The 242,102-nt window shown below is 37.8% G+C and overlaps 2 protein-coding genes and 1 pseudogene across 6 annotated transcripts; 2 read left to right on the top strand and 1 right to left on the bottom strand.

Moving 5' to 3' along the window:
* Window positions 1-32,981: 32,981 nt before the first annotated feature.
* Window positions 32,982-34,200, top strand: LOC110126047 (E3 ubiquitin-protein ligase RNF138-like; annotated as a pseudogene).
* Window positions 34,201-48,882: 14,682 nt separating this feature from the next.
* Window positions 48,883-65,973, top strand: SATL1 (spermidine/spermine N1-acetyl transferase like 1). Of its 4 annotated transcripts, XM_070461964.1 has the most exons (6): window positions 48,883-49,732; window positions 53,776-53,827; window positions 63,220-63,300; window positions 63,957-64,058; window positions 64,653-64,693; window positions 65,333-65,973. In XM_070461964.1, the coding sequence occupies exons 1-6, from the start codon at window positions 49,391-49,393 to the stop codon at window positions 65,501-65,503; spliced, it is 789 nt and encodes a 262-aa protein (XP_070318065.1). In that variant the 5' UTR covers window positions 48,883-49,390; the 3' UTR covers window positions 65,504-65,973. The 4 variants fall into 4 exon arrangements, with proteins under 4 accessions (XP_070318065.1, XP_070318067.1, XP_070318066.1 ...); XM_070461966.1 differs by lacking the exon at window positions 63,220-63,300; XM_070461965.1 differs by lacking the exon at window positions 64,653-64,693 and having other exon boundaries at window positions 63,957-64,063.
* A 4,554-nt stretch (window positions 65,974-70,527) lies between these two features.
* APOOL (apolipoprotein O like) lies at window positions 70,528-184,691 on the bottom strand. Of its 2 annotated transcripts, none has more exons than XM_020875481.2 (9): window positions 184,620-184,691; window positions 134,978-135,082; window positions 97,061-97,180; window positions 92,352-92,406; window positions 90,632-90,730; window positions 83,207-83,298; window positions 81,494-81,601; window positions 81,199-81,310; window positions 70,528-71,041 (listed from the first exon to the last, which is right to left on the bottom strand). In XM_020875481.2, exons 1-9 carry the CDS (start codon window positions 184,632-184,634, stop codon window positions 70,953-70,955), a joined length of 795 nt encoding a protein of 264 aa, XP_020731140.2. In that variant the 5' UTR covers window positions 184,635-184,691; the 3' UTR covers window positions 70,528-70,952. The 2 variants fall into 2 exon arrangements, with proteins under 2 accessions (XP_020731140.2, XP_070318064.1); XM_070461963.1 differs by lacking the exon at window positions 184,620-184,691 and adding an exon at window positions 183,821-183,900.
* Window positions 184,692-242,102: the final 57,411 nt, after the last annotated feature.

The raw sequence follows: 242,102 nt of genomic DNA, 5'->3' as shown, positions 1-242,102 counted from the left end.
TGCTAAATGAAAGGAAATTGTTTTCTTACTAAAAATAAGATAATTTTGCAGGATTTAATTTTTAAGTAGGAATTTTCCTTTTGAACTCATCCCCAATCTCTGACAAAGATATTTGCCATGATACCCTTTATCTGGAATTATCCTTTCCCCTGCTCCTCTAAGCCATTTCTTCAGACAATCACTCCTACTTTCGTGTCTATAGATTAAAGTCTGCACATATGTTGCAAACTGTTCTGAGTGACCCTGGGCAGGAGCTATGTAGGAAATTCCTCCTGAAAATGTGTTTGGCTCAGTATCAAGTGTTCCTTTTGTTGCTGATGCCCTGTGTATATCACTCAGATCCCTTAAATAGATAGCAGCTTTTTGTGGCCCTGATATTTTTGGTCTAAGATTTTTGTTCCCTAGTCAGCAAGCCTGGGTTTCTGATCTCTGCTAATTGTTCTCCTAGATCTGATCCACTTTCTGGACCTTATTTTACTTCATCCTGCAGGATTTGGATGGTGCAACTTAATGTCTGGAAGTGAACTGAGAGGCCATCTAGTCTAACTTCATTTTATAGAGGGGTAAACTAAATACTAAACCTCTTTTATTATTTTTTTTCTCTCTGCCCCTGTCATATCTGTCTTTTTCTCTTGGTTTTAAATGACCTCCTTGAAATTCTCTTCTGCCTTACTCAAAATATTATCCCTCTTACAGTCTAATAAAATTCCCAGACAGGCACTCTCCCAATCTTATCAAGTCTCTGAATTACAAGTGTCATAACACAAACTTTGCGGGCAGGGACATGAAATAATTCTTAAGATAAAATATTTTTATTGTGATAATATCTCAACCACATGATATGAAGGTACAAACCTTGAATGTGTACTACCTAGACCAATCATAACTAATTATACAATGTATTCAAAACATCCACTAAGATAGGAGCTTAACAGTAGAGGAAAATTTTTTTTTTAAAAATTCCTCTAACTGTTAAAAATCCCAAAGGGATGAATATTCCTTTAGAAAACAGAATGAAAAATTTTGTATACAAGGTCATAAAGTTGTATACATTTCAAGGATAGATAAAACAAGAGCTATTGTGTATAACTTAAAAAAATAATCTTTGCTAGAGACTTTTAGTTAGACAAGTAATGTAAAATGGACTCTTTTATTCCACAAGAATTCAGTAAAAAAATATTCTGTCCTAACTGAGGAGAACCTATTCGTGGGGGTACTTAACTTTCTTACATTGCTATTTGTGTTATTTTTTTGTCTCTTTTAGTCATGAGAAACAAAGGATATAAGGACTTTTAATTGTTGCTTGAGTGTCAGAAAGGCAAACCAAAATCATCCTTGTGCCTAGCAGGGAGCAATTAAAGAACAAATTGCTCTTGTCACTGTGAGGTAGATGTAGGAGTCAGAAAACAGACCTGAATATAATTTTATAATTCAGGCAATCCCGGTGGTATATACCAAGGGAATAAACAGAATTGGAAAGAGTAAAATTTATATATATGTGTGTATGTTTGTATAAAAAGTTTGGAAAAGTCAGCTAAGGAAGGTATAATCTAGGACATACCGAAATTTGAAATGTGATATTTTTTCTTTAAAGTGCCAAGAGCATAAAAGACAAGTTATTAGTTCAATGTCCCATAACTAATAAGTGGAGAGTCTAAGATTTTAATGCAGAGGCTGACTGCAAAGTTGTATAGGCTGTTAACCACTGTGCTATATTATCTCTAATATATAAACCATGCCTTTAACTATCCGGGTCTTTTCCTGCTCTGACTCTAGCACTTGCAATGAAGCTTCTGACAATTTGAGAATGTGTCAGTGCATACAGACAAAATCTCTAACTTCTCAGATGGCGTTTTTATGCCTGACTTTTCATGAAGAGATCAGTGCTCAACATCGAATATATATTTTTGCTGAGAACTATAGCAGTCAGCTAGAATATACTTTTATGTACTATTAAGCACCTACAGGGTATACTCCTACAAGACTTTCAGGTTGACTAAAGAAGGTTTTCAACAATCTGAAGCCTATTGCTATTCAGGACTATATGGTATATGATACAAAACATTCAACGTCTCTGAAACTCTTTTAGGACCAGCCTCTAAATTAGGCTGTGGCCACATCTTCCACAAAAGAAGTGTCTGTGTGCCAGGGACTTACTACTGATTAGGTTATCAAGGTAGAAGAAACTACATGTTTTGTTCTGTTTCTGTTCTTGGTCACTCAGTCATGTCTGACACTTTGAGACCCCATGGACTGTAGCCCACCAGCTATATGTTTGAAGGCCCTCAAAGAGAACCTGAAAGTCAATGAGATCAAAGCAGAGAGTCTTCTGGAATGTGGTGTGGGAAGAATATAAGTCAGTTGGTACGGACTTTGGAGTCAGCTTGGTTGTGTTTGAATCCCAGCTCTGATACTAATGATGTGGTCTTGGGCAAATTACTAAACTACTTGAAGAGAGTTGGTGATGGACAGGGAAGCTTGGCATGCTACAGTTCATGGGGTTGCAAAGAGTCAGACATAACTGAGCGACTGAACTCACTGACTTGAAGCCTCAATTTCCTTATTTGTAAAATGGGAAAGATAAGATCACCTACCTCATAGGGACTTTATGAGGACTCCATAAAATAATGCATATAAAGTAGTTTTCACTTGCATAATAAGTATTTTATAAATATTAAACACTAACACGTACTTGATAGATACAGATGTAGATAGATAGATAGGTAGAGAGAAAGAGAGAGAGAAAGACAGAGACCCTAGATCCTAGAGTCTTGGAGGGCCTTGTAAACTAGGTAAGAATTTCAATACTCTTTGTTCTAGGGTATTTGAAAGATATTGAAGGTTTTTAAGAAGAGAAGTAATGACATTAGTTTGTATTTTTTATTGAAATATAGATGAAGTAAAATATGTTGATTTTAGGTGTATTACATAATGGCTTCATGTTTGCATACATTTTGAAGTGATCACCATGATAAGTCTAATAATCATCTGTCTACATACAAAGTTTTTACAATACTTTTGACAGTATTCCTTATGCTGCATATTATATCCTGGCAACTTATTTATTATATAACTGGAGGTTTGTACCTCTTAATCCTCTTCAACTATTTCACCTACCTCCACCCTCCACCCTTCTGGCAACCACCCATTTGTTCTGTGTATCTATTAGTCTATTTTCACTTTGTTTATTTGTTTTGGTTTAAATTCCACATATCCATTGGATCATGGAGTATTTGTCTTTTTCTGCCTGACTTATCTCACTTAGCATAATACCCTCTAGATCCATCCATATTGTTGCAATTGGCAAGATTTTTTATATGGCTGAGTAATATTCCATTGTGTATTGTAATATGTATACACACACACTGTATCACATTTCTCTATTCATTTCTCTATTGATGAATACTTACGTTGATTCCAACCTTTTCTATTATGAATAGTGGATAATGCTGCAATGAATATTGGGGTGCATATATCTTTGCAAAATGTTTTTGTTTTTGTTTTTATGAATATCCAGAAGTGAAATTGCTTGATCATATAGTAGTTCTATTTTTATTTTTTTGAGGAATATCCATACTGTTTTCCATAGTGGCTGCACTGATTTTCAATTCCACCAACAGTGTATTAGTGTTCCCTTTCTTCACAGTCTTGCCAACATTTGTTATTTGTTGTCTTTTGGATGACAGGCATTCTGACAGATGTGAGGTGGTATCTCATTATATGAGTTTCCATTTGCATTTCTCTAATATTAATTTTTCTTTCTGGTAGTTCATTGTTAGTGTACAGAATTGCAACAAATTTCTCTACATTAATTTTGTGTCCTGTAACTACCGAATTCATTTATTAAGTCTAGTATTTTTATGGTATTTTTAGGATTTTCTATATATGATATCATGTCATCTATAGATAGTGACAGTTTTTCTTCTTCCTTTCTGATTTGGATTCTTTTTATTTATTTATTTATTTTGTTTGGTTACTATGGCTAGGATTACCAATGCAATGTTGAGTAAAAGTGGCAAGACTGGGCATCCTTGCTTCGTTTCTGATGTTAGAGGAAATACTTTCACCTTTTTACCCTTGAGTATGTTAGCTGTGGATTTTTCATATATGACATTTATTATATTGAGGTATGTGCCCTCTATACTCACTTCGCTGAGATTTTCTTTTTATCATCAATGGATGTTAGGTTTTGTTAAATGCTTTGTTCTGCATCTAAATATCATTTGATTTTTAGTCTTCAGTTGTTAAAGTGGTGTATCACATTGCTTTATTTGCAGATACGGAACCATCCTTGTATTCCTGGGATAAATACCACTTGATCATAATATGTGATCTTTTTTAAAGTATTATTGAATTTGGCTTGCTAATATTTTGTTGAAAATGTTCACATCTATGTTCATAAGTGATATTGGACTATAATTTTCTTTCTTTTTTTTTGTATCTTTACAATATATCTTAAATTCATTCGGGGGTAATTGCACCCTTATATTATATTAGTTTTGGTGGGTAAATTGATTTTAGGTACTCTAAAGAAGGACATGCCACACTGCAACTTCAACTGGAAGACCTTTACATTTTCTTCCTCCCCACTGCATCTACAGGACTTGAGCTGATTCTACATTCAACACTAGAAATCATGGAATTTGCTAAACTCTCCCAAATTTGGAATAATCATATGAATCTCTTCTCTCCAGTTTTTTAATAACAGTTTAGCTGGAGAAACAGTTAAGCCAAACCCTCATCTACCCATCCCCATCTGCCTTTCTGTAAGAGAAAAAGAGTACTGCATGTGTTAAAATTATGTTTGGAGAATCTGACAGACACTTTTGGGTGCCATTCCATTACCCATTTTCTCCTTCCCTTTTGCCAACAAAACCTTCATTTTTATCAAAGCAATGTGTTCAAAGTCTTGAATAATGGAATAATGCCCTTCCTCCAAAGATATCCATATCATAATCCATGGAACTTGTGAATGTTACCTTAAATAGTAAATGGGAATTAAAGTTACAGATGGAATAAAGGTTGCTAATCATCTAATGTCAAGATAGGGAAGCTGCTCTGGATTTATCTGGGTAGATCCAATTTATTTATTTTATTTTTTTTAAGTGGAAAAGGAGGGCAGAAAAGGTATTTGGAGTGATTCAGTGTAAGAAGGACTCAACCCACCAATGCTGGCTTTGACAGAGACCATAAGCAGAGGGATCTTAGAAACAGTGAGTATCTTAGAAGCTGGAAAAGTAGAGGAAACCTATTTTCCCCTAGAGCAGGAGAAATGCAGCCATGTCCATACTTTGATTTTAGCTCAGTGAGAATAATGTTCAGACTCTGACCTACAGAATTTTAAGAGAATAAATTAGTGTTATAAACCAAATAAGTTCCTGGTGATTTGTCACAGTGGCCATAGGAAACTAAGATGGAACCTGATAGATGAGCTCACTTTTACAAATATTGAGTTTTCAATGCTTTTGCAATATCCACATGAAGATGCCCAGTAGGCAGATGACCACATGGAAAAGTCAGGAAGATGTCTCAACTACAGATGCAGAATTAGGAGTTACTACAGATGATAATTAGAACAATGGGAGCAAATTAAATTGCTTATGGAGAATGAATACGTTTAGAAGAAGAAAGGACTTAACTCCAGTAGTTAGTGAATTGAGTAGGGGAAGAAGCCAGCGAGGAGGCTGAGAAGGAGCAGAGTTAGGCATGATAAAATGAGATCAGGCCTCACAAAACCAAAGGAAGAGAATGTTTCAAGGAGGGTCATTGGTAATCAATGCTGATGATAATACTAGTAAAATATAGACTAGAAGTCATATATTAGATTTTGTGACAGAAGTAATTGGTTATAATAGTAAGAGCATTTTGGGTGAAATAGTAGGTGTACTAGGTATTGAAGCTAAATTGATATGAACTGAGGGATGAGCAAGGGGAGAGAAACGAAGGCAGGGAGTAATGACAACTCATTCGAGAAACTTGACAGTGAAGGAAAGAACTGAGAAGTTGCAGGGCAAAATGTTATGAAGGGAGTGTGTTTAAGTAGGCCCTCCCAGAAGCAAGCATCAAGATGGGATTAGACTGTGCAAGGGTTTTTTGTTTGTTTGTTTGTTTAATTAGAGGAAACACTTGAGAGAAAACGAGGAGAAATATGGAAAAGGCTGAGAAAGTATGACCCTGAGTGAAGGAGGGAGGGAAGGAAAGTTGGGAGAAGATTTCTAGACTGCTGTGTGGTCTAAGGAAGGTTCAACAAAGCCATTAGGGAGTCCTCAAGCCAAAGTCAGTCATCAGAGCAGTCCCATGACTTCAGAAATGAGCTCACATTAGCATTCTTCTGTGTCTCTGGCATAAGCTGGGGTAGTGTGGGGGAAGCATAGTCTCCAGGCAAAATGCAGGAATGGATTTCAGAACGCAGTAGTATGAACCCTTGGTTAGAGGTCTATGAGACACATTCTTCATGGCTTCCACAGATGGGTTTTCATGGCTTTTTTAACAGTTTAGTGTATATTTAAGCTCATTAGATGGAGCCAGGAGAGAGAGAGAGAGAGAGAGAGAGAGAGAGAGAGAGAGAGAGAGAGAGAGAGAGAGAGAGAGAGGTTGAAGATACCCAGGATAAAAGGAAGATAATTGATGCAGCAAGGTCCAAGTAAAGGCTGGAGAGGACAGGATTGTCAGAGTAAAATTTATTGCCCTTAGATGAGATGTGAGATGCTTTGAAAGAAGAGGGTGGATGTAGGAGCATTTGTTGGTTTGGGAGTTCCGATCTCATGGTTTCCATTTACTCTTTATTTTTATTTTTTCATTTATTTCTATCAGTTGGAGGCTAATCACTTGACAATATTGTAGTGGGTTTTGTCATACATTGACATGAATTAGCCATGGAGTTACATGTATTCCCCATCTCAATGCCCCCTCCCACCTCCCTCTCCACCCGATTCCTCTGGGTCTTCCCAGTGCACCAGGCCTGAGCACTTGTCTCATGCATCCAACCTGGGCTGGTGATCTGTTTCACCCTAGATTATATACATGTTTTGATGCTGTTCTCTCGAAACATCCCACCCTCACCTTCTCCCAGAGTCCAGAAGTCTATTCTGTACATCTGGGTCTTTTTTCTGTTTTGCATATAGGGTTATCATTACCATCTTTCTAAATTCCATATATATGTGTTAGTATGCTGTAATGTTCTTCATCTTTCTGGCTTACTTCAGTCTGTATAATGGGTTCCAGTTTCATCCATCTCATTAGAACTATTTTCCATTTACTCTTTAAATTACAAAATTGTTAATCGGCTATACCCCAATACAAAAAAAAAAGTTTAAAGTTTGGGAAAAAAATTACAAGTTGAGGTCATTTTCTGAGAATGGGAGTATGAGTGTGGGGGTGGGTCAGAGTTCAAGGAAAGGCATAAAATAATCACTGTGGGGAGTTGGAGAGTGACCTGTCTTGTAGTCAAATGGCTGGACAGTGTTAATGTGCCCAGTTGAGTCTGGTCATGTAAACCAGTGGCATTAATCTGCCCCTATCCTCCCAGCTCTTTCATTATCTTACCCCTCACCCAGTCTGTTCATTGGTCTGTTAATCTGTTAACAACCTACCTCCATGAATTCTGCCAATATCTTTTCAACCATAATAAATTATTCCTTCCATCTGTGGCATCTCATGAGCCTCCAGGTCCTGTCAGTTTACTTCTTAGAATTTGCTTCAAACTGCCTTTCCTCTCAATCTTTTTCTTTCACTGCTCCAGTGATAGGATTTCTCAGCTCTACCTTCTAACTGGTTATTTTGCCTCTCATCTTGTCTCCTTTAAATCCATCTTGCACATAACCATCAGAGTGATCAATCTAAACATTAAATCTGATTTTGATTATTGAATGGCTTCCCTTGTGGCTCAGCTAGTAAAGAATTTGCCTGCAATGCAGGAGGCCTGGTTTCAATCCCTGGGTTGGGAAGGTCCCCTGGAGAAAAGGAAGGCTACTCACTCCAGTATTCTGGCCTAGAGAATTTCATGAACTGTATAGTCCATGGGGTCACAAAGAGTCGGATGTGACTGAGCAGCTTTCACTCACGATTATTTTAAATCCTTCAATAAAATAACCAATAAAATTTAGTCTAAACTCCTTAACAAGGCATATGAAAGCCTCTGTGACATAATTTTTGGCTACCTCCCCAGCCTCATCTCTTATCTTATGCCCTTGCTCACTTTTACACACCAGCAGTACTTGGAAGATTCCTGCATACTCCATGTTATTTTTCATTTCTCCACTTTTTGCTTTCCCTCTGTCTCAAAAACTCTCTCCCAAGCTCACTTTATAAGGCTAACTCTCACTCACCTTTTATGAGAGCTTTGCCATCCCCTTCTTTTATGGCCTTCTTCCTTCACCAGTATTATCACACTTCTCCCTAGTGGTTTATTGGTTAAATGTTCTTTGGGTTCCTGCTTTCTCGTGTACATTTTTATCATTGTACTGATCACGTTGGATAAAAATAAGTGGCTTTTGTCTCTGTCTTTTGTATTAGTCTGAGCTCCAGGAACTATCTCAAATTCATCTTTGTATCTTTGCAACTAATCAGTGCTTGACACACAAATGGTGTGAAATAAGTGCCTTTTAAATAAAGGAGGGTAGACATTGAGATGGCCAATAAACACATGGAAAGATGCTTAACATCATTAATTATTAGAGAAATGCAAATCAAAACTACAATGAGGTATCACCTCACACCAGTCAGAATGGGTATCATCAAAAAATCTACAAACATTACATGCTGGAGAAGGTGTGGAGAAAAGGGAACCCTCTTGCACTGTTGATGGGAAGGTAAATTGATACAGCAACTGTAGAGAACATTATAGGGGTTCCTTAGAAAACTAAAAATGGACTACTGTATGACACAGCAATCCCACTACTGGGCACATACACAGAGAAAAACATAATTCAAAAAGACACATACAGGACTTCTCTGGTGGTCCAGTGGTTAAGAATTTGCCTGCCAGTGCAGGCGACACAGGTTCTATCCCTGGTCTAGGATGGGATAACTAAGCCAATGAACTGCAAGTACTGAAAGTCATGTGAATAGATCCCATGATCCACAACAAGAGAAGCCTCTGCAATGAGAAGCCCCACACACTGCAACTAAATTGTAGCCCTGACTTGCCAAAACTAGAGAAAGCCCACATTCAGCAACAAAGATCCAACACAGTCAAAAAAGAAAATAAATAATTTTAAAGAATTAAAAAAATATACATGCACCCCTATGTTCATTGCAGCACTATTTCCAATAGCCAGGACATGGAAGCAACCTAAATATCCATCAACAGAGGAATGGATAAAGAAGATGTGGTGCATATATACTATGGAATATTACTCAGTCATAAAAAGGAATGAAATTGGGTCATTTGTAAAGACATAGATGGATTTACAGAATGTCATACAGAGTGAAGTAAGTCAGAAAGAGAAAAACAAATATCATACATTAACACATATATGTGGAATCTAGAGAAAAGATTTTGATGATCTTATTTGCAAAGCAGAAATAGAGACACAGACACAGAGGAACAAATATATGGATAGCAAGCAGGGATGGGGAGAGGTGTGCTGGATTGGGAGATTGGGATTGACAGTTATAGGATACTATGTATAACAGATAACTAATGAGAACCTACTGTATAGCACAGGAAAATACTCAATGCTCTGTGGTGACTTGAATGGGAAGGAAATCCAAAAAAGAGGGGCTGTATTGTATGAGTACAGCTGATTCACTTGGCTGCACAGCAGAAGCTAACACAACAATGTAAAGCAACTATACTCTAATAAGGGCTTCGCGGGTGGCTCAGTAGTAAAGAATACAGCTGCCAATGCAGGACACGCGGGTTGATCCCTGGGTCAGGAAGTTGCCTTGGAGAAGGAAATGGCAACCCCTCCAGTTTTCTTGCCTGAAAAACTCCATGGACAGAGGAGTTCAGAGGGCTACAGTCCATGGGGTTGTAAAGAGTTGGATATGACTGAACAACTAAGCAAGATACTCCAATAAAAATTCATAAAAGAATAAATAAAGGAGGGATAAAGGAAGAGAAGTAGGAATAATGGAAGAAAGGAAAAGGGTAAGAAAGAACCCAGATCTTGGAATCATTCCACAACGCCACTCAGTTACAGAAATTATTTAGTAATTCTTAGTTTACTTTAAGAGATTACTTTATAATCAAGCCACATATTTCAAATAAAATTCATTTTTATGTGTTGATGCTTTGATGAAATCCTATATGTTTATCTAGTAACTAAGATGTATTCAATGTTCTCTGTAAGCAATTTGCAACCAACCTTCTGTGCATTTCACTGAGCATGTTATAAAGATACATGCCATAAATCAATAAGCAAATGTTAATGATAAATTTTGGAGACAACAAGTATGTGCCATCCCGGGTGAATTAATGAAGTTGGTAATCGAAAATGAAAGCTTTGCTCTGTGGTCATAGAGAGGGGCGGGGGGAAGGAAAAGTTAAAAATTTTAGAGATAAGAATTGATAGCATTAAAAGAGAAAGAAAGGTAAAGGATAATTTACAGCATAGGAAACTCATACCCATAGCTTTGTAAAAATATTCCAAGTATGCTTTGAAGTTGATCAGATGATTTTATATTTTATTTTTTTCTGCAGGAAACTTAATAGTTGGGTTTCATCTACATGCGTCCTATCCTATAAGGGACTTCTGGCTCCTCAGAACTTGAATCTCCAATGTGTTGTCTCTCCCTTTGAATATAGCTTGATTTTGGACCTCCTGGGGTGGACAAACTCTGCAAGAAAGTTAAAAATATCAAACATAATTAAATGATACTTAATAAAATCTCTATTCTTGTTTAGATATCCTCATGTATTAGAAAATTGGACATACAATATCTGAATCATTTTAAGAATTTGTTTAATCGCCATTATAAATGTTAGTTATTTAAAACAATACACACAAAATTTTTTAGCAAATGAATTGTTGGCTGACTTTATATAATGATTAAATACTGTACTTGTGATAGTTTCCCTAGACAAGTTTAGACACAGTGCAATCCAGAATCTCCACAGTAAAGTAAGAATCTAATATTACAGGAACAAATTTACATAAAAAAACAGACACTTTTTTTTCCTGAAATTACAGTATCAACATCCACACTCTAATCTTGCAGGGATGAATGTTAGTACTATATAACTGTAAATTAAATTTGTCACTTTTATGAAGTATCTTACTTTTCTTTTGTTGTATAATCATATTGACAAATATTAAGCTACATCACTAGTGTTTCCAAATCATATGTTATTATTAACATAACAACACTGTTTATGTCATAGTAACCCAGACTTTTGTCAATGCTATAAAATTGTTTTATGTTACGGGTCATACTGAAACCTCACTTTCTTAGCATAACACGTTACTTTTTAACAATTAAAAGTCTCTACTTGCAGATGCCCTTTTCTATTGCAGAGACCCTGAGAAGCATGTTCATGAGCATTTAGAAATACTATTTGAAAACAGATCTGAGAAAGGAATGAATGCTGTAGGCCTTTATTTTGAGAGTTCTCTATTTTTATTGGAAAATATTATACTAATCACCTTCCCCATTTGTAAGAGAATGGTTCAAAGATAAACACACACACATGCACACATGTTGACTATCACTCTGTAGCAGGCATTCTGCTTGGCACTCAGAATACAATAATGAATAAGTGGTGGTTGTTGATCTGGATGAATTAAAAATCAAGTGGAAGACACATATACTATAGACAGGCAGACAAATATTTATAACATGATACCTTAGTATAAGAATGAAGACAGTAATAGTACTGTTGGGAGGGCAGAGAATAGAGCACTACCTCTGCTTAAAGATTTGGGAAAGGCTTCATGAATGTGATACCTAAAGTATATACTAGGATGAGTAGGAGTTTTGCAGACATAGAACCATAATTGCTTGGGAACCATGTACTTGGGAAGCCATATATTTGGTATGGCTGGAACATAGAGTGGAAGCCTGAGATCAGCAAGAGATGGAGGTAGAGAGTTGGAGAGATGAGGGGGGCTAAAATTCTTCATATTATGCTTTCTTGAGGAACATTGACGTATTTGTATGAGAATCAAGCATAGTTTTTTAAGCTAGATTACAATCAGATCATATTTGGTTTTGAGATGATAACTTAGGCAGCAGTGTGACAGGTAAACCTGAAATAGAGACAGAGGTGGCAAAGGAATTAGTTGGCCATAATTTAGAAGAGGTGGCTCAGTGGTAAAGAATCTGCCTGCCAAGCAGGAGATGTAGGTTTGATCCCTGAGTCAGGAAGATCCCCTGGAGTATGCTTGCTTGGGAAGCCCCATGGAGAGAGGAGCCTGGTGGGCTACAGTCCATGGGGTCACAAGAGCTGGACATAGTAACTAAACCACCACCACCAATTTAGAAGAGACATGCTGAAGACCTGAAGTAAGTCAGTGACAGAGGGAATGAGTTGTCCCAGAACTGAAGGGGTTCCTGGAAATGTGGGCCTTTCACTTTTAAACCCAAGACTGTCCCAAGCAAATTGTGGTGAGCTGGTCACCCTAGATTTATGGGAAAAAAGAACAACACATGACTTCATGCATGATTAGACTTAAAGGGAGCAGTAAAGGAGAGAAAAGAACTTCTTTATGCTCACAGACTCCAGTCTTAGATGATTGGGTCAGTGGCACCATTCACTATAATACAAAATATAGGAGAGGAGTAGGGTGGAGTGGAGATAATATCATAGGTCATTAAGGAGTCTGCTAGAAATATAAGTGTACAAATCTCCTATAGAGTATTAGAATCACTGGTCTAGATCTAGAGAGACTTTTATGAGTTGAAATTAGATTTGAAATTTACCAGCAAGATGGAACCTTGAAAACAGAACTATTTAAGTTGTAGACAGAGTTGGAAGTTCTTGGAGTTTGCTCGACTCATGTCCATTGAGTCAGTGATGCCATCCAACCATCTCATCTTTTGCTGCCCTGTTCTTCTCTTTCCCTCAGTCTTTCCCATCATCAGGGTTTTTCCAATGAGTCAGCTCTTTGCATCAGGTGGCCAAAGTATTAAGGTCTTATAACAATTACAACACTTGAACATGTCTATAGATATGCTTTGGGTATATGCTATATGACATGGGCAAAGCTGCTTGTCTTCCCCAAGATAGTCTTGCACTCACCAAAGTTAATGGTAGAAAAAAGTCAAGCAAGACTTAAGAAACCTGGAATTCTCCTGCTCTGCCAATAATTAAATACTGGAGAGCCCTATTCCTCCTAGAACTTTAGGCTTCTCACTATAAAATGAGAGAGTTAGACTAGATGACCTGCAGGGTACTTTTCAGCTCTAGCTTTCTCTGATATCTAGGTGTCCTCCTGTGGAGCAGCCTTTCCACAGAACAACATCTCCCTCTGGCTGCAGGCCTGACCTCCATCCATCCATTCATCCACACAAGCACTTTTCCTAATTCCATTTAGTTGTCTATATTGTGTTCTTTTATTTTGCTAGATTTCCTTAAGAGGATTGTTCTCCATTCTTTGTGTGACAATTTGCAGATTTCCATTTTGTTAGGGTCAGTTCTTAGAGCTTTTATTAGTTTCCTTTGTTGATGTTGTATTTACTTGGTATTTGTTATCCTTGATTTCTTACATTGGTATCTGCACATTTTAGTGTGCACATTTAGGCAGAGGCGGATCTTCACCAATCAACTCAGTTTGTGTTTCTAGGCATATCTGTTGGTAATGTCCTTAGGCAAGTGGGGTCTGCTATTATGTTGAGGGTGAAGGGAGGCAACTATTAAAGCTCTGAGTTTGGGGATGGGGAGGTGTGCCACTGACTGAGAACATGCGGATAGCACTGCTAGCTTGGTTCTCTACACAGGTAAGCCTGTTAGATGGTGCTGTACTTTCCTGGATTCTCTGGTCAGGCTTCCTAGATGATTGAGACTGGGTACTATGTTCTGTAGTAGATGGACCTATGAATTAATTTCCCTCCCTGGTAGGGTATCAAGCGCCTGTATGGCTTTATTGTTTGGGACCCCAAACCAGGCAATAGTGTGCACTGAATTCCTTGGTCAGGTGAGAACACCAGTTTTTTTTTCCCCCTGAAAATAGGGAAAGATACGGGTTGTGCTCCCTGTTCAAGTGCCACTCTAATCAGGGGTGTTGGATGGCCTATGCAGCTTCCTGTGTGCTCTGGTTAGCTTCCCTGCTCAGGCAAGATAGAGGCTGTATTCAGCAATGAGCAGGGCCATGAATTAGTTTCCCTGCTTGGGTGCAGTGACAGATGCAGCCCTAAAGCTAGTAAAGCTCTTTGTTTGTTGTCTTAAGCCAACCTGTACTCGAGGTTCTCTGGCCAAGCATGTTCATTGACTTTGCTGTGCAAACTATCAGCTCTGCCTGCCTGCTTCTTGCCTTGAGTGTTGCTGGGCTGCACAACTTCCAGATATTCTTGCTAGCCTTTCTGATCAGATGAAGTGGGAAATACTCTTCACAGTGGGTGGGGATATGTCTCAGTTCCCTTGACTGGGCAAGCCCACCTCTTGGTCCAAGCATTGCTGATTACACAGTTTCTAGGTGTTGCCAGCTTTTCTGGTCAGATGGAGCTCTGGATCCATAGTAGGTGGGGCTATGTTTCAGGTCACTTGGCCGAGTGGGACAGTGAAGGGTCACTGTAGGCCATGCCCATTTTTTCCAAGCAGGCTTTCTGGTCTGGAGGGGCTGGGAGTTACCCTCAGCCCTGGCTATGAGTTAATCTCCCAGCCTGGGCTTAATAAGGGAACCCTCCAATCCCACTGGCTTTACTCTGGGAGCAACCAGCTCTAGAAGTCTCTCAGCTGGAGTGTTGCTAGGCTACACAGCTTCCAGGTGCTCGCACCAGCCTCTCTGATCATATGGGTTTGGGAGACACTCTCCCCAGTGGATGGATCCCAGTGGGCTCAGCTCCTTGCCTCAGACTCCTTGGCCCAGGCTCTATGACCAGAAAAACTCCTCATCTGAGTACCCAAATAAGGCATATCCACATCCTGATGAGAACTACTGAGCAGTTCACTTAAATAAGCCTGGTCAAAATGCACCACTGACTCAGTTCTGGAAATAAACAAAGCCATTTAATTAGGATTACTACTTGGGCACTGCAGCTATGAATTCGGTCTGCCATGATCCTTGTTGAAAGCCCCTTCCCTCTGCTCCGTAACAGTCAGATTCCCTGTGGTTGAACCCTGCAAGTTCACCTGAAATCCCCATGTGGTGAGACCAGAGTAGGGGCTCTCACAAAGCAACCCATGAAGCTTAGGAGGTTGGTTGACCCACTGGGCTCTCCTTTCCCACCGGAGGAAACAGAGACCTCTCTGAGTGGTGCTATACTCGCAATAGGAGGGACAATGCAGTCAGTGTGGAGCGGCTCCTCTTATCCTTCTAATGCAGTATCTCTTGGTCTCTGTGGTGCAGGGGATGCTTTAATCTCACCCTTATTTCTCGAATTCTCTCAGTTGTGCCATGCTCTTGAATAGATGTTAGCTCTTCTTCTGAGGAGGAGTGAAGTCAAGAATGACATACATTGCCATCTTGGTGATATCACTCTCCCCACTGTGGGTTTTTTGGGGGAGGTCATTTTGTCATGGTCACTCAACTAAAAATGACCCTCCCCCCACAAAATGCAACACTTGAATATGTCAACAAACATCAGATATTCATTTCTGGTGGATTAGTTTCAGTTTTATATGATTCATTACATTTGTCAAGAACATTCATAAAGATAACTTTCAGGTGTTTCATCCTTTTTGATTTCTGGTTTTAAACACATACAAAGAAACAGTTTACACCTCATATGAGTTGTTAACATGCAACCAGAGATCAGCAGTCAGCCAGTATTCAGCATTAGCTTGAGCAATGTGCTATTTAATGTATTATATACACTAAAACACAAGTAGTAGTTGTCTTGTTAAAATATGATAATTTAATAATGATCATAATATCAGTCTGACCTCTGAGTTAGTCTTATGAAATTTAACCATTCTTCTTTGGATCTCAAATCTCCTTTCTAAATATTGCAAATTTAAGTTGTATATATATATATATATAGCATATTAATTCATATGAAGTCTTACATATACTATACCTTGGACTCATATTTCCTAATCCCATTTTACAAAATGAAATAGTGGTGATAGTCTTATAAGCTAAACCTTCTGTGAATATCTTAAGTGGTTCTGTCATATAATTTTGCTATAGCAAAGCCTTAGTATTCATTATAATACTTTTATATGAATTGTGATAATAATTATATACAGAAATTGAAATGCATGATACACACAAAAAGTGGCTTCATGTGCATTGCCAAAGAGTACTTGTCCCCATAGTTTGCTTCAGGTTTAGCTGTTCGCAGGAAGCCATCCCAGTTAAAAGACGGGCAGATAGAAGGATCGTCCTCTTTGGGTTCATGAGTCATAATGCTATTTTAGATGAAAAGATAAACATGGAATATTTTAGTATATTTAAAAAATCAAACACACCTAGACTGTTATCATATATTCTCTAGGAAGCAAATAAGTGGAACCATCCAGAAAGCACATTAGATAACAGATATACTAATATAATGGTATCTTTCAGAAAAAAGAGAAATCATTCTTCTTTTATTCTATTCATTACTAAAACTAAAGTTTAGTTAGGGACTATTTACTGTGTCTAAGATTATCTAAGAAATCAATAGGATACTTAGATAAATGAAGGAAACACAATTTTAAAAATCTTACAGATTAATTACGGTCAATGATTTTTTCCTCCGGAAATATAGTAGAGTTATCTTCTGGCATAAACAAATTTATGTATATATTCATAGTTAGAAACATTGTTGTCTCTGACAATGCCCCTCCCTCTCTGCAACCCCATCTCCTACTGAGAAATAAATACAAAAAACTTTCTATTAAAATTATTTCCAAGTAAGATTCTGCTTTCTCCCCCCTCCCCCGCACCCCCCTGCCCCAGTATTTACAAACTTTAATTATCCTTTCTAGGGATTGCTTACTTGTAATTTCTTCCAGAGATCTGTTGTGGTAGAAATACAGGACTTCTAGGAAAGACACTTTGAAGGGATGAGCTCCAGGGATGCTGCACATAGATTTTTTTTAAGGACAAGAGGAAAGGTTTAGTCATGATTTTAAGGAGATTGGAAATACAATGACCCATATTGATTGTTGTTGTTTAGTCGCTAAGTTGTGTCTGACTCTTTTTTGACCCCCGTGGACTGTAGCCTGGCAGGCTCCTCTGTCCATGGGATTCTCCAGGCAAGAATACTGGAGTGGGTTGCCATTTCCTTCTCCAGGGGATCTTCCCTACCCAGGGATCGAATCCGCGTCTCCTGCTTGGCAGGCAGATTCTTTACCAATGAGCCACCAGGGAAGGTGGCTCATATTGATACCACATGCTAAATATGTAAATATCAAGATATCTCTAGGCCTGCCCCTAAAAGATGACAAATAAACATATATTATTAAAAGGCAAATGTTTGGGTATTATGGTAGTAACTTAGCAGGTCTTTGTATCTATCTGTCATCTATTTATATTTGTCTATCTTTCTATGATATAGAATGGCTTATAGAAGGGGAAATGCAAATGGAAGTTTCATTTCAGCTGTTACTGTAAGAAGTGAGTGAACCTTCCAGCCAAAAGAATTAAATATAACCCCCCCTTCCCATTGTTATAGTATGAAAAATGTTTATCCATCCCCAGAGAAAACAAAGTTGACAGAAAGTAACTTAGAGAATACTGAGGCTGAATATAGAGAGTTGCAGCATTAAACAGATACACTATACAATAGAGTTTTGGAGGGAGGCTAATACATATAAACCTTAAATGATAAAAACTTTGTTCTTAAATACCATACTTTCAGTAAGTGCATAAGCAAAGAGTAAATTCTAGTAATAACAGACTTTGAAATTGGCCTTATAGCATAGACATGAGGCGTATAAGTGGGTCCAGACCAGATCTACACACAACCTATTCTTATAGTCACGGTAGTTATGAGTGGGTTCATAACATTGTGGCATAGGCATTCTGATGAGCCATACTAAAATCAAGAATATTTTAACATAGCTACTTTGACAGAGATATTCTGACATGGGGAATTTTGATACAGACTGTAAAATAATTCACTGTACTTTCTGATTAACAAAAGATTAAGTTGGATGTGAAATATATACCAAAACTCATCCCTAAGTTTCAGTTCATGTCCATCCACAACCACCCTGGAGAAGTGGGAACCTTGGTTTGATAATAATATTAGACATGAGATAAAGGTAAGCCATCATCTGGAAAGAGAAACTGATATAAACAGGAAGAATGAAACAGACCCAGTATTTTCCCTCCATTGTTTAAATGCTTTTCTTCTGTCTTTGGGCTCTCCTCTTCTGCTTTTTTTTTACAATCTTCTTTAAAATGAAATAAAAGGCCACCGCGAAACACAAAAAGAAAACCATAACTCTTGAAACTGTGATTTCAGTGAAGCTTGGCAAGAAAGTTTCTCTTTTGGCTATAGCCAGTCCTTCTTGTCTTTGCTGCCTGATGTCATAGTAGGCAGAATGACAGGCTTCTGACTATTCTGTGCATCATTTCTTAAAGGGGCTACATTTTCCATTCATGGGGTCCAGGACTTTTTCTCTAGCAGGCAAGAGAAACTAGCATGTCTGATGCAATGGAATGAGACCTATCTAAATTTCGGATTTGGGGGCCACAAACCAGATTTTCTAGCTTTAGCAATGTAGATATATTTGGGGAAAAGAATCCCATAGGAAGCAGTAGGTGAGTCTCAGCACATAGAGGGATGTTCTATACTTCTCACTTGTCCGTTTTTGGCCTAATTTAAACTCATTAAGCCAGACTTGGGCCCTGGTTCAACTAGATAGATGTAGAAAAGTGTTTCAAGCAGAACCTAAGGAATAGAGAACTTTTTAATGTGGTGTTGGAGAAGACTTTTGAAAGTCCCTTGGACTGCAAGGAGATCAAACCAGTCCATCCTAGAGGAAGTCAGTTCTGAGTGTTCATTGGAAGGACTGATGCTGAAGCTGAAACTCCAATACTTTGGCCACCTGATGCGAAGGACTGACTCATTTGAAAAGACCCTGATGCTGGGAAAGATTGCAGGCAGGAGGAGAAGGGGATGACAGAGGATGAGATGGTTGGATGGCATCACCGACTCAGTGGGCATGAGTTTGAGTAAACTCCAGGAGTTGGTGATGGGCAGGGAGGCCTGGCGTGCTGCAGTCCATGGAGTCGCAAAGAGTCACACATGACTGAGTGACTGAACTGAACTGGACTGACTAGAAGGTGAGGTCAGATTGACATGGTGACTTTTTTTAAAGATCAGATACTAGAGGTAGTGGTGATGGTTATGTGATTGCAGTGTGACACTCTACTCTTATGAGCCCATGGGGGTCCAGAAAGAAGAATAGCAGCTAGCTATGATGACATTTGGGGCTTCCCTTGTGGCTCAGCTGGTAAAGAATCTGCCTGCAATACGGGAGACCTGGGTTCAATCCCTGGGTTGGGAAGATCCCCTGGAGAAGGGAAAGGCTACCCACTCCAGTATTCTGTCCTGGAGAATTCCATGGACAGTCCATGGGGTCACAAAGAGTCAGACATGACTGAGCGACGTGCCGGCTGTGAGGGACCGCGCAGAAGCGCGGCTGAGAGGAGCTGGCCCTCCCCCAAATCAAGGGCAGCGTGTGAGAGCCAGGCTGCAGTGGCGCAGGAGTGGCCGAGAGGAGCTACCCCACGTCCGAGGTCTGGGGAGGTGGCCGAGAGGAGCTACCACAACCTGAGGCCTGGGGCGGCGGCCGAGAGGTGCAATCCCCATCCAAGGAGCGGTGGCTGCACGGTTGCAGGAGGGCCGAGAGGAGCTACCTCATGTTCAAGGTCAGCAGGGGCGACCGTGAGGAGATACCCCTCGTCCAAGGTAGAGAGGAGCAGCTGCATTTTTCTGGAACAGCTGTTAAGAAATACCCCACGTCCAAGGCAAGAGAAACCCAAGTAAGAGGGCATCAGAGAGCAGACACACTGAAACCATAATCACAGTAAACTAGCCAATCTGATCGCATGGACCATGGCCTCGTCTAACTCAATGAAACTAAGCCATGCCATGTGGGGCCACCCAAGATGGACAGGTCATGGTGGAGAGGTCTTACAGAATGTGGTCCACTGGAGAAGGGAATGGCAAACCACTTCAGTATTCTGACCTTGAGAACCCCATGAACAGTATGAAAAAGCAAAATGATAGGATACTGAAAGAGGAACTCCCCAGGTCGGTAGGTGCCCAGTATGCTACTGGAGATCAGTGGCGAAATAACTCCAGAAAGAATGAAGGGATGGAGCCAAAGCAAAGGCAATATGCATTTGTAGATGTAACTGGTGATAGAAGCAAGGTCCGATGATGTAAAGAGCAATATTGCACAGGAACCTGGAATGTTAGGTCCACGAATCAAGGCAAATTGGAAGTGGTCAAACAGGAGATAGCAAGAGTGAACATTGACATTCTAGGAATCAGTGAGCTAAGATGGACTGGAATGGGTGAAATGAACTGAGATGACCATTTTATCTAAGACTGCAGGCAGGAATCCCTTAGAAGAAATGGAGGAGCCATCATAGTCAACAAAAGAGTCTGAAATGCAGTACTTGGATGCAATCTCAAAAACAACAGAATGAATTCTGTTCGTTTCCAAGGCAAACCATTCAATATCATGGTAATCCAAGTCTATGCCCTGACTAGTAATGCTGAAGAAGCTGAAGTTGAACAGTCCTATGAAGACCTACAAGACCTTCTAGAACTAACACCCCCAAAAGATGTCCTTTTCATTATAGAGGACTGGAATGCAAAAGTAGGAAGTCAAGAAACACCTGGAGTAACAGGCAAATTTGGCCTTGGGATACAGAATGAAGCAGGGCAAAGGCTAATAGAGTTCTGCCAAGAGAACTCACTGGTCATAGCAAACACCCTCTTCCAACAACACAAGAGAAGTCTTTACACATGGACATTACCAGATGGTCAACACCAAAATCAGATTGACTATATTCTTTGCAACCAAAGATGGAGAAGCTCTATACAGTCAGCAAAAACAAGACTGGGAGCTGACCGTGGCTCAGAACATGAACTTCTTATTGCCAAATTCAGAGTGAAATTAAAGAAAGTGGAGAAAACCACTAGACCACTCAGGTATGGCTTAAATCAAATCCCTTATGACTACACAGTGGAAGTGAGAAATAGATTTAAGGGACTAGATCTGATAGACAGAGTGCCTGATGGACTACGGACAGAGGTTCATGACATTGTACAGGAGACAGGAATCAAGATCATTCCCAAGAAAAAGAAATGCAAAAAAACAAAATGGCTGTCTGAGGAGGCATTACAAATAGCTGTGAAAAGAAAGGAAGCAAAAAGCAAAGGAGAAAAGGAAAGATATTCCCATTTGGATGCAGAGTTCCAAAGAATAGCAAGGAGAGATAAGACAGCCTTCCCCAGTGGTCAGTGCAAAGAAATAGAAGAAAACAATAGAATGGGGAAAACTAGAGATCTCTTCAAGAAAATTAGATACCAAGGGAATATTTCATGCAAAAATGGGCTCAATAAAGGACAGAAATGGTATGGGCCTAATAGAAGCAGAAAATATTAAGAAGAGGTGGCAAGAATACACAGAAGAACTGCACAAAAAAGATCTTCATGACCCAGATAATCACAATGGTGTGATCACTCACCTAGAGCCAGACATCCTGGAATGTGAAGTCAAGCGGGGCTTAGGAAGCATCACTATGAACAAAGCTAGTGGAAGTGATGGAATTCCAGTTGAGCTATTTTAAATCCTGAAAGATGATGCTGTGAAAGTGCTGCACTCAATATGCCAGCAAATTTGGAAAACTCAGTAGTGGTCACAGAACTGGAAAAGGTCAGTTTTCATTCCAATCCCAAAGAAAGGGAATGCCAAAGAATGCTCAGACTACCGCACAATTGCACTCATCTCACACGCTAGTAAAGTAATGCTCAAAATTCTCCAAGCCAGGCTTCAGCAGTACGTGAACCACGAACTTCCCAATGTTTAAGCTGGTTTTAGAAAAGGCAGAAGAACCAGAGATCAAATTTCCAACATCCGCCGGATCATCGAAAAAGCAAGAGAATTCCAGAAAAACATCTATTTCTACTTTATTGACTGTGCCAAAGCCTTTGACTGTGTGGATTACAATAAACTTTGGAAAGTTCTGAAAGAGATAGGAATGCCAGACCACCTGACCTGCCTCTTGAGAAATCTGTATGCAGGTCAGGAAGCAACAGTTAGAACTGGACATGGAACAACAGACTGGTTCCAAATAGAAAGGGGTACGTCAAGGCTGTATATTGTCACCCTGCTTTTTTAACTTATATGCAGAGTACATCATGAGAAATGCTGGGCTGAAGGAAGCATAAGCTGGAATCAAGATTGCCGGGAGAAATATCAATAACCTCAGATATGCAGATGACACCATCCTTATGGCAGAAAGTGAAGAAGAACTAAAGAGCCTCTTGATGAAAATGAAAGAGGAGAGTGGAAAAGTTGGCTTAAAGCTCAACATTCAGAAAACTAAGATCATGGCATCTGGTCCCATCACTTCATGGCAAATAGATGGGGAAACAATGGAAACAGTGGCTGACTTCATATTTCAGGGCTCCAAAATCACTGCAGATGGTGGTTGCAGCCATGAAATTAAAAGACACTTACTCCTTTGAAGGAAAGTTATGACCAACCTAGACAGCATATTAAAAAGCAGAGACATTACTTTGCCAACAAATGTCCGTGTAATCAAGGCTATGGTTTTTCCAGTTGTCATGTATGGATGTTAGAGTTGGATTATAAAGAAAGGTGAGCACTGAAGAATTGATGCTTTTGAACTGTGGTGTTGGAGAAGACTCTTGCGAGTCCCTTGGACTGCAAAGAGATCCAAGCAGTCCATCCTAAAGGAGATCAGTCCTGGGTGTTCATTGGTAGGACTGATGTTGAAGCTGAAATTCCAATACTTTGTCCACCTGATGCAAGAACTGACTCATTTGAAAAGACCCTGATGTTGGGAAAGATTGAGGGCAGGAGGATAAGGGGGCAACAGAGGATGAGATGGTTGGATGGCATCACCAACTTAATGGACATGGGTTTGGGTGGACTCAGGGAGTTGGTGATGCACACGGAGATTTGGCGTGCTGCGGTTCATGGGGTTGCAAAGAGTGGGACACGACTGAGTACCTGAACTGGACTGAACTTAACTGAATTGCTATTAATGGTATCAAAAATCCCTTTTAAGGAAAGCTTTTCTCCATCAATTTCCTCTGGTTCTCTGTAAGATGTTTGAAGAGTTAGAATAAGGATACATTTTTTTTTAACATGACAAGAAAGTTCTAACTTGACACTCCCTGGGTATTTGCTGAAACTTGTATACTAAGGAAGATCATTTGCCTAAGAGTCCTATGTATAAAATGCCAAGTAGTTAAGCATGTCTTTTTAGTGGTTCCTCCTATAAGGAGGAGTATAGAAATTAATCTTTTATTTATATACTGCTAAATTTTTAAGAGATTCCCAATATCCCAGTGGTACTTTTGTAATTTTATAATATATATATATATATATATATATATATATATATATATATATATAAAAATACACATATATTTAAACTGGAGTATGATTGCTTTACAGTGTTGTGCTGATGTTGTTTAGTCACTCAGTAGTGTGACTCTTTGTGACCCTATGGACTGCAGCACGGCAGTCTTCCCTGTCCTTCACTATGTCCTGGAGTTTGTTCAAACTCATGTTCTTTGAGTCGATGATTGCCTCCAAACATCTCACCCTCTGTCACCCTCTTCTCCTCCTGCTGTCAATCTTTCCCAGCATTAGGGTCTTTCCCAATGAGTTGATTCTTCACATCAAGTGGCCAAATTATGGGAGCTTCAACTTCAGCATTAGTCCTTGCAATGAATATTCAGGGATTAATTCCTTTAGGATTAACTGTTTTCATCTCTTTGCTATCCAAGGGACTCTCAAGAGTCTTCTCTAACACCACAGTTCCAAAACATCAGGTTTTTGGCACTCAGCCTTCTTTATGGTCCAACTCTCACATCTGACATGACTGCTGGAAAAGCCATAGCTTTGACTCTATGGACCTTTGTCAGCAAAGTGATGTCTGTGGTTTTTAATATGCTGTCTAGGTTGGTCATAGCTTTCCTTCCAAGGAGCAAGTGTCTTTTAATTTCATGGATGCAGTTACTGTCAGCACTGATTTGGGAGCTCAGTGCAACTATGAGCAATGCCTTATAGGGCCACCCAAAACAGATTGGTCATAGTGGAGAGTTCTGACAAAACATGGTCCATTAGAGAAGGGAATGGCAAACCACTTCAGCATTCTTGCCTTGAGAATCCCATGAAGAGTATAAAAAGGTAAAAAGATGTGACACTGAACGGTAACCACCCCCCCCCCCCAGGTTGGTAGGTGTCCAATGTGTTACTAGGGAAGAGTGGAGAAATAGCTCCAGAAGAAATGAAGAGGCTGAGCCAAAACGGAAATGACACCAAGTTGTGGATGTGTCTAGCGGTGAAAGTAAATTCAGATGCTGTAATGAACAATGTTGTATTAGCTTCTGCTAAACAACAAAGTGAATCAGCTATATGTATACATATATAACCTCACTTTTGGACTTCACTCCCCCTCTCCCATCCATCTAGGTCACCACAGAGCCCCGAGTTGAGCTCCCTGGGCTATACAGCAGGTTCCCTCTTGCTATCTGTTTTACAAATAGCAGTGCACATATGTCAATCCCAATCTCCACGTTCATTCTCATTCCCCCATTCCATGTTCACTTATCCATTCTATATGCTTGTGTCTCTACTCTTGCCCTGCAAATAGATTCATCTGTACCATAATTTTGATTCCACATATATGTGTTGACATATGATATTTATTTTTCTTTTTCTGACTTACTTCATTCTGTATGACAGACTATAGGTCAATCCCTGTCTCTACAAATGACACAATAGCATTCCTTTCTATGGCCGGGTAATATGCCATTGTATATATGAAACACATCTTCCTTATCCATTCATCTGTTGATGGACATTTAGGTTGCTCCCATGTCCTGGCTACTGTAAATTGTGCTACAATGAACATTAAGGTGCATGTGTCTTGAATTATGGTTCTCTCAGGATATATTCCCAGTAGTGGGATTGCTGGGTCATTATTTTTAGTTTAATAAGGAATCTCCATAGCGTTCTCCATAGTGGCTGGATCAATTTACATTCCCACCAACAGTGCAAGAGGGGTCCCTTTTCTCCACACTCTCTCCAGCATTTATTCTTTGTAAATTTTTTGATGATGGCCATTCTGACCAGTATAAGATGATACCTCATTATAGTTTTGATAATAATAATAATCTAATAATTAGCGATGTTGAGCATATTTTCATGTGCCTCTTGGCCATTGGAATGTCTTCGTTGGAGAAATATCTATTAGATCTTCTGCCCATTTTATGATTAGGTTTCTTTTTCTTTCTTTTTTTTATTTTTTTGATGTTGAGATTTGTGAGTTATTTGCAAATTTTGGAGATTAATACCTTGTAAGATGCTTCAGTTGAAAATGCTTTCTGCCATTCTGAGGGCTATCTTTTTGTTTTATTTATGGCTTCCTTTGCTGTCAAAAGCTTTTAAGTTTAATTAGGTCCCATGTGCTTATTTTTGTTTCTATTTTCAGTACTCTAGGAGATGGGTCAGAAAAGAGCTTGCTGTGATTTATGTCAAAGAGCGTTCTGCCTATGTTTTCCTGTAAGAGTTTTATATTTTCTGGTCTTACATTTATGTCTTTAATCCATTTTGAGTTTACTTTTGTGTATGGTGTTAGGGAATGTTCTAATTTCATTCTTTTATACCTAGCTACACTGTTTTCCTAACACCATTTATTGAAGAAACTGTCTTATTCTCATTGTATATTCTTTCCTCGTTTGTCATAGATTAGGTGACCAAAAGTGTGTGGGTTTATCTCTGGGCTTTCTATCCTGTTCCATTGATCTATATTTCTGTTTTTTGTGCCAGTACTATATTATCTTCATTACTGTAGTTTTGTAGTATTGTCTGAAGTTGAGGAGCCTGATTCCTCCTGCTCCATTTTTCTTTCTCAAGATTGCTTTGTCTATTCGGGGTCTTTTGTGTTTCCATACAAATTGTAAAATGTTTAGTTCTAATTCTGTGAAAAATGCCCTTGGTAATTTGATAAAGATTGCATTAAATCTGTGTATTTCTTTGGGTAGTATAGTCATTTTCACAATATTGATTCTTCCAATCCAAGAACATGATGTATCTCTCCATTTGTTTGTGCCATCCTTGTTTTCTTTCATCAGTGTTGTTTAATTTTGATAGCTTACGGTGAACAGTGCTGCCGTATTCATGATCTCTGGAGGAGATTTAACTCTGGAACAAGATAGTCTCAGTCACTTGGAGCTTTGTGTAGATTTTATTTAAAGCGAAAGTGACAGAAAAAGCTTCTGACATAGACATCAGAAGGGGGCAGGAGAATACCCGCCTCACAAGTTTAATTGGGACCTTATATACATCTCAACTAGCTGCTGAGAATAGGTAAAAAATACCTCAAGGCTGTGAGAATTTTGCCCAGATCATTTCCTGTAATATACATCCTGGGATGACATTAGCATGAGATTATCTGGGAACAGGTTTACCCAGAGCTCAAGGCTGTGGAAATTTTTACCCAGACCTCCCATAACGTACATCCAAAGCTTAAAAAAAAGGGGGGGGGCATGTCATTGAACAAGAGATACTGCTGCCTATGAGGCCTACTTGTCTAAGGCAAAAGAATGTGAAAAAGAAAGAATGTTCACCTCTTCCTTAAAGGGGCCTTAGGCTTGGACTCCTTATCAACCTGCCTAAGTTAACTCAGTTTTCTGAGTACAGGACTTTATTTACATCCTTAGGCAAGTTTATTCCTCAGTATTTTATTCTTTATATTGCTATGGGAAATGGGATTGTTTAGAATTCCCATTCTGATATTTCATTTTATTGTATAAAAATACAAAAGATTTCTGTATATTAATTTTGTATTGTGCAACTTTACTGACTTCATTGATGCGTTCTAGTAGTTTTCTGATAGTGTTTTTAGGATTTTCTATGGATAATACCATGTCATCTGCAAATATCAATAGTTTTACTTCTTGTTTTAGAACTTGGATTCTTATTATTTCTTTTTCTTCTTTTATTGCCATGGCTAGGACTTTCAAAACTATGTTGAGTAATAGTGGCTTAGAGTGGACATCCTTTTATTACTCCTGATCTTAGACGAAATGCTTTCAGTTTTTCACCACAGAGAATGACATTTGCTGTGGGTTGGTCATATATAGCTTTTATTATGTTGAGGTAGGTTCCCTCTGTGCCCACTTTCTGGAGAAATTTTATCATAAATGGGTGTTGAAATTTGTCACAAGCTTTTTCTGCATCTATTGAGATGATCATATGGTTTTGTATTCATTAATTTGTTGATATGGTTTATCAGGTTGATTGATTTGCATGTATTGAAGAAACCTTGCATCCCTGGTATAAATCCTACTTCATCACAGTGTATGATCCTTTTAATGTATTGTTGGATTCTGTTTGCTAGTATTTTGTCGAGGATTTTTGTGTCTATGTTTATCAGTGATGTTGGTCTGTAATTTTCTTTTTGGTGACATCTTTGTCTGCTTTTGGTATCAGGATAATGCTGGCCTCATAGAATGAATTGGGAATGATTTTCCTTCTGCATTTTTTTGCTAGAATTTGAGAGGGATGGGTGTTAGCTCTTCCCTAAATATTTGATAGAATTCATCTGTGAAGCCATCTGGTCTTGGACTTCTGTTTGCTGGAAGATTTTTAATTGCAGTTTCAATTTCATTACTTGTGATTGGGAGGTTATAGTTTCTAAGAATTTGTCCATTTCTTCCAGGTTGTACTTTTCATTGGTGTGTAGTTGTTTGTAGTAGTCTTTTATGATCCTTGATATTAGGTTGGTGCAAAGGTAATTGTGGTTTCAGACTGTGAATTTTGAATCATTATAATTAGGCTCAAACACATCTTTATTAATCAAAATAGGAACCATTACAATCAATACCTTTTTGCCAATGAGAAATACGTTTATTCCTATAGCACAAAAACCCATGCTTCAGGACTTGATGAATTCTTGGAAAGCATTTTCTGCTTCTTATGGATTGTGGAAGCATTTTATCTTCAAAAAGTTGTTGAGATGCTACAAAAAGTGGTGGTGAGTTCGTGAGAGGTCAAGTGAATATGGCTGATAAGGCAAAACTTCGTAGCCCAATTCATTTAACTTTTGAAGCATTGGTTTTGTGACATGCAGTAGGGTGTTGTCATGAAGAGTTGGGCCCTTTCTGTTGACCAATGCCTGCTGTAGGCATTGTAGTTTTTGGTGTATTTTATCAGTTATGTAATGGCTTCGTTTGAGTTCAGAAAGTTGTAGTAGATCAGATGGGCAGCAGACCACCAAACAGTAACCATGACCCTTTTTTGGTACAAGTTTGGCTTTGGAGCTTCTCGGTCCAACCACTGAGTTGATCATCGGCAGTTGTCATATAAAATCCACTTTTCGTCACACATCACAATCCAATCGAGAAATGTTTCATTGTTGTTGCGTAGAATAAAAGAAGATGACACTTCAAAACAATGATTTTTTAAAAATTTTCAGTCAGCTCGCGAGGCACCCACTTATCAAGCTTTTTTACCTTTCCAATTTGCTTCAAATCCCAAGCAATCACAGAATGGTCGATGTTGAGTTCTTTGGCAACTTCTCCTGTAGCTGCAAGAAAATCAGCTTTGATGTCAACTTCCAATGGCTGGCCACTACACTCCTCATCTTCAAGGCTCTCTTCTTTGAAAAACTTCTTGAACCACCACTGCACTGTACATTCATTGGCAGTTCCTGGCCAAATGCATTGTTGATGCTACAAGTTGTCTCTGCTGTTTATAACCCATTTTGAACTTGAATAAGAAGAAGTCAAGTCAAGTCACTCAGTCGTGTCCGACTCTTTGCAGCCCCGTGGACTGTAGCCTACCAGGCTCCTCCATCCATGGGATTCTCCAGGCAAGAATACTGGAGTGGGTTGCCATTTCCTTCTCCAGGGGATCTTTCCGACCCAGGGATAAAACCTTGGTCTCCCACATTGCAGGCGGACGCTTTACACTCTGAGCCACCAGGGAAGCCCTGGTGAATAAGAAAATTGCTCAAATTTGCTTTTTGTCTAACATCATTTCCATAAAATACAATAAATATAAAATGAGCAGCAAAGAATAAATTATCCTGGAGAATGTTCTGTATGCACTTGAGAAAAAATTGTATTCTGCTGCTTTTAGATGGCATGTTTTATAAATGTCAAGTCTATCAAGTCTAACATGTCATTTAAGGCTTGTGTTTCCTTACTAATTTTCTGTCTTGATGATCTGTTCATTGGTGTATATGGGGTGTCAAAGTCCCCCACTATTATTTTGTTACTGTTGCTTTCCCTTTTATGGTAGTTAGCATTTGCTTTATATATTGAGGTGCTCATATGTTAGGTGCATATATATTCACAATTCTTATATCTTCTTGGATTGATCCCTTGATCATTATATAGTGTTCTTATTTGTCTCTTGTAATAATCTTTTTTAAACTCCATTTTTTATGATATGAACATGGGATATCTTTTGTTCATCCCCTCACTTTCAGTGTATGTGTGTCTCCGGGTCTGAAGCGGGTCTTATGTAGACAGCATATATATATATAGGTATTTCATTTTTATTTTTTTATATTCATTCAATCTATGTCTTTTGGTAGAAGTAATTAATTCATTTACATTTATGGTATTTATCAATGTGTATATTCCTGTTACCATTTTGTTTATGGTTTTGGATTTGTTTTTGTAGATGTTTTCTTCTTCTTTTCTGTTTCCCACCTACAGAAGGCCTTGTAGCATTTGTTGCAAAGTTGGTTAGGTTGTGCTGAATTCTCATAGTGATAGCTTATGGTGAATGATGTCAGATTTGTGATCTCTGAAGATGATTTAGCTTTGGGACCAGGGACCAGGCTTGATCACTCAAGAGCTTTTGTATAAGAGTTTTATTAAAATATAAAAAGGAACAGAGAAAGCTTCTGACATAGATACCAGAAAGGGGACAGAGAGTGCCCCCCCCCAGCTAGTCTTATCAAGTTCTTATATACTTTTACCAGACCCACTCCCACAACATACATCTTAAATTAACAAGATTAGAACTAACAATAGAAAGGTCTTACCAGACCACTCCCTCCTAAAATAACAAGATTAGTCAGAAAGTTCCTGTTACAAAGGAAAAACAAGTCCTTGAGCAAGATACATTGTTGCTATATAATCCATTTGTCCTTTTCTCCTCCTTGAGGGCCCCAGACTCCTTATCAACCTTCCTAAGAGTTAACTCTCTCAATAGCTTTTGCTTGTCTGAAATCTTTCGATTTTTCTGTAGAATCTGAATGAGATTTTTGCTAGTTTGAGTAATCTTGGTTGTAATTTTTCCCTTTCATTACTATAAATACATCCTGCCACTTTCTTCTGGCCTGCAGAGTTTCTGCTGAAAACCCAGCTGATAATTTTATTGAGATTTCCTTATATATTATTTTTTTGCATTTCCCTTGCTGTTTTTAATATTTTTTCTTTGTATTTAATTTTTGTTTATTTGATTAATATATGTATTGGTCTGTTTCTCCCTAGGTTTATCCTGTATGAAACTCTCTGTGATTCCTGGATCTGCCTGGATATTTCCTTTCCATGTTAGGGAAGTTTTCATCTATTATCTCTTAAAATATTTTATCAGACCATTTCTCTTTTCTTCTTCTGGGACCTCTGTAATTCAAATAATGGTGTGTTTACTCTCCGACATAAATCACAGCAGGATCCTCTATGACTCACCTCCCAGAATATTGGAAATAAAAGCAAAAATAAACAAATGGGACCTAATGAAACTTAAAAGCTTTTTCACAACAAAGGAAACTATAAGCAAGGTGAAAAGACAGACTTCAGAATGGGAGAAAATAATAGCAAACGAAGCAACAAAGGATTAATCTCAAAAATATACAAGCAGCACCTGCAGCTCAATTCCAGAAAAATAAGTGACCCAATCAAAAGATGGGCCAAAGAACTAAACAGACATTTCTCCAAAGAAGACTTACAGATGGCTAACAAACACATGAAAATAAGCTCAACATCACTCATAATCAGAGAAATGCAAATCAAAACCACAATGAGGTGCCATTACACGCCAGTGAGGATGGCTGCTATCCAAAAGTCTACAAGCAATAAATGCTGGAGAGGGTGTGGAGAAAAGCAATAAATGCTGGAGAGGGTGTGGAGAAAAGGGAACCCGCTTACACTGTTGGTGGGAATGCAAACTAGTACAGCCGCTATGGAGAACAGTGTGGAGATTCCTTAAAAAACTGGAAATAGAACTGCCATATGACCCAGCAATACCACTCCTGAGCATACACACCAAGGAAACCAGATCTGAAAGAGACACGTGCACCCCAATGTTCATCGCAGCACTGTTTATAATAGCCAGGACATAGAAGCAACCTAGATGCCCATCAGCAGACGAATGGATAAGGAAACTATGGTACATATACACCATGGAATATTACTCAGCCATTAAAAATAATTCATTTGAATCAGTTCTAATGAGATGTATGAAACTGGAGCCCATTATACAGAACGAAGTAAGCCAGAAAGATAAAGACCAATACAGTATACTAACGCATATATGTGGAATTTAAAAAGATGGTAACGATAACCCTATATGCAAAACAGAAAAAGAGACACAGATGTACAGAACAGACTTTGGGACTCTATGGGAGAAGGCGAGGGTGGGATGTTCTGAGAGAATAACATTGAAACAAGTATACTATCAATGGTGAAACAGATCACCAGCCCAGGTTGGATGCATGAGACAAGTGTTCAGGGCTGGTGCACTGGGATGACCCAGAGGGATGGGATGGGGAGGGAGGTGGGAGGGGGGATCAGGATGGAGAACACATGTAAATTCATGGCTGATTCATGTCAATGTATGGCAAAAATCACTACAATATTGTAAAGTAATTAGCCTCCAACTAAGAAAAATAAATGAAAAAATTAAGAAAAACAAAACAAATAATGGTGTGCTTAATGTTTTCCCAGAGGTCTCTGAGACTGTCCTCATTTCTTTTCTATCTTTTTTCTTTATTCTGTTCCTTGGCAGTTTCCATCATTCTATCTTCCAGTTCTCTTATTCATTCTTCTGTCTCAATTGTTCTGTTATTGATTCCTTCTAGTGTATTTTTCATTTCAGTTATTGTATTGTTCACTGTTTATTCTTTAGTTCTTCCAGGTCCTTGCTAAACATTTCTTGCATTTTCCATATCCGTGCTTCCATTCTATTTCCAATATTTTGGATCATCTTTACTATCATTACTCTGAATTGTTTTCCATGTATTTGTCTATTTCCTCTTTATTTATCTGGTCTTTTAGGTTTTTACCTTGCTCCTTCATCTGTAACATAGTTTTTATCACTTCATTTTTTTTAAATGGGTTGTGCTGTACTTGTCTTGGTGGTTGTTTGACCTGAGGCATCTGCCACTGGAGTTTCCAGGCAGTTTGGTGGAGCCAGGTCTTAATGCTAAGATGAGGACCTCTGGAAGACTTGCTCCAATTAATATTCCCTGGAGCCAGACGTTCTCTGTTAGCCAAAAGACTTGGACTCAGTGCTCCCACCACAGAAGCTCAGGCCTGGCCTGGGAACCAAGGCCCTGAAAGTTTCACCACATGGAAAAAAAAATCAAAAGAGCAACAAACAGAAAAGAGAAGAGCAATAACACAGAATAAAAAGTAATAAGAAATATATTAGAAGGAATAACAACAAAAATTAAACACCAATCCCCACCCCCTCTACCCCCGCCATGGTTGAGTTCTCTGAGGTCACATCCTACACCAAAGATGACTTCTACTGTCCTGTCTGTCAGGAGGTGTTCAAAATGCCTGTGCAGACCACAGCCAGTCGGAACATTTTTTTTTTTTTTTTGTAGAAAATATTCCCTGACCACAATGAGAAAAAGTGGAATACATTGTACCCTCTCTCGTGGAAATGTGACTTAGAAATGGGAGGGCATATCATGAACTAGACTTAAACCTTGAAAACATGAGAAAATTTTTTTGTAGCAGCACAAAACAGATTAAATTTTATTTCATGAGACATCATTTCAAATATTATAAGAAGTATCAAGATGAATATGGTGCTTCTTCTATCATTCCAAACTTTCAGATCTCTCAAGATTCAGTAGGGAACAGTAACAGGAGTGAAACATCTGCCTCTGATAACACAGAAACTTACCAGGAGAATACAAGTTCTTCTGGGCAGCCCACCTTTAAGTGTCCCTTGTGTCAAGAATCAAATTTTACCGGACAGTGTTTGGTAAACAGTAATCACCTGTCTCGTATATCACATATTTCATTCATTTTAAGAGTAATCGCCTATTTCTAATAGTTCCTGTGATATGTCCAGTTTGTGCATCTCTTCCTTGAGAATCCCTTAGACTGCAAGGAGATCCAACCAGTCCATCCTAAAGGAGATCAGTCCTGGGTGTTCATTGGAAGGACTGATACTGAAGCTGAAACTCCAGTACTTTGGCCACCTCATGCAAAGAGTTGACTCATTGGAAAAGACCCTGATGCTGGGAGGGATTGGGGGCAGAAGGAGAAGGGGACGACAGAGAATGAGATGGCTGGATGGCATCACCGACTCAATGGGCATGAGTTTGAGTAAACTCCGGGAGCTGGTGATGGACAGGGAGGCCTGGCGTGCTGTGATTCATGGGGTCACAAAGAGTTGGACACGACTGAGTGACTGAACTGAACTGAAATCCTTAGCCAGATTACTAGAAATTTCATTAGTCATCTAAATCAAAGGCATCAGTTTGATTATGGAGAATTTGTGAATCTTCAGCTAGATGAGGAAACCCCGTATCAAAATGCTGTTGAAGAATCTTTTCAAGTAAACATCTGAAGGCTGTAGACATCATTCCATCTTTGAACCTGCAAGTGCCATCTTTAAGGAGAAAACTACATGAAGTCACCATTTCAATAACTTGATGTGTATATTAGTAAAAGTAATTCAGTCTATTGTTTTAGATTTTTATTTGAAAAATAAAGGTGGGCCATCTAAGAACTTCATTCTCTTAAGTTAAAAGATAAAACTTGGGACATTATCTTTAAAAACATTAAAAGGATTACATTTCATTAACATAATGTTGAAAAGGGAATGCCTGTTGTACTTATAGTACATATTCTTGAATTTTCCCTTGCTTTTGAAATTTGTTTGCTGCAGTTCCTCCAATTGATGCTATTGTATACAGGTAACACAGTACCAAATTCTGAAAGATGTGATTGATATAAACTTAACAAATCTGAGCTAGTTATTTGAGTTGCAGAATGGAGACTTGAAGCACTAATGATACTGTTCAAAGTAAGCATTTAAAAATACAGATTCTAGCCAAAGAATTCAGATATAAGAAAATTGTATTTATATACAGTTTACTGTTTTTGAAGACTAGTGAGATTTCTTTAATAATTTTTAACTTTTTATAAAGTGAAAGGTCATTGTATGGATATTTTCTTTTTGCTGTTAGAGGAAATATCAAGAGAAAAATCTATTTCTTCTGTGGGCAGTTGGTAGTTTCAAATCTTGTTTGACTAATTTGTAAGCTTAAAGTACAGTAAGCTAAATTACAGCTCTTTGGCCTCAGAATTTTCAATAGCAGAATTGCTATTGTCTAGCTAAATGAAACTTTTATTAGAAACTTTGAATTGGTGATATTACAGTATATGGTGGCGGTTTAGTAACTAAGTCATGTCCGACTCTTGCAACTCTATGGACTATAGCCTGCCAGGTTCCTCTGTCCATGGGATTCTCAAAGCAAGAATACTGGAGTGGGTTGCCATTTCTTTCTCCAGGGGATCTTCCCAACCAAGGAATCAAACCCTGGTCTCTTGCATTGCAGGCAGATACTTTACCAACTGAGCTACGAGGGAAGCATGGATTACATTTTGTGTGTCTGTGTGTGTGTGTGTGTGTGTGTGTGTGTGTGTACATATATATGTATTTAAATGAGAGGCTTGATTTATCTCACTAGAAATTCATCCAAAGCCAAAGATGCATATGTGTATATACATTCACTTTTGTATGTATATACATGCATAAGCATGTAGTTCGTCAGGTTATATACATACTTTATATTAAGATTTTTAAATGAACAAGCAATATGGGATTGAAATATTTATTTGATTTGATTAAAATTTTGTATGTCACCAAATTTTTAAAAGCAATAGTCAAATGCTAAGTCGTCTACTTGGCTACTATGACACCTTAAAAATTGAGTTTACACACCTACAAATTACCTGTGCATATGGTGTTCATTTTTTATCTTAAAGATAATGCGAGACTATAGTAGTGAAATGGATTCTACCAGCCACTTTGTTTCACTGTATTTTAGTCATTAATGAGAATCACAGACATAGAAAATATTATATACATTATATACTTGTAGTTTAAATATGCCAATATTACTGTCTAAATTCATCCCACCCTCTCCTTCCCCTGCTGTGTCCATAAACCTGTTGTCTATATCTGCGTCTCTATTACTGTCCTGAAGATAGGTTTATTAGTACCATATTTCTAGATTCAATATGTATGTGTTCATATATTTGTTTTTCCCTTTCTGACTCACTTCATTCTGTATAACAGGCACTAGGTTCATCTACCTCAGTTCAACTGACATTTGTTCTTTTTATGGCTGAGTCATATCCCACTGTATATATGTACCACACCTTCTTAAACACCAACCATGTGCCAAAATTGTTTGAGCCCCACATTTATCAAGGGTCAAGTACTATGGTGCATGCTTTATATACATAATCCCATTTAATCCTAACAACGAATTTGGCATAATGATCCCAGTTTCATAGAGAAGGAAATTGAGGCTTAGAGATATTAACCTGCCTAAGATCACACAATTTGGAAATGGTTGAGTTAAGATTCAAACTCATGACTAGTGTGACCTCCTGAATCCACTGTTCTGAACCAGATTTGGAGACACTTCACTGTCTATGTACATGTTTTCTTTTATTTAATGAACCCCATATTTGATGTGCATTTTAATTATTTCCAATTTTGTGGTATTAGTGCTCCAGTGAACATATTTGTGCAATAAAATTTTAAATAAATATCACTTTAAATATTCCCAAAGAACCTGGAAACTTTTTGGAAAAATAGCCTTAGATGAAACCCAGACAAAAGCTCTATTTAAGATGCTTAGCGGGGTGGAGTCAAAATGGCAGAGTAGGAGGACATGGAGTTCATATCTCACAACTAGGGCACAACTAGTACCTTGGGGGCTAGTGGGAGCCCTCAGACACCAGAAGGGACAGAAAGAACCTCAGTGCAACTGGGTAGGTCATGGGAGGGGAGCAGGGAGAGAGAAAACATGGAGGCAGGACAAGACTATGCCCCAGAAGGGTTCCTAGGGGAAGGGAGAGGTTCCTGTGCTTGGAGGGGTCCACTCCATGTGGGGGGATCAGCAGGGATGGAGAGAAACCTTAAGAGAACTGGGAGATTGGAGGGGAATGCATCCAGTGTCTCCCCTTCCCAATGGGCTCCAGCATGACTGTTGGGATCCTAAACCTGAGCTCCCCCTACCAAGGCCTCTTCTGGCCATGTGAACCCCCATGTCTGAGCTCCCCCCAACCTTCGCAAAGTCCTCTCTGGCTGTGTGGGTCCTGGCAGATCAAGTGGCAGCCCTGAAAAGACCTGCTCTGGCTGTAAAATTCAGGCAGGCTGAGTGCTATACACCCTCTAAGGTCTCCTCCAGCTGTGCAGGCCCCTGTGAGCCTGCCTGTGGAAGCTTGCATGGGCACACATGCCTCGGACCAGCTCCAGAAACAGATGCTGGTGAGAGGAACACACAGACTTTAGGCTGACACAGTGGGTCCAGAGACATACCTAGAAATCTTGGAGGCCTGCTGAGGAGGTAGAGGTATGCTGCAGTTCACCATGGGGCAAGGACAACAATACAAGAGGCATCAGGGATTTTTTTTTTCTTAATCTATTTTTTAAAAATTTTATTTTATTTTTTACTCTTTTTTTTTCTTTTGGCTGTTTTTCTGTTTTCTTATCTTGGTGCTTCATCCCCCACCCCCCAAAACTAACATTAAAAAAAAAAAAAAAGGCTAAAAGAAATTTCACTGTAGAAATTCAACAACAGTTTTAACAAAACCAAAGTATACCTTTTTATAAATATATGTACATATATTATCAGCAAACTACTACTGAGATTTCATGTTTGATTTATTTTAAAGAAAACTTAAACAATTATATTAGTATGGAATGTCAGCTAATAAATTCTTCTTTTATTCTGTGATATGGGCCTTCTAGTGCAAGTGATTTTATGATTCTCATTCAGTTCAGTTCAGTTGCTCAGTTGTGTCTGACTCTTTGCAACTTCAAGAACTGCCACATGCCAGGCTTCCCTGTCCTTCACCATCTTCCAAAGCTTGCTCAAACTCATGTCCAATGACGCCATCCAACGATCTTGTCCTCTGTCATCCCCTTCTCCTCCTGCCTTCAATCTTTCTTAGCATCAGGGTCTTTTCTAATGAGTCAGCTCTTCTCATCAGGTGGCCAAAATATTAGAGCTTCAGCTCAGCATCAGTCATTCCAAAGAAGATTCAGGGTTGATTTCCTTTAGGATTGACTGGTTTGATCTTCTTGCAGTCCAGAGGGCCAGGGAGCCCAGCTTTTCCCTCTGTGACAACTTAGAAGGGTGGAATGAGGTGTGGAGTAGGAGGGAGGCTCAAGAGGGAGCCATACACCTATGGCTAATTTGCAATGTTGTATGGCAGAAACCAACACAACATTGTGGCAACTATCCTCCTATTAAAAAAGCATTTGTTGAATGTCAGCAAATTTTAAAAACATTATATGTAATGCTATAGCAACTGGAGAAGACTAACAATACGTTGTTAAGTAAAGATAGTTACTATGATGTCAAGTTTATTTAAAATTTTATATATTTTTATGTAGAGAGAAAATATATATAGAGAGGCAAAGGATAGTCATTGAAATGTAAATAATGGTTATGTACAGATAGGACTCAGAAATTTTTCATTTCTATTTTATTTGTTTCTTAGGTCTCCCAGTCTTCTATAGTCATTTATTCCTTTAACAAGCAAATGTCTTGAGTTCCTACCCCAGGTAACAGCAGGGTCTATGCTCTTTACCCATCCCTCCTCTCTATAGAGAACTTCTTCTTAGATATCTTTTCACCAATCAGTCCAAGCTATAGTTCTACTAGTTCCTGTGTTCAACTCCTGCAGCTGTTGTCTTTCAGCACCTCTGTCATGCATGTAGCCTTCATTCTTCCATTTACATGTCTCGGAACCACTGAGGCTAGTCTAGTAACTTCCATTAAATTATTGGTAGACATATTTCCACACAACATCCAATAGGAAAAAATTTAAAACTGAATGAGTGAGTGAGTGAAGTTGCTCAGTTGTTCTGACTCTTTGCGACCCCACAGACTGTAGCCTACCAGGCTCCTCCATCCATGGGATTTTCCAAGTAAGAATACTGGAGTGGGTTGCCATTTCCTTCTCCAGGAGATCTTCCCAACCCAGGGATTGAACCTGGGTCTCCCACATTGTAGGCAGACGCTTTACCATCTGAGCCACCAGGGAAGTTTAAAATTGAATACAGATATCTTAAAGAGAACCTTTACTGGTTGTCTTGTGCCCTAGAATGTAGTGTACCACAGTTGGGCCAGGTACTGCTCCTCAAGCCAAGAAGTCTTCCTTTCATTTAACCTCTATTTTCCTAGTTTCTAACATGTCCAGCCTCTTTATCAAGATTTCTCCCTGGGGGAAAAAATCCAATTTATTGTTTTTATATGCAGAACAATCTAATTTTTAGTCCTCCCTCCCAGACTAGGCTTTGGACCCATATTGTCTTTTACAAAACTTCCCTGGTAGGTTACAGTCCATGGGGTCGCAAAGAGTTGGACATGACTGAGCAACTTCACTCACTCACTCAATTTTGGGGAACTTTTCTAAACAACAACAACAAAATCCATGCATCCCTGATTTACACCCTCAGCTAAGCAAACGGACAGCATAAGTAAAGTCATGATTTCCTTTAATTGGAAATTTGCTGATAATATATGGAAAGGAATAAAATGAAAATTCTTGGATGTGCTCATTTTTAATCAGAGCAAAATCTAGAGGAAAATTTTCGTCTGTTACAGATATTTTCCAAATGTTTTACAATGAGCATGTGTTTTTTAATAAAATAAAATATTGAAAATATTATAAAAATATTATCCTGTTCATTGATGAATGTCTCCAAAGCATTTAAAATTTTTATTTCAGAAAATAACTGCTATATGTTAGTTCTGTTCTCCTTGCCTTAAACCCTTCCTCATCCTGTGCCCTCAACTCCTGCCTTTTCCTTTTCTTTCTTTTTGTTTGTTTGCATTTTACAGGAGTAAAAATAAAAAAGCCTGTAACTTCAAAGGGACAGGAAAAAGGTTGGCTGTACAGTATAGGGAGATTCCAACAAATTTATCTGCTTGCTATAGATTAAAATTATACAAATGACTTTCTCAATTGTTAATAGACATTTAGAAGAAACAAAGTTGGGGTCAGAATTCAGAACACCAGATTTTACTTAGCATCTTCAGTAAGGAGGATCTTATGTATTGTAGTCATTAGTTTAAGTGCATAAATATATCCATTTTTTAGACCTATAGGAAGTGGCTTATATATTATATTAAATTAAAAACATTTTGGTAGAGTAGAATATAAATGTACATTTTGATTCTTAGAATTTGGCAGGTTTGGGCTTACAAAATTAACAAATTAGGCTAGATCTGTAATAAAAGATCTGTATGTTAAGAATAAAGTTACATTTTAGAAATTTTCTGATAATATCTGGAAATGATAAAACCCTGAAATTTAAATAATATGTATATATTTATTAAATATAAACAAGATTACAACGTTTATCATTTAGACTTTGTCCCTAAACTGGACAGCTCCACCTTTTGGCAAAGACTGATTATTGACACTTCTGTCTAAATAGATAAAAAAACTATTTTTTCCCTGATAATATATCAGGTACAGTGTGGTGATAATTTGTATGACTGATAAAGACAGTCTCATTTTGTTTCTAAGATGGAACAAGCTGTGTTAATAAGTAACTGCGAGCAAGAATATGTATTTTTGATACAACCCCTTAAAATCACCATTATATAAACTTAAAAAAAAATTAAAAACTAACACCTAAATCACCTTCAAGTTATGATAAGGTTCATGAGTCAAAATATAAAATAAACTTGTTAACAGTTCTAGATCATACACTGTAATTTCTAATGGTACCCCTTTAAGGCATCAGCCAGAAACCTAGCACGTGTCTCCTCCTGTAAAAAAGTCATTCATCCCTACCATAAACTATGAAAGTGCTTGGATTTTTTTAAGCAAAGAACAAAATTCTTTCACCTCTTTTCGGGCATTTCAGTTCAGCTAAGTTCAGTACAGTTGCTTAGTCATGTCTGACTCTTTCTGACCCTATGGACTGCATCATGCCAGGCCTCCCTGTCCATCATCAACTCCCGGAGTTTACTCAAACTCATGTCCACTGAGTCAGCGCTGCCATCCAACCATCTCATCCTCTGCCATTCCCTTCTCCTCCTGCCTTCAATCATTTGCAGCATCAGGGCCTTTTCAAATGAGTCAGTTCTTCGTATCAGGAGGCCAAAGTATTGGAGTTTCAGCTTCAACATCAGTACTTCCAATGAATATTAAGGAATGATTTCCTTTAGGACGGACTGGTTGTATCTCCTTACTGTACCAGCGACTCTCAAGAGTCTTCTCAAACACCACAGTTCAAAAGCATCAGTTTTCAGCTTTCTGCTTTCTTTATAGTCCAACTCTCACATCCATACATGACTACTGGAAAAACCATTGCCTTGACAAGATGGAACTTTGTTGGCAAAGTAATGTCTCTGCTTTTTAATAATCTATCTAGGTTAGTCATAAATTTTATTCCAAGGAGCAAGTGTCTTTTAATTTTATGGCTGCAGTCTCTATTTGCAGTGATTTTGGAGCCCCCCAAAATAAAGTCTGCCACTGTTTCCACAGTTTCCCCATTTTCTCTTGACATTCTGCCATAAGGGTGGTGTCATCTGCATATATGAGGTTATTGACATTTTTCCTGGCAATCTTTATTCCATCTTGTGCTTCATCCAGCCCAGCATTTCAAATGATGTACTCTGCATATAAGTTAAATAAGCAGGGTGACAATATTCAGCCTTGACGTACTCCTTTCCCGATTTGGAACCAGTCTGTTGTTCCATGTCCAGTTCTATCTGTTGCTTCTTTACCTGCATGCAGATTTCTCAGGAAGCAGGTCACATGGTCTAGTATTCCAAATTCTTGAAGAATTTTCCACAGTTTGTTGTGATCCACACAGTCACAGGCTTTGGCACAGTCAATGAAGCAGAAGTAGATGTTTTTCTGGAACTCTCTTGCTTTTTCTGTGATGCAACAGATTGGCAACTTGATCTCTGGTTCCTCTTCCTTTTCTAAATCCAGCTTGAACATCTGGAAGTTCATGGTTCATGTAATGTTGAAGCTTAGCTTGGAGAATTTTGAGCATTACTTTGCTAGTGTGTGAGATGAGTTCAATTATGCAGTAGGTAAGCATTATTTGGCGTTGCCTTTCTTTGGGATTGGAATAAAAACTGATGTTTTCCTGCCCTATAACCACTGCTGAGTTTTCCAAATTTGCTGGCATATTAAATGAAGCACTTTCAAAGCATCATCTTTTAGAATCTGAAATAGCTCAACTGGAATTCCATCACCTCCACTAGCTTTGCTTGCAGTGATGCTTCCTAAGGCCCACTTGACTTCACATTCCAGGATGTCTGGCTCTAGGTGACTGATCACACCATCATGATTGTCTGGGTCATGAAGGTCTTTTTTGTATATTTCTTCTGTGTATTCTTGCCACTTCTTCTTAATATCTTCTGCTTCTATTAGATCCACACAGTTTCTGTCATTTATTGTGCCCAAGTTTATTGTTCCCTTTGTATCTCTAATTTTCTTGAAGAGATCACTAGTCTTTCTATTCTATTGTTTTCCTCTATTTCTTTGTATTGATTATTGAGGAAAGTTTTCTTATCTCTCCTTGCTATTCTTTGGAACTCTGCCAACAAATGGGTATATCTCTCCTTTTCTCCTTTGCCTTTAGCTTCTCTTCTTTTCATAGCTATGTGTAAGGCCTGCTCAGACAACCATTTTGTCTTTTTTTCATTTCTTTTTCTTGGAGATGGTCTTGATTACTGCCTCCTGCACAATGTCATGAACCTCCATCCATAGTTCTTCAGGCACTCTGTCGATCAGATTTAATCCCTTGAATCTATTTGTCACTTTCACTGTAGAGTCGTAAGGGATTTGATTTAGGTCATACTTGAATGGTCTAGCGGTTTTCCCTACTTCCATCTATTTAAGTCTGAATTTGGCAATAAGGAGTTCGTGATCTGAGCCACAGTCAGCTCCCGGTCTTGTTTTTGCTGACTGTATAGAGCTTCTTCATCTTTGGCTGCAAAGAATATAATCAATCTGATTTCAGTTTTGACCACCTGGTGATGTCCAGGTGTAGAGACTTCTCTTGTGTTGTTGGAAAAGGGTGTTTGCTATGACCAGTGAGTTCTCTTGGCAGAACTCTATTAGCCTTTGCCCTGCTTCATTCTGTACTCCAAGGCCAAATTTGCCTGTTACTCCAGGTGTTTCTTGACTTCCTACTTTTGCATTCCAGTCCCCTACAATGAAAAGGAGATCTTTTTTGGGTGTTAGTTCTAGAAGGTCTTGTAGGTCTTCATAGAAACATTCAACTTCAGCTTCTGCAGCATTACTGGTAGGGGAATAGACTTGGATTACTATGATATTGAATGGTTTGCCTTGGAAATGAACAGAGATCATTCTGTCATTTTGAGATTGCATCCAAGTAGTGCATTTTGCACTATTTTGTTGACTATGATGGCTCTTCCATTTCTTCTAAGGGATTCTTGCCCACAGTAGTAGACACAATGGTCATCTAAGTTAAATTCACCCATTCCAGTCCATTTTAGCTCGCTGATTCCTAGAATGTGGACGTTCACTCTTGTTATCTCCTGTTTGTCCTTGATTCATGGACCTAATGTTCCAGGTTATTATGCAATATTTCTCTTACAGCATTGGACTTTACTTCCATCACCAGTCATATCCACAGCTGGGTATTCTGTCATTTCAGAAAAGTCATAATGAGAACTGGGTATTCTTTATTTTATCTGCACTTACTTAACATCTCTGAATCTCAGTTCCTTTACCTGAAAAATGAATATAATAATATTATCTACCTCACTGGGTAAGGTAATCCTCACAATAAGTGGGGATTAAATGAGTAAATTGTCCCCTAGAACCATGACTAACACCACAGGAATCATTCATAAAATTTTAGCTTTCATTATTACAGGTTGATCAAGATCAGGAATGTATCTGTATCTAATTTGTATTAGGTTTGACATAGTTCTGTGACATTACTGTATTTATCTGTCATGCTAAGAAGGTGGGCTCTCTAAGTTCCACTAATAGCTAGTATGAGCCAAATTTTGATTTTACTCTTTAGTTCTATTCAAACCTAGTATCTGCAGAATGGACCTTGAACATTGTTCCCATTTTGGCATGTATTAGATTTGGGAAAATTAATCTTTCTAAGTTTCAGTTTCTTTACTGATAAAATGAAGAACAAGAGTATATATCTCTTATGGTTGCTTTGATGAATTTTTTTAAGGTTTGAATGTTTTTATTTTTTTAATTTTAAATTAAATAATTTACATAAATTGGAGGCTAATTATATTACAACACTGTAGTGGTCTTTGTCATTCATTGACATGAATCAGCCATGGGTCTACATGTAATCCCAATCCCGAACCCCCTCCCACCTCCCTCCCCATCCCATCCCTCAGGGTCATTCCAGTGCACCAGCCCTGAACACCCTGCACCAAAGCTGGACTGGCGATCAGTTTCACATATGATAATATACATGTCTCAATTCTGTTCTCTCAAATCATCCCACCCTTGCCTTCTCCCACAGAGTCTAAAAGTCTATTCTATACATCTGTGTCTCTTTTGCTGTCTCACATATAGGATCATCATTCCCATCTTTCTAAACTCCATATATATGTGTTAATATACTGTATTGGTGCTTTTCTTTCTGACATACTTCACTCTGTATAATAGGCTCCAGTTTCATCCACCTCATTAGAACTGATTCAAATGCACTCTTTTTAATAGCTGAGTAATATTCCATTGTGTATATGTACCACAGTTTTCTTATCCATTCATCTGCTGATGGATATCCACGTCCTGGCTATTGTAAACAGTGCTGTGATGAACACTGGGGTACATGTTTCTCTTTCAATTCTGGTTTCCTCGGTGTGTATGCCCAGCAGTGGGATTGCTGGGTCATATGGCAGTTCTATGTCCAGTTTTTTAAGGAATCTCCACATGTTTCTCCATAGTGGCTGTACTAGTTTGCATTTTCACCAACACTGTAAGAGGGTTCCCTTTTCTCCACACCTTCTTCATCATTTATTATTTGTAGAATTTTTGATAGCAGCCATTCTGACTGGTGTGAGATGGTACCTCATTGTGGCTTTGATTTGCATTTCTCTGGTAATGAGTGATGTTGAGCATCTTTTCATGTGTTTGTTAGCCATCTGTATATCTTCTTTGGAGAAATGTCTGTTTAGTGTTTTGGCTCATTTTTTGATTGGGTCATTTATTTCCATTACTCTGGGAGGTGGGTCATAGAAAGTCCTGCTGTGATTTATGTCAGAGAGTGTTTTGCCTATGTTTTCCTCTAGGAGTTCTATAGTTTCTGGTCTTACATTTAGATCTTTAATCCATTTTGAGTTTATTTTTGTGTATGGTGTTAGAAAGTGTTCTAGTTTCATTCTTTTACAAGTGGTTGACCAGTTTTCCCAGCACCACTTGTTAAAGAGATTGTTTTTTCTCCATTGCATATTCTTGCCTCCTGTGTCAAAGATAAGGTGTCCATAGGTGCATGGATTTATCTCTGGGTTTTCTCTTTTGTTCCATTGATCTATATTTCTGTCTTTGTTCTAGTACCATACTGTCTTGATAACTGTAGCTTTGTGGTATAGTCTGAAGTCCGGCAGGTTGATTCGTCCAGTTCCATTCTTCTATCTCAAGATTGCTTTGGCTATTTGAGGTTTTTTGTATTTCTATGCAAATTGTGAAATTATTTATTCTAGTTCTCTGAAAAATATCGTTGGTAGCTTGATAGGGTTTGCATTGAATCTATAGGTTGCTTTGCCTACTATATTCATTTTCACTATATTGATTCTTCTGATCCATGAACATGGCATATTTCTCCATCTATTTGTGTCATCTTTGATTACTTTCATCAGCCTCAAAAGTTCTCCATCCATACAGCACTGATGATAAAACATCTAGGTTAATGGTGAAAAGATTCTCCACAGAGAGCGACACCCACAGAGGTTCACAGAATTACATGGAGAAGAGAAGAGGGATGAGGGAGATAGAGACGACTAGGTGGAGAAGAGGGGGAGTCAAAAGGGGAGAGAGCAATCTAGCGAGTAATCAATTCCCTATATCCTGTCCACATACTGAAACACTCAGAGAGGTTCACGGATTTACATAGAGAAGAGAAGAGGAAGGAAGGAGATAGAGGTGACCAGGAGGAGAAGAGGAGAGTCAAAAGGAGAGAGACAGATCTAGCTATAATCAGTTGCCTAAGTATTCCCCACAGCCCAGAACACCCAAAGAGATTCACAGAGTTAGGTAGAGAAGAGCAGGGGGAGGGAGGAGATAGAGGTGACCTGGAGGAGAAAAAGGAGAGTCAAAAGGGGAGAGAGCAATCAAGCCAGTAATCACACTCCTAAGTAAAAATGGGTACTGAAGATTGGATTCTTAAAGGTACAAAATTGATAACAAAGACCTAAAAGCAAAGATGAAAAATATAGAGGTTAGACTCTCAAAAATACAATATTAAAAAGCAAAACAAAATCACAAAAATTATAAATATAAATATATATAATGAAATTTGCTTTAAAAATAGGGTCTTGTTTTGGCAAGGTAATCATAGGTTATAAAAATAAAAATTAAAAGAGTAATAAAGAACTTAAAAATAAAAAAAAACTTTTCAAATTAAAAAAATGATAATAATAAAATATATCTAGGAATTTCTCTGGAGCTGTTGAGGGCAGTTTGGGGTCAGTTCAGTTTCAGATTGTTCCTTGTTCCATCTTATACTTCTTCTCAAGATTTATAGGCCCCTTCCAATGCTGAGTCAATATTAACTACAAGGTTTTAACCTGTTGCACCTGTCACTTCCAGAGCAGTTCCCTCTTCTTTGTTTATTTTGGCTTCCTGTGTTTCCAAGTCTCTACAGTGTCTAATTTCCACCCTGACACAAGGGATGGAAGGTGGTCACTTATTTATGCTCCCTTGTTCAGCTGTGTTGTGGGTAGGGAGGAACACTGCAAACAAATACCACTGGCATGTGTGTGGAGTGCTCACAGTGTCTGAGCCACACTGGGTTTGCCCCAGCTCATGGTGTGTGTGCTTTTCTGGTCTACACAGCTCAGGCTCCAGGTTGCTCTGCAGGGCAACTGTCTAAAGTGGGCCTGGGTTGCATGCACTTCTCAGGTCTAAGCTGCTAAAGTTCCAGTTCTCAGGTACTCCACAAAGGCACAGACTCGGTTGGGTTTGCATTATGTGCCCTTCCCAGTTCCAAGCAGCTCAGGCAACCAGGTGCTTGATGAGTACACTCTCCCAGGTGGGCAGTGCATCTTATCACCTTCCTAGTTCCAGCCCCTCAGTTTACTGGGTGCACTGTGAGTGCCCCATCTCAGGTGTGCTCTGTGTCTCCTTTGGGGACCTGATATCTGACTGTGACCCTCCTGGTGGATGTCAACCATCCAGGATTCCAGGAAGACTTGGTTAGCAACCAGGAGCCTGCTCATGGTTTGGTGGAGAATGCATCTCTGGGGCTGAGATTTCCCCTCGCCTTCCAGCTCTGGCTGCCGCCCGCCTGCCTCTCTACCTCCTGCAGGGGGATGGGCCTGTCTGCAGCTGGCTAGCTCTCCTCTGTATTTGCTCAGTCCTTTGTTTTTTTGAGCAGGTCCAGCAGTTCCTTAGTTTAGAGTTTTTCACAGGAAAGTTCTCTTTCTTCTTCTCTCTCTGGCTATCCCACAGTTTAGGTTGTTATCTCCTGTTAGCTCCTTCAGATTGTCCTCAGGGCATTCAGGCCCGGTCCTTACCCTAAGCATGCAGCCCGTGCCTCTCTGTACAGTCCCTGCTTCCTACTGGTGGATGTGAGCGTCTGAGCTACTTCTCTGCTGGGAGTTGCAGTTAGGCGAGTGATCTGTGGGTTTGTTATTTTTTCTTCTTCCCATTATGTTGCCCTCTGAAATTCCAAAACTTCCCACAGACCCGCCAGTAAGAGGGTTTCCTGGTGTGTGGAAACTTCTCCTCCTTCACGACCCCCACCCCCTGGGATGGGTCTCTGTCCCTAACTCTTTCATCTCTCTTTATCTCTTTTATATTTTGTCCTACCTCCTTTCGAAGATAATGGGCTGTCTTTCTGGGTGCCTGGTGTCCTCTGCCAGCATTCAGAAAGTGTTTTGTGGAATTTCCTCAGCGTTCAAATGATCTTTTGATGAATTTGTGGGGGAGAAGGTGATCTTCCTGTCCTATTCCCCCGCCATCTTAGGACTGACTTCTGCTTCAATGATTAAATGAAGTAATGCACACATAAAGACCTATCAGCAAACTGTGAGACTTCACAGCTTCAACCAACATTTTCTGGTATGTTTTAAAAAAGATACACTCCATCTACAACAATATTAGCACCAGCACATAATATATGTTACTAAGGAAGTGATCCAACAGATAAAAAGATAGGAGAAGGATTTCTATGAGAGGAGATGGGGTGAAAGGACAACATACCTGATCTCACAGATATGGGGGGTGGAGATAAGTATAGTGTGTATAATGGATAGGATAATATCATGGTAAAAATCCTGCAACTGGAATCAGATAGATCTGGGTCTGAATTCAGGCTCTTTGCCAATTGTTCAGATCTTGGTTAGCTTACCAAATCTTTCAAATCAATTTCTTTAGAATTGGGGATAATAGGGTTGCTGTGGGATTGAATGTGAAAATGTAAAAAAAAAATGTTCCCACTGAACCTAGGTCAGAAAATAACTCAAGATGTAGTAACCACAGATATTCTTATTTGTAAAGAAATATTTTCTTCATTAGGGACTTGAACACCTCTCTAGGAGAACCTTTTTAAACATTCTACTGTCTATGGTGAGGGGAAAAGATAATAAGTAAAAGAACAAAAATAGGAAGTGAATTATTTCAGGGCTGGAGCATGGGGAAAGCAGAAAGGTTTAGGGCAAATATCTTTAAATTAGTTGGTTAAAACAGTGGGCACTGAGGATGAATGTCAAGCATATGCTCTGAGATTCCTTCTAGTTTTTTGTTTCAGCCTTGTCACTCTTAGGAGGAGGAAATAAAGTGGTCAAGCAGGCCCTGCCTCACCCCTCCCTCACCACTTGGGGGAGCATGTACACATGTAAATAAAGGCATTGTGACTTCATCGCTGTGAGGCAGTGACGGTGCAAGGTGGTGCGGCAGTAATAGTCTCCCAGGGTCATTTTTTTCTGTCCCTCACTTCCGGCCCATTGGCAGGGAAAGGCCGGATGACAACCTGAAACCCAGATGAGCATACAACTGTGATAGCTGGTGGGGTCAACTCCAGCAAATCAGAGGCATCAAGTATCTTTTTTAGATAGCACTCCTTTATTTTCCCATTCTCATCTTGATAGAGGGGTATCTCGAAGAACGAATCAAGTTGAGATAAAACAGAAATATCCTACAGCCTTCCACAACAGCACTGTAGTTAAGGGCTCCTATTACATCGAGGCACTTGTCATTGGCCAACCAGTCCTCTGCCAACCCACAATCCATCAACTAGTCGTAAGCCAACTAGCCCTCAGTCAACCAGACATGAATAACTGGGTATGAATCAATCAAGCCTACCAGACATGAACCAGCCAGGCACGAGCTTACTTGGTATGAAGCAACTGGACATGAATCAACCAAGCACAAGCTTACCTGACACTAACCAACTGGGTCAACGAGGCAACCAGGCCTGTGCCAAATAAGCATGAGGCAATCTGGCACAAGGCAAGCAGTCCTGAGCCAATCAGGCATGAAGCAAACAGGCATGAGCCAATCAAACACAAGCCAATCAGGCACAAGCCAGCCAGGCCTGAGTCAACTGCAACCAGGCACGAGCCAATCAATCATGAGTCAACTAGGCCTGAGCCAATCAGGCACAAGCCAAACATGCATGAGCCAATCAGGCAGGAGCCAACTAGGAAGGAGCCAGCCAAGTCTGAGGCAACCAGGCAGGAGCCAATCAAGCATGAGGCAACCAAGTATGACTTCTTTTCGAGTAAGACCTGCGGAGGCTGGAGACTGCCCGGAAATCTTGCATCTAATTAAAGTAAGCTGCTTTCTCTTCATTCCATGGAGCTTCATGGCATTAGTTTAAGGCTGAGGGTATGGAAGGCATATTCTGTCTGAATCCTAGCTCTGTCAATCATGACTCATGTACATAAATTTCTGGAAGTTACTTAAGCTCTATAAGCTTCTGTTTCCACATCTAAAATCAAGATCACAATACTATCTATTCACAAGATTGTTGTAATGATTCAGAATATAAAATGATTACATATTAATTGCTTGACTTATAGTGGGGGGCTTAAAAAATCAAGGGGGAACCAACATGGATATTTCAGGGACCTAATGTGTTGTTCCTCCTGGGGAAATTTTAACTTTAAAAAAAGGATCTTCAATAAAAGGAATGCTTAACTCACATGAATGACCCGTCAGTGATAGAATTTCTAGCTAATGATAGCTATGATTTTAGGATAGGGCATCTTTGTTTGAAGACCACACCTACTTGTGGAATCTCATGATTAACTGTCCAGAAACAATATTTGTCCACAGCAGTTTTTCTGTATAATTTCAGACTGTTGTTTGACTACTGAAGCCCATCCACAGATATCCTCCCAGGAGTCCAAGGAGCGGGGTTAAAAATTTCTCATTTAAAAATTCATTTTAATGGTTTTCCTGAAAATCATCCCAGTGCAGTAAAAGGGACAAACAATTAGCCATAGCTACTGTGCTGGAGCTCTGTGGCACTCAAGGCAATCATTTATGTGATACACAACCTTAACAATTCCATATAAAAGCCCATATAAAAGCAGTTGGTTAGATTTTTTTAAAGGAGTAAATATGTGGCTGGAACAAGTCACCCTTATAAAATATTTTTGTAATGGAACTGTTTCCATCTAATATATAATTTAAATTAGGCCAAGTTTCTGTTCCCTTGGATCAGAGAATGTGTTTTCATGGGCAAAATAAAATACTGGAAGTTTTCAAGTGAAATCTGTCAAAATTATGCTAGGCCTGGTTACAGATCTGTAAGAACTGGATTATCTATCTTTCCATGTCTTCTATTTTATTCTATCCACCAAAGTTCCCACATCATTTCTCTAACTGGCATTAATCCACAGGACTAGGTCATCAATCAAAATACTATGCCCAAAATGGTAATTATTCTTGAACCATATTTTTCCATGTAGAAAATAATTTTAAAGAGTTTTTTTTAGCTTAGTATCTAACATTCAGTTGATAATAAAATAATAAAATAAATTTATTATTGAACAACAATGAATCTTTCTATCTAGAAAACTTACCTTCCTTATCTTTACAAACGGGGCCCATTGTTATCACCAAGGGAAAAACATCACTAGATTCTCTAATTTTAGTGAACCTGTATCTGTGAAGTTCCTAACCACATTTACTTTTGAATTTGCCTCTTGTGCTTGAATAAACACTATATGTTTCTTGGAAATAATTTTAATGAATATTCACTGTAGAAAATAATAGAAAAGATAAATTACTCTGTACCACAGACATGAATATGATTAATTTGCTTTTAGATGATCTTCTCTAATGCATATATATCTATTCATCCTTACTCCTGTTCATTGCTAAGTTTGCAAGGCATTCTCTTTGTAAATGAATTTATGAGAGTTTGCCATCATAATAATTCATTCCTTAACTGAGAGTTTTGCAGGTTTTACTTACTGTCCTGCCAAGAGTCTTAAAAGTCTTCCAAGCATCCTCTATATGCATCGGTTTTATCCTATTAATCACCACACCACAGCATTATTTGGCCATCTAGCCACTTTATGGCTAGGCAGTCATAACTTCCTGCTTATCAGACTTTCCATTTAAAGCCTTTTTATGGTAGTTCTCAAAGTGTGGTTTTTGGACCATTGCTGATCCATAAGAAGGACTATGTACCGTTAATATCTGATTTTTGTTCACTATGCACACATTGAGTATGTACTAGGGGAAGGCCATGTGCTAAGTACTATAAAGGATGTTGCTGTTTTTTAATAGCTGTCATGTCCAACTCTTTTGTGATGTTATGGACTGTAGGCTCCTCTGTCCATGGGATTCTCTAGGCAAGAATACTGGAGTGGGTTGCAGTTTCCTTCTCCAGGGGATCTTACTGATGTAGGTATCAATCCGGGTGTGTCCTGCATTGGCAGGGGGATTCTTTACCACTGAGCCACCTGGGAAGCTCCACTATAAAGGATACCAGATTATTAAACTATAGTTACTGCCCTCAAAGAGCTTACAGTATCTTAGGGAAGGTGCTCCAAACAGCAGCCAAAATGCTCAAACTTCATTGGGCTCTGGTTGCACTGAGAATAAACTCCAAATTTCTTAGCAATGCTTTATATAATCTGGCCCTTGCTGTCTTCCTTATGTATTTTAAAGACTTTTTCCATTATAAATTTAATGCGATTCCAGTCAAAATCTCCAAGAAGAATAAATGTGTGACTGTTTCTAGAAAAATTCCAAAAAGAAGAGTGATGAGGGGAGGTGATTCCTACCAGATACTATAAAGCTGTAAGTAATTAAAATACTATGGTAATCTATTACAATAGATGCAGGGATAGATTACTGGAACAGAATGGAGAGTCTAGAAGTTTTCTAGGTATATATGTGAATGTAGTACATAATAGGGCCTCCCTGGTGCCTAAGCAGTAAAGAATTTTCCTGCCAATGCAGGAGATATGGGCTTGATCCCTGGGTTGGGAAGATTCCCTGGAGAAGGAAATAACAATCCACTTCAATATTCTTGCCTGGGAAATCCTATGGACCGAGGAGCCTGGTGGGCTACAGTCTGTAGAGTCACAAAAGATTTAGATAGCACTTAGCGACTAAACAAGACCAATAATGGTACATAATAAAGTGGACATTTCAATTCAGTTAATAAAAGATGGGTTATTAAATAAACAGTGTTGGGATAATTGGGGAAAAAGACAAAGGTGAAATTCCACCTTCTTACATACAGATAAAACCAAATTAATTATTTATTTATATATATATATAACTTAAAACAGATTGGTGGTTCCTAGAGGTGGGAGGTGGGGTGGGGGTGGGGGATATGGCTGAAGGTAGTTAAAGGGTAAAGACTTCCAGGTATAAGATAAATAAGCTCTGGGGATGTCATGTACAGTATAGTGACTATAGTTAACAAAGAAGCCGATAGTTAGCAAAACTGTAGTGCATATTTGAAAGCTATTAAGAGACTAGATCTTAAAAGTTCTCATCACAAGAAATAAACTGTAACTATATGACATCATTAATGTTAACAAAACTTATTGTGGTAATCATATCACAATGTATACATACATCAAATCATTATGTTGTGCGCCTTGGATTAATACAATGTTATATGTCAATTATATCTCAAAAAAACTGGAAAAAATAAAAAAAAAATAAGAAAGGAACAAAAGTGACTATTTTTATAATTCCAAAATGGGGATTGCCTTTCCAAACATGAGATCCAAACTGTGAAAAATTAATTTGAAGGTGTAGAAAAAATTATATTAAAAAGCCAAATAAATTCTAAAGTTAAATTGGAAAGAACACCTCACAGGCAAATACGACAGACTTCTCTGTAAAGTCTGTGAACTTTATAAGACTTTGTGACATCTATCTTGAATGCTCAGAAAACCTTTTGGCTTAACTTCCTGATTTCACTGTATTCAAGGCTAGTTACCTAGATAGCTACCTAGTTACCTAGATAGACCTTCATAGGAGTGATGTATTGACATAGTTAATTTCTCTATATATTTATTCTCTTATTGCATATGCTATTTTGGATTTTAAGTTTCTAGATGACTGGAGTTAAGTCTGATTCATTTTAATACTACCCACAGCATTGTATGTTAGTAAATGCTCAATAAAAACTTCATGCTTATCATCTTAAGAATTTGTTACTAAGAATCCCCTTGTAGTCTGCTGGTTAGGACTTGGTGCTTTTACTGCCATGGCATGGGTTCAATCTCTGTTTGGGGAACTAAAAGATACTGCAAGGTGTGCAGAATGGCCAAAATTTTTAAAAATTAAAGAATTTGTTACTAAACCATAAACTGAAAGTTTTCTCTACTTTGACAGGAATTGGCTGCCTGTGAAAACATGCTAGATGCAGTGAAGTTAACATCAAAGGGTAAGATGATATTTTCAGAGCTAGAAAAAGAAACATGGCATAATGTATGCACAAAGCATTACTTGTACCTAGATATGTGGATGCTGCTGTCCTTGGTGCACAAAGAAACTGTCATTAATAGTATCTATATGTACAGGGCAAAAGTTCGTATGAAGTGCTATTAATAGTTTTGTAAGTGCAGCAGTATATTTTCCCCATTTTTAAAGTATGAAATTGATAGTTAAGTCATCTTTACAGCAGCAATGGATTTCAACTAATTTTCAATATATAAAATGAGAAGTGTAGTTGATCAAAGACAGTATAATTTAATGCCCAATATGTTAGAAGAAGCCTGATAGGATGAAATGGATAAAAACAAAATGACTTAAAACTATTTTCAAGGAATTTACTACATTTTGATAGCCAGCAATATTAATAGGCTAGTTCAGTTCAGTCGCTCAGTTGTGTTTGACTCTGCGATCCCATGGACTGTAGCATGCCAGGCTTCCCTATTCATCACCAACTCCTGGAACTTGCTCAAACTCACATTCATCGAGCCAGTGATCCCATCCAAACACCTCAGCCTCTGTCATCACCTTCCCCTCCTGTCTTCAGCCTTTCCCAACATCAGGTTCTTCACATCAGGTGGCCAAAGTCTTGGAGTTTCGGCTTCAGCATCAGTACTTCCAATGAATATTCAGGGCTGATTTCCTTTAGGATTGACTGGTTTGATACCCTTGCAGTCCAAGGGACTCTCAAGAGTCTTCTCCAGCACCACAATTCAGAAGCAGCAATTCTTTGGCGCTCAGCTTTCTTTATAGTCCAACTCTCACATCCATACATGACAACTAGAAAAGCCATAGCTTTGATTAGATGGACCTTTGTTGGCAAAGTAATGTCTCTGTTTTTTAATATGCTGTTTAGGTTGGTCATAACTTTTCTTCTAAGGAGCAAGCGTCTTTTAATTTCATGGCTGCAATCACCATCTGCAGTGATTTTGGGAACCCAAGAAAATAAAGCCTCTCACTATTTCCATTGTTTCCCCATCTATTTGCTGTGAAATGATGGGACCAGATGCCATCTCAGATATGCAGATGACACCATCCTAATGGCAGAAATCTTAAGAGCCTCTTGATGAAAGTGAAAGAGGAGAGTGAAAATATTTTTTTAATGTTGATTTTATTTTTTTTTCTTCTTTTAAAAATATTTATTTATTTGGCTGTACTTGGTTTTGGTTGCAGCACTTGGGCTTAGTTGCTCAGCAACATGTGGTATCTTATTTCCCTGATCAGGGATCGGACCTGAGGCTCCTGCATTGGAAGGTGGATTCTTTTTTTCTTTTTTTTTTTTTTCATTTATTTTTATTAGTTGGAGGCTAATTACTTTATATCATTGCAGTGGTTTTTGTCATACACTGAAATGAATTAGCCATGGATTTACATGTATTCCCCATCCCGGTCCCCCCTCCCACCTCCCTCTCCACCCGATCCCTCTGGGTCTTCCCAGTGCACCAGGCCCAAGCACTTGTCTCATGCACCCAATGTTGATTTTTAGGCCAACATTTTCACTCTCCTCTTTCACTTTCATCAAGAGGCTCTTAAGTTCCTCTTTGATTTCTGCCATTAGGGTGGTGTCATCTGCATATCTAAGGTTATTGATACTTCTCCTGGCAATCTTGATTCTAGCTTGTGCTTCATCCAGTTTGGCATTTTGCATGATGTACTTTGCATATAAGTTAAATAAACAGGGTGACAATATATAGCCTTGACATCCTCCTTTCCCGTTTTAGAACCGGTCTGATGTTCCATGGCCAGTTCTAACTGTTGCTTCCTGACCTGCATACAGATTTCTCAGAAGGCAGGTAAGGTGATCTGGTATTCCAGTCCCTTGAAGAATTTTCCACAGTTTGTTGTGAACCACACAGTCAAATGCTTTGTTGTAGTCAATAAAGCAGATGTTTTTCTGGAACTCTCTTGCTTCTTCGATGATCCAGTGGATGTTGGCAATTTGATCTCTGGTTCCTCTGCCTTCTCTAAATCCAGCTTGAACATCTGGAAATTCACAGTTCATGTACTGTTGAAGCCTGGCTTGGAGAATTTTGAGCATTACTTTGCTAGTGTGTGAGATTAGTGCAATTGTGCAGTAGTTTGAACATTCTTTGGCATAGATTTTCTTTGGGATTGGAATGTAAACTGACCTTTTCTAGTCCTGTGGCCACTGCTGGGTTTTCCAAATTTGCTGGCATATTGAGTGCAGCACTTTCACAGCACCATTTTTTAGGATTTGAATAGCTCAATTGGAATTCCTCCACTAGCTTTGTTCATAATGATGCTTCCTCAGGCCCACTTGACTTCACATTCCAGGATGTCTGGCTCTAGGTGAGTGATCACACCATCGTGATTATCTGGGTCATGAAGATCTTTTTTGTATAGGTCTTTTGTGTATTCTTGCCACCTCTTCTTAATATCTTCTGCTTCTGTTAGGTCCATACCATTTATGTCATTTATTGTGCCCATCTTTGCACAAAATGTTCCCTTGGTATCTCTAATTTTCTTAAAGAGATCTCTAGTCTTTCCCATTCTGTTGTTCTCCTCTATTTCTTTGCCTTGATCACTGAGGAAGACTTTCTTATCTCTCCTTGCTATTCTTTGGAACTCTGCATCCTAAAGAGTATATCTTTCCTTTTCTCCTTTGCCTTTAGCTTCTCTTCTTTACACAGCTATTTGTAATGCCTCCTCAGACAACCATTTTGCTTTTTTGCATTTCTTTTTCTTGGGGATGGTCTTGATCCCTGCCTCCTGTACAATGTCACGAACCTCTGTTCATAGTTCTTCAGACACTCTATCCATCAGGTCTAATCCCTTGAATCTGTTTGTCACTTTCACTGTACAATCGTAAGGGATTTGGTTTAGGTCATACCTGAATGGTCTAGTGGTTTTTCCTACTTTCTTCCATTTAAGTCTGAATTTGCAATAAAGAGTTCATTATTTGAGCCACAGTCAACTCCTGTTTTTGCTAACCATATGGAGCTTCTCCATCTTTGGCTGCAAAGAACATAATCTGATTTCGGTGTTGACCATCTTGTGATGTCCATGTGTTGTGTTTTCTCCTATGTTGTTGGAAGATGATGTTTGCTATGACCAGTGTGTTCTCTTGGCAAAACTCTATTAGCCTTTGCTCCACTTCATTTTGTACTCCAAGGCTAAATTTGCCTGTTATTCCAGGTATCTCTTGACTTCCTACTTTTGCATTCCAGTCCCCTATGATGAAAAGGACATCTTTTTTGGTTGTTAGTCCTAGAATGTCTTGTAGGTTTTCATAGAATATACAAGATGATGAATTACAACATTTTAGGCAGGGAATGAGAGAAGAAATGAAATGATTAAAGCGTACAGTCCCTGACTTACTTATGACATGACTTAAACATTTTTGGACTTTATAATGGTTCAAAAGCAGTACACATTCAATAGAAACTCTACATCATATTTTGAAGTTTGTCCTTTACCTGAGCTAGCTATATGTATAGGATGCTTTCTTATGATGCTAGGCAGAAGCAGTGAGCTGTGGCTCCTTGTCAGTGATGTAATCATGAGGGTTAATAACTGATACATTTACAACCATTCTGTATCCATACAACCATTCTGTTTTCACTCAGTAAACAGTTAATCACATGAGATATTCAACACGTTATTATAAAATAGGCTTTGTGTTAGATAATTTTGCCCCACTCTAGGTTAATGTAAGGGCTTCTTCAGTGGAACTAGTGGTAAAGAACCTACCTGGCAATGCAGGAAATAATGAGATGTGGGTTTGATCCCTGGGTCAAGAAGATCCCCTGGAGGAGGGCATGGCAACCCCCTCCAGTATTGCTGTCTGGAGAATACCATGGACAGAGGAGCCTAGCGAGCTGCAGTCCATAAGGTCACAAAGAGTTGGACCCAACTGAAACGACAGCATGAAGGCTAATCTAAGTGCTCTCAGCAGGTTTAAGGTAGTGAAATGAAAGTCATTCAGTCATGCCCGACTCTTAGCGACCCCATTGACTATACAATCCATGGGATTTTCCAGGCCAGAATGCTGGAGTGGGTAGCTGTTCCCTTCTCCAAGGGATCTTCCCAACCCAGGGATCAAACCCAGGTCTCCTGCATTGCAGGCAGATTCTTTATCAGCTGAGCCACCAGGGAAGCCCAAGAATACTGGAGTGGGTAACCTATCCCTTTTCCAGTGGATCTTCCCAACCCAGGAATTGAAGTGGGGTCTGCTTCATTGCAGGCGGACTTTTTACCAGCTGAGCTACCAGGAAAGCCCCAGGTTTAAGGTAGGTTTAGGTTTAGGCCAAACTATGATGCTCAATAGTTTGGGTATATTAAATACATTTTTGATTTATGATATTTTCCACTTATGATGAGTTTATCAGGATGCAATCCCATCTTCAGTCGAGTGAAGTCTTGACCTAAATAAAATTACACACTTGGGATTCCAAATGAATCTGAGGATCAGTTTCATCACTCCTGTGAAAGAGGATGTTAGAATTTTTATTGGGATGGCAGTGAATCTTCAGATCACTTTGGATAATATTGACATCTTAACAATATTAATTTAAGTCTTATCTATGAACACAGGATAACTTTCAATTTTTTTTAGATCTTTAATTTCTTTCAGCAATGTTTTATAGTTTTTTGTATGTATTTCACCTCCTTGGGTACATTTATTCCTAGGTATTTAGTTAGTTTTTAGGGGCGGTTGTAAATGGAATTGCTTTTTTAATTGATTTTTTGGTTTGTTCTTTGTTGGTATATAACAATACAACTGATTTTTGTTTGTTGATCTTGTAGCCTGCAACTTTGCTGAATTTGTGTTAGTAGCTTTCTTTTGGATTCTTTGGGATTGTCTATAAATAGGCTTACATCATCAGAAAATAAGGGCTTCCCAGGTGGTAGTAGTGATAAAGAACTTACCTGCCAATGCAGGGAACATGAGATGATCCCTTGGAAAAAGGCGTGGCAAATCACTCCAGTATTCTTGCCTAGATACAGGTCATTTTACCTCTTCCTTTCTAATTTGGATGGCTTTTATTTCTTTTTATTGTATAATAGCTCTAGCTATAACTTCCAGTACAATGTTGAATAGCAGTGTTGAGAGTGGGCATCCTGTCAGTTGCCTTTTCTGTAACAATTGAGATGGTTCTGTGCTTTTCCCCCCTTTGTTCTGTTAACACGATTGATTTCCTTATATTGAACCATCCTTTCATCCCTAGGATTTTGATCATAGTGAATGGTCCTATTAATATACTGTTGGGTTCAATTTGCTATTAATATTTTGTTGAGTACTTTTGCATCTGTATTAATAAGGGATATTGGTCTTTGATTTTCTTGTGATGTCTTTTTCTGTATTTGGTATCAGAATAATGCTGACTTCATAAAATGAGTTAGAAAAAGTTCCCTCCTCTTCAATTTTTGGGACAGAGTTTGAGAAGTATTGGTGTTAATTCTCTAAATGTTTGGTAGAATTCCCCAGTGAAACCATCTGGTGGTCCCTGACTTTGCTTTGTTGGGAGATTTTTTATTATTATTGATTCAAACTTTTGTTATAGGGCTGCTTAGATTTTATTTCTTCTTGAATTCATAAGTTTCAAGGAATCTGTTCTTTTTGGCTATCTAATTTGTTGGTGTACAATTCACAGTACTTAATATTTTTTATCTCTGTAAGGTCAGTGGATTTTAATTACTTGGCTTTTTTTTTTCTTCTTTGTCAGTCTACCTAAAAATTTGTTGACCTTTTCAAATAACCAATTTTTGGTTCCATTGATTTTCTCTATTGCATTTCTATCTTCTATTTAGCTTAATCTCCTTTCTAATCTTTATTGCCTTCTTTCTGCTAGTTCTGGTTCCTAAGGTGTTAGATTAATTATTGCTTGAGGCCTTTATTTTCTTTTTTTCTTTAATGTTGGCATTTCCAACTATAAGTTACCCTCTGAGCCCTTCTTTCACTGCATCTCATAAGTTTTTTTTTCCATTTATTTTTATTAGTTGGAGGCTAATTACAATATTGTAGTGGTTTTTGTCATACATTGACATGAATCAGCCATGGATTTACATGTATTCCCCATCCCGATCCCCCCTCCCACCTCCCTCTCTACTCGCTCCCTCTGGGTCTTCCCAGTGCACGAGGCCCGAGCACTTGTCTCATGCATCCAACCTAGGCTGGTGATCTGTTTCACTCTAGATAATATACATGTTTCGATGCTGTTCTCTTGAAACATCCCACCCTTGCCTTCTCCCACAGAGTCCAAAAGTCTGTTCTGTACATCTGTGTCTCTTTTTCTGTTTTGCATATAGGGTTATCATTACCATCTTTCTAAATTCCATATATATGTGTTAGTATATTGTAATGGTCACAAGTTTTATATGTTGCATTTTCCTTCTCATTCATCTTTTTTCTAATTTCTCTTTTTACTTCTACTTTGAGCCATTAGTTTTTTGAGTGCATTGTTAATTTCCACATATTTGTGAATTTCCTAGTTTCCTTCTGTTGATTTCTAGTTTCAATCTATTGTGATTGGAAAAGATACTCTGTATGGTTTTGATCTTTCAAAATGTATTAACACTTGCTTTTTGGCCTAACATATGGTCTATCCTAGAGAAAGTTCAAGAAAAATGTGTATTATGTTTTTGGGTGGGGTGCACTATTTCTGTTAGGGGTCCAGTTGTTCTATAGTTTTGTTCATATGATCTATCAATATTAATGTATTTATCATTGTTCTGGTTGTTCAGCACATTATTGAAATTGATGTCATGAAGTTCTCAATATTTGCTTCATATTCTCTCAATATTTGCTTCATATATTTGGGAGCTCTGATGTTTGGTGCATAAATTTTTATAAATGTTATATCTTCTTGCTGAATTGAACCTTCTATCACTATTTAATACCCTTCTCCCCTGTAACAGTTTTCCACTTAAAGTCTATTTTGTGTTATATTAGTACAGCCACTCCAGCTTTCTTTTGATTACTATTTGCATGAAATGTCTTTTTCCATCATTTTCACTATCAACCTTCTTGTGCTTATTAAAATTGTTTTTCTCTTAAAAAATATTTTAATTGGTGGATAATTACTTTACACTATTGTGATGGCTTATGCCACATATCAACATGAATCAGCCATAGGCATATATGTGATGCCTCCCTCTTGAATCCCTCTCCCTCCTCCCTCTCCACCCCATCCCTCCAGGTTATAACAGAGCACCAGCTTTGAGTTCTTTGCATAGAGCATATTATACAGAGTGAAGTAAGCCAGAAAGACAAATACTGCATATAAATGCATATATATGAAATCTATAAATTTATTTTTAATTGGAGGACAATTGCTTTACAATGTTGTGTTGATTCCTGCCATACAACAACAGCAATCAATACTATATATTCTTGTTTTTTTAAATCTAAAGTGAGTCTCTTATAAGGGTTTCCCTGGTGGCCCAGTTGGTAAAGAGTCTGCCTACATTGTGGGAGAGCTGGGTTTGATCCCTGGGTTGGGAACATCCCCTGGAGAAGGAAATGGCAACCCACTCCAGTATTCTTGCCTGGAGAATTCCATGGACAGAGGAGCCTGGTGGGCTACAGCCCATGGGGTCACAAAGAGTTGGACATGACCTTTTTAATAGTCAGTGTCTCTTATAGATAGCATATAGTTGGATCATGCTTTTTTTTTTTAATCCATTCTGCTTATCTTTGTCTTTTGATTAGGGCATTTAATCCACTTATATTTAAAGTAATTACCAACAAGGAGGGACTTCTGACATTTTCCCATTTGTATTCTATGTAGTTTTTTGTCTTTCATTTCCACATTTCTACCTTCTTTTTATTTTTTCAGTAAAATGTTTTGACTCCCTTCTCATTTCCTTAGGTGTATATTCTATAGATATTTTCTTTGATGTTATCATGGGGATTACATTTATTAGGTTGGCCAAAAATATTTGTTCAGGTTTTATGGAAAAACTCAAATGAGCTTTTGGCCAACTCAATAACATCCAAAAGTTGTAATAGTAAAAGTTGAATTTATATTAGCTTAATGTCAATAGCATACAAAAACTCTTCCCTTATCTATCTCCATTCCCCCTTTTAACGTCATTGATGTCACAGATTACATCTTTATACATTGTGTGCCCAAGAACAAACATTAGTGTCTAGTTTTATGCACTGTCTTTTAAATCATGTAGAAAATAAAAAGTAGAACTATAAATAAATTTAAAGTGACACTAGTTTTTTTTATAATTGCCCATATATTTACCTTTAACTAGGCACCATTATCTTTATTTCTTCATATGACTGAGTTATTGCCTATTTTCCTTCCATTGCAACCTGAAGGACTCCATTTTGTGCAGGGCAAGCCTAGTGATAATGAATTTCCTCAGCTTTTTTTTTTTTTTTTTTTTGAGTTTGGGGGAGAACTGGACATATTTTAATTTCTCCCTCATTTTGAAGGATTTTTTTGGTGGATATAGAAATCTTGGTTAAGTTTCTGCACTCTTCCTCTCCTCCCCTGTCCTCTCTACTGGCTGTCAAGGTTTCTGATTAGAAATCAGATGATAATCCTATTGAGGATCCATTGTATGTGACAAGTTATTTCTGTCTTGCTGCTTTGAAGATTTTCTCTTTAATTATGTGTCTTGGTATTGATCTTTTGGGGCTTATACTACTTGGAGTTTGTTGAACTTGGATTTGTAAAATGATTTATTGCATCCATTTTGGGAAGTTTTCAGTCATTATTCAAATGTTCTTTTTTCCTTACTTTCTCTCTTTTCCTTCTGAGAGTTCCATAATACATATGTTGGTCTGCTTGATGGTGTTCCACAGATATCTTAGGCTTTTTACTTTTCTTGTTCTTCAGACTTGATAATTTTAATTATCCTGTCTTTAAGTTCACTGATTCTTTTTTCAGCTTGCTTAGAAATTTGGATTTTGAACCCCTGCAGTGCACTTTTATTACAATTTTCAGCTTCAGAATTTTTTGGTGGGGATAATTTTTTATAATTTCTATTTCTTTATTGGTATCTTTACTTTGTTTATACATATTTTTCCTGTGTGCATGTCTCCCTTTAGCTCTTTGAGCACATTTAAGACAGTTGTTTAAAAGTGTTTGTTGATGATCGAGTGGGTGGGGGTAGTTGGAAGCCACCACTAGGCTGATGGTTGAATTTCACCAAAATTAACTGAAATTTATCAGTCAAACTGTCCTCTGGAAGCTGCAAGTACAGGTATTAAAATAAACTATAGTTCCAAAATATTCACTTCAGGCAGTTTACGCCTGTACAATTGTTGTACAGGTGAAGAAAGGAATTCTGGCATTGCCAACTGCACTATCTTCCTTCTCTTTACTCTAAACTTTCTAATCTATTTTATGTGAATTGATACTTCAGATTTACTCAGGGATGGCTTTGGGGACAATCCCCTTTTCTATTGTCTGATTGCAGAAGTACACAATCATCAGAAACCATCAGGTAAAATAAACTTCCATTTTTCAATTTAATTAGGGGTATATTTTCTCTACCCTAAAGACAAAGTACAGTTTGATAGCATACAGTTACTCTTAAGCCAAGGAGATGAGTGTAAGTACATAAACTAAGTCTTGCTTCCTGAAAGAGAAAATGTGTGGTATGCATTTATGTTGGACTTCGCAGGTGGCACTAGTGGTAAAAAACCAGCCTGCCAATGCATGAGACATGAGAAACGGGTTCAATCCTGGGTCAGGAAGATCCCCTGGACAAGGATATGACAACCCACTCCAGTATTCTTGCCTGGAGAATCCCATGGACAGAGGAGCCTGGTGGGCTACAGTCCATGGCGTTGCAAAGAGTTGGACAAAACTGAAGTGACTTAGCACACAACACACATGCATTTATGTTTGTATATGCACAGAAAAAAATTAGGAAGAATATACTCCACACTGTTAAAACATGGATTATCTCTTAAATGTTGTATTATAAAGACTTAAACCTTCTTTATTATACATTTCTGTATTATTTAAAATTTTGTCCAGCAAGCTTTTATTACTTTAATAGATAAAAATAAACACAAAGATATTCCATTTTGGAGGAAAGAACATTGTAAGATTCAACGTATTAACTTCTTTATACCCCCTCTTTCCTCTTCCTAGGTAAAGTGACTGTTGGATTAGTAATGTACTACTTCACATATGACCCCTGGATTGGCAAGTTACTATACCTAGAGGACTTTTATGTCATACAAGCTTACCGAGGTCAGGTAACACATAGTATTACTTATATTTTAAAAATTAAAATGGTATATTTTAAGGAGTTTTAGTATAAATATGGTGTTTAATTTATGTAACTAATTCCTATTTCATGAGACTGATCACTATCCTAGTTATCCTTGCATATGGTATGGTGAAGACTCAATCACAGATTAGAAAAGATTTATTAGTTCCCATCAAGGCTTGAATAAGCCAAGTTATCAAAACTATACTTTTATCTTTTTTTTTTGTTTTGTTTCTTTTTTTAAAAGCTATACTTTTATCTCTAAAACATGCTTTTACATTTTGTGTTGATTTGTCTAAAATGAATAAGAGATATATTCCATGATAAGATGAGAGCGACAAGGGCTCATTTCCTCTTCACTGTTCTTTAAAATAAATCCAAAGCCTTTTCAATTACCTTTGGAACCATATTCCAATTCGGAAAAAGAGATATGAAAAACATTCATGAGCTGAATTTCAACACAAGCTATTATGAATACATAACAACCAGATAACAAGGTTTAAACTAAAGCAAGCAAATTGTTAAGTGGAATTTTTCAACTTATATTTTTTCATTTTGTATTACCTATTTAAAAGGTCTAGGTATTGGAGCTGAAATGCTGAAGAGGCTAAGTCAGGCATATATTGCAGTTAGTATTGTTATTCTATATGTTATCCTTTTCTTCATCAAATGTTATTATTTAACATTGCATAAATTAGATACTTTATCTTAACATTGGAACATAATCTCAAAATATAATTTTTTATTCCAATTAAACTGGTTTTCAAATTAAGATATTGATACAGCTATTGTTTGACTTATGTTTAAAAGTTGATATAATCCACAACCACATTATATACCTTTTTGCTATAAAGCAGAAGCAAGTAAAAGGGAGATTAGAAGGTAATTTACCCATAAAATGTGTCTACAGTATGAACATGAGAACAGTATAAAAAGATTCTTTTGCATTTTGGAAATACATATAGGTAAACTTTTTCTGTAGAATAAAGAAAAAAACTGAATTAGATTTACAGAAAAACCAATGAATAGATTTTGCAAGTTTGTTTTGGACTTCTAAAGAAAGGGTTTTAAAACTCAACAGGACTTTTATTCTTTTTACAAATTTAGAGAACTCCAAGTGATAAATATTGCATTATTATTTGGAAGTATTTTACACACACACAGTGCCTTGCATATAGTAGATCTTCCATAAAATAAATGTGACAATGAAGATTATACTTTCAAATAAAAGTAACACCTGTTTGTTTTTAAACAGATAGCCATCAGAAGCCAGTGTAACTGCATGCACTTTCTTGTCGTCACTTGGAACCAGGCTTCTATCGACTACTACACTCATCGAGGGGCTTTAGAACTTTCCTCCGAGGAGGGCTGGCATCTGTTCAGGTTTAACAGAGAAGAACTCATGGACATGGCAGGGGAAAAGTGAAAGGTGACTTATCACTTGTCCCAATATAGGCTCCAACATCTGAATGTAACAACTTGTCCCAATATAGGCTCCAACATCTGAATGTCGCCTGAGTCCAACAGCAGTTTGACTATCGTATAATACAGCAAGTGAACAACTCTGGTTTCAGCAGATCTTTGAAACAGATTTTGTAGATACAACTTGCCATTATCCATATTAACATACTAATGGTTAGTAGAAGAGCTGATAACCCAAAAGAGCAGATAATTCAAAAATAACTTATACTTGGCTTAAGGATATTTATTTTTTTACTTACTGTATCCTATGAAATTTCAAATGCTTATATTTTCATATTGTAACACATCTGAAATTTGGATAAGTATTATGATCAACTGACAGCACTTTTCCCTTAGAGGTCTTGGATTTGATGAAATATTGTACATTTGCTCACAAACAGATTTGAAGTAAAAATAAAAGTATAAAATACTAAAGCTAAGTTATGAAAAACTTACCTATGAATAATTAGTAAATGAACTGCTTTCCCACCTTGAGCAGATCAAGGACCACTGTCTTGACTTCATCTCAGAATTACATTCCATCTCTGTCTTTATCTTGGAACTAAATTCCATCTCTGAGAAACCAACTTTTGTTGTAACTATCTTAGGGAAGATATTACATAGCACACTGTATCTGTGTATGTTTCTATCCTTTCTAGTAGGATATAAGTCTTTTGATAGAATTATAATTATTTTTTCACCCTACATCACAACCAGCATGTGAGTTCTTACTACGTACCATGTATTATGGGTATAAAATCTATGAAGTGAAAGTGAAAGTTGATCAGTTGTGTCTACCTCTTTGTGACCTTCTGGACTGTAGCCCATCAGGCTTCTCTGTTTGTGGAATTCTCCAGGCAAGAATACTGAAGTGGGCAAGTTGCCATGCCCTTCTCCAGGGGATCTTCCCAACCTAGGGATCGAACCCAGGTCTCCTGCATTGCAGGCCGATCCTTTACCATTTAAGCTACCTGGTAAGCCCATTAAAAAAGCTATACAGGAGGGGGGACCGGGATGGGGAATACATGTAAATCCATGGCTGATTCATTTCAATGTATGACAAAAACCACTGCAATGTTGTAAAGTAATTAGCCTCCAACTAATAAAAATAAATGGGAAAAAAATAAAAATAAAATAAAAAAGCTATACAAAGATGATTCAGTTATATCACAAGGAACCTTGTAAATGAAAAAAATACTAATCTAGTTTTAGTTTTATAATAAATTATGTGAACTATCACAGCCATAAGTACCAAATGTAAGAGAATGTACAGGAGAGTATCTAAATCCTACCTTGGGGAACTGAGAAAGGATGGGTTTGAAAAATAAGTAGGAAGTTGGAATGAAGTGTGACGAGACAAAAACAATTCTGAGACACTAACATAGGCAGAGAAAGAGGTAATAACAGAGCAAAGCATGTTTATGAAGCAAGTGGTATTATAGATAACATACTGGGCAGGCCAAAAAGTTTGCTCAAGTTTTTCTGTACAGTGTTATGGAAAAATCCAAATCAACATTTTTGCCAACCCAATATAATATACTTGATAGTAGGGTGGCTGGGGAGAGGGAAGGAAGGTTAAAGTTTAGCTGGGATCATATATGAAGGCCTTGTATGTCACGCTAATGGGTCTTGATTTGATCCTGTAGACAATGTTGAGTCACTGAAGATCTCAGGAAGACAATTATGTCATAATAATCTGATAGATGGGTAGCAGACACTATATATTAACTTAAACTCAACACCATTCCAAATTCCTTACCACTTGCCTTTCTCTTCATAGACAAAAATGTAATTTGCCAATCTTAAATATGACTTATAAGACAAATTTTGGTTAAGATATAGACAGAAGTCTTTTGAGAGGGAGTCTAAGAAATCATTTAATTCTCTGATAAGAGGGAGTCAGAAGGATCTGGTACAGCTTTTTGTAACCCCTTTTCCTATTTTGAATGTGTGTGTTTCCCAGAGGTATAGGAGCCATTTTGTGATCATGAGGTTACAAATCAACATGCTAAAGAGTATAGTAGAAAGAGAAATATGTCTAGATCCTTGACGACACCAATGAGTCACTATACCAACTCTGTACGGACCAATTCCAGACTTTAAACAGACTCATTTATTTAAGCAGCTATAGTTAACTGGTTTACTGTTACTTATAAGCAGGATGCAATGTTAAGTGACAGAAAGCAAGACTGATGGCAAGCAGATTGACCAGAAGCATATATAATAATCCAGGAAAGTGATGATGAAGACCTGAATGAGAGTAAGGATTAGAGAAAGTAGAATCGATTTGAGAAACAAAGGAGTGAGAGAGATATAGAGACAATTTAATTTTAGGTCTTTTGATATTGGGGCTTCCCAGGTGGCTCAGTGGTAAAGAATTCACCTGCCAATGTAGAAGATGCAGGTAGACCTGGGTTCAATCCACTGGAGGAGGGAATGGCAACCCACTCCAGTATTCTTGCCTGAAGGATCCCATGGACAGAAGAGTCTGACCTCCTGAGAAACCTGTATGCAGGTCAGGAAGCAACAGTTAGAACCAGACGTGGAACAACAGACTGGTTCCAAATTGGGAAAAGAGTATGTCAAGGCTGTATATTGTCACCCTGCTTATTTAACTTATATGCAGAGTACATCATGTGAAATGCCGGGCTAGATGAAGCATAAGCTAGAATCAAGATTGCAGGGAGAAATATCAATAACCTCAGATATGCAGATGACACCATCCTAATGGCAGAAAGCCAAGAGGAACTAAACAGCATACTGATGAAGGTGAAAGAGGAGAGTAAAAGAGCTGGCTTAAAACCCAACATTCAGAAAACTTAAGATCATGGCATCTGGTCCCATGAGTTCATGGCAAATAGATGGGGAAACAATGGAAACAGTGACAGACTTTGTTTTCTTGGGCTCCGAAGTCACTGCAGCCATGCAATTAACAGATGCTTGCTCCTTGGAAGAAAAGCTATGACAAACTTGTGCTGTGCTGTGATTAGTCACTCAGTCATGTCCAACTGTTTGCAACCTCATGGACTATAGCTTTCCAGCATCCTCTGTCCATGTGGATTCTTCAGGTAAGAATACTGGAGTGGGTTGCCATGCCTGCCTCCATAGGATCTTCCCAACCTAGGGATCGAATCCAGGTTTCTCTCAGTGCAGATGGATCTTGCCTATTAAAAAGCAGAGACATCACTTTGCTCACAAAGATCCATCTAGTCAAAGCTATAGTTTTTCCAGTAGTCATGTATGGATGTGAGAGTTGGACTATAAAGAAGACTTAGTGCCTAAGAATTGATGCTTTTGAACTATGGTGTTGGAGAAGACTCTTGAGACTCTCTTGGACTGCAAAGAGATCCAACCAGTCCATCCTAAAGGAAATCGACCCTGAATGTTCATTGGAGGGACTAATTCTGAAGCTCCAACACTTTGGCCACCTAATGTGAACAGCCAGCTCATTAGAAAAGATGCTGATGCTGGAAAAGATTGAAGACAAGGGTAGAAAGGGATGACAGAGGATAAGATGGCTGGATGGCATCAATGACTCAATGGACAGGAGTTTGAGCAGGCTCTGGGAGATGGTGAAGGACAAAGAAGCCCGGAGTGTTGCAGTCCATGGGGTCACAAAGTGTTGGATATGACTAAGTGACTGAACAACTATTGATATTGAGAATCTCTATGGGATATACAGGGCTTTCCAGGTGGTGCTAGTGGTAAAAGAACCTGCCTGCCAATGCAGGAGACGGAAGAGATGTGGGTTTGATCCCTGGGTAGGGAAGAACCCCTGGAGGAGGGCCTGGCAACTCACTCCAGTATTCTTGCCAGGAGAACCCCAGGGTTTCTGGAGAATCCCTCTGGGCTACAGTCCATAGGGTCGCAAAGAGTCAGACATGACTGAAGCAACTTAGCACACATGCACATATTGGATAAAGACAGATATTAGTAATAATTAGATAGGTACACACTTCTGGAAAAATATGGAAATATAAATAATAAGGACAGACAAATGATGCTTAAAGTCAGTGAAGTATGTTGAATGGAAATGAGAGAACACAGAGTGAGAAAAGACAAGAAATGCAATCTGAGGAGCCTGAGCATGTAAGGGATTCAGAACAAGAGAAGAATGAGTAACAAGAGGAGCAGGAATAACACTAAAAGGAGGACTGAATTTCAGGAGGGAGTAGTTACAAGTCAATCATTACAGAAAATTCAAGTAGGTACAGAGGATGAGATTATTCGATAGCATCACTAACTCAATGAACATGAATTTGAGCAAACTCTGGGAGATAGTGAAGCAAACTCCGGGAGATCTGGTGTACTACAGTCTATGGGGTCGCACAGAGTCAGATATAACCTAGAGACTTAACAACAACAACATAGAGGCCAAGGTGTAGCAAGTTATAGAGGAATTGAAATTGAGGACATAAGAAAGTGACATTAACTACTGTTTTATGAAGTCTGGAAATCATAGGAAGGAGAAAGAAAAGATAGCTCAAGAGGAAGAGGGAGTTAGGGAAAGGGTTTTGCTACTGATACAGAGGATATGAAGCTGTTAGAGACTGAGGAAAAGAAATCAATTAAAAGAGAAACAAAAGACTGAAAATTAAACTGGATGGAATATGGTACTAGAAAAGATGGGAAGGAGATCAGGAACACAAATAGAAGCATCAGCTTTAGAAAAGGGGGATGTATGGCTGAAAAGAGATAAGCCTTGAAGATAGATGGGAAAAAGTTGGGAAAGACTATGTCTAATAACTTATTTTTCTCTCTGTATAATAGGAGACATAGTCATCTTTGGCTGGTATAGGAGACTTCAGAATAAGAGGTCTGTAAAACCTCTCCTGGAGACCAGAATAGGAAACTACCCAGGAATCAGTAGAAGGAATGCTAAGCAGCATTGAGGGGTCCCATGTAGCACATAGTCCTCTCAAACAGACTAATTTTTGGACATCTAAGAAGAGTTAGCATTAATTAAAGAAAGAGACAAAGCCAAGCCCATTTCATAAAATATGTATATTTTATTACATCTCTGGGAAATGCAAAACAAATGGGGGAGGGAACACATCCTTCCACACACCATTCTAATTTAGCTGATATTAATTCAGAAAAGCTACAGCAAATATATATGTGCATATGTATATATATTTATATATACACACATATTTTTTTTTAATAAACACACTTAAAGTCACCAAATTCATCCTAATACTTCTACCTCTGCCTCCTCATTGATCATTTAATGTTGTTTGGATTGTATTCAGTTTGTGTTTTAGTCACTTATGTGATTTGTCAAACTGCACATTAGAAGATGTAAGGGGAAAACTTGGTTTAATTTATACCCAATGCATCAGTTACCCATTACACCATCTTTTTCACCATTATTTGAAACTTCACACATCTTGTAGTTCTCTATGCAGACTATTTCAGCTTCTAGTGCTGTACATATCTATATCTTCTGGATGGGACTGCCCGTGATCCATGAGCTTGGGGTCAGGCATAAACTGTGTAGCACCTGATAAAGTATTAAAATGAAAAAAAAATTAATCATTCATTTAGCAAACTTCTTGTTAATGTGGGGAACACATCAATGAGCAAAACAGATAAAAATCTCTACCAACATGGACCTAACATTCAAGTTGGGTGAAAGAGACAATAAGTTAAGTAAACGGTATGTCAGATGGTGGTATGCAGAAAAATAAAATAGAGTGGAGAGACATATGGAGAGATTGGGTGATCTGCAATTTTAAACAGGGTGGTCAGGGAAAGAAAGCCTTCCATATTTGAGCAGAGAACCGAAGGAGGTGCAGGTATGAGCCCTGTAGCTATTTGAGGGAAATGCCTTACTGGAAGAGCAGGTTGCAAGTGTAACATGCCTTAGGTATGTCTGAGGAGCCATAAAATGGCCAATATGGCTGGAACAGAGTTAGCAAGATGTGCTGATGGTGGATACAATGAGAGTGATAGAAGTCATGATCAGAAAACAGTGGAATGCTAGGCCACACAAGGTCATGAGAAGTTTTTCTCTTTTATTCTAAGAGATGAGAAGTCACTGGACAGTTTTGAGCAGAAGTGTAACATGATATTGTGTTTTTTAAAAGGTTACTCTTGGTTATGTGTAGAAGAGAGTGTAGGGAAACAAGCATAGAAGTAGGGAGACCAGTTAGGAAGCTATTATAGCAGAGAAGACTGCAGTATCCCAGGAGGGAACTGGTAATGGCTTTTATTAGGGCAGTGGAGGTGGTGAAAAGGTATTGAATTCTGGATAACTTAAGGACAGGATTTCCAAAATGGATTCAGTATGTTGTGTGAGTGATACTCTTTAATTTGAGAAACTAAAAGAATGGAGTTGACATTTACTGAGATGGGGGAAATATAGAAACATGTTTTGTTGTTGTTGCCATTCAGTCGCTCAGTCATGTCCGACTCTTTGCAACCTCATGAACTGTAGCCCACCAGGTTCCTCTGTCAATGGAATTTCTCAGGCAAGAATACTGGAATAGGTTACCATTTCCTTCTCCAGGGCATCTCCCCAGATCAGGAATTGAACTTCCATCTCTTGCATTGGCAGGCAGGTTCTTGACCACTGAGCCATCAGGGAAGCCCCAGAAACATGTTTGGGAGAAGGTAAATGAAGTGTTAAGTTTAAGGTGTGCTATATTTGAATTGCTAACTAGACATCACTTCATGGCAAATAGATGGGGAAACAATGGAAACAGTGATAGACTTTGTTTTCTTGGGCTCCAAAACAACTGCAGCCATGAAATTAAAAGACACGTGTTCCTTGGAAGAAAAGCTATGACCAACACAGAGAGCAAATTAAAAGCAGAGACATTACTTTACCAACAAAGGTCCATCTAGTCAAAGCTATGGTTCTTCCAGTAGTAATGTATGGATGTGAGTTCAGTTCAGTCGCTCAGTCATGTCCGACTCTTTGCGACCCCATGAACCGCAGCACGCTAGGCCTCCCTGTCCATCACCAACTCCGGGAGTCCACACAAACCCTTGTCCATCAAGTCAGTGATGCCATTCAACCATCTCATCCTCTGTCGTCCCCTTCTCCTCCTGCCCACAATCTTTCCCAGCATCAGGGTCTTCTCAAATGAGTCAGCTCTTTGCATCAGGTGGCCACAGTATTGGAGTTTCAGCTTCAGCATCAGTCCTTCCAATGAATACCCAGGACTGATCTCCTTCAGGATGGACTGGTTGGATCTCCTTGCAGTCCAAGGGACTCTCAAGAGTCTTCTCCAACACCACAGTTCAAAAGCATCAATTCTTCTGCACTCAGTTTTCTTTATAGTCCAACTCTCACATCCATACAAGACCACTGGAAAAACCATAGCCTTGACTAGACAGACCTTTGTTGGCAAAGTAATGTCTCTGCTTTTTAATATGCTGTCTAGGTTGGTCATAACTATCCTTCCAAGGAGTAAGCCTCTTTTAATTTCATGGCTGCAACCACCATCTGCAGTGATTTTGAAGCCCCCAAAAATAAAGTCAGCCACTGTTTCCACTGCTTCCCCATCTATTTGTCATGATGTGATGGGACCAGATGCCATGATCTTAGTTTTCTGAATGTTAAGCTTTAAGCCAACTTTTCCACTCTCCTCTTTCACTTTCATTAAGAGGCTCTTTAGTTCTTCTTCACTTTCTGTCATAAGGGTGATGTCATCTGCATATCTGAGGTTATTGATGTTTCTCCCAGCAATCTTGATTCCAGCTTGTGCTTCCTCCAGCCCAGCATTTCTCATGATGTACTCTGCATATAAGTTAAATAGGGTGACAATATACAGCCTTGACATACTCCTTTTCCTAATTGGAACCAGGCTGTTGTTCCATGCCTAGTTCTAACTGTTGCTTCCTGACCTGCATACAGGTTTCTCAAGAGACAGGTCAGGTGGTCTGGTATTCCCATCTCTTTCAGAATTTTCCACAGTTTATTGTGATCCACACAGTCAAAGGCTTTGGCATAGCCAATAAAGCAGAAATAGATGTTTTTCTGGAACTCTCTTGCTTTTTCGATGATCCAGCGGATGTTGGCAATTTGATCTCTGGTTCCTCTGACTTTCTAAAACCAGCTTGAACATCTGGAAGTTCATGGTTCACGTATTGCTGAAGCCTGGCTTGGAGAATTTTGAGCATTACTTTACTAGCGTGTGAGATGAGTGCAATTGTGTGGTAGTTTGAGCATTCTTTGGCATTGCCTTTCTTTGGGACTGGAGTGAAAACTGACCTTTTCCAGTCCTGTGGCCACTGCTGAGTTTTCCAAATTTGCTGGCATATTGAGTGAAGCACTTTCACAGCATCACCTTTCAGGATTTGAAATAGCTCAACTGGAATTCCATCACCTCCACTAGCTTTGTTTGTAGTGATGCTTCCTAAGCCCCACTTGACTTCACATTCCAGGATGTCTGGCTCTAGGTGAGTGATCACACCATCATGATATCTGGGTCCTGAAGATCTTTTTTGTACAGTTCTGTGTATTCTTGCTACCTCTTCTTAATATCTTCTGTTTCTGTTATGTCCCTGCCATTTCTGTCCTTTGTTGAATCCATCTTTGCATAAAATGTTCCCTTGGTATGAGAGTTGGACTATAAAGAATGCTGAGTGCTGAAGAATTGATGCTTTTGAACTGTGGTGTTGGAGAAGACTCTTGAGAGTTCCTTGGACTGCAAGGAGATCCAACCAGTCCATCCTAAAGGAAATCAGTCCTGAACATTCATCGGAAGGACTGATGCTGAATCTGAAACTCCAATACTTTGGCCAACTGATGTGAAGAACTGACTCATTGGAAAAGGCCCTGATGCTGGGAGGGATTGGGGCAGGAGGAGAAGGGGACAACAGAGGATGAGATGGCTGGATGGCAGCGCTGACTCAATGGACATGAGTTTGAGTAAACTCCGGGAATTGGTGACGAACAGGGAGGTCTGGTGTGCTACAGTTCATGGGGTTGCAAAGTGTTAGACACGACTGAGTGACTGAACTGAACTTACTGAACTAGACATCTGAATAGAAATACTGAGTAAGCAGTTAGAAATGTGAATCTAGAGTTCAGGAGTACCCTCGCTGGTTTATAAATTTTATGTTCCTAGGCTATAAATAGCATCTAAAACTATGGGACCATATGAGGTCATCCAGAACATCAGAAAAGAAGTCCAAGGAATGAGCCCTTTGGATACTCCAACTTTTTGAGGTTAAGAGTATTAGGAGAATATAACAGAGAAGACTGCAAAGAAACAGCCAGTCAGTGAAGTAAGAGAACCAAGAATAAGTGATATCCCACAGGCCAAGTAAAGAGACTGTTTCAAGGAGGAAGGAGTGATCATTTCTGTTAGAAGTTACTGATGGATTATATAAGACAGAGATTGGGAATGGAACCTGGATTTGGCAGTGCGGATCAATGGTGATTTTGATAAGCTGACTGTGTACCAGGCAAGATGTCACATTATTTTCATGCATTATCTCAGAATAACACCATGATACAGATGACATTTTTATATTATCCATGTTTTACAGATAAGGGCATTTTAATGTAGAGAGGTTAAGAAACTTGACCAGTGTCATCCAGGTGATAAGTAGTGGAGCCAGGATTGAATCCAGTTTTGTCTGACTCTCAATACAACAACCCTGGCTTTTCTGTAAAGTGGGGATTAAAGCAGGCAGAAATGTCACAAAATGTCACAACATCCTGGCTCTTCTGTAAAAGGGGGGTTAGAGTAGTCACAAAATATCACAAAATTATTTTAGTATTCAACCGAATAATAGATACAAAGTGGTACATATAATACCCTGTGTATGTTAAGTTGGTAAGAAGAATTTTTATATTTATTTTGTGACATACACTAAAAATATTTTTCACACTTTTTTTTACTTTGAATATTTTTCAAATTCTGATTCATTTTGAAATGATTTTTTTTTTTACATTTGAGAGACACACCTTTTTGCCATAGAGGAATTTAGTTTCTAGTTAAAAGTGAGAAATAGATTTATATACACTTATTTATTTTACAGCTACCTTTTCAGAAATAGTTTCTGTTTTATAAACTGGGATAGATCTATATGTAACTTCACCACTAAGTATATTTTAAAAACAGCCAGATCTTAAATAATCACTACCCATGACAAGAATACAGTTCTCCATAGACTTTTAACCTGGAATCCCTTTGGAGGAGGGGAGTCTGTGAACAGAATTCATGTGATCTATGAACTTGGATAGGGGAAATTTGTCTTTGTTTTCATTAACCTCTGACTGAAAATGAATGTCTTCTTCAATAATGCATGCAGGTAACAAACCACAATACTATACGCTTAACAGTACCTTAGACTCTGTCACTAAGAGAAACCATAGATATTCTTATGTAGATATTTTCATATCACACTGCAGTTGCAGATATCTTGAAATATTTATACTTACTACTACTTCAAAATTATACCCTTTATCAGATATGTTGTTAAATATTGTTGATTAATACAATTAGGGAAGCTCATACATTACTGTGTATTTTGTTTATGCATTTAAAAACATTCTGAGATGGGGTCTGTAGTACAAGTAGGTTAAGAAACAGTGGTTCTGATTGCTCCTTTTACAAATGCATCTTCCTGGTGGAAGTTTTTGGTCAGTACAAGTGAAAAATGTACTAAGAAATAGTTTTATCAAATAAACATACTTTAGATTCAGTTCAGTCACTCAGTCGTGTCCAACCCTTTGCGACACCATGAATCGCAGCACGCCAGGCCTTCCTGTCCATCACCAGCTCCCGGAGTCTACCCAAACCCATGTCCATTGAGTCGGTGATGCCATCTAACCATCTCATCCTCTGTCGTCCACTTCTCCTCCTGCCCTCAATCTTCCCCAGCATCAGGGTCTTTTCCAATGAGTCAGCTCTCGCATCAGGTGGCCAAAGTACTGGAGTTTCAGCTTCAACATCAGTCCTTCCGATGAACACCCAGGACTGATCTTCTTTAGGATAGACTGGTTGGATCTCCTTGCAGTCCAAGGGACTCTCAAGAGTCTTTTCCAACACTGCAGTTCAAAAGCATCAATTCTTCGGCACTCAGCTTTCTTTATAGCCCAACTCTTACTATAGATATACTATAATAAGCATTGACAAATACTTATTTTATATAAGCCTGAATGTGTCTGATTTGCTTAACAATGTCCATCAACTGACTAAATTTTCTAACACTTCTACTAACTTTCTTAATTTATATTATTGTCCAAAATCTGGTCATATAATCAGCTCGCCTAAATTTGAAAGGCTCTGTTGCCTTTAGATCCCCATCTCTCAAAATGTGTTGAAGGGCTTCAGATTTTTTGTTTATTCATAGCTTATATTGGTCATTATTAACTAGAGGAATGTGCATACAGAATTCCCTGTGGAGCTTTTCCTATAGTCCACCTGCTTGGAGGCCTGACCTCTGGAAATTCTAATTTATAATTCTTATGTAGAGTGAATTTTAGGAAAAAAAAAAAAAAAACTCAAGAAATTGTGATGTGGATCCCTCTGGCTTAGAACCACTTAGCCTAGTTCATTTGATTTCTGCCTTTTTAAAAAGGGTTTGTCTCATGCTTTTCTGAGTAATTAAAGATTATATTTTTCCTCAGAAATTTCTTCATCCCTTTTGATAAAAAGCTCTCTATCCTCCCAAAGAATTAGCGGTCATAAAACTCTTCTTGAATCTCATTCCCCTAATCATTATAATGCTTTTCTTTGTACTTTATCATATTTTAAATCTCTAATGAAAAAATATTTATGCTTGGCTTTTTTAGTCGACTTTAAAAAAAGCTGCTGTTATAGCAAACAGGTAAAGAATAAAGATGTTTATAAAACAGCAATGAATTATTGTCTCAAATAGCCATTAGGTGTTACCTGTTCACTGATAATTTAGTTCACGCCTTATCTCATTTATATTTTAAGCAAGTTCATTATCAAAACTAGGACAGATCACTAATAAATTGCTGAGTGAAGTTGTGAATATTCGAGATTTTATTTTTGTTGCTTTTGTATAAAATCAGGATGATATTCAGTATTCAGCTGTCTCAGTAACTGAAACACTTAAACATATTAATCATTGCAAAGTGTGTTCTCCCATTGATCTATTCTTTCCATTCTTTTTTCTCTCTGGCTTTAGTTTGTCTTTTTTATCCTATATTTGAGTTCATTATTTCTGTCCTCTTTTTGTATACAATCTGCTATTAAACCCATCCAATAGGTTCATAATTTCAGGTACTGTATTTTTCACATCTAGAATATCCACTTGATTTTTTCAGATTCCAACTGGCTGTGAAATTTTCCATCCTTTCATCCATTTTGTTCATCATATTTTCCACTTGACATATTAGCCATAGTTATTTTAAAGTGCTTTTCTGCTAACTTCAATATTTAGATCACCAGTGGGTCTGCTGTAATTTTTTTTCTCTTTTCTTAGTCATATCTTCCTGTCTCTTTGCATGACTAGTATTTTATTTGTAGAACTTCCTGTAGCTCAAATGGTAAACAATCTGCCTGCAATTCAGGAGACCAGGGTTCGAGCCCTGGGTCTGGAAGATCCTCTGGAGAAGGGAATAGCAATCCACTCCAGTATTCTTACCTGGAGAATCCCATGGATAGAAAAGCCTGGCAGGGTACAGTCCACGGGGTTGCGAAGAGTTGGACAAGACTGAGCGACTAACACACATTTTATTTGTATGGTGGACACTGTGTAAAAAAGAACTGTAGAAGCTCCAGATGATATCATCTGCCAGACTGGGGACTCTTTTCCTTTCTTGGGGAGGGGTAAAATATTGATACTTATCATCTCACTACAATCAGGCACTGAGCTGTGTTGCAGTTTATAGAAGAGTCAATCAACCCTGTTCCTCAGGTATGGTACTCTCTAGCTTCTGATTGACAGCTTGAGTTTCTGTCTCCCTAACACTAAAAGACTGTAGGAAATTTTGTTTTGCCTATCAGAATTTTGATTTGGATATTTAGTGTCATGACCCATATAATAATCTGGGAAATATCATGAGGGGAACATGAGTCATGTATGTATGGCACACCTCATCCCTCTAAAATAGGAATCAGCAAATTTATTTGCAAAGGACCAAAGTAAACATTTAAACTTTATAAACCATAGGTCTCCATCACAACCACTCAACTCTGCCATTTTAGGGTGAAAGCAGCCACAGACAATACATGAATGAGTGTGGCTGTGTTGCAATAAAACTATTTATGGATATTAAAATTTGAATTTCATACAATTTTCACTTGTCATGAAACATTTTTCTTCTGATTTTTAAAAAACTATTTAAATTACATAGGAACTGTTCTTGGCTTGTGGAATGTGCAAAAATAGTGAGCCAGATTTAGCACAAAGTCCATAGTTTGCCAATCTCTATTTGAGAGGGACATTAATCTTGTGAGACTGTGAGAGATTTCATTCTTTTTTTTTTAAATTATTTTAATATATTATGTATATTAATGTATATGAATGTATACACTGTCAAGAAAATTTTCTCAACTCGAAAAAAGTTTCTATGAAACATCTTCATTTCGACTACTTAGAGACAGAATATATTTTTTTCTGATTATTAAAAAGTATGCTAATTATAAAAATCCAAATACTATATAGATAAATTAAAAAGCAAAGGTCTCCCACAATCATACCTCTAGAAATAACTGTTTTCAATAATTTAAACAGGTTAGTACAAATTGTTCCAGAACACAGGCATATGTGCACACATAAATATACAGACTACAATTTGGTTTTTGTTACTTAATAATATATCCTGGACATCCATCCATATAATTTCATTCTGCTTTCATCAGATTTTGAAGAAGTCCATGTCACCAAATTTCCAAATTTGTGATTCCCAAAATAACAGTTGTCACCATAAATGTATATGGATGATAGAGGACAATCAAACTCATGCTCTGAGTCACAATATATTGTTGGACAATATACACAAGCTATTCTGTATGGTGAGAAGTGGTGGCCAGGGATGCGCTCCCCTACTAAGTAATGTGCTCCCAAAGTGTGCTCAATGACAAATTTGTTTATTGGCAAAATGAATAATTACTCTAGGCCAATGATAATGATATATTGTAACACTCATTGAGAATTTAGTATGTGCTTGACAGTGTACTTTTTGCTTTACATGCAATATCTCATTTAATCTTCATAACAATCATGTCAAAAAATATTATTATTGACTCTCTTTTATAGATGAAGAGACTGAGGCTTGGGGTATTAGATAACTTGCTCCAGGCAATAGAACTAGTAAATGCTGGATTTAGGATTAAGATTCACGTTCTATCTTAAAACCTATGCTCATGATCACTACTGTTTTTCACATAATGGACCTTTGGGATTGTATATGAAATGTGGAAATAATGCATCTCAATTCTGGGTCTACTATATAATCAACCCTGAATGATATATGATAAGGATGAATAGTACTGAGTATCTCCCTCCACTATATGTCTCCTTAGAATGCTTTTCATATACCAGATTACCTATGAAAAGCAGGCAAAAGTTTCCAGAATACAGATGTAAAAAGTCTACAAGCAATAAATGCTGGAGAGGGTGTGGAGAAAAGGGAACCCTCTTACACTGTTGGTGGGAATGCAAACTAGTACAGCCACTATGGAGAACAGTGTGGAGATTTCTTAAAAACTGGAAATAGAACTGCCATATGATCCAGCAATCCCACTTCTGGGCATACACACCAAGGAAACCAGATCTGAAAGAGACACGTGCACCCCAATGTTCATCACAGCACTGTTTATAACAGCCAGGACATGGAAGCAACCCAGATGCCCATCAGCAGATGAATGGATGAGGAAGCTGTGGTACATATACACCATGGAATATTACTCAGCCATTAAAAAGAATTCATTTGAATCAGTTCTAATGAGATGGATGAAACTGGAACCCATTATACAGAGCGAAGTAAGCCAGAAAGATAAAGACCATTACAGTATACTAACACATATATATGGACTTTAGAAAGATGGTAATGATAACCCTATATGCAAAACAGAAAAAGAGACTCAGATGTATAGAACAGACTTGTGGACTCTGGGAGAAGGCGAGGGTGGGATGTTTCAAGAGAACAGCATTGAAACATGTATATTATCTAGGGTGAAACAGATCACCAGCCCAGGTTGGGTGCATGAGACAGGTGCTCGGGCCTGGTGCACTGGGAAGACCCAGAGGGATCGGGTGGAGAGGGAGGTGGGAGGGGGGACTGGGATGGGGAATACATGTAAATCCATGGCTGATTCATTTCAATGTATGACAAAAACTACTGTAATGATGTAAAGTAATTAGCCTATAAAAAAAAATAAAAAAAAATAAATAAAAAGTAAATATTCAGCCTGTAAAAAAAAAACAAAAAACAAAACTGAAGGTGGAAGCAAAGACAGATGGGGATAGAACAAGAAATGAAAAACTGGTATTTCTTCTATGTAGATGTGACACATTGTTATAGCCTATAAGCTCGAAGAATCCAGAAAGACACATTTTCCTCTCCTGATTGAGAACTTCATAATCTAAAAAGATACACCGACTACAGATATGAGAAGGGCAAAACATTTATGAAAACACATAAAAAATTCAAACTACTAATTATAATACTATAAAGTTATTTAAGAAAATAATTTTAAAAATGAATTATTCCAAACAAACCTGATGTAGATTTGGTCTTTGTTTCAGAGCTGAGTTCTGTTGGCAAAGGCACTGGATGTTTCAGGTTGTGAGTTGTTTCTGCAGGTGTTTCTATTTCATCAGCACTTCCTAGCTGTTTACCAAAAAGATTTTTCTTTCATAAGTAAATTATTTTACTAAAATAATAAAATATCCTAAAAAATTATAGCATGCAAGGTAGTATATTCCTTCATCTCTTTTCATTCCATCCTTGACCTCTGTCTAGGACATCCACCTAAACAAAATAGTCTACATTTTTAGTCCATTTAAACTCTACCTTAGTTTTTTCTTTATGTTCAGGAAGTTTTTTGTTGTTTTTTGTCCACAGTGACTTAACAGCTTCGTACACTTGCTGGCTTGTAGCATATGCCTTTTTCCCAGCTACCTAATTAAAACAAAAAGTGAGTCAAATAACATAAATTTTTAAAAGTTAAAATAACAAATATTAAAGAAAATTATGTCTTGTATTTTATATGAAAAACCAGGTCAAAATCAACAGTAAAGCTGTAAGTCTCTAGATCATGATAACACACAGCTTCATTTTCTATATCTTATACAAAAAATTATTTGCCTCATGATATATATTATTTTGAGGTGTGGTTTTTTTCAAAAGCTTAACAACATGTCACAGAGATGTTTCCATATCAGTTTATATACCAGAAGATCTGCTTCTAATAGCTGCAGTGTGTACTCTATAATGAACACATCATAATTCATTTAACAAATCCCCTATTGATGGGCATATGAGCATTATGATTTGTTTAACAAATCCTTTGATGATGGGCATCCTTTTCTTCTTTTGGCAATTATAACCATGCTGTAATTAGCACCCTTCCACAAATAACTGGGATCATATACCCTTGTGGTAATTGCTTGGGTATATCATTAAAAATGGTATACATTTTAATTTTTGATACTATTGTCACATTGCCTTCAGAAATTCAGCACTGTACTGTAGCAATTTACACTCTTACCAAGAGTATATAACTATTTTCCAACTCAATTTCTCAGCAGCAATTTTATGAATCTTTTAAATCTTTGTCAAATAGAAAGGCTAAAAACCAATATCTAAATGATCTTTTAAATTTGGATTTATTTGGTTGCTGATGAAGTTAAGCATCTTTAATATATTAGGCCATTTATGTTTCTTATTTTGTGGACTGTTTGTTCATATACTTTCTTCATTTTCTTAAAGGGCATTCACTGTTTTCCTATTGATATATAGAAGTAGTCCTGTGTTCAGTTCAGTTCAGTTCAGTTCAGTTGCTCAGTCGTGTCCGACTCTTTGCGACCCCATGAATGGCAGCACGGCAGGCCTCCCTGTCCATCACCACCTCCCGGAGTTTACTTAAACTCATGTCCTGTGTTATATATGTGCAAATAAGTTTCCCAATTTTTCATTTATCCTTTAACTTTGTATATGGTATACCGTGATCCACAGAAATGTATGACTTTGATGCAGTAAAATACACTATTTTTTTTTCTTTGATGGCTTCTGGCTGTGTTTTAAGAAGGCCTTTCCTATCTCAAGATTATACAAAAATATCTTTCTGCTCTTCTAATATTTTATAGCATTATATTTTCTCATTATATCTTTATTCCACCTGCAATATCTTTGCATGATATTTGGTAAAGGGCGAAGTGTTTTTCTGAAATGTCAATTATTCCACACATATCTTGAATATTCCACCTTTTCTTTACACACTGATCTGAAATGCCACTTGTAGCTTAATCCTCAAACCAGCACTTATATTGTTGAATTATATTTTAACAAATTAATCCTATTTATTTGTGATAATCATGTAATTAACAATGGCATTAACAAGCTGAGATGCTAATGTGATTTTGCTAACAGAGTTGCCAGCAGAGTTAATACCAACTATATTTCCCTGAAAATTAAATGTTAAAGGTACTGTGTGACATTTAAATATTGTCACACTGAGAATTTAAACAAATACTGAAATGAAGCTATCACTTAAAAAGAGCTTACCTTTGCAATTATTACTGATTGAACAGGGTAGCAAACAGTTGCTCCCAAAGTGGCCAATCCCAATGGATAAGCAATTCTCTTAAACCGAGAACCTGTAACATTCAAACAAACTATTAAACTCCAAACAGATGCTGCCAGACACTTGATGCTTTTATAACTTAAATGTTTTCTTTGTTCCGCTTTAAGCCATCATTTATGCTGTTATTTTTTAGGTAAAAATACCAGTCAAGATGAAAGATAAAATGTCCTTAAGTATTACAGTTCAATTAATATCCCTTAGTTGTCACGTTCAATTTAAGAAAAGTATTCTCAATCTAACATTGATAATTACCTACACAAAGGGCGTTGATGATTTTCTTCTTTTTAAAAGCTAGGTATTTTTTCATGTCCTAAGAAACCCAGAGTTGTAGCCACAGCTTTTCCAAGTTTGTAACACCATGTTAAACTGAAATGGACTCTTTTCAGATATATATATATTTTTTTTTAACTAAGTCTCTAGAAAGCTGAAATGATCCAACTAATAAAGTTAAAGATTTTAAAAGGTACATAACTCCTTCATGTCATTGTTTTAGAATATTGAAGTAATAATTTAATAATTGCAAGTAACTTGTAATAATTCATTCATTTTCACTACTGCCTTAATTAAGCATCTAGGAGTCATTTTGAAACTTTGTTTAAAGTAGCAAAATTCTTAAAAAAAAATCTTCCAAATAGAACCTCACTAGGAATTGATGCTTTTGAACTGTGGTGTTGGAGAAGACTCTTGAGAGTCCCTTGGACTGCAAGGAGATCCAACCAGTCCATCCTAAATGAGATAAGTCCTGGGTGTTCATTGGAAGGACTGATGCTGAAGCTGAAAGTCCAATACTTTGGCCATCTCATGCGAAGAGTTGACTCACTGGAAAAGACCCTGATGCTGGCAGGGATTGGGGGCAGGAGGAGAAGGGGATGACAGAGGATGAGATGGCTGGATGGCATCACTGACTCAATGGACATGTGTTTGAGTAAACTCCAGGAGTTTGTGTTGGATAGGGAGGCCTGGCATGCTGCGATTCATGGGGTCACAAGGAGTCAGACACTACTGAGCGACTAACTGAACTGACTGAGGAACTTCATATATAAAATCTATAGACTTGAAGTTACTCTAGTTAGCCTGAGGAAGTGAGGCTCATTATCAAGTCCTACCTACATGGCTTTTCCAGAATTCCCACATCACCCCTGAACACTTTCATGGAACCCTAGATTCTACAGAATAGTTTGAAACCCACTACTCTTAAGTCATAGCTTAGTTCAAACAGACTGTTAGTTCAAAACAGTATGTATCTTAAATACTTGTCTGGGTACCCTTGACTTTAAATATGATCTGGGAAATTATTATAGATGATGGGATTTCTAATTATAGTAAGTACTTTTATTCTCTGGAACAGAATTTACAACTCAATTAAAAAATGAGACAGTTTATCTGGTATATCAGTAAAATATACCAGTTTATCTGGTATATCAGAAAAATATAGCAGGCAACTTCACAGTTCAGGGAAGGTAAAACAAGATGTATTTCTCTATCTGGTTTTGACTATTAGTAATGAGGCCTTCTACAGTCATGTCTATAATAGACTAAGCATTGAGGGAGGTGGGTAGGTAGGGTGCTTCAACCTTTAGTTTTACTTTCCTTTAGATATAGACTGGTTTTGGTGATATTGGGAAAGAAGGCCTAATTATATTAAAATAGGTCTTGTTCACTATTATCCTAGTATCTGCAGTTTGGTTCTTCATTTTCAGTTCAGTTCAGTCACTCAGTCATGTCCTACACTGCGACCCCATGAATCGAAGCACGGCAGGCCTCCCTGTCCATCACAAACTCCCGGAGTTTACTCAAACTCATGCCCATTGAGTTGGTGATGCCATCCAGCCATCTCATCCTCTGCCGTCCCCTTCTCCTCCCACCCCCAATCCCTTCCAGCATCAGGGTCTTTTCCAGTGAGTCAACTCTTCGCATGAGGTGGCCAAAGTATTGGAGCTTCAGCTTCAGCATCACTCCTTCCAATGAACGTCCAGGACTGATCTCCTTCAGGATGGACTGGTTGGATCTCCTTGCAGTCCAAGGGACTCTCAAGAGTCTTCTCCAACACCATAGTTCAAAAGCATCAATTTTTCGGCACTCAGCTTTCTTCAGAGTCCAACTCTCACATCCATACATGACCACTGGAAAACCCATAGCCTTGACTAGATGGACCTTTGTTGGCAAAGTAATGTCTCTGCTTTTTAACATGCTATCTAGGTTGGTCATAACTTTCCTTCCAAGGAGTAAGCATCTTTTAATTTTATGGCTGCAGTCACCATCTGCAGTGATTTTGCAGTCCAAAAAAATAAAGTCTGACACTGTTTCCACTGTCTCCCCATCTATTTCCCATGAGGTAATGGGACCAGATGCCATGATCTTAAGTTTTCTGAATGTTAAGCTTTAAGCCAACTTTTTCACTCTCCTCTTTCACTTTCATCAAGAGGCTCTTTAGTTTGTCTTCACTTTCTGCCATAAGGGTGGTGTCATCTGCATATCTGAGGTTATTGATATTTCTCCCAGCATTCTTGATTCCAGCCTGTGCTTCTTCCAGCCCAGTAAAATCAGTTCTTGATTTTACTGACCTAATTTTTCTTAATGTAGGTTTCCTTGACTCAGCCAAATTCTAATTCTGTTGCTCCTAAACTTGGAAGGTGGCAGGTTTTCCTAAATGTGTCATCTTATTTTATTCGTTATTTACTTTTTTTGTGGTTGCTATACTTTTAAAAATCATTTAAAAATTGAAATATAACCATTTATTTATTGATAAACATTGAATAGTATACTATTCTCAAATCAAATATCCAAATGTTTAGTGTTGAATATTGCATATGCTTGGATTTGTTTTGTTTTTTCATATGACTATATATCTATGGGAAAAAATTGAAGTGTGTTTGATTTACAATGTTGTGTTAGTTTCAGGTGTATAGCAAAGTGATCCAATTATATATATATATATATATATATATATATACATACACACACACATATTCTCTTTCAGATTCTTTTCCATTATTGGTTATTACAATATATTGAATATAGTTCCCTTGTTATATCATTGTTGTTTATCTAGTTTATATATAGTAGTGTGTATATATATTAATCCCAAACTCCTAATTTCCCCCCTCTCTCCTCCCCACTATCCCCTTTGATAACCATAAGTTTGTTTTCTATGTCTATGATTCTATTTCTGTTTTTTAAATAAATTCATTTATATCATTTAGATTCCCCATATAAGAGATATCATATGATATCTGTCTTTCTCTTACTTCACTTACTATGATAATTTCTAGGTCCATCCATGTTGCTGTAAATGGCATTATTTCATTCTTTTTTATGGCTGAGTAATAATATTCCATTCTATCTGTGTGTATATGTACACACATCACATATTCTTTATTATTTTAAAAATTAAAAGATTTACATTCATCCTCTCTTTACTTGATATGAAAGGCCAGTTTACAAGACAATAAATTGCATTTGTGTTCAAGTGCCCTACTCCTATAAGTAGGAAATGACTCTAGACATAGTCACTAACTAGCTATGTAATATGTACTATGCAATCATTGAATGATTTCCTTTCTCTAGACCTCTATCTGTAACATTATAGGATTACACTAAACCAACATCTTTCATACTTTTTTGACCATGACTCACACTGAAGAACAAATTTTGACTTATCTCTGTTTCTATTTCTCTTTCACATACAAACACAAGCGCACACACACACACACACACACACACACACACTATTGAAACGAAAGTTTCACAATATTTATCCATACGGAGTACAAAACACTCTTCTATTTGCTATCCTCCTCTAGTTTGATTTTGAATAAAATGCTTCCTGAGAATCACCATATTTAATTCACTACCTACTTATAAACTGAGCTCTGTAATTAAAAAAAAAAACTGGATTAGATTATTCTAGCTCTGACACTTTGGAGTCATTGTAGATGACCTAAGGAACAGTCTCTCTTACAAGTGGATTGTGAGAACTGAATAATACACTTTGGCCAGTTTCCTTTAAAATTGAATTCTTTGTCTTATTATCACATATGGTGATCTTGGTTTTCAATGTCTTTCCTAACAAATAATTTATAGTATGTATGCAATTAAAGGTTGCATATAGTGTTAGAATAAAAACTATGATACAAGGAGCCATTAATATTATCTATAAGGAAAGTGTTAGATCTGTTGTGATAGATACATGGGCTATAGTAGAATGCTGGAATGTTCTTATAACTTACAGAGGTTTTATATCTGATTAGGTATACTTGGGTTAAGGCTACTTTAAGGACTAAAGCTGGGTAAACCAACTATAATGCATCTGACGTCAAACTCCAGGCTGGTTCAGAACTGTGGTTCAGCTGGTTCTAACCACGTGTAATTTAGTTTAGAGACAATGACTGGCATTGGGAGACAGAGGATAAATGGAAGGTGCTCAAAATGGCTAATGACCAGAGAACTGACCAGCTTAGTAAGGGCTTAAGTAAGAAGGGTAGACAGTAATTTCTACTGAGAGAGATTTCCATACCAGAGATGGAAGATGGGCAAATACAAAATTCACCATGTGTTTAGGAGAGTTATTTAATGATGTGCAGAAAAGAGTTAACATATGCCCAAGACTGCTACTGTTAGTAAGGTATGCTTGCAAGACTGGCTGGCACCTGGAAACCTGACTGGTAAGTAGTTCACTACACTAAGAGAAAATGTTTCCTGAATCACAAGAATGGTTCGGTTCAGTTCAGTTCAGTTGCTCAGTCGTGTCTGACTCTTCATGACCCCATGGACCACAGTACGCCTGGCTTCCCTGTCCATCACCAACTCCCAGAGTTTACTCAAACCCATGTCCATCGAGTCGGTGATGCCATCCAACCATCTCATCCTCTGTCGTCCCCTTCTCCTTCCACCTTCAATCTTTCCCAGCATCAGGGTCTTTTCAAATGAGTCAGTTCTTCGCATGAGGTGGCCAAAGTATTGGAGTTTCTGCTTTAGCATCAGTCCTTCCGATGAATATTCAGGACTTACTTCCTTTAGGGCTGACTGGTTGGGTCTCCTTGCAGTCCAAGGGACTCTCAAGAGTCTTCACCAACACCATGGTTCAAAAGCATCAATTCTTCGGTGCTCAGCTTTCTTTATAGTCCAACTCTCACAAATAACATGGTTTATGCTGAACAACTATTGACACTTTCCTTCTGGGAGTCTGGAATCTTGGAACATGCCAGACAAACAGTGTTTATATGACTAGCCTCCAATAATAGCCTTGGTCACTCAGTCTCTAATGAGCTTCTCTGACTGACAACATCTCATAAATATTGTCACAATTCATTAGTGGAGGAATTAGGTGCATCTTATGACTTATACAAGGAGCCTGGCGGGCTTCAGTCCATAGGGTCGCAAAGAGTTGGACATGACTCAAGTGACTGAGCACGCACACATGACTTACACGACTCTACTGGGAGAAAACTCCTGGAAGCTTGTAATTCGTTTCCTCTAAGCTTTGTCTGATGTATCTCTTCCCTTTGTTGATTTTACTTTGCATCCTTTCAATGGAATAAATCTTAGCCATGAATATGACTATAGGTTGAATCCCCTAAGTCTTCTGAGCTAACCATCAAACCTGGGAGTGGCTGTGGGGACTCTCTCTGTAGAAGTGGTATAGTGAGAAGGAAGGACAAAGTTGGTAGAGATACAGAGTACAAAGATGAAAAGAAATCAAATATATTAACCCTCATGTGCTGAATGAGAGTAGTGAGTGAGTTGTCTACCTCAGAATCTCCATTCCCAACTAGCTGATGTCAGTTCCAACAACCTTGATCAGGATGAGACCAAGAGGGAATAATTTTTTTTCTGAGATATATCAGTATCTGTCTCAATTTCTTAATATAGTCCCCCAAATATGGGTGTTCACAACTAAGCAAAGAAAAGTAGTTTGAGTGGTTAATATACATTATTATACAAATGTAAAATTCTTTAAATGTTTTTAATAACAAGAGATTATTAAGATCTTGTCAAAAGTAATGTTGTCTAAAAGATGAAAAACAAAATGATAAATTACAATTTTAAAAGGAACAGCTATATATTTTTCAAATTTTATTTTTAAATGACCATTCAGGAAATTCAACTTTTGTGGAGGTTCAGTTTCTATCCATTTTAATATATGTACAGAGTCATGAAACCACGACTACAATCAGGGTATGCTCTATCACTCCTAAAAATTATCTTACGTTATCCCTTTGTAGTCACACCTTTCCCCCACTCCTAACCCCTGTGAACCACTGACTTATTCTTTGTCACTAAAGTTTTGCCTTTTTGAGAATAATGTGAATGGAATCATACATTGTGTAACTTTTTAAGACTGGCTTCTTTAACTCAGATTCATCAATATTGTTCTACATATCAATGGTTCATTCCTTTTGTTCCTAAGTAGTATTCCTTTGTATGAATGTGCCATAGATTAGTTCACTGTTGAAAGACATTTATGTTGTTTGCAGCTTTCGGTGGTTATGAATGGAGTTACTATAAATACACCAGGGAAGCCTGGCATGCTGCAGCTCATGGGGTCGCAAAGAGTCAGACACGACTGGGCGAATGAACAACAACAACTATAAACATTAGTGTACAGGTTATCCAGAGTAAATAGCCAAGAGTGGGAATACTGGATCTCATAGTAATTACATGTTTAACTTTATGAGAAACTGTCAGGCTATTTTCCAGAATGGCTATCTCGTTTTGTATTCCCACCAAAAGTGTACAAGAGTGTCAGTTGCTCTGCATTCTCAACTACATTTTGTATGAGCATTCTTCTTAATTTGACATATTCTAATAGGTATATTGTTATCTCACTGTATCTTTTAAAAATATATATTTATTTTTTAATTGAAGGATGATTGCTTTACAGAATTTTGTTGTTTTCTGTCAAACATCAACAAGAATCAGTCATAGGTCCACCCACATCCCCTCCCTCCTGAGCCTCTCTCCCATCTCCCTCCCTCTCGAACCCTTCTAGATTGTTATAGAGATCCCTGAATCATACAGCAAATTCCCATTGACTATCTATTTTACATATGGTATTGTAAGTTTCCATGTTACTCTCATCATACATCTCACTAACTGTAGTTTTAATTTGCATTTCCCTAATAACTAATGATATTGGACTTCTTTTGGAATCACTCTATTTCTAAAAACACAAAAAAGTCTTTGTGAAAGTAAAGTAAACACACGGTACTATAGAATCTAAAATTTTTTTACATTAGCCTATCCTAGTAATATTCAATAAGGGATATGAGGTTTTCCTGTAGCAGTAAAATTCAGAAATTAGTATAATAGCATTGAAAGAGGGAATATATATATTTTAACCTTACCTTTTCTTGCTGAAATGAAGCCTGCCAATCCTGAAACTGTAATCACTCCAATTTTTGGAAGAAAATCTCGAGGTGGATTCTTCAGATATACATATGCATCTCAAGAAATCAGTTAAAATTAATATGAATAATTTACAATTGGGCATTCATATCAGTATGATGAAAAGTTAAGAGATTTGCTAAGATAATAGCAGATGATTTAAACATTCGCGAGAGCCAACTCACTAGAAAAGACCATGATGCTGGGAAAGATCAAAGACAAAAGGAGAAGGGGATGAGATGGTTGAATGGCATCACTGACTCAATGGATATGAGTTTGAGCAAACTCCAGGAGATAGTGAAGGACAGAGGAGCCTGGCAGGCTACAGTCCATAGGGTTGCAAACAGCTGGACAAGGCTTAGCGACTGAACAACAACAAAAAGAACTACACAAAGTAATGATTTGAGCAGCTACTTAAAAAGCCAGTTATAATAAATAGTTACCTGCTACAAAATAAAAATCTTCCTTCCACAGCTTATTTTATAGCATTTGTTTTCTTAATAGAGGTGATTATTACATTTTAATGAAACATAATGCTAGAGTGCACACCTTAAGATGGATTACTATAAAGTAAATTCCTGATTGTGTATGCACAATAATGGAAATGCTTCTGGCCTTATCTATTTAAACAATGGTAGGATCCAGAAAGAATTGAAATAGATACTTTATTAAGGAACTTTGAATAAGAGTCTAGTAAAACATGCAGCTACCACACTTTGCTTGTCACACTATTCCCCAGTAACCTCAGAATAGTTGTTACTCTCAGTTAAAACCGATTATCAGAGTACAGACAAAAAATAGATGGAGAGTGGGTAGAGGTCCAGATTTCTTGACTTTTTTATATGTTTATATGGTTTCTGGTTCCATGCAACCCCCAGAAACACTTCTATCATAATTATTTAATTTTTTAATGGAGTTCATTTATTTAATATTCCTCAAGGCTGATGAGGCATATAACTTGGAATTAATTAGAATTAATCTCTACACACATTATATGATGATATATATACAGGTTATCAATATCAGTGACATTTAAAAACTTTAGCTAATCTTTCTGTCCCTACCCCCCATACACATTTATTTTGACAACTGTCTTAGGCTAAGAAGGGAGCTATATCTGCTGCCAAACTTCTTTATCAAATTAACAAGTCAAATACAATTGTAGGGTGACTAATTGAAGTACTGTTTCCAAGCAATTGGTAGCAAACTACTATGCATTTTAACAGCAAACAGTACTTATTTAAACTAATAATAATGGAGATATATTTCAGTTTATGGTTTATGAGTACGCAATATGGGTTTTGTAACCAAAACAGTTTGAGCCCAGGTGTTGCCACTTACTAGCTATGTGACCTTGGTAATCCACTTAACCCTTCTAAACCACATATTCCTCATCTATAAAATGGGAGTAAGTATAATACCAACATTCACAGGTTTGCTACAAAATTAAAATGGATAAATTATGTAAAATGCTTATTACAGTGCCTCAGCATATAACAATTGCTAAATAAATAATGGATACAATTGCTTTATTATTGTCATAAACTGCTATATGGAGTATCTTCTGAGTTGGTAAAACATGATAATGGATAACACTCCAAGTTTGTTTTCTCACATGTAAACACTGCAAGTTAAAAAGACAGTAGAACATTTCTGAATATAGATGGTTCACTCACCTACCTTTTCCAAATTGCACTGTATCCATTATCCCATTTTTCACAAAGACATAAACACCCTAAGTAAAAAGGGGGGGAAAAAGGACATCTGTATTTTCGAAGATATTGATAATTAGATCAAATAGCCCACATCTCTGAGAGTGTATGAAATTTCACCAAAATAAATCTAGCTTCTCTATTATCTATAAGGACACTTCTTGAGCTTAGCTTTTCTTCTTATTTTTCATCTATTTAACATGGATAATACATGTTACTATTTTCCTCATATAAATGGGTAAAGTAATGCCTAGAAAACACATCAGAGCTGCTCACAGAAAAGTTATTACAGAAATACAAAGATTTATCATCTTATTTTATGACAGTGTAGAAAAATGAATGGAATTTTTAAAAAGCATGAAGAGAGCTATATTTCAGCTTAGAAGCAACATCTGATTAATAAATATGCACTACAATATCATAAAGTAATTAGCCTCCAACTAATACAAATAAATGAAGAAAAAAAAGATGCAACAGCAACAACTTTAATGATTTGTGGAGAAAACAAAAAGCCTAAACAAAGTGCTTCATCTCCCTTTTTCTTAGTGTGCATTCAGTTCAGTTCAGTCGCTCAGTTGTGTCCGACTTTTGCGACACCATGGACTGCAGCACGCCAGGCTTCCCCATCCATCACCAACTCCTGGAACTTACTCAAACTCATGTCCATCGAGTCAGAGACACCATCCAACCATCTCATCCTCTGTTGTCCCCTTCTCCTCCCGCCTTCAATCTTTCCCAGCATCAGGGTCTTTTCAAATGAGTCAGTTCTTCACATCAGGTGGCCAAAGTATTGGAGATTCAGCTTTAGCATCAGTCCTTCCAATGAATACTCAGGACTGATTTCCTTTAGGATGGACTGGTTGGATCTCCTTGCAGTCCAAGGGACTCCCAAGAGTCTTCTCCAACACCACAGTTCAAAAGCATCAATTCTTCGACGCTCAGCTTTCTTTATGGTCCAACTCTCACATCCATACATGACTACTGGAAAAACCATAGCTTTGACTATATGGACCTTGTCAGCAAAGTAATGTCTCTGCTTTTAATATGCTGTCAGTGTTTGTCATAGCTTTTCTTCCAAGGAGCAAGTGTCTTTTAATTTCATGGCTGCAGTCACCATCTGCAGTGATTTTGGAGCCCAAGAAAATAAAGTTTGTCACTGTTTCTATTGTTTCCCCATCTATTTGCCATGAAGTGATGGGACTGAATGCCATGATCTTAGTTTTTTGAATATTGAGCTTTATAGTGTGCATTAGAAAAATAAATAAGACATTTATCTTAGGATAGAAATCATCCTACACAGACTGCTGTTGATCTTGTTTTTTCAGTAGGAACATAAATTCTCTGCAAATCAAGATCATATTAACCCACTGGAGGGATTAAAGCTTTAAATCAAATTCCTCCTTTTACCTGTTTCTATTTTAATACAGGAAATATTGTTACACACATTTTTTTCAATAGGTATTATCTCAATTACATCAGAAGAAAAATGAAGGTATGGAATAATTTACCAGTACCAATTGCCCATTGTCATGCTGTATTCTATCAACGGAACTACAAAACACAGTGTACATATATAGTCTCCTTCTATGAACTAGATGCTATGAAATCATGGAATGAAAACAACAAAAGAAAACAACGACAACAATAAAAGATTTTCAAAGCAAAGAAAATAGAAATAATTACATTAAATAAGAAAGATTATTGCTATTGACAAAGTATTAGTAACTTTGTCTCAGATACTTTCATGATGATCAGATGCAGAACCTGTTCATTGTGTTTTATTTTTTTTCCATTTATTTTTTATTAATTGGAGGCTAATTACTTTACAATATTGTAGTGCTTTTTGTCATACATTGACATGAATCAGCCATGGATTTACATGTATTCCCCATCCCGATCCCCCCTCCCACCTCCCTCTCCACCCGATCCCTCTGGGTCTTCCCAGTGCACCAGGCCCGAGCACTTGTCTCATGCATCCAACCTGGGCTGGTGACCTGTTTCACCCTAGATAATATACATGTTTCGATGCTGTTCTCTTGAAACATCCCACCCTTGCCTTGGACTCCCACAGAGTCCAAAAGTCTGTTCTATACATCTGTATCTCTTTTTCTGTTTTGCATATAGTGTTATCTTTACCATATTTCTAAATTCCATATATATGTGTTGGTATACGTAATGGTCTTTATCTTTCTGGCTTACTTCACTCTGTACAATGGGCTCCAGCTTCATCCATCTCATTAGAACTGACTCAAATGAATTCTTTTTAATGGCTGAGTAATATTCCATGGTGCATATGTACCACAGCTTCCTTATCCATTTGTCTGCTGATGGGCATCTAGGTTGCTTCCATGTCCTGGCTATGATAAACAGTGCTGTGATGAACATTGGGGTGCACATGTCTCTTTCAGATCTGGTTTCCTCAGTGTGTATGCCCAGAAGTGGGATTGCTGGGTCATATGATAGATCTATTTCCAGTTTTTTAAGAAATCTCCACACTGTTTTCTATAGCGGCTGTACTAGTTTGCATTCCCACCAACAATGTAAGAGGGTTCCCTTTTCTCCACACCCTCTCCAGCATTTATTGCTTGTAGACTTTTGGATAGCAGCCATCCTGACTGGCGTGTAATGGTACCTCATTGTGGTTTTGACTTGCATTTCTCTGATAATGAATGATGTTGAGCATCTTTTCATGTGTTTTTTAGCCATCTGTATGTCTTCCTTGGAGAAATGTCTGTTGAGTTCTTTGGCCCATTTTTTGATTGGGTCATTTATTTTTCTGGAGTTGAGCTGGAGGTGTTGCTTGTATATTTTTGAGATTAATCCTTTGTCTGTTGCTTCATTAACCAACATGTGCCCTAATTGCCACTGAGCTATATCTCCTTAGAGACTGTCTCTTGAAAAAATGTTTACCTTCGAAGTTATAATACTTACAGACCAGTTGATTGGGAATCATGTAACTGTTGAGGAAGAAAACTAGTCACTGCTTTTGGGGAATTTTCCTTAGCTGTGTTTAGGGATTCACTTTTACCACTGGAGGTCACTGCTAGTTAAATTTCAAAACACTAAGGAACAGGAATAGAAAATGAATTTGCCCTCCATGATTCTAAGTTTAATGCAGAATGTAATTTGAGTCAGAAGTAATTTTTAGAGAATAGATTATTTTTTAAGAGAAAATTAGAGCGGAAATGTTTACATTGAAGATGAAATGCATTTGAAAGCACCCTCCTTCAACCTATTCAGTTCAGCATATTAACAGAATAAAAAGTTCTTTTGGTCTTAAATTGGGTGATAGTAACAATACCAATTTAAATATCCCTCAGGAACAATTTCCCTCACTGAAAACAACTTTGAGGACACTATGGAAAATGAGCTGTCAAGAGACTTCAGTCTGAATCATCCAGATGTTGACATATACTCTCACGGGCATGATTCAGACCCTATTAGTTAAGCTATTTCTTGCTAAGATCAAACTATAGTACAACTAGTCAAACTATTAAGGGTGTGTTAAAAGTCTATCAGAATTTTTTGACAGGCATAAAATAAAACACCATATATTCATCAGATGTTTGAAATGCCAGCTGAAATGACCATAGTTCAAAGATTTGCTATTTAAGAACATTAGAATTTTCTTTCCAAAAAGAATGGATTAGAAACAAAAAAGGCACAAGGGTTCACAATTGATAGGTTAGATTTGAGGAAAAGTTGTGTGGTTATTAGGTCACAATGATTAAACTAATAGTACTGACATTATCTATGACATTTACACTGGAAATGTTGATGTTAGCACACCTCTATGTGGATGTGATATTGAAACAGCAGTAATGTACTAGCTTATTCCACCATTCTACTGCTGGATAGTGTTGATTCAAAGCTAAATATTAAAATAAGGTGAATTCTATTTTGTCCAATAGATGGCTACAGTCAGAAATGTCTTATGACCCAAACCCAATATGTTTACATTTTACTTAGTCAAATAAGGAACAATGCAGAAGTAACCTCAGAACTTCATGTAAGAACTCAAGCAATGTTTTGTACATGCCATGTGACATAAATGATTGTTGAACTTCTTTAATCTATGCAGTAGTGGTAGAGTACATTATATATGGCCACAAATTTTTTGCTGCTACTCATACTGAGAGATGGTATCTAATTCCTCTCCCATAAAAACTGGGTTGGCCTTAGTGACTTTATTTAACAACAAAATGTTGTACAAGTAACCTTCCTGGACATTTTAAGATGGGTAAGAAGCTTGGTGAATTGTGACTAGGGCCTCTTGCAACATTTTATCTAGAAGCCCTGAACTGTCCATATACCTTATCTGACTACCTGAGGCTGGGTGTAGATGCTTCAGTCAACATTCCCAGTTGAGCCCAGCCTTATAGCCATCTGTGACAAGGTGTCCGTGATGAGAATGAAGCTGTCTTGGAGTCTCTAGATCAGTCCATTCACCTGATAAATGCCACTGAGTGACCTTTGTCAATAGCATATGCGACAGAAGAATTAGCTATCCGAAGTATGATTAAATTTATGACTCACAAAATCATGAGTTAGAATAGTTACTATTTTAAGCCATTAAGTTTTGGGGCAGTTTGTTATACATCAGTGGATAACTGGAACAATTGTTACATAAGACAATGAGAACCCTCTGATATTAAACCACTATCAGAATTCACTTACCTTGCACCAGCCAATATAACGACCAGTTGTAGTGCGAATGGATGCAAAGCCCATTTGTAAATGACCAGGCTGCTCTTCAACATATTTAGACTGGAGAGGTGGTGCAGTATATATGGGGAGCTAGAAGGGAAAAAGTTCATGTCAAAAATATAAAATAGCTGAACTTCTTTTTTCCAGCATATGGCAGAATAAGAATCCTTATCAACCTTCCTACTGAAAACAACTGAAAAATGCTGATAAAATATATTTTGCCTGTGCGATAGGTCACTTTAGTCACGTCCGACTCTTTGTGACCCTATGGACTATGTAGCCCACCAGGCTCCTCCAGGCAAGAATACTGGAGTGGGTTGCCATGACTTTTTCCAGGAATCTTCCTGACCCAGGGATCGAATCTGCATCTCTAATGTCTCCTGCATTGGCAGGCGAGTTCTTTACCACTAACGCCACCTGGGAAGACCAAAATATATTTTAAACCATCTTAAATGCAGGAATAACCTGGTAACCTGTTTATAAAGACTATTCAAAAGCCAGACATTAGGTGAAGGCAAAAATGCAGAGATGAACAACAAAACCAGCTTCTACCTTGATGTCATTTGCTGTGAAACAGATGGTTAATGGAGTATGGATTCAGAAAACAAAACCCAGAATGAGCTTGAGGTGCACAATCTTACTGGAGACCCTTTAAAAACTGGCATCTCAAGGTGCTGCACCCCAAATTAAGGTTGAGCTAGAAATAAACATTTCATTGCAAGGGGCTGTTAGGATAACTGAATGTCTCAAAGACTGGTCACTGAGTAAAGAAGAAAGAACATTTCCTAAGAATTGGCAGTCACAAGTGAGAACTCATAAACTATAGCACAAAACTATCTCAATAATCTAAGAAATCTCAAATCAAGTATACATGTAGTGTGCTCCCAGGCTGGTATCCCTCACAGATATGTAGCAGATGCAAATGAACAGATTCTCTCTGGAGGAAGCCACCCAGACTTCAAAGAATTATAACAGATAAAGTTCTAAAAAATATGAAACCACAATTTTGAAAAATTTAAAAAATTCAAAGAAGCAAAATTAGAAAACATTAGAAAGGATCTTGACAAGAGCTAGCAGAAACAACAAAGAGCAGAATCAGAACCGCAAAAATGTCTACACTAGAACATATGATATCAAATACATGTGTTTTTTTGTTGTTGTTGACAATGAGGGCTACTCCATTTCTTCTAAGGGATTCTTGCCCACAGTAGTAGATATAATGGTCATCTGAATTAAATTCACCCATTCCTATTCATTTTAGTTCACTGATTCCTAAAATGTTGATGTTCATTCTTGCCATCTCCTGCTTGACCATGTCCAATTTACCTTGATTCATGAACCTAACATTCCAAGTTCCTATGTACCATTTTTGTCTACAGGATTGGAATTTACTTTCAACACCATACCCATTCACACCTGAGCATCGTTTCTGCTTTAGCCCAGACAATTCATTCTTTCTAAAGCTATTTCTCTGCTCTTCCCCAGTAGCATATCGGACATCTACCGACTTGGGGTGCTCATCGTCCAGAGTCATATATTTTTCCTTTTTCATACTGTTCATGGGTTCTCTAGGCAACAATACTGAAGTGGTCAGCCATTCCCTTCTCCAATGAACAACATTTTGCCAGAACTCTCCACCATGACCCATCCGTATTTGGTGACAAGAGTCCGAAATGCAGTACATGGGTACAATCTCAGAAACGACAGAATAATCTCAGTTTGTTCACAAGGCAAACCATTCAATATCACAGTAATCCAAATCTATGCCTCAACCACTAATGCTGAAGAAGCTGAAGTTGTATGGTTATATGAAGACCTACAAGATTTTCTAGAACTAACATAAAAAAAAAAAATGTCCTTTTCACCATGGGGGATTGGAATGCAAAAGTAGGAAGTCAAGAGTTACCTGGAGTAACAGGCAAGTTTGGCCTTGGGAGTACAAGAACACAATGGTCGTAGCAAACACTTCTTCAAACAACACAAGAGATGACTCTACACATGGACATCACCAGATGGTCAATACCAAAATCAAATTATATTCTTTGAAGCCAAAGATGGAGAAGCAAAAACAAGACCAGGGGCTGATTGTGGCTCAGATCATGAGCTTCTTATTGAAAAATTCAGGCTTAAATTGAAGAAAGTAGAGAAAATCACTAGATTATTAAGGTATGACTTAAATCAAATTCTTTATGATTATACAGTGGAGGTGGCAAACAGATTGAAGGGGTTAGATCTGATAGAGTGCTTGAAGAACTATGGATGGGGGTTCATAACATCGTACAAGAGGTGGTGACCAAAATCATTTCACAGAAAAAGAAATGCAAGAAGGCAAAATGGTTGTCTGAGGAAGTCTTACAAACAGATGAGAAAAGAAGAAAAGCAGAAGGCAAATTAGAAAGGGAAAGGCATGCCCAACTGAATGCAGAGTTCCAGAGAGTAGAAAGGAGAGGTAAGAAAGCCTTCCTAAGCTAACAATGAAAAGAAACAGAGGAAAACAATAGAATGGGGAAGACTAGATATCTCTTCAAGAAACCTTGAGATATCAAGGGAATATTTTATGCAAAGATGGGCACTACAAAGGACAGAAATGGTAAGGACTTAACAGAAGCAGAAGAGATTAAGAAGAGGTAGCAAAAAAACACAGAAGAACTATACAAAAGCCTTAAGACCTGGATAACCATGATGTTGTGGTCACTCACCTAGAGCCAGACATCCTGGTGCGTGAAGTCAAGTGGGCCTTAGGAAGCATTACTACAAACAAAGCTAGTGAAGGTGATGAAATTCCAGAAGAGCTATTTAAAATCCTAAAAGATGATGCTGTTAAAGTGCTGCACTCAATATGCCAATAAATTTCGAAAACTCCTCAATGGCCATAGGACTGGAAACGGTCTGTTTTCGTTCCAATCTCAAAGACAGACAATGCCAAAGAATGTTCAAACTATCGTACAACTACATTCATTTAGCATGATAGCAAGGTAATGCTCAAAATCCTTCAACCTAGACTTCAGCAGTACATGAACTGAAAACTTACAGATGTACGAGTTGGATTTAGAAAAGGCAGAAGAATCAGAACCTAAATTGCTGATATCCGTTGGATCATAGAAAAAGCAAGGGAATTCCAGAAAAATATCTACTTCTGCTTTATTGACTACGCCAAAGACTTTAATTGTGTGGATCACAACTGTGGACAATTCTTAAAGAGATGGGAATACCAGACCACCTTACTGGTCTCCTCAGAAACCTGTATGCAGGTCAAGAAGCAATAGTTAGTACTGGACATAGAACATGGACTGGTTCAAAATTGGGAAAGGAGTATGTCACGGCTGTATATTGTCACCCTGCTTATTTAACTTATATGCAGATTACATCATATGAAATGCCAGGCTGGATAAATCACAAGCTGTAATCAAGTTTTCCAGGAGAAATATCAACAATCTCAGATATGCAGATGATACCACTCTAATGGCAGAAAGCAAAGAGGAACTAAAAAAAAAAACTCTTGATGAGGTTCAAAGAAGAGAGTTAAAAAGCTAGCTTAAAATTCAACATTCAAAAAACTAAGATCATGACACGGCATCTGGTCCCATCACTCCATGGCAAATAGATGAGGAAAAAGTGGAAAAGTGGCAAATTTTATTTTCTTATGCTTGAAAATCACTGTGAATGGTGACCATAGCCACGAAATAAAAAGACACTTGCTCCTTGGAAGAAAAGCTATGACAAACCTAGACAGTGTATTAAAAAGCAGAGACATCACTTTGCTGACAAAGGTCCATATACTACAAGCTATGGTTTTTCAAGTATTCATGTACAGATGGGAGAGTTGTACCATAAAGAAGGCTTAGTGCCAAAGAATTGTTTTTTTCAAATTGTGGTGCTGGAGAAGACTCCTGAGAGTCCTTCAGATAGCAAGTAGATCAAACCAGTCAACCCTGAAGGAACTCAACCCTGAATATTCATTGGAAGTACTGATGCTTAAGTTGAAGCTCTGATACTTTGGCCACCTGATGTGAGGAGCTGACTCACTGGAAAAGACCTTGATGCTGGGAAAGATTGAGGGCAGGAGAAGAAGGGGTGACAGAGAATGAGATGGTTGGATGGCATCACTAACTCAATGAACATAAGCTTGACAAGCAAACTCCAGGAGATGGAATGAAGGACACAGTGAAGGGCAGTGAAGTCTGGTGTGCTCCACTCCTTGTGGTCACAAAGAGCTGGACAGGACTCACCAATTGAACAACAACAACATATATTTTTTATATTTAGAGAAATAGAAGGGGAAATTTGAGTTTAGAGCAAGAGACTACAAAAATTACCAAAGCTAATGAAAATAAAGTGAAAGATAACTTCTAGAACTGGAGATCAAAACTTAAAGAACTCCGTTGATAAGTTTTGATAGATCAGAAACAGTTTAGAGTTTCTGAGGGACTTTGTGAACTAGTAGTCCTGAGAGAAATTGTTATGCAAAGAAATGAAAAAAATATGAAAGTGGTATGTACAATAGATGGAGAAATATCAACTTAGGTCTAATCAGAGATCCAAAAGAAAGGAGAAAGATAGGGTAGAAGTAATATTTAAAGAGAATAATTAAGATTTTTCCAGAACTTAAGAACACTTGACAGGTTCAGAAATCCAACATATCCCAAACAGGATAAATAAAAAGTAGTCCACATTTAGACAAACCATAGAAAAATTCCATAATGCCAAGGACAAAGGGGGGATATTAAAAAGAAAAGCAGATAGAAAAGACAGATTACCTTCACAGGAATAAAAACTAGATAAACTGAAAAACAACATTGGAAGGCATGATATAATATCTTCAATGTGCTAAAGAAAGTAACTCAACTGAGAATTATATATTCAGTAGAATACCTTTGTTTCAAAAATGAGGGGAGAAGTAAGGACACATTCAGACAGACAAAATCCAAGGTAGTTTGAAAACAAATGACCCTCAGTGAGAAATTCCACATCACGTACTTAAGGTAGAAGAAAAATGTTCCCATTGAGAAGGTCTGTGATAGAAGAAAGAATCATTAGCAAAGAAAGTGGTAAATACGTGGATAAAACTGAAACAATGAAAATATAACATAATAATTGTATACATGTATTAAAAATATAGAACTACCTCCCTGAAGGTAGTATAAATTAGGAAAGGCTTCCCAGGCGGTGCAGTGGTCAAGAATCCACCTGCCAATGCAGGAGATGAGGGTTCAATCCCTGGGTCAGGAAGATCCCCTGGAGCAGAAAATGGCAACCCACTCCTGTATTCTTGCCTGAAAAATTCCATGGACAGAAGAGCCTGGCAGTCTACAGTCCATGGGGTCTCAAAGAGTCAGACATGACTGAGCACGCACACACACACCCGCACACAGACACACACACACACATGTAAGTTAGGAAGGGATGACAGAAATTAAAATGTTCTCAATTTCTAGTATTGTTTGGATGGAGGATGAATATAATGATGAGACTTGGAATGAATACAGGTTAAAATTTCTAGGGTGACCAATAAAGAAAATAAAAAGAAGGTAGAATCAACAAATTCTGTTATAGAAAAAAAAAATTAAGTGTAAACATAAAGCAAAGAAATAAGAAGAGGTAACAAAACCCACAAAAGCTTGATATAAAAAATTCCAAAGATATTAAAAATTATAGTAAATGCAAATGGATAAAATGATCTAGTTAAAAGCCAAAGACAAAAAGAGTGTATTTACAAAATACAGTCACATGCTTTTTATATGAGACATTCCTAAAACAACTATTTAGGAAAGTTAGGGGAAAAACAGGAATAAAAAATACATATTGGGCAAATAGCCACCAAAAGAAAGGTACTATAAGTTATGTGAATATTAGGATACATAGATTTTAAGACAAAAACCACTATTAGAGATAAAGTGCCTATATTAAGGCCAAACATTTAAATAAGAGAGATTACACTATTAAACTTGTATGAATCTATTAATATATTCTCAAAATTAATGAAACAAGGAAAAACAGACAAAATCACCATCACAGGGAGTTTAACTTATTATCTATGATGGCTGATCAAAAGGAGATTTAAAAAATAGTAATGAACAGAAACGGGCAAACGACAACCTATGGACCAGTCATCTGTTTATATAACTCAAATTTTACTGGATCACAGCTATACTCACTCATTAATGCATTGTCTATGACTGCTTTTGTGCTACAACAATAGTTAAGAAGATGTGACAGAGATGTGTATGTTTAAAATATTTATTATAAGGCTTTTTTAAGAAAAAAACTATTGATTCCTGGTACAGAAAAATATAATCAATAAGCTTGGTCTCATGGACATATATAGCACAAAGAATTGAACAACTGTAAAATACATAATATTTTCAAGCACAAATGAAAATGTATACAAATTGACCACACCCTGTGCCATTTCAGGAACTGAAACTCTCAGGAAGTTTCAAAGGACTAATATACAGAATATGCTAACACAAAATTCCAACAGCTAAATCTTAATGGTAAGAGACTGAATGTTTATTCCCTTACATCAAAATCATAAAAAATGCCACTCTTACTACTTCTATTCAACATTTTACTGGAGGTTCTAGTCAGTGCATTCAGGCAAGAAAAAGAAATAGAAGACAATAAACCTGAAAGGAATAAATAAAACTCTCTCCATTCACAGATGACAGGATCTTGTACACAGAAAATCCTAACAAACCCAGCATAATCCCTATAACAAATAAATTCTACAAGGTTGCAGGATAAAATAATGCACAAAATCAACTATATTTTTATATGCTAGCAATGAATGATCTTAAAATGAAATTAAGAAAGCAATTCTATTTAAAACATCAAAAAATAAAATCCTTAGGAGTAAATTTAACAAAGATGTGTAAGACTTATACACCAAAACCTATAAAAAATGTTGAAAGAAATACAGAAGATGTAAATAAATAGAAGGCATCACGGATATCCCATGTTTTTGGATTAGAAAGCTAATATTGTTAAAATGGCAATTACTTCCCAAATTGATCCACAGATTCAATGGAAGCACTTTGAAAATTCCAATTGCCTTTTTTCCTCATAAAAAGAAAAATTTGATGCTAAAATTCATACAGATGTGAAAGGGACCCAGAATAGCCAAAACAATCTTGAAAAAGACAAAAAATGTTAGAAGACACATACTCCCTAATTTCAAAACTTGTTACAAAATAATAGTGTGTCATTGTTATAGGGATAGACATATAGACAAATGGAATAGAATTTTGAGTCTAGAAATGAACCCATGCATTTATGGTCAACTGATTTTCAACAAAGGAACAAAGAAAATTCAATAGAGCAAAAATAGTATTTTCTATAGATAGTGCATGGACAACTACTGACTCACAAAAGGACAAAGTTGGATCCTTACCTCATGCCACAGACAAAAAAATTAATGCAAAATGGATCATGTAAATAACTATAAGAGCTAAAACTATAAAACTCTTAAAAGAAAACATAAAGGTGAATCTTCATGACTTTGGCTTAAGCAATGATTTCTTGTATACATCATTAGAAGCACTAGCAACAAAACTAAAAATATAAAAATAAGTTGGACTTCATAAAAATTAAAAAATTGTGTTGCAAATGATATCATCAATATAGTAAAAGGACAACCATAGACAATACTTATAAATCATGTGTCTCATAAACAACTTGTATCTAGAATATATAATCTATATATATTCTGAACTTGCAATTCAGCAATAAAAAGGCTAATTACCCAATTTAAAAAACGACAAAGAATCTGAATAGACAGTTCTTCAAAGAAGTAAAAATTATCAGCAAGCAGATGAAAAAAATGCTTGACATTATTACTTATTATAGAAATGCAAATCAAATCCCCAATGAAGTATCATTTCATACCCACTAGGATGGCTACAATCAAAAAAAGCATACAATAACAAGGACTGGTAAATATGTGGAAAAACTGGAACCTTTATACACTGCTGGTGAGAAGATAAAATGGTGTAGTTGCTTTGGAAAACAGTCTAGCACTTCCTTAAAAAGCAAAAGCTGAGTTACTATATGGATCGGAAATTCCACTCCTAGGTCTATACCTCAGAGAAATGAAAATAAATGTTGACACAAAATTTATACACCAAAGGTCATAGCAGCATTAGCCATAATAGCCCCAAAGTGGAAATAACCCAAATATCTATCAGCTGATACATGGATAAATATTTGCTGTATTTACAGAATGAATTATACTCATCAATAAAAAGAAACTACATAATTATACATTCTATAACATGGATGAAACTTGAAAACATTTTGGTAATTGAAAGAAGCCAGTAACAAAAGGTCATATATTATATGATTCTATTTATATGACATGTCTAGCATCGGCATTTTCATAAGGAAAGTAGATCAGTGATACCAGGGGCTTGGGAAAGAGTGAAATTGAAGTGATGATAATGGGTATGAGCTTTCTTTTTGTAGTGATAATTTTTTTTTCTAAAATTAGCAGTAAGGGGATTTCCAAGATGGCAGAGGTGTAGGAGGATGTGAAGTTCATCTGCCCCTACAAAAACATCAAGAATACATCTACATATGGAACAGTTCTCACAGAGCACCTGATGGACACTAGCAGAGGACCCTGGACACCTAAAGGACAAGAAAGATCCCCATGTAACTGAGCCGGCCAAAAGAAAGAAGAGAAAAGGAAGAGAGGAAGCAGGACGGGACCTGAGTCCCTGGTGGGGAGCTGGAGGTGAGGAGAGGCTCCATCATCTGGGGAAGCCCCTTTATCAGCAAGGAGATCAGATGGGGCAGAAGGGGAGATTTGGGGTCTTGGAGGAGAGGTCAGCAATTGGTCAGTGGCAGGGAGGACAGAGGGAGACCTACAGAGGGTTTGTCCCACAGCATTGTGCTCAGTCTGAGATGGGTGTCCTGGGGCTAGGTTCTGTAACATGGGGTTTGGAGAGCACACCAAAGGAGGATACTGCTGCTGGCTATGAGAAGACAGTATGAGGGGATGAGAGTGAGGAGCTATGAAACCAGGAATGCCTGTGGAGGAAGCCATGACCACTATAGAAGCAAAGTGCCACTGTTGAGTGATGCAGAAGGGAGGGGCCACCATTCCAGCCTTTCTCCTCACAAGTGCAAATGCTGAACCATGTCTCCACAGGTACTAGGGAGGGCTCCTGAAAAAGAAGGCTCATATACCCCTGCCACTGTCTCCTCTACTACCACCCTCACCTTCCCGCTTTGGCAACCTGCAAGCTCTGATCGCTGCCAGACCAGCTAGTGCATTCCAATGGCTACCCCAGCACCCTCCCACCTGGGCAGCCTGCTCGTCTTGACTGCCACCTCAGCTCCTTCCTGCCTGATGGGCTCACGTTTTCTGGCAATCTCTAGAGCAGACTCTGGTGGGGCTGAAACCACAGCTGAACCCCAGGGACTGTGTAATTAAGGAAGAAGAGCTGAAATCTATCCTTGTAGCTGTATGAACCACAGAGTTATCCTCTGCTAATGGCTTCTTATAGTCAGCTACTACGAAATGTCTGAAAGTACAATGAGTGCTCCTACAGCTGGGATGGGTCTGACTTTAGCAGCTGCAGGCTTTGTAGGCATGTACATGCAGGGGTTGGGGCAGGCCAGAGTCTGAGCTGACTCCACAGCTTCCAGTGACTCCAGGTGTGCAACTACTGCAGTCCTGGGACCTGACTTCAGCGGATCTGCACAGGTGGCCTGGTGAAAAAAACACCTGAGAGTCACCAGGGCCAACTGATGTCATATCCACAGTTAAGGTGGGACTGAGAGCAGCACCAACAACAGTGTACTTTGTGAGCCCATACAACAGGCAAAAGGGAACACAACAGAACACACTGACAGGTGAATAGCTCCAAAGGAAGAATATTCAGTGGCTTCTCTCCCAGCAAGAGTGCTTCAATCCCACCTATATTGTATCATAGATCACAAACACAGCCAAATATCTGGGGGCCTCTATTCCAACAAATAGGGAGCAGACCTCACACCTGACCAAGCAGTGACAACCAAACAGCAAAGAGAAGGCCCTGGTCAATATCCAGTCCCTATAACATCAGTCAAACCATCTATCAAGGGAATAGCAGAAGCCGCAGGACAAATCTCGTCTACCAAGGGGCAGACTCCAGAAGCAAGAGGAACTACGATCCTGCAGCCTATGGAAAGGCCACAACAGAGTAAGTTTGACAAAATGAGACAATAAAGAAGTATGTTGCAGATGAAGGAGCAAGATAAAAACCTACAAGAACAACTAAATGAAGAGGAGATAGGCAGTCTATCTGAAAAAGAACTCAGAATAATAATAGTAAGATGATCCACAATCAGAAAAGGAAATGGAGGTACAGATAGAGAAGAAACAAGAAATGTTTAACAAAGACTTAGAAGAACTAAAGAACAAAGAAAGAAAAAGATGAACCATACAAGAACGGAAATAAAAAATACACTAGAGGGAATCAAAAGCAGAATCACTGGGGCAGAAGAACAGATAAATGAGCTGGAAGACAAAATGGTGGAAATCACTGCTACAGAACAGAATAAAGAAAAAAGAATGAATATAAATGAGGACAGTCTCAGAGACTTCTGAGACATTAAATACACCAACATTTGAATTAGGAGAAAATTAGGAGATTCAACATTTGAATCAGAAGGAGAAAAAAAGGTCCTGAGAAAATACTTGAAAAGATTTTAGATGAAAACTTCCATACCACAGGAAAAGAAATAATCATCCAGGTCCAGGAAGGTAGGAGTCCCATCTAGGATAAACCCAAGGAGGAAAAAATGCTGAGACACATATTAATCAAATGAAAAAAATTAAATACAAGGAAAAAATATTAAAAGCTGTAAGGGAAAAGCAACAAATAACATATAAGAGAACTCTCATAAGGTTATCAGCTGATTTTTCAGCAGAAACTCTGCAGTCCAGAAGGGAGTGGTAGGATATATTTGAAGTAATGAAAGGGGAAAAAAAACTACAACCAAGAATATTCTACCCAGCAAGGCTCTCATTCAGATTTGAGAAATCAAAACCTTTACAGGCAAGCAAAAGCTAAGAGAAGTCAGCACCACCAAGCCATCTATACAGCAAATGCTAAAGGAACTGCTCTAAGCAAGAAAAGACTAAAAAGATGCTACAACTAAAAACAAGAAAATTACAAATAGGAAAGCTCACTGGTATGGTATCAAAAGAAGCAACCATGAGAAGTGGAGTACAAATGAAGAAAAGGGAAATTGCATCTGAAATTAAGAGACCAACAACTTAAAATAACCTATATATAGACTGCTTTATCAAAACCTCATGGGAAATACAAACCCAAAAACTACAATAGATAAACACAAAAAAAGCAAAAGCAACCCAAACACAATATTACAGATGGTAATCAAACCACAAGAGAGGAAAACAAAAGAGGAAGGGAAGAAAAAAGGCCTACAAAAACAACCCCAAAACAATTAAGAAAATGGCAATAAGAACATATATATCAATAATTACCTTAAATGAAGATGGATTAAATGCCCCAACCAAAAAGACATGGACTGGCTGAATGGATACAAAAACAAGACCCATATATATGGTGTCTACAAGAGACCAACTTCAGACCTAGGGACATACACAGGTTGAAAGTGAGGGGATGGAAAAAGACATTCATTCCACACAAACGGAAATCAAAATAAAGCTGGAGTAGCAATACTCATGGAGAAGGAAATGGCAATCCACTCCAGTATTCTTGCCTGGAGAATCCCATGGACAGAGGAGCCTGGCATGCTACAGTCCATGGGATTGCAGAGAGTTGGACACGACTGAAGTGACTCAGCAGCAGCAGCAGCAGCAATACTCATAGCAGATAAAGCAGATTTCAAAGACTGTTATAAGAGACAGGAATGACTGTACATAATGATCAAGGGATCAATAAAAGAAGAAGATATAACAACTGTAAATATATATGCATCCAACATAGGAGCATCTCAATATATAAGGCAAAGGCTAACAGCCATTAGAGGGGAAATAACAGTAATAAAACAATAGTGGGGGACTTTAAAACCCCACTTACACCAATGGAAAGATCATCCAGACAAAAAATGAATAAGAAAACACAAGCCTTAAATGACACATTGAACCATGACATGCCATCCAAAAGCAGCAGAATATATTTTCTTCTCAAGTGCACACAGAACATTCTCCATGGGATATATCACATCTTGGGTCACAAATCAAGCCTTGGTAAATTTAAGAAATACAAATAGGATCAAGCATCATTTCTGACCACAACACTGAGATGAGAAATCAATTATAGGAAAAAAAAACTGTAAAGAAACAAACATGTGAAGGCTGAATAACCAATAAAAACTGAAGAAATCAAACAGGAAATTAAAAAATACCTAAACAAATAACAACAAAACACCACAATCCAAAGCCTATGGGACTCAGCAAAAGTAGTTCTGACAAGGGATTAATCTCCAAAATATACAAACAGCTCATGAAGCTCAATATACAAAAAACAAACAAAAAAAATGAGCAGAAGATCTAAATAGACATTTATTCAACAAAGACATACAGATGGCTAAAAACCACATGACAAGATGCTCAGCATCACTAATTATCAGAGAACTTCAAATCAAAACTACAGTGGGGTATTCACATGTCAGAATGGCCATCAACAAAACGTCTACAAACAATAAATGCTGGAGAGGATGTGGAGAAAAGGGAACCCTTCTATACTCCCAAGGAGTACAAACTGGTACAGCCACTATAGAGAACAGTATGGAGGTTCCTTAAAAAAAAAATAGGAATAAATCTATCATAAGACCCAGCAATTCTACTACTGGGCATATATCTCAAGAAACCCATAATTTGAAAAGATATATGCACCCCAACATTCATTGCATCGCTATTCACGATACCCAGGACATGGAAGCAACCTAAATGACCATCAACAGAGGAACAGATAAAGAAAATGTGAAATATTACTCAGCCATGAAAAGAATGAAATAATACCATTTACAGTGACATGGATGGACCTAGAGATTGTCATACTCAGGTGAAGTAAAAGTGAAAGTGAAAAGTCGCTCAGTTGTGCCCGACTCTTTGCGACCTCTGGAGTGGGTAGCCTTTCTCTTCTCCAGGGGATCTTCCCAACCCAGGGATCAAACCCAGGTCTCCCGCATTGCATGCAGATTCTTTACCAACTGAGCCACAAGGGAAGTCCAAGAATACTGGAGTGAGTAGCCTTTCCCTTCTCCAGTGAATCTTCCTGACCCAGGAATCAAACTGGGGTCTCCTGCACTGCAGGTGGATTCTTTACCAACTGAGCTATCAGTAAAGTCCAAGATGAAGTAGAAGAAAAACAAATATGTGATATCACTTATATGTGGAATCTAAATAAGGGTACAAATGAGCTTATCTACAGAACATAAATACAGTTACAGATATAGAAAACAAACTGATGGTTACAGAGGGGGAGGGGGGAATAAATCGAGAGATTAGGATTTACATATGCACAATGTGCATGTGTGCATGTGTGCTAAGTTGTTTCAGTCATGTCAAACTCTTGGCAACCCATGAACCATAGCCCACCAGGCTCCTCTGTCCATGGGATTTCCCAGGCAAGAATACTGGAGTGGGTTGCCATGCCCTCCTCCAGGGGATCTTCCTAACCCAGGGATCAAATGTGCATCTCTTATGTCTCTTGCATTGGCAGGTGGATTCTTTACCACTAGTGCCACCTGGGAAGCCCACATATACACATTACTATATATAAAATAGATAACTAATAAAGACCTGCTGTATATTGCTGGGAACTGCTAGGAACTCTGGCCTATATGGGGAAGAAAAAATCTAAAAAAGAGTGGATATATGTATATATATATATAACTGATTCATTTTACTGTACATCTGAAACAAACACACTGTAAATCAATTATATTTCCAATGAAAAATTTAAAAAATTAGCATTAAATCTAAATATACTAAAACCCAATTATTTATTAAAAAATAACTAAAACATGAATAAATGCTTATGACTTCTGATTAGGCAAAAATTTCTTGCACATGACATCAAAACCATAACCCATAAATTTAAGAATTGACAAATTAGATTTTATAAAAATTAAAATCTTCTGTTCCCCAAAAGACACTGTTAAAATGAGGTAGTGTGTGCAGAACAATGACCTCCATCCAAAAACGTCTTAATCCTTGGAAGTCATGAATATGCTATGTTACAATAAATGAGAGCTAAGGTTGCATATATAATTAACATTAATCAGTTGACCTTAATATAGGAAGATTTGCCTGGATTATCTGGGTGGGTTCAAAGTAATCCTAAAACATTAGAAGAAGAAGGGGCGCATGGAAGGGTAATGCCAGGGGGAGATGTAACTGTAGAAGAATGGTCAGAGTGCTGTGACATGAGAATGACTTATACTAGCTTTCCTAGCTTTGAAAATGAATGAAATGGGCCATAAGCCAAGGAAAGTGGTCCAGTCTCTAAAGCTGAAAAAAAGAAGAAAATGGATTCTCTCAAGAGCCTCCAGAAACAAATGCAACCCTGCCAACACCTTGACTTTAGCCCAGTATACTTGTGTTAGAATTCTAGCTTAATAAAAACTATAAGATAATAAAATTGTGTTGTTTAAAATTACTAATTTCCTGGTAGTCTGTTACAGAAGCAATGAAAAAGTAATATACAAAGAAGAGATAAGTCACAGTTTAGGAGAAGATATTTGCAGATCACATATCTGATATAGGGCTGAAAGCCCAGAATATATATTAAAAAAATAAAGCTGAATAATAGCAAACTAAACAAATAACCTAATAAATATGTGCCAAACATTTTAACAGATTATTCACAAAAGAAGAATGGCAAATAAACACATGAAAAGATGCTCGACATATTAGTTATTAGAAAAATACAAGTGCAATGTTATACCTGTATATAACCACTAGAATAACTAATACATAAAATGATATTCATCTTCATTAGTAACATGGAAATGCAAATGAAAACCACAGTGAGAAAGCATTTCAATGCCACCTATTTGGCAAAGTCTGACAATATCAAGTTGACAAGAATATGGAGCAACCTTGATTTGGGCTATATACACACAATGAAATATAAATTAGGGGGAAATATACAAATTACAGCTACATGGAAAAATCTGGATGAATTTCAGAAATGTTGAGCATAAATAAGTATTTGTAGAACAAAAGGGGAAAAATGGAGAAAAGGATATGCAGGTATATTTCCATCAACATATAGTTCAAAAACTTATAAAACAAAAAACACTGTTTAGTAATAATGACATACAAGGTAAAGTTGAAAAGTAAAGAAAGGAAGCAATAATCAAAATTCAGGATAGGGTAATGGTTATCTCTGTATGGATAGGGAGTGTGATAATAACAAAGGGATTTTATTTTGTTTTTCCTTTAAACTAGATGGTAGGTATATGGTTGTTCATCATGTTATTATTTTCATACCTTTCATAAACTGATTAAATAGTCTTTTAATTCTAATCTATAGTCAATAAAAACAAATATAAAACATAAAATAATTATGAAAAATTAATGAGGTAAGGACTTAGTCCCTTAAAAAATACATATTATCTGCTTTATATTCAGGGTGTATCATCTTTCCTTAAGATTTGAGAAAGACATATTTGGGGAGAATCAAGTTTACCCATCAATAGCAAGGGAACTAGATCATTAATAGCTTTAGATCTTCTATCAGCAACAAATATGAGACAGTTTAGGTTTGGTAAAACTTTACAAGTAATGGGTCACAAAATTCTTGTTTTACCATTAGACAGATCACCCTTTGCTACCTATACCAGGATTAAAATGTTTCTCTTTTCAGGCTAATGCTTGAAAATTAAATTCACTACATTAGCAACTATGTGTAATTAGGAAGGTCAAAGGTACATATTTTATATTAAAGGAGTATAACATGCATAAAAAGCAGGTACACAGCAGGTAAGGAAGTTCCCCAGCTTCCAAGAAAGGAAGAATATAGGTGGATGTATGGGTGCTAAAATAGATAAAATTATTTAATTACATGTTTCTTTCTTTTTTTTTTCTTTTTTTTCCCCATTTATATTTATTAGTTGGAGGCTAATTACTTTACAACATTGCAGTGGTTTTTGTCATACATTGAAATGAATTAGCCATGGATTTACATGTATTCCCATCCCGGTCCCCCCTCCCACCTCCCTCTCCACCCGATCCCTCTGGGTCTTCCCAGTGCACCAGGCCCGAGCACTTGTCTCATGCATCCAACCTGGGCTGGTGATCTGTTTCACCCTAGATATACATGTTTCGATGCTGTTCTCTCAAAACATCCCACCCTCGCCTTCTCCCACAGAGTCCACAAGTCTGTTCTATACATCTCAGTCTCTTTTTCTGTTTTGCATATAGGGTTATCATTACCATCTTTCTAAATTCCATATATATGTGTTAGTATACTGTAATGGTCTTTATCTTTCTGGCTTACTTCGCTCTGTATAATGGGCTCCAGTTTTATCCATCTCATTAGAACTGATTCAAATGAATTCTTTTTAATGGTTGAGTAATATTCCATGGTGTATATGTACCACAGCTTCCTTATCCATTCGTCTGCTGATGGGCATCTAGGTTGCTTCCATGTCCTGGCTATTATAAACAGTGCTGCGATGAATATTGGGGTGCACGTGTCTCTTTACACTCCCCAATTCAAACTTTATGAGTCATAGAGTGTTCTTGTTCTCTCTTGTATCCTAATCAAAACCTGCTGATTTTTCATTTATACCCCAGTATAAATTAGATCAACAGTCTAAAGAACAGGTTTGCTTTTTGTGGTCTATTGTAAGCAAAATTTTGAATATGCACTTTCCTAGGAAGAACATTCAAAATTTTCATCAGATCCTCAAAGAAGTCAAAATGGTTAAAATCAGTGCTTTAAACTATTTTCCTTCTTAGATATGGGCATTCAAGCATACTTGAAAGGTTTATGATAAAAGTACTTCTTGAAATGATAAACAAAATTGACAAACTCTTAGCCAGACTAACTAGCAAAAAAAAAAAAAAAAGAGAGAGAGAGAGAGGGTAGATTCAAATAAAATTAGAAATGAAAGACCAGACATTACAATTGGTGCCTTGGAAACAAAAGGATCTTAAAAGACTATCATGAATAAGTACATGCCAACAAATTGGATAACTTAGAAGAAATAGATAAATTCCTAGAAATATACAACCTAACAAGAAGAAATGGAAAGTCGGAAGAGACCAGTTGAGAGATTGAGTCAGTAATCAAAATCCCCTCAACAAAGAAGAACCCAGGATGAGATGGCTTCACAGGTAAATTAAAAATTCAAATACCAGTTCTTCTTGAACTCTCCCCCAGACTGGAAGAGGGAATACTCCTAAACTTATTTGATTGTATCACTCTGATAAAAAAAAACAGACACAGAAACTATAGGGAAATAAAACCACAAATCAATACCCCTAGCGAAGTGAAAGTGAAATTTGTTCAGTCATGTCTGACTCTTTGCGACCCCATGGACTATACAGTCCATGGAGTTCTCCAGGGCAGAATACTGGAGTGGGTAACCTTTCCCTTCTCCAGGGGATCATCCCAACCCAGGGACTGAATCCAGGTCTCCCGCACTACAGGCAGATTCTTTACTAGCTGAGCCACAAGGGAAGCCCGTTCCTAGTGAATACAGATGCAACAAATTTCAATAAAGTAACAGTAAATTAAATTCAACAGCATATTAAAAGAATTATACAACAGGAAGAAGTGGGCTGTATCCCTGGAATGCAAGGATGATTCACCATGTGCATATCAACGTGATACACAACATTAGCAGAATAAAAGATAAAACCCATATTTGTGATTATCTCAATAGATGCAGAAAAAGTATTTTACAAAATTCAAAATCCATTCATGAGAGAAAGCTCTAAACAAAATAGGTATAGAAGGAACTTAACAAACATATATGAAAAGCCCATGGCTAACTGGAAAAAAAACTGAAAAATTATTCTCTAAGTCCACTTAAATCAGGGATACCCACATTCAAAACATCTATTTAATACAACATTAGAAGTTCTAGCTAGAACAACTAGACAAGAAAAACAAATTTTAAAAAATTCAAATCAAAAAGGAAGAAGTTAAGGATCTGCACAAGACACAATGATGTATGTTGAAAACTCAAAGAACAACCAAAATTTATGAGAATTAATAAACAAAGTCATTAAACTTCAAAATATAAAATCAACATACAAAAAATCAGTGGTGTTTCTACACATTAATGGTGAACTATCCAAAAAAATTAAGAAAATAATTCCATTTCCAATAGCTATAAAAATAATAAAATAGTCAAGAATAAACTCAACCAGAGGTGAGAGACTTGGACACTGAAAATTATTTAAAAAGCTGATAAAGGAATTAAAGAAGACACAAAAAAGAAAGATACCCCATGTCCGTGGATTGGAAGAATATTGCTAAAATGTCCATGCTGCCCAAAATGATGTATAGATTAAATGCAACTATTAAAATCCCAATGGCATTCTTTACAGAATCAGAAAAAAAATGTCCTAAATTTCAAATGAAAAAAAAAAAAGAAAGAAAGAAAGAAATCCTGAATAGAAAAGCAAGTTTTGATCAAGAACAAAGCTGGATGTATCACACTTTCTGATTTCAAAACCACAATCAAGAAAAAGAAATGCAACAAGGGAAAGTGGTTGTCTGAGGAGTTCTTACAAATAGTTGAGAAAGAAAGAGAAGCAAAAGGCAAATGAGAAAGGGAAAGATGTACACATCTGAATGCAGAAGCAACAGTTGGAACTGGACATAGAACACGGACTGGAAAAAAAAAACATGGACTGGTTCAAAACTGGGAAAGGAGTATGTCAAGGCCATATATTGTAATCTTGCTTATTTAACTTATATGCAGAGTACATCATGCAAAATGCTGGGCTGGATGAAGCACAAGCTGGAATCAAGATTGCTAGGAGAAATATCAATAATCTCAAATATGCAGATGACACTATGCTAATGGCAGAAATCACTGCAGATGGTGACTGCAACCAGGAAATTAAAAGATGTTTGATCCTTGGAAGAAAAGCTACGACAAACCTAGACAGCATATTAAAAAGCAGAGACATTATTTTGCCAATAAAGGTCTGTATAGTCAAAGCCATGGTTTTTCCAGTAGTCATGTACAGATGTGAGAGCTGGACCATAAAGAAGGCTGAGTGCTAAAGAATTGATGCTTTTGAACTGTGGTGCTGGAGATTCTTGAGAGTCCCTTGGACAGCAAGGAGATCAAACCAGTCGATGCTAAAGGGAATCAATCCTGAATATTCATTGGAAGGAATGATGCTGAAGCTCAAACTCCAATATTTTGGCCACCTGATGCAAAGAGTTGACTCACTGAAAAAGACTCTAATGCTGGGAAAGATTGAGGGCAAGAGGAGAAGGGGGCAACAGAGGATGAGATGGTTGGATGGCATCATTAACTCAATGGAAATGAGTTTGAGCATATTCCAGGAGATAGTTAAAGACTGAAAAGCGTGGTGTGCTGGAGTCCATAGGGTCACGAAAAGTTGGGTATGAGTGAGTGACTGACCAACAACAACAAATCACACTTTCTGATTTCAAAATGTATTACAAAGTTGTAGTAATCCAAATATTATTATATTGACATAAAACAGGCATATAGAACAATGTAACAGAACAGGCTATACAGAAATAAATATATACCTTTATGGCCAAACTTGATCTTTGACAAGGGTGATAAAGACAGTGGGAAAAGGATAGTCATTTCAATAAGTGGTGTTGGGGGCTTCCTTGGTGGATCAGTGGTGAGAATCTCCTGCCAAGGCCGGAGACATAGGTTCGACCCCTGATCTGGGAAGATGCCACATGCCACAGTGCAGCTAAGCCTGTGCACCACAACTATTGAGCCTGTGCTCTAGAGCCTGGGAACCATAACTACTTAGCCCACACTCCACAACTACTGAAATCCGTGCACTGTAGAGCCCATACTCCACAACAAGAGAAACTGCTGCAATGTGAAGTTCACAACTAGAGTGGCCCGTGCTCACCAAAACTAGCGAAAGCACACACCCATGGAATGAAGACCCAGCACAGCCAAAAATAAATAAATAAAACAATTTAAAAAATCGTGTTTGGAGAACTGGGTATCTAGATGCAGAAGAATGAAATTGGACCCTAATTTCATATCTCTTACCATATACAAAGATCAACTCAAAATACATGAAGAGGAGGGAGCAAAGATGGTGGAGGAATAGGATGGGGAGACCACTTTCTCCCCACAAATTCACTGAAAAAACATTTGAATGCTGAGCAAACTACACAAAACAACTTCTGATTGCTAATAGAGGACATCAGGCACCCAGAAAAGCAGCCCACTGTCTTTGAAAGGAGGTAGGACAAAATATAAAAGATAAAAAGAGAGAAAAAGACTTAGGGATGGAGATCCATCCCAGAAGGGACACTTAATAGAGGAAGTTTCCAAACAACAAGAAACCCTCTCACTGGCGGGTCTGGGGTAAGTTTTTGAATCTCGGAGGGCATCCTAACTGGGAGGAAAAATAAATAAAACCCACAGATTACATGCCTAAAAGCAACTCCCAGCAGAAAAGTACCCCAGACACTTGGATCTTCCACCAGCAAGTGGGGGCTGAACAGAGAGGAGCGGGGTTCATTGCTTAGGGTAAGGACTGGACCTGAATGCCCTGAGGGCAATCTGAGGGAGGTAACATGAGATAGCAAATTAAACTGTAGGATAGCAAGAGAGAATTAACCTGCAAAAAGCCCTAACCTAAGGCACAGCTGGCCCGTTCGCAGAACAAAAGAACTGAGCAATACCAGAGAAGAGCTAGCCTGCTGCAGACCGGCCTACCGCCCACCGGAGGTAGCGGGGAGGCGGGCACCAGCCAGAGCCGGAAAGAGGTAAACTCGACCCCAGAGATGGCATCCCCCACCAAACTGCAAACAGGCTTCCAGTTTCTAACCAAAGACATCCTGAGATCCTGGATGTTTGACATCCACTGGGAGGGTCGCAGCCAAAGATCACCTCTCCAGAAGAGACACAAGGCACACCGGCTGGTGCAGGCAGAAACTGAGGTGGGGACAGGGAGGGGAGAAGTCACACTGCACCTGGGGAGAGTGCCCTCGTCAAGCTCCTGGTTGCCTGAGCTGCTCGGGGACAGGGAAGGCACAAAATGCAGGCCCAACTGAGTCTGCGCCTTTGTAGAGTACCTGAGAACCTAAACCTGAGCAGCTTAGGCCTGGGAAGTGCATGAACTCAGGGCCTGATCCCTGTAGGGCAACCTGGAGCCTGGGCAGTGTAGATGGGGAAAGCACACACTCCGTAAGTGAGGGCAAACCCAGTGTGGCCAAAACACTGCGAGTACTCCCCACACATGCCAGTGATCTTTGTTTGCAGTGCCCCTCCCTCCCCACAGCATGACTGTACAAGCAAACCTAAACAAGAGACCACCTGGGCCCACTTCTGTCAGGGCGGAAATTAGACACTGTAGAGACCTGCAAACAAAAGCCAAATAAACAAAGGAAACTGCTTTAGAAGTGACAGGTGCAAAAGATGAAAATCCCTGTAGTTAACACTGACTATACTGGAAGGGGCCTATAGGTGTTGAGAAGTATAAGCTGGGAAAAGGAACTATCTGAAACTGAACTGAACACACACTGCCTGCAACAGATCCAGAGAAATTTCTAGATATATTTTTACTATCATTATTTTTTTACTTAAAAAAAATTAAAAATTAGTTTTCTTTTCTTTTTTTTTTAAAGTCCTCTACTACTCCTCTATTACTCCTTAATTTTCATTTCTATAACCCACTATAACCTTGAAAAATAAGGACCCTACTTTTAAAGCAAACTTCATATATATTTCTTAAATTTTTTGTTTTTCTTTTTTTATTACTGTATTTTTAAGAGTCTAACATCTACTCTAGATTTTTAATCTTTGTTTTTCAGTATTTGATATCAATTTTGGACATTTAAGAATCCAAACTTCACTACCCATTTTTACTCAGGGGTGTGATTACTGGTTTGATTACTCTCTCCCCCTTTTGACTCTGCTTTTTCTCCCCTAGATCACCTCTATTTCTTCCCTCCCCATTCTCTTCTCAATCCAATTCTGTGAATCTCTGTGTGTGTTCTGGGCTATGGAGAAGACTTAGGGAACAGAGTACTGACTAGATCTGTCTCTCTCCTCTTGAGTCCCCCTTTTGCCCCTCCTGCTCACCTCTATCTCCTTCCTCCCTCTCCTCTTCTTCATGTAACTCTGTGAACCTCTCTAGATGTCCCTCACTGTGGAGAATCTTTTCACCATTAACCTAGAAGTTTTATTATCAGTGCTGTATGGATGGAGAAGTCTTGAGGCTAATGGAAGAATAAGACTGAAATCCAGAGGCCGGAGACTTAAGCCCAAAACCTGAGAACACCAGAGAACTTCTGGCTACAGGGAATATTAATAAGAGATTATCCAAAAGCCTCCATATGGACACTGAAACCAACCACCTTCCAAGAGCCAAAAAGTTCCAGAGCAAGACACGCCACACAAATTCTCCAGCAATGCAGGAACATAGCCCTGAGCGTCAATATACAGGCTGCCCAAAATCACACCAAACCCATAGACCCATCTCAAATCTCACTACTGGACAATCCATTGCACTCCAGAGAGAAGAAATCCAGCTCCACCCACCAGAACACTGACGCAAGCTTCCCTAACCAGGAAACCTTGACAAGCCAATCGTCCAATCCCACCCACTGGGAGAAACCTCCACAATAAAAAGGAACCACAGACTACCAGAATAAAGAAAGGCCACCCCAAACACAGCAATCTAAATAAGATGAAAAGGCAGAGAAATGCCCAGCAGGTAAAGGAACATGAAAAATGCCCACCAAGCCAAACAAAAGAGGAGAAGATAGGGAATCTACCTGGAAAAGAATTTAGAATATGATAATAAAAATGATCCAAAATCTGGAAAACAAAATGGAGTTACAGATAAATAACCTGGAGACAAGGATTGAGAAAATGCAAGCAATGTTTAACAAGGACCTAGAGGAAATAAAAAAGAGTCAATTAAAAATGAATAATGCAATAAATGAGATCAAAAACACTCTGGAGGGAACCAACAGTAGAATAACGGAGGCAGAAGATAGGATAAGTGAGGTAGAAGATAAAATGGTGGAAATAAATGAAGCAGAGAGGAAAAAAGAAAAAAAGAATCAAAAGAAATGAGGACAACCTCAGGGACCTCTGGGACAATGTGAAATGCCCCAATATTCGAATCATAGGAGTCGCAGAAGAAGATAAAAAGAAAGGCCGTGAGAAAATACTCAAGGAGATGATAGCTGAAACCTTGCTCAAAATGGGGAAGGAAATATTTACACAAGTCCAAGAAACCCAGAGAGTCCCAAACAGGATAAACCCAAGATGAAACACCCCAAGACACGTTAGTCAAATTAACAAAGATTAAAAAAAAAAAAAAAAGATCAAACACAAAGAACAAATATTAAAAGCAGCAAGGGAAAAACAACAAATAACACACAAGGGGATTCCCATAAGGATAACGGCTGATCTTTCAATAGAAACTCTTCAGCACAGAAGGGAATGGCAGGACATACTTAAAGTAATGAAAGAGAATAACCTACAACCCAGATTACTGTACCTGGCAAGGATCTCATTCAGATATGAAGGAGAATTCAAAAGCTTCACAGACAAGAAAAAGCTGAGACAATTCAGCACCACCAAACCAGCTCTCCAAAAAATGCAAAAGGATCTTCTCTAGACAGGAAACACAGAAAGATTGTATAAACATGAACCTAAAACAACAAAGTAAATGGCAACAGGACAATACTTATCAATAATTACCTTAAATGTAAATGGGTTGGATGCCCCAACCAAAAGACAAAGACTGGCTGAATGGATACAAAAGCAAGACCCCTATATATGGTTTCTACAACAGACCCACCTCCAAACAAGGGACACATACAGAATGAAAGTGAAGGGCTGGAAAAAAAATATTTCACGCAAACAGAGACCAAAAGAAATCAGGAGTAGCAATACTCTTATCAGATAAAATAGACTTTAAAATAAAGTCTGTGAAAAGAGACAAAGAAGGACACTACATAATGATCAAAGGATCAATCCAAGAAGAAGATATAACAATTATAAATATATATGCACCCAACATAGGAGCACCACTATATGTAAGGCAAATGCTAACAAGTATGAAAGGGGAAATTAAGAATAACACAATAATAGTGGGAGAATTTAATACCCCATTCACACCTATGGATAGATCAACTAAATAGAAAATTAGCAAGGAAGCAAAACTTTAAATGACACAATGGATCAGCTTTACCTAATTGATGTCTATCGGACATTTCAATGCAAAACAATCAATTTCACCTTTTTCTCAAGTGCACATGAAACCTTCTCTAGAATAGATAACATCCTGGGCCATAAGTATAGACTTAGTAAATTCAAAAAAATTGAAATCATTCCAGTCATCTTTTCTGACCACAATGCAGTAAGATTAGATCTCAATTACAGGAAAAACAATTATTAAAAATTCCAACATATGAAGGGTAAATAACATGCTTCTGAATAACCAACAAATCATAGAAGAAATTAAAAAAAAAAAAAAAAGAAACTGAAATATGCATAGAAACGAGTGAAAATGAAAACATAATGACCCAAAACCTATGGGACACTGTAAAAGTAGTACTAAGGGGAAGGTTCATAGCAACACAATCTTACTCAATAAACAAGAAAAATGTCAAATAAATAACCTAACTTTACACCTAAAGCAACTAGAGAAGGAAGAAATGAAGAACCCCAGGGTTAGTAGAAGGAAAGTAAACTTAAAAACTCGGGCAGAAATAAATGCAAAAGAAACAAAAGAGACCACAGCAAAAACCAACAAAGCTAAAAGCTGGTATTTTGAAAAAATAAACAAAATTGACCAACTGTTAGTCAGACTCATCAAGAAACAAAGGGAGTAAAACCAAATCAACGAAATTAGAAATGAAAATGGAGAGGTCACAACAGACAACACTGAAAAACAAAGGATCATAAGAGACTACTACCAGCAGCTCTATGCCAATAAAATGGACAACTTGGAAGAAATGGAAAAATTCTTAGAAAAGTATAACTTTCCAAAACTAAACTTGGAAGAAATAGAAGATCTTAACAGACCCATCACAAGCACGGAAATCAAAACTGTAATCAGAAATCTTCCAGCAAACAAAAGCCCAGAACGAGAGGCCTTCAAAGCTGAATTCTACCAAAAATTTAGAGAAGAGTTAACACCTATCTTACTCAAACTCTTCCAGAAAATTGCAGAAGAAGGTAAATTTCCAAATTCATTCTATGAGGCCACATCACCCTAGTATCAAAACCAGACAGAGATGCCACAAAAAAAGAAAACTGCAGGCCAAAATCACTGATGAACATAGATGCAAAAATCCTTAACAAAATTCTAGCAAACAGGATCCAACAACGTATTAAAAAGATCATATATCATGACCAAGTGAGCTTTATCCCAGGAATGCAAGGATTCTTTAATATCCACAAATCAATCAATGTAATACACCACACTAGCAAATTGAAAGATAAAACCCATATGATTATCTCAATAGATGCAGAAAAAGCCTTTGACAAAATTCAACATCCATTTATGATAAAAACTCTCTGGAAAGCAGGAATAGAAGGAACATACCTCAACATAATAAAAGCTATATATGACAAACCCACAGCAAAAATTATCCTCAACTGAAAATTTGAAATCATTTCCCCTATAGTCAGGAACAAGACAAGGGTACCCACTCTCACCACTACTATTCACCATAGTTTGGAAGAGCAGAAAAAGAAATAAAAGGAATCCAGATTGGAAAAGAAGAAGTAAAAACTCTCACTGTTTGCAGACGACATGATCTTCTACATAGAAAACCCTAAAGATTCTACCAGAAAATTACTAGAGCTAATCAATGAATATAATAAAGTTGCAGGATATAAAATTAACACACAGAAATCCCTTGCATTCCTATACACTAACAGTGAGAAAACAGAAAGAGAAATTAAGGAAACCATGCCATTCACCATTTCAACAACAACAAAAACAAAATAAAATACTTAGGAGTATGTCTATCTAAAGAAACGAAAGCCCTATATACAGAAAACTATAAAACACTGATGAAAGAAATCAAAGAGGAAACAAATAGATGGAGAAATATTCCGTGTTCATGGATTGGAAGAATCAATATTGTCAAAATGACTATACTACCCAAAGCAATCTATAGATTCAATGCAATTCCTATCTAGCTACCAATGGTATTTTTCACAGAACTAGAACAAATAATTTCACAATTTGTATGGAAATACCAAAAGCCTTGAATAGCCAAAGCGATCTTGAGAAAGAAGAAAGGAACAGGAGAAATCAACCTGCCTGACTTCAGGCTCTACTACAAAGTCACAGTCATCAAGACAGTATGGTACTGGCACAAAGACAGAAACATAGATCAATGGAACAAAATAGAAAGCCCAGAGATAAATCCAAACAGCTATGGACACCTTATCTTGGACAAAGGAGGCAAGGATATACAATGGAAAAAAGACAACCTCTTTAGCAAGTGGTGCTGGGAAAACTGGTCAAGCACTTGTAAAAGAATGCAACTAGAACACTTTCTAACACCATACACAAAAATAAACTCAAAATGGATTAAAGATCTAAATGTAAGATCAGAAACTATAAAACTCCTAGAGGAGAACATAGGCAAAACACTCTCTGACATAAATCACAGCAAGATCCTCTATAACCCACCTCCCAGAATACTGGAAATAAAGGCAAAAATAAACAAATGGGACCTAATGAAACTTAAAAGCTTTTGCACAACGAAGAAAACTATAAGCAGGGTGAAAAGATAGCCTTCAGAATGGGAGAAAACAATAGCAAATGAAGAAACAAAGGATTAATCTCAAAAATATACAAGCAACTCCTGCAGCTCAATTCCAGAAAAATAACTGACCCAATCAAAAAATGGGCCAAAGATCTAAACAGACATTTCTCCAAAGAAGACATACAGAAGGCTAACAAACACATGAAAAGATGCTCAACATCACTCATTATCAGAGAAATGCAAATCAAAACCACAATGAGGTACCATTACATGCCAGTCAGGATGGCTGCTATCCAAAAGTCCACAAGCAATAAATGCTGGAGAGGGTGTGGAGAAAAGGGAACCATCTTACACTGTTGGTGGGAATGCAAACTAGTACAGCAACTATGGGGAACAGTGTGGAGATTCCTTAAAAACCTGGAAATAGAACTGCCATATGACACAGCAATCCCACTCCTGGGCATACACACTGAGGAAACTAGATCTGAAAGAGACACGTGCACTCCAATGTTCATCGCAGCACTTTTTATAATAGCCAGGACATGGAAGCAATCTAGATGCCCATCAGCAGATGAATGGATAAGGAAGCTATGGTACATATACACCATGGAATATTACTCAGCCATTAAAAAGAATTCATTTGAATCAGTTCTAATGAGATGTATGAAACTGGAGCCCATTATACAGAGTGAAGTAAGCCAGAAAGATGAACACCAATACAGTATACTAACACATATTTATGGAATTTAAAAAGATGGTAATGATAACCCTATATGCAAGATAGAAAAATAGACACAGATGTATAGAACAGACTTTTGGACTCTATGGGAGAAGGCGAGGGTGGGATGATCTGAGAGAATAGCATTGAAACATGTATATTATCAAGTGTGAACCAGATCGCCAGTCCAGGTTGGATGCATGAGACAAGTGCTCAGGGCTGGAGCACTAGGATGACCCAAAGGGATGAGATGGGTAGGGAGGTGTGAGGGTGGTTCAGGATGGGGAACATACGTAAATCTGTGGCTGATTCATGTCAATCTATGGCAAAACCCACTACAATATTGTAAAGTAAATAGCCTCCAACTAATAAAAAAAAGGAAAAAAAAAATACATGAAGCATGGCACTCAAAGCCAGTGCACTGGGACAACCCAGAGGGATGGGATGGGGAGGGAAGTGGGTGGGGAGTTCACAGTGGGGAGATACATGAATACCTGTGGCTGATTCATGTTTATGTATGGCAAAAACAATCACAATATTGTAAAGTAATTAGCCTCCAATTAACAGAAATACATTGATTTAAAGAAAAGAACAAAAGTCTGTTCTGTGTATCTGTGTCTCTTTTTCTGTTTTGCATATAGGGTTATCATTAACATTTTTCTAAATTCCATATATATGCATTAGTATACTGTATTGGTCTTTATCTTTCTGGAGAACAGCATCGAAACATGTATATTATCTAGGGTGAAACAGATCACCATCCCAGGCTGGATGCATGAGACAAGTGCTCGGGCCTGGTGCACTGGGAAGACCCAGAGGAATCGGGTAGAGAGGGAGGTGGGAGGGGGAATCGGGATGGGGAATACATGTAAATCCATGACTGATTCATTTCAATGTATGACAAAAACCACTACAATACTGTAAAGTAATTAGCCTCCAACTAATAAAAATAAATGAAAAAAAAAGAAAAGAACAAAAGGAAAACAGATTGAAGACTTAAATGTAAAACTACTAAAAAAAGGCAGAAGGTAACAGTTCCCTGACACTGGTCTTAGCAATGACCCCAAAAGCACAAACATAAGCAAAAATAAACAAGTGAAATAACACTAAACTAAAAAGCCTCTGTGCAGCAAAGGAAAAAATTAACAGGGACAACCTAAACAAAGGGAGAAAATATTTGGAAAACTTATATCTGATAAAGGTTAACATCCCAAACATATAAGTAACTCATGTAACTTAATACCAAAAATTAACTGATTAAAAACATGGGCATGCTGGAGGCAGAGAAGCAGGTTTGTAACAGCCAGAGCCGGAAGGCATGGGGCAATCTTGGCCCCAGAGACTGGCATCCTCCATCAAACTGTGAGCAGGCTCCAGTTGCTAACCAAGTTTTCTTGCGATCCTGGACAGCTGACATCTGCCAGGAGGGTCGCAGCCTGAGATCAGCTCCCCAGAGAAGACACAAAACACCTGAGACGATGTTCTTGTGACACACCCAGGAAACCTCGAATAGCCAAAGCAGTCTTGAGAGGAATCAACCTGCCTGACTTCAGACTATACTACAAAGCTACAGTTATCAAGACAGTATGGTACTGGTACAAAGACAGAAATATAGATCAATGGAACAGAATGGAAAGCCCAGAGATAAATCTAAACACCTATGGACCCCTTATCTTTGATAAACGAGTCAAGAATACACAATGGAGAAAACACAATCTCTTTAACAAGTGGTGCTGGGAAAACTGGTCAACTCCTTGTAAAAGAATGAAAGTACAACACTTTCTAAAACCATACACAAAAATAAACTCAAAATGGATTAAAGATCTAAATGTGAGACCAGAAACTATGAAACTCCTAGAGGAGAACATAGGCAAAACACTCTCCGGCATAAATCACAGCAAGATCCTCTATGACCCACCTCCCAGAGTAATGGAAATAAAAGCAAAAATAAACAAATGGGACCTAATTAAACTTGAAAGCTTTTGCACAATGAAGGAAACTATTAGCAAGGTGAAGAGAGAGCCTTCAGAATGGGATAAAATAATAGCAAACAAAGCAAATGACAAAGAATTAATCTCAAAAATATACAAGCAGCTCATGCAGCTCAATACCAGAAAAATAAACGACCCCATCAAAAAAATGGGCCAAAGAACTAAACAGACATTTCCAAAGAAGACACACAGATGGCTAGCAAACACATGAAAAGATGCTCAACATCACTCATTATCAAAGAAATGCAAATCAAAACCACAATGTCGTAATACCATCTCATGCCACTCAGAATGGCTGTTATCAAAAAGTCTACAAACAATAAATGCTGGAGAGGGTGTGGAGAAAAGGGAACCCTCCTACACTGTTGGTGTGAATGCAACCTAGTGCATCCACTATGGAGAACAGTGGGAGATTCTTTAAAAACCTGGAAATAGAACTGCCATAAGACCCAGGAATCCCACTGCTGGGCATGCACACCGAGGAAATCAGAATTGAAAGAGACACGTGTACCCCAGTGTTCATCGCAGCACTGTTTACAATAGTACAATAGCTAAGACATGGAAGCAAACTAGATGTCCATCGGCAGACAAATGTATAAGAAAGCTGTGGTACGTATACACAATGGAATATTACTCAGCTATTAAGAGCAACACATTTGAATCAGTTCTAATGAGATGGATGAAACTGGAGCCTATACAGAGTGAAGTAAGTCAGAAAGAAAACACTAATACAGTATATTAACACATATATATGGAATTTAGTAAGATGGTAATGATGATCCTATATGTGAGACAGCAAAAGAGACACAGATATAAAGAACAGACTTTTGGACTCTGCGGGAGAAGGCGAGGGTGGGATAATTTGAGAGAATAGCACTGAAACATATATATTACCATATGTGAAACAGATTTCCAGTCCAGGTTCAACGCATTAGACAGGGCGTTCAGAGCCTGTGCACTGGCACAACCTTGAGGGATGGGATGGGGAGGGAGGTGGGAGGGGGCTTCAGGATGGGGGACACATGTTCACCCATGACTGATTCATGTCAATGTATGGCAAAAGCCACTACAATATTGTGAAGTAATTAGCCTCCAATTAAAATAAATAAATAAATAAAAACATGGGCAAATAATTTTAACAGACATTTCTCAAAAGAAGACATACAAATGTCCAACAGGTATATGAAAAGGTGTTCAACACCCATAATCATCAGGGAAGTGCAAATCAAAACCACAATGCTATACTATGTCAAAACTGTTAGGATGGCAGAAGTCAAGAGATAACAAGTGTTGGCAAGAATTTGGACTAAACAGATCCCTTAAAAAATGCTGGTAGGAATGTAAATTTGTATAGCCATAATGGGAAACAAAATGGAGGTTTCTCAAAAAGTAAAAAACAGACCTACCATATGATCTGCAATCTCACTTCTATAACTATATCCAAAGAAAATGAAATGTGGATCTTGAAGAGATAGTTGTACCTCCCATGTTCCCTGCAGCATTATTCAAAGAGCCAGATATGAAAACAACCTAAATGTCAATCAGCAGATGAATGAATAAAGAAAGGTGTATTATGAATGTTTGTGATACTGAATACTACAAATTTCATGGCTTAAAAATGTGTACTTATATGTGTGTGCATAAATGGAATATTAGGATATCCCCCATTTTTGACAACATGGCTGATCCTAGAGGACATTATGCTAGGAGAACTAAGGGAGACACAGAAAGAGAAATATTGCACAATCTCATTTGTATATAGAATCTAAAATAGACTCAAAACCAGAGGTAGAATAGTGGTAACCAGTGTGGGGTGAGGTAGAGGGAAAATGGGGAGGTGTTGGTCAAGAGTACAAAGTTTCAATTATGCAAGAAAAAGTTCTAGAGATCCACTGTATATCATAGAGACTAGTGACTACGGTTAATAATGGTGTATTCTATATTTAACATTTGCTAAGAGGGTACATCTTAAATGTTCTCACCACACACACACACACACACACACACACACAGAAAATGGTAACTATATAAGATGACAGATGTTAATTAGCTTGACTGTACTCATTTCACAATGTATATGTATGTCAAAAAATCAAGCTGTACACTTTAAATTTAAGAAGGCTTTCTTACTTATCCTTGCTATTCTCTGGGACTCTATTCAGTTGGGTACAGCTTTTCCTTTCTCCTTTGCCTTTCAATTCTCTTCTTTCCCAGCTACTTGCAAAGCCTTCTCAGACAACCCCTGTGCCTTCTTGCATTTCTTTTTCTTTGGGATGGTTTTGGTCACTGCCTCCTGTACAATGTTCTGAACATCCGTCCCTAATTCCTCAAGCAATCTATCAAATCTAATAAAGACAGAAATGGTATGGATCTAACAGAAAAAAAAAAAAAAAAACAGTGAAGTCACTCAGTTGTGTCTGACTCTTTGTAACCCCATAGACTGTAGCCTGCCAGGCACCTCCTTCCATGGGATTTCCCAAGCAAGAATACTGGTGTGGGTTGCCATTTTCTTCTCCAGGGGATCTTCCTGATCCAGGGACCGAACCCAGGTCTCCTGTACTGCAGGCAGACTCTTTACCATCTGAGCCACCAGAGAAGCCCATGAGAAGATAATAAGAAGAGGTGGTAAGAATACACAGAGAAACTATGAAAAAAAAGGTCTAATGACCAAGATAACCACGATGGTGTGGTCACTCACTTAGAGCCAGACATCCTGCAATGTGAAGTCAAGTGGGCCTTGGGAAGCATTACTATGAGCAAAGCTAGTGGTGGTGATGGAATTCCAGCTGAGCTATTTAAAGTCCTAAAAGATGATGCTGTTGTAGTGCTGCACTCAATATGTCAACAAACTTGGAAAACTCAGCAGTGGCCACAGGACTGGAAAAGGTCAGTTTTTGTTCCAAACCCAAAGAAGAGCAATGTCAAAGCATGTTCAAACTACAGTGAATATTCAGTCATTTGACATACTAGTAAGGTTATTTTCAAAATCCTTCAAGCTAGGCTTTAGTAGTATGTGAACAAACAAATTCCAGATGTACACACTGGGCTTCAAAGAGGCAGAGGAACCAGTGATCAAATTTCCAGCATTTCTTTTCTTTCTTTTTGCTCTCTGATTGCCATGGCTAGGATTTCCAAAACACTGTTGAATAGCAGTGGTGAGAGTGGGCACCCTCTCCTGTTCCTGATTTTAGAGGATATGCTTTCAATTATTCACCATTGAGGGTAATGTTTACTGTGGGTTTGACATATATGGCTTTTATTATTCTTAGGTATGCTCCTTTTATGTCTGATTTCTGGAGACTTTTTTTTTAATCATAAATGGGTGTTGAATTTTGTCAAAGTCTTTCTCTGCATCTGTTGAGATAATCATATGGTTTTTAATCATTCAATTTGTTAATATGATGAATCACATTGATTGATTTGCAAATATTGAAGAATCCTTGCATCCCTGGAATAAAGCCCACTTGGCCATGATGTATGATCTTTTTAATATGTTGCTGGATTCTGTTTCTAAGAATTTTGTTGAAGATTTTTGCATCTATGTTCATCAGTGATATTGGCCTGTAGTTTTGGTTTTTTGTGGCATCTTTGTCTGGTTTTGGTAATAGGGTGCTGGTGGCCTCATAGAATGAGCTTGGGAGTTTGCCTTCCTCTGCAATTTTCTGGCAGAGTTTAAGATTGGTGTTAGCTCTTCTCTAAAATTTTGGTAGAATTCACCTGTGAAGCCATCTGGTCCTGGGCTTTTGGTTGTTGGAAGATTTTTTATTACAGTTTCAATGTCCATGCTTGTTATGGGTCTGTTAAGATTTTCTATTTCTTCCTGGTTCAGTTTTGGAAGGTTATACTTTTCTAAGAATTTGTCCATTTCTTCCAAGTTGTCCATTTTACTGGCATATGATTGTTCACACTAGTCTCTTATGATCCTCTGTATTTCTGTGTTCTGTCTGTTGTGATTTCTCCATTTTCATTTATAATTTTATTGATTTGATTCTTCTCCTGCTTTTTCTTGTTGAGTCTGGCTAAGGGTTTGCCTATTTTATTTATCTTCTCAAAGAACCAGTTTTTAGTTTGTTGATTTTTGCTATAGCCTCCTTCATTTCTTTTTCAGTTATTTCTGCTCTGATTTTCATGATTTCTTTCCTTCTATTAACGTTGGGGTTTTTCTGTTCTTTTTCTAGCTGCTTTAGGTATAAAAGGTCAGTTGTTTATTTGATGTTTCTGTTGTTTCTTGAGGTAGGCCTGTATTGCTAAGAATCTCCCTCTTAGCACTGCTTTTACTAAATCCCATAGGTTTTAGGTTGTCGTGTTTCATTATCATTTGTTTCTATGCATATTTTGATTTCCTTTTTGATTTCTTCCATCATCTGTTAGTTATTAAGAAGCATGTTGTCTAGCCTCCATATGTTTGTGTATTTTTATATTTTTTTTTCCTATAGTTGATATGATCTTACCACTCTGTGATCAGAAAAGATGCTTGAAATGATTTCATTTTTTTTTTTTTTTACAATTTACCAAGGGTAAATTCGTGGCCCAGGACATGATCTATCCTGGAGAATGTTCCATGTGCACTTGAGAAAAAGGAGAAATCCATTGTTTTGGGGTGAAATGCCCTGTATATATCAATTAGACCTAACTGGTCCATTGTATCATTTAAAGGTCTGTTTCCATGCTAATTTTCTGTTTTGTTGATCTATCCACAGGTCTGAGTGGGGTATTAGAGTCCCCCACTATTAGTGTGTTACTGCTAGCATTGCCTTTCATACATGTTAGCATTTCCCTTACATATTGTGGTGATTCTATGTTGGCTGCATATATACTTACAATCATTATATCTTCTGGGATTGATCCTGTGATCACTATGTAGTGTCCTTCTTTGTCACTTCTTTTTTTTTTTTCATTTATTTTTATTAGTTGGAGGCTACACTTCTACACAGGAAACACTAACAATACCACCAGAAAATTACTACAGCTAATCAAAGAATGTAGTAAAGTTGGAGGATATAAAATTAATACACAAAAAAACCCTTGTATTCCTATACACTAACAATGAAAAAACAGAAAGAAAAATTAAGGAAATAATCCCACTCACCATGGAAATGAAAATTATAAAATACATAGTAATAAATTTACTTAAAGAAACAAAAGACCTGTATATAGAAAACTAATAAACACTGATGAAAAAAATCAAAGAGGACACGAAAGGATGGAGAAATACACCATGTTCGTGGATTGGAAGAATCAATATTGTCAAAATAGCTACACTACCCAAAGCAATCTATAGATTCAATGCAATCGCTATGAAACTACCAACGGTATTCTTCACAGAACTAGAACAAATAATTTCACAATTTGTATAGAAATACAAAAAATCTCGAATAGCCAAAGTAATCTTGAGAAAGAAGAATGGAACTGGAGGAATCAATCTGCCTGACTTCAAACTATACTACAAAGCTACAGTCATCAAGACAGTATGGTACTTGAACAAAGACAGAAATATAGATCAATGAAACAAAATAGAAAGCCAGGAGATAAATCCAGGTACCTATGGACACCTCATCTTTGACAAAGGAGGCAAAAATATACAATGGAGAAAAGACAATCTCTTTAACAAGTGGTGCAGGGAAAACTGGTCAACCCTGTGTAAAAGAATGCAACTAGAACACTTTCTAACACCATACACAAAAATAAACTCAAAATGGATTAAAGATCTAAATGTAAGGCCAGAAATTATAAAACTCATAGAAGAAAACATAGGCAGAACACTCTCTGACATAAATCACAGCAAGATCCTTTATGACACACCCCCCAGAGTAATGGAAACAGAAAGTAAATAAATAAACAAATGGGACCTAACTAAACTTAAAAGCTTTTGGGCAACGAAGGAAACTATAAGCAAGGTAAAAAGGCAGCCTTCAGAATGGGAGAAAATAATAGAAAATGTAAAAACTGACAAACAATTAATCTCCAAAATATACAAGCAGTCCATGCAGCTCAATAACAGAAAAATGCACAATACAATCAAAAAGTGGAGAAAAGAACCAAACAGATATTTCTCCAAAGAAGACATATAGATGGCAATGTGGGAGACCTGGGTTCGATTCCTGGGTTGGGAAGATAAAAGGCTACTCACTCCAGTATTCTGGCCTGGAAAATTCCATGGATTGCATAGTCCATGGAGTCACAGAGATGGACATGACTGAGTGACTTCCACATACATACATATGTGAATAGTTCATAGCACTTAGCTGGCAACTTTGTTTAATAAGTAATTCAATTGAATTCTGTTTAAAATGTACTGGGGAACACAATAAATACCAAGATATCTTGCTCATTCCATAACATAGTAAAGAGCACAGATTTATTTTAAAATTCAGAAATATGTAAATTAAGCATTAGGGACAAATGCCAATTTCCTATTATCCAACCTAGATTTTAAGCTTTTCAAAGATAGAAGTGCCAAGGTAGGCTTAAAAACATCATCTCACTAAGATTAATAAAAAGGAGAAAAAAGTACTGAGAGTCTGCAAGTATACAGGAGAGTAAATCTATTCTAGATTGCCAATGAAAATTAATAAAACTCTACCCAATTGCTTTGTATATGCCTCACATATATAAGAGGAGCTCAGGAAATATATTTTTTTGTTTAATGAATAAGTAAATACCACCTTTATGCATGTCGGTTTGGCAACTTACTGATATTTTCCATGCTTTCTCACCTACAATTCCATTTCTAGAGACTTATTCAAAGGAAACAGTTACATATGTATTGTAAAGATTCAGGTACAAAGTGTTTTAACAAAGCACTGATTACAATAACAAAATAATTGGAAATACACTAAATTTCCAGAATATATGAAAAATATACATTTGATAATGATGTATTCATACAACAGAATATTTATGCCACTATTAAGAATTCTGTCCAATGCCATCCAACAGTCAGTGACAGGGTCAAGATTCAGATTTAGGCCTGTTTGTCTCCAATATATATTTCTAAGCATGCAGATATATCTTAAGGGTAACTTGAGGCTAGAAAAGATGAAATATACTATGGTGAAGAGAATAAGTTACTACAATGAGACATTAAAAGGCTGGCATGATAGACTAGATTAATGAGATGTAAGTTAAAAAGACATAAATGTACCTGTAACTAAGTCTAAAATGTATATATGCATAAGTACAAATTGGGAAAGTACTAGTATACTAATAGCTTACTAGTAGTCCATATAAAAAAGTTTAATGAATTTTAGAGAACAGTACATTCCTTATGTCATGGTCAAAAGCTGATTTTAAGCAAGGTTGATTGTGATGATCCAAAACAAAAATAAATATAAAAACAAATGTGATCTTAGACTGAGACACCAGGGAAGCCTAGTCAGCATTAAAACAGAAATAAATAATCTCGAGCAAGAGAAATCAGAGTCTGACTTTATCTTGCAGTATTCAAAATACTTACACCAGAAGAAAACACTAGTTATCCTGAACATGTTTGGCAGAGAAAGATTATGAAAGTGAAGGGACTCAAAGCTTTGACCCAGGAACAATTGTTAAATTACTAATATGTTTACCCAGGAAGCAAAACTAAATAAAGTGATGGACATTTGAAGAGTTGTTTTGTGGAAGAGAGATGAGAATTGTTCTGGATGGCATCAATGCAAGGGCCAATAGGTAGAAGTTATGATTATAAGACAGGTTTGTGTTTGCTGAAAGAAAGGACCTTAAATTGAATGAGAACTGCCATAAAATGGAATGGACTGCCTTAGGTTCCTTTATCCAGAGTTTTATTCACGTTGAAGAAAACATCCAGTTAGTGTGCCTATTGTAGAGGGAATTACAATACTATAGAGAAGGCTGAATTAGAAAACATCTAAGATTGCTTTCAAAACTGAGATCTTAATGAATTCCTTAAACTAAAGCTTCCAAATATCATGTGCACCTATATAACATTTTTCCAGAAACAAAAATTAGACTGCTTACAAGAACTAAAACCCTACACTACTCATTGATTATTCATTAAGAAAAATCACAAACTGTTTTTCATTGGAGTTAGTATATTAGATGTTTGGGCTAAAAATAATACAATATTTACTCTGAGACATCTTGTAACTATTTCTCTCAACTTAAAAAAAACATGCCTAACAAATATTTCAAAGACATTTTTGATGAATAGAGTTAACAAACAAACCCACCTCACAGTTTTTACATCATATTTATGTCATACAAAATTCACAAACTTTTGTAGGCAAGTTACCTGCTCTGGTTTCACTAGCTGCTTTTTGGACTCCTCTTCTTTGGCTGCATGCACACTTACAGATGCATATATTAGACCTCCTGGCATGGTTGTCAGCTTTCCCATCTGAGAAAATACATCAAAACGCATTTTTAATTGAAAAGTTTCCCACCCTCTATTTCCTGATAAATTTGAGGGAGGCACATTTGAAGAACACTATGGGTTTCATTTAAATGTATTAAATACTCAAGCATTCCAAACAATTCATACCCTTTTAGGATATAATTCCTAAAATTCTTCTCTCATGCTAGATGGTAGAGTGTTATTTTCACCAATTTTTTAACTACTTACTTCATATGGAATATAGCAATATAATAATTAGCAGGAAGAAGTGAATATAAAATTTTACAGGTGAAGTGAGATAGATTATGATATTCACTCAGTTCACAAATATTAACTGAGCAATTACTATATGCCAGACCCATTGGGAACAAAACAACAATTCTTGTTTTCATGGAGTTGACATTCTAGTGGAGTGAGACAGAAGATATACACAATACATAAATTATATGGTATATTACAATGGATAATGCTAAGGAGAATGGTATTGTTTCCTTAATTTCTCTTTCTGTTTTCTCATTGTTAGTGTATAGGAATGCAAGAGATTTCTGTGTGTTAATTTTATATCCTGCAACTTTACTGTATTCATTGATTAGCTCTAGTAATTTTCTGGTAGAGTCTTTAGGGTTTTCTATGTAGAGGGGAATACATGTAAATCCATGGCTAATTCATTTCAATGTATGACAAAAACTACTGTAATGATGTAAAGTAATTAGCCTCCAACTAATAAAAATAAATGGAAAAAAAAATTAAAAAAAATAAAATAAAAAAAATGCTAAGGAGAAAGTAAAAAATAAGGGTTTTCTGAAGTACTAGGTGATTCAGGTTGTATCTTGAAACAAAATTTATAATCACATTATTTATAAAAATAACTTCCTACCATTACAAATCTTATGCCCCTAACTAATACATTCCTTTTTAGCTATTATATTTGATGCTTGATCTAAAGCCAAAAGTGACCTTTGTTTTTTATATAACTTGATTTAAATTAAGAATGCATAAAAATTACTGGCTCTAAGAACAAAGTGCTCCACTGTTTATCCAGTATCAAAATAATTCCTAAAGATTATACATTCAACAAGGCTAAATGAAAAACTTTACAGGGAACAACTATTTTAAGAGCTTTATTCTTTAGACTCGAAAGGAGGGCTTGCTGAAATTGACAAAAGACATCCACAGGGAAGAGGTTTCTCTGGCTTAAACATAAGTGGAATTGTACAAGAGCTGGAAGAAACACCAGCCAAAGGATTCCAGATGTTCTCGGATAAGAGTGATAGTAACTGCATTTCATTTCTGACATATCTTTCCATAATTTCTGGGCAGAATAAGGGAAAGTACTGGTACTAGTAAAGCAATTTCCTGTTTAGGCATGACTCTGATTTAGATTGAGACTCAAAAAATATACAGTAAAATTAAGACTCAACACTAATTAAAAGAAATTGTTTTCACTGTTTTCCTACCTTCAACCTTCCCTCTAGTACATATGTCAGCATCACAGAACAATTTATCTAGTCCTGGCTTCCCAAAATACATCACTTTTGATTTCTTATACATAGTTGGTATTTACTAACGAAATAACAAGATTTCCACTCAATATATAATGCCAGGTATCAAAAAATACATATATTAAAACTGATGCTGGCAAGAATGTTCTCCTATATATCTGAAAAAACATTTTAATAAAGCTCTGAAGTGATTATTTGAATCATGTTAATTCTTACAATATTTTAAAGCTATTTTTAAAATACCTGATTAGACCTTACTTCCTAGATAGAAGAAAAAAATTTTTGAAGATGCCAATATTTGAAAAAAATTCAACAATCTATGTTCTCATTCATAGTCATTTTACTTCACATAATGGAAAAATAACACGTAGGCTATAAAATAATTTCACAGGTATTACTTTATAATCCAGTGCTACAGAGTGTAGACTAATTAAATTAGTGGCCTAAACTTTTCCATATTTCAGCCCAGGAACTTGAGGCACAGTTTCCAGCCTGAAATATGAACTTTTCCATATTTCAGTCTGGGAACTTAGGGTGTAAGCCACTAATTAGTCTACAGAAGTGAATATTCTTGCCAGCATCAGTTTATATATATATATATATATATATATATATATATATATATATATATATGTAAATAATATACAGGGCTTCCCTTACAGTGCAGTTGGTAAAGAATCTGCCTGCAATGCAGGAGACCCCTGTCCAATTCCTGGGTCACAAAGATGTGCTAGAGAAGGTATAGGCTACCCACTCCAGTATTCTTGGGCTTCCCTTGTGGCTCAGCTGGTAAAGAATCCGCCTGCAATGCGGGAGACCTCGGTTCGATCCCTGGGTTGGAATGATCCCCTGGAGAAGGGAAAGGCTACCCACTCCAGTATTCTGGCCTGGAGAATTCCACGGACTGTATAGTCCATGGAGTCACAAAGAGTTGGACACGACTGAGCGAGTTTCACTTTCACTAAAAAGTTAAAACAGTAGTATAACCTTGAAAAATGCCCAAGTATTGATATCTTTGCTACATTTTCTACTCTGTAGGGCAGAGTCCATCCACCTTGACTTTCAGTGATAAAGCTGTATGGCATAATGGCAAAAACATAAGCTCACAAGTTGCACGACTTGGTTTTGAACTCAAGTTGTGGAGCTTACTGTCTACGTTTGGGCAAGTTACTTAAGGTCTTTAAGAGTTATGCTGCCCAATATGGTAATTACTAGCTACACTGTTGTTCAGTTACTAAGTCATGTCCGACTCTGCAACTGCAGCACTCCAGGCTTCCCCGTCCTTTATTATCTCCCGGAGTTTGCTCAAACTCATGTCCATTGAGTCAATGATGCCATCCAACCATCTCATCCTCTGTGGCTCCCTTCTCCTCTTGCCCTTAATCTTTCCCAACATCAGGGAAACATCCAATGAGTCGGTTCTTTGCATTAGGTGGCCAAAGTATTGGGGCTTCAGCTTCAGCATCAGTCCTTCCCATGAATATTTAAGGTTGATTTCCTTTAAGACTGAAAGGTTTAATCTCCTTGCAGGCCAAGGGACTCTCAAGAGTTTAGTCCCAGCTCTGTTCTTAAACACCTATGTAATCTCTAGTTAAGTCACAGGCCTATGTTTCTTTATTTGTAAAAATATCTTGTGCAGATAATCTCTGAGGGCCTTAGAACTGCATTCTCCAATAGGGTAGCCAATATCCACATGTTATTTAAAATTATATCTCAACTAATGAAAATTTAAAAATTAAAATTAAATTTTAATTAAAATTAAAAATTCAGTTCCTTCATCCCCCTAGCCACGTTTCAAGGTCTCAATAGATACATATGACTCTAGTGGCCACCAACTGGACAGCACAGAAACAGAACATTCCTACCATAGGGGAGAGTTTTATTGGATAGTACTGCCTTAGAGTTCCAACCTTTAGGATTTTCTTATAATTCTATCAAAAAAGAGATTAAGATTTTGATGAGATATATACACTCCTATGTTTATCACAGCATTATTCACAATGGCCAAGATATGGAAACAACCCAAAAGTTCATCCACAGATGAATGGATATAAAAGATGTGGTATACATACATGTGCATGAGTGCCTATGTACTAAATTGCTTTCATCATGTAACCATAGGGTTACTCTTTGTAACCTTATGGACTGTAGTCCCCCAGGCTCCTCTGTCCATGGGATTCTCCAGGCAAGAATATTGGATTGGGTTGCCATGCTCTTCTCCAGGGGATCTTCCCAACCTAGGGATCAAACCTGGGTCTCTTATGTCTCCTGCATTGGCAGGCAGGTTCTTACCACTACCACTACTTGAGAAGCCCATACACGATGGGATATTATTCAGCCATGATAAAGGAGGATATCATACCATTTTCAATGATATGGATGGACTTTGAGCATATTATATTAAGCCATATAAGTCAGAGAAAGACAAGTACTGGAGAATGTCAGTTACATGTGAAATTTAAAAAAGTCAAACCTGTAAAAACCAGATAGTAAAATGATGGCTACTAAGGGATGTGGGGGAGGGGAATAAGATTGGTGAGGTATAAGGGTACAAACTTGTACATAGTAAATAAGCCATGGAGATCTAAGGCACAATATAGACAATGTACTATAATTACATAATTTGATAAATATTATATAACAGCAGTCACATTACAACATATACATGTATAAAAGCAACAAATAATACACCTTAAATTTACACATTACATATCAAATTTATTCAATAAGAAACGATGATTGCTGCTTTCAAATATATCAGTTTTAACTCTAAATCCATCTATTCAGGGCATATATGCTAACCTGAAAACAGCAGAAGAAAGAACTGGACACTAATTATACTACTACCGAATATAATGGCATTACATTTTTAAGAAAGTAAAATATGAAAATAGAAATTTTATCCTATTACAGGAATGATGGTTTAAAACTATAAATCCGAAAACAGTCTCATAAAATCATGAAAACAAACCTATAAAACAGCTGACCCTGGAACAGTGGAGAGCTTAGGGGTGCTGACCCTCCTTGCAGTAAAAAATTCACGTGCAACTTTACAGTTGGCTTTCTATATCTGTGGCTCCACACCCACAGATTCAACCAAACTGGGATCATGTAGTACTGCAGCAAGCATTTAGTGGAAGGAATTTGCATATAAGTGGACCTGTGCAGTTCAAACTCATGTTGTTCGCTGTATTCATTATACTTACATCTTCCCATTTTTTACACAAATAATAGTCAAACCACTGTGCTAGATACTAGAAAAATAAATGTAAAAATATATGCCCCCACTTCCCAAGCCCCATCTCCAAGGGAATTTACCATCACTTTTCTATCCTTGTCTCAGTTCACTACTCTCCCTCAGGAATTCTTTGATGTAGTTAAGCTCAACTGGTTGCTTATTTCCATGTCATAACCCCCAGTAATACCCTCTCTACTATATTGGCCATTCTTAAGAACTACTTAGATATAGTACTCTTCATGTGGTCTTTCCTACCCCTCTAATTATATATTTTATATATATATAATATTTATTAATTATAATTATATATATAATTATGTCTAATTAGAAATAGTCAGTGAAATCCAGGAAGCACAGAGTCCAGGCAGGATAAACCCAAAGAGGAACACACTGAGACACATAGTAATCAAACTGACAAAAATTAAAGACAAACATAAAATATTAAAAGCAACAAAGGAAAAAAAAATAAAAGCAACAAAGGAAAAACAACAAATAACATACAAGGGAATTCCCATCAGGCTATCAGCTGATTACTCAACAGAAACTCTACAAGCCACAGGGGAATGGCATGATATATTTAAAGTGATGAAAGGGAAGAACCTACAACCAAGAATACTCTACCCAGCAAGACTCTCCTTCAGATTTGATGAAGAAATCAAAAGCTTTCTAGACAAGCAACAGTTAAGAGAATTCAGCACCACCAAACCAACTTTACAACAAATGCTAAAGGAACTTCTCTAGAAAGGAAATAAGAGAAGGAAAAGACCTACCTCCACAAAATAAACCCAAAACAATTAAGAAAACAGTAATAAGGTCATGTGCTGTGCTGTGCCTAGTCACTCAGTCATGTCCAATTCTTTGCGATCCCATGGACTGCAACCCACCAGGCTCCTCTGTCCATGGGATTCTCCAGGCAAGAATACTGGAGTGGGTTGCCATGCCCTCCTCCTCCAGGGGACCTTCCCAACCCAGGGATTGAACCCAGGTCTCCCACATTGCAGGCAGATTCTTTACCATCTGAGCCAGGGAAGCCCAATAGGATTATATGTATTGATAATAACCTCAAACGTAAATGGATTAAATGTACCAACCAAAAGACAGACTGGCTGAGCAGATGAAAACATGTACATGTATGAAAATATGTGCACTCCACTTACCACATCACTCTGCTTGACCCCCCAACTTGCATGTAATTATTTTATATTGTTAGGTTAATCATGTTCCTATTATAGCTTGTATTTGTAATTATCTTTTTTTTTTTTTTTTGGTCTGGCTATTGATCGTGAAAACCAATAAACATCTTTCACTATTATGATTATGTAACTACTCCTCACTTAAAACAAGTATACCATGATTGGTCAACAGAAAAATAACAGATTTCTGTATCACCAAAACCACCATTTAATAGAAAAGCCTGTAATCACTTTTTAAAATCCAAATGCATATCAGAATTATCCTTGAATTTTTTTGAAAAATTCAAATGCCCAGTTACTGCTTTCTTTTTTCCACCAGAGCTCCAGATATGATTCTAGTTAGCATTCGTGTTTAAAAACAACTGAACTATATGGGGACCTTTCACTTTTATCTAGTTAAATGGCAACCCACTCCAGTATTCTTGCCTGGAGAATCCCAGGGACAGAGGAGCCTGGTGGGCTGCTGTGTATGGGGTCACACAGAGTTGGACATGACTGAAGCGATTTAGCAGCAGCAGCAGCAGCAGCAGTTTGCTTCATTTTTTCTATCTCATATTCAGTGCTCCCATTTCATTTAGTTTGTTTTCATTTTTGCAACTTTTTCTTTTTGTTATTTCTCAAGCCTTCATCAAGTGTAGTAGAAAAGCTCTTATATACACATAGACGAATAATATGTGTAATATATATATTAGAATACTTATGAGTTTTTGCTTAACTAAAACTGTATAACATTTGATTCCACTTGTTTGACTTAGTATGAATAGAATGTAAGATTTCTAATTTTAAGAAATAGATATGCAACAAGAAACAGAGGTTTACTACATAGCATAGGGAACTACAGTAAATAGCTTGCAATAACCTGTAATGGAAAATAATTTCAAAAATAATATAAAAGCATATATAACTGAATCACAAAACAAAAGAATTCTACTTTTTGAAATTTAGTAATGTTTATCTTTTTGCCAGTTTTTCTAAATGTCCTATGGACATCTTATAACAATGTATGAGACACAAAATCTAAATATATTTGTTTAGGATGTAGGATTAATATAAATTAATATAAACAGAAATCTATTACATTTAAATTATTAATGACATCATTCAAGATGCTCCTATTCTTATTTTTTCTGTACTTGATAAAATATTCTCAGAGAAATGTTAATATGTCTCACTATGATTATACATATTTTTCTTCCCTCTTATATTTTTCTGATTTTGCTTTATGTATCTTTGTTTCTTTGTTGTTAGGTGTCTAATGGTTTATAATGCCTATCTTCTTTGTGAACTGTACCTTTTATCATTAAAATATTCATCTTTTTTCATTTAAAAGTAAATAAATTAATTTATTTAATATAAGCAAAGTTAAATAATGAAGATACTGAATGATGAAAAATAGGTTAAACTCTCTCTGGGTTAAGATGAATGGGAAGTACCTGGTACACTTCAGTTCTAATCTTCATCAAAATTAAAATTCCAGTACTTAAAAAGTTCAATCTTAAATTAGCCAGAACAAATAACTGCCAACCTCAGTGTGGCTTGGATAGATATGTTTGTGGTTTTTTTTTGTTTTTTTTAACTGTAGCATTAACTTGTAGAACATTATGTTAAAGCATTTCAAGCACCAAGTGCTTTAATTATGATGTACTAAAGAACCAAATTATTTTAAAATTTATGAACACTCAATTATTGTGATGTAATTATTACTAAATCCTAAAGGAGTCAATCCTAAAGGAAATCAGTCCTGAATATTCATTGGAAGGACTGATGCTGAAGCTCTAATATTTTGGCCACCTGATGCGGAGAACTGACTCATTGGAAAAAAACCTGATGCTGGGAAGGTTTTAAGGCTGGAGGAGAAGGGGACAACAGAGGATGAGATGGTTGGATGGCATCACCAACTTGATGGACATGAGTTTGAGCAAGCTCTGGGAACTGGTGATGGACAAGAAAGCCTGGCATGCTGCAGCCCATGGGGTTACAAAGTGACACACGACTGAGCGACTGAACTGAATTATTACTAACACCTGAAAGTGTCAAAAGTTTATCTAAGAAAAATAAAAACTAAAGTAGAAAATTAAAAACAAGAACAGGGAATGTAGCCATTACATAAACATTTTAAACATCCTCCAGAAGTAGTAATGCAGATTGACATAATTCAATTTTATTCAGTTCATGGTAATCAGTCAGAAAAATACTAACTTACTGTCAAAACCAGTAAATAAATTTTCAAAAACATCTAACAGTCCCCTTTCACAATACATATTTACAAGCATGTGTATATCAAAGAAACTAGGCTATATCTACCTTATAGTGTTGTAGGAAAGGGATATTGAGAGCATTCTATTTACTTGAGAAAATGATAATACTCCAGTAAGAGATGATTTTCAAGGTGTTGTCAATTTAGAGTTCAGTTGCTACTAAATTTCAAAATAGGATTAAATAAACTATACAGAAAATGAAGTGAATCTCTCTAAAATACTGCTTTATTTTCCTGGCTCAACAAACAAGCCATCTTAGTTTCTCCCTCTGTATATATCCTCTGGGGTTAGCAGACATTTGGTCTTGTTCAAAATGTCTGTAAGACGTTTGGCCAACATCAAAAGGTCTTTGATATTTGGTCCTATCCAAAACCACTTGAAACAGGTCAAATACGCTCATGGATGTCTTAGACGGGACCAAATTTCAAGGATCTTTTGGTGTTGTCCAAATGTTTCATTAACCAATTGTCTTATGGACCAAATGTGTTTGTTAGAACCTCTGGCTCTAACCAAATTCATCTTCCTAGGCCAAAACATGTCAAGTACATTCCTTCCTCAGTGCCTTCACTCACTTCATTTTCTCTGCTAGACTATCTACCCCTCTCCTAAACCTAACAGTGACTGGCACATAGTAGGTACTCAAAAAAATCTGTAGAATGAATACACTTGCCAAACCCTGCCCTTCCTTGAAGGTCTAGCTCAAGTCCTACTAACTCACTCATAGCCATCTTTCTAAATTCATAAAGCTCTTATTTGTGTGAAATTCTAATCTGGAATTAAACAAACATAATGTTACATTACTATTTACCCTTAAATATATAGCCTATTTTTCTACTAAAATGTAGGTTCCTAGTGAGTAGTCTTATGCCCCTTTGCATTCACAGGGCTCTGTAGGGCTAAGGATCTGAAAAAAAGTTATAAAATAATTCACTCGTTTATATAGGGCAGTATACATAGGTAACTTAGCAAGTTCTACTATGTAACATTTATTGACTACCTATGTGTCAACCATTTGTGAAGGGAAATGATAACTAAAGGTCCTTAAAGCTAATCTGAAATTGTAAGACTGATTCAATGGTCTGAGTTTTTTGAGAATTCAATGAAAATTATGCATTATGGTCTCTCCAAATGTAGTTATTCTTAAAATTTTGCATATGCCTGCAGGCTCTGCCATACTCTCTGACGCACTTGGGGACCCAATTAATTCAGCCCCACCACAACTAAAATTTTTCACAAATACATCTTATTCTAATTCATGTATAGATGACTCAGAGAAATTTTCTTATTAACAATTCTCACAAGAATGTTTAAAGAATCAAATACTACAGTAGATGAAAATTTTATAAACTGTTTAGTGTTAGATAAATGGAAGGAAGTATTCTTATACCACAGTTCTTGACTAAATTTCAACCTTATGAAGACTATATCTAATGAACAAACCTGATTCCTTTTTACTAGAAACAACATTCTACTTTGCATGTGTCATGCCAAAACTTCTTCATGAAATCAATGTAATTATTATATCAAATATCTTAAAATATAATACTCTCTTAGTTGATGCATTTTTAGCTACAATGGTCAATAATACCTTGCTTAAGTAATACCTTAGGGAAAATTATACCTTTATACAATAATTGCTTAATTTTTAAAAGGCTTCATTTTTTGAGGTCAAAAGATTCAGAAATGGAGGGAGTTGGAAAGGTATGAAAAGAAGTATTCCTCTTAGTGTAAGGTTGGTGCCTGAGGAGCTAGCTGTTCACAAGGAAAATCTCATCAGCACAAGGGTGTTTATGATTTGCGACTTAGCGACTAAATCACCACCACCACCACCACCATACTCTGGTAGGGTAAAGAGGAAAGTTACAGTCTGCCGTCCCTGGTAAAGGAAAAAAGTAGCTTACCCATCTCCAATTGTTCCTACTTTTTACTCTTTCTCCTCCTCACCTCTTTCCCCCACCCTTTTTTTCCCCCCAGCAAATATCTATTCTACTTCTTTTTCTTTTCTAATAGACTTTTAAAAAACTACTTATTTATTTTGTTGCTCTGGGTCTTCATTGTTATGCACAGGCTTTCTCCAGTTGCAGTGAGCAGGGGCTACGGTTCATTGTGGTGTGTGGGCTTCTCATCGCGGTTGCATCTCTTGGGAACACAGGCTCTAGGTGTGTGGGCTTCAGTAGTTGTAGTATGTGGGCTCAGTAGTTTGGTACATGGCATATGGGATCTTTCCAGACCAAGGATTGAACCCGTGTCCCCTGTATTAGCAGGTGGATTTTTAACCATGGGACCAGCAGGGAAGTTCTTGTTTCACTTATTTTTCAATCCTTATTTTACCTCCATTTCCTACTTTTCCATCTTTCTCCCTTTCCTTTGTAGATCTGAATGGCTAATAGCTTGCCTTATCAGCAGGGGAGAGAAGATTGTGACTTTCTGGGTGATTTCCTTCATCCACAGAGCTGAAGTACAAACACACAGGCATAAATGAAGTTCAGCCTCTTTTGAAATATTAGGTAGGAGGCAGGAAGAACATAAATTGGCCTAGAAAATCAAGCACTGCTTCGAGATAAACTAAACATTATTGAAAGCAATATAAAATGGTAAGACTGGTTTCAAAATATCATGCTGTGTTTCAGCACCTTCTTTCTACTAGAGTTTCAGTCTCAGAATACAAAGTGACCTTACCAGTCTTCTGGTTCAGTCATTCCTCTGACAACAGAATCCCTCCTATAACACACTACCAAGTGACCCTCCAGTGTATGTACTGATCCCCCTCAGTAATGGGAATCTCCACTAATAGATCATTCCATCTTTTTATAGCTCTATGAGAAAATTCTTCTAAAGACAGCACTGAAACATGCAATTTTCACTGGTCCTGATTACACTGTTTTGGTTCATGGAGCTAAGGTCCAGCCACTCTTGCCAATGAAAGCATATTATAATTCTCCATTACTAACTTTTGTGTCCCTTATATTACTTTTTCAATATTAATAAATTTTATGACAATAGCAAGTGCACAAACTCATCTTCTGCTTTAACAGAGATATCACCATATCTTTTTTTCTGACTAAAATTGAAACAAGAAAAGGTGCTAATGCTTCATTATGTAGCTATTGTTTAAGAACTATTTCTTGAGAGCAAGATAAAAGTCTTACACAAGACTTTGTTCTGTTTTAAAGTAATCACCAGTGAGTCACTAACAGGTCTATATATATCATGGTGCTTATTTTCTTAAAAAAAAAAATAATCAGTGGGTGAATCATCTCTAAGAGAATAAGCTATTATTAAATCTACTGAGAACAGAGTCTATCAGCTACAGCATTACTTATTATACTGGTACATGGAAATCAAATATTTTGCTGAAATAGGAAATTTTAAAACTCTGCCTGTACTTGTACTGTGCCTCAAACACTTGTACTGAAGAACAAATAAACTATGAGAATGTATCTGTACAAGTTGGGCCGTCCAGGTCAGCATTTCAAACAGTCTATTTCAAAGGATTGAAATGCTGAGATCAAAAATAAAGAACCTGTGAAAAAGCTATAGGGGTAAAACAGCCACAAACTATAAAGGCTTTAGCATCTCAATCCTCAAAGGTTTGAGATTGTAGTATGCTTTAATTTACACTCTTATCAGTTAGGTTTTTAATAGATGATCAATGAAAATGGTAATCTCATTTCCTCTACTAGAATTCTATCAAGAGAATCCTTAAATTTGGGTTATTCTTAAAGAAACCTTTCTTAATGCATGTTTTACATTATAGTTTTTTTAGTAAACAATCTCAGCAATAACCTCTGCATTTAAATTACACATAGATGGTATGGTAACCAAATAAACACATTGTATTTTACATTTTTAAAGATGATTTCTCTCATTAAAATATAATGAATAACCATCAAAGGTCTGAAACAAATCAAAATAATTCTAAGAAGAAACAAGGATACCCAGGTTTGATCCTTGGGTCGGGAGGATCCTCTGGAGAAGGAAATGGCAACCCACTCAAGTATTTTTGCATGGAAAATTCCATGGATGGAGGAACCTGACAGGCTAAAGTCCATGGGGTTGCAAAGACATGACTGAGGGGCTTCACTTCAAGAAGAAACAAGGCTATAACTATGTACTCATTTTAATAAAAACTGAATATATAACACAATGAATTTCTATTCTACTTGTTTGAGACTATTGCTATTCACTGTCACGAAAAACAAGTTACCAGCCTACTGGCATGAAGGAGGTGTGACTTAAATTGGGATCTGAGAGTCAAAAGAAATGTAGCATTATACTAGGTGCTGAGAAAACAAAGATTATTTTAAATACTATTAAAAACAACAGCAGCTAGAAATTACTGGATATTTGCTATAGCCCAGGCACAGTATTGTGCACAGTACGTATTATCTTTTTAGTGTCTCCTAGTATAAAATGCCATGGAATAAGTACTATTCTTATCCTAATTGTTCAGATAAGGAAACAGAGGTTTAGACAGGTTGATTTGACGAAAGTTATACAGCATGTGGGGAGAAGGCAATGGCAACCCACTCCAGTACTCTTGCCTGGAAAATCCCAGGAAAAGGGGAGCTTGGTGGGCTGCCGTCTATGGGGTTGCACAGAGTCGGACACGACTAAAGCGACTTAGCAGCAGCAGCAGCATACAGCATATGGAGCAGGGAAACTCTCACACAAACCCAAGAGATCTGCATATGATTGCTCAAAGTAGCATTATCTGAAACAGAAAAAGGTGTGGGGGAAGTCACCACAACATTCATTAAAAGAATAGAGAAATAATGTAGTATATTCTTACAACAGAATACTATACACAATGGAAATGAATGAATGAGAACTACATATACAATCATGAATAAATATTGAAAACAATGTTTTGATAAAAACAAGATGTAACAGGAGAACATAAGCAGCATAAACAAAATTTATATAATGCTTAAAAGCACACAGCAAAATAGTGTATAAAGTTTAAGAACACATGCATATAGACTAAAAGCCTAAAAACAGGCACAGCAATGTTAAATACAAAAGTGAGGAGAGTGGCTATGGGAAGTTCAAGGAGCAAGGGGAATACAGGCAGAGTTGGAAGAATACACAGGAGGTTTCAATTGCATTTGCAGTGCTCACTAATACCTCTTTGTACAACAGTAATATATTACATTTAAAAAAATCATAATTATTTTTTGTTTCAATGGCTTTTTGCTGCCTTCAAAATAAAGTTTCAACTTATCCTAGCATTCAAACACTCCATCATTTTCCTATTCCTAATGCAATCTTTTCTTCTATAAAGTAAACCCAAATTAACCTTTCTGATTTAGTCAACCTAATAGCCTTAAGTTCCTAGAACATAAAACAATGTTCAACCCAAAGCCATTGTTGACAAGCTAATTGCTTCATTCTTAGTGAACTAAATACTATCATGCAAGGTCTGAGAGGCCTCAAACTATCATAATATATATAGGTTATTTATTGAATTGCTTAGGATTTATTGTACATATTATTTGTTTTAATATTTAAATATATGTTCTCTTATATTCTCTATTGTATGTGGATATGACTTCTGTCAACAAAACTGTAAGTTAGAGCAGAAACGACATCATAAATTTGTGCTCATCTATATAGTACTTGATGTGTAATCAAAATTATTTCAGCTGTTGAACAGAACTTGAGGCATTTTATACTGCTACAATCCTCAGATAATTCAGACTTTAATGAAACGAGGAATTCCTAACTACAAGTTAATAACAGAGGTTCAAGACAAATAAAACATCCTGTCTTGGAATAATGTTAAAGATACAGACCTAATAAAAGAAACTACATATCTCTACTTGACAATAAGGAAGCTGAAGTGTGAAGTGAAAGTGTTAGTTGCTCAGTCATATCCGACTCTTTGCAACCACATGGAGACAGTAGCCCACCAGGCTTCTCTGTCCACGGAACTCTCCAGGCAAGAATACTGGAGTGGGTTGCCATTCCCTTCTCTAGGGGATCTTCCTGACCTGGAGATTAAACCTGGGCCTCCTGCATTGCAGGCAGATTCTTCATAGTCTGAGCCACCAGGGAAGCCCCAAAGTGTGGCTACCATTATATAAAATCCAGTACACAATACAACTAAATATTTCCTTTACCAGTGTAAGGTGAAGATTTTCGAGTTGAGGGTTATTTTTGTTTTTAAAGATGAGAAGCCTCAACTGTTCAAAAGAAAAACAAGCAAGAACTATAATTTAACAACTCTGAGTCACAGCTGCAATCACAAAAAACACTCCCCTTAAGAATCATTACCTAGTTTGTGTACTTTTCTGAGAAATATGCTGCAATTCTCAACTCTGTTACTCTTTATGTAATGTTTCTTTATTCTCTGGCTGTTTTCTAGATCTTCTCCTCTTTTCAGAAGTATGAAAATGAGGTAATGGGATGTATTTGTGTATGTGTGTTGTATTTGTTTTTCATGAGGTTCTCTCTGATTCTTAGATCTATGAGTTGATGTATGTCATTATTTTTGAAAAATTCCCAGTCATTATTTCGTCAAAGATTTCTTCTGACCTGCAGAAATATTATTAATGAATATCACTAAAGGTTAAAACTACAAGTCACAAGAAGAGTCACTTTTTAAAGTAAATTTTTTCAAATGACGTTTTGAAAAAAAAATGCATAAGTATATTTCATATTAATATTACCCTTTTTAATAATTAATATATTTTTATTTTTTAAGTTTTTTACTTTGTATTGGGGTATTGCAGCCATGAAATTAAAAGATGCTTACTCCTTGGAAGGAAAGATATGACCAACCTAGATAGCATATTAAAAAGCAGAGAAGGTCCGTCTAGTCAAGGCTATGGTTTTTCCAGTGGTCATGTATGGATGTGAGAGTTGGACTGTGAAGAAAGCTGAGTGCCGAAAAATTGATGCTTTTGAACTGTGGTGTTGGAGAAGACTCTTGAGAGTCCCTTGGACTGCAAGGAGATCCAACCAGTCCATCCTAAAGGAGATCAGTCCTGGGTATTCATTGGAAGGACTGATGCTGAAGCTGAAACTCCAATACTTTGGCCACTTTATGTGAAGAGTTGACTCATTGGAAAAGACCCTGATGCTGGGAGGGGTTGGGCGCAGGAGGAGAAGGGGACGACAGAGGATGAGATGGCTGAATGGCATTACCAACTCGATGGACATGAGTTTGAGTAAACTCCGGGAGTTGGTGATGGACAGGGAGGCCTGGCATGCTGCGATTCATGGGGTCGCAAAGAGTTGGGCACGACTGAACGACTAAACTGAACTGAACTGACAGCCAATTCACAATGTTGTGACAGTTTCAGGTGAACAGTGAAGGGACTAAGCCATACACATAAGTGTATCCATTCTCCCCCAAACTCCCCTCCCATCCAGGCTGCCACATAACATTGCACAGAGTCTCATGTGCTAAAAAATAGGTACTTGTTGGTTATGCATTTTAAAACCAAAGATGAAGAAGCTCTATACAGTCAGCAAAAACAAGACCAGGAGCTGACTGTCACTCAGATCATGAACTCCTTATTGTTAAATTCAGACTTAAATTGAAGAAAGTGGGGAAAACCACTAGCCCATTCAGGTATGACCTAAATCACATCCCTTATGATTATACAGCAGAAATGAGAAATAGATTTAAGGGGCTAGATCTGATAAGCAGAGTGTCTGATGAACTATGGGTGGAGGTTCATGACATGGTACAGGAGGCAGGGATTAAGACCATCCCCAAGAAAAAGAAATGCAAAAAATGAAAATGGCTGTATGAGTATGCCTTTCAAATAGCTGTGAAAAGAAGAGAAGTGAAAAGCAAAGGAGAAAGAGAAGAAATACCCATTTGAATGTGGAGTTCCAAAGAATAGCCAGGAGAGATAAGAAAGCCTTCCTCAGCGATCAAGGCAAAGAAATAGAGGAAAACAATAGAATTGGAAAGACTAGAGATCTCTTCAAGAAAATCAGACACACCAAGGGAACATTTCATGCAAAGATGGCTTCAATAAAGGACAGAAATTGCATGGACCTAAGAGAAGCAGAAGATAGTAAGAAGAGGTGGCAAGAATACACAGAAGAACTGTACAAAAAAGGTCTTCACAACCCAGATAATCATGATGGTGTGATCACTCACCTAGAGCTAGACATCCTGGAATGTGAACTCAAGTGAGCCTTAGGAAGCATCACTACGAACAAAGCTAGTGGAGGTGATGGAATTCCAGTTGAGCTATTTCAAATCCTAAAAGATGATGCTGTGACAGTGCTGCACTCCATATGCCAGCAAATTTGGAAAACTCAGCAGTGGCCACAGAACTGGAAAAGGTCAGTTTTCATTCCAATCCCAAAGAAAGGCAAGGCCAAAGAATGCTCAAACTACCACACAATTGCGCTCATCTTACATACTAATAAGGTAATGCTCAGAATTCTCCAAGCCAGGCTTCAGCAATACGTGATCCGTGAACTTCTAGATGTTCAAGCTGGTCTTAGAAAAGGCAGAGGAACCAGAGATAAAATTGCCAACATCTGCTGGATCATCAAAAAAGCAAGAGAGTTCCAGAAAAACATCTATTTCTGCTTTATTGACTATGCCAAAGCCTTTGACTGTGTGGATCACAATAAACTGTGGAAAATTCTGAAAGAGATGGGAATACCAGACCATCTGACCTGCCTCTTGAGAAACCTGTATACAGATCAGGAAGCAACAGTTAGAACTGGACATGGAACAACAGATTGGTTCCAAATAGGAAAAGGAGTATGTCAAGGCTGTATATTGTCACCCTGCTTATTTAACTTATACGCAGAGTACATCATGAGAAACACTGGGCTGGAAGAAGCACAAGCTGGAATCAAGATTACTAGAAGAAATATCAATAACCTCAGATACGCAGATGATACCACCCTTCTGGCAGAAAGTGAAGAAGAACTAAAGAGCCTCTTGATGAAAGTGAAAGAGAAGAGTGAAAAAGTTGGCTTAAAGCTTAACATTCAGAAAACTAAGATCATGGCATCCGGTTCCATCACTTCATGGCAAATGGATAGGAAAACAGTGGAAACAGTGGCTGACTTTATTTTTTGGGGGGGCTCCAACATCACTGCAGATGGTGACTGCAACCATGAAATTAAAAGACACCTACTCCTTGGAAGGAAAGTTATGACTAACATAGACAGCATATTAAAAAGCAGAGACATTACTTTGCCAAAAAAGGTCCGTCGAGTCAAGGCTATGGTTTTTCCAGTGGCCATGTATGGATGTGAGAGTTGGACTATAAAGAAATCTGAGTGCGGAAGAATTGATGCTTTTGAACTGTGGTGTTGGAGAAGACTCTTGAGAGTTCCCTGGACTGCAAGGAGATCCACCCAGTCCATCCTAAAGGAGATGAGTCCTGGGTGTTCATTGGAAGGACTGATGTTGAAGCTGAAGCGCCATTACTTCGGCCACCTGATGCGAAGAGCTGACTCATTTGAGAAGACCCTGATGCTGGGAAACATTGAGGGCAGGAGGAGAAGGGGATGGCAGAGGATGAGATGGTTGGATGGTTCACCAACTCAATGGACATGAGTTTGGGTAAACTCTGGGAGTTGGTGATGGACAAGGATGCCTGGCGTGCTGCGGTTCATACGGTCACAAGGAGTTGGACATGACTGAGCGACTGAACTGAACTGAACCGAATAAGTCTGAGAGAGCTAGTTCTTAGATAGGTTGATAATGAGTCCAGTTGTGGAGTAAGAGGAAGGGACAAACATTTTCTTTTCTTTGTCTTAGTCATATAAGAGGTTTTTTCTTAAGCTCTGAGTTGTTATGGCAACAATCTAACTTTCTTTAAGCCCAGAGCTAATGATTACACAACAAAACAAAACATCTTGCTCAAGGGTATGTTTTTCCTTAAACTCTGTACTAATGATTATATAACAACTATCTTGCTGGATGATATGCTTCTCCTTAACAGGAACCTATTCCTTCTGGCTAATCTTGTTATTTGTTATTTTAAGATGCATGTTGTGGGAGTGGGTCTGCTAAGACCTTCACAACCTTGACACATTCTTTTGACCTATTGTTAGTAACCAAGTGAAAACGTCTATAAATCCCTCGCTAAGAATGGGGGGGGGGGGCACTCCTTCTGCCCACTTCTGATGTCTGTGCCAGAATCTTTCTCACTCTTTCTGCCCACTTCTCATATCTGTGCCAGAATCTTTCTCTATCCCTTTCCACTTTGATAAAAATTTTTGCCACACAAATCTTTGAGTGACTGAAGCTCTGTGTTTGTCCCAAAGCCAAATTTTCTTCTTCAGAGATCATGAATCTGACACTGTTTACTGTAAGCTATTATCTCCATCTCAAACTCCTTAACTATCCCTTCTCCCAATCCTTTCCCCTAGCAGTCATGAATGAGTCTCTTCTCATAGTGTGTGTCTCTTTCTGTTTTGTAAGTAAGTTCATTTGAATTATTTCCTTTTAGATTCCACATATAAGGGATGTCATATGATATTGTTCCTTCTCTATCTGACTTAGTTCACTCAGTATGAAGCAATTAATACATTTTTAAACCTAGTGAAAGTGAAAGTCGCTCAGTCGTGTCTGACTCTTTGCAACCCCATGGACTATAGAGTCCCTGGAACTTTCCAGGCCAGAATACTGGAGTGGGTAGCCTTTCCCTTCTCCAGTGGATCTTCCCAACCCAGAGATTGAACCCAGGTCTCCCACACTGCAGGTGGATTCTTTATCAGCTGAGCCACAAGATGGAAGCCCATCTAGAGTGATGATTAATTTCCCTCTAAATATATTTAAGTATAAATGCCTAAACATTAAAATTTGAATCATATGTTTGCATATAGGTGTAACGGAATGCACTGATTCATTCATTCAACAACCATTCAAGTGTCTTCTGTATACTATATCTCAAGAGCCTGAGAAACTTGAGATACAAATATGAATAAAACATGATCTCTGCTTTTAAGGAAACTTTTAACTTAATGAGTAAAAAAACCACAAAAATAAATGCAATACACAGTTTTAAGCAGTATAAAAGAAGTGTGTACAAGGGGGACACAGAGAAGGAATTAATCTTTTCTATTTAGGGAGCAGAGATAAGGATTATATCTTCATTTTCAAGTATTTCGAAGAGATGGGAAATTTCACCTATACAGGACATAAATTGCCTAGTCTATGAAAGCCTGGGATAATTCAGAATTTAATCATGTTACTCTTATGAACTATTAATTAATACTTCTTCAACCAGGATACTTTGTTCTTTAAGGGCAAGAAGTCTAAAAGTTATTCAAAGTTTTAACTCAGTCAACAAACACTTCCTAAAGAAACACTATGCTCCAAGCAGGTGTCATCTTAGGCCATGAGGGGTATAAATATGCAAAGACATTATTCTTGTCCTCAAGTACTGTATAATCTCTAGTGTGGGAGTTGGACAAATATATCACCAGTAAAGGATGATAAAAGACTATGGTGGAGGGCTTCCACTTATGGAAAAATGAAGTAGATATATTTTTTCCAACTCCTTTTACTAAGTACAGCTCAAATATAAGATATTATATAGAAAATAAGTACAAGAAGACTCAATGGTGGAGAGAAGATGGAAGACCAGATAGGGATGTCAAGACCTGAGGAATGACATGGGAGTGAGGTCCCTGGATTTTCTTTTTGCCTCATATGTCTTAGACTGTCTGCTGAAGAAGCTAGCAACACAGAAATGGCAACCAGTGAGGACAGCCACCCAGGAAAAGCAGCTCTCCATAGCCAAAAGATCAGGAAAGGGGTGGTCCAGCAAGACACAAAAGAGCCACTCTACTACAGTCAAACACCACAGACAAAACTGCACAAGCCAAGGCTGAGGGGAGAGAGAACCTAGACTTTCATTTTGGCTAGGAAGGAAATGGCAACCCACTCCAGTATTCTTGCCTGGAAAATCCCATGGATGGAAAAGCCTGGTAGGCTACAGTCCATGGGTTCACAAGAGTCGGACATGACTGAGCAACTTCACTTTCACTTTCAGGCTGAAATACAGTACTCTAACACTCCCCATCCCACCAAGGTAGCATTACAGAAGGCAGTACTTTCATGCCAGCCAGATGGTAATAAACCCTGGTCCCCAAGATATTAGTGGAGACCATGTAGGGAATCTGAATATCCGTTACCATCTGATATTAATGAGGGCACCCCTTCCCTTCCCTGCCAAAGCATTATCTGAGAAGGCCTAGTGGAGAGTCATGATTTTCCCTATCATAACATGGTAACACGGTCACTCCCCCTCCCCACTCCACTAACAGTGCTCACTAGTGGGAAACACTAATGAGGTACTCCTACCCCTCCCAGCCGGGGTACTAACAGCAGAAATCTATGGGAGACCTAAACTCACCGTTGCTCAGGAATATCAAGAGGGCTCTCTCCTCCTTGGGTGTCAAAAGACACTGAGCAAGGAAGCTTCACTTCTACTCTCAATCAAATCTTAATTAATTTATTTTTTCCATTTATTTTTATTAGTTGGAGGTTAATTACTTTACAATATTCTAGTGCTTTTTGTCATATATTGACATCAATCAGCCATGGATCCACATGTATTCCCCATCCCGATCCCCCCTCCCAATTCCCTCTCCCCCCACCCCATTCCTCTGGGTCTTCCCAGTGCACCAGGCCCAAGAACTTGTCTCATGCATCCAACCTGGGCTGGTGATCTGTTTCACCCTAGATAATATACATGTTTCGATGCTGTTCTCTCAAAACATCCCACCCTCGCCTTCTCCCAGAGTCCAAAATTCTGTTCTGTATATCTGTGTCTCTTTTTCTGTTTTGCATATAGGGTTATCATTACCATCTTTCTTAAATTCCATATATATGCGTTAGTATACTGTACTGGGCTTTATCTTTCTGGCTTACTTCACTCTGTATAATGGGCTCCAGTTTCATCCATCTCATTAGAACTGATTCAAATGAATTCTTTTCAATGGCTGAGTAATATTCCATGGTGCATATGTACCACAGCTTCCTTATCCATTCGTCTGCTGATGGGCATCTAGATTGCTTCCATGTCCTGGCTATTATAAAAAGTGCTGTGAGAGAGAGGAGCCAAGATGGAGGAGGAATAGGACGGGGAGACCACTTTCTCCCCTACAAATTCATTGAAAGAAAGTTTGAACGCTGAGCAAATTTCACAAAACAACTTCTGATCGCTAGCAGAGGACATCAGGCGCCCAGAAAAGCAGCCCATTGTCTTCAAACGGAGGTAGGACAAAATACAAAAGATAAAAAGGGAGACAAAAGAGCTACGGACGGTGACCCGTCCCGGGAAGGGAGTCTTAATAGAGGAAGTTTCCAATCACCAGGAAACCCTCGCACTGGCGGGACTAGGGGAAGTTTTCGGCAATCTAACTGGGAGGAAAAATTAAATAAGGCCCACAGATTACATGCCTAAAAGCAACTCTCAGCAGAAAAGTACCCCAGACGACCGCACCCGCCAGCAACAAGCGGGGGCGGCATTGCTTAGGGTAAGGACCGGCCTGAAGACCCTGAGAGCAATCGGAGGGAGCTTTTTTTAAACGGTGGGACAAAATTAACCGGCTGGAACACACTGCCTGCGGTTCGCAAAACAAAGGGACTGAGAAAGTCCAGAAAAGAGCCGGCCCGTCCCCGCCGGAGGTAGGAGGCAGGGGGAAGGGGAAAAGGGCAAACTCAGCCCCTGAGAAGCCACCCCCTCCCACATTGCAAACAGGCCCCTGGTTCCTATCTAAAGACTTCCTGAGACCCAACTGGCGGCGCGCACTGGGGTCGCGGAGGGGAAAAGCGCGCCGTACACGGAGAGACTGCGCCCAAGCCTCTGGCTGCCTGGGCCGCTCAGGCCAGGAAAGGCACAAAACGCAGGCGCAACCGAATCCGCGCTTTTGTGGAGTACCAGAAAATTGGAACCGCACTCAACGCCGGGCCCGCTCCATATAGAGCAGCCGGGAGCCTGAGCAGTGTAGACGGGGAAAGCACTGACACCCGTGAGCGGGGCAAACCCAGTGTCGCCGGTGAGTGCTAGCCACAAGGAGCGGTATCTGTCTGCAGCGCCCCGCCCTCCCCGTAGCAGGACTAAACTGAACTAGCGAACCTAAATAAGAGATCACCTCCGCCCGCCTGTCTCAGGGCGGAAATTAGACAACGAAGAGAAGCCAAAATAAACAAAGGGAACCGCTTCAGAAAGGACCGGTGCAACAGATTAAAATCCCTGAAGGTAACACGGACTACACCGGAAGGGGCCTATAGATATCTAGAAGTGTAAGCTGGAAAGAGGAGCTATCTGAAATTGAACTGAACCTACACTGACCACAACAACTCCAGAGGAATTCCTAGATATATATGTATTTTTTTTTAATTTATAAAATTAAAAAAAAATTTTTTTTCTTTCCCTTTTTCTAAATTATTTTTTCTCTTTTATTTTCTTCTAAAATTCCCTATTACCCCCCCATTAATCCTCAACTTTCATTTTCATATATTTATATGATTTTTTTAATTAGGAAAAAAAATTTTTTTTTTCTTTTTTCTTTTTTATTTTTTTTCTTTTATTTTCTTCTAAAATTCCCTATTACTCCCCCATTACTCCTCAACTTTCATTTTCATATATTTTTACGATTTTTTTAATTAGGAAAAATAAATTTTTTTTCTTTTTCTTGTTTTTCTCTTCTATTTCCTTTTAAAGTCCTCTAATACTCCTCTACTATTCCTTAATTTTCATTTTCATTTCACTATAACCTTGCCAAAAAAAAAAAAAAGAGAGAGAAACCCTATTTTTAAACCAAACTTCATATACATTTCTAATTTTTTTGTGTGTGTTTGTATTTGTTTTTAAATATTGTATTTCAAAGAGTCTAACCTCTACACTAGATTTTTAATCTTTGTTTTTCAGTATGTGATATAAATTTTGGACATTTAAGAATCCAATATTCAGTTCCCATTTCTATACAGGAGTGTGGTGATTACTCTCCCACTTTTGACTCTCTGTTTCCTACCTCAGAACACCTCTATTTCCTCCTTTCCCCTTCTCTTCCTTATCCAATTCTGTGAATCTTTGTGGGTGTCTGGGCTACAGAGAACACTTTGGGAACAGATAACTGTGTAGATCTGTCTCTCTCCTCTTGAGTCCCCTTTTTCTCCTCCTGCTCACCTCTATCTCCTTCCTCCCTCTCCTATTCTTCATGTAACTCTGTGAATCTCTCTGGTTGTCACTCACAGTGGAGAATCTTTTCACCATTAACCTAGAAGTTTTATTATCAGTGCTGTATAGTTGGAGAAGTCTTGAGACTGTTGGAAGAATAAAACTGAAATCCAGAGGCAGGAGACTTAAGCCCAAAACCTGAGAAAACCAGAAAACTCCTGACTACATGGAACATTAAGGAATAAGAGACCATCCAAAAGCCTCCATACCTACACTAAAACCAACCACCACCCAAGAGCCAATAAGCTCTAGTACAAGACATACCACACAAATTCTTTAGCAACGCAGGAACATAGACGTGAGTGTCAACATACAGGCTGTCCAAAGTCACACCTAACACAAGGACCCATCGCAAAACTCATTACTGGACACGCCACTGCACTCCAGAGAGAAGAAATCCAATTCCACGCACCAGAACGCTGACACAAGCTTCCCTAACCAGGAAACCTTGACAAACCAATCGTCCAACCCCACCCACTGGGTGAAACCTCCACAATAAAAAGGAACCACAGACCACAAGAATATAGAAAGCCCACTCCAGACACAGCAATCTAAACAAGATGAAAAGGCAGAGAAATACCCAACAGCTAAAGGAACATGAAAAAAGCCCACCAAGTCAAACAAAAGAGGAGGAAATAGGGAATCTACCTGAAAAAGAATTTAGAATAATGATAATAAAAATGATCCAAAATCTTGAAAACAAAATGGAGTTACAAATAAATAGCCTGGAGACAAAGATTGAGAAGATGCAAGAAAGGTTTAACAAGGACCTAGAAGAAATTAAAAAAAAGTCAATTAAAAATTAATAATGAAATAAATGAGATCAAAAACACTCTGGAGGGAACCATGAGTAGAATAACAGAGACAGAAGATAGGATAAGTGCGTTAGAAGATAAAATGGTGGAAATAAATGAAGCTGAGAGGAAAAAAGAAAAAAGAATCAAAAGAAATGAGGACAACCTCAGGTACCTCTGGGATAATGTGAAATGCCCCAACATTCGAATCATAGGAGTCCCAGAAGAAGAAGACAAAAAGAAAGGCCATGAGAAGTTACTCAAGGAGATAATAGCTGAAAACTTCCCTAAAATGGGGAAGGAAGTAGCCACCCAAGTCCAAGAAACCCAGAGAGTCCCAAACAGGATAAACCCAAGGCGAAACACCCCAAGACACATATTAATCAAATTAACAAAGATCAAACACAAAGAACAAATATTAAAAGCAGCAAGGGAGAAACAACAAATAACACACAAAGGGATTCCCATAAGGATAACAGCTGATCTATCAATAGAAACCCTTCAGGCCAGAAGGGAATGGCAGGGCATACTTAAAGTAATGAAAGAGAATAACCTACAACCTAGATTACTCTACCCAGCAAGGATCTCATTCAGATATGAAGGAGAACTCAAAAGCTTTACAGACAAGCAAAAGCTGAGATAATTCAGCACCACCAAACCAGCTCTTCAATAAATACTAAAGGATATTCTCTAGACAGGAAACACAGAAAGGTGGTGTAAACATGAACCCCAAACAACAAAATAAATGGCAACGGGACCATACCTATCAATAATTACCTTAAATGTAAATGGGTTGAATGCCCCAACCAAAAGACAAAGGCTGGCTGAATGGATACAAAAGCAAGACCCCTATATATGCTGTCTACAAGAGACCCACCTCAAAGCAAGGGACACATACGGACTAAAAGTGAAGGGCTGGAAAAAAATATTCCACGCAAACGGAGACCAAAAGAAAGCAGGAGTCGCAATACTCATATCAGATAAAATAGACTTTCAAATAAAGGCTGTGAAAAGAGACAAAGATGGACACTACATAATGATCAAAGGATCAATCCAAGAAGAAGATATGACAATTATAAATATATATGCACCCAACATAGGAGCACCGCAATATGTAAGGCAAACACTAACGAGTATGAAAGAGGAAATTAATAGTAACACAATAATAGTAGGAGACTTTAATACCCCACTCACAACTATGGATAGATCAACTAAACAGAAAATGAACAAGGAAACACAAACTTTAAAGGACACAATGGACCAGCTAGACCTTATTGACATCTATAGGACGTTTCAGCACAAAACAATCAATTTCACCTTTTTCTCAAGTGCACACGGAACCTTCTCCAGAATAGATCACATCCTGGGCCATAAATCTAGTCTTGGTAAATTCAAAAAAACTGAAATCATTCCAGTCATCTTTTCTGACCACAGTGCAGTAAGATTAGATCTCAATTACAGGAAAAAAAATTATTAAAAATTCAAACATATGGAGGCTAAACAACACGCTTCTGAATAACCAACAAATCATAGAAGAAATCAAAAAAGAAATCAAAACATGCATAGAAATGAATGAAAAGAAAACACAACAACCCAAAACCTATGGGACACTGTAAAAGCAGTGCTAAGGGGAAGATTCATAGCATTACAGGCCTACCTCAAGAAACAAGAAAAAAGTCAAATAAATAACCTAACTCTACACCTAAAGCAACTAGAGAAGGAAGAAATGAAGAACCCCAGGGTTAGTAGAAGGAAAGAAATCTTAAAAATTAGGGCAGAAATAAATGCAAAAGAAACTAAAGAGACCATAGCAAAAATCAACAAAGCAAAAAGCTGGTTTTTTGAAAAAATAAACAAAATTGACAAACCATTAGCAAGACTCATTAAGAAACAAAGGGAGAAGAACCAAATTAACAAAATTAGAAAAGAAAATGGAGAGATCACAACAGACAACACTGAAATACAAAGGATCATAAGAGACTACTACCAGCAGCTCTATGCCAATAAAATGGACAACTTGGAAGAAATGGACAAGTTCTTAGAGAAGTATAACTTTCCAAAACTGAATCAGGAGGAAATAGAAGATATTAACAAACCCATCACAAGCAAGGAAATCGAAACTGTAATCAGAAATCTTCCAGCAAACAAAAGCCCAGGACAAGATGGCTTCACAGCTGAATTCTATCAAAAATTTAGAGAAGAGCTAACACCTATCTTACTCAAACTCTTCCAGAAAATTGCAGAAGAAGGTAAACTTCCAAACTCATTCTATGAGGCCACCATCACCCTAATTCCAAAACCAGACAAAGATGACACAAAAAAAGAGAACTACAGGCCAATATCACTGATGAACATAGATGCAAAAATCCTTAACAAAATTCTAGCAAACAGAATCCAACAACATACTAAAAAAATCATACACCATGACCAAGTGGGCTTTATCCCAGGAATGCAAGGATTCTTTAATATCCGCAAATCAATCAATGTAATACACCACATTAACAAATTGAGAGATAAAAACCATATGATTATCTCAATAGATGCAGAAAAAGCCTTTGACAAAATTCAACATCCATTTATGATTAAAACTCTCCAGAAAGCAGGAATAGAAGGAACATACCTCAACATAATAAAAGCTATATATGACAAACCCACAGCAAGCATCACCCTCAATGGTGAAAAATTGAAAGCATTTCCCCTGAAATCAGGAACAAGACAAGGGTGCCCACTCTCACCACTACTATTCAACATAGTTTTGGAAGTGTTGGCCACAGCAATCAGGACAGAAAAAGAAGTAAAAGGAATCCAGATAGGAAAAGAAGAAGCGAAACTCTCTGTGTTTGCAGAAGACATGATCCTCTACATAGAAAACCCTAAAGACTCTACCAGAAAATTACTAGAGCTAATCAATGAATATAGTAAAGTTGCAGGATATAAAATTAACACACAGAAATCTCTTGCATTCCTATACACTAACAATGAGAAAACAGAAAGAGAAATTAAGGGAACAATACCATTCACCATTGCAACAAAAAGAATAAAATACTTAGGAGTATATCTACCCAAAGAAACAAAAGACCTATACATAGAAAACTATAAAACACTGATGAAAGAGATCAAAGAGGACACAAACAGATGGAGAAATGTACCGTGTTCATGGATTGGAAGAATCAATATTGTCAAAATGGCTATACTACCCAACGCAATCTATAGATTCAATGCAATCCCTATCAAGCTACCAACGATATTTTTCACAGAACTAGAACAAATAATTTCACAATTTGTATGGAAATACAAAAAACCTCGAATAGCCAAAGTAACCTTGAGAAAGAAGAATGGAACTGGAGGAATCAACATGCCTGACTTCAGACTATACTACAAAGCCACAGTCATCAAGACAGTATGGTACTGGCACAAAGACAGAAATATAGATCAATGGAACAAAATAGAAAGCCCAGAGATAAATCCACGAACCTATGGTCACCTTATCTTCGACAAAGGAGGCAAGGATATACAATGGAAAAAAGACAACCTCTTTAACAAGTGGTGCTGGGAAAACTGGTCAACCACCTGTAAAAGAATGAAACTAGAACACTTTCTAACACCATAACAAAAATAAACTCAAAATGGATTAAAGATCTAAATGTAAGACCAGAAACTATAAAACTCCTAGAGGAGAACATAGGCAAACACTCTCCGATATAAATCACAGCAGGATCCTCTATGACCCACATCCCAGACTTTTAGAAACAAAAGCAAAAATAAACAAATGGGACCTAACGAAACTTAAAAGCTTTTGCACAACAAAGGAAACTATAAGCAAGGTGAAAAGACAGCCCTCAGATTGGGAGAAAATAATAGCAAACGAAGCAACAGACAAAGGATTAGTCTCAAAAATAGACAAGCAACTCCTCCAGCTCAACTCCAGAAAAATAAATGACCCAATCAAAAAATGGGCCAAAGAACTAAACAGACATTTCTCCAAGGAAGACATATGGATGGCAAAAAAACACATGAAAAGATGTTCAACATCACTAATTATCAGAGAAATGCAAATCAAAACCGCAATGAGGTACCATTACACGCCAGTCAGGATGGCTGCTATCCAAAAGTCTACAAGCAATAAATGCTGGAGAGGGTGTGGAGAAAAGGGAACCCTTTTACACTGTTGGTGGGAATGCAAATTAGTGCAGCCATTATGGAAAACAGTGTGGAGATTCCTTAAAAAGCTGGAAATAGATCTGCCATACGACCCAGCAATACCACTTCTAGGCATACACACTGAGGAAACCAGATCTGAAAGAGACATGTGCACCCCAATGTTCATCGCAGCACTGTTTATAATAGCCAGGTCATGGAAGCAACCTAGATGCCCATCAGCAGACGAATGGATAAGGAAGCTGTGGTACATATACACTACGGAATATTACTCAGCCATTAAATGAATTCATTCCAATCAGTTCTAATGAGATGGGTGAAACTGGAACCCATTATACAGAGCGAAGTAAGCCAGAAAGATAAAGACCATTACAGTATACTAACACATATATATGGAATTTAGAAAGATGTAACGATAACCCTATATGCAAAAAAAGAAAAAGAGACTCAGATGTATAGAACAGACTTGTGGACTCTGTGGGAGAAGGCGAGGGTGGGATGTTTCAAGAGAACAGCATCGAAACATGTGTATCTAGGGTGAAACAGATCACCAGCCCAGGTTGGATGCATGAGACAAGTGCTCAGGCCTGGTGCACTGGGAAGACCCAGAGGCATCGGGTGGAGAGGGAGGTGGGCGGGGGGACCGGGATGGGGAATGCATGTAAATCCATGGCTAATTCATTTCAATGTATGACAAAAACCACTGCAATGTTGTAAAGTAATTAGCCTCCTACTAATAAAAATAAATGGAAAAAAATGAAAAAAAAAAAGGAAAAGTGAGTAGCTTGTATATATTTGAGATGAATCCTTTGTCTGTTGCTTCGTTTGCTATTATTTTCTCCCATTCTGAGGGCTGTCTTTTCACCTTGCTTATAGTTTCCTTTGTTGTGCAAAAGCTTTTAAGTTTCATTAGGTCCCATTTGTGTATTTTTGCTTTTCTTTCCAATATTCTGGGAGGTGGGTCATAGAAGATCCTGCTGTGATTTATGTCAGAGAGTGTTTTGCCTATGTTCTCCTCTAGGAGTTTTATAGTTTCTGGCCTTACATTTAGATCTTTAATCCATTTTGAGTTTATTTTTGTTATGGTGTTAGAAAGTGTTCTAGTTTCACATCTTAATTTTAAAGGACAATAAGACAAATGCCAACAAGTGATAGAGATGCAGAATTACCTGACAAAGATTTTAAAGCAACAATCAGAAAATGTTTCAACAAGCACTTATAAACATTTGAAGCAAATTAAAAAATAGCAAGACTCAGCAAAGAAACCCAAAGTCTTGGCAGATAAATATAAATAAAAATCAATTGGAAAATTTAGGCCTGAACAATACAGTGACTGAAATAAAAAAACTCAATGGGTGAGCTTCAAGAAACCAAAGAAGTTCATACCAAGATACATCACAGTTGAACTTCTAAAAACTAAAGAAAAAAAAAATTGAAAACATTGAAAGAGAAACAAAAATTAAAGAACAGGGAGAAAATGATACAAATAATAGCAAATATCTCATTAGAAACCACACAGTCCAAAAGAAAGTGTAACAACATTTCTCAAGTGATGAAAGAAACGAACTGTTAGCCTGTATTTCTATATTTAGAAAAGATTTCCACTAAGAATAAGGAGGAAAGAAAACTAAAAGAATTTTTCACCAGCACACCAATCCTAAAAGAAGAAAGAAACGACATGTTACCAAAAGCTAAGCTTCTCTATACACCAGTGTCAAACTGAATCTTGGAGACAGAGTTTTGGGTGAAATAGAAAAGCAATGATACCGAGCAGGACCCTGTGGAGCTCCTGGACACTGAGGCCTCGTTGTCTCCCATTTCTTGTAGGCAAGACCCCAGCCTCCATGACCTTCTATGAGTTAAAAAAAGAGAAGCAGCAACAAAACCACCGGAGGCAAGATTAAAGGGACCAGAGCAGCTCATTGCGATTAGGAGACCTGGCCACCTGAGACCCTGCATACATCCTAATCTTGTCAGCATGAGTGCTAAGTCACTTCAGTTCTGTCTGACTCTTTGAGACTCTGTAGATTATAGCCTGTCAGGCTCCTCTGTCCAAGGGATTCTCCAGGCAAGAATACTGGAATGGATTGCCAGGCCCTCCTCCAGGGGATCTCCCCAAACCAAGATTTGAACCTGGATTTCTTACATCTCCAGCATTCGAAGGCAAGTTCTTTACCATTAGCACCACCTAGGAAGCACAAGCTGGAATCAAGATTGCCAGAAGAAATATCAATAACCTCAGATATGCAGATGATACCACCCCTACAGCAGAAAGCAAACAGGAACTAAAGAGCCTTTTGATGAAAGTGAAAGAGAGTGAAAAAGTTGGCTTAAAGCTCAACATTCAGAAAACTAAGATCATGGCATCTGGTCCCATCACTTCATGGCAAATAGATGGGGAAACAGTGGAAACAGTGGCACACTTTATTTTCGGGGGCTCTAATATCACTGCAGATGGTGACTGAAGCCATGAAATTAAAAGACGCTTGCTCCTTGGAAGAAAAGTTATGACTAACCTAGACAGCATATTAAAAAGCAGAGACATTACTTTGCCAAAAAAGGTCCGTCTAGTCAGTGCTATGGTTTTTCCAGTGGTCATGTATGAATGTGAGAGTTGGACTATAAAGAAAGCTGAGTATGGAAGACTTGATGCTTTTGAACTGTGGTCTTGGAGAAGACTCTTGAGAGGCCCTTGGACTGCAAGGAGATCCAACCAGTCCATCCTAAAGGAAATCAGTCCTGGGTGTTCATTGGAAGGACTGATGCTGAAGCAGAAACTCCAATACTTTGGCCACCTAATGCAAAGAACTGACTCATTGGAAAAGACCCTAATCCTGGAAAAGACTGAAGGTGGGAGAAGGGGATGATAGAGGATGAGATGGTTAGATAGCATCACCGACTCAAAGGACATGAGTTTGAGTAAACTCTGGGAGTTGGTGATAGACAGGGAGGCCTGGCGTGCTGCAGTCCATGGGGTCACAAAGAGTTAGACAGGACTGACGGAACTGACTGAAGTGAACCTAGGAAGCCCATAATCTTGTCAGCAACTCCACCTCCCCCCCCCCCCATTTATTTTTATTAGTTAGAGGCTAATTACTTTACAATACTGTAGTGGTTTTTACCATACATTGACATGAATCAGCCATGGATTTACATGTATTCCCCATCCCGATCCTCCCTCCCACCTCCCTCCCCACCCCATCCTGCTGGGTCTTCCCAGTACCCCTATCTCTTGTCTCATGCATCCAACCTGGGCTGATGATCTGTTTCACCCTAGATAATATACATGTTTCAATGCTGGTCTCTCAAAACATCCCACCCTCGCCTTCTCCCAGGGTCCAAAATTCTGTTCTGTATATCTGTGTCTCTTTTTCTGTTTTGCATATAGGGTTATCATTACCATCTTTCTTAAATTCCGTATATATGCGTTAGTATACTGTATTGGTCTTTACCTTTCTGGCTTACTTCACTCTGTATAATGAGCTCCAGTTTCATCCATCTCATTAGAACTGATTCAAATGAATTCTTTTCAATGGCTGAGTAATATTCCATGGTGCATATGTACCACAGCTTCCTTATCCATTCGTCTGCTGATGGGCATCTAGGTTGCTTCCATGTCCTGGCTATTATAAAAAGTGCTGCGATGAATATTGGGGTGCACGTGTCTCTTTCAGATCTGGTTTCCTCAGTGTGTATGCCCAGAAGTGGGATTGCTGTGTCATATGGCAGTTCTAGTTCCAGTTTTTTAAGAAATCTCCACACTGTTCTCCATAGTGGCTGTACTAGTTTGCATTCCCACCAACAGTGTAAGAGGGTACCCTTTTCTCCACACCCTCTCCAGCATTTATTGCTTGTAGACTTTTGGATAGCAGCCATCCTGACTGGCGTGTAATGGTACCTCATTGTGGTTTTGATTTGCATTTCTCTGATAATAAGTGATGTTGAGCATCTTTTCATGTGTTTGTTAGCCATCTGTATGTCTTCTTTGGAAATGTGTGTTTAGTTCTATGGCCCATTTTTTGATGGGGTCGTTTATTTTTCTGGTATTGAGCTGCATGAGCTGCTTGTATATTTTTGAGATTAATCACTTGTTGCTTCGTTTGCTATTATTTTCTCCCATTCTGAAGGCTGTCTTTTCACCTTGCTTATAGTTTCCTTTGTTGTGCAAAAGCTTTTAAGTTTCATTAGGTCCCATTTGTTTATTTTTGCTTTTCTTTCCAATATTCTGGGAGGTGGGTCATAGAGGATCCTGCTGTGACTTATGTTGGAGAGTGTTTTGCCTATGTTCTCCTCTAGGAGTTTTATAGTTTCTGGTCTTACATTTAGATCTTTAATCCATTTTGAGTTTATTTTTGTTATGGTGTTAGAAAGTGTTCTAGTTTCATTCTTTTACAAGTGGTTTACCAGTTTTCCCAGCACCACTTGTTAAAGAGATTTTCTTTTTTACATTGTATATCCTTGCCTCCTTTGTTGAAGATAAGGTGTCCACAGGTACCTAGATTTATCTCTGGGCTTTCTATTTTGTTCCATTGATCTATATTACTGTCTTTGTGCCAGTACCATACTGTCTTGATGACTGTGGCTTTGTAGTAGAGCCTGAAGTCAGTCAAGTTGATTCCTCATTCCATTCTTCTCAACATTGCTTTGGCTATTCTAGTTTTTTTTTTTATTTCCATACAAATTGTGAATTTATTTGTTCTAATTCTGTGAAGAATACCATTGGTAGCTTGATAGGGATTGCATTGAATCTATAGATTGCTTTGGGTAGTATAGCCATTTTCACAATATTGATTCTTCCAATCCATGAACACAGCATATTGCTCCATCTGTTTGTATCCACCCTTTTGAAACTCTAAAGAAGAAAGACTGTTACTGCCTTGATCCTTATCACATACCCCTGTCTGACTCCTCCCTATTCACCAGGGAGGGGTGCATAGTTATTGAGGCACTAGCCTACTGTTTTCCCCCTTTGCCTGGCAAGGTAATAAATCCACTCTTTCCTTCTCCTCCATAACTCTGTCTCCGTATTACTGTCTGGCACACATTATTGATGCACAGAGAGCCAAGATTTTGGCAACAGGATGGCTTTATAACTTTGTCAGGCAAATGGGGACACAGTGGGCTCCTGCCTTTAAAAACTATGTTTCCCAAGCCCAGAGGATTTGATGAGGGGTTTCATAATAATGGTTTAAGGGGCAAGGGAGGGTGGGGCCTGTACTTCTTTAATCTCCTTTCAGGTGGTCTCCCCAGAAAAAAACTGTGGATAGTGACTGCAGTCATGAAGTTAAAAGTTGCTTGCTCCTTGGAAGAAAAGCTGTGACAAACCTAGACAGCATATTAAGAAGTGGAGACATCACTTTGCCAACAAAGTTTCATCTAGTCAAAGCTATGGTTTTTCCAGGATTCATGTATGGATGTGAGAGTTGGACCATAAAGAAGGCTGAACACCAAAGAATTGATACTTTTGAACTGTAGTGCTGTGGAAGACTTTTGAGAGTCCCTTGGACAGTAAAGGGATAAAACCAGTCAATCCTAAAGGAAATCAGTCCTGAATTTTCATTGGAAGGACTGATGCTGAAGCTGAAGCTCCAATACTTTGGCCACCTGATGCGAAGAACTGACTCACTGGAAAAGACCCTGATGATGGGAAAGATTGAAGGCAAGAAAAGAAAGGGATGAGAGGATGCAATGGTTGGATGGCATCACTGACTCAATGGACATGAGTTTGAGCAAGCTCAGGGAGTTGGAGAAGGACATGGAAGCCTAGTCTGCTGCAGTTCATGGGGTAGCAAAGAGTTAGACACAACTTAGCAACTGAGCATGCACACGTGCATAGGTGGATTTGACAGTTGGTGAAAACTGGAAGATACCATACACACTAATTTCCCATCCCTAGCTCCTTCTCTATTGAGAAGGTTCAGGAAGCCAGTTGGTGAAAATTCCAGTCCCATATTCCCTCATGTCTCTATGCTGCTAAAGAGTTGTTCTGATACTCACAGTACCTGATTGGCACACCATAAAATATCTACTGAATACACGTAAAGGCATTAAAGGAGGAAGAGAAGAACAAAAATCGACATGAGACATAGAAAATAAAAGCAAAATCTCAAAAATAAATCTAATTGCATCAGTAATTAAACCTGAGTGAGTTAAACAATTCACCAAAAGATAAAGTTTGTCAGATTTTATTTAAAAAAAAATACAAAATCCAAGTATATCCTGTCCAAAGAAAATATATTTTAGATACAAAGATATGTTTAGGTTAAAAATAAAAGCATAGGGATTTCCCTGGTGGCCCAGTAGTAAGAGGAGGGGATATATGTATACCTATGTCTGATTTATGTTGAGGTGTGAGAGAAAACAACAAAATTCTGTAAAGCAATTATTCTTCAATTAAAAAATAAAAATAAATAAAAATTTTTAAAGAATTAAAAAAAAGAAAAAAAGGACTCTACCTTCCAATGCAGGGTACAAGGGTTCAACCCCTGGTCAGGGAACTAAATATGCTGTGGGGCAACTAAACCATCAAGCTGCGACTAGACAGAACACAGCTGTCACCACACACACAACTACTGAGCCCATGCACCTCTGGGGCCCGAGCCACAAATAGGAGCCCACATGCTACAATGAAAGATTCAGTGTGCCACAACTAAGACTCAATGCAGGCAAATAAATAAATAACTAATTTTTAAAAGTAAAAGCATAGAAAATGGTACACCAGGAAAACAGCCACCATGATTTGACTTTGAGGCAAAAATTGTTACTAGAGCTAAAGAGACATATTATGATGGTAAAATAGTAAATCTACCTGAAACATATATCATCACAATTATAAACATATATGCACCTAACAACAGAGCCACAAAATACTTGAAACAAAAACTGACACAAAACACAGAAAGGAAAAACAGAACAAACAGAAAGCAAAGAACAAAGAAAACAGAAGGGAAAAATTAGACAATGTAATAATGACAGAAATTTCAATGTTTTATTTTAATAATGAATTCAACTAGGCAGAAAATCAGCAATTCAGAAGATCTGAACAATATAAACTAAGTAGACCTAACAGACTTCCACAGCACACTCTATTCCACAACAGTAAAATACACATTCTTATTAAGTGCATATGGAACATTCTCCAGAATAGACCATACAGTAGATATAGAACAGGTCTCAAAAGATTTTAAATTATACAAAAATAATATAATCTCTAACTACAATGGAATTAAATTAGAAAAGAACAACATAAAGATCTAAAAAATGTACAAGAATGTCAAAAATAATTAAAAACAAAAAACAACTAAACATTCCTAATTACCAACAGGCCAAAGAAGAAAATTCACAAGTAAAATCAGATAACACTTTGAATTGAATGAAAATGAAAACAAGAGATCAAAACTTACATATGCAGTAAAAGCAGTATTGAAAGGGAAATTTATATAGAGCTGTAAATGCTAAAGAAACAATACCTCAAATCAGTAATCTAATAATTTATCTTAGGAAAGTAGAAAAGGAAACTTAACCCCAAAGCAAGTAGCAGGAAGGAAAGAATGAAGATTAGAATGTAAACAAATGAAATAGAGGAAAGAAAATTAACCCAGAAAAATCAACACAACCAAAAGTCACTTCTTTGAAATGAGCAACAAAATTCACAAGCCTTTGAACAGGTCAGAAAACGCTCATATTACTAAAATTAGTAATGAAATTTCTTGTTGTTTAGTTGCTCAGTCGTGTCCAACTCTTTGGCAACCCCATGGATTGCAGCCCACCAGGCTTCTCTGTCCATGGGATTTCCCAGGTAAGAATACTGGAGTGGGTTACCATTTCATTCTCCAGGGGATCTTCCTGACGCAGGGATCAAACCTATGTCTCCTGCATTGGCAGGCAAATTCTTCCCTGCTGAGCCACTAGGGAAGCCCACTAATGAAAGACAGGACATCATATATTTACCTTACAGGAAAAATATTTTAAGTTAATATTATGAACAACTGTACAACAAATTAGATAACTTAGAAGAAATGAACAAATTCCTAGAAAGACACAAATTACAAAAAAAATGAAAGAAGAAATGGAAAATCTGAATATGTAACTAGTACAAGGGGAAGTGTTGCCTCCTGTGCTATTTTTTGGACAAGTTTTTGAAAGATTGATGTTGATTCTTTCTTAAAGGTTAGACAGAATTATTAATTTAAAAAAATACCTTCCTATAAGGAAAGCTCAGGTGTAGACTGCTTCATGGGTCAGTTGAATTCAGTTCAGTCACTCAGTCATGGCCAACTCTTTGTAACCCCATGGACTGCAGCATGCCAGGCTTCCCTATTCATCACCAACTTCTGGATCTTGCTCAAACTCATGTCCATCAAGTCAGTGATGCCATCCAACCATCTCATCCTCTATTGTCTCCTTCTCCTCCTGCCTTCAATCTTTCCCAGCATCAGGGTCTTTTCCAATGAGTCAGTTCTTCGCATCAGGTGGCCAAAGTATTGGAGTTTCAGCTTCAGCATCAGACCTTCCAATGACTATTCAGGACTGATTTCCTTTAGGATGGACTGGTTGGATCTCCTTGCAATCCAAGGGACTCTCACGAGTCTTCTCCAACACCACAGTTCAAAAGCATCAATTCTTTGGCACTCAGCTTTCATTATGGTCCAACTCTCACATTCATACATGACTACTGGAAAAACCATAGCTTTGACTAGATAGATCTTTGTTAGCAAAGTAATGTCTCTGCTTTTTAATATGCTGTCTAGATTTGTCATAGCCTCATGGGCAAATTCTACCTAATGTTTAAAGAAGACAAAAGAACAGAGGAGGCAACACTTTCCCTCTCATTTGGTGTCCTGGCACTAAAACCAAAGACATCACAAGAAAACTACAGACCAACATCGCTTATAAATATAGATTAAAAATCTTTAAGTAAATAATAAAATTGAATATAGACACATATAAAGAGACCTATGCATCTGACCAAGAGTGATATATATATCAAGAATGCAAGGTTATCTAGAGGGGTTGGATGGGGTGGGAGGTGGGAGGGAGGGCACAGAGGGAAGGAACATAGGTATACCTGTCTATGTTGGATTCATGTTAATGCATGGCAGAAACCAACACAACATTGTATAGCAATTACCCTCCAATTAAAAATAAATATATATAGAACAGACTTGTGGACTCTGGGAGAAGGCAAGGGTGGGATGTTTCAAGAGAACAGCATTGAAACATGTATATTATCTAGGGTGAAACAGATCACCAGCCCAGATTGGGTGCATGAGACAGGTGCTCAGGCCTGGTGCACTGGGAAGACCCAGAAGGATCGGGTGGAGAGGGAGGTGGGAGGGGAGACTGGGATGGGAAATACATGTAAATCCATGGCTGATTCATTTCAATGTATGACAAAAACTACTGTAATGATGTAAAGTAATTAGCCTATTAAAAAAATAATAAAAAAATGAAAAAAAAAATAAATAAATTTTAAAAAAGAATGCAAGGTTAGTCTAACAAATGAAAATTAATCAATGTATCATGTTAGTAAAATAATGGATAATAAAACAAATGACCATATCAACAGACATAGAAAAAGCATTTGACAAATACTAGTACTTTTCCACGTTTTTAAAAAGCCACTCAACAAATCAGGAATAGAAAAGAACTCCCTCAACCCAGTGAAGGGTGCCTATAAATTCCCACAGCTAACAATTTCATGATGAGTAGCTGAAAGCTATGATCAGGAACAAGAACAGAATGTCTACTGTCACTACTTCTATTCAACACTTCACTGGAAGTTCCAGCCAGGGCAATAAGACAATAAAAAGAAATAAAAGGCGTGTAGTTTAGAAAAGAAGTAAAACTATCTCTATACACGACATGATCTTGTATGTAGAAAATCCTAAGAAATACACTCATACACACACACGTACATGCATGCACTCAACTACTCAAGATAATAAACGAATTCAGCAAGGCTGAAAGGTACACAGGATACAAATCTATATACCAAGTTACACTTTATTCCTATTTGCCTATAATAAATAATATGAAAATGAAATTACAAAAACAATTTCATTAACAAGAACATTAAAAGAATAAAATAGGAATAAATTTAATACAGCGCTAAATTTGCAAGTATTGCAAGACTTGCAAAATAAGCACAAGACTCCTTAGGCTGAAAACTACAAAATCTCGTTGAAAAAAATTAAAGACCTAAATCAACTGAAAGACATCCCAAATTCATGGATTGTCAGACTCAGCACTGCCAAGATAGCAATACTTTCCAAAGTGATCTACTGATTCAATGTAATCACTATCAAAATTCCAAATGTCCCTTTTTTCAAATGGATATGCTGATTATAATATTCATATGGAAATGCAAGGAACCTAGAAAAGTCAAACATCTTGAGAAAAAAGATAAAAAATTGGAATTCTCATCACAAGGAAATTTTTTCTATTTCTTTAATTTTGTATCTAAACGAGATGATACATGTTCACTAAAGTTACTATGATAATCATTTCAGGCTGTAAGTCAAATCATTCTGTACAACTTAAACTTATGAAGTTCTGCATGTCAATTACATCTCAATAAAACTGGAAGAAAAAAAACTTTTAAGGTCACTCATGAAAGACAGGAAGACTGAGAAAATATTTCAGATTAAAGCAGATCAAAAAGGAATGATAAGGAAATGTCATGCATGATTCTAGATTTGGATCCTGGCCTCCGGGCTTCCGTGGTGGCTCAGATGGCAAAGAATCTACCTGCAATGCAGGAAATGTGGGTTCAATCCCTGGGTCAGGAAGATCCCCTGGAGAAGGAAATGGCAACCCACTCCAGTATCCTTGCCTGGAGAATTCCATGACAGAGGAGCCTGGTGGGCTACAGTCCATAGGGTCCCAAAGAGTCAGACATGATGAATGACTAACACACTAGAAAAGAAAAGGAGACATTGTGCAGTGGGAGAAATTTGAATGGCATCTATGGATTGGATGGTAGCATTCTATCGGTGTTACCATCTCAGATTGGGAGGCTTGCACAAAGGTTAAAGAACAGTATATACTTCTGAAGAAATACACGGTGAAATATTCATGGGTGAAGTAGCAACATGTCTGCAACTTGCTCTCAGACTGATCAGAAGAGGAAAAATTTTTTAAAAAAAAGGAAAAATTATAATAGAGGTGAAAGGGAGAAAATGGCAAAAGTTAACAACTGTAGAATCTGATTTAAGATGAGTTCTTTGTACTCTTCTTTCAGCTTTCCTGTAAATTTGAAATTACTTCACAATGCTGCTAAGTCACTTCAGTCGTGTCCGACTCTGTGCGACCCCAACCCTGGGATTCTCTAGGCAAGAACACTGGAGTGGGTTGCCATTTCCTTCTCCAATGCATAAAAGTGAAAAGTGAAAGTGAAGTTGCTCAGTCATGTCTGACTCTTCGCGACCCCATGGACTGCAGCCTACCAGGCTCCTCCGTCCATGGGATTTTCCAGGCAAGAGTACTGGAGTGGGGTGCCATTGCCTTCTCCGTATTTCACAATAAATAATACTAAAAAAAAGGCCAAATTTAGAAAACTCACATTTTCTCATTTCAAACTTAATAAAAAGCTATAGCAAAGAAGACAGTATAATACTGACACAAAGACAGAACACAGATCAATGGAACAGAATTGAGAGTTCAAAAATAAACCCTTATGTTTAGGGTCAATTAAGTTTTGATAAACTTGTCAAAACAATTTAATGGGAAGATGAATTGTCCCTGCCACTGCATGGCTGTGAATTTTTGTCATAGGAGCTCTATTGTGAATTTTGTCACAGGGACCAAAATTGCGATTTTGCAATAGGCAGAAATATACATATAAAAATACATTCCAAAGTTAAATGCAAATATTGGTTTTCAATTATTTATGCTGTTCCTTTCCTTCCATTAGCACTGATGAGTGAATAGATATAATGGTAATTTCTCTGCCTACAAAATTAAGTTCTGTTTAACTCTACTAGCTCTTTCATGATAAACACAAGGATTTGTGTTTCAATTAAACTAAGGTGGAGTAAATATTTCACTTTAACCATATTTTGATCAGTACAAAGATATGCCAAAAACAAATTATAAAATTATTTACCTAGTAATGTAATACAAGTCATTCTTGTGGTAGAGGAAAAGAATAAGAAATCTAGGCAGGGGTGTATAATACTCTTACAGGAAGAGACTGCAAATATTCAAAATAAAAAATGCAATCTACCACCACTTGGTAACTAGAAGTTCTTAACCCATGGCAGGTGTTTAATCCATACTTGAACTAAAAAGAACAATTATGAAGCAGCCTTATATTCTGTAGGCATTTAAACTATTTCCTCCTCTTTTCTCCCATAGTAACTTTTAGATATCTTTTGTTTTGAATAGAATTTGTGGTTTATTTACCAGTTTCGGTTAGTAGAGTCCATTCCTTGAGGACAATATTTTGGTCTTGCTCTTCTTTGTCCTCCTGCTTTTAAAATTGATTGATTAATTAATTTCCTTTAATCATCTAATTTCAATCTAATTTACACATCATAGGTAGGTGGGTACTTTAATGTGTTTAATGATTAGATTATCTTTTTTTGCATATTTAAAAAATGCATATTGTAGTAACATGTACATATATTTTTAACTGTTGGCTTCCTAGGTGGTGCAGTGGTAAAGAATCTGCCTACCAGTGCAGGAGATGCGAGACAAAGGTTTGATCCCTGAGTCAGAAAGATCCCCTGGAGTAGGAAATAGCAACCCACTTCAGTATTCCTACCTGGGAAATCCCATGGACAGAGGAGCCTGGCAGGCTCCATAGGGTTGCAAAAAGTCAGACACAGTTGAGCACAGACACACATTTTTCATTATTACATATCTCATTTTTTCTTACATTTTTAAATAACATAAATGGTGTATTACAGTCACTTTGTTTCTTACCCTTTTTCATAAAACATAGCCGTCTGTGTTCATATAAGCCATTTCTTCCAGCTGATGTATGGTGTATATCCACCACATTTCATCTATCAGTGATAGATAACTACATTGCCTCAAACTCCCTGTCACCATAAAACAACACTGTGAGGCATATTACTCTATAGGTGTTCTCATGAACTTGTATATCTTTGTGATATACACTCAAGAACAGAACTGCCATGCCATAGGATATGTATATATACTTAATTTCAGTGAATAAATCCCTACCAACATTTGGACTTAACTAGAATTCTATTTTTCTCTAGTTTAATAAAATACTACCTCACTGTTCTAACATGCAGTTAGTTATCTGCTAATTGTTTTAAGCATTTCTTCGTGGGTTTATTAGTTTTAGTTTTTCTCTTCTACATACCTTGTTTATATTGTGCTGATCTTTGTATCCCCAATGTTTATCACCATCTCCTACACATTATAGGCATTAAGACTTTTTTGTCAATGAATGTATAAAAGAACAAGAATGAATGAAAGTATAAAGTATCCAGAAGACTCGTTAACAGTATGGCTGTAGAGGATAATTTAAGATGACCCCAAGCTTAGAAGCTCATGTTCTTAAATGAAATAAGGAATACAGAAGAAAAGTCAAATTTGGCAAAGAGAAAGGAATTTTGCCCTTGTTGAATTTGATGCACCTAAAGATATCAAGTATAAATTTGGAAATATGAATGAAAAAGGTGAACTACAGAGCCAGACTAAGCAGGGGATATGGCAGTAGCAGTTAGCCTAGTGATATGAGAAGTCCCTGATGAGTTTCAGAATGACTGAAAGAAAAGATCCAAAAACAGCCAGGCCAAATCTACATTAAGTATGCAACTCATGACTTAGCTTAGAGTACTAATATCGATCAAGTCTATATAACAGATGGTCTCATTCAGGAAATTATATAAATGGGTTACTTTTGCCCCCTAACATGTTCAAATTGTACTAAACAAATTTTATTATCTACTATAAATTGCTATTACACTGGTTGTCTCAATGGTCTTTTTTTTTGTCCATGGGCAACCAATTTTCCAATTTAAATTATAAGACCTTAATAAGTTAGCTTTTAAAAACAATTCTAAATATATTCCACTATATTCTCAACAACCTTATTACTTACTTCTGGAAAGTATTCAAAAGTACATTGTACCAGAAAAACAATGAACACCAAAAGTACCCATCCATTGCCTTGCTCCTTCTAAGCAGCCCTGGAACACAGGTCACCATGCTATGAATAACAGGACTGATACACTAGCCAAAATTGACTCGACCAGGATTGGTACCTGAGCCAAAGACAGCCAACAAGAAACTGCCTTGCCAAAAGGCCTGATGTGCAATTTCTGCCCAAGAAGGGTACTTTGCAGTGGTTTGTGCCTAGCCAACCTGATCAGATCCTGTCTCTAGGAAAGTCTGAATATGGATCACACAGAGTTAACAGAAGCAGAATAATCATAAGAATGACTACCAGCATTGATACAGTATCCTGAATGGTTCTACTTGCAATTTGTTTAGCTGGTGAGACAGTTTCCTAGGCATTCTTCGTAACCTAAATATCTTTTCATTAAACTACTATTCAAGATAACTTGATCTTGCATCTGTTCTTTACAACCTGAAAAAGCCTAGTACTCTTTTTCTCTAACTTGTATGAAAGCCACAAATTCCCTCCTAAACCAATGGTTCTTGAACCTAGCAACACAACAGAATCATTGGTGGAGTTTTAAGCTATTAATATGTCCTATCTGGGATGGGGTTCAGGTATCAGCACTTTTTTCCAGAATATCACATAGCAATAAGAATGAATGAACTAGCATACATGTGTAATGGCTGAATCTCAAAAATATAATATTGAGTGAAAGAAGCCAGATATAACAAAGTAAATACTGCATAATTATATGTACATAAAGTTTAAAAAAATAGGCAAGATTAATCTATGGTGGAGGAGGAGAAAAGGGGAAGTTTCTGGGCTGCTGATAATGTTCTTTTATTCTTTTAATTTGGGTGCTGGTTGAACAAGTACGTTCATCTTTTGACAATTTACTAAGCTGCTTGTGATTTGTGTACTTAATTGTATGTATGCTATACTTCAGCTGAAAACAAGTTCCCATCAAGGAAAGAAAAGTAGTTCTCCTTTGAAGTTCATACCACTCACCTATTCATCCTTAGCACCTGCCTCCTGGTCACTTCATCACATCGAAGATTTAGGATCCTGGTCAATAGCGTTCTTCTATACTCTGTCCAAAGAATGCTCAAACTACTGCACAATTGCACTCATCTCACACGCTAGTAAAGTAATGCTCAAAATTCTCCAAGCAAGGCTTCAGCAAAACATGAACTGTGAACTTCCAGATGTTCAAGTTGGTTTTAGAAAAGGTAGAGGAACCAAAGATCAAATTGCCAACATCCGCCGGATCATTGAAAAAGCAAGAGAGTTCTAGAAAAACATCTATTTCTGCTTTATTGACTATGCCAAAGCCTTTTACTGTGTGGATCATAATAAACTGGAAAATTCTGAAAGAGATGGGAATACCAGACCACCTGACCTGCCTCTTGAGAAACCTGTATGCAGGTCAGGAAGCAACAGTTAGAACTGGACATGGAACAACAGATTGGTTCCAAATAGGAAAAGGAGTACGTCAAGTCTGCATATTGTTACCCTGCTTATTTAACTTATATGCAGAGTACATCATGAGAAACGCTGGGCTGGAAGAAGCACAAGCTGGAATCAAGATTGCTGGGAGAAATATCAATAACCTCAGATATGCAGATAACACCACCCTTATGGCAGAGAGTAAAGAGGAACTAAAAAGCCTCTTGATGAAAGTGAAAGAGGAGAGTGAAAAAGTTGGTTTAAAGCTTAACATTCAGAAAACCAAGATCATGGCATTTGGTCCCATCACATCATGACAAATAGATGGGGAAGCAATGGAAACAGTGGCTGACTTTATTTTGGGGGGTTCCAAAATCACTGCAGATGGTGGTTGCAGCCATGAAATTAAAAGACGCTTACTGCTTGGAAGGAAAGTTATGACCAACTTAGCATATTAAAAAGCAGAGACATTACTTTGCCAACAAATGTCCATCTAGTCAAGGCTATGGTTTTTCCAGTGGTCATGTATGGATGTGAGAGATGGACTGTGAAGAAAGCTGAGCGCCGAAAAATTGATGCTTTTGAACTGTGGTGTTGGAGAAGACTCTTGAGAGTCCCTTGGACTGCAAGGAGATCCAACCAGTCCATCCTAAAGGAGATCAGTCCTGGGTGTTCATTGGAAGGAGTGATGCTGAAGCTGAAACTCCAATACTTTGGTCACCTCATCAGAAGAGTTGACTCATTGGAAAAGACCCTGGTACTGGGAGGGATTGGGGGCAGGAGGAGAAGGGGACGACAGAGGATGAGATGGCTGGATGGCATCACCGACTCGATGGACATGAGTTTGAGTAAACTCCGGGAGTTGGTGACGGACAGGGAGGCCTGGCATGCTGCGGTTCATGGGGTCACAAACAGTCGGATACGACTGAGTGACTGAACTGAACTGAACTGATACTCTGTCTGCTGTGCTAAGCCACTTCAGTTGTGTCTAAGTCTTTGCAAACCTATGAACTATAGCCCACCAGGTGCCTCTGTCCATGGGGTTCTCCAAGCAAGAATACTGGAATGGGTTGCCATTTCTTCCTCCAGAGGATTTTCCTGACCTAGGGATCGAACACTCGTTTCTTACTTCTGCATTGGCAGGAAGGTTCTTTACCACTAGTGCCACCTGGGAAGCCCTCTTCTATACTCTAAATCCTGCTATAACTCTGAGTGACTTTAATGTCCATGTGACTGAGCCACTCAAAAGCCTCACCTTGCTGTTCTTTGACTTCACCTTCTTAGAGCTTTCACTCCACTGCAGTTACACACTCCATGAGCACATCCTGAATTTACCATTTTCTGGAACTTGTTAACAGCTTAAATTATAAACTTAATAAGCTTTTCTCGGACTACAACCTCCTATTTCAGCTTTGATTTCCTTACTGTCCTACTCCTGTTCTTTGAGTCAATAAAATTATCTACCATAGAAAACTTTTTGTGAGAATTAAGTGAAATGATGTCATCAACAGCGTAACACAATGTCTGACACACAGGAAATGCTCAGTACATGGTAGCCATATTTCAATATTATGTATTCTATTATAAACAAACATTTTTCAGGACCCAAGTTTTCCCTAAATTCACCCAACTTTTGGCATTAATGAAATCTGGCTTTTGACACAATATTTCTCCTGATCCTTTTAAATGAAAGCCAGTCCTCCAGCTATTCTCTCTGACTCAAGAAGTCAGGAGGAAAGATCAGTACAGACCTTGTTCTCAAGGCTAATTCCACATCAGTGTTCTATCATCATATTTGCTTAAAAAGCTCTTATCTTTCAAAATGCATGTAAACTATTTTCAGAGTTATCTAACCAACATTCAGGACTCCTTTCTACATTATCCCTTATTATTAAACTCTGGGGCTTCAAAATTAACACAGATAATCCGTTTCACACCTTGGCCTTACAGATGCTTCATCAAGGTTAAGCCCCATGATCTGGACTCAGATCAGAGATTTCAGATTCAGATTGACCACTTACAACTGTGTGACTGTGGCAGAGTGCACACCTTTCTAAATTTCACCTTCTTTCTAAATTTCAGCTTCTTCACCTGTAAAATGCTCATAACAGCAACTACTCATTGGGCCATTGTGAAACATAAATGTGAAAATTCACATAATGCACTTAGCAAAATGCCTAGTACAGTAAATATTCAATAGTTTAATAGCTGTAATCACTATCATTAATTTTTAGTAGTTCTTGGCACATTTCTCCCTGTCTCCAAACCTGCTCAGGTCTCCTGACATGTTTTTCCCCCAGTTTCATTGAGATTTAATTGGCATATAGTCTCCTACTTTATTTAAATGAAAAGACATCTTTTCTGGAACTTGCTACCACCATCTTAAGATCTCTTCCCTACTTTGACCATAACATTTCTCTCAAGAGTAATGTACACCTTCCTTTCAGAGGAGGCAAGGAGTAGTGGAAAGATCAAGGACTTTGAAGCCAAATATACCTGTGTTTGCGGAGAAGGCAATGGCACCCCACTCCAGTACTCTACCTGGAAAATCCCATGAACAGAGGAGCCTGGTAGGCTGCAGTCCATGGGGTTGCTAAGAGTTGGACACGACTGAGCGACTTCACTTTCACTTTTCACTTTAATGCTTTGGAGAAGGAAATGGCAACCCACTCCAGTGTTCTTGCCTGGAGAATCCCAGGGGGGGAGCCTTGTGGGCCGCCGTCTATGGGGTCGCACAGAGTCGGCCACAACTTAAGTGACTTAGCAGCAGCAGCAGCATACCTGTGCTTGAACCTGGTTCTTCCACTTAGTAGCTATATGACCTGGAGCCAGCACTTTTTCTAAGCCTCAGTTTTTTCATATGTAAAATGGGGATATTACCCCATTTCTTAGGGTCATCAAAAAGATTAAACTGAAATAATATATGTAAAGCAGCCAGTCAAAGTAGGTGCTAAATGAATGCCAGTTTCCCACCCCTTATCCTTTCCCTCAGTTCAGTTCAGTCGCTTAGTCGCTTAGTCATGTCCAAGTCTTTGAAACCCCATGGACTGCAGCACGCCAGGCTTCCCTGTCTATCACCAACTCGTGGAGCTTGCTCAAACTCATGTTCATTGAGTCAGTGATGCCATCCAACCATCTCATCCTCTGTTGTCCTCTTCTCCTACTGCCTTCATTCTCTCCCAGCATCAGGGTCTTTTCCAATGAGTCAGTTCTTCACATCAGATGCCCAAAGTACTGGAGCTTCAGCATCAGTCTTTCCAATGAATATTCAGGACCAATTTCCTTTAGGAAATCTTTTCCCTAACCACTTATAATCTGGGGATTCCCCAGATTATTGGCAGTAAAGAACCCACCTGCCAATGCAGGACATGTAAGAGACACAGGTTCCATCCCTGGGCTGAGAATATCCCCTGGAGGAGGGCATGGCAATCCACTCCAGTATTCTTGCCTGGAGAATCCCAAGTACAGAGAAGCCTGGTGGTCTACAGTCCATAGGGTTGCAAAGAGTCGGACATGACTGAAGCAACTGAGCACAACACAACACAACCCTTTATCTAGGTTCTCACTCTACCATTTTACCTCACTTTAGCTCTTATTAGCATTATGACTTTGGGAAACTTAATTGAATTTTCTTAACCTTAGTTTTTCATTTGTAAAATGGTGATCATAGTATCTTCAACATAAAGTTGTCTTGATAATTAAGTGAAATAACATACACAAAGTATTTTAGCATGGTGCCTAGCCTTGTAGGAAGCCCTTAATAAATAGCTACCAATGACTTATTACTGGCCAAATCAAAAAACTGTTCAATTGTCTCCTTCTCTAGGCTTCGGTGACAACATACTTTCAACCATTGACCAGTCATTCTCTCTCTGTACTCCCTCCATGAAGTATTTCTTTATTCTCTTCAACCAGGTGTGAGCTCTCTTCTGAAACCTCAGATCACTTTTTTCTTCTCCTGAGGCAAGGCACTTCCCTACTCTGAATCATCATCATTTGTTAAACAGTGCTTAACTTAATTTCTTTTATCTCCATTGCCTGACACTTATTTATTCATGCAGAATTTATTGAGTACGTAATATAAGTCAAACTTGTGCTTAGTACTAAGGATACAAAAATTAACATATAATTACTGCTCTCAAGTAGCTTATCGTTTAGGAGGGTAGAATAGACAGTACATAGTCTATTACTTGCAGTGTGATAAGTCCAAAGGTAAAAGTATGCCCAGGGTCCTCTGGGAGCACAAAGGTGAGTTACTTAAATCAGACTGGGGAGATCTGGGACACTGTCTTGGAAAAGGCATTTTACATTTAGCATATGGGGAGGCAGTACACAAATCACTGTCAAATTAATCAGTGAAATATGAATAGGAACTAACTACATGAGGATGGTAAAGGGCACTTCAGACCAGAGAAAGAGCAGGGAAAAAGTACAGATGTTAGGAGAGTTCCTGAAAGATAGGAAAAGAAGCTGGAAAGCCAAGGCAGGCTGGGCTGTTCTAGACACATGAGAGTCTGACCTGACCCCAGAGGACGGATGATGGAGTGCCAATAAAGATTTTTAAGTAGTGGAGGGGCATAATCAGATTGGCATTTTAGTACTCTGGCAGTGCAGGGGAAAATTAATTCCATTAGAGCCAGGCTAGAGGCAGTGAGTCTAGTTAGACGGGTGTTGTGGTAATTCAAATAAATTATGAATGCAGAAATGAAGTGCGAACGGCTCATCAAGCCTGATACAGAGCCTGAATTATTCATACTTGTATCTCCTCCAAGCAGTGCATTTTACACTTACAACCTGCTACAAATATCTACCCATAGATATTTGTCTACTCATAGATATTTGTCGACTGCTGTTACTGAAACTTACTTAGGGAACTGCAGTTGGCAGCCAGTTGGGTCACTTCCTGTACAGATGCCTAAGTAAAAGGATCATTTCGCACTGCAGAACTCAAAAGAAACAGGTTTGTTATTCAAACTCGTAGAGTAACAGCAGTGAATACAAACCCGCGCACTGTAGAGAGACCTCTCTATTCTGGTCTATTTTACCAGAAATAATTTTCGAACGAAGCCCTTCAAAGGGTCGTGAGGCCCCGCCCTATGCACCCAGACAAACGCCCAGGCTTCTTTTCTCTTTGTTTTAGCTCAAGGCACAAGTCTCTTTGCTGCTCATCGCCCAGCCGGCCATTTTCACCCAGCAGTTTCCCAGCTTTCACCCCACCGCAGTATAAAGTCAACAGCAGGGAACTGAGGAGAGTATGGTTCCAGGCTGCTGCAGCTGCTGCTAAGTCGCTTCAGTCATGTCCGACTCTGTGCGACCCCATAGACGGCAGCCCACCAGGCTCCCCCGCCCCTGGGATTCTCCCGGTAAGAACACTGGAGTGGGTTGCCATTTCCTTCTCCAATGCATCAAAGTGAAAAGTTAAAGTGAAGCCGCTCAGTCGTGTCCGACTCAGCGACCCCATGGACTGCAGCCTAGGCAGGTGTATTGAGGCTTCAAATCGGTTCAAGATTCCCTGACCTTGCCAGTTCTCTCGCAACCTCATCTCCATCTCGCCCCTTGCTATGGGACTCCTTTCTGAAGTTAGGAGGACCCCTTCTATGATTATTAGAGTGCTATCAGCACTCCCAAAACTAAGCAAGTTATTTTTTTTTTTCTTTTTACTTACCCTAAGGGCTGCCATAGCTGTGACCGCCTCCGCCCAAGTCGTCGAACGGAGAGCGGAAAGGGACAAAACAGTTCAACTAGATTCCAATTACACTAGCCTCAGCCAGTCCCGCCCCTCGCCGGCTGGCTCCGCCTTTTCTCCGCCCTTCTAGTGCTGCTCTGGGAAGCTGCAGCAGTTTGTCCTCTCTGGGGAGAAATGATTTAACTTTGTGATTGATTGTCACTGTCCCTGATAACATCTTTCAGAATATATTCTCCATAGTCCATTTGAAAGTTACTTTTCTGGGTACAGAACTTTTCATTACGTTAGTTGTTTCTGGGATATGAGATTTTTCTAGCTAAGGACTTAAAATCCAAGTTCAGCTGCCTTAATAAATACTGATAGTGAAAGTCGCTCAGTTGTGTCCAGCCTTTTTGCGACCTCATGGACTATACAGTCCATGGAATTCTCCAGGCCAGATTACTGGAGTAGATAGCCGTTCCTTTCTCCAGGGGATCTTCTCAACCCAGGGACTGAACCCAGGTCTCCCTCATTGCAGGCAGATTTTTTTACCCTGAGCCACCAGGGAAGGCCGCCTTAGTAAATAACTAGTCACAAAAAGAACGGGTTACTTCTACAATTGGTGGGCAAGTTCATACAGTCCAGTCTAAGACTATGTGACGAAGCGCCTACTATGTGCCAGGCATTTGCTCAAAGTAGAGAATAATGTAATGCCTTCCCTCACGGAGCTTATGATTCCAGGAAGAAAAGAGCAACAGACAAATGTTACAGAATGCCAAGTGCTATGAAGGAAAATAAAAACAGTATGGGGATGGGGTGTGAATTTACTGATTTCAATACATTAGGGAAAGGCATTCTGATAAGGTGACATTTGAAAAAAGTCCTGAAGGAATTTAGGGAAGAACCTTCCATGCAGAAGCAGCAGCAATTAAAGAAAAGCCAATGTGTCAGACGTGGCTACATCTGATGGCACTGACTTAATTTAAGGTGAGAAGAAAAGTATGTGTAACTTTTAAACAAGGCATATGGTAAACCTCAGTGACTTTTGATAGCCATACTAAAGAAAGCAAAGCCCCTTTACTTCACATGGTCAAAAAAGCTGAGATTTTTAAAAGCTAAACTCAAAGACTGATTCTTTGGGTTTCTAAAATTACTTCAGTTGAATTTATACCTAACCTTGATAGGTCATTTATGTAAAAATTTACAGCTTTGAGCAAGAGAGACATTCTCTCCTGATAATTTTAAGGGGGCTATCTGGGAGGATCTGGAAAGCTAAGAGCATTCAAAATCCCTGTACCTTTCTCTCTGAACTACTCTTAATTCCTGATACCAATTTCTGTATTGGTTAGCATTCTTTGTTGACAAGCAACAAAGCCCAGCTCTGGATGATATAAGCAAAAATGGAACTTATTTTAGACAAATAATTGAATCAAAAGTAAAGCTAAATAACTAGAAGTTTAAAATGTCAGGAACCAAGATAGCAATGAGAATCTAAATAGGAAGAACTAATCGACAATCAATTCCAGGCTTTATTGTCTAAAAGCATGTGTTCCAACAATTTTTAATTATTACAAAGTCTGCTTATTGGGCTCCACTCCATCCATGTCCATCTGGTTACATCTTCTATAAATCTTAGTTGTAAGCTACAGTTGTTAGCAATTTTAGCTAACATTAATAAATATAAAATAATTTTGAAAGATATTAGCCAATAAGCCAAATTAAGGGAAATTCTGGAGACATAGGATCAGAAACATGAGCAGGGATCAGTGAAGGCTTGGATGCAGGCAACACAGTTAGGGTTGTTCCACAGAATAAGTATGCATGTCCTTTTCATCATAGAGGATTAGAATGCAAAAGTAGGAAGTCAAGAGATACCTGGAGTAACAGGTGAGTTTGGCCTTAGAGTGCAAAATGAAGTAGGGCAAAGGGTAACTGAGTTTTGCCAAGAGAATGCACTGGTCATAGCAAATGCAGTCTACCAAAAATGTAAGAGATGGCTCTACACATTGACATCACCAAATGGTGAAAACCAAAATCAGACTGATTATACGTTCTGCAGCAAAAGATGGAGAAGCTTTATACTGTCAGTGAAAACAAGATATGGCTATGACTATGGCTAAGATGATGAGGTCATTATTGCAAAATTCAGGCTGAAATTGAAGAAAGTAGGGAAAACTAATAGATCATTCAGGTATGACCTAAATCAAACCGCTTTTGATAATACATTGGAGGTGACAATAGATTCAGGGGATTAGATCTGGTAGACAGAGTGCTTGAAGAACTATCGACGTAGGCTTATTGCATTGTACAGGAGGTGGTGACTAAAACTATGCCAAAGAAAAAGAAATGCAAGTAGGCAAAGTGGTTGTTTGAGGAGCTCTTACAAACAGCTGAAAAAAGAAGAGAAACAAAAGGCAAAGGAGAAAAGGGAAGATAAACCTAACTGGATGCAGAGTTCCAGAGAACAGCAAAGAGAGATTAGAAAGCTTTCTTAAGTGAACGATGCAAAGAAATAGAGGAAAACCATACGAGAAAGACTATAGATCTCTAAGAAAAGTGGAGATGCCAACGAAACATTTCTTGCAAAGAAGGGCACAATAAAGGAAAGAGATGGCAAGGACATAACACAAGCGGAAGAGATTAGGAAGAAGTGGCAGGAATACACAGAGGAACTATACGAAAAATATCTTCATGACACAGATAACCCTAGAGCCAGAGATCCTGGAGTGTGAAGTCAAGTGGGCCTTAGGAAGCATCACTATGAGCAAAGCGAGTGGAGGTAATGGAATTCCAGCAAAGCTATTTCAAATCCTAAAAGATGATGCTGTTAATGTGCTGCACTCAATATGCCAGCAAATTTGGAAAACTCAACAGTGGCCACATAACTGTAAAAGGTCAGTTTTCATTCTAATCTCAAAGACAGGCAATGCCAAAGAATGTTGAAACTACCATGAAATTGTGCTCATTTCACATGCTAGCAAGGTAATGTTCAAAATTCTTCAAGCTAGGCTTCAGCAGTACATGAACCAAGAACTTCCAGATGTACAAGCTGGATTTAGAAAAGGCAGAGGAATCAGATCAAATTGCCAACAGCTGTTGGATCATCAAAAAAGCAAGAGAGGTCCAGAAAAGCATCTACTTCTGCTTTATTGACTACACCAAAGCCTTTGACTGTGTGGATCACAACAAACTGTGGAAAATTCTTAAAGAGATGGAAATACCAGACCATCTTATCTGTCTTCTATGAAACCTGTATGCAGGTCAAGAAGCAGAAGTTAGAACTGGATATGGAACACCAGACTGGTTCAAAATTGGGAAAAGAGAACATCAAGGCTATAATCCTGTCACCATGCTTGTGTAACTTATATGCAGAGTACACCATGTGAAATGCTGGGCTGGTTGAAGCACAAGCTGGAATCAAGATTGTCAGGAGAAATATCAGCAACCTCACATATGCAGATGATACCACTCTAATGACAGAAAGTGAAGAGGAACTAAAGAGCCTCTTGATGAAAGTGAAAGAAGGGAGTGAAAAAGCTGACTTAAAGCAATATTCAAAAAACAAAGATCATGGCATCTGGTCCCATCATTTCATGGCAAATATATGGGGAAAAAGTGGAAACAATGACAGATTTTATTTTCTCAGGCTCCAAAATCACTGCAGATGGTGACTGCAGTCATGAAATTAAAAGAGGGTTGCTCCTTGGAAGAAAACCTATGAGATACCTAAACAGCATATTTTTAAAAAAAGCAGAGACATCACTTTGCCGACAAAGGTCCATATAGTCAAAGCTATGGTTTTTCCAGTAGTCATGTATGGATGCGAGAGTTGGACCATAAAGAAGGCTGAGTGACTTCCCTCTTTCCCTCTCTCTCTCTGTCTTTGTAATGACCATTGTAACAGATGTGAAAAGATTATCTCATTGTGATTTTGCATTTGTCTGATGATTTTTGATGTTGAGCACTTTTAATATACTTGTTGGCCATTAATATGTTCTCTTTGGAGAACTGTCTATTTAGGTCCTTTGCCCATTTTAAATCTGCACATTTTCGGGAGGCTATTGAATTATAGAATTTCTAATGCTTTTTGGAAATTAACCCTTTTCAGATATGTGGTTTGCAAATATTTTCTCCCATTCCATGGATTGTCTGACAACAAAAGCACAGACAACAAAAGTAAAAATGATCAAGTGAGATTACAATCATTTAAGCTTTTAAAGTTGAAATATGACCTCTTTGTAGAAAAGTGTATAAACTGGAATTATTATAGAGTATACCCATTCAAGTAACTGCACACAGATCAAGAAATAGAACATTTTCAGCACTCCAGATTCCTTTCTTGTGCTCACTCTCAGTCAGTACCTACCATCAGCTCCAAAGATAACCACTAGAGTGTCTTTTAGCACTATATATTAGTTTTATCATGTTTGGAATTTATGTAAGTGGAATCATACTGTAGGTCCTCTTTGTGCTTGACTTCTTTTCTCACATGTTAAAATCTATTGATGTTATACTTTTATGGGCAATTGAGATGTTTCCAGTTACTCAATATTGTGAATAATGTTGCTGTAAACATTTTTGCACATGTCTTTTGATGCATGTACAGGATTCATGTATGTGGTTCAGTTGGGTATCGCCTTAGCCTGCATTCCTCAGAACACTGAGTCTGAGATAAAGTTTATGCATTGTTACTTTATTAGGGAGTGCATTCACAAGGCGATTAAGTCTCAGAAGAAGTGAGTCAACAAAAGGGTGTATTCCCTGGGCCTACCACAATTAGAAATGAAAACAACTGACTGCTCAATATCACAATCTCTTCTTTAAGAGGCTGTATCGATTGTCAGAAGATAGTCTGACAGTAGGAAGAAAAGGAATATTGTTTATTCAGTGGTTCTCCCCATGCTCATACTCAGTTGCTCAGTAACAGATTGTCCCAGAGTGAATTCAATGGGAATCCATATCAGTTCATTTCAGTTCAGTCACTCAGTCATGTCCAACTCTTTGAAACCCCATGGACTGTAGCACACCAGGCTTCCCTGTACATCACCAACTCCTGGATCTTGCTCAAACTCATATTCATCGAGTCAGTGATGCCATCCAACCATCTCATCCTCTGTCGTCCCCTTCTCCTCCTACCTTCAATCTTTCCCAAAATCAGGGTCTTTTCCAATGAGTCAGTTCTTCACATCAGGTGGCCAGAGTATTGGAGTTTCAGCTTCAGCATCACTCCTTCCAATGCACAGCCAGGACTGATCTCCTTAGGATGGACTGGTTGGATCTCCTTGCAGTCCAAGGGACTCTCAAGAGTCTGCTCCAACACCACAGTTCAAAAGCATCAATTCTTTGGCGTTCAGCTTTCTTTATGGTCCAACTGTCACATCCATACATGATTACTGGAAAAACCATAGTTTTGGCTAGACAGATCTTTATTGGTAAAGTAATGACTCTGCTTTTTAATATGCAGTCTAGGTTGGCCATAGCTTTTCTTCTAAGGATCAAGCGTCTTTTAATTTCGTGGCTGCAGTCACCATCTGCAGTGATTTTGTGCCCCCACAAAAATAAAGTCTCTCACTGTTTCCATTGTTTCCCCATCTATTTGCCATGAAGTGATGGGACCAGACACCATGATCTTAGCTTTTTGAATGTTGAGTTTTAAGCCAGCTTTTTCGCTCTCCTCTTTCACTTTCATCAAGAAGCTCCATAGTTATTCTTTGCTTTCTGCCATAAGGGTGATGTCATCTGCATATCTGAGGTTATTGATACTTTTTCCGGCAATCTTGAGTCCAGCTTGTGTTTCATCCACCCCGGCATTTTGCATGAGGTACTCTGAATATAAGTTAAATAAGCAGAGTGACAAATATACAGCCTTGATATACTCCTTTCCCAATTTGGAACCAGTCTGTTGTTCCATGTACTGTTCTAACTGTTGCTTCTTGATCTGCATACAGATTTCTCAGGAGGCAGGTCAGGTGGTATGGTATTCGCATCTCTTGAAGAATTTTCCACAGTTTGCTGTGATTCACACAGTCAAAGGCTTTGGCATAATCAATAAAGAAGAAGTAGATGATTTTCTGGAACTCTTTTGGTTTTTCTATGATCCAACAGATGTTGGAAATTTGATTTCTGCTTCCTCTGCCTTTTCTAAATCCAGTTTGAACATCTGGAAGTTAATGGTCCACATACTGTTGAAGCTTGGCTTGGAGAATTTTGAGCATTACTTTTCTAGCATGTGAGATGAGTGCAATTGTGCAGTAGTTTGAGCATACTTTGACATTGTCCTCCTTTGGGATGGGAATGAAAACCGACCTTTTCTAGTCCTGTGACCATTGCTGAGTTTTCCAAGTTTGCTGGAACATTGAGTGCAGCACTTCAACAGCATCATATTTTAAGATATTAAATAGCTCTGTTGGAATTCCATCACATCCATTAGCTTTGTTCATAGTGATGCTTCCTAAGGCCCACTTGACTTCACATTCCAGGATGTCTGGCTCTAGGTGAGTGATCACACCATCATGGTTATCTGGGTTATGAAGATCTTTTTTTGTATAGTTCTTTTGTGTTCTTGCCACCTCTTCTTAATATCTTCTGCTTCTGTTATATCCATACTGTTTTTGTCCTTTATTGTGCCCATCTTTGCATGAAATATTCCCTTGGTATCACTAATTTTCTTGAAGCGATCTGTAGTCTTTGCCATTCTGTTATTTTTTATTTCTTTTTAAAAGAATTATTTATCTTTTAATGGAAGAATAATTGCTTTACAGAATTTTGTTGTTTTCTGTCAAACCTCAACATGAATCAGCCATATGTATACACATACGCCCTCCCTTTTGAACCTCCCTCCCATCTCCCTCCCCATCCCACCCCTCTAGATTGATACAGAACCCCTGCTTGAGTTTCCTGAGTCATACAGCAATTTCCCATTGGCTATCTCTTTTAGAATATGATAATATAAGTTTCCATGATACTCTTTCTATGCATCTCACCCTCCCCTCCCCTCCATTTCTTTGCATTGATTGCTGAGGAAGGCGTTCTTATCTCTCCTTGCTATTCTTTGGAACTCTGCATTCAAATGGGTATATCTTTCCTTTTTTCCTTTGCCTTTAGCTTCTCTTCTTTTCTCAGCTATTTGTAAGGCCTCCTCAGACAATTATTTTTCCTTTTTGCATTTCTTTTTCTTGGGGATGGTCTTGATCCCTGCCTCCTGTACAATGTCACAAACCTCCATCCATCATTCTTCTGGCACACTATCAGATCTAATCCCTTCAATATATTTGTCATTTCCACTGTATAAGTGTAAGGAATTTGATTCAGGTCATACCTGAATGGTTTAGTGGTTTTCCCTATTTTCTTGAATTTAAGTCTGAATTTTGCAGTAAGGAGCTCATGATCTGAGCCACAGTCAGCTCCCAGTCTTGTTTTTGCTGACTGTATAGACCTTCTCCTTCTTTGGCTGCAAAGAATATAATCAATCTGATTTCAGTATTGACCATCTGGTGATTTGCATGTGTAGTTGTGTTGTTCTACACACACACACACACACACACACACACACACAAGAGAACACACGAGTTCTCTTGCATTGCTGGAAGAGGGTGTTTGCTATGACCAGTGCATTCCCTTGGCAAAACTCTGTTAGCCTTTGCCCTGATTCATTTTGTACTCCAAGGCCAAATTTGCCTGTTACACCACGTATCTCTTGACTTCCTACTTTTCCATTCCAGTCCCATATGAGGAAAAGGACACATTTTTTGAGTGTTAGTTCTAGAAGGTCTTGTAGGTACTCATAGAACCATTCAAATTCAGCTTCTTCAGCATTACTGGTTGGGGCATAGAGTTGGATTACTGTGATATTGAATGGTTTGCCTAGGAAACAAAAAGAGCTCATTCTGTAATTTTTGAGATTGCACCCAAGGACTGTTTTTCAGGCTTTTTTTTTTTTTTACTATGAGGGCAACTCCATTTCTTCTAAGGGATTCTTGCTCAAAGTAGTATATATAATAGTAATCTGAATTAAATTCTCCCATTCCAGTTCATTTTAGTTTGCTGATTCCTAAAATGTTGATGTTCACTCTTGCCATCTCCTGTTTGACCACTTCTAGTTTACCTTGATTCATGGACCTAACATTCCAGGTTCCTATGCAATACTGCTCTTTACAGCATTGGACTTTACTTCCATCACCAGTCACATCCACAACTGGGCATTGTTTCCCTTTGGCTCCATCTCTTCATTCTTTCTGGATTCATTTCTCCACTCTTCTCTAATAGCATATTGGGCACCTACTGACCAGGGGAGTTAATCTTTCAGTGTCATGCCTTTTTGCCCTTTCATACTCTTCATGAGGTTCTTAAGGCAAGAATACTGAAGTGGTCTGCCATTCCCTTCTCCAGTGGACCAGATTTTGTCAGAACTCTCCAGCATGACCCGTCCATCTTGGGTTCCCCTACACAGCATGGCTCATAGTTTAATTGAGTTAGACAAGGCTGTGGTCCATGTGATATGTTTGATTAGTTTTCTGTGATTGTAGTTTTCATTCTACCTGCCCTCTGATGGATAAGGATAAGAGGCTTATGGAGGCTTCCTGATAGGAGAGACTGACTGTGAGGGAAACTGGGTCTTCTTCTGATGGGCAGGGCCATGTTCAGTAAATCTTTAATCCAATTTTCTGTTGATGGGTGGGGATGTGCTCCTTCCCTGTTTGACTTGAGACCAAACTATGGTGGAGGTAATGAAGATAATGGCGACCTCATTCAAAAGGTCCTGTGCATGCACTGCCGCACTCAGTGCCTCCAACCCTGCAGCAGGCCGCCACCAACCCACACCTCTGCCGGAGACTCCTGGACACTCATAGGCAAGTCTGGGTCAGTCTCTTGTGGGGTCACTGCTCCTTTCTCCTGGGTCCTAATTCACACAGGGTTTTGTTTGTGCCCTACAAATGTCTGTTTCCCCCACCTGTGTAAGTTCTGTAATCAAATCCCACTTGCCTCCAAAGTCAAATTTCCTGGGAGTTCTTAGTCCCTTTGCCAGATTCCCAGGTTGGGAAAACTGTTGTGGGTTCTAGAACTTTCTTAACAGCATGAGAATTTCTTTGGTATAATTGTTCTGCAGTTTGTGCTCGATGCCTGTATGGTAGGGTTCATGGTGACCTCCTCCAAGAGGGCTTATGCCACAGTCTGTGTGATCCAGGTTTCTGCATCCAGAGCCCCTGCCCCTTTGATAGACCACTGCTGACCTGTACCTCTGTAGGAGACTCAAACACAGGTCTGGCTCAGTCTCTGTGGGGTCTCTGAGTCCTGATGTGCAAGACACAAGGTGGTGGAGTTGAAGGACACGTGCTCATCTTCTCCCGAAAGAAGTCCAAAATTACAACTCACTGCTGAACAACCATCAACAGGAGAATGTTGGATCTCACACACACAAAAAAATTACCCCATGCCCAAGGGCAAAGGAGAAGCTCCAGCAAGATAGTAGGAGGGGTAAAACCGCATTTAGAATCAAATCCCATACCCACCAGAGGAGGCTTGGAGGGCTCAAATAAAATCTTGTGTGCACCAGGACCCAGAGACCTCAACTTTAGTAGATGCAGTCAAAAAATTTTCCAAAGTGATTATACCAGTTTATAGTTTCATCAGTAGTGCTTGAAGGTTCCAGTTGCTCAACAACTTCATCAAAAATTGGCATTGTCTTTTTCACTTTAACCATTCTGATAGGTGTTTAGTGGTATCTCATTCAAGTTTTTAATTGCATTTCTCTGATGTCTAATGAAATTGATCACCATTTTATATTTCAATTGGCCGTTTTGATTTTATCTTTCATAAAGTGCTTATTCAAGTTTTTAATCCATTTTTTTCTATTCTGTTATCCATTTTTCTTATTTATTTGTAGGTGTTCTCCGTAAGACTGCATACAAGCACTTTGCCAGTAATATGTGTTTTTAAAATTTTCTCCCACATGATGGCTCACGTTTTTATCCCTTCAATGGTGTCCAGAAACCAACCCTACTGGACCAGCCTCCAGAATTGTTAAAAAATATATTTTTGTTGTTTAAGCCATCCAGACTATAGTATTTGGTTGTGGAAACCTAAGCAGACTAATACATTATCCTTCTTATATATTGCTTGCTTCCATTTACTAATATTTTCTTTAGGATTTTTACATCTATGTACATGATGGTTGTTGATTTTTAGTTTTCTTTTAAGACTTTGGTATCAGTGTTTGGTATCAGTTTGTTTTATTAGCTTCATAAAACAAGCTGTGAATTGTTTCCTCTATTTTATGGAAGAATTTGTTTAAGATTGGCATTATTGCTTCCTTAGATGTCTAACAGGTTTCACCAATGAAGCCACCTAGGCCTGGAGATAACTTTGTAACAAAGTTTTTAATTATAAATCCAAATTATTTAATGTGCTCTCAAATTTTCTCAAAGGGGCTGTTTTGCTGAGTTGTGCGCAGATAGCTCTACAATAACACTTGTTTTAAAAAGGAATTTGTTCCAATATGACGGATATGTTAGAAAATAATTTGAAAATTACATAAATTTTATGTGCATTCATATACTATTTCATTGATAAGAAACATGATGTGAATGTAGAAAATGGCCGCCAACTCAAAGTTTGAAGTAAGCAAGCATTTTGAAAGAAGTGAGAGAATATGTAATAATTCCTGAGCAGTAGGTATAAAGAAATCTTCACTTTTGGACCATCTGAGACAGTACTGTGAAAATAAACATCTACAGCTAGAAAAACTTCAGGAAATTCAAAATTAGTCACGAGACCTAAAGTAATAGAAGAAATGAAAAGATTGATGATTCTCTGGACTAACTACACAGGAATAACCACTCTCACAAGCACTGAGAAATCACTGCCTGCGTGTGAGCTAAGCCACTTTAGTCTTGTCTGACTCTTTGTGACCCTATGGGCTGTACCTGCCAGGTTCCTCTGTCCATGGATTCTCTGGGCATTCCATGAGAATCCATGAGAATCTCCAGGATTCTCCTCCAGGGGATATTCCCAACCCAGGGATCAAACCTGAGTCTCTTATGCCTCCTGCATTGGCAGGTGGGTTCTTTACCACTAGCACCACCTGGGAAGCGCTGGAAGTCACTATCTATGCACAAAGGCCTTAAATGAGAATTATTAAATCCTGTGGAAGTGGCTTGGCTCCTTTAATGATGGTTTGATGGGAGGCAGAAGAAGATAGCAAAGGAGTAAGATGGGGAGATCACCAGCCTTCCCACAAATACATCAAAAACTCATCAGGATATGGACAACTCCTACAAAGCAATCTCTAGGTGACAGTAGAAGACCCCAGGCCTCCAGCGGGGCAGGCTAAGCTCCTTGGACTGAGGTAGGAGAGAGGATGGAGACATAAAAAGTGAAAAGACTGAGCACTTCTGGATGGGAGCTTGACTCCTGAGGGAGGGAGGGAGCCATGAAGCAGGAAGAGTCGCCATGCACCGGAAGCTTCATCACAAGTGAGCCCAACGGGGAGCTGTGGAATCTCAGGAAGCCAGGCAAAGCTGGGACTTAGGCAAAAAACAGAGAAAGTTGCACTTCTCAGCCCACAAACAGCTCACGGATTGTGGCCGCTACCAGATGGCAGGCTCGGGGAACCAGAAGAGCCCACAGAAGCCCCATGTCACAGACAGCAGGCCCGGGGAGCTGAAAGAAGAACACCCAAGCCCCTTGACAAGGAAGGCCCAGAGGGCTGAGGGACAAAGAGGCCTGGGGGCTGAGGGAAGCCCACACAAATGTCCACAACACAGAAGGCAGGGCCAGGGAGCCAAGAAAAGGGCCACACAAGCCCCTCCCTACCTAGCAAGCTTCAGCCTGCCGTGCAGAGCGGGACCTGAGAACAGAAGCACCAGCAAAGATTCTATGGACAAGTAGGGGACTGGTGGCAGTGAATATAATGCTGAGAAGGCCACTTTGATGCGGCTGTGGAAATAGATGTGACTAACACTTCCAAAGCCAGAAGGACTGCCCAAGGACATACTTAAAACAGAGCAGGACTGTATGGCCCTTGCCCTCCCCTCACCATGTCTTCTGCCTGCCTTTTGCCTGTGGAAAACTTTAATCAAAGAATAAGCTTAATCAGAAAAGTGAGAGATGCTGAAACCAAGAAAAACAGTCTAAGGAGACTAAATAATAATAACATAGTCATTAAGTATAGTCAAGGACATTTAGTTCTTTCTCAAGAGCTATAGATAATATTCTGAGCCATATCCTGTGAGCTGTCTTATAGATACTAAAACCCCAGGTGGAAAAGTTAACTACATGATGACCTGACTGTACCCAGGACTTGAGCTGCCATGATTATGAGAATTGAGTGCAAAGAAATGGGGACAGTCGCACCCTGAAACTGAACATTAACTGTACCTAAAATAACCAAGATGATGCTAGTAATACCACTGATGACCAACTGAAGATGACTGTTAGAGATGACTATACTGTTTCTGCATTTGACCTCCCACACACATACTTTGTCTATAAAAACTCTCATCCCTTGCTTGTTGCGGGGGGTGGGGGGTGTTGGTCTTTGGACAGATATCCGCCACCCTCCCCGCCAGTTGCTGGCATATGAAATAAAGCAAAATTTCCTTTCCAGTAAATTGGCCTGTTTACTGGCTTTTGAGCAAGAAGCAGCTGGATCCCCCTCCCCCATGCCTCTCGGTAACAGATTTTGGTGCCCAACTTGGTGCTGCTACTGCTAGCTATGGCTGCCTACTGCTAGCTCCTTTGCTTTCATGGCACCTGGCTGTTCTGGGTCTTCCAGGGGAGAGCTGTGGCCATGACAGTGTATTAGCTAGCCCCGAGAAGGGGATATGGGGGACTTTCCTAGCAGTTGCTGAAACTATGTGTTTTTAGGATCCTCCCTGTTTCTCCCTTGCTCAGCACTAGCTGCCAACGTATGCTTTTCTTGGTGGAATGGAAACTTGCATTTGGGATGAGTTGATGAGCTCCAAGACCAGCTAAGTCCAATGGTGTGCACGTGGGCAACCTTCCCATTTGTGAATGATAGTGCTATTTGGGCATTCTTGCCAATTGGTTCGGAGAAGGCAATGGCACCCTACTCCAGTACTCTTGCCTGGAAAATCCCGTGGACAGAGGAGCCTGGTGGGCTGCAGTCCATGGGGTCGCTACGAGTAGGACATGACTGAGCAACTTCACTTTCACTTTTCACTTTCATGCATTGGAGGAGGAAATGGCAACCCACTCCAGTGTTCTTGCTTGGAGAATCCCAGGGACGGGGGGAGCCTGGTGGGCTGCCATCTATGGGGTCACACAGAGTCGGACATGATTGAAGCGACTTAGCAGCAGCAGCCAATTGGTTCTGACTACTGTTAACGACTGTTTGTGAGCGCTAGTGCTATTCGGGCATTCTTGCCTGTTGGTTCTGATGTGTGTCTGATGTTGAGAACTATTTGAGACATGAGGTGCTATTTGGGCAATTTGTCAGTAGGTTCTGACATGTGTCTGAAGTTGAGGATCATTTATGAGTACTGACTGCTATTTGGTTATTTTTTGTCAATTAGTCCTGATGTCTTGCTATCCATGAGGACTGTTTGTGATCACCGAGTGTCATTTGGGTATTTTGCCAGTTGGTTCTGACATTTGATTAACACTGAGGGCCGTTTGTGTTGGGGAAGTGTTTGGGACTCTGTACTAGTCACCCTTGGAGAAGGTTCATGACAGATCCGTTGTTTGGTGTGTGGGTGTGTATTCTATTTGTATGATGGGTACTCTTGTTGCCTTATGTAAAATGGGAAATTCTGATTCAATTCATTAAGAAAAATTTAGCTGTGGATTTATAACTAAAAAAGAAAGTTTTGTGTGTGTGTGGTTTTTTTTTTTCTTTTTGACAATGTATGTCTAAGAAATTCTTTAGACTCCAGAGAAAATTGGCTAAGATGAAACTCTTGAAAGTCATCAAACTCTTGAAACTCAAAAGACCAATTCTCTTCTCATATGCAGTTAGGGAAAGCTAACTTGTTAAAACACTTTTTTCAGGCCCTGAGAAAACAAAAATATACTTAGGAAAAAACTTGAAGTTAATGCTTATCATGTTGTTGAAATACAACCACAGTCCACATAGCCTGAAGCTCCAGCCTTTGGTTAATTGTAAAATGTCAAGCTAAGGGGGAAAAAAGGAGAGAAGACTTTTAAAATTGAGTGTGTAATTTGGCTATCCTGATTAGTATCCATAAACTGAAAAGTCTAATTGCAATGCCTAATTCATGAAATGTAAGAAGATGAAACAATGAGATCTCTGTCTGGATGTTTGTTTGTCTCAAAATGTGTTTTTGTCTTTGGAGAATATCACTGAGGTTAATTTTTAAAGGAACTCTTTAATTGGCCTTAGAAATATAAGTACTTACAAATCAAACAAATCTAAATTTATCTACTTTGGTCTCTTTTTAAGACCAAAAGGGAAACTAAAGATGTTTTGGGTTTATTAAACATACATGTTGCATCACTGAAGAAAAATTATGCTATAAAAAATGTTTTTTTGAGGTTATGAAATATGTTCATAAGTCTGCCAATCAGGAAATGCTGGTGTAACATTTCAATCACTTGTTTCTTGGTTTTGTTAAAACTTTCAAGGGTTAAAAATTGTGATATGTAAAAATGATAAGCAAAGCATTTCAGTATGTAAAGCAAGTAGGATATATGTTGTCAACAAAGAGAAGTTATAAAGAATGAAGATATTTTTGTTGAGGAAAAATGATGATAATTTTGTCCTACAGTTGTTTGTTTCTGGATGAAGAAATACAGGACAAATTTGTTTGGATCTAGAAAGTGACAAAAGGTTTGTGGAAAAGGAATTTTGAAAAAAATTGTGTACATTTTCAGGATTAAGATTAGACTAAATTTAATTAGGTATATGAATTTTATTAACAGTAAACTGATACAAGACTGAAGTTGGTTTTTCTCTCTGTTAAGAAAGCAAAGTTCTCCTGTAATATTGATCTGATTTTGGTAACAGAGACTTCTAATGGAAAGTAATCATTTTGTTTCTAATCATACTTCTGACCCCAATGTTCAGGATGGAAAATTTTTCCAGTAAAGGTGTCACAAGGTATAGCTGCTCATGATGTGTAGCACTGCTGGCTTGAAGTGTACTATAAAGCACCTGTACAATTTTTGTGTGACAATTGGGTATAAATGAGAAGATGTATGGCTTATAAAGAATTTCCCTATTAACCTCTGAACCTGTTAATGACATCTGATTAGTTTTCTCCCAAAGTGGACAACTAGGCAAATATATCAATAAAAAGGAGGCCTAGCACCGAGGGACATGGATGGATCCAGAGCAGACAAATGCACCACTCTGGAAAGGAGAAAATAATAGAAGAAATATTCACATATTGAGGTATGCAGAAGTCATTCTGGCCTATACATGATTTAATTTAAACTTTAGGCTAAACAAAGCACCCTGTTTGTGGCCTATTAAACATGCATTGTACATCTGCTTTAATCATTAGGACAAAAAATTGTACAAATATATATTTTTATTATTATCCTCATTGTAATATGTCTAGAAATTTTCAAATGTTTGTCCAGGTACTATGAAAGTTTGTTGCCTTTTTTTTCTGTACCTGTCCCCCCTCAAGATTGAGGAGTATTAAAAAAAGGGGGAGGATTGAAACAGAGCAGGACTGAATGGCCCTTGCCCCCCACCCCCAATGTCTTCTGCCTGCCTTTTGCCTGTGGAAAACTTTAATCAAAGAATAAGTTTAATCAGAAAAGTGAGAAATGCTGAAACCAAGAAAAACAGTCTAAGGAGACTAAATAATAATAATGTAGTCATTAAGCATAGTCAAGGACCTTTAGTTCTTTCTCAAGAGCTATAGACAATATTCTGAGCCATATCCTGTGAGCTGTCTTATAGATACTAAAACCCCAGGTGGAAAAGTTAACTACATGACGACCAGACTGTACCCAGGACTTGAGCTGCCATGATTATGAGAATTGAGTGCAAAGAAATGGGGACAATTGCACCCTGAAATTGAACATTAACTGTACCTAAAATAACCAAGATGATGCTAGTAATACCACTGACGACCAATTGAAGATGACTGTTAGAGATGACTATACTGTTTCTGCATGTGACCCCCCCACACACACATTTTGTCTATAAAAGTTCTCACCCCCTGCTTGTCGGGAGGAGGGGTCAGCCTTTGGACAGATAGCTGCCACCCTCTCCCCCAGTTGCTGGCATCTGAAATAAAGCAAGCCTTCCTTTCCACCAATCTGGCCTGCTTATTGGCTTCTGAATGGCAAGCAGTTGTATCCCCCACACATACCTTTCAGTAACATATGAACCCATAGACACCCTAAAACCTACTACTGGACACTGCACTGCCCTTCAGAGAGATGAGATCCAGCTCCATCAACCAGGAAAACATCACAGGACACTAATCCAACCCCATCCACGGGGGCAGACTCCACACCACAGAACTATGATCTTGAGAGCTTTTTGTTGTTCTTCTTCTTATAAATCACACTGTTTATTCCCCCTACATATTTCTACCTTCACATTAGCCTTTTGTGGTGATGTGGAGTTTTCGTCTTATTTTTCTTGTTAAAAAAATTTCTTTTAAAAATTTTTTCACCTTTTTTTGTGATTTTTAATAGAAACTGCCTTTCATATAGTTCTTTACCAGCTGTAGCTATTCCTGAATATATATAAATCCTTTTCACATACATCTATTTAACTTTGCTTTTCTATTTTTCTTTTCCCTCTTTTTTAACCCTCTTTCCCACCCCCTCGTTTTCTCTTTTCTCTCCTTATTCTCTTTTTTCTTTCCTCCCTTTTTTCTTTCACTCTTTCTTTCTTCACCATGTAAGTTAAATTGCTGTGCTCTTTTTGCTATATTCCCCAGTTAGCAATCTACTCAGGCTCAGTTTTCAAGACTGAGCATTAGTTAGGCTCTGCTTTTAATTGGTCAATATCACCTTTGGTTTCCCTTGTTCATCAAGTCAATTTCCTGTACTCGTTTCTTTATTTTTTTTCATTTATTTTTATTAGTTGGAGGCTAATTACTTTACAATATCATAGTGGTTTTTGTCATACATTGACATGAATCAGCTGTGGATTTACATGTATTCCCCACCCCGATTCCCCCTCCCACCTCCCTCTCTACCTGATCCCTCTGGGTCTTGCCAGTGCACCAGGCCCGATACTTTGGTTATAACTCTATGTATGGAAGTGTGTGTATATGTCCCAGTATTTCTATAACTACCTGCTTGATCTGCTTGATCTCCTCCCACTAGAACACAGACACAAATCACACCTAACAAAAAGTCAACACAAACCACTCAACAAACATTTTCCTCCAAGGGCAAAAACCAAAAGGAAGGAGGAATACAATCCTAGAGCCCAGGAAAAAGAGACCTCAAGCAGAGCAAGAGAAAAAAAAATGAAAAGACAGAGAAATACATCACAAATGAAAGAACAAGATAGAAACTCACAAGACCAGATAAACAAAGAGGAAATAAGCTATCTACCTGAAAGAGAATTCAGAAGAATGATAGTAAAGATGCTCTGAAGACTTGAAAATAGAATGGAGAAATTGTAAGAAACTTTTAACACAGTTAATATAATCACCAAGGACATAGAAGAAATAAAGAATAAGTAAACATTTCACAATTACTGAGATGATGGTTTAATGGTTTAAGACACTGTTGTAATTTCCAAAGCTTTCAGCCTTAGGTAAAGATATGATTACAGATCTAAAACTTGCAAAAGAATTTCTAGCAGTGAAACACATGTTAATTGAAGAAAAAGGATTACATTAGTTTCCATTTACAATTTTAATGAAGCAGTTATCTGCATCTCTTGAATGGCCATTTAAAGAAAGAATAATATGACCTGTGATTCAAGGCTGTGAAAGATTGCAAATTTTATTTAAAATTACTTCCCAGTGACTCATGAGCTGCAACTCTTGCTACATCCACTTCCATAAGCAAACTTCAGATGACTTTCCTATGTATTGTTTGTAGTATTTATATATTTCTTACTAGTTTAGCATGCATAAAAGTATACTACAAATTTTATTGAGTTCCTATATTTTTGTAATGTGTCACTGATTGAAGTGTTTGGGTGCTACACCCCTAATCTCATTTTCCCTATAAGATCTGCAGTTTTTATTATATGACTTCATGGTGAATTTCTTTTTAGGGATGCATATGTTGAGTTATAGTATTATCGACTTATTTAATCTTAGTTGTCAGATATATTGGCACAAAATTACTCATAATCTACTAGTGTAAATGAGTGAATCATAAGACATGCAAGAACTACATAGCTTTTTTTTGGCCTACCTTTTATTTTCCTATTTTTGAAAAAAAAAATGATACAAAGAAAACAACACTAGTGTAATGATCAATGGTACTTAGCCTCGGTGTCAGGAAGAAAATAGAAAGAGAGAGAAATACTCTAGCAAACATTAGAGCATTCCCTTCTTCTCAATTCCAACTTTTCAAGACAAAATATTCTGATTTTTAAATATTTAGACCACACACATAGTCTGCAACCCAAAACCTAGAGGTTATGAGTAGTATAAAGTGGCAGGCATTCCCAAGTCCTAGTCCTGTATTTTGTATTGTTATTACTTACCTGGGTTCTTGGACTCTTTAATCAATAGAAATTTATATTAAGACAAGAAAATTCAAGCAAGATTTCATAGGGCTCATGCCAGGTGAAGTCATCGCCAAGATATGGTGATGATGTGAATTTTCCACTTAATCGGAGATCCTGGGTACTTGCACAGTGCTCTTCATAGAAACCCACTAACTGCAGCGCCTTCTAGACTATAGTTTATGGAATTCAAGGATGCGGCCAGGCATCTGAACTTCAGGATACAAAGCCTCTGCAATATGCCTTTTCCCCCACTGTTCCTACTGACTTTAGAATTTTGTTTATTCTTGTTTTTGTTCAGTCACCAAGTCATGTATGAGTCTTTGTGACCCTATGGACTGCAGCATGACAGACTTTGCTGTCCTTCATTATTTCCTAGTGTTTGCTCAAACTCATGTCCGTTGAGTCACTGATGCCATCCATTTCATCCTGTCATCCCCTTCTCCTCCTGCCCTCAATCTTTCCCAGTATCAGGGTCTTTTCCCGTGAGTTGTCTCTTTGCATCAGATGGCCAAAGTGTTGGAGGTTAAACTCCAGCATCAGCACCAGTCCTTCCAATAAATATTCAGGTTTGATTTCCTTTAGGATTGGCTTATTTGTCATAGCTTTTCTTTTTATTCATAAAAGTCTTAATTCTAAAATGTCTCCCCCACAATAGGGTCTGACAATCATGAGAAAGAGCCTGACTCAGTTCTTCACAACACACTAACTTTTAATTTTTTACATCTTTTCTGAAGTCTTTTGAAATAGAATTTTCCTTCATTGGAAGGGATGAATAAATACTCCATACATTCATGTGTGTTAAGTCGCTTCAGTTGTGCCTGACTCTTTGGGACCCTATGAACTGTAGCCCATCAGGCTCCTCTGTCCATGGGGTTCTCCAGGCAAGAAAACTGAAATGGGTTGCCATTCTCTCCTCCAGGGGATCCTTCCGATGTCTCTTAAATCTCCTGCATTGGCAAGCGAGTTCTTTACCACTGCCACTAGTGCCACCTGGGAAGCCCCAAATACTCCATACTTTTTCCAATTAGTATCCTTCTATCCAGAGTAAAAGAAGGGCTCGTTGTTAAAGCAGAAAACCAAATCCCATAACTATTACTCCCTGTAACAGTTGAGCTTCCTGATATTTTTTTTTAAGTTGATCAACCTTGAGTAATTTCTGTTTTTCATAATCAAATGTGCCCAGAGACAGTTATATAGTGGAGTGAAGGAGGATGTGTGTTGATGATGAGTTCCGTTTTGGATGTGCCTGGTATGAGATATTTTGGGGGCATTCAGTTGCATATTGGAGCTTTGATGAGAGGTCTGAACTATCTACCAATATTTTGGAATCTTGCATATAGGTGATTAATGGATGAAACTGCTCAGGGTAAGCATGGAGTAATCTTTCTTCCAGTTATCTCAAGGCTAGTTGGAAGTTTCAGAGTAAAAATATGAGAAAATAATTTTGTTCACATAATCACAAATTTGAGATCTTAGATTAATATTTTTACAGAAATCTCATTATATTCTTAGTAAAAATTGTATACTTAAAGCTTGTGTGTGCACATCCAAGACATTTTCATTTTCTCTTTCTTTATTTTCCAGCACTTGAATTTTGTCTTTAAATTTATTAAATTTGCATTTTATTGTTACTAATCAGATTGCCTCAGATCTTTAACAAAAATTAATCATTGGTGGAAAAATGTGTCAAAAATAGATAATAGTTATTAAGATAGTCTAAGTACTACAATAAATAATCTAAAAACAACAAGCCATAAAAATATAAATATGGATACTGAACATAGACTTTATGTTTTTCTGTATCAGTTGAATTTTTTTCTTATAGGAATAAATTCACATATCGCATATTTAATAAAATGCACATAAATAATAATTGGTGGAGTATTAGAAAAAACAGTATAAACAACTCTTTTCTTATGGACAGGGGTGAAATAGTTAAAATATCTAGAAGGGAAAAGAGTACCAGTTTTTTTTTAGTATGCTTTTTGAACAAGTATAGACTATTTATCATCATGCATTTAGATACATGCATCTTGGAATGCTATAATTTTGCATAAGTAGTTAAAAAAAAAAGAAAATTATTTCCAGGAACTGCAATGATAAATATCTAAAAATTTGATTTTATTGAACCTGTGATATATTCATTCCAAATTCCTAGCATGTTGTCCATTATGAGAATTATGAAAATAATGGATTGATTTTATTGATGATTTTGTGCCATATCCAGAGTACATTCAATGTGAACTGAGTTTTTCTAAAACAAGTACGAAGTAATTATTTGTGAAATAAAATTGATAACATTTTTTCTCTTAAAGTTGTTGTTCAGCCACTAAGTCATGTCTGACTCTTTGCAACCCCATGGACTGGTTAAATTTGAGAAGAGACCAAAACAAAGAAGCATCATTCAAAGATGTATTTATCATAGGAAACAGAGGAAAAGACTTGCTAATAACTGTGCAAAGCTAGCTATTAAGCATTTACACAGAGAGCTCAAGCTGGTGGTAAATTTCTTCTAAAAACTATATTTTTAAACACTGCATAATATCAAATATATATATAAAACAGGAGAGAAATGATTATAAAGGATGTGCACAGGGCAAATCGTCGAGACTGTGAGTTTAGGCATACTGTATTTCCTATATATATTTCCCAGATATAATACCAAACGTTCAGGCATAAAAAGAGAAAATTAAGTTGGATTTATCAAAATTATAAAATCTCATGCTTCAAAGTACACCATTGAGAATGCGAAAAGAAAAATATATATATATATATATATATATATATATACACACACACACACACATATATTCTAGAGAGACTGGGAGAGAAAAATTTTTGCAAATTGTATATCTGAAAAAGAGACTTTGTATCTAGAATATGTAAAGAACTTTTACAATTCAATAGACAACCTAGTCTTTCAATGAGAAGGAAACTAAATTAACATTTCTACAAAGGAAGTATACAAATGTCTAACAAGCACATGAAAAGATGTTCAACACCCTTAGTCATCAGGGAAATGCAAATCCAAATTGCAATGAGATGTCACATCATATTCACGTTTTGATTAGCTATAATCAGAAAGGTTCACAGTAACAATTGTTGGTGTGGATGTGGAGAAATTAGAACTCTCCTACACTGCTGATGGGAATGTAAAATGGCACAGCCACTTTGGAAAATAGTTTGGCAGTTCCTAAAATTGTTAAATATAGAAATAACTTATGACCCAACAGTGCCACTATTAGGTATCTAACCAAGAAAAATGAAAAATATGTCCACACAAAAACTTGTGCACCAATGTTCACAGCAGCACTATTCATAGTAGCTAAAAAGTGGAAACAAGCCAAATGTCCACCAACTGATGAATGTGTTAAAAAATATGGTAATATACATTCAATAGAGTACTGCTTGGCAATAAAAGTGAATAAAGTGCTTATATATATTAAAATATGGATGAAATTTTAAAACTTTGTGCTAAGTTAAAGAAGCCAGTCACACAAACTGAAATAAAAAAATAAGTGAATTTTTTTGAAGTTCTAATATTCAGTTGTATGTTTTCTAAATGATGATTTAAATTATTTGTATACTTGGTGTTATATGTGTGTGTGAATTATATATATGTAATATATAGACACATGAATTTATAAAATTCGTGTTTAGTTAGTATCCATCCATACTTGTCACACAGAAAGAATTGCATACCATTCATTTAAAAATGCATTATGAATAAACACTGTTTGAAAACTATAGGGATGGAACTTCCCTGGTGATGCAGTGGATAAGAATCAGTCTGTAAATGCAGGGGACACAGGTTTCAATCCCTGGTCCAGGAAGATTCCACATACCATGGAGCAGCTAAGCCCCAGCTCCACAAATACTGAGCCCACGTGCTGCAACTACTGAAGCCCACATGCCTAGAGCCTGTGCTCTGCAACAAGAGAAGCCACTGCAATGAGAAACCCATGCACCACAATGAAGAGTAGCCCCCGCTCACCACAACTAGAGAAAGCCTAGTCAAAGAAATGAAGACCTAGCATACCTAAAATTAAATAAATATATATATATATATTTTAAATATAAGGATGAAGTGTAGTCAAATTTCCCCTAACTGCTCATCTCATGACTATTCATACACTTTTTCCTTTAAACAGACACTCTAGTTCCAAAATATTTGGTACAATTATCTTTCCTCTCCCCATATGCCTGTATATAATTAGTTCTTCAAAGGGAAATAACCGTGTTTATAAAATGTTTATTGTTATTATTTTCATATTAGAGCCATTCAATAAATATTTGTTGCCTAAGTAAAATATATTCTTTAAAAAAAAAAAGAAACGGTCACAAAAGTTTCCAAACTCTATGATTCCATTTACCATTAAATGTCCAAAATAGGGAAATCTCTAGAGATAGAAAGTAGATTCATGTTTTCCTAGGGCTGGAAAGTTTGGGGGGGGGGGAATGGAAAGTAACTGCTTATGGATACAGGATTTCTTTTGGAATTATAAAATGTTCTAAAATTAGATTGTGGCAATGGTTGCACAACTCTGACTACACTGGGCTTCCCAGGTGGCTCTAGTGGTAAAGAACCCACCTACCAAAGCAGGAGATGTTAGAGATGTGGGTTCAATACCTGGGTCAGGAAGGTCTCCTGCAGGAGATCTACTGGTAACCTCCTGGTACCTTGTAGTACTGGTAACCCACTCCAGTATCCTTGTCTGGAGAATCTCGTAGACAGAGGAGCCTAGCAGGCTGTGGTTCATAGGGTCACAAAGAATTTGACATGACTGAAGTGATTAATCATGCACATGTGAGCATACTAAAGCCATTATATAAAGGTGAATGTTTATAAGTTGTATCTTAATAAAACTGAGAAAAAAAGAATATGTGCTAGCATATATTTTCTTTAGAGTGGGGTGAAACCACACATATGCAGAACACATTTCAAGAACTATTTCTTGATATACGTGTAATATGTATAAGACAGAAATGTTCCATAACCTTGTTTGGTACATCATTGAAAATATATTACACAGAAGAGATCTTTTTGCTAGTTAATTATATTGTGAATTAATTATAAACATAAACCTGAAAAGAATCATAGAAATAGGATATTGATGGCCATGTGAATCTAAATGTTTTCATATAACCTCTAACAAAGCAGTAAAATCAACTAGGAGTGTAAATAAAACCACATATGACCCATGTATTTAGCATTACTAGGAGACCATACCACATCCAAATAGGAAAAGGAGTACGTCAAGGCTGTATATTGTCATCCTGCTTATTTAACTAATATGCAGAGTACATCATGACAAACGCTGGGCTGGAAGAAGCACAAGCTGGAATCAAGATTGCTGTGAGAAATATCAATAACCTTGGGGAAAAAAAAGAAATATCAATAACCACACATATGCAGATGACACCACCCTTATGGCAGAAAGTGAAGAAGTACTAAAGAGCCGCTTGATGAAAGTGAAAGAGGAGAGTGAAAAAGTTGGCTTAAAACTCAACATTCAGAAAACTAAGATCATGGCATCTGGTCCCATCACTTCATGGGAAATAGATGGGGAAACAGTGGATGCAGTGTCAGACTTTATTTTTGGGGGCTCCAAAATCACTGCAGATGGTGATTGCAGCCGTGAAATTAAAAGACACTTACTCTTTGGAAGGAAAGTTATGACCAACCTAGATAGCATATTAAAAAGCAGAGACATTACTTTGCCAACAAAGGTCTGTCTGGTCAAGGCTATGGTTTTTCCAGTGGTCATGTATGGATGTGAGAGTTGGACTCTGAAGAAAGCTGAGCGCCGAAAAATTGATGCTTTTGAACTGTGGTGTTGGAGAAGACTCGAGAATCCCTTGGACTGCAAGGAGATCCAACCAGTCCATCCTAAAGGAGATCAGTCCTCGGTGTTCATTGGAAGGACTGATGCTGAAGCTGAAACTCCAATACTTTGGCCACCTCGTGCGAAGAGCTGACTCATTGGGAAAGACCCTGATGCTGGGAGGGATTGGGGGCAGGAGGACAAGGGGACGACAGAGGATAAGATGGCTGGATGGCATCACCGACTCGATGGACATGAGTTTGAGTAAACCCCGGGAGTTGGTGATAGACAGGGAGGCCTGGCATGCTGCGGTTCATGGGGTCACAAACAGTCGGATACGACTGAGCGACTGAACTGCACTGAAAGTCCAGAGAGATTAAACGATTTGCTATAGTTGATATGGTAGTGGCGGAGACTTAGGATACTGATTTTTAATCCAGTGCTCTGAGAATGTTTGTTTCTTAGAGAAGATTAACAGCTCTTTTGTTTTAAATTAAACATCACAGTCAACATGAAAAGGGTGAAGTATGATGATATAACAAAAACTGAATTCTTAATCAAATTCTACTTTTCTGAAGAACTATCAGGTTTCTCCTCTTTCAAATGCCGATATTTTTTGCTCGTTGTGTAAGCATAATTAAAATATGGCTCTCTTTGTTCTATTGACTTATGCTTTATCAAAAGCGAATGAAGTAGTTTAGTCTATGAATTTGAGCTTCTGTTACCCAATATCCTAATTACAAGATTTGAAATTATGTATACAGGTTGTCTACATTATATATTTTTTAATAAATTATTTTTCCTGCTTTGTGAATTATCAAATTATTTTGCTCATTTTTCTAAGAATCTTAGTGTTTGAAATTAACACTTGAGATAATAAGGTTACTAATCTCTTTTGCTTCTCTGGAGATTTTTCTTAATTTGTTTCTCCTATTATATCATTTTTTTTGACATATAAAAGCTGTAAATCTCCTGTAGCCAAGCCATTTTTTTAAACTTCCTTTTTATGATTTTTCTGACAAGCTTAGATAAATCTATACAGGTTTGAGGAGCCACCTCTATTTTCTTCTAGAGTTTGGCTAGCAGGGTGTCTAATTCATATGCTTTGGTAGATAAAATAATCACAGCATTACTTATCACCTTCTTTTGGTGACTATGTAAATCCATGGCCTGTTTGAAACTCTTAAAATATGCATTGTCTTTAGGTCACTGAGTGATCATGTTCATGGAAAATCATAAAGTTCCTTTATATCTGAGAGTTATTAAATACCAGGGTTGTTTATTCAAGATATATCTTATCCTAATTATTTTTAACTTACAGCTCTATAAGGAATGCAAGATGTTAAACCCCATCTTGAAAATAAGATAGCTCTTTTACTTTCTGTTTGTATATTAGGTCTTAACTTTTTTCATATTATTGAATAAATTTATGATTTGGAAATCAATGATAATATTATAGTAAAATTTTAAAAATTTTGTAAACAAATGTAAGTTCTAGTAGTAGGCTAGAAAAATCATAATGCAGCTTTTAGCTTCTGTATAAAAACTTTCAGATTTTAAATATAAAATATAGTGACTAGTCCATTAATTATTGGCTGATAATTCTTCCCACTTGTTTGCTCCATTCACTCTTCTATAAGCATTACTGAGATTTTCAAAATAACATTCATTATTCCCCCATACTGCCCCACTGCCCACCAAAGGTGCAGAATGGAGGGGAAAAGGAGGCAAACACTTTTTATAGACTTTTATTACTTAATTCTGCTGGATGCATTCAGACATTTTTCTAGCACTCTATCATTTCTGGTACAGTGGCATTTTGCCTGTATCTCTCACCTTATAAATCCTAGTTATATTTTTATATGAGTGGATGATCTATTCAGTGTCCCTTAAAGACTGAGAGCTACCCATTCACGTTAACTTTCTTAGTATTAAGCACAGTGGTATACACATAGAAGACAATTCAGAAATGTTTTTGGATAATGAAATAATAATGTTTTCTATAGTTCTGGGTAAAATTTGAGATATTCTAGATGTTATTTCTATAAATGTGAATGTTGCATCAGACTACATTATGTTTTTTAGAAAGGCAATGAATTGATGCTTAATTATCAGGCAGTGACTGTTATCTATGCTTTTGTATAATTAATTATAAAATATTTGTCCTTTCCTCCAAACTAAATATCTAAAACTTTTAACTATATTTCTGCATCAGAGGTATCTTGTATCTGTTAAAAATAATATTTTAGCATATATGAATCCTGATATGCATCAGATTTGATCTACACAAACCTAAAGTATTTTAAAAAGTTAAAAATTGTCAAAAATCTATTTGTAAATAAGTAGACAAAAAGATTCCAGTTGTTTAAATATTGATTTCAACCTAAAAAATAAAATAAATTCTGTTCAATTGGTGTTCATAAGATATAAATATCCAAGTTTCTATTCATTTCATTACATGTTTAACTCCAAAAGTTGAAAATTCAAATTAATTTTCCACTTATGAATGGAATGTATCTTATGAATGTATCTCTTTTCATCTCTTGATCATTTGAATGATGGTGATATATTTTAGAGGCGATCTAAAATGTTGCTTAATATAAAAATTTATTATTTATCATTTTTTGAGGATCTTATGACATTTAAATCACTCAAATAATTTTCCTTCATGACCAATTGTAGTTATGCATGAATGCAATGTCCAGGTCTGTCTGACACTTGTACTCAAAGGATTCATGTACTTAAATGTCATTGGAATTAACACATTTTCTTTTTAAATGTTCCATTCATCAATGAATGCATGTCATAGTTTCAGAGTTCTTAAAAACAACATCTGGTTTTCTTCCCCACAAATTCATCAAAAAAATATTTGAACACAGAGCAAACTACACAAAACAACTTCTGATCATTAATAGAGGACATCAGTTCAGTTTAGTTCAGTAACTTAGTCGTGTCCAACTCTTTGTGACCCCATGAATCGCAGCATGCCAGGCCTCCCTGTCCATCACAAATGCCCAGAGTTTACTCAAACTCATGCCCATCGAGTCCGTGATGCCATCCAGCCATCTCATCCTCTGTTGTCCCCTTCTCCTCCTGCCCTCAATCCCTCCCAGCATCAGGGTCTTTTCCAACGAGTCAACTCTTCGCATGAGGTGGCCAAAGTATAGGAGTTTCAGCTTCAGCATCACTCCTTCCAACGAACACCCAGGACTGATCTCCTTTAGGATGGACTGGTTGGATCTCCTTGCAGTCCAAGGGACTCTCAAGAGTCTTCTCCAAAACCACAGTTCAAAAGCATCAATTTTTTGGCCCTCAGCTTTCTTTACAGTCCAACTCTCACATCCATACATGACCACTGGAAAAACCATAGCCTTGACCAGACAGACCTTTGTTGGCAAAGTAATGTCTTTGCTTTTTAATATGCTATCTAGGTTGGTTATAACTTTCCTTCCAAGAACTAAGCGTCTCTTAATTTCATGGCTGCAGTCACTATCTGCAGTGATTTTGGAGCTCAAAGAAATAAATTCTGACACTGTTTCTAGTGTCTTCCCATCTATTTCCCATGAGGTGATAGGACCAGATGCCATGATCTTAGTTTTCTGAATGTTAAGCTTTAAGCCAACTTTTTCACTCTCCTCTTTCACTTTCATCAAGAGGCTCTTTAGTTCCTCTTCACTTTCTGCCATAAGGGTGGTGTCATCTGCATATCTGAGGTTATTGATATTTCTCCCGGCAATCTTGATTCCAGCTTATGCTTCTTCCAGCGTTTCTCATAATGTACTCTGCATATAATTTAAATAAGCAGGGTGACAATATGCAGACTTCACGTACTCCTTTTCCTATTTGCAACCAATCTGTTGTTCCATGTCCAGTTCTAACTGTTGCTTCCTGAGCTGCATACAGGTTTCTCAAGAGGCAGGTCAGGTGGTCTGGTTTTCCCATCTTCTTCAGAATTTTCCACAGTTTATTGAGATCTACACAGTCAAAGGCTTTGGTGTAGTCAATAAAGCAGAAATAGAGACATCAGGCACCCAGAAAAGCAGCCCATTGTCTTCGAAAGGAGGTATGACAAAATATAAAAGATAAAAAGAGAGACAAAAGAGTTAGGGACAGAGATCCGTCCCAGGAAGAGAGACTTAATAGAGGATGTTTACAAACAACAGGAAACCCTCTCACTGGCAGGTCTGGGGGACCGTTGTTGAATCTTGGAGGGCATCCTAACTGGGAGGAAAAATAAATAAAACCTACAGATTACATGCCTAAAAGCAACTCCCAGCAGAAAAGTACCCCAGACACTTGCATCCACCACCAGCAAGTGGGGGCTGAACAGGGGGGAGCCGGTGGTATTGCTTAGGGTAAGGACTGGACCTGAATGCCCTGAGGACAATCTGATGGAGTTAACGTGAGATAGCAACTCAAACTGTGGGATAGCAAGAGAGAGAGAATTAATCTGCAAAAAGCCCTAACCTAAGGCACAGCTGGACCGTTTGCAGAACAAAAGAACTGAGCAATACCAGAGAAGAGCTAGCCAGCTGCGGACCAGCCCATCTCCAGCTGGAGGTAGGGGAGAGGCAGGCGCCAGCCAGATCCAGAAAAAGGCAAACTCGACCCCAGAAACGCATCCCCTACCAAACTGCAAACAGGCTTCCAGTTTCTAACCAAAGACATCCTGAGATTCTGGATGGTTGAGATCCGCTGGGAGGGTCACAGCCAGAGATCAGCTCCCCAGAAGAGACACAAGGCACACCAGACCAGTGAGCCAAGAAAATGAGGTGGGGATGGGGAGGGAAGAAGTCACTCTGCACCTGGGGAGAGTGTGCACGTTAAGCTCCTGGTTGCCTGAGCTACTCGGGGACAGGGAAGACACAAAACGCAGGCCCAACTGAGTCTGCCCCTTTATGGAGTACCCAGAAGGTGAACCTGAGTGGCTTAGACCTGGAAACTCAGGGCCTGCTCCCTGTAGGGCAACCTGGAGCCTGAGCAGTGTACAGGGGGAAAGCACACACGTCGTAAGTGGGGGCAAACCCATTGTGGCCAAAACACTGCGAGTACTCCCCACACACGCCAGTGATATTTGTTTGCAGTGCTCCTTCTTCCTCACAGCACGACTGAACAAGCGAACCTAAACAAGAGACCACCTGGGCCCCCTTGTGTCTGGGCAGAAATTAGACACTGTAGAGACTTGCAAACAGAAGGCAAATAAACAAAGGGAACTGCTTTAGAAGTGACAGGTGCAACATATTAAAATCCCTGTAGTTAACACCGACTACCCAGGAAGGGGCCTATAGATATTGAGAAGCATAAGCTGGAAGAAGGAACTATCTGAAACTGAATTGAATCCACACTGCCTGCAACAGCTCCAGAGGAATTCCTAGATATATTTTTACTATTATTATTATTTAATTATAAAACATAAAAAATAATTTTTTTCTTTTATTTTTTTAAAGTCGTCTGTTACTCCTCTATTACTCCTTAATTTTCATTTTTATAACCCACTATCACCTTTGTAAAAAAAAAAAAAAAGGACCCTATTTTTAAAGCGAACTTCATATATATTTCTTAATTTTTTTCTGTTTCTTTTAATATTGTATTTTTAAGAGTCTAACCTCTACTCTAGATTTTTAATCTTTGTTTTTCAGTATTTGATATCGATTTTGGACATTTAAGAAGCCAATTTTCAGCATCCACTTTTACTCAGGAGTGTGATAACTGGTTTGATTACTCTCTCCCCCCTTTTAACTCTCCTTTTCTCCCCCAGATCACCTCTATTTCCTCCCTCCCCATTCTCTTCTCAATCCAATTCTGTGACTCTCTGTGGGTGTTCTGGGCTGCGGGGAACACTTAGGGAACAGAGTACTGCCTAGATCTGTCTCTCTCCTCTTGAGTCCCCCTTTATCTCCTCCTGCTCACTTAAGTCTTGAGGCTAATGGAAGAATAAGACCAAAATCCAGAGTCAGGAGGCTTAAGCCCAAACCTGAGAACACCAAAGAACTCCTGACTACAGGGAACATCAGTTAATAAGAGATCATCCAAAAGCCTCTTAGTTACACTGAAACCAACCACCTTCCAAGAGCCAAAAAGTTCCAGAGCAAGACACGCCACACCAATTCTCCAGCAATGCAGAAACATAGCCCTGAGCATCAATATACAGGCTGCCCAAAGCCACACCAAACCCATAGACCCATCTCAAAACTCACTACTGGACAATCCATTGCACTCCAGAGAGAAGAAATCCAGCTCCACGCACCAGAACACCGACGCAAGCTTCCCTAATGAGCAAACCTTGACAAGCCAATAGTCCAACCCCACCCACTGGGAGAAACCTCCACAATAAAAAGGAACCACAGACTACCAGAATAAAGAAAGGCCATCCCAAACACAGCAATCTAAATAAGATGAAAAGGCAGAGAAATGCCCAGCAGGTAAAGGAACATGAAAAATGCCCACCAAGCCAAACAAAAGAGGAGGAGATAGGGAATCTACCTGATAAAGAATTTAGAATAATGATAATAAAAATGATCCAAAATCTGGAAAACAAAATAGAGTTACAGATAAATAACCTGGAGACAAGGATTGAGAAAATGCAAGCAATGTTTAACAAGGACCTAGAGGAAATAAAAAAGAGTCAATTAAAAATGAAGAATGCAATAAATGAGATCAAAAACACTCTGGAGGGAACCAACAGTAGAATAACGGAGGCAGAAGATAGGATAAGTGAGGTAGAAGATAAAATGGTGGAAATAAATTAAGCAGAGAGGAAAAAAGAAAAAAAGAATCAAAAGAAATGAGGACAACCTCAGGGACCTCTGGGACAATGTGAAACGCCCCAATATTCGAATCATAGGAGTCCCAGAAGAAGAAGATAAAAAGAAAGGCCATGAGAAAATACTCGAGGACATAATAGCTGAAACCTTCCCCAAAATGGGGAAGGAAATAGTCACACAAGTCCAAGAAACCGAGATAGCCCCAAACAGGATAAACCCAAGATGAAACACCCCAAGACACATATTAATCAAATTAACAAAGATCAAACACAAAGAACAAATATTAAAAGCAGCAACGGAAAAACAACAAATAACACACAAGGGGATACCCATAAGGATAACAGCTCATCTTTCAATAGAAACTCTTCAGGACAGAAGGCAATGGCAGGGCATACTTAAAGTAATGAAAGAGAATAACCTACAACCCAGGTTACTGTACCCAGCAAGGATCTCATTCAGATATGAAGGAGAATTCAAAAGCTTTACAGACAAGCAAAAGCTGAGTTAATTCAGCACAACCAAACCAGCTCTCCAAAAGTGCAACAGGATTTTCTCTAGACAGGAAACACAGAAAGGTTGTATAAACGTGAACCCAAAACAACAAAGTAAATGGCAATGGGACAATACTTATCAATAATTACCTTAAATGTAAATGGGTTGGATGCCCCAATCAAAAGACAAAGACTGGATGAATGGAGACAAAAGCAAGACCCCTATATATGCTTTCTACAAGAGACCCACCTCCAAACAAGGGACACATACAGAATGAAAGTGAAGGGCTGGAAAAAATATTTCATGCAAACGGAGACCAAAAGAAAGCAGGAGTTGCAATACTCATATCAAATAAAATAGACTTTAAAATAAAGGTTGTGCAAAGAGACAAAGAAGGACACTACATCATGATCAAAGAATCAATCCAAGAAGAAGATATAAAATTTATAAATATATATGCACCCAACATAGGAGCACAACAATATGTAAGGCACATGCTAATTAGTATGAAAGGGGAAATTAACAATAACACAATAATAGTGGGAGACTTCAATACCCCACTCACACCTATGGACAGATCAACTAAACAGAAAATTAACAAGGAGACATAAACTTTAACTGACACAATGGTTCAGCTAGACCTAACTGATATCTATATGACATTTCACTCCAGAAAAATCGATTTCACCTTTTTTTCAAGTGTACACGGAACCTTCTCCAGAATAGGTCACAACCTGGGCCATAAATCTAGCCTTGGTAAATTCAAAAAAATTGAAATCATTCCAGACATCTTTTCTGACCACAATGCAGTAAGATTAGATCTCAATTACAGGAAGAAAACTATTAAAAATTACAACATATGGAGGCTAAATAATACGCTTCTGAATAACCAACAAACCATAGAAGAAATAAAAAAGAAATCAAAATATGCATAGAAACGAGTGAAAATGAAAACACACCAACCCAAAACTAATGGGACACTGTAAAAGAAGTGCTAAGGGGAAGGTTCATAGCAATACAGGCTTACCTCAAGAAACAAGTCAAATAAAAAAACCTAACTCTATACCTAAAGCAACTAGAGAAGGAAGAAACGAAGAACCCCAGGGTTAGTAGAAGGAAAGAAATCTTAAAAATTAGGGCAGAAATAAATTTAAAAGAAACGAAGAGACCATAGCAAAAATCAACTAAGCTAAAAGCTGGTTTTTTGAAAAGATAAATAAATTGACAAACTGTTAGCCAGACTCATCAAGAAACAAAGGAATAAGAACCAAATCAACAAAATTAGAAATGAAAATGGAGAGATCACAACAGACAACACTGAAATACAAAGGATCGTAAGAGACTACTACCAGCAGCTCTATGCCAATAAAACGGACAACTTGGAAGAAATGGACAAATTCTTATAAAAGTATAACTTTCCCAAACTGAACCAGGAAGAAATAGAAGATCTTAACAGACCCATCACAAGCATGGAAATCAAAACTGTAATCAGAAATCTTCCAGCACACAAAAGTTCAGGACCAGATGACTTCAAAGCTGAATTCTACCAAAAATATAGAGAAGAGCTAACACCTATTTTACTCAAACTCTACTAGAAAATTGCATAAGAAGGCAAACTTCCAAACTCATTCTATGAGGCCACCATCACCCTAATACCAAAACCAGACAAAGATGCCACAATAAAAGAAACTGCAGGCCAATATGATTGATGAACTTAGATGCAAAAATCCCTAACAAAATTCTAGCAAACAGAATCCAACAACACATGACCAAGTGGACTTTATCCCAGGAATCAAGGATCCTTTAACATCCACAAATCAATGTAATACACCACATTAACAAATTGAAAGATAAAAATCATATGGTTATCTCAATAGACGCAGAAAAAGCCTTTGACAAAATTCAACATCCATTTATGATAAAAACTCTCCAGAAAGCAGGAATAGAAGGAACATACCTCAACATAATAAAAGCTATATGTGACAAACCCACAGCAAACATTATCCTCAATGATGAAAAATTTGCAGATATTAAAGAATCCTTGTATTTCTGAAATAAAGCTCACTTGGTCATGGTGTATGATTTTTTTTAATATGTTGTTGGATTCTGCTTGCTAGAATTTTGTTAAGGATTTTTGCATCTATGTTCATCAGTGATATTGGCCTGTAGTTTTCTTCTTTTGTGGCATCTTTGTCTGGTTTTGGAATTAGGGTGATGGTGGCCTCATAGAATGAGCTTGGAAGTTTACATTCTTCTGCAATTTTCTGGAAGAGTTTGAGTAAGATAGCTGTTAACTCTTCTCTAAATTTTTGGTAGAATTCAGCTGTGAAGCCATCTGGTCCTAGGCTTTTGTTTCCTGGAAGACAAAAACCACTAAAATATTGTAAAGTAATTAGCCTCCAACTAATAAAAATAAATGAAAAAAATGATGAAAAATTGAAAGCATTTCCCCTAAAGTCAGGAAGAAGACAAGGGTGCCCACTCTCACCACTGCTATTCAACATAGTTTTGGAAGTGTTGGCCACAGCAATCAGAGCAGAAAAAGGAATAAAAGGAATCCAGATAGGAAAAGATGAAGTAAAACTCTCACTGTTTGCAGAAGACATGATCCTCTACATAGAAAACCGTAAAGACTCTACCAGAAAATTACTAGAGCTAATCAATGAATAGAGTAATGTTGCAGGATATAAAATTAACACAAAGAAATCCCTTGCATTCCTATATGCTAACAATGAGAAAACAGAGAAATTAAGGAAACAATATCATTCACTATTGCAACAACAAAAACAAAACAAATACTTAGGAATATATTTACCTAAAGAAACAAAAGACCTATACATAGAAAACTATAAAACACTGTTGAAAGATATCAAAGAGGACACAAATGGATGGAGAAATATAACGTGTTCATGGATTGGAAGAATCAATATTGTGAAAATGATTATACTACCCAATCTACAGATTCAATGCAATCCCAATCAAGCTACCAATGGTATTTTTCAGAAAATTAGAATAAATAATTTCACAGTTTGTATGGAAATACAAAAAACCTCAAATAGCCAAAGCAATCTTGAGAAAGAAGAAAGGAGCTGGTGGAATCAACATGCCTGACTTCAGGCTCTACTACAAAGCCACAGTATGGTACTGGCACAAAGACAGAAATATAGATCAATGGAACAAAATAGAAAGCCCAGAGATAAATTCACATACTTTTGGGCACCTTATATTTGACAAAGGAGGCAAGAATATACAATGAAAAAGAGGCAACCTCTTTAGCAAGCGGTGCTGGGAAAACTGGTCAACCACTTGTAAAGGAATGAAACTAGAACACTTTCTAACACCATACAAAAAAAAAAAAAAAAAAAAACACAAAATGGATTAAAGATCTAAATGTAAGACCAGAAACTATAAAACTCCTAGAGGAGAACAAAGGCAAAACACTCTCCGACATAAATCACAGCAAGATCCTCTGTGACCCACCTCCCAGAATACTGGAAATAAAAGCAAAAATAAACAAATGGGACCTAATGAAACTTAAAAGCTTTTTCACAACAAAGGAAACTATAAGCAAGGTGAAAACACAACCTTCAGAATGGGAGAAAATAATAGCAAATGAAGCAACAGACAAAGGATTAGTCTCAAAAATATACAAGCAACTTTTGCAGCTCAATTCCAGGAAAATATGACCCAATCAAAAAATGGGCCAAAGGTTTAAACAGACATTTCTCCAAAGAAACAATACAGATGCCTAATAAACACGTGAAAAGATGTTCAACATCACTCCTTATCAGAGAAATGCATATCAAAACCACAGTGAGGTACCATTACATGTCAGTCAGAATTCCTGCTGTCCAAAAGTCTACAAGCAATAAATGCTGGAGAGGGTGTGGAGAAAAGGGAACCCTCTTACACTGTTGGTGGGAATGCAAACTAGTAAAGCTACTATGGAAAACAGTGTGGAGACTCCTTAAAAACCTGGTAATACAACTGCCATATGACCCAGCAATCCCACTCCTGGGCATACACACCAAGGAAACCAGAACTGAAAGAGACACGTGTACCCCAATATTCATCGCAGCACTCTTTATAATAGCCAGGACATGGAAGCAACCTAGATGCCTAGTAGCAGATGAATGGATGAGAAAGTTGTGGTACATATACACAATGGAATATTACTCAGCCATTAAAAAGAATTCATTTGAATCAGTTCTAATGAGATGGATGAAACTGGAGCCCATTATACGAAGTGAAGTAAGCCAGAAAGATAAACACCAATACAGTATACTAACGCATATATATGGAATTTAGAAAGATGATAATGATAACCCTATATGCAAGACAGAAAAGAGACTTAGATGTATAGAACAGACTTTTGGACTCCATGGGAGAAGGTTAGGGTGGGATGTTCTGAGAGAATATCATTGAAACATATATATTATCAAGTGTGAAAAAGATCGCCAGTCTGGGTTGGATTCATGAGACAAGTGCTCAGGGCTGGTGTACTGGGATGACCCAGAAGAACGGGATGGGGAAGGAGGTTGGAGGGGGTTCAGGATGGGGAACACATATAAATCCATGGCTGATTCATGTCAATGTATGGCAAAAACCACTACAACATTGTAAAGTAATTAGCCTCTAACTAATAAAAAATAAAGGAAAAAATAAAAACAACATTTGATAACATTCCTCCAGGGGCATCTATTTCAGTGTAGTAGATAAAATAGATGGTGGTCTATAACATCAGAGGATTTGATGAAAATTGACGGGTTTTTTTTGGGGGGGGTAACTAAAAACCTGATCTTATACACAATTTTTAAAGCAATTTTTGTTTTTAAACTACAATATTGCTTTTGTTTATCTCTCTAGTAATCTAAGCACTGGCTGTTTCTTTTGTAGGTATTACTTACAAGCCAGTTAAATGGGCTGAGACTTTCCTGATACACCCTTTTACAAGAACAACTATTTCTATAACTCCTTCGTTACCACTGCTGCACCCCACTATAGTAAGAGAGGAAGATGATTACACTACTTGATTTATTAGGACTTCAATCTCAATGTAGTGTGATTTTCTAGTAATTCACTACTTTTCAGTTCATGTGTATTTGATGTCTAGACACTACCTGCCAGGCACTATCCTACACCCTGATGAAACTCTTCTAACATTCAGTACAGTTCAGTCACTCAGTCGTGTCAGACTCGTGACCACATGAATTGCAGCACACCAGGCCTCCCTGTCCATCACCAAATCCTGAAGTTTACTCAAACTCATGCCCATTGAGTCCGTGATGCCATCCAGCCATCTCATCCTCTGTTGTCCCCTTCTCCTCCTGCCCCCAATCCCTACCAGCATCAGGGTCTTTTCCAACGAGTCAACTCTTCGCATGAGGTGGCCAAAGTATAGGAGTTTCAGCTTCAGCATCACTCCTTCCAATAAACACCCAGGACTGATCTCCTTTAGGATGGACTGGTTGGATCTCCTTGCAGTCCAAGGGACTCTCAAGAGTCTTCTCCAACACCACAGGTCAAAAGCATTAATTTTTTGGCTCTCAGCTTTCTTCACAGTCCAACTCTCACATCCATACATGACCACTGGAAATATCATAGCCTTGACCAGACAGACCTTTGTTGGCAAAGTAATGTCTCTGCTTTTCAATATGCTATCGAGGTTGTTCATAACTTTCCTTCCAAAGAGTAAGCGTCTTTTAATTTCATGGCCGCAGTCAACATCTGCAGTGAATTTGGAGCTCGAAGAAATAAAGTCTGACACTGTTTCCACTGTCTCCCCATCTATTTCCCATGAGGTGATAGGACCAGATGCCATGATCTTAGTTTTCAGAATGTTAAGATTTAAGCCAACTTTTTCACTCTCTTCTTTCACTTTCATCAAGAGGCTTTTTCGTTCCTCTTCACTTTCTGCCATAAGCGTGGTGTCATCTGCATATCTGAGGTTATTGATATTTCTCCCGGCAATCTTGATTCCAGCTTGTGCTTCTTCCACCCCAGGGTTTCTCATAATGTACTCTGCATATAAGTTAAATAAGCAGGGTAACAATAAACAGCCTTGACGTACTCCTTTTCCTATTTGGAACCAGTCTGTTGTTCCATGTCCAGTTCTAACTGTTGCTTCCTGACCTGCATACCTGTTTCTCAAGAGGCAGGTCAGGTGGTCTGGTATTCCCATCTCCTTCAGAATTTTCCACATTTTATTGAGATCCACACAGTCAAAGGCTTTGGCATAGTCAATAAAGCAGAAATAGATGTTTTTCTGGAACTCTCTTGCTTTTTCGATGATCCAGCAATTTGATCTCTGGTTCCTCTGCCTTTTCTAAAACCAGACTGAACATCTGGAAGTTCACGGCTCACGTATTCCTGAAGCCTGGCTTGCAGAATTTTGAGCGTTACATTACTAGCGTGTGAGATGAGGACAATTGTGCAGTAGTTTGAGCATTCTTTGGGATTGCCTTTCTTAGTGATTGGAATGAAAACTGACCTTTTCCAGTCCTGTGGCCACTGCTGAGTTTTCCAAAGTTGCTGGCGTATTGAGTGCAGCACTTTGACAGCATCAATTTTCAGGATTTGAAGTAGCTCAACTGGAATTGCATCACATCCACTAGCTTTGTTCGTAGTGATGCTTTCTAAGGCCCACTTGACTTCACGTTCCAGGATGTCTGGCTCTAGGTGAGTGATCACACCATAGTGATTATCTGGGTCATGGAGATCTTTTTTGTATAGTTCTTCTGTGTATTTTTGCCACCTCTTCTTAATGTCTTCTGCTTCTTTTAGGTTCATAAAATTTCTGTCCTTTATCAAGCCCATCTTTGCCTGAAATGTACCCTTGGTATCTCTAATTTTCTTGAAGAGATCTCTAGTCTTTCCCATTCTGTTGTTTCCCTCTATTTCTTTGCATTGATCATTGAGGAAGGCTTTCTTATCTCTCCTGGCTATTCTTTGGAACTCTACATTCAAATGGGCATATCTTTCTTTTTTTCCTTTGCTTTTCACTTCTCTTCATTTCACAGCTATTTGTAAGGCCTCCTCAGACAACCATTTTGCCTTTTTTCATTTCTTTTCCATGGGAATGGTCTTGATCCCTGTCTCCTGTACAATGTCACAAACCTCCGTCCATAGTTCATCAGGCTCTCTGTCTATCAGATCTAGTCCCTTAAATCTATTGCTCACTTCCACTGTATAGTCATAAGGGATTTGATTTAGGTCATACCTGAATGGTCTAGTGGTTATCCCTACTTTCTTCAGTTTAAGTCTGAATTTGACAATAAGGATTTCATGATCTGAGCCATGGTCAGCTCCCAGTCTTGTTTTTGCTGACTGTATAGAGCTTCTCCATATTTGGCTGCAAAGAATATAGTCAATCTGATTTCGGTGTTGATCATCCAGTGATGTCCATGTGTAGAGTCTTCTCTTGTGTTGTTGCAAGAGGGTGTTTGCTATGACCAGTGCGTTCTCTTCACAAAACTCTATTAGACTTTGCCCTGCTTCATTCCATTCTCCAAGGCCAAATTTGCCTGTTACTCCAGGTGTTTCTTGTCTTCCTACTTTTGCATTCCAGTCCCCTATAATGAAAAGGACAACTTTTTTGTTTGTTAGTTCTAAAAGGTCTTGTAGGTCTTCATAGAACCATTCAACTTCAGCTTCTTCAGTGTTACTGGCTGGGGCATAGGCTTGGATTACTGTGATATTGAATGGTTTGTCTTGGGGATGATCAAAGATCATTCTGTCGTTTTTGAGATTGCATCCAAGTACTGCATTTCAGACTCTTTTGTTGAATACGACGACTACTTCATTTCTTCTAAGGGATACCTGCCCACGGTAGTAGATATAATGGTCATCTGAGTTAAATTCACGCATTCCAGTCCATTTTAGTTCGCTGATTCCTGAATGTCCACATTCACTCTTCCCATCCCCTGTTTGACTACTTCCAATTAGCCTTGAATCATAGACCTAACATTCCAGGTTCCTATGCAATATTGCTCTTTACAGCATCGGACCTTGCTTCTATCACCAGTCCCATCCACAACTTCTAACATTACTTTTCTGTAAAACAGTTGTGTTAGACTTGATCAGGAAAATGTCTTCTGACACTAAAATTTTTATGAATCTCTAAATATACATGAAGAGTTAAGTCCAAGGGCCTTGAAGAGAGGGCCTAAGTTTTCTTTTATTAGCAATAGATATTTATATTTTAAAAAAATTCATGTAGCATGATGTGGAGTTAAAAGAGTTCAAGGTTTAGAATAAACCTGATGGGCTTAAATCCAGACTCTGGCTAGTTACTAGCTGAATGACCATAGACAACTTAATTTAACCTCCCTGTCTTTTTATTTATCAATCTAAGATAGTGTCCCACAGTGAGTATTACATGAAATAGTGTATGGGAGGTGCTTAAGATGCAGTATCTGGTAGAAAGTATGTGTTGAAAAGGTTGATAACAACCAGGAATTTGGGTGTCAGAATTTTTAAATTACTTTTAAGGGTAGCAACATTCTATAAAAGACTGAAATTTTCTAAAGGTTCTTATTAAGTACATATTACTGTAAGTATTGCCACTCTGAGTTTTGATTCTAGCACAAAACACACAAGTGACAAACCTGCATTGATTAGATAAAAATTATGAATTTTAGTGTACATTTCTAATCATTTAAATTGCTACAGTAAAATTCACAATTTTTATCTAATCAATGCAGGTTTGTCACTCATTAATCTAGTCAGTTTTGAGTATGTGTATACATTTAAGTTTATAATTCTTTGAAATTCTCATTTGAAGTATAATTGACATGCATCAAAATTGGTACATGAGCTTTCCAGTAAAGAAAGAAAAGGCATTGAGAAAATATTGATCACTTTTTTCCTCTGTCATTTGCCTAACTCTGTAGGATTTCAAACTCCTTATGGTTCATAACTTTCATTTCCTTTTACTTCTGGCTTTTTAATTTCTGAAGCCCAGTGATAGGGGTTTTATACACATACCCACTTTCTTCCTAGAAATATTCTTGGTTGAGGCATTTATCTAAATGAGTGATTATTTCTTATTTTAGATTTAGTTGTAGCTTGTGGTTCATACGGTATATCTGTGGAAATATCTGAGTTCCCTTCTTTTACTAAAAAAATGGGTGGACGTACAAGAAACTTCTCTCTGCACTTTTTTAAAGGGGTCACCGCAAACTTCTGTTAATACATTAATATTTCTGTTCGTAGCTTTTTAAGAAATCAAAAATTGTCACTTAATATTCAGGAACACAGTTTATGTTGGAAATCTCTTCAAATTGCTTCTTTTACTAAATTTTTTCACAATTAAAGTTGGCATATGGAAATAGAAAATGATTTTATCAGGTTCTTAGTTTGCACAGGTCAAATCAGAGGGAACGTGGTTAACTATTTCCAATGAGATGGCTTATTGTGATTAGGCAAAGAGTATAGGTACTAGAAACTGGGCCTTGTTCTGAGGGGCTGGGCCACATTCAGTAAATCTTTAATTCAATTTTCTGTTGATGACTGGAGCTGTGTTCCTTCCCTGTTGTTTAGCCTGAGGCCAAACTGTCAACCCAGGCCTTCAGTGAAGACTCCTGGACACTCACAGGCAAGTCTGACTTAGTCTCTTGTGGGGACACTGCTCCTTCCTCCTGGCTCCTGGTGTGCACAAAGTTTTTATTGTGCTCTCCATGAGTCTGTTTCCCTAATCCTGTGGAAGTTCTGTAATTAAATCCCACTGACCTCCAAAGTCAAATTCCCTGGGGTTTCTCAGTCTCTTTGCTAGATCACCAGGTTTGAAAACCTGCTGTGGGTCCTAGAACCTAGAATGTTCTTAACAGTGTGAGAATTTCTTTGGTATAATTGTTCTGCAGTTTGTGGGTTGGCTGTTCAGTGGCTCTGTGTTGGGGCTAATGGTGGCCTCCTCCAAGAGGGCTTATGCCACACGCAGTTCGTGACCCAGGTCTGCTGCAGCCAGAGCCCTGTCCCCATGGCAGGCCACTGCTGAACTGTACCTCCACAGAAGACACTCAAACACTCAGAGAAAACTAACCAAACTGATCACATGGACCATAGACTTATCTAACTTAATGAATTATGAGCCATGCCATGTAGGGCCACCCAAGATGTAAGGATCATGGTGGAGAACTCTGACAAAACATGGTCCACTGGAAAAGGAAATGGCAAACCACCTCAGTATTCTTGCACTGAGAAAGCCATGAACAGTATGAAAAGGCAAAAAGATGGAACACTGAAAGATGAACTCCCCAGGTCGATAGGTCCCCAATATGCTACTGGAGAAGAGTAGAGAAATAACTCCATAGAGAATGAAGACACAGAGCCAAAGTGGAAGCAACACCCAGTTCTGGATGTGACTAGGGACAGAAGTAAAGTCTGATTCTGTAAAGAGCAATATTGCATAGGAACCTGGAATGTTAGGGCCATGAATCAAGGTAAATTGGAAGTGTCAAACAAGAGGTGGTAAGAGTGAACATCAACATTTTAGGTATCAGTGAACTAAAATGGACTGGAGCAGGTGAATTTAACTCAGATGACCATTATATCTACTACTGTGGGCAAGAATTCCTTAAAAGAAATGGGTAGCCTTCATAGTCAACAAAAAAGTCCGAAATGCAGTACTTGGGTGCAATCTAAAAAATCACAGAATGGTCTCTGTTCCATTCCAAGGCAAGCCATTCAATATCACAGTAATCCAAGTCTATGCCCCGACCACTAATGCTGAAGAAGCTGAAGTTGAAAAGTTCTATGATGACCTACAAGACCTTCTAGAACTAGCACCAAAAAAAAGGTGTCCTTTTAATCATAGAGAGTTGGAATGCAAAAATTGTAAATCAAGAGACACCTGGAATAACAAGCAAGTTTGGCCTTGGAGTATAAAATGAAGCAGATCAAAGGCGAACAGAATTTTGCCAAGAGAACGCACTGGCCATAGCAAACACCCTCTTCCAACAACACAAGAGACAACACTACACATGGACATCACCGAAATCAGATTGATTATATTCTTTGCAGCTGAAGATGGAGAAGCTGTATACAGTCAGCAAAAACAAGACTGGGAGCTGACTGTGGCTCAGATCATGAAATCCTTATTGCCAAATTCAGACTTGAATAAAGTAGGGAAAACCATTAGACCATTCAGGTATGACCTAAATCAAATCCCTTACGATTATACAGTGGAAGTGACAAATAGATTCATGGGACTGGATATGATAGACAAAATGCCTGAAAAAATATGGATAGAGGTTCATGACATTGTACAGGAGGCAGTAATCAAAAATATCCCCAAGAAAAAGAAATGCAACAAGGTAAAATGGTTTTCTAAAGAGGACATACAAGTAGCTGAGAAAAGAAGAGAAGCTTAAGGCAATGGTGAAAAGGAACGATACACCCATTTGAATGCAGATTTCCAAAGAATAGCAAAGAGAGATAAGAAAGCCTCCCTCAGTGATCAGTGCAAAGAAATAGAAAGACTAGAGATGTCTTCAAGAAAATTAGAGATATCAAGGGAACATTTCATGCAAAGATGGGCACAAAAAAGGACAGAAACAGTATGAACCTAACAGAAGCAGAAGATGATTTTAAAAGGTGGCAAGAATACACAGAATTGTAAAAAACAAACAAACCAAAAAAACATGATTTTAATGACCAGATAACCATGATGGTGTGATCACTCACCTAGAGTCAGACATCCTGGAGTCCAAAGTTAAGTGGTCCTTAGGAAGCATCACTATGAACAAAGCCAGTGGAGGTGATGGAATTCCAGTTGAGCTATTTCAAGTCCTAAAAAATGATGCTATTAAAGTGCTGCAATCAATATACCAGCAAATTTGGAACACTCAGCAATGGCCACGGGACTGGAAAAGGTCAGTTTTCATTCCAATCCCAAAGAAAGGCAATGCCAAAGAATGTTCAAACTACCACACAATTGTACTCATCTTACACACTGGCAAAGTACTGCTCAAAATTCTCCAAACTAACCTTCAACAATATGTGAACTGAGAAGTTCCAGATGTTCAAGCTGGATTTAGAAAAGAAAGAGACACCAGATATCAAATTGCCAACATTGGTTGGTTCATAGAAAAAGCAAGAGAGTTCCAGAACAACATCTATTTTTGTTTCACCAAAGCCTTTATGTGGATCAAAACAAACTAGAAAATTCTTCAAGAAATGGGCATATCATAACACCTTACCTTCTGTCTGAGAAATCTGTATGGAGGTCAAGAAGCAACAGTTAGTACTGGACATGGAACAGTGGGCTGGTCCAAACGGGAAAAGAGTACATCGGGGCTGTATACTGTCACCCTGGTTTATTAACTTATTAACTTATATGCAGAGTACATCATGTGAAATGCCAGGCTGGATGAAGCACATGCTGGAAGCAAGATTGCCGGGAGAATTATCAATAACCTCAAAATATGCAGATGATATTGCCCTTACGGCAGAAAACAAAGAGGAACTGAAGAGCCTTTTGATGAAAGTGAAAGAAGAGAGTGAAAAAGCTGGCTTAAATCTCAATATTCAAAAAACGAAGATCACGGCATTGGGTCCCATCACTTCATGGCAAATAGATGGGGAAACAATGGAAACAGTGAGAAACTTTTTTATTTTGAAGGGTTCCAAAATCACTGCAGATTGTGACTGCAGCCATGAAATTAAAAGTCGCTTGCTCCTTGGAAGAAAAGCTATGGCCAGCCTAGACAGCATATTAAAAATCAGAGACATTACTTTGCCAACAAAAATCTGTCTAGTCAGAGCCTTGGTTTTTTCAGTAGTCATGTATGGATGTGAGAGTTGGATCATAAAGAAAGCTGAGCACCAAAGAACTGATGCTTTTGAGCTCTGGTGTTGGAGAAGACTCTTGAGAATCCCTTGGACTGCAAGGAGATTCAACCAGTCAATCCTAAAGGTAATCAGTCCTAAATATTCATCGGAAGGACTGATGCTTAAGCTGAAGCTTCAATACTTTGGCCACCTGATTGGAAGAACTGACTCATTGGAAAAAAACCTGATGCTTGGAAAGATTGAAGGTGGGAGGATAAAGGGAAGACAGAGGATAAGATGTTTGGATGACATCACCTACTCAATGGATATGAGTTTGAGCAAGCTCAAGGAGTTTTAGCATGCCCCAACAGTTAGTGATGGACAGGGAAGACTGGCGCGCTGCAGTACATGGGGTTGCCAAAAGTTGGACATGACTGAGTTGCTGAACTGAACTGATAGGTACCAGGCCTGATGTTAGTTTTTATATGCAGCACTCACTAATCTAACCTTTTTAAATGTCTTTCAAGACTTGATTTTTGCACAATAGTCCCTCAATACCTTAAAAAATAACGGTGTCTGGTGGTGAAAGTAATGTCTGATGCTGTAAATCTGAACATATGATAGGAACCTAGATGTTATATCCAGGAATTAAGGTAAACTGGATGTGGTCAAGCAAGAGATGGCAAAAGTGAACACTGACATTTTAGGAATTAGTGAATTAGAATGGACAGAAATGGGCAAATTTTAACCCAGATAACCATTATATCTACCATTATGGGCAAGAATCACTTAGAAGAAATGGAGTAACCCTCATAATCAACAAAAGAGTCTGAAATGCAGTATTTTGGTGCAGTCTCAAAGACAACAGATCTTGTTTCGTTTCCAAGGCAAATCATTCAACATTATAGTAATTCAACTCTATGTTTCAACCACAGATGCTGAAGAGGCTGCAGCTGACAAGATCTGTGAAGATCTACAAGAGCTCCTGGAATTAACAGGAATCATAGGAGATTGGAATGCAAAAGCAGGAAGTCAAAAGATACCTGGAGTAACAGGCAAGTTTGGCCTTGGAGTACAAAATGAAGCAGGCAAAGGTTAACAGAGTTTTGTCAAGAGAACTCACTGGCTATAGCAAACACCCACTTTCAACAGTTCTACCCATGGACTTCACCAGATGGTCAACACCAAAATCAGATTGACTGTATTCTTTGTAGCTGAATGAAGAGAAGCTCTATACCATCAGCAAAAACAAGACCTAGATCATGAGATCCTTACTGCAAAATTCAGGCTTAAATTGAAGAAAGTAGGGAAAACCACTAGGCCATTCAGGTATGCCCTAAATAAAATTCCTTGCGATTATACAGTGGAGGGGACAAATAGATCCAAGGGATTAGAACTGGTAGACAGAATGCCTGAAAAGCTATGTATAGAGGTTCCTAACATTGTACAGGAGATAGTGACCAAAACCTTCCAAAATAAAAGAAATACAAGAAAGCAAAATGGTTGCTGAGAAGACTATAAAAAGAGCTGAGGAAAGAAGAGAAGTGAAAGGCAAGGGAGAAAGCAAAAGTCATATCCAACTGAATGCAGATTTTCAGGGAATAGCATGGAGAGTTAGAAAAGCCTTCTTAAGTGAACAATGCAAAGAAATAGAGGAAAACAATAGAATGAGAAAAACTTGAGATCTCTTCAAGAAAATTGCAGATACCAAGGGAACATTTCATGCAATGATGGGCACAAAAAAGGACAGAAATGGCAAGAATCTAACAGAAGCAGAAGAGATGAAGAAGAGGTTGCAAGAATACACAGGAAAACTACAAAAGAATGGTGTTAATAAACTGGATAACCATGATGGTGTGGTCACCCACCTAGAGTCACATTCTGGAGTGTGAAATCAAGTGAGCCTTAGAAGCATTACTATGAACAAAACTAGTGGAGATGATGGAATTCCAACCGAGTTATTTCAAATCCTAAATGATGAAGCTGTTAAATTGTTTCAATATGTCAGCAAATTTGGAAAACTTAGTAATAGCCTCAGGACTGGAAAAGGTCAGTTTTCATTCCAATTTCAAAGAAAGGCAGTGCCAAAGAATGTTCTAACTGCCATATAATTGTGCTCATTTCACATGCTAGCAAGGTAATACTCAAAATTCTTCAAGATAGGCTTCAGTAGTAATGAACCGAGAACTTCCAAATGTTGAAGCTGGATTTAGAAAAGGCAAAGTAACCAGAGATCAAATTTTCAACATCCATTGGATTATAGAAAAAGCAAAAGAATTCCAGAAAAAAAAATCTACTTCTGTTTCACTGACTATATGAAAGCCTTTGACTGCATGGATCACAATAAAACTGTGGAAAATTCTTCAAGAGATGTGAAAACCAGATCACCTTACCTACCTCGTGAGAAACCTGTATGCAGGTCAAGAAGCAACAGCTATAACTCAACATGGAATGACAGACTGATTCAAAATTGGGAAAGAAGTATGTCAAGGCCATATATTTTTACCTTGCTTATTTAGCTTCTATGCAGACTACATATATGAAATACTGGGCTGGATGAATCACAAGCTGGAATCAAGATTGCTGGGAAAAATATCAACAACATCAGATGTGCAAATGATACCACTCTAATGGCAGAAAGAGAAGAGGTAATAAAGATCCTCTTGATGAAGGTGAAAGAGGACAGTGAAACAGCAGGCTTAAAATTCAACATTCAAAAAACTAAGATCATAGCAGCTGGTTCTATCACTTTATGGCAAAGAGATGGGGGAAAACAATGAAAGAGATGGGGAAACAGTAACAGACTTTTATTTTCTTGGACTCCAAAATCACTGCAGATGGTGACTGCAGCCATGTAATTAAATTGCGCTTGCTCCTTGGAAGAAAAGTTATGACAAACCAAGACAGTCTATTAAAAAGCAGAGCTATCGCTTTGCTGACAAAGGTTCATATAGTCAAAGGTACTGTTTTTCCAGTAGTCATGTACCGATGAGAGAGTTGGATTATAAAGAAGTCTGAGTGCCTAATAATGGATACTTTCCAATTGTGGTGCTGGAGAAAATTCCTTGAGAGTCCCTGGACAGCAAGTAGATCAAACCAGTCAATCTTAAAGGATATCAAAACTGAATATCCATTGGAAGGACTGATGCTGAAGTTCCAATAGTTTGGCCACCTAATGCAAATAGCTGACTCATTGGAAAAAAAACCCTGATGCTGGGAAAGATTGAAGTCAGAAAAATAAGGGGAAAACATAGGTTGGATGTCATCACTGACTCAATGGACATGAGTTTGAGGAAGCTCTGGGATATAGTGAAGGACAGGGAGGCCTGGTGTGCTGTATTTCATGGGGTCACAAAGAGCCATATATGACTTAGTGACTGAACAACAACAACATATCTAAAAGGCTATGTGCATATGTACAATATATATTGTGCACCCAAATCTTGTTCCTAGTTCATCGACTTACCACATAAGAACATTCACTCATATATTACCTAGTTCTGGAAATTTAAATAGAAATACCTTTGCTGCATCAATAACACGTAGTATTTTTTACTTAACAAGACTTTCCTTATGCATTCTATGCCATTAGGTCAAACATTTGATGAACAATATATTCACTATTCTGGGTTTGATCTAGTTTGACTTTCTGTTACTAAAATTAAAATATCCAGTGATTCATGTAAGGTTACATCATTTCAGACTTCAAGATTTTTGTTTTTATTCTATTTAAATAAACTTCAGTGAATGTTCTTTCTCTGTATATCATAATTTCAACATCTATCATAATCAAACCCTTCAAAGTTTCAAAATTCCCTAAATTTAGGTATATTTGAGTGTAATATTCCTAAACTTTTGTTTTTGATAGTAAGTGTAACTGTGCTGCAATTGACAAAGGGCTTATCTGAACACTGAATGCCTATTAAAATTGAGAAATTCAGTGATTAGAAAATTCAGCAATTAGGTAATTATCCTGCAATGGAAATTAAAAGTAAATGTTATAAGGTTCTCAGGCTTTTTCTGAAAGGCAAAGAGAATTGTGATATTAAAAATTAGACTAGACTCTTCAATATATCATAGGTTGTAGGTGTGATTTATTCAAAAAATGAATTGTGATAAAGCAAAACACCAATAACAATAAAAATGGGGAATATTTCTTACTGTTTATTAAAAATATACCAATGTTCCTTGCAATGAATATATTCTTAAAAGATGCATGACATTCTTACGTGTTTCTAAGTTATATATTTTCACTGATAAATTATTACTTTAGAGACATTTTGTTTAAAATAGGTCAATTACTTAAGAAAAGCTTAAGTATTATTTTTATGAAATAAAGATTATTTTTAATATGATATTTTTATAATGTGAATGATTAATTCTTAATAAATCAATTATCAAAACCAAAAATTTCAATGTATTAAGTATTCATATACTGAGAGATTTTGTAAACTTGAGTCAAAATATTTTCTTCTCTGTAGTTGCATAATTTTGGTATCACAGAATCAGCATTAATATCTTTACAGCAGAACAGCCCACTTTGAGGGAATTAATTACATAACAAATAAAGAGAAATTCAGAACCTTAACCAGAGCTAGTGGCAGATAAAATATACTGAAAAACTTGACATAGTCATTTTGGAATCTGAGATTTAGTGATTTTCTTGCAATGGAAACTCAGTGCTATGCATCTTATTGTTAGTGAAGTGAAGTGAGTATATGATGATTTTTACATTTGCATTTCACTCTCCTCAACTGTGAATATATGGAAACTCAGGATATACCCTACTTTATATTTTAGCTTACAAAGATTTCTTTTTCCTTTTTGTACTTTTTGAATGATTAAGAGGGTAGAGACATTAATATTATTAAATAATACCAAAGCATTTACCTTATAGGCAAGCATACTTTGTTAGAGAAAATGAGTAATGATTATACTATTTAGGTTATGAATAAAGCCTAGCACAGTGGGTTCTATTATATTTCTTCTCCCTTAGTTGGTTATTTACCCATTTATAAATCTTTAATTAATTGGACCCTCACTCTGGTTGAACCTGACTTAGAGTTTTGAGTTTCCTTTAATAACCACCCCAAGAGAGATCTTTTCAACTGCAAATGACTTCTAAACTCTAGTATTAGAACATACATATATCTAGCATAGGAAGAATAAGTTTATATGTTTTTAGCTACATATTGTCACTTAACCATATTGATGGCATAAAAAGGAAGGGAAGCAATTCAAAGTCGGAGGATAAAATGGAGCAAGTGGTCATCACTATCTGTGTCTCTTTGTGTGTCACATGAGCAATACACTTAGGGAATAATTGCAAAGACCTTGTCTAATAATGTTGCCCATTAAATATGTAGTCCTATTTTTTTTTACATATTTAAATACAGCCAAATAGGGCAAGATATACTTTGAGAAGAGGACAAACAGTCTGACTCCATTTATATTTATCTGCTGACAGCTTGCAAACCTTGTTCTCCCTCTTTCCTTTCTTCACCCCAACCTCAGCTACTAACCACCAGAAAAGCCAAACCAGTCTCCTTTCCCTTCTCTGTCAAGCTATTTTTTTGGATCAGTTTAGGGTGCTTGCCCTTATCACCCCAGAAAATCTCATTATGCAGATAAAGAACCTTTACATATTCATCTGGGATGTATTTGTTTAGTGTTCTCAGTCTTGGCATGCTAAGTCACTTCAGTCATGTCTGACTCTTTGTGACCCTATTGACTGCAGCCTGGCAGGCCCCTCTGTTCATGGGATTCTCCAGGCAAAAGTATTGAAGTGGGTTGCCATGCCCTCCTCCAGGGGATCTTCCAGACCCTGGGTTTAAATCCACTTCTCTTATGTCTCCTGCATTAGCAGGTGGGTTCTTTACTACTAGTACCACATACATCAGGACTGAATTCAAAGGTGGAGGGTGGGAAACTTGTTCTGCTTCTGTGGAGTGACCAAAATAAGCAGAAACTCCGATTTAAAAGAAAAAACATAATTCTTATCATTATAAACAAGTGTAGTACTGCAAGTAACTTACCGAGTTCTAATAATGATTTGATTTCTGTTTTCCAAAACCAAGAATACATAAGAAATACTTTTGAAAAATCTGATGGTGTTCACTAGATGGCAGAAGCCACCTTTTATTCCTAGGAATGGAACCAAAAGTTTCCAGTCCAGAGAGATTTTGATTAATGCACATGAAATTTGAGAAATGTGATTCATATGACTATTCTTCATATCATTAAGTTAATCATTCCTAATGGCAAATGATCTGGGCCTTTGAGAAGCTTAACTCTTTTCCACTTTGAAAGTATCTAACTTTCTCTCCATATCCCTGTCACTGTTACATAAATCACTCCTCAACATCACTGTCTAGATGTGGAAAAGTTATGCTTTCTTCCAAAGCAATGTGTAATGTGCAGATAAGTACTGCTTAGACACAGGTTTTAAAGTCCACAATAAAAAAGTATGCAATCATATAGTTGGAAGGCTACTAAAGAGAACATTTTGTTTTTACTTCTTACTTCAGGCTTGAATATTTATTCTACAAGAGAGGGTTTAAGATATCAAAGGAAACTGTACCACCTTCCTCAATAGCTAGTTCTGATCATATATTCCAAGTTATGGATAAATCAAGTGCTCCAGTTTTGATTTAAATACAGGTCTTTACAATTTTCTTGTCAATTGTACAACTGTCTTTCTGTATAATTATTGAAGTTCTACATTATAATAATTAATTACATCTCCACCACTAAACTACACCAATGTCGGGGGACATTCAGCTTTAAGGGATCCAATATATTACCCCTTTCTTTTGTGTGCCATTTCTCAAAGATTCTCTATTCCTTATCAGTTCCTGGAAAACAGGAAGTGAGCAGAGCTGCATGCAGTTCTCAGGACTGAGATCATGAGAGAGGGCACCTGCTTGGATTCCTTTCAGTGACTCCCTTCAGTGACCTTACTTAAATGTAATCTATTCAGTTATGCCCCTCTTACTGAAGATATTGAATGCTTTCTGGCCCTCTGAAGATTGTTATTTGCTTGGCTTTGTTTTTGCTCAATTTTTTTTTTTTTACTGCATAAAGCTGCCTTGTATAAAGATATATAAACATGAATTTCTGTAAATAAAACACCCTTGTTTCACTCGAGACTTGGGTCCCATGCGTCCCTCTTCTCATCGACTCCAGTCCCCAGGTACTGGTCTACAAAGACCATGACACACCAACTTCTTTAACTTTTCTTCATAAAATCTATTTTTATAGCCCTTTGATTTGATTTTATTTACTTATCTTCCCTGGACTTTCTTAGGTTTCACAGTATCTGTTGTGAAATGTGATGTTAAAAAAGATATGCAATTAAAAGAGCATGACTAAAAGAATAAAAAAATATAACATTCAGTAAGTTATATATACCTCTCCTTTCAACTAGATGTTGAAACTAGATGTTTCAAACTAGATGTTGTCTATACTGTTATCCCCCTAACTTCTTAATTTTACAGCACTGATATAATAGTATAAATGGAAAATTTCAGCCCACAGAGGTTTTCTTCTATTTTAATGGCAGTGGTTTTTGTCCATAAGTTCTAAAATATACTAAATTTCTTCAAAATTGGTAGAATCTTTAACCTAATTTATCAAATATCTTCTAGGATATTAACCAGATATTAAATCTGGGATACTGGGATACTAGGATACTAGGATTTTAACTAGGATATTAACCACATATTAAATCAGATATTGACCAGAGTAAGGAGTCATTATATTTATTTTTGGTCTTTTGCATGATTTACTATAAACCCTTGGTTGATGTACCTAAACTCACGTATGTGAATTTACTAAGCTACAAAAAATTCAACAGAGGAAAAATAACAACTTAAATGTTTATTGAATCACCTCTTCCAAAACTGGCTAATGATTTTATGTACATATTGTTTAATTACAGAAATAAGGCTATCAAAAAGACAATGTATCACTTAAAGAACATTATAAAATAGTAAGTATTATAAAGTAGTAAGTAAAGGAGAGAAAGACGATAAAAATTATATGAGTATTATGATTCTTCTTCCTAAGGAAAGTAAGCAGTATAGTCAATATTTTGCAAATAAAATGAAAGAAGGTAAGGCAAAATGATCTGGAGTAGTGCCCTAATTTAAAAGTAATAGAGAGGAGGCAGTCCTAAGATGGCAGAGGAATAGGACAGGGAGACCACTTTCTCCCCCACAAATTCATCCAAAGAACATTGGAACACTGAGCAAATTCCACAAAAAAACTTCCAAATGCTGGCAGAGGATATCAGGCACCCAGAAAGGCAGCTCATTGTCTTCAAAAGGAGGTAGAACAAAATATAAAAGATAAAAAGAGAGACAAAAGAGGTAGGGATGGAGATCTGTCCCAGGAAGGGAGTCTTAAAAGAGGAGGTTTCCAAACACCAGGAAACACTCTTACCAGTGGGTCTCTGGGGAGTTTTGGAATCTCAGAGGGTAACATAACTTGAGAGGAAAAATAAATAAAACCCACAGATTACGTGCCTAATGGCAACTTCCAGTGCTCACAGCTGCCAGCAGCAGGCCGGGGCTGAACAGGGAGGTGCCAGCTGCATTGCTTAGGGTAAGGACCAGGCCTGAATGCCCTGAGGGCAATCTGAGGGAACTAACTTGAGATAGCAACCCAAACTGTGGGATAGCCAGAGAGAGAGAGAGAGAGAGAGAGAGAGAGAGAGAGAGAGAGAGAGAGAGAGAGAGAGAACCATCCTGGGAAAAGCCCTAACCTAAGACACTGCCTGCCAGCTCACAGAACAAAGGACTGAGTGAATACCAGAGGAGAGCTAGCCAGCTGCAGACCGGCCCATCCCCCACCAGAGACAGGCAGGCGGGGGGCAGCCAGAGCCGGACAGGGGCAAACTCGGCCCCAGAGAGGCTACCTCTACCAAACTGCAAGCAGGTTCTGTTGCTAACCAAGACTTCCTGGGATTTTGGATGGTTGACATCTGCTGGGAGGGTCACAGCCAGAGATCAGCTCCCCAGAAGAGACACACGGCACACCTGAGAGGGGAGCGTTCAAAGCTACCCAGAAAACCGAGCAGATGGGTCCGGGAAGCAATAAGACGCACCGCCCCACACCTGGGGGAGACTGTATTCGCCAAGCACTTGGTCGCCTGAGCTGCTTGGACCTGGTAAGGGCACAATACGCAGGCCCAACCATGTCTGTGCCTTTGCGGAATACCTAAGAACCTAAACCTGAGCAGCTTAGACCTGGAAAGTACAAGCAACCCAGGGCCCATTCTCTGCAGAGCAACCTGAAGCCTGAGCAGTGTAGACTGGGAAAGCACACCACCATGAGCAGGGGCAAAGCCAGTGTGACCCAGACACTGCGAGTACTCCCCACATAAACCACGATTTGTTTGCAGTGTTCCTCCCTCCCCACAGCACAACTGAAAAAGTGAGCCTAAAAAAGTGACCACTTTCGCCCCCTTGTGTCAGGGAAGAAATTAGACACAGAAGAGACCAGCAAAAAGAAGAAGCTAAAATAAACAGAGGGAACTGCTTTGGAAGTGACAGGTACAACAGATTAAAACCCTGTAGCTAGCACTGACTACATTGGAAAGGGCCTATAGATCTTGAGAAATATAAGTTGGATCAAAAAAGTATCTGAAACTGAACTGATCCCACACTGCCCACAAGAGCTCCAGAGAAATTCTTAGATATATTTTTACTATTATCATTTTTAATTTAAAAAACAAATCTTTTATTTTTAAGTCCTCTATTATTACTTTAATTTTCATTTTTGTAACCTATTTCCTTGCCAAAAAAAAATCAGCCTATTTTAAAGCAAAATTCATATATATATATTATGATTTTTGTGACTTTTTTTAATATTGTATTTTTGAGAATCTAACCTCTACTCTAGATTTTTAATCTTTGCTTTTTGGTATTTGTTATCAAATTTTGTAGCTTTCAGAACCCAATCTTCACTACCCATTTTTACTTGGGAGTGTGATTACTGGCTTGATTTCTCTCTCCCCGTTTGACTCCTTTTTCTCCACCAGGTCGCCTCTATCTCCTCCCTCCCTCTTTTCTTCTCTACCCAACTCTGTGAATCTCTTTGTGTGTTCTGGGCTGTGGAGAACACTTAGGGGACTGATTACTGGCTGGATCTATCTCTCTCCTTTTGATTCTCCCTTTTCTCCTCCTGGCCACTTCTCTCTTCTTCCTCCCCCTTCTCTTCTCTGTGTAACTCTGTGAACATCTCTGAGGGGTCCAGACTGTAGACAGCACATAAGGAAGTGATTACTCACTAGTTTGCTCTCTCCCCTTTTGAATCTCCCTCTCCTCCTCCTGGTCACTTTTATCTCCCTCCTCCTTCCTCTCTTCTCCATGGAACTCTGTGACCCTATCCAAGTGTTCCCCACTGTGGAGAAACTTCTCATCATTAACCTAGATGTTTTATCATCAGTGCTATATAGATGGAGAAGTCTTGAGGCTACTGTAAGAATGAGATGGAATATCAGAGGCAAGAGGCTAAAGTCTAAAACCTGAGAACACCAGAGAACTCCTGACTTCAGGCAACATTAATCAATCACCAAAAGCCTCCATACCTATACTGAAACCAAACACCACCCAAGAGCCAGCAAGTTCCAGAGCAAGACATACCAGGCAAATTCTCCAGCAACAAAGGAACATAGCCTCAGCCCCACCCACCAGAACACCGACACAAGCTTCCCTAACCAGGAAACTGTGACAAGCTATCCATTCAACCCCATTCACAGCGAGGAGCCTCCACAATTAAGAGGAACCATAAACCATGAGAATACGGAAAAGCCACCCCAAACACAGCAATCTAAACAAGATGAAAAGGCAGAGAAATACTCAGCAGGTAAAGGAAAACCAAACCAAAGAAAAGAGGAGAAGATAGTGAGTCTACCTGAAAATGGATTCAGAATAATGATAGTAAAAAGGATCAAAAATCTTGAAAACAAAATGGAGTTACAGATAAATAGCCTAGAGACAAGGATTGAGAAGATGTAGGAAATTTTAACAAGAACCTAGGAGAAATTAAAAAAAGATACAATCGATAATGAATAATGCAATAAAATGAGATTAAAAAACACTCTGGAGGGAACCAACAGTAGAATAACGCAGGCAAAAGATAGGATAAGTGAGGTGGAAGAAAGAATGGTGTAAATAAATGAAGCAGAGAGGAAAAAGGAAAAAAAGAATGAAAAGAAATGGGGAAAAACTCAGAGACATCTGGAACAATGTTAAACACTGCAAAATTCGAATCATAGGAGTCCCAGAAGAAGAAGACAAAAAGAAAGACCATGAGAAAGTACTTGAGGAGAAAATAGTTAAAAACTTCCCTAAAATGGGGAATGAAACAGTCACCCAAGTCCAAGAAACACAGAGAGTCACAAACAGGATAAACCCAAGGCAAAACACCCCAAGACACATATTAATCAAATTAACAAAGATCAAACACAAAGAACAAATATTAAAAGCAGCAAGGGAAAAACAACAAATAACACACAAGGGAATACCCATAAGGATAACAGCTGATCTTTCAATAGAAACTCTTCAGACCAGAAGGTAATGGAAGGATATTCTTAAAGGGATGAAAGAGAAAAGCATACACCCAGATTACTGTACCCAGAAAAGATCTCATTCAAATATGAAGGGGAAATCTAATCTTTACAGACAAGCAAGATCTGAGAGAATTCAGCACCACCAAATCAACTCTCCAACAAATGCTGAAGGATCTTCTCTAGACAGGAAACACAGAAAGGGAGTATAAATTTGAACCCAAACCAACAAAGTAAATGGCAAGGGAACCATACTTATCAATAATTATCTTAAATGTAAGTGGGTTAAATGCCCCAACCAAAGACAAAGACCGGTTGAATGGATACAAAAACAAGACTTCTATATGTGTTGTCTACAAGAGACCCACCTCAAAACAAAGGACATATACAGACTGAAAGTGAAGGGCTGGAAAAAGGTATTCCAGGCAAATAGAGACCAAAAGAAAGCAGGAGTAGCAATACTCATATCAGATGAAATAGACCTTAAAATAAAGGCTGTGAAAAGAGACAAAGGAGGACACTATCTCATGATCAAAGGATCAATCCAAGAAGAAAATATAATAATTATAAATATATATGCACCCAACATAGGAGCAGCACAATATGTAAGGCAAACGCTAACAAGTATAAAAGGGGAAATTAACAGTAACACAATAAGAGTGGGAGACTTTAATACCCCACTCACACCTATGGATGGATCAACTAAACATAAAATTAGCAAGGAAACACAAACTTTAAATGCACAATGGATCATTTAGATAACTGATATCTATAGGACATGTCATCCCCAAACAATGAATTTTACCTTTTACTCAAGTGCACATGGAATCTTCTCCAGGATAGATCACATCCTGGACCATAAATCTAGCCTTGGTAAATTTTAAAAAAAGTGAAATCATTCTAAGCATCTCTTCTGACCACAATGCATTAAGATTAGATGTAAATTACAGGAGAAAAACTATTAAAAATTTGAATATATGGAGGCTGAACAACACGCAGCTGAATAACCAACAAATTACAGAAAAAAATCAAAATATGCACAGAAACGAAAGAAAATGAAAAGACAACAACCCAAAACCTATGGGGCACTGTAAAAGCAGTTCTAAGGGCAAGGTTCATAGAAATACAGGCTTACCTCAAACACAAGAAAAACGTCAAATACATAACCTAACTCTACACCTAAGGCAATTAGAAAAGGAAGAAATGAAGAACCCCAGGGTGAGTATAAGGAAAGAGATCTTAAAAATTAGGGCAGAAATAAATGTAAAAGAAAAAAAAAAAGAGGCCAAAACAAAAATCAACAAAACTCAAAGCTGGTTCATTGAGAAGACAAATAAAATTGACAAACCATTAGCCAGACTCATCAAGAAACAAAGGGAGAAGAATCAAACCAACAAAATCAGAAATGAACATGGAGAA

The sequence above is a fragment of the Odocoileus virginianus genome, chromosome X, assembly GCF_023699985.2.
Source record: "Odocoileus virginianus isolate 20LAN1187 ecotype Illinois chromosome X, Ovbor_1.2, whole genome shotgun sequence".
NCBI lineage: Eukaryota > Metazoa > Chordata > Mammalia > Artiodactyla > Cervidae > Odocoileus > Odocoileus virginianus.
Note: the sequence above shows the minus strand (reverse complement) of the source record. Positions and strands in the feature narration are given on the sequence as shown.

What these genes read in the sequence shown, in the direction of transcription:
- APOOL (XM_020875481.2), bottom strand. An exon ending in AGCTAGTGAAACCAGAGCAG is followed by an intron (nt 97,181 to 134,977) that starts GTAACTTGCCTA and finishes TTTCCCTTCTAG; the next exon opens with CTCCCCATATATACTGCACC. An exon ending in TACAGTGCAATTTGGAAAAG is followed by an intron (nt 90,731 to 92,351) that starts GTAGGTGAGTGA and finishes TGATTTCTTGAG; the next exon opens with ATGCATATGTATATCTGAAG.
- SATL1 (XM_070461964.1), top strand. Translation starts at nt 49,391, where the DNA reads ATGAGGCAATCTGGCACAAGGCAAGCAGTCCTGAGCCAATCAGGCATG. An exon ending in CAATCATCAGAAACCATCAG is followed by an intron (nt 63,301 to 63,956) that starts GTAAAATAAACT and finishes TCCTCTTCCTAG; the next exon opens with GTAAAGTGACTGTTGGATTA. An exon ending in TGTCATACAAGCTTACCGAG is followed by an intron (nt 64,059 to 64,652) that starts GTCAGGTAACAC and finishes CCTATTTAAAAG; the next exon opens with GTCTAGGTATTGGAGCTGAA.